A 288,358-nucleotide genomic window follows, 5' to 3' on the forward strand; every position below is an offset into this window, starting at 1 on the left:
AGGTTTTGTCCCGGCCTAACGGCGGCAGGACCCCCACCTCACAGGAAAATCACCCCGCCACACGAAAAAAAATGGATTTAATTTCTAAACCGCGCGGGCAGGGGCAGCGGTAGCGAAGTCAGCGGCCCTCAGGCGCGGCAAGAGCCGCACGCCCGCCCCTAGGCGGACACCGCCACCCCCGGCGGCGACTTCCCGCCCAGCGCCGCCCGCTTCCAAGATGGCCGCCGCGCCCCACCCCGAGCCTGTTCCGAAATGGCCTCCCCGGAAGTAGGCCGGCGGCCCTGCCCGCTCCCAAAATGGCCGAGGCGGCCGCAGCGCGTCATTACCGGCGGGGCGGAGCGAGGCGTGTCACCGCCTCACGGCGATTGGCCCCTCGCGCGGCCCGTCCGCCAGCTCCGCTCTCATGGCAACGGGCGGGGAGCGGGGGTGGCGGTCGGGCCGAGGCAGCGCGCCGCGGGATGGAGCCGGCCGGGGCCGCGCCGCAGGGCTGCGGCCCTGCCCGGGAGGCGGAGGAGCCCCCGGGGTCCCCGGCCCTCCCCCCTGAGGAGCTGCAGGGCGACCAGCCAGCCAGGCAGTCCCCGGGGGAAGAGGCGCTGCCCGCCGCGGCCGGCCGGGAGCGGGGCTGCCGAGGGGCCGGCCCGCAGGGCCCGCCGGGGCGGGCGGCGCGGGGCAGGGGGCGGCGGGCGCCGGGCCGGCGCGGCGGGGAGGAAGGGGTCCGGGCCGCCCGGCGGCCCCGCGTCACGGTGGACAGCTCCAAGGCCAAGACCTCGCTGGAGGCGCTGAAGATCAGCCTGCGGCAGCTGCGCTGGAGGGAGGTGAGCGTCCGCCCGGCCCGCGGGAGGCTGCCGGGGCCGCCCTCCCCTTCCCCGCCTGCCCCTGGCTGCGGCAGGGCCCCGGCCCTGCCCTCCGCTCCGCCCGCGGCGCTGCCGCCGGGGCAGCCCACCCCCCGGTGCCGTGGGCTCTGCCGCGGCCAGGCGCCTCTGCTCCTCCTCCGCCTCCCCGGCCGGGCAGGAGCAGGCTGCTGGGGCCCGGCTGGTGTCACCCCGGCCCGGGGCTTCTCTAATTCACTGTCACCTCTGGAGGCTGATGTGATTCATGATCAAGATTGCCATCGTCAGTTATGCAAGCCAAAATGGGGGTAGTCGGATGTTACGGTTTAAAGCTTGAACTGATCATTGGAAAGGGCTAGAAAGAAACCTGCCCCTCTGCATAAATGTTTGGCGTGTTGTGTCCCTTTCCGTTTCTTTCCTTTCACCCTTCCCGCACAATGCGCGTACAGAAATCAGGCTCGTGAGCGTGGAGGGAAAGGTATAACCTGCCAGATCAGCTGGCTAATCCATGGCAAAGCCTCCGCGTCGCGGATTATCCTGGAGACGTGTCAAAGAGCACTGCATATGAATGAAATATTAAACCTCCTAATAACGCATACATAACGGGCTTTAGCCTTCTAAATTATTGTATGTAGAGAAGACAGGCTTTTTTTCCCCCCCTACAGCTTGAGTCATGTGTTCTTTTTGTGATGTGTGGATTCAGCGTCTGCCTGTCAGTGGCGAGCTGGGGTGATGACAGTACAGGAGCTGGCACAAAACTGATGCTTTTGAACTCCTTATTTAAAACTCTGAAGAGATTTCTAATGTATATCTTACTATAGATGCTAAATCATACTCAAATTGTAAAGATTTTATTTCCATAATAACTTTATAAATGGCTTTATAGAAGTTGAGATGGCTTGTAGGAGCCTTTTGAGGAGCTACTGTAAGAAAAAGGGTACTTGTAATCCATTTAGAAGAGGGAAGCTGGAGGGGACATAAACTGGAAGGATAAAACCTGAGGATGAGTTGTTTCTTCATGTGCAGAACTAGGGTACAGCTGCGTCATCTGGGCACCTGCTCCACTTAACAAAGCTGCCTCTGGGATGCCTGCTCACAAGATACAAATATTTCTGTGTACCTGAGGCTTTTTTAATGAAATTTCTATGGTCTTGGGGTAGACAGTCTGTGTTGTGCCTAACCTCAGAGTTAAATGCCACAAATTTATTTTCTGGAGGGTTGAGTGGCAGTAAATATTACCGAAGTTTATTTGTAATGTCCTAAATACTAGTACCACAAAGACATAGATGCTTCTCGCCAGGTAGAGTAATGCTTTCTCATTCTCTGTTTTCGTAAAATTTTATTTCAAGATTTTTGTTACTTAAATCCAGTGGGAGAATATAAAAATCTCGTTGCACAAATGCTCCAGTTCTCAACTCCTGGTCTTAGAGCAAAGTAGTAAGGAGACAGCGGAGGCGTGACATTAAAACCTGTTACGCTTACCTCTTTTAGCCCTCAGAGTACCTGTGGAGTGTCTGTCAGCAGCCTTGCTCCATGTTCTGCTCTGTGGCATACAGAGCAAGGGGGACTTCACACATAATTTCTTCTTACTTATTGTCAAGTTTTACGTTCAGAGTGCCTGGTACCATTCCAGTGAGTGTTTCTGAATTACTGATTTAAGTTAGCCTCACAAGTTATGTTGGTAATGAGCCATACTTAGTGGTTAATTTTGTCTTTTCTGTTTCCTGAGGTTTTACTGTTTTGCATATCTGTCTTGCACTTTGGTATTCTGTCCTACAAATTGATTTGTTTCATGTGCTCTTGTTCCTCTTTTGAGTATCTGCACTGTATTAACCAGCATTCTCCTTCCTGCTCTGCGTCCCCCAACAGCAATTGCTTTTACTTCATCTTTTTTAGTTTACTGTCTCCCTCAATATCCCGTCTCCTCCATCCATTAGCTTGGTCAATATTTTTTCATTTAGTCTGTTGCTTCCTCTTCTGGCCACTTCATACTCTTAATAAAGAGACCTAATAAGGAATTTTGCAATGCTAGACTGTACCATCTAGGTGGCCAGCAATTCATTCCCTGTAAACAAGTCACTGTAATGTATTGCTGTATATTTTTCAGCTTATAAATAGGTTAATAAGTATGAACGTGATATTTCTCAAGGAAGTGTTTTGGTTTTTTCTTTATTTCCCTCCTACCTACCCACCCCGCCCCAAAGGTGGGAAGAGTAATGAAAGGGGAACTGATATTAGCTATGATTCTTAACCAGTAGTTTTTATATTGTGGAAAGTGTGAGGGTAAAAGTCTTCTAGGATGGGAGCAAGGCAGACTGTTGACTTCAGGCTAGCAGACTTTGAGTAGACACAGGGAATCAGTAGGCAAAATCTCATCTAGATTTGAAGAGGAAAATAACATTAAGAAGAGAAATCAAAGGAAAACTCTTTTATTCAAGTTACATATAATTTTGAAAGCTCTCCCTTTCAAATGTTTTATAGCACTGAAGTATTTGTTCAAACAGCTATCGTTGGTGCCGGAGAGCCTTGGAAATAGTTGCACTGTTCCAGCAGTACCAGCAGAGGGGACACATGATGTCTCTTGCAGGATCCATAAAAATAATTTGAAAAAAATCTTAAAGTGGTAATGAGATGCACATATTGTTAATACTGATGTTTCAGGGACTGGTATTGTACTTGTCATCCCTTGTATAATACTTTTCAAGGTGATTGTGTCTTGGGGTTTGATGTAGTATATTTGATCCTCCTTCTGCCTCACTGTTTTTTTCCCCATTGCTGCTTTTGCTTTGTTTCTGTTTTTCTCTGTGTTTGCTGCTGGTTGTGTTGGCTTGAACGTTTTGTGGGGCAGGAGACATTATGCTAGGCTTTTTAAAGCGAGCTCCTTTTTATTGATAACTTTTTCTGTCTAATGGATACCATCATTACAGTGTCATACAGGCTTTTGGTTGGTGGGGGTTTTTTTTTGGGTTTTTGTTTGTTTGTTTGTTTTAAGTTGTATGTTCTGGAATCTCCTTGCAGTAGTTACGCTGACTTGCTGGAAGAGCTTTGTTTGAGTAATAGTATGTTCCCTGATAATTTGTAGAAGTATGACATAACACACCATGTGAGTACAGAATTGTCCACATGGTAGTAGTTCATTTTAGTAAACTAACATATGGTAAATGCCATTACAAGACACAAAAAAAAAAAAACAAACCAAAAAAATCCCAATACTCTAAACATGGCTAATATTGATCAACAGTTTGTTCTATGGCACTGATACATGAGGAAGAGGTGAAAGTCTGAGAGAGCATGATTTGACTGTTGAGATTCTGTTATCAAAAGTAAAACACAGTAAAAAAAGTTGGTTTTTTTTCCAGCTGTAGGAATTTTGAGTAAATTAAATTACCAACCATGATAGTTTTGCCTGGGCAACGTGCAGGGGAGGACCTTTTAAAAAGCATTGCAGAATTTTAATGTGCATGCCAGTGAAGCAATTACTCCCATCACTAGATTGGACTATCTGATTTGGTGTGTCAGATTCTTTAAATGAACATGATATGCCAAATGAAATAATAGGCACAAATTGAGCTTGCATCCTGAGTTTATTCATCACTTAATAAATTATTTCTTCGGCTAGCTTTCAATTACTAGGAAAATGGAAGAAGCAGATGTCTTGGGCATCAAATATCCCAGCGTTAAGCGTTTCATTTGTCTCGCTGTTCAGTAGCTGCATGGAAGTGTAGAAATAGTTTGAAATTTTATGCTGGGAAAACCTGACTAGAAGACAAGTCATTTAACTTGTCATTAAACATGATGGAACAGACTGATGTGACCCATGAGACAATTTAAATTATTGGCTTCTAATCAAAAGGTAGAAATGACCTGTCAGACAAATCTGACTGTGATTAATTGTGTCAAAGTTGTGGAAACAATTCTGTTCTCATTGTGGCTCCTTGTTTATTTGTTCTGACAAGTGTCGCTCAAATCTAGATGAAAAAGATTTAAAATAAATTGTTTGAAGAGTTAGTGAATTGATTGCAACCTGCAAGTTGTTTGCAGTGACTGATCCGAGGACCAGGCTGAGTTTTTCTGTACAGGATGGGCCTGCTGTAGCAAGGATGGCCCCATGTTTATGGCCTCCATTCCCCGTGGCTGCGAGCATCTTGGCTTTGGCACAGGTTAGTGCAGATCTGGGGTTATTGCAGCTGACACAAGGTAGCTGAAGACAGAAGTTGTTACGAGAACAGCAGGCTGCTTCAATTGTCCAGCTTTCTCCTTTTAGTTAGTCCCCTGCAGCAGGAGCTGGGGAGGTGGCAGAAAGGCCTCTTTTATCACCATTAAGATTAATCTATATCTGCCTGGCGCTGCCAGAGGGAGCCAAAAAATCGAACTTGTTTGTTCCTTTCCAAACACTATTCTTATGTAAAAGTATATTGCAGATGGTAAAGAATCCTTCCCAGCTCATTCAGGAGGTGCATTTGATCCCTTTGTTGGATAAATCCAAATAATCTTGATTTGTCAGGAGCAGGGAAGTAGCTATGCTATCTTAGTCGGTGATGCAGGGGTGCAGTGCTTCCATTTTCCAGTCCAGAGCTGCTCACTTTTCATCTGTTGTGAAATGATTTCTGCACAGTGTTTGTAAAGTGCTTTGATATCCTCTGTAGATGAAAGGTGTTATATAAATGCAAATTTCATTCCTTTCATTTCAGTTTCATTTAATAAATAAATAAATTGTTCAGGTTTTAGTGGGGAGGGCACTCTGAGACCTAATGCTGCATCTGTATTCAGGATGTACCTGTGGAGAGAGGTTAAGGCCACTGATTGTCTTTCAGAGCCTAACAGAATTAATTTTCACTTGTACAGAAACAGATTTTGCAGGCTGAATAATAATGAAATAAGTGAAGAATCCACTGGCTCTGTTAAATTGGGTATCTCATCCCTATGAGTAAGGAAACAGAGGAAGGATGCATTGCTCAATTAGCATTTTAAATTAATTTTTCAAGGCTATTTACTGAGGAAACTGAAATTTTAATTAGAGTAGCAAATAAAGTAATTCACTCAAAAGCTTTATGAGACTTTTCTGTCATATTGAAAAAAATCCAATGCTTAAAGAAATGTTTTAAAGCAAGAAAATTTACATTTTGAGTAAAGAACAAGTGGTTTCTGCAAAATACTGTGGTTCTTTCAATAAGTGAATAGTATGGAAGTTGCTGTGTAATGAGGGTGGTAGATATTTAATACAAACGTGTCCTAAAAATGCTGTGGTCAGAAATACAGCATATTTATTTGAAAAAGATGTAGCCTAATAATAGAAGAGATTCCTGTGTATATATTCTGTGTGGTATTTAAATGGTATCTACATGGAGTTGCAGATATAATGGGGGTTTTGATTGCTAAATGGGACTGTGTCTAAGAGAACAAGTGTGAAAAAGAAGAGTATCCTTTTTTACACACACACACAAAAATATTTATTATAACATGGATTACAAATGTTTGGGTTTTAACTTAGTAATTTTTTTTTTTTTTAATCTTTGGATACTGCTAATTCATGGGGCTTTTGGTCTTATTGCTGGTAGCTTCTTGGTTTTTTAAACCCACTTTACCACTACTAGAACCTGCTGCTATCAGTAATTGGCAGTGCTGTTTCAGAGCTCTTCAGACTGCTTAAAAAAAGGTTGATCTTTTTGCTAATAGAAAAAAAAAACCTATACAGTTTTCCAATTATGGTGAAACCTTGTGTGAATGGGAGAAGAGGCTGGAATACTTAACACTGTTGAAATAATTGCATTCGTTATTAATAGCTTAAATATATATGCTCAACAAATGATTAATTGAATTGCGAGGTTTTCTGTTAATTGCAGGCTATTAGTACCAGAAAGGAATTAATACTGTATAAACTAATACATATAACTGAATACGCATAAATGAATAATACAGTTATTTCACTTAAATATCTTGCTTTGAATATCCATTTTAAATTTATTGCAGCTTAGACACCAATGTAAATCAGCTTGCTCAGAAAGTGCTTTGCAGTTACAACCTACTATTAATTTACAATGATGTTACTAACTATATGTATTTCCTGAAATGAGTTACTAGCAGAAATGTTTCGTGCTGATGGGAAACTGGGAGCACATGGAGATGCCACGTGGTTGGGGGTGAAGGGCCACCACGGGTATGGGTGCAATCTGGGAGAAGGCTGTGGGTTACCAAGCTGCAGAGAGGGAGTGTAAATATAGGGCATAGGACGTTGCATTAAATGGTGATCTTTTTAAGACTAGGAGTCGATTTAGTAACTGCCAGTAATGACAATTCCTCCATGACCTCTAGTGTTTTTTTTTTTTCCCGTGATGGTTGATTATCATCCCTGAAACGGGGGAGAAAAAAAACCCAACCCAATGCAAAACACTGTCACACTTTGTTTACTTCCCAGCTGTAACACTTGCTATTGCTGTGCCTTCATGTGCCGGAATTAAGTGCTGCTTAATGAAATTTTATTCCCTGTAATAGTATTTTAAATGACAAATGAGTCATGCCTTAATTGTGGTTGATAACAAGCTTAGAGTTTCTCAGTACAGATCATGTCTCTCAGTTATTTGTTTTTAGTTTTAGAAACCTTTCCTGGTTTGTTAACATCTTGAGCTTTAGAGTCTTGAACTGATCAAAATATTCTTAGTTTTGCAACCAAAATATAGAGCATATTTTCTTTTGACAGTCAGAAGACTGTTCCTGAATGGTTTATGCTTAACATGAGCATTTAGAAAAGTAAGGAATGAATGGGTATTGCCAGATTGCTTCAAAACTTGTCTCTTGTCTCTTTTCCAGTTTCCTTTTGGCAGACGCTTGCCGTGCGATATCTATTGGCATGGGGTATCATTTCATGATAATAATATATTCTCAGGTCAAGTCAACAAGTTTCCAGGTATGTTACTTCTGTTTAGAGTTTAAACAACTGCTTTAAAAACATGATGATTTTAACTGTTTCTGTGTTTTACTGTTTTTTAATGTGAATTATCTGCCTAATCAGCTGCTAGCATTTTTAGCATATTACTGTTTCTGGTAGGTGGCTTCTGCTTAGGGGGTAAGAATATCAGAATGGGTGTCTTGAACAGTATCTGAAATGAAATTTGTTTCGGAGAGAAAGTGGTTTTGGTGAAGAAAATGCTTCGTATGTATGACTTAAGGAAAAATAAAGAGTGTTAGGCTACAATTTAAGTGACGTATGCAATTCTTGTTGGTCATCTAGCACTGATAACAGCGCTGTATCTTTGGATTTGGTTTTGATTCAAAGTGGCAAGAGTCTGTTTTGTTTCGTACTCTGGCCTATCTCAGGGAGAAGCTCGAAGCAGAGTTCCTCAAATGGATTTTTTTAATATTGAAGAGTTCACGTCAGTCCTCATCTTATGATGGCTCTTCTACTTTTTTAAGCTCCCTTTTTTCTCATTTAATCCCTGTTGAGATCTCTCTAAATAAGACCTAAGAGCTTAGGTATTGACTTACCAAAGCCCTTTACTTCAGATTTATTGCTGCTGTTAGTATGCTGTGAGAAGAACCCTCAGATATTGAACTTTATGCTTTGTTTACCCTGACTTTCTCCTGTCTGGAGGAAATTCACGTTCAGGTGTTGGATGGTGTAGTTTTCTGGTGGTTTAAATCTGTGCCAGGTGAACATGGTAAGCAAGTGGCCCGCATGGTAGTCAAAAACAGAGTCCTTCAGAACTAGACCTGGCTTCCAGGAACATCGTGCTAACTTGATGCTGGGTTTTACTATATTTTTTCTTTTCCAAAAGAGATCTGGATGCTTTTCTTAGTCACTTGTGAGAGGATTCAAAGAATCTGAAAGGGTTGGTCTGCAAGAAGACTTAAAACTTTTCCATAAAAATAGCTTTTTAGTCTCATTCCCAATGGAAACAAGACTCAGCAATTGTGTGTGTGTTGCCCATTATGTCCTCCTTGTACCTTTGGAATCTTCTGGCCAAAATCAACCACACTCAATAAAGAAAGATCTGCAGTCTCAGACTGCTGTGTTCCCGTAGGTTTTGTGGAAACTTGCTGACCTTGTAGGGAAGAAGCCCACAGATGATGTTCTCACTGAGAAAGAAGCTGCAGCATGAACCTTGTAAACTGTAATATCTGAAAGCGTACAAACAACTCAACAGTAACTCTGACTGCCTCAGCCCTTGCGAAAAACTTCTGCCAGAGCTCACACAGATCTGCGTGTGGCTTGGTCCAGGCATGAGATTCAAAGCTGCAGGAAAGCAGCTAAGTTTGTCTGCTCACAAAATAACTTATTCTTTCTGATGTAGTTACTTAAATGAATGCAAAGTAAACATGAAGTGGTTGATTATATTTAAAGGAAATTTTTATCTGTCCTGGAATGATAGCAGGCTAGGGCAATAATTTTGGATTACGGTAAAGGCAGTAGTCACTATTTGATGAAAGCTTTCCCTCTATTATTCTGAGCTGTATTTTTCCTAATTATTTTTTTAATATGATACAGTAATACATACAATATGAAATAGGGCAGGAGAATGCTACAAATACTTTGTCAGATCTTAAAAATTTTGAAAGGTTTTCAGCTTTATTGAAAGCAAAGTGCCTTACTAGTAGGGTGAGCAATATTATCACAATTTACTTCTAGGATGAACTACAGTGCAGGTTTTTCATGACTTCTAGACACTCTCTATTCTTTTCCTAGGCATGACAGAGATGGTACGAAAAATTACACTGAGTCGGGCAGTGCGAACAATGCAAGATCTGTTTCCTCTTGAATATAATTTCTATCCTCGATCCTGGATTCTGCCAGAAGAATTTCCCCTCTTTGTGGCTGAGGTAGATTACTTTTACTCTCAGAACAGTATAACTTGTTGGATATTGTTGCCATTTGTTAGTTATTTGTTGTTATTTGTTGTTAGTTCTTAGTCTTTCATACCTACCAGATTATTTAAAATCACACTTGGGTGCTTTAGATTACATGTTTTTCAATTTGCCTGAGATCAGACATAGTCTGGATGAACTGCTTTTGTTTGTTATGTTCTAGAGTAAACTTAAAAGCAATAATGCTTCTCTGCAATGCCAGGAGAGATGTCTGAAAATTAAACATGGTAGAATCATAAGCCCTTTCCTTCCATATTCCACTGAGTTTAAAAGGGCTGAGGAGGTTCCAGTACAGTGTGTGCAGCGTGGTACTTCACCATGTTCACTCTCACTGAAGTCTTTTTAGTCCGTTTGGCCTGTTCTATCCAAATCCTTCAAAAGAGCATTTTGGACTGTGCATCATTAGGTATACTCGCATCTCCCTGAATAATTGTTTGTTTGAATCTCTTGTCAGACTGTTGCTTTGTTTAAATATTCAGAATGTAATAAAATGCCATTCTTTTTCAGCTTTATTTTTTTCCAAAAAAGTGATGCTGTGTGTTGGCGTTTGGTTCTGTTATTACAAATATATATTTTTTTAAATATTGTATGTATTTGTTTTAACCCTGTCTGACTCGCCCAGTGCCTTTTTGTATTCTCCAGTATCCTCTGCTTGGAAAAGTGAGAGAAAAAGGTATGGACTTTAATAGACTTCTATATTGTGTGTCACTTTTTAGATAATTGCCATATCCACAATCCAATTAAATTCATGAACATCTTCTAATATATACTCTTCAAGTGCCCTGGGTCACTGCCATGGCACTGCTAGTTAACAGCAAAAATGAATAAAATCCCAACAGTACTTTAGCCTTATTGCTTTAGATGTAAGACCAATTTGTAAAAGGAGTATAAGTTATCCGATCAATTTAGCAGTGACAGGTAGATAAGTGAAAATAACTTGGAAGTGAACTTTCAAAATGGTGCACTGGGGCCCCAGCAATGACTGTTTTGGGAATTGTGCCTGTCTTGGTTACAAGGCACTGAACTGAGAGCGCGTAGCCGTGTGGTCCGTACAGCAGGTTAAACGCACGGACCCGCACGCTGTCAGCAGGTGGCACTGCAAATAAATACTTTTCTCTGGTTGAGCAGTTACTGGAGTGAAAATGATTCGGTTTTTGTTCCAAGAATAACAGATGTCCGGTAGCATGCTCCTAGGAGTTTCCTTTGCATATGTTCTTCCATCTGTGTTTGAGAAAAGCATAGTTCTTGTTATCAAACATTATATTTTATGTTGTAAGAGTTTATGTTCTACTTAACACAAGTTTGTAATGTAACCCCTCCAAAACAAGAAAAAATACAAAACAAAAAATTCCAAATCCGCTGTGAACTATAAATGGTTCAGAACACTTTCATTTGCAGTTTCATGAGCTCTCAGTAGGGCCTCTCCAGTCTTTCCTGTTATTTGTTTATATATGGTTTTGTTTGCTTTAGAACCAAGGTATCCTAATGCTGCTAAAAATGCCAGTGCTCAGAGACTGAATTTTCAGGTTATTAATAAATGAGTACAATACAGCGTTGGCAGTGCCTGCATGTTAGACATACCTGTATAGGACCTGGCATATACTTGAATATGAGTGCCATCTGTACATTTACCTGAGCAAAAGATGACCATCGTTTTAACCATCTCTCTCTGGCACTTCTGGAATTAAAGCTGTATTGTCATGGGCTGCAGCTACTAAGCACGTAGCTCTAGATCTGTCATGCTGAAACTCATGTTGCTGCACCTCTACTGGTACTAGTATTCAAGTCCTTTAGGGCACAGTTAACTACCACAAGTCAGATTCTGTGTCTGTGTAGGTATAGGTTAGACATGAGAAGATGGTGCTGTTTGTAGTGTAAGATTTTGTCACACAGAGCTGGACTAAGAAGTGAACACCTAAGAGGTTTTATTTGTGATAGAAATGACTACTGAAAGAAGAAACTCCTTGAGAATTTAACTCTCATGGCTACCTGCTGAAGCACTGTAACGTTTCAAAACACTTTTCTCAAGTATCCTTATTTTGCCTCACTTCTGTAGACATGATCAAGAACTTTTGTCATACCTTTGTATCAATAACTACATCAAATGCTGTCAGCTTTTCCCAGTTTCCCCTATACCTAAATCCAGGTAGAAGACACTACAGCTAATCCAATGTTAATCTTCTGTCCTTTAAAAGCCAGCAATTGATGAGAAAGCTGCACTCTTGAATTTGTTGTGGATGAGCTTCATATTGGGAAATACCAACAAAATGGTGGTTCCCTTAGTGTCATTTGTATTGAAATGAAACAGTGATAGGTATTTCTAACAAAGGCTTAAAAGTTCATTTTACTAAGTAAATAATACTTAACTATTTTCAGTATTCACCTTTGGGGTTTTTTTTATCTCCTAAACCATTTTGTATTAACATGTCACTGTAACAGATGATAAATTGCGGACAAGCAAATTTCTCAGGTGCTACAGTAATCACCCCTTCACTAACAGAGAAGAATCTGTTGGAATCTATGTGCTAAGAATTTATTTCTAATAGAAAATTCCAATTTCTGAAAAGTAACTAGCTTGGGATTCAAACCAGGACCTTGATTGTTCTCATACTGCCTTCTTTGTGTCGTCTGTGAGGATGATGAATAGGCCTAGTATGATTAATTTTTAATAAGAATCTAATTTGGACAGTCTAATTTTCAGCGCAGCATTTTTTTTGTGGTTTAATCAGGTTTTTAGCTTTTGGATACCTCTTAGGCATAGACATGAATGTTCTAGTCTTTGTGCTGTCAAATCTTATAGCCCATAAAATGTAACACTCAATTCATTCAGCCTGTGCTCCCTCATGAAGGGCAAACCTGTAAATGGATCAGATTTTCCTACCGTTAGACGTCATACTCTCCTCTTGCTGTTGACTGTAAACAGTTAACATGTTTTTAAAGATAACTTCCTTCTGTCAAGCGAAGTACACAGAAATATCTCATTCTGTGTGAACTAATTTTCCTACATGACTGAATTGTCTGAGTCTGGACAAGCCTCCTCATAATGAGAATGTGAAAGAATATAGTTGAGGGGATTGTGGAGAATTTGAAGACTGCTGTCAGGAATTTCCTTGAAGATCAAGAAACCATCTGTTTTCTTCAAGACAGTCAATCTGCTGCAAAACAAACTGGCTCAGGATTACTATTCCCCCGTTCCCCACCCTCCTGTCTTCATCTGTCATGTGTAAGTTTTGATGGACTAGAAGGCCTGAATAATATCCAGGCCTTCTAGTCCATCAAAAAAAGGACTAGAAAATGATGGAGAATATAACTTCCTTTGCAGCTAAATGGAAGGAGTTAACTATGAGATCTATGAGACCAATGATTGTTAAAATGCAGTACTTCAAAAGCAGGTTGCTGTTGCTTCTTTAACAATAGTCCTTGGAAGGCGTTATCTTTTTTGAAAAAGTGCTGCTGTAGCAGAGCAGAAGGAGCCCGAGGCATGAACGACAGAAATGGGAATGGGAGGCAGGTGATGCCCTGGCTGGTGTCATAGAGGGTCTTTGTTACTTTCTGCACTAGTAGACCATGATGGGCACTTCGTATGCACAACTAGAGTCATAGTAGGATATGTTTGGTCATGGAGGTTTGATAACTAAGTGCCTTTCTGGGATGCTGACTTTAGCAATGGTGAACCAGAGAAGCTCCTTTAGTATGCAGAGTAATGTCATGTCAGGGGAAGATTATTCTTTAGCGATAAAAAGACTAGGGCATAAATCCTGATTTTCCTTCTTTGCATATGTAGGCCTGCTGATCTACTTGGACCTATTTATGCATGTGCTGTTTATGTAAGCCTGATCTCTGTTGTGGCATTTTATCCCTCAAGGTGACCTCTTTGTAAGAAGGATCTTTCATTGAGTTAGTATGACATTTGTCTGTGAGAGAAATCCTGGTCTCAATAATTACTCTTGAATTTCTGCTGTAGTTAGAAGGAAGGCTTTTAGCGGTGTGGTTCTCAATGAGCTACATAACTGGATGGGATGGAGCCAGAAGTCCTTCAGGCCTTGGGAACATCGCCGCTAGCAGAGCTGTGCCTTACATGCGGGTCAGCAGCCTGATGTAGGCACAGGGGTGCTCTCTAGAAGTCACGACGATCTGACCGGTGCTCAGCCTGCTCCAGTGTGCTCATTTTTTCTCTTTCATTCTGCAGTGCCAGGGGTGATGGTGGCAATTGATTGGTTTTTCTTTGTTAGCTTGTGTCCTGAGGCTTCTTAAAGTCAATCTCTGGTTGTTGCTGGTGAGCCGCAGGGCTGCGTAAAACCAGATCACAGACTTCGTTTAGCATGTGTCTGGCTGAATGGAGAGAATAGCAGCTGCAGGTCTGGCGCGGTACAACGTGTATGCAAGAAAAGTATGATCTGTACTGTGACATCCCTCCATTTTGACAAGAGATTTTAAGTGCTTTACTCTTCTGAATCCCCTCAGTAGCTGATAAAGGTGTTAGCCTACATCCTGTGTTTTCTTTAGCTGCATTCTCTGTTAGGAGTCCCTGTGCCAGTGCCGTTAGGAATTTCATGAGCTACAGTCATGGTTATATTCTTTCCTTTCTACATGTTGTAAAACATGCCATATTTTATGAATTTAAAAAAATTATTCTAAGATAACTCTAAATCCTTCCTGACTTTCTTTCTCAATTTCACTACTTATAATTGGGGCAGCCAAATCTCTGCAGTTCTTATTTTTGCTATATAAGTAGTAAATAAACTAAAATTTATTTAGGCAGGAGGAGATATGCATGTACATGAAAGATATTCAGCAGATGTGTCAGGCCCTTATGGTGACCTAGTTACTGTCTTCCTGGTTTTTTTGTGTCCTCAAATAAAATGCATTGAAGCTTGCAAACTTAAGGTTTGCTTCTTGGGAATGTGAGTTTTGTAGACAATTTAGATTGTGTAATTGCTCTTTTATCTGATGTAAAAAGATTCCTTAATATATTTGGTTTGGGTGGTGGGGGTTTTTTTTGAGAGAGTTTTGAGTGATTATATGCAGTTTACAAAAGTGCACATTTGAATCCAGTGATTAGTTCTTGGTGCCATGTTTAATTCTGACTCACTGTATCCAGTTGGGAATGACATTAGTCTCCAAACATTCCCTGCTAAATGAATGTGTCAGTTTAACATGTTCAAAGGCCAAAACAACCTTATTACGATAATCATGTTTTGGACTACCAACTATTAACAGGCTGTTACAGGTGTGTTTGTTTAATTTTCTCACAGATAAAATAACTGATTCTTTTGGAAAGAAAAATGGGCATTTCTTTTTTTTTTTTTTTTTTTATAATTCTTTATGTACCTCCTATTAGTTTGTTAAAACCAAAATCTCCAAAGATGTTTATCGTTGCTTCCAAGAAGCTAGTTTCTATAAAAGGCTGTTGTCTCTTACAGTGCCAAGCCCTGTTTATGCTCCAGAAATCAAGCTGCTGATGTTGGTGTGTAGAAACAATGGTGGGATTGAGCAAAAAGTTCAGATTCAATTGCCTTTTGAATTTGAGACATTTGGATCTAGATCAGAGTTTTAGAACTTTCTTCCTTTTTATTCTTCTCACTTTCTGAGTGAGGATGCAGACACCTCTCTCTAGTATTATAATTCCCTATAATTTACTTTTGTGTTTCATCTTACTAAGGCCACATCTAGGATTCTGTAGGACAGCTACATACTTCCCCATCACTGTTACAATTTCTGTTTGTGGTAAACCACTTCCCTTGCATGCCCCAAGAATTAAGGGCACGATGTGGAAAAAAACCTCAAGGTATGGCTATAATGGCTTATAATGTACTCGGGGATATCTACAAAGCAGTGAGAGAACTGGATACACAAGTATCGAGGCTCATGCTGCTGTAAACAATGCAGAAATAGGTCATACAGTCCTCCAGTGACAGTCTTACAAAGTATTAAATTTGCTGTAACAAACAGAGATCTTTCGTGGCAAGGCACTATAAACAATGGATAGAAACTGATACTGAAAGGTACTGGTTTGCTAATTGTTCCTCTTTCCCCTGCCCCTCTCTTGCTCTTTCTGTGTCTTGATGATCTTTATACATATCCTCACAGTGTATTAGGTGTGAAAATGTTTTACCTGCTAGTTCCTTTCTAGTGGGGGGCCATCTCCCACCATCCCGTACATAGTAAGTTCAATTGTCAGTATGTGTCTTTGGAAAAAACGTTTTCCAGAATTATTCTATTGATCTAATTTGTTAGCAGTAAAGAGTATTTGATACAACTTTTTAAGAAATCTGCAAACATTTCTCTGTAAAAGAGGTGAAATGTATCTTGTCTAGTGGCTTTTCTAAGCGTTTTGCATATTAAAATGCATTATGCTGTGTAGATGCTGGTGCTGGCTGTTCGTGAGCTCGTACGCTAGAGTGCACCGTATTTCATGCTGAACCAGCACAGCAGTGGTGAACATCTGAACACATGCACTGTCTTGAGGAAATGACAGGCCAGGTGTGGAGTGCTTTGTAGATTCATCCAAAAGTTTAGATTTGGTACTAGACACCTCATGTTCTCTGCCGATTTTCTTGCCTTTCTTGATTTTACACTAGGTACATCTAAAGAAAGTATTTGAATTGTCATGAACAGATCTTCCTTAAGCAAATCAAAGCCACTGAGAAGAGTTACTGAAATCGTGATCAAATTTTCTTTCTTGCATTGGATAGAGAAGTTGTAATTGCATGTCAGGCTTGAAGGGAATTCTGGTATAATTTAGAAAACCCTTCATTTTGGAAAACTGGTAGGTAACAACTTCAGCATAAACACTGTGCTTTGCTTAGTAAATTAGTGGTATTTGCTTAATATCTATACATGTTCTAAGTTTTTGTACATTTGGTTCAACATTCCCTAGTTTTACTAACACTGGGTATCTGATTGTGAAAAATACTCAGTGGTGGAAAAAGGTATTATCAGTGCCAGATTTTTACTTTATCTTTTCTTCTTCCCATACTGTTCTGTCTGCATTCATATCTCAATAAATAAGGTGCCTTTCCTTGGGTTAATGATTATCTTTGTCATTTTAGTCATTCAAAATGCAGCATGAAAGTTTAACTTTGCGGTTTCATATATATTGTTGACTAATGAAATGGAGCTCATGAGATATACAGCATTTCATTTTGTAAATTGGTACATAACATTGAAAAGAAGAACTTGAAATTGTTTATACAATGGTTTGTTAAATAAAATGACCTTTTGCCTGCACTAGTAATTCCCTACTCATGCTTTTTTGTTGTCTTTGTGCTTTTCGGCACTGTTTATCTTTTACCTTTTTTGCACAGTGTTTACTACTATAGTGATCATGTTATTTTTATGTATTTTTGTTAATGAATGCAGTTCGTTGATTTTCACAGTATCAGCTAGTCTTCTCCCCTCCATTTAGTGTCTTTCAATGTAGTTCTTTTCCTTCTAGGTCCGTATGATGAAAGACAGCGATCCATCCTGGAAGCCTACTTTTATTGTAAAACCTGATGGAGGGTGCCAGGGGGATGGTATCTACCTCATTAAAGACCCAAGTGACATCAGACTGACGGGAAGCATCCAGAGCCGGCCAGCTGTGGTCCAGGAATATATTTGCAAACCACTGCTTGTTGACAAACTGAAATTTGATATTCGACTTTATGTCTTACTGAAATCTTTAGAACCCTTAGAGATTTATATAGCCAAAGATGGACTTTCTAGATTTTGTACAGAGCCCTATCAAGAACCCAGTCTAAAAAATTTGCACCAGGTTTTCATGCACTTAACCAATTATTCACTAAATATCCATAGTGGTAATTTCATCCATTCTGATAATGTGAACACTGGCAGCAAGAGGACTTTTTCAAGCATTCTGTGCAGACTGTCTTCCAGAGGAGCTGATGTCAAAAAGCTGTGGTCAGATATAATATCACTGGTGATTAAAACCATTATTGCACTGACACCAGAACTGAAGGTTTACTATCAGTCTGACATACCAGCAGGAAAGCCTGGGCCAACTTGCTTCCAGGTAGGCTGGAATTTCTGCCAGAAATGCAGTTATTTCTATGCGTGGGTTAATTTTCTGAGTGTTCAATTAATTTTCTAAAAGCTTTCTCTAGTTATGTTGCTGAACACTGGTTGGGTATAGTGCACAGACTGAATAGCACTGTGTGAGATAAGAGCTTAGGTTCTCCTCACGCAAGTTTTGCCCTACAAATCTCAGTCTCCTGACCTAATAGCCATAAGCATATACGGGGAATTTTCAATGGGTATCAGTCATTAGTAGCAGTATTCGTTCCATCTTCTGGGTGTTGTAGCTATGAAGCTTTGCAGCTTCCTAATGCAGCTATGATGATGGCAGTTTTAAGAGCCACTTGTCATAGGTGCTAAGATTCCACGTTGACAGATGCAGCATTTAGAGATAGGGATGGTGTGAAATTAGCCATCAGTATTGAAAACAAACAGTTTCAGTAATTATTCAACAATATAGCGTGTTGCTCAGTTATTTCTCTTTTGTCCCTCAAATGTTTCTTCCTCCTGAATGTTGATGTATGGATGACCATTGCGTTCTCTAGGACACAGAGTAGAACTGCAGTAACACATTGCTTGTTTTGCACAGATTTTAGGGTTTGACATTCTCCTAATGAAAAACTTGAAGCCCATGTTACTAGAAGTAAATGCAAACCCCAGCATGAGAATAGAACATGAGCAGGAGGTAAGACCTCTCAACACGATAGTGATACTGGAATAAAATTGTTTAGGTTTCGTTTTCTGGTCCTTTTCCTTGTTTGAAAGATGAATGCTGTCTGATAATATGAAACCTCCATGGTTCTCTGTAATTTTCTGCTTTGAAATCGTTGCTAATCTTATAAAGTGGAAATATGATTTATTGGAATTGTGAAAGCTCTCCATCATCTTTGTCATAAATACATTTATTCATCATCCCCTGCAGTTGAGTTAATTGTGTTTGGGGGTTTGCTAATATTTTTTTTTCATGTTTGTATATATAATATAAAGATAACATTGGCAACAATTTTTTTTTTTTTTTAATATTTCAATTTACTAGAGAAACTTGCCAAAAATCGCTGTAATACCTCAACATTTTCAGTTTTGTATTTGTGTATCCTTTAGGAAGTATTTTGTAATCTATCATCGTGTATCTAAAACACGTATGACATGGATGAAGTTTGTGCAAATGTGGAATAAATAATCCTTAGTTCTATACTGAGTAATTGTATCCCTTTGTAATTTAAAGCTTTCTCCTGGAGTATTTGAAAATGTCCCAAGCCCTGTTGATGAAGAAGTGAAAGTGGCTGTTATCAGAGACACTCTTCGTCTAGTGGACCCTCAGAAAAAAAAGAGAAAAGATACCCAGTAAGTGTGTTCACTGTCTGTTTTTTGCATCAGTGCCTTGCAAAGTGTAAAGTATTTTTTTCCTGTTATGTTGGTTTATCCAGGACAATGAGTTCCCAACTGTCTGTGTAACTCCTTTTGCATCTACAAGTGTTAACTGTTTCAGAAAAGCTTTTAGGATATTTATTGGTGGCATGGCACAAAAAGAGTACCTGGATTTGTAAATCTGCCAGAGGAAGGTCAGGGAAAAAAAACCCATTTTATTGTACGTTCTGTTTAGTAGCAGCAAGTCCCCGAAGTGTGGTATTCTCACAGCTCGGCACTGAGAGTTTCACATGCTGCTTTCCTACAGGGTTGGTGGAAGTGTGGAGGGAGCCATGCAAGTGCTCTAGCTCAAGGAATTGAAGGAGTCCACAAACTGACAGTAAATTAGGCTTTTTCAGTTCCCCTGGAACATCCTACCTTTGATTCAGAACTGGTACAAACAATTTAGTAGCCCAGATTTATTTATTTGTACTTTTACTTGAGGACTTTTTTATTTTTAATTCAGAACAGTCATGAGATGTAATTTGTGTGTTAATCTGCTTGAAAGACACAAATTACTCTGCATGAATTGCCCCATTGGAGCTGAAAAGTATGAATACTGTATTTAGAAATTGCTTCCTTGATCTGTGATAATAAACATAGTTAAATCTATGAAATCTAGAAATGAGAGGAACTGCCTGAAGCAGCTTGCACAGAAATGCTTGTTGCAGGCAGGCTGAGAGAAATAGTATCTTCTTTTTTGATGAAAGACCTTGTTTTAAGCAGTTCCTTGGAGACATGAAAGGGAGATTTTTTTTATTTATTTATTTATTTTCCCTGTCCCTAGAAAGTCTTGCTCATAGGCTTGCCTCCGTACTAGAATACCTATCTTGTTTCTTCTCTTGGCACTTAGTGGCAATCTTAAATACGTTATTCATGTTCTATAATGATCTCAAGTACAGATCTGCTGTCCGTTTGTAGACAGTCCCATGAACAAGACATGACTGATAATATTTACAAGTTCCGTATTATTCAATATTATTATAAGATCAGACTTTTTTCAGAGGCAGTGGCACACATAAAGGTTGCTGTGGCCAGTATACAGAACATTTTTCAAAGCAATCTATACTGCGTGTTGCCTGTACTTAACCTTCACCCTTAAGATTACTTCAGTGCATGGAGCTGAAAAAAGATAATTTTTTAACCTGTAATTATGTAACTAGTCATGTCTTTTTTTTTTTTCTGTGTGCTGAAGTTATGTCAGGCATTCATTAACTACATATTAGATATGGAAAAAAGGCAAATGGTGATTACACATAAATTCTTGGAGAATGCCAGTGTGTGGAATGCTCATTCAACTGAGGATTCTTCTCTGGTACATTTTGAGTACTAAATAATTTATAACAGGATTAGTTGGTGGTGAGATAAACTATTGGCTCTTTACAGCAGGAATTCTTGCTGTGATGCAGCTTTTTTTCCAGGATAATCTGGTTAACAGAGCATCTTTCTGATGAGTATCTACATTTCTTCACCATAAGTCAATCCTGTTTCTTGCTGCAAAGAGCACTATTCTGATAACTTTTTGTGTGGATATACGGGAACTCTTGTGTGACAAGTGCCTGCCTGTTCAGCTGAGATTAACCCCTTCTACTTCCAAGTACTTTTTATTGAACTGGGGATGTTGCATGGAACTTCTTGAGGGAGACATGATATTACTGTCAGCTTCAAGTAAAGGACCTCATTGTGATCACCTATGGAGATTTACACCAAAGCAAAAGCATTTGAGGGAGGAACTGAGCACCAGTTGCTTTTGCCACCCCTTTCCCTAGCAAAGGTTTTGCAATGCTTTCGCCTTGTGTCCTGGCTCTCGCTCATTTCAGTGCGTTTCAACCAGTTCTAACATGTGCTCCTGTGTTCCTTCTCCAAACACTCCTACCAGTAACCACAGAGAAATGGCATCGTTCCTGTTTGCAGGACAAAGATTATCACTAAATAATTGACTGGAGATAGAAAACTGACAGTTTACCTATCCATTGTTACACTTTTGCTAGTCTAATTGTGCTTGGCGGCAGGGCAAGCAAAATTTGGCCTATTAATGTAAAAAAACCCGAAACAACTGGAAGAGTTCCTATTCTGACAGCTAACCAGCAGCAAACATTGTAGACTCTAGTTTTGATGTTAATGAAGTAATGGACACAAAGTTTTGATGATATATATAACGCTGAGTTTGAACACACAGGGGGAATGCTGAGAAGTCTGAGCAGCATCTCGGGTAAATATTCTGCTATGGAGATGGATTTGATTTCCCTCTATCTCCCAGATTAAAATAAATGAAGCATATAAACAAAAGTGAGTTTTAGAAGTCATCCTGAAGTACTTCATTATCAGGAAAGATAAATAGTTCAGAGATTTTTTTTTTTTAGTTCATTTTTTTCTCATCTTTATGGAGTTTTGATTTTTTTTCTCCTTCATGTGACATAATACTGAAATAAAAGTTGAATAAGATCAGTTTATTGTGCCATACATATCTCTTAATTTTTCCAAGACAATTCCAGTCCTTACATGCACCGATCACTAGTAATTATCTTGCCACTGCCAATAAGTAGTCATTGAAACTCTGCAGTGACACAAGTCCAAGTGAACGTACTTAAATATACTTAATGGCTGTTGTTCCACAGTATAATGATCTTTTCTTGGTTTTCAGAATTTGTCCTGGCCGTTTACATACTGAGGTGTGTAGTTAATAATTTGTGCACGTAACATGTTTAAACAGAAACTTCAAATTCATGCAAAGGTTTATTTTTTTTAATAGAGGAAATACCTTCTTTTGTAGAGATGAGGGAAGCCTGTGTTATTCTGTGGTGCAAAAAACATAGGGAATTAAAACAGAATAAAAAGTGACACAGCCACATATGAGGCTTTTGGGAAGGATGAGCAGGGTGGGTACTGCACAGCACCGGCTTTGCCCCGCTGGACAAATCCTGTATACCTCGGATGTACACAGAAGACCTATTCTGGATGTCAGGATCCTGATAGCGGTAGGTATCCCTATAAAGGTTAATGTCCTGCTTTGCTGCATTAATTTAATTGTTGCTTCCAAATCCTCTGCCTTAGTGCAATTGTAGCCAAAGTCAGATGACAGCAGTTTCCAAATACCTATTAATAGAGAGATTTAGAGCCCTGTACTGCTTTGCAGGCTGGAGATGTATGTCAATGGGTCAGAGCCTCCCAAGAGGAGAATCTGAAAGTGACTCTGCTGGTTACTTTGTTAGACTGTTTTCAAGCCATTCTGTAACCCAGAGGGTGAGTGGTGTCTGGCTTTGCCTGATCAAGTACAGTCTCGGTAGCCCTTTCTGAAATTAAAGGCGGCAGCTAATCAAGTAAATGTTGTGTGTTTTGGTTTACTTTTTTTTTTTTTAAATCAGCTAAAGTGCACTGTTATAAAAAGAGGGTTTCTGATTTATGTAGAACCTTTTTTGCCCTGGCTTTGGTTCCTAGACTAGTCCTATTTTCTGTAGGCATCCTTAATTTGGAACTCATTTTGCATATCATTGAGAAATTAAAACATTTAATGAAATAAAATGTAAGTTACTAACTCTTCTGTTTGTGTGGCAGTACTATTTCATGGATTTTAAGGCTTCAGTAGATCATTGCAATTATCCAGGCATGATGACATGCTGGAACAAACACAATTATTTGTGGCTGAATTGTTTTCCTGGAAAGATGGGATTTTAAACTCCTCTGTCAATCTGTTAAATATTATCAAAGTTTACTTTCTTCTAGCGTTACTACAGAGTGAATTCAGGGGGGTAGTGATGGCCAGTAATCTTAATCTCTGTTCTGAACATCTGTTACTGCTAATTCTGGAATTATTGTGGTGGTTTTTCCATCTAACATTCTTTCAGCCACGGTAGCTCTTTTGACTTGAATTTGTGATCTAGTGAAGACCTTCACTACCAGTTTAACCAGCTGGTCACTGTGTCATCAGGAGGTAGCGTTCCTCCTTGAGTGAGAAATATAATGTTAAAAAAGAAAAAGAGGGGGAATGGATGTAGTTTCTTTTTAAGATATTCAAAGCATTGTGTATAATAGGGGTGGTGCGTGTCCCTTCATAGGATGACAGTGTGCATTTTTATCCAAGCCTGTAATTGCCAAATTTTCTAACCATGTTGCCTACACCTGACTTGAAGAGCGATGTACTTGTCACGTAGTAGTAATATAGGATAAGGGGCTGAACTGTGCTTAATAACGTTTCTACAAAGAAACTTGTATAAAGCTTGTATAGTGTTAAATTTGCTCTGGATTTACTTCTTGCGGCAGAGGGTACTGTTCACAGCCTGCTGAAGGTGGGACAAGACTTCAGCTAAAGGAAATTTGTACTATTAAGTGAATGGTCTAATAACACCGAACAGCATTTAAAGTAAATCAACGTTACTTGTGTAAACAGCAGTGTTTAATTAAGATAATCACTGATGCAAATCATTGTTGATGTTATGCCTCCAACAGAAGATGTGTTTTACAAGGCTTCACAAACTTTTTTTTTTGCCTAGTTTTGAATCCTTATAGTAGGAAAAGGTTTTAGTTTCAGTGTTTGTTTAGTTATTAGCAATTTATTCTTCTTAAAATTGCATTAGATTTGAGGAGCAAAAGAGTCTCAGTCTTGTGTGCAAATACTATATTATTCACTGGATCTATAATCTATAACTAGATGTTAGATTTAAACTATTTGACTGGTGGTGTAATTGCAAGCTGTGAGTATCGTTTGGAGTGGGTCTGTTCTAAATGTCATGGGAAGATCATTTATATCATCTCATCAATGCTAATGGCCTGCTTTCCTGTCCTGTCAAAAATATGTGTTCTAGTTTACTAATGCTAATTAATCCAGCAATAATAAGCAACTTCTTTATATTTTTGTTGCTGTTTTTTATTCTTTATCCCAGTATGTCCTCTTGCATTTACATGCCTAGTTTCTTACATACTTCAAGACAGAAAATCAGCATTTTGTTCTTTTGACAAAGAAAGCATAGTAGTGTGACATGCTTGTCATTAGAAATATGAGTTGCTCATGGAATAAAATCTGCTTTTGACTTGCTGAAGATGGTGAAGGTGCAGCCTCCTAAGTAATGTAATTACTTTTATTCAGCACTGAAATAGCCATTGACAGAAGAAAGAATTGAAATGCTTTGGAAATGAAATGTAATTTAATCTGTGGCTGTTACAAAACCAATCAATTCATTGTGCCCACAAAAATGAGTGCTTTTGTTTTATTACCTCTTATGGTATTGCTGTTGCATTCCTAGTTTTCCTTTTCTTGGGTGATACTCTCTGTACATGCCACTTCTTTGTGTTAGAAATTGAAAAATAGTGTTTGTCTATTTGAGTTCAGTCTTGAAACTTAGTTGTGATGTTCTGAGTATTTTTTTGTTCTTTCTGACAGATCTCTGGATTCTCTAGCAAATGTCTCATTGCTCTAGCAAATGTCAAATATGATTAACTAATTTTCTGAGCAGGAAGAACCCCAATGTGGTCTCTCTCAAATTTTTGCAAGATCAGCATGCAAACACTGGCTAATGTCACTCTCTTCAGAGAGCACCCTGTAAATATTAATGTATGTCAGTTTGACTTTTTATCTCTAAGTGTTATGTAGTTAGCAAGAAATTCTGCACAGAACAAGATAGGTAACTTTTTCTACTGTGCGAATTACACATCTTTCTCACTTTAAGATTTCTTTCTCTGATGCAGGGTAAAATTAATAGTTTCTAAGTGGAGAATATGTGATCTGTATTAAATGAAAATGTGAATTAATTTCTGGATATTCTACTTATGTATTTTCTGCCTTAAATGTAACTTATGTTGAAGTGGCAACTTCTTCAGGAGATGTCTCCTGCTGTGCTAGCAACCCATGTGTCTAACTGTGCCTACTAACCTGCAAGAGGAATGTGGGTCTTTACTTAAACAGGCTTTTCAGTAATGCTTCTCTTTTGTACGTTTCAAAGACATTTTCCAAATTGTAATGCTATTTTGAATTTCTTGATATTGAGGAGCAATTTTGTACTTCCTTAAAGAAGGAAAACCAAGTCAGGGAATCAGCTGTGGAGCTGTATTCCATTTATTTTCCAGGTATTTCTTATTCATTTTGGTAACCTCCCCTGATGGTTGTCATGTTTAATGGACATATGAAAATATACTGTGCAAAGATGTCGAGAGTATGATTATCCTAGATTTTGATGATGATAAAGTCATACTTGCCATTGATTACTGTGTTTATCTCACTGTATTTATGCTAAGCTTATGATTGTGTGATGGAGTGGTTTAAGAGGGTCAGAAACTCAGTGTGCAAACATATGGAAATACTGAATGGGAGAATACTGGCATTGCAGCTATCCCTGATCAGGAAATAATGACTGTTCCTTGGTCTTGTTCTATCTTAGTTTCTGCTTCTGTGAGTAAGTGTGTTATGTTCCACAAGAATTAATAACTCAGGGTTGTCAGCGCCTTTTGTGTAATATATGGTGAGTTTAGCACTTATAAAAATAAGCACCTAATACACCTAGCTATGGTAGTATCACTATTCTGGTTTCCGTTTGCTAATTGACTTGATGAGCTGACTGCTAGAGCTTTAGGCTGATTCCTGTATCCCTTTGTGATCACTTGGAAGTCTGGTCAGGTTTTCAGCTATTCAAATGCTTCTCAGGCACCACCTCTTCATTCCAAGCCTTATTTCTGCCCGAGAGTGTATGAACTCATATGTGTGGCTTTCTTGAGATTGATCTTTCTACTGTGATTCACTTTGGAGGCTGACACAATTTTTTTCTCCATCAGTCAAAATGACCCAACATTCATATTGAGGATCATTCTGCCAAAGCCCTTTGAAAGTACATTGAATTAGACCCTTTCTCTTTCCTAGAGGGCTTTTTGGTTTATTCCTTCATCAGGCAATCTGCCAGCTTCAGTATCAATTCTTGTCTGTTACGTTAGCCCATGCGGCTTTTGATGAGTTAGACATGTGAGGGAGACTTTAAATGTGATGTTTGTCAATGTTACTTCAGTTTAGATTACTGAAACATTAACTTTGTTTTTCTGTAGTTGGAGAGTATTTATTTCTACTGCTATTTCTCACTCTGCTCAAGAAGAACTAGCCTCAACTACTCTGGGTTTTGTAAAGCAAATGTTACAGGTGCCTTGGTCTTTGCTCTCTGTTCTTGCTTTTCCAATTGTTTAGCTGCTTCATCCTTAAGAGCTTTTAACCTTTCTCCTGTCGATTATGGCAGATTGTGTTGGAAATTCTGCAGACTACAATGTGAGACGTCCCCCCACAAAGGGAAGGGAAGGAGCTCGTAATGTTTGATTCACAGAATAGTTCTCCATTGGTTTTAAGAGCCACTTAGAGGAAAGTGCCACAAGAGTGTTTACTACAACAGAAAATAGAATACTGAGTGCAGAACAGGGGCAAATAATTTGAATGTGCTGTGGCAGCAGTCCTCACATAGAAGAGAAAATAAAATCTGCTGATAGAAATAAGGTCAGATCTTTTAGTTTGTAAGTGGCTCTATTTCACACATAATCTGAAATGTTTTAATTGACTAAAAATGTGTAAATGCATGAGCAATAATAACTTTTCTTCAAAAATGGCTAAACCCGTATCCCTAGCATAGATACAGTAGGAATTCAGTAATTCACATAAATGTTTTTCTCTATCAAACCATTAGAGGAAAAGTTAAGTCTTGTGAAAATAACTCTGGCATAGGGCATAAAAGATGCAGTTTCCATTTCCAATTCAGCCAGTTTACTCAGTGACCTTTAGACAAACCATTTTCCTTTTGCTACCATTTTCATTGTGTGAAAAGAGGATGGTGCCTTGCTTCTCCCATGCATTGCCAGTCTTTCTGAATTAATAATGTTCAGGATATGACCTATTATTATGCTTTGTAGTATACGAGGCCAGTTTATGTATTGTTACGTAACAATATTACAGAAGAGCTTCGGTTTTCTTCTCTGGAAGACTCTAGGTCTGATGCTATACTTTTCAGTAAATACCCCTGGTGGTTACTAAGGTTTCCAAAGCATTCTTCACCTCTTGCCAGCCTGATTGTCATTAGTGATCTCTTCATCTTTTACTTTCTCCCATACAGACTGCATAGAGTGCATTTTCTATGCAGTATCATAACTTGGTGCATGGTGTGCTATTTGAATATTCAGGATATTAGGATTTTGAAAAGAGGTTTTCTCAATGTCATTCTTTCATGATGTTATTTTCATCTTTCTTCTCATTTTTACAGTCCTTTGTAATAAAATGGAGAATTTCTAGAATATCATTGGAATGCACACAAACCAGCACTAAACCCCATGCTTGACAACAGATTAATTTATGATTGTTCCCATTTTAACCTTCACCACTGAAGAAACTGCTGTTAGTCTAGGTTTGCAGGTTGGTCTGCCTTTGCTCATATATTGTAATCTAAGCACTAACGTCTTGAATGTAAAGACTGTATTTTAACTTCCACATAAAGAGTGAATTCGGTCTTAGTTTGAATGTCTTGAAATGACCCCATATTGAGGGACAGCTGGAAGTGCTTAGAATGTACTAAGCAAACAAGATGATGACAGGCCCAGTTCCTTTAAAAATTTTGAGGGACAAGAACTGATATGGGTTGCATAATTTTGAAAGGCTTCATTTTCAGCACTGTGAAATTAATTGGTCCAAAACCATAGCATGCTTTTGCAGTAATTGGTGTGCTGCAGTGCCCCTAGCTCCAGTGTGAAGTCTGGTTTTATGTTATCAAATGGCGAATGGAGACGGGTTTGTCCAATTAGACTTGAATCAGAGTGGTATGAGATGCAGCTAATCTAATTACATTTTTATTGACATCGCTTTTCTTTCTTTTTGCTCTCTAAAATTTCTAGTGAGCAGCAGAGGAAGGACTGGAAATCAGCTGAGGAATGTGACCTGTCAAGAGTGTTTCCATAAAATCTGAACTTTCCAAACATTCTAATATATCATAATGAGCTATAGCAATTACATCTTACTCACACAGTATTACATTTTAAGTTGATCATTAAGAAGCCTTTGCGCTTTTTTTTTCCTTATGATGATTCTTAAATGAAAAGAAAACACTGAGAAAAGGAAGCTTTTATCAGAATATGTCACTTTCCTCTAGTCTTTGTACTGCAGCCACAGAAGTTGCTGTGATCTTCAAGGTGTGCCCTAAAAGAAGGGAGGTCAGGCATAAAGTTAGGTGGCTGCTTTGTCTCCTTCCAAATGGCATAAAAATGAACGTGGAGCAGTGGGTCTAAATATGTTTTCGAATTTAGTTATTTGATTAGAGATTATAAGTGAGTCTGGTAATAGAGTCTGGCTTAAGGCACGCTCTGTTTTGCATCCCTCGTAACCTGCAGTTAATGGCTGGGGCAAGAGGAGTCCCTTGGACTTCACTGAGCCAGAACAAAAAGCCCAACAGCAAGGCGGCTGCTCAAGCCTTGTTCCGTAACTGACAGCATATGTGTTGGAGCTCCTTTGGTGTGAGCTCCTGCTTTGACTGAATTCTGATGAAGTAAGCTTCTCTTGTATTGTTTTGTTCTGTTGTGGTGGGATTTTCTTTGTTTGGTTGGGGTTTTTTTTTTTAAACATAAACTCGGCAATACTTCAAAGCATCCCTGGGAGCTTTGTTGCGCACAGATGTTTGCTGTATCCAGCCATTGCTGCTGGCAAACTTCTGCTCAAAGCAGTGAAAATTAAGATTAAGCATGGTCAGAAATTTGCTCAGGTTACATTGGATAAGATATAAAACAAACAGGAATTTTGATCTAACTCATCAAGTGCTTAAGTGTACACTTAAGTGTTTTGTAGAGTTAGCTCTCTGTACCTTTGAGAGAGTGAAATTACTGTACTTGTTGAGGTTGCTCACCTTTTTCTTTTACCTCAGAGATAAACTGGCTTGCAGAAATAACGTGGTAGAGAAGTCAGTGTTTTTAAGTGTTTTTTCCACTGTTCAGGGCTTCTCATGTGTAGCCTTCAGAGCTGACATCTCTTCAGCCTGAGGTTAGTGTTTTTCTGTTGAACAAGAGCTTAATTTCCAACTAATTTTCGGTACTTGGCTCAGGTTGTTTTGGGCTTCTCTGCCTCAGTGATCTAGGCATCCATCCAGCTCTGAAAGTGCAATACATTTTGTCAGAGAGTGTTAATCCATACTCACTCTTTAAGTTGAAAAACTGTCATGTAGTAAAAGCTAAACAAATATATTTGTGTATAGTGAATCCACTGATTAGAGTACCAGGGCAGAGGAGGACACGGTTTAGTGTGCTGTCTAACTGGAAAACAGGCTGTTCGGAAATGCTTTGCGTGAAGAAGTAACTTTCTGATTATAAAATTGATTTAATTGAAGTTAATTTGTTCTTCATGTAGGGAAAGAAAGTTTATTCTGTCTTCTCTTCTACAGTTGCAGTCTCCTTCCTTCCTGTGCTAGACTGCCTTAGTCGCAGCCTGTCTAGTGCAAAGAGGAGGAAAATGAGCAGTTGTTTCCTTTGTTAAGGAAACTACTTAATTTTTTTCAAGTATGTTTTTAAGAGAATACTACATCTTCTTTCTTTGGATTTGCTATAATTTCCTCTTTAGTTTTCAATACAGGAAAGCTGTTATGGTTTGAAGTTAAAACCGCTTTTTTTTTCTTCTTTGTGTTAAAAGTACGGTGCTGAGACAACATCTGTGTGCCTTCTCTGGCCAAGTGGGTTCACTGAATTTGCATGTTCATACAGGCAAGGTGATCAGTTGTTAGGCTTGAGTGCAGATTGTTTTTTTCCTGATGCTTCAATATGTTAATAATTTGAGCTGATTTTTTGCTATCAGCAAAATTTTCACCTCTGCTTACCCTGCAGCTTGCTAACATACTCTGGGGTTTGGGTGGTATCTTGACTTACTGCAGGAGCCCTGATCCAGCTGCACCCCTCGGTATAGAGCTTTTTCATGGCTTTTGTGTAAGGCACAGTTTCCATTACTAACCTGCAGTTAAACACTTCTTGAATAAAATTGGTTCTCAGAATATTAGCTTAATTGGCTTGTCTAAAATGAAGGATAAATGTTTATTTAATTTGACATTTTTTCCTTTTTACCTTTTGCAATGTATGTTTGTGCCGTACAGAAGCAACTCTGCTTTTAAATTATTTCTTCCGGTTGGTCTATAAGGTCAACTCCAGTAACTTCTAATTTTATGTATTCTTTCTGATAAATTGCTTCCCAACAGATAGTTTTCAAGAAATAAGCGCACAAGTGTTTACTGTAAATTATAGTGTAATATAGTGTGTATTTGGGTGTGTAAGTCTGTATATACAGCATGCCTACCCATAAGTGTATTTGTATATAGTATAAAAATGTCTTACTTCTTACCTGTCTCCTTGCCATCTTCACAATATATATGTTTGTGTAGCTAAAACTATGACCAACTGTGATAGTTTTGATTGCATGAAATCCATGGGGTGAGCCTTGAATACTTTTACTTGGTTTCCAGTTATATCTTTTAAGTTCTTCATGCAACTGCTGAGTTGCAATATGTACTTTATGTTCCCTCCAGAAGAGCACGGCCCATGAACAAACGGATTTAAAAAAACAAGATTTCATGCAACCTAGAAGATGTTATAACAAATCGATCAGCCAAGGGCATGCTAAGGTACATCACCTTACCAATAAAAGAAACAAGTAATTTCTGTGGAGTAGGGCTCCTGGGCCACGTAACAGTCAGTGTTTTATTAAGGTAACAGTAAAATGGAATAAATGAATGCATACACATGGATTATAACCCTGAACACCAGTGGAAAGTTCTTACGTGCAAATACCTCCTAAGAATTATTTATTTGCAATGTATGTGGATGTTGAGGTTAAGAATGGGAGGACTCATAGCAAATAGTTGTCAGTCTTGGTGCAGTAATGAATTATAGAGCGGATTTAATGATCTAATTACTGCATGTCATTATAAGAAATAACACAGTTCATTTATGTATTTTTCACTTGGTGCAAACTGTTAATTCTCTGTACAGTAACACGGAAGCCCAAGTTTGGTACTGTTAGTTTGAACAAAAACCACTCCATTTTTTTTTGACAGACTGAAGTAACTGATAGTACTTCTCATTGACTGCAAAGTGTGTCTCGGCTGGCAGGTTTCGCTAATTTGGATGCATGGTTTGGAGAGAGCGCTTGAAAAGGTCAGCTCAATTCTAACATAAATTGGAATTTTAATGGAAGTAAATTTTTTCTGTATGATTTTTAGGTATTTCTAAATATTAAAAATGCGACAGTATTTTTTGAATGAGGTTGTTACATTCTTTTCAGTTTGAAGAGTTTATTTTGAAAAAGCCCCCTTGCTTTTACAAGGTTTTGAGTAAACCTGTTAAGATGCTTGGAGGGAGATAGAAAGGATCCTGTTTTTTATTGCAAATTTAATTTTGCTGGTTTTCACATGCAGTCATTAGGTTTTTTTTTTTCAACTGAAGTTGCTGATACCTTAATTGCTTTAGAATAAAATAAAGAACTGCTAGGTTTTTCTTCACCCAAATAACCTCTGAAGTGGAATATCAAATGTGTTGTAGGGTCTTTTTCCTTCCCAAGAAAATACCAAAACCAGAGGGATTACAGACTCTGTACAAGTATGTTCTGTAAAAGGCAAGGTGCATGGTAATCCTTGGAGAATAACCAGATGGAGAAGCAAAATCAACCTCAGGGATCACAGAAGTAGAAGGCAGGGAGACCTGAATAAGATAGAGATTCCCTGAGCTAAAACCTGAGAGAATAGGAAAATGTGAGACTTCCCTGTTGAGTAGACATTTATGTGTGGATGCTCAGCTTGAAATTGTTCCTTATGTTGCGTGGCTAGAAAGTGCTGGAGTTCAAATGCAGGGTCCTAATTTGCGAAAGCAAACTTCACTGCGCTCTGTTGGGACGTGCTTAAGTACGTTCACTGTTCCATGCTTTGTATGTTGGTTGGTATGGTGCTACATTACACGTGTGTTCACTGTTCTACATCTGGAGCCTTGCTTTAAGTGAGCATCGTGTCTGTGCTGCCTTTTCCCCAGTCGCCAGGGCATCATCTGTGCCAGGATGGTCCCAGTCGGTGGCTGTGCAACCAGTATGTCAGAGACCAGAGCCATGAAATGGGTCCAGCTTGTACTGCTAATATGTTCAAAGTGTTAAACTTCTTTACTGGAGAGAAAATTTTATAATTTATACTAAAAATGAAATTGATATGTAAACAATAAGATTTTTGAGGGTATTTTTACTATAACAAGGGGGTTTTAGGCCTGGGGAGATGATAGCAATTCATATCAGGCATTCTTACACCTGATACAGTATTGGAGTTTAAATACTACTGCACTCCTTGAACATGTTTCCAGTGTTACTGGTTAACGTGTAGCTGCTGGTTGTTCCAGGGAGACTTTATTTGGGCAGGTGTGGGTGCTATCTTATCCCTGTTCAGAAAGTTTTACGTTAAACACTCAGACCCGCAGGGTGGTCCTCCCTCTGTTCTGTGGCGCTTTGAACTTCTTTAGACTTTTCCAGTGACAGTATTGATGACCTGCTCTGTAATACTGTCTGGCAGCTGCTTTCCTGTCTGGAAAAGCACCATGTTAAAATAACATGGATACACATAGCAGCTGGAAATAAAAATTTTCTTGTTTGTTTGCTTTTTTTCCTTCTGCAGGAATTCTGTGATTTGTTGAGACAAAGTTGAAAATGATCTTTTTCTGGCAAGATGTTTGCTTTTCAAGACTTCCCCCCCACCCCGTTATAACTATAGGGTAAATACAAGCATTTATTTTGCTAGCATTTGGTCTTGAATAGACATGAGTAAGAAGTGAAGGAAGGAGGTTATTTCTCTGATTTTTTTGCAGGAGCTTTATTCTCATTAGCTTCAGGCCATCAGAAAGTTACGTGTTCTCAGCCACTGCACATAATGAGTATGAATATTAGATCATAACTGTATATGAGAACTGTTTGCTTATTCCCCTGTTTATGCTCACATAATAATGGCAAAACAGGTTTTTAAGGGACAGCAAGATTAAGTGCTTGGGTTTTTGGCTTGACTTAAGTGCAGGCACTGAGCAGAAAAATAACATTTTCCCTCTTACAGATATCCTTCAGGTGTCAGTTCTGCAGGATCCTGGTTTTATTACATCAATCACAAGCAGCTTAAGGCTTCCAAAAACATAGTCACAGACAGATGTTGAGCCTGTCTGGGGATTAGAAATATCCTCTTCCATTAAGTATAAATTAACTTAATCACCAGGTATGAAAGATAAGCAGCATAAACATCATTCCCCGAAGCTTTCATTAAAATTCTATTTAAAACTAGGCTCGTACTTTCTATGACTTGATCCCCCTTCAAAGAGATTATATCTGCTGTAAATTTTTACAGTGACAGAGTGACAGAAATTAATGTATTGGGGGCAGTGATGTTCTCTATAATTTAACTTCTGCTGCTAGTCATCTTTTAGCAAGAGAGATGATTGGCTTATTTTTAAGTAATAATTGGTCTCCAGTCTCTGAAAAAATGAGAAAGCAATAAAACTGCCTAGCACCCAGTTGCCAGAAAATGAAAGCATAAAGCCATATTACTTAACAGCAGTGTAATCATCAGTGGTGTTATTTTGTGTATGTAGAATTCACCTGCTTTAATAGGAGGATTACTGCTGATAAAATGCAATTGCACTTCTGCTTTCTACTCTATTGGATGACAGGGTAAAGCTCCTTTTCTATCCTAACATAATCATGACTGCTTTCTAAGAATGATTTTCCACATGGGGAGAAATACCATGGGGTTTAGTTTTTTTTCTACTCTACTGTAAGACACTTGGTGGTCTAATTTAATGTTGGTTTCAATATATTACCAGGCTTTACAACAGGTTTGCCTTTGCAGTATCCTGTATTACTATTTTTAAGGCAGTTTTCTAATGGAACAAAGGAAGCTCTAGAGAAATAATGAGGCACGTAAGTACCTTTAAAAGCAAATAGTGAACACAAATAAATCTACTAGGAATAATAAAAGCTACCTCCACAAAAAATAAAGAATTTGGGACTATATTTAATGATCTTTGTTCTATAATAATTTTTTGCTACAGTGGAACAAACTCTTTCAATGCAGGTTTTGCATTGCTTATCCATTATTTCATTTTACTAATGCCGTATTTTCTGCAGCATTCAAATAGATAATATAGGTAATAGCATAAGCAGTCATGCTTCTGTTATGTTAAAAATAATAAATCTTTAGCTAATGCAGACTAATTTTACCATTATTCTTAAAAAGAGAAAGTTGGAAATAAAGAATCTCAATTAATAATTAGGAAATAGCTTTTTTCCTGGCACATTGCACCTGAGACCCCTCAAATGCATTTCTTCACTTTAATGGTTTAAACTATGTATTAGGGGGTGCTGTAGAAATAAAAACAGAGCTCAAGTGCAACCATTACATACAGCTGGATGTTCAGCTCAGGTGTGCAGGATCTGCGCTGTATCTCTAAAGGACGTCTCCTCTCCCTGGTGTACTGCTGTACTGATTCCAGTCATCACTGAATAAGGTGGAGTTTAACAAAACTAGATTTAATCACAGTATCACTGGTGAACACTTAGAGCATTGGATATCAGGTTTGAAACTGTTTATTGGATTGAGCTTTACTTTAAAATACAAGGGAATTAACACAGCCTTTCTGACTTTTGATTTATGTAATAGGCTTGTTGAAAACCTAAACACTTCATTTCATACATGTGTCTCCTTAAAACACCCTAAAATTAAGCACTTTCTGATCCGGAAGATACTAAGATCACAAATGCCTATATTGTCTAGAAGGATACATTTTTCAGAGGATAGTGGAACAAATCCTCGCTTATTAATGAGGGCGGGTAAGATCCGTTCCAGACTTCTGGGCTTCTCGGGTTTCTGTGAACCGGTGGTTTCTCTGTCTGGGTTCATCTTCTGAAATCCTTCCACAGCCCTGTTGTCAAGGGAGGGATGTAAATATCTTGTTCCCCATGCTCTGGTACTTTATGGATGGCCACAACTGTGTTAGCTGTTGCCCATATTGTGATTTTTTTCAATGGAATCTGAAAGCTTATTTACATTACAGGATATTTGAAGCTATTTCTGTAGCGTTCTCCACATAAGAGTGGACAACAGCTTCTTGAATGCTTTCATCTAGGAGTGAACAGACACGGCCGCATTTGTATAGGCTAAAAGTGGGAAGCTGGGCACGGTTTGCCTCTGCACCGTCTCCTGTTTCAGAAATTCCTCTGATCGATGCACGATTCAGACAGGAAAGACTCTGTACAACTCCTTTGAAAGGGAAGTATTAATCCTTGAATAATACTTGTCGATAACTGCAGTAAGCGTAGCGTTGCTTGCGTGGCTATTGGACATGTTTCCCGATACAAACTGCATTTCTTCCTAGACAAAATGTGTAGGACAGGACGTTAGCTTGTCTTGGGTTTCAAGTTTGAAGTGAAGGCTTAGTCTTTCCTGCATATGATATGAAAATGTCAGTAATATTCTCACTCATCGCTTTGTGCCCTTGACGTGGAGCAAGTCGGGACCACCACTAGGTTTCTACGTCTTGGAAAGACTCATTAACAATGTGTTCAGGTGGCAAACTTTCGCAATCTTCCATTTTCTTTCAAAAGCTACTCAATCTTTAATGAGATGTGCTTATTTTTATAATAAGTCCACCTAATCTCAAGAGGCAGCGAGCCATCCTTCTCAGGGGACGGATGTCTGTGGAGCTTGAGTATGGCACATGGTGAGCAAATAACACTCATGGGACAGAAAATGGGAAGTCTGCAGCGAGCAGATGCTGTGTGTGAGAGGTGCTGTGGTTGTTGATGATTGACTGCAGGGACTTCGATTTAACTTTTTCAAGAATCTGCTAAATTATTTTGGTTTCGTTAAGCAAATGGCAAAGCTATGGAGTATATTTTTTAATTTAACCTTGGGTTCACCTAAAATGTGTTGGCCAACTCTCAGAAAAAAAACTTGGTACGCTCCTTTTCTTCCCCCCTTCCAGAATGAATGCAATGTTGGGCCTTGAAGGTGCAGGCAAAGTTAGACATGGTCATGTTCTCAATAAGGTTAAAATCTAAGTGAGGTGATTTAACAGCTTTATTTCTCTGAGATAAGGATTCTTTTTTCTGAGAGAGATATGGAAATTCTGATTGTTTTCAGCACTTTCTGCTTCCAGGAGACAGGACAGCTGCTGCATTTTCAAATTGTTTTTTGTATGATGTGAAGTTAGTTGTCTGCCAACAACGTGGTGATTATCAATCCTTATTCTTAATGTGATTGATTCAGCTCTTTGAAATATGGACTCTTTATTGTGGTTGCTTTGACTGCCTCAAAGCATTCTTGGAAGTGTTGAATAAACTATACGTAAGAGCAATAATGTTTCTAGCAGAATTTCAAAAATCTCTTACTCTGTGGGGTTCAATATTCTTTTGTTTTTGTGCAACTTTATTATTATTTTGAAAGGAGGAAATGCTACTGCTATTGATGTTTTTTACTTTGCCAGGGGGTGAAGAGGAGATGAATATTCAGTTTCTTCAAATGAAACTCACAAGTGGCTGGTATAAAACAAAAGATGCTGATTATTCACACAACATGCAGTTCAACTATGAAACTTCTTGCTATCGTGTACTGCAAGTACTGGAAGTCTCTGTTAATAAAATTAACTGGATTACTTCATAAAAGAAAAGTAATGAATGGTTGATAATGCAGAGACACTGCTCTGGCTTTGGCTTAGTTTCCTAAACAATTTATTTCTGAGAATGAGCACAGAAACATACTTCATACCTACACAAGCCAGTAACAAACACCAATTTCTTGGGAGGTCCATATACTGTGGTGATAAATGGGTGGATAGATAGATTAGTCATGCAAAATACTCTCTGCTTTTAACTATGTTAACATAGTCCTTGCTTTGAGAATAGAGGCTCAGCTGAGGGAATAATTATAGCTTCAGAATTCAGAACCTAATATTTTCTTTTATTAGGTAAGCAGTTGTCAGCTGATACCAAAATTGCTTAATATATACTTCTAGCAATGCCCTAAATGTTAAATGTATCAAGTGAGCATTCTTAGAAATATTAATACTGCAGTTCTTACCCTATTTTACACTGAACTTGACAGCTAAATTTTATATACAAGTATACAAAATGCTGCAAATTTTGAAGCCTTTAATTAGTAGTTGCAAATTTGTTTGTCCCTTAGCAACTTGTATTTGCATAAAGATTAAGGCCGGTCAGAATGAAAGGGATAAAACATAGATGGAGGAAACATTAATAAATTAGTAATCATGTATAAAAGATAAGTAGTCTTAGATGTCATTTCCATAAGCTTTATTAAAATTGAAATTCTTTTTTTAAAGATGCAGTTAATATTTTCTGCACAGTTGATAATTTCTAAAGAGAGATCTGTCATGAGCTGCGGAATTAGAGAAATTAATGTATTGAGGTCAGACATTAGTATGTAAATTAAGCTTTGCTTTTATTCTGTATGGCAACAGAAGCATTACCTTATATTTGACCTTTCATTCATTTAGCCTGACTCAGCTGTGTCAGTCAACACAATTAATTCGAAGGAGCAGCTTTAAAGTGTGGGGCTCAGCTTGCTTCTCCTCCCCTCGCCTGTTGGAAATCCTGTGAGAAAGGAGCTAATGGAGGGAGCCTGCGCAAATTCGCTTTCTGGACATTTGTTTAGCATTTTGGAGTTTCTCGTCCCTTCCCCACAACTCCCCTGTGGCACTTGTCCATAGACATTTTTTCAAGGTTTTCAGGGAGACTAGGGCCAAGGGTGAGAACCCTGGGTGTTGTACCCAGCCTCCCAAGGTGAAGCCCTGAAAGAGACAGCGTATGTAAGAATTTCTTGGAAGGCACATTCTGGAGTAAGAAAGAACTGGATGATAAGTATGTGTAGGAGTTTTCAGCAACACTTTGAATCTGGCAGGTAACACTACAAAAATGTGTACTTCTGTATTTTCCAATTGACCGATGAGTTAATGGTAGGAATGGAGGTGAAAATCACTCTTACGTTTTCATTATTGCTGGGCTTTGGGCTGTGTGTAGCTGTACTGCCAGTGCTTATACCGATCTTTGATTGCACGACCCTTGGGGAGTTATGCATCCGCCTCACCCTTAGGGTGTGGTGATGGCAGATGGCAGCAAAACACAAAAGAAAATGTAATGGTGCATTGCAAGTGAGTAGCATTTATCTAGTGCTAGGGCAAAAAACTGGTTGTGCACTCTTTCCTTGTAAAGATGTGCAGATCACAGTAAAACTCTGTTTTTATAGATAGAGAGCCTGGCTGTAATACCCAGCTAGGCAGTTGTTCTTAATTGCTCGTGGTGAGCCCACACTGGGATTGGGTGCATACAAGTGTGTTGAATAGATCTACAGAAAATAAACTCGTGTTGAAGTAGTGTCTGTGGAGAATTACACTCTGAATAGAGTCAGCGTAAATACCTGCAGTTAAGGTGAGTGTGCAGAGTAGGCAAGTCTATGTATCAGTTCAGTTTTACAGATCTGCACAAGTTCTTGTGCAGGTTTGGTTTGGAGAGTCTGAGGTTTTAATAAAAGTGCAAAATATAACTTTCACTTTAATCCAAATTATATGATCAAATTAATTAAGCTGTAAGCATTAGGAAAGGAAACCTTGAGGGAGGGGGGGAAGATAAAGAACGAAAACAAATCATTACACTTCATAAAAGCAGTAACCTGTAAAAGCAAATATTCTCTTTTTTTACTTAATGGAAGTACAAGATTTGTCAATAAAGATTAGAATTAAGTTTACTTGTTCTGATTTAAATATTTTGTAGACTTTCCCAATGTGTAAGTGGAAAGGAATGAGAGATGCAGTAGGATACAAAAAAGCTGGGTTTATTTTTAAAATACTTTTCTAATAAGAAATACGGTTTTAAGACCTAGTTCAGTTAGTTTGAAATGAGATGCTGGTTTTGAGGTTTTTATCCATGACCTCAAAGGCAGCTGTAGGCTTTTCTCCCTAGAAAGGAGGGGAAGAAGGAAGTTCTAAGTGGTAGTGTAGAGCCTCTGCTTTATTACATTCAGATTTTTTTTTTTAACCATAATACAGGGTGGTGTCTATAAACACAATTTTCTATGACCCTAATACAACCCAAACATAGTTTAATAATTTGACATATGTCCATTCCCCCTTAAGCAGGCAGAGTGTCTTCTGTGACTCCCAGCAGTAACGTGTCCAGAGTATTTCTTTACAATTATGGGTTGGGTGTTCTCTTCATGACCATTTCACATTTCTTTTGAGGGTAGGGGTTGAAAAGCAGAAGGCTGGAAAAAACCTCTTTTAAACTACTGTACTTCCTCAGAAGTTCCAGGGACTTTTACTTCTGCAGGAAAGAGGATTTGTGAAGGAAGCCCAGGTCTGCAGCTGAAGGGTACGCTGAGAGATGCTGCTCCACAGGTCAGACCTGTCTCAGGAGTGTGGAGCAGATGGACAACACTCCAGCGTCCCTTCTGTGGCTGGGCAGCACAGGCACCAAAAGCACTGGCGCTGTAATGAATTTCTCTGAAGCCGATCCCTTTTAACAGTCTCTTCAATGTTTTCTGTGAAAAATGAAATCTAATGAAATCTCCTCAGCTCTGCTTGCATCTTTTAAAGTAAAGCTTTATACTTTTTTTAACTGAGAATGTTACTGATGAATGAGTAATGTGCAGTTGAAAAAACTCTTGAATTTAGAATGATAAAGGGTTCAGGGCTTCCAGGCGTCATTAACACAAGAGTTGTGTTTCAAACAACACAACCTTCTCTCCTACTGAGTACAAGTTTTCACATTTGGTCAAGGTCTAGTTCAACTGGCTGAAAATTTGAATTTCTAAATTCACGAGCAGACCTTTTAAGAACAAAAATAGAAGCCTGTGTGCTTATTGTTCTTTGGCTGTACTCACTCTTTTGGCAACCTGAGGGTACTTGGTGGCAGTGAAACCACCATCCAAACTAATAATTTATTACTTTAAGCTTTACTTAACTAATGGCAAAAATAACATTATTTTTCTACTTTGCTATTTACAGCAGAGGAACATTATCAAAGCACTACCTAAGATTTGTATTTATTTTTTAAAGACTTTTTAGAATATTTTATCTGAAAAATGATCACATTTATTTATAGATATTCAACATCAGTGAAGTTAAGTGTGGGTACAAAAGAAGTACTGTTATTTTCAAATTTTGTAACAATAGTCTTAAAAAAGCAGATGCTTTGTGAATCGCAGCGTGACAGTCCCATCCAAGCAGCCAGGGCTTGGCAGTTTGGAGGACTTAAACACCAAAGACACTGAACACAAATGCTTTGTACAAAGAACTGTTGCAACAGCTGTGAACGTTCAAAGTTCATCTCTGTAAACTTGGAGCTGGCATGTGGTGGTTACAGTTTGGGCAGGGGCTGCAGTGGGTGGTGAGCTGCTGCCGTTTGCAGGTAACATTGGGAGGTATGAATGAGTTCAGAGCCCAGATTCAAGCAGGGTTGAAAACTTGGCCCCAAAAATGTCTTTCAGAAATTAGATTTTGCAATTTGGTTCATAGTACTGAAAACTTTTTTGCTGTTCTTGCCTTCCCCCCGCCCCCCCCCCCCCCCCCCCCCCCCCCCGTAAGGGCTCTTTGTCTTCCTGTTGCCATACATTTATTTTCAACATAGCTCTTGCTAGGAGGTAAAGGTATAACTTCAAAGTATTCCACACTAAAAGGGGACACAGTGTGGCAATGGATTAATGTCTTTTAGGGAAATTTCGTAGAAAAGAGAGCCTACAAATCCCATGGGGATACTTTTTACGGATGATTGGCTGCAGGATGGCTGCAAGAGGGGTAAGGAAATCTGCCTTTTGCTAAGTCAGAAGGTACAGATTTACTGTGGATTTGACCTAACTTTTACAGTGCTGTGGGTGGATAATAACTATGTTGATTTTTGTCCTCTGCTGGAACAGAACTTTCAGAAGGATACTAAATCTGCTCAGGAACACGAAAGATCAACGTAGTAAAAACACTAATTTTTTTAGTACCTAGTGTGAATTATACTTACTCTTCATGATGGGTACTTAGGAAAATCACTGGAAAGAAAATGAAAACCTGCATGTGCTTAGTGTGTGCCAAATAATTACCGTCAGCTATTGGACTTTCTGAACTTATGAGAACAGCAATCCTTAATTTTATCTAGATCTGTCAAATGCAGAGAAAAAGTAAACATGTCATGCTGAATAAACATGTAACATTTATTTCAGAACACCATTATCTTGATCGGCTTTATTTAGGGAATTTGGCAACAATGAAGATGAAATAATGTATTTTGACAGTATGCACAGAGGATTTGAAGAAAAAATAATGGGATTGCTCAGAAGTTTGCCTTGTGAATAGTGCCAGTATGCATTTGTGTGAACCTTGTTGCTTCTGTATGTATTGTTAGAGTTCCTTCTTTGCTGATGTTCCTTACTGTATTTCTTGTACCTTACTTGTCAGGGAAGGTGAAGGCTTCTAATCATTATTGGAAAATAAGTTTAGTCTTAGATTATTACAGTCTCTCAGCATTTCCCATTAAGTATTCCATGAAATTCCATGCAAGTTATCTTTTTTCTACATACCTAATTTTGTTTGATGCTAATGGTAACTGCATGTTGGTACTATCTGATGGTTCCTTTGGTATGCGGAGGAAGTTAGCCTGTTATCTTTTGTGAGGTTGTAAAGATTTATTGAAAAGACTAGGATATTTTACAGCATCACAAGGAATCTACATTGAGGAGCACTGTTTCTGTGTTATGGGAGGGGAAAGTTGAGATGTATGGCTTTTAATGTTTAGCTGTTTGGATTAAAAAGAAATATCTGCCATTCTAGAAAAAAAATAACTCAGTAGGGCCTGATTCTTTGAGAACCTGTTGTTACCTGAGCTGTTTTAAGTGATCCAAGGAGCATTACGGGTTAGGACAAGGAAAAGTAAGAAGGGAAGTGGGGGGGGAAAAATATTGTTCCAGATCAGGGATGCAGAAAGGAGTAACACAATCTGATGTCCATCCCGGCTTTCTGTGATGAAAGAGAAACTAAAATGTCTTTATCAATGAGTGCACTATATTTTTTTTTTAAGCATTGTAAGGGTATCAGGGAGGTGTACCTTGTTGTCAGTGTTTCACTTTTGGAATGTTTTAGGTGAAATAAATTCAAAGGAATAGGACTTTCAGAAAATGCTGAGGAGTCATGTGGAAAATGTCTTAAACTGTCATAATTTTGAAGTCCTAAGATCACCTATCCAAAAAATATTCATTTATATAATTCGGTAGCTGGATTGATAGCCAGCTCCCTGAATTTCTGAACACTGGTAATGTTTTCCATCTGTTTCTATAGCTTGGGCAGTGCTATAGAATCTGTGGCAATTTAATACCTGTGTAGAAAACTGCTGACCCTTCCTAGGAGACAATAGCCAAAGGTCCATGTAAAAGGAGCCACGCAGGGCCAGGGTGACTGTGTGGTGGTGTGCTGAGCAGGCACCTGCTCTTACCTTGTTGAAGGAGTAACCGAAGATTTGGACAAAGGAGAAGTTTAGTATAAAAGACAAAATCTCAAAACTTACAGAAAAATAGTATGATGGTGCCCAGCTCCCAGTCCTTTCAAGGGGAGTGATGAGTTAACAGTAGTTCTCACAATTAACCTGGTAATGATGGGGCATCTCTGTCAATCATATTTATAGGTGTGACTTTTAGCATCAGAGAATGGTCTGCTTGTTATCCTTTTAACTCCTATAACGTGATTTCTGCCCTAGGGAACCTTAGTATTTGTTCTTGATTTTTTTTTTTTTATTATTGTAAAGATCACATAAAATAATGTTTTATAATTTAAAACAACCACAAAACCTCAGAATATTGACTCTTGTAAGAATAAAGTTAATGTGAGATACAATTGTTCTATGTGCCACAGGTGTCAGCCTTTGGAGCATGTCTCAGAAGCAAATGAAGAGCTGTTAGATGCTGGAGCAGCAGAGAGACCTGAATCCGATGCCCCCAGGAGTCCAGAGCCTGGCCTCCCCTCCCTTTGCCTCAAGCAAGTGTTCCCCAAGTACGCAAAGCAGTTTAACTATCTGCGGCTTGTGGACAGAGTGGCTGCGTTGTTTATCCGATTTCTTGGTGTAAAAGGGACGACAAAGTTGGGGCCGACAGGTTTCCGAACGTTTATAAGGTTAGTAAACTGAAGGTTTCTTTAGAAATTGCTTAAAGCATCATCAAAGTGTTAGAAGCTCCTGGTCCTTGGGCTAGCACTGCTGTCCCTGAGCTTATCTTAAGTTTTGTTGAATAAAAGCAGGTCCTAACAGTGGTACGCTTTTAGCTTGTAGGTTTAGTAGTGCCTTCCAAAAAAACTTTTCCCCATAAGTTCCATCAGACCATTTTTATAAAAAAAGGTGTATTTTTGTCATTCCAAGCTCCCAAAACACCTGACCTCTGTGAAACTGTGTCTGGTAGGATCCTAGGGTTCTTTATTCTGCAGCAGAACCGCGATGCTTTGGGAGATACTATTTGCAGTCAACATGTCATGCTCCTAGTAAATTGTAGGAATAGTACTGTGAGAAAGTGACAACTGAAATTGGGTCACTTCATCTGATTCTGTTGGCTGTGGGGACACAGCCATCTGCCCCAGGCCACAGGAAAGGATTTCCAAATGCCAGTTGCTGATGCACTGTGCACTAAGGATTTGCATTGTGAAATTGCAACTTGCAATGGCAAGGAACTCAATTTATTTTTTCACATACTTTTTATTTGTGAGGGGTTGTTTTTTTCATTGTTTTTTATGGATATATCTGTTCTAGTCATGGTACCAATATCTCATTTTCTGTCTTTCGTTGACAATGACAAAAGAAATAAGCAGCAGCAGATGTATTCTTAAAATACAGATCCTGTTTCTATGCAGATGCATTTTGCATTCAGGAATGAATATAAACAATTTGACTTATACAAATGACAATATATAGAAAATGACTGAAGACATCTGCTCTATCCACAGACCAGTACAGGATTGTTTCCAGTTCTGTATTTTCTATTGTTTAGTCCAGCCTGTATTTGGCACTTGACAGAGGAACACAGAATAAATGCCAGCGTTTTCTTTTAAGAATATTAAAATAAATTGCCATATCCCAATGAAATGGTGTTTGCAGTTTCTTAATGCATGTTAAATTAAACTTTTAAATACAGTCTTCCCCCCTTCCCCCTGCCCCCAGAGGATCTATACCAACTCTATGGCCCTTCTCTGAAATGCTGTCACTACTACTCATTTCAGAAATAAGGCCATGTTTTTAAGACATGAGCTGTATCACTTTTCAAGAATAAGATGGTACACAAGTGTGATTGTGTGTGTGCGTGCATGTGTGTGTCGGCAAGTGGTCGCAGAGACTATCCACTCAAATTTTGGCTACTCAAAATCTGTTCCCCTTTGATAATTTCTTCATTCTAAAACAAGAACTAAAAGGGAAATACCGAATGTGTCTCTAGTCCTTGCTTGGATGCTGCCAAAGATTTTTTTGGGATCTAGGCTAGACCTTAACTCTGTTTTAAGGGACCTCTGCTTAGACTACTGAAAATTAAGATTCTTTTCAACTATCCAGGTAGGGTATTTTTGTTGGGGTTTTATCTCCACCCCCCACCCCCCACCCCCTCTTTTTTTTGTTTTCTTTCTTTTCTGGCTACAAATTTTGGCCAGCTCTTTGGCATGTGCACTGGTTCTAGCCAGGCTGCCAGACATCTGGAAATTCTGGACAGATGGCTAATTCTCATACACAGATCAACACTACACTGCAGGCTCAGACCACACAAGTGTCAGATTTCCTACATGTGCTTATCACCAGATGCCTGAGATACATCCCGAGATGCTGCTCTTTTCCATGCAGTGTTCAGTAACGTACAGGGTAAATCTGTTAGGCCTTCAGGCATGAAGAAGTAATTCTGTGTCTGAAAGCTTTCCTCCAACCTTTTTCAAACAGGATCAGTCAGTCAAACAAAAAAGTAGTTCTCTGTGCAAACTCTGCCTCATGTAGATAGTCTGTGCAGATTTGTGTTGGCTTTCACAATGTACCGTTAGAGTACAGCCTAGGAGAAGCTGTGTGTAACAGTCAAGTCATTTTTAATTGAAATATTTAGGGTTTTTTTTCTTCTTTTTCTTTTTTTTTCTGTTTTGTCACAAAATCAAAATAAACCAGTTAATCTGTAATCTCATCTGCTGCCTTTTTGTGTCTGGAGATCAATGTGACTTTGCATGTGCAGTTTGTATTTGGGTGCATGCCTCTATGCCACCAGTGTGATCTGGACAGGCAGCAGTGCTAGGTACATACAAGTTCTGCATGTGATTTTTTCTTTTTTTTTTTTTTTTCCAGGCATGCAGGGCCTGTACCATTTCAGATACGTGCACTTTATGAACTCCGGTTTGTTTGCTCTCTGCTGTATATGCGTTATTAGCCTAAGCATGTTACAGTGGGTGTGTACATATGACATTGCTAAACTTTTCTCCCAGTGTTCTCTCAGTTGCCCTTGCAGAATTTTCCCTAACTTGGAAGTTCAGATGTAATCAGAATTTCTTCTTCATTTTGTCTGTTTTTAACAGAAACTGCAAACTGAGCAACAGCAATTTTTCAATGGCTTCTGTAGATATCTTATATATTGATATCACAAGAAGGTGGAACAGCATGGGAATCGACCACAAAGAATCAGGTAACACTGTTTTGTAGTTCAAGACTATGGAAGCCAGGGGAGGTGGGGTTGGCCATTTTGGTAGCTGAAGCACACCTCAAATGTTCAATTAAAAAAAATGGGAACAAGGCATGTACATCTGAAGCATGTACATGTACAACAAATTCTTCTGTTTAGTTCTGTGGCAGTTTCCCTTTATCTACAGAACTGATAACTCTTAGTTTTCAGTTTATTTATTGGAACAAGTCTTCCTCAAACCCATTTTTATGCTTACAATTTTGCATTTGGAAGACTTGTTGCTATTTGCAGAGAAGCATTTAAAACTATTCCCACTGGAACCTTCAACTTAATGCAGTGTTAAGAAATTACGCCCATATTAGAGTAGCTTATGTGGTTTAGCAAAACCCAACCATACCAAAAGCTGTGCAGGAGCTAGAAATAAATATGCTTAACTTCTCTTTGATTTGTGTTCCCCGGCAAGATTACTTTGGGGACAAACAAAACTATCTGTATTACTTTTCATTTCCCAGAGAGTTGTGTCATCCCCACCCCACCACCCAACAGTATGCTTCTTTTTTTCATGTTTGTTGTCTTTGTGATGGGTGAAGAAAGGACAATTGGGTTTTTTCACAAACTTCCACAGTGCTATTTAAATAGGTTCTTACTAAGGACGAGTTGCAACAAGCACCCCTTGCTGTAAATTGATTTTTCATACAGGAGCTAGGTTGAACAGCCAACCTAACCTTCAGTAGTGAATTACCTCCCCATCTGCTTGGTCACATTTTTAGATCTGAGACAGTAATCTATCAAATGGCAGAGTGCAGGGATTGTTTTCTTATTATATTGATGGCCTCAATACACCATTTAATATATAACTTAATTTCTAAAATTGCTGTTACATTTCTATATGAAATTGAGTCCATAAATTTGGCAACTTTTCCATAGCTTTTGCAAAACATTGGATAATTTCAATTGCACTAGTATTCCCATCTAAAAAAAAGAAATAGAATGTTCCTGATGACATTTTTTGGAGCCATTTATAGCAGGGAAACAGCAGCTGCAGTATTCTGAAAGGTTTTATGCCACTGTGCCTTGTGGCCATCAAGTATTGTTAAGGTTCCCTTTAAATCAGTGTGGGATGAAGAAATCCACCTCAGCGCTGCTGGTGTAAACTAGCATGCAGGTCACAGAGCTGCAGGCTGGCATTTGCCCAGAAATTGGTTCAAAATATGTTTTTATATAGAAGCTGAACATGGACATCAATGTATGTACTCCTGCATTTTTTTTTAAATGCTATAATAGCAGAAGAATCAAAAGTAGTCTCCAAGTTGAGACTGACTTTTCTATTGTTATCCCACCCCCCTAAAATATATCTGCAGTTCCCTCCTGCATAGATATCAACAATCAGTGATACACATAATTTGTGAGAGTATGATCAGGTATCATAGCAGTAGAATTGTTTTGAATATTTGATTGTGCTTCAGAAATGTTAATGAAGCTTGTATTTGTATGAAACAGGTAAGTAAGTATTATTTTGTCTTGCTTGAACTTAGGTATCCTATAATATCCTGTAGAGTCTGTGTGTACGAAGTGAGATAAGGTAAGGCAAAAGGAGAACAAGTAAAATAGACTTTTCACATGGCTGATAAAAAGAATAAATCCAGACCTAAGATTAAAAGGGAGAAAATGAATGTATAGTGTAGAAGAGATAGTATGGTTTATTATGCATGACCTCCTGTACTTTAGGGTCACCTTAGTTTCACAGGTATGTAAAATTTGAGTATTTGCATATACCCTTTCAGTGTGGGTGTCAAGTCATTTATGTGGTTAGCTGATAGAATTTGACTAGCAAAAATAATAGAAACGCAAGTGAATCTTCAGGCTTTCAGAAATCAAGCAACTTGTTGACAGTCTCAATGAATGAGGTGTTTCCTAGGTGTTGAAACACAAAATGTCCAATGATTTCTCTTGGCTTTGTGTTTTGCCCACTCCAGCCGTAACCAATACGGTAACTATTGCTGCTGTTGTAAACCAGCAGCTTCTAACTTTTTTGATTGTATGTTTCGCCACAGTGTCACTTATGGAGGAGAAAGTGTGTATGTTACCAAAGGTGCTTTCTTTGCCTGCAGCTCACCGTGACTGATAAAATAATTTACTGAGCTGGCAGCTGCTGCTTTCAGATAACTCAACGATTCCTTTGCAAGTTATTTTACAGCCAAGATTGTGAGCGACCCCAGCTGCAGCCTTCATTGAGAGAAATTATACTTCAGAATCTAATTGTAATATTTTGAAAAGATGTTTTTCCTGTAGCATCAATAAGCCCACATTAAGTTAAAAACCCCAAACCTTTCAGTATCTCCTCCTAAAAGAATTTTAAGTGTATGTTTAAACTGGGAGAGCCAGTTAAAAGCACAAAGCAGCTATAACGGTTCCTTGTTGCTGGCATTCTGCAAAACCAATTGTGATCTGGCTTCTTAATTAAGAATTAAAGTAGGTATTACTTCAAGTTTTAAATACAATAATTAGTGTTAATATGCAGCCCTTCTTTCCATTGGCTGTGGTAATGTGTCACTAGTGAGATGTGCTCAGACAACACCTGAAGAGCTTGTACTGCAGCATGTGGCTTCTGCAGGGGACTTTTGTTGGTGAGGGAGCAGAGCGGGGAGTTTTATGATAGCAGAGAAATTTTTTGGCACTGCACTGCTTTCCCTTCGTACACACTTCAGCTGTTTGTTTTTTCATTCAGTTGAAACAAAACTACTGTTGTAGAGTTACTGGGGATGGCTGGGAAAAAAGCCTCTTCACCTTCAAAAGGAAGGCTAAGGATTTGGACCTGGTATGGTCTTTGCAGGAGAGAAGATCAAATAAACTCACTTTTGTGATAAGGTGATACTTGGTAATGGGGTTATCTTTATAGTGCTACAGACTGAAATGACATACTATTTCAGTATTTCTACACTTGAACTTTTGTTTTAGGTCCATCTAAATAAACCAGTTCAGTTGCTGATTATAAACTTGTTTTTCTCTCCAAGGTAGATTGTTTTTCTTGAAGCTCAATATGTTACTGTGCACCTGATTTGGTTTCAGTTTAATATTTGAGGCAGCAGAAATCAAGGCTGATATTACATCAGTTTAATTGTACAATATCTTAAAATTGGTTGTTGCTGTACCGGTTTGCCTCTGGATGCCAGGCTGCTGGTCAGGCTGCTGTCTGCAAAGCCAGAAATAGCCTTGGTGATGGAGAGTATCGCCTGTCTGTAACCGGGCTGGGGCTTACCCTGTACTAAAACACTAAGTGACCTCATGTGTGTTACACACAAATAAAACCTCTTTTGGTCTTTGAAGAACAATTTCTTTTCTAAGTGAGCACTCTAGGTGGCTGCTGTTTAAGTTAAAAGATGTTAACTAAACATGATTTTATGTGTCCACACCCAGCACATACACATTTGGCCTTGCTGCCAAAAGAAACCAGATAGTGTTACGTCTAAAGAATGTAGTTTGCTAGAAAACGCTGTGCTATGGATCTCTTATAAAAGAGCCTTTTGCTTGCAGGAATGTGTTTGCAAGCCTTTGTCGAAGCTTTCTTCTGTCTGGCTCAGAAAAAATACAAGTCCCTCCCACTACACGAGCAAGTGGCGTCGCTGATCGATTTTTGTGAGTATCAGCTGGCTGCCCTGGATGAAAAGCGCCTGGTTTGTGGCTGGGGGATTGTGGAGCGCCGAAGTGCAGTAGTTCCTTGTCAGACAGATGGACTTCACCTTGCACCAGCTGCACATGCACCCCTCTTGAATCGCACGGCTGCGGCTAGTAAATTTGCAGATTGTAAAAATCATCGCTATTAATGGTGCTGATTCACCAGGACAGAATTGAGAATGAATCCCCGGGTACGTACGTATATTGCAGGAGGAAAGACAGACTCCTGAATTCCCTCAGCTGATAGTTGCAATTATTTATTTCAGCTTTTTTTAATTATTAACACTCTTCAAAAAGTCTACTGCAAGCTCCCATTCTCAAATAATGATCCTGGTGATGGCTATTTATTTACTCCTCTGTTGGACCTACAGCACACCTCAGGTGACAAATTCTGCTTTTATCCCGAGTGTATAGAGAATGACTGTGAAGATAAGGACCAAAATACAGTGGGATGATAACCAGCATCATGGGATTGGTTGTACTGGTGGAGAGTAATGCTCATATCAAAGGAATTACGCTGCTTTGTATGCACTAGATGTATCATGGAAATCTAGTAAGGAGCTGCAGCCTCCAATACCAGTTGTGGACTTCGGAAAACTAACCTGGAATTACGTTTGTGGTCAGACTTCAGGCTTTGACCCTCTTCTTTCAGTGGCTTGGACTGCACATGTTGGAATCAATACGGAGTTGGTCATTTTCTATGTACTTAAAATTTTTTTAAAGTCAGTCTTGAAACACAGTGAAATCATATTTTGGCTTCTACTTCTTTGTACACGTCTTTGCCATGACAAGAACTGTTAATTTTTTAAAGAAACTAAAGATGTTTATCCTTTTGCTTCCACAGAACCAATAAGCTCACACTTATTCACAGAAAAAAATTACTTCATTAAGTCAAATTTGGTGAACTAAGTGGTGGTTTTGTCTTCAGGTACTAAGCACTGCTTCTGTAAAAAGTTTTACGGTGTAAAGGCCTAAGACATTATTGAAATTCCAGTGAAACCAATCCTGCCACTGGCTTTAGGCTAAACTAATTGTATTCTAGGCTTGCTTGTTTTTTGCCTTTTGTGTGTCTGTTATCCTATTTGGACCTGCAGTAACATCTAGAGTAGATTTTATTGTATTTTTTGTCTTTGCACATATTCTTAATTTTTTTCCCTTAAATAACAGTATAACTTTGTACAAATGAGATCTGTATTATTTAACAGGGTATTTTGTCAAGAATGCTGGGCTGTACCACTGGAGTTGTACTGAGCAGTCTTATTTTTCAAGAAATGAACCATGACTTCCATAATCACATTCTTTGCGGGGGGGGGGGGGGGGGGGGGGGGCGCGCAGCTAATCAGGACATGAGACTGGCTGAAAGGACAGGAATAACTTGGAACTTCAGGGCTGTTCAGTCAAATTCTTTTTGGTCTCATATTATTATAATAATGTGTGTCTACATCAGAGTTTGATTTTCCTCCTCTGTTCTATTCTTTAATGTAAATGAATCTGCTTATGTTCTAGTGTTCTTCATACTGTCAAAAATTGCGAAGGAGTAAGATGGCACAGCATCTGGGTATTTAGTTTTGGATTGAAGAACATTGCTGGAGCTCGATGTCAAAATGTTCCAATGGCTGGTGTATCGGAAAGGTGACCTTACAGGAATGATGCTGTCAGTGCAGAGGGGGCCCACCCATTTAATGCCGTGGACTAAATGCACACGTGGTATTGAGGGAGTTTTTACTTCAGGAGAAGTTTAGGGTTTCTTTCCTGATTTTAGTTTTAAGCAGCATGCGTTTTTCCTAAGTGGCAATCAGCAGCATGGCAATACGATGCAGAAGTCAAGCTGAGCCCACAAGAAACTACTACCTAGCATGTGTTAATAGCAGATCTGGCTGTCCCTTCTCTTCGTCTTTTTCTGCAACATCCATAGGAGTGGGAGTAGATGATCTTTTTTAGTTCAATGCCTAGACTGTTTGAAATTTTACCTATTGTACATAGGACAACAATTGTAGACTAATGCCACTGCCCTCAGCCTTGTTTAAGTTTCATAAAGGTTATTGCAGTATGAAGATAAAATGCCAAACTCCAAGGTCTGGCATCTGTCAGAACAAATGAAGCCGAAAGTCTTTTTTTTTTTTTTTTTTCCCCCCCCCCTCACACTTTCATTGTAATATATTTGAAGACATTCACAAGTTGAAAAATGGTTACTTCTTGTTTTGTGACATCTGACATTTGTCTTGCGATTGGCAGTGTGTTACTAGAAAATAGCTTACAGTTTCTCTCATGTTGTGATTGATGTCCTGTAAAGACAGAGTTATAAGAGTCGGATTTGAAATGCTACAGCTGCAAATGCCTTTCCTTACAGCTTTCAAGTAGTACAATCTATGGCCCAAAATATCCAAGTTTTGCTGTTGTGTAAGTTACCCTGATATCAGTGGAATAAATTAACTATTGTATATAATGAACACTGGTAAGATCTCTCTATATTTTGGAGATCTTTATATTCTCTGGATCTATTACAGATTTTTATAGCCTGTGCATATGCAGTCTGATGCAGTATGCCCTATTTATTTCGCACTTCAAATATGAAGGGTCCCTTGTAGAATAGTGCAAATATTCAATTTTCTGCCTCTAGTAATCCAGTGTTCATGTATTTATGTAATTAGAAAATTGAATGCCATACTGTTCTCAGGGGGAGAGCGGGGATAAAACACGAGTGTACTTTAGAGATTTAATGGCGAACTCACATTTCTCTTCTCTCCCATCTAATGCAATTTCCTCTGAATGTTATTTAGCATCCAAGGCAATTTCACATAGCCCTTAAGTTACCAGTCTGTGCACACGCAAAAAAATGACCAGGCACTTTATTCAGAACAAAAATGCTAATGCACTGATAATCTGTTCATCCTGTGAGGTAGCTTTCTAGCAAAAGAAACAATACATGAAAGGTAGTAGTTGATAGTTGTTTTTTTAATAGTGCTTTTCTATATATTCTTTTTAGAGAATAACACAGCACTCCCTGTTCCATTTATGACATAGTATATGAAGATTGCATAGCGGTGAAATATTTCGCATTATCAGACGCACTGGGTCTGGTATTCCTCACCGGGTGTAAGTCATCCAAGGAAGATTTGAGGCAAGCGAGCCCGGAGTTTCAATCCAGACATCCCCATTCCCTGCAGGCTTGTATTTAGCCTGAACGTGCCCAAACTCACTTGGTGGCTCCTTGTTTGATTTTGAGTTCTTCCTCTGCATAAAGCTGTTGTAGGCTGTCACCTGAAGTTTGTCTTCTGCCTGTCTGGATTGGGCTCGTGGCACTCAATTGCCCTCTGCCCAAATGCCCAACTCACGTAATTACAGCCTTATATTTTGGGAACATTTAAGGTACACCATAGCAGACTGCTTCACTTGCCACCCACTTGTAGCTGCTTTCTTTTAAAACACAGCTGGAGGGGGGAGGTACTCAGCTAATTACACAGTTAATGTTCAGCTGAGAGACCCAAGTCCACCTGCTTCTGTATTGGTGGTCTCAGCTGGAGCTCCCACCCCCGTCCAGGTGACTCCTGTTTACTGGCTTTATCATCAGTCTCACATTCAGCTGGTCATCAGGAGGTCAGAGCATCCTTTCTGGAGATGGGTGACGGCAGTTTAGAAACCCTTGTGATGAGGAAGGATCTCCTCCTCCTCCTCCTCCTCCTGCCTGAGGCCCACGCAGTTCACTGAACAGGGTAGGTGTATGTCTGCGTGCTCTGGGTGCTCAAGCCGGAAGGGGCTGAAGCCTCTGTGGTGATTCTGGGGGTTGACAAGGATGTTGCAACTGCACCACTGGATGTGGGAGCCCTTGAGGGCTGCGCCATGGTTGTAGGAAGAGCTGGCACAGGAGGAGCAGCAGCCAGTTGCATGGTGCCTCAGCTCTGCACTTGCTTGCTATGGCATGAATGACTTTCACAGTCACCGTCACAGCTCCTTGTTTCTAGCCAGTACTGTGTCTGACCTTATTCTGATCTCCGTCTGATGAACGGTGATAATCTGCTTCTAAATATTACCCTGTTCCCTCTAATTTGTTTTCTTTTCCATCATGCTTTGCTGTGTTTCCGCCTAATTCCACACTTTTGCTCCTTAGCTTGCCTAATAAACTGACATGGTCGGCTTGGCCAAATCCATTAGTTCAGCTTTCTGTGTTGCTGTACGACCGCTTCTGGAAGCTGTGTGCCTCCACTTTAAAGGTGAATCTATCCTGCGTCGTCCCTTTGAGGTGTCACCGTGCGTCAGCCTTTGCTGAGTCGGTGCATCAATTCAATCGTTTCAGTGTTGGTGGTTGCAGGACGAGTCTCCGCAGCTTTATGGGGTGGGTGCTGGCCCCCGGGCCTGCTAGCCCCTCTCCTCACGGGCCTGCGGATGCTGTGACTCCCACCGCGGGCTGCCTTTCATTTCCACAGCAGAAATATGTGATAAATGGCTATATGGACAGGCCCAGCCCTAGCAGGGAAATCATGTACGTCCCTGCCCGGCTTGGCTGCGGGGGAGCAGGGCCCCTGTGCCCACCGTGCTTCCAGAACCTTCCCTGAGCAGGCTGGGTGATGCAGGGGGGAGCAATGGCCGTGAGGGATGAGGTGCCAGTGAGGCCTGGCCCTCAGCGCTGGGCTCCAGGATGGTCACGGTGGAGGCCTGGGCCAAGCGGATCGTTTCCATACCCGTTACCGCCGCTGACTGTCGGCACATGGGAAGCAGATGGCAGGGACTGCCCGGGCTCAACATCGTCAGCGGCTCTGAGTGTGCTGAGGTGCTGCACAGTTCATTAGTTTGAAATGGGGAGATGAGGTTGAAATAATTGGCACATCTGTTGTGGGTTGTGCTTTTCTCCAGCTTCGATCCCCGCCATCGGCAGAGGCTGAGCCGAGCGGGGCTGGGAGCAGTGGATCTGATCCAGGGCAAATTCTTAGGGCACTTGGAGTCAGGGCCTGGCCAATATCGCTCAATCGCTATTAAATGGACCCAAATTCAGTAGTGACGTATGAATATCATTAGGAAGTACATCAGTACGGAGTCCTGGAGATAACGCCGAGGCCTGATGTGGAGGTGAAAGTGCTGGGTGCCGGTTGCTCCCCTGGCAGCTGGCACGGGCAGGGGGCTGCGGGGGCCCTGGGGATCACGGTGAGCTGAAGGAGCCAGCGATCTTCAGTGGAACACAAACACACCTTTAGAAAAGTGATTTTTTTAAAAAAAATTTTTCTTCCTCCCCTCTGCTCACCTGTTGCCCTCTGGGTTTTAATCAAAGAACTACTTCGTTTCTTTTCCTTGAAACTGGTGTTCTTGGAGCTTTTAACTTCGGCGTTTTTACCTTTGTTTTCCCTTTTATCTTTGTGCTTTTTCCTCCCTTATTGTCCTGATGGAGGGGAGCACTGAACTCTCTCACCTCCCCTCTGCTGATCCTGGGGTTGTTTTTTGTATTATTAAGAAGTTGGATCGTTGAACTCTGTGGTTCTCCTTGATGTTGTCAGTTTTGGGGAGGGCTGCTTTGCAGGGAGGCTTTGTCTGAAGAACTGGGAGCTCCCAACTCCCCGGCCGGGGAATCTGGTAGTTCAGCTCATCCTGCACCCGTGTCTCCGCTGGCTGCGCCGTGTTCCCCCTCCTCGGTAGCACGCTGTGTGCCCAGGTACCTCATGCTGCGTGTGGCTGCGGAGCAGGGCTGGAAGCCAGCCCCGACTTCGCACTACTTGATGCTGTTACCTGCAGCTTTTTGGTATGTGAGTGAATCTGCCAGCGTCTGCCGCTGTCCAAAGTTGTTGTGGCTGTTCTGATTTCTGCAGCAAACACGGGCCTCGGTATGGGTACCTTTGTATTATCTGTGGTTACAAAATTACTGTAAAAATCTTTCAATAGCAAAGGCAGCAATTAAAACAATGGCATCAAGTGCTGCATTTTAATAGCTTATATTTTTTTAGGAATAGCTGCTTTCTCTGCACTTGTGGCCATGATTATTTGCAGCACACTGCCATCCCTCCAGCAGCTTCCTTGTGTCCTGTCTTGCCAGCTTGCTGTCAGAAACAAGCCTTGTGCCCATCCCTCTGCCTTGCTCACCTGCAGCCTCGTGCCAGCCTGTTCTCCCAGCACATGTGCCAGTTTGCTGCCAGGAACAAGCTGCAGGTGAGCTGGCCAGGCCAGGAGACTCCACAGGTACTCTCCTGTGAGCTCAGCTCACGGGCGTCGGCTTTATCTTCTCTTTGTATTGGTGTTTCTGTCTTGGATCTGGTGGGACTGAGATGGCCCTTTGTATGGACTGGGATCGTTAACTGTGCAGTGCTCTGGACACTATCTCCCAGCTGTGCTGCCAGGCAAGGACTCGACTCCTCCCTATCCCTGACAAAAAGAAAGTGTGTGCCTACCCATTGACAGGCACTGGTCCCAGCAGCTTAGCCTGATGCTCCATCATGCTTTGCTGTTGTGCTAGTCACTTACTGATTTAACTATTGTGCAATACGAGATAGCTTTGTGCACAGTGGTAAACTTGTCCCGGCTCTGTTCAGGGCCAAGCTGCAGCAGCTCCAGGTACCAGGCTGTTCCTCCCAAAGATGCTGCAGTGTGCTTCTTGCTGCCCACTTGAGCAAGAACAGACTGCTCCAAGCACAAGCTGAGCTCTTGCTTTTCTTGGGTAATGACTCTGTTTATATAGCTGTCGCCTCCTTTTGGGGATGCTGACTGGCATGACTGCTAATGCGCCTCTGCCTGCAAGTGCACACAGATTCTGTAGCAAGCACTCGAGTGTGTTCAGTGATTAGAAGCCTGTCCAAAAAAATGTGACTGCTGTCACCACCTGTCTTTGTGTCTGTGTCGAGCAGTTCTGCAGCTCAATTACTGGTTTTGTTACCTGTGTCTGCTTCCAAACTTGTTTTTGTGTGTGGGAGATACTTACTCCCTTTTTCTTTTGGTGCGTAGTTTCGGGAGGAGGAATGAAAGCACTATTCTGAGTCAGATGACTTAGCAGCAGAGGCTTCCAGCAGCAGCAGACCATGGGTGTGCAGAGATGTAGGATACCCCAGCATTAGCCAGGTAGATGAACACAGCCGAGACACTTAGCCATGATTTGCTGTGGCTTTGGCTAGAGCTCTGTTCTGCAGCCATCTTTTCTCCCTGAGGTGACTATAGTAATCTAGAAGTTAAGGTATTATCTACAGGTGCTGTCATGCTAAGAGGCTGCTTTTGCTGATACCCTTTCCTGCCAGCAGGCTGTTCAGATCTGTCTGGGTGACACTAAGAGCTGCCTGTAAGGAGATGATTCTAGCAAGAAAAGACGTGGTCCCCAGGTCTAGGCTACATGGTGTGTTCTAGATAGTGCTGGTCAAATGCCCGAGGAGCTGCTTAACCATTTCTGGTGGCAGCAAGGTTGGGAACCTGAGCTCCCAGCTCCTCTTCTTGGCTCTGGGAGGGAGTCTGGTTTCTGCTCTGTGGCACAGGTTTGTTGACCTTTCATTGCAAGGTACAAAGTACACTGGAGGCCAAACCAGTGTGCAAAGGAGCCGGCTCATTCCTGCCTCTGCTGTGCTACCTCGTGAAGCACGGCACTGGGGAAACGGGACTGCTGCTGGCAGGGGTGAGCTCTGGTTGTGCACGCCTGGCACTGAGATGGGTGTACCTGGACAGCAGTGGCACACTTTAGTCTTTGGATACCACCATCATTGGCCACTGCAGCTCGCTCCATGCATACTCCCTGCTTATGTTGTCTTGAAAGTGACAGTACGTGCTGGCGTGCGAGAGGCAAGGGGATGGCATCAGCTATTTCATTGCTTCAGGGTTCTCCAGGGGAAAAAAGCATCCTGAGGCTAACGTGTGTATGAGACGCTGCGAATTCGAACTGTTTGCAAAGAGGAAATGAGCTTGTTCAGAGCCTCAGACAGTTTCTGGCTTTCATGTTATTGGGGGGGGGGCGTGTGTGTGTTGATCCCACTCACAGAAACACGCAGTGTTAGGTTTGCCCAGCTCTAAGCAGAGGAGAGAGATGTTTACTGTTCACTCATCTGATCTAGCTGTATCTCCATCTTCAGCCCACTGCTGAGATTTCTTTGTGTCATAAGTATCTCTCCCATCGGGAGCCTCATTTTTCTGTCGGTCCTTGCTGGAGCAGTGACGTTAATTCTGTGCCACAGGCACGTGGAGTAGTTGTCCTCCCCTCTGCCCACCAGTTGCACTCCCAAGAATGCAGATGCTGCACAGGAGCTATCAGAGCCTCTTGGCCCCATAAATCCTGTGCTGGTGTTTGCCCAGCACCGTTACATTTCAAGGAATTTAATTAACTTTATTTATTGCCATCTATTTTTTCTCCGTAACAAATCTGTCCAATCTTGTGTCTGCTCTTGAATTATAAGGGAGAAGGAACTGTGATCAGCTTTGACAAAATTCTTTGATGAACATGCTATCATTTGGTTATCTACAATGTCAGCTATGTGCCATCTCTCTTAATAGAGAATTGCTTTTATTTTCAAGAATGAGCTTGTTGAACACTCAGCCCTGAATTAAGGTGTTTTGTTCAGGCTTTGGAAGCCTGTAAGGGGAAATGCTGGAAAGCAGGTTTGCTGTGAGTGCCAGAGCAGTATTCCCTCCCACAGCTCCAGAACGTGGGAGGCTTCCAACCCAGCACTTGTCTTCGTATCGTCCTCCTCGCTCTGCTGGGGCCCTGCAGCTTCCCAGGACCAGGAAATGTACTGTCTGTTAGATGCTGTCAACCGCTGTATTTAAGTCAGACTATCATTTCCCTTGTTCACAAAAATGTGAAAATTGGCATCAGCGTGCGGTGTTAAGGGGGGCACTATGGAGCACTGCCACTCTGCTTAAAAACAGCTTGTCCGTCCCGTCAGCAGCCTGCCTGCTCTTGGTTCAGCAGCTCGTGATGGAGACAGTCGTGTTCTTCACTGCCAGAGCTGTGCACTCTTCGGGGGACATGGTTAATCCCTGGATCATAGGAGGTTACAACAAAATGACCCTGCTCTTAGTCCAAATAAGTAACACTGACTGCAACCGAGACCTTACGAAATAACCTCTAGAGCTGGTTCCTGCTCTACACTGAGCTTCTGACTAACATCTGGGAGGGGGGACAAGCTTGAGGTTTTTATTTTAACAACAGAGGGCTATGAATAGCTGTACTGTAAGGAAAAAAAACCTCCTGTGGGAAATTTCTGGTTTATGATGACATTGTTTGTTTTTTTCAACCAAAGACCCACAAGTCCAAGCACTAATAATCTGTTTTTCAGCATCTCTAAGACAAAATCTTAGCAAATGGAGCCAAAAGTGTGTTTTGACTCAATATTCACATGGGAAGCTGAAATCTGGGTGGGTTTTGTTAGTGATTGGCATTTTGTTAGATAGTCTAAACTCCCTTTTTTTTCCTGAAGACATTTCGTTTAACCTCCTAACAGGTACCCTCTGAGAGCTGGAGGCAAGGGCTGCAGGCCACATGCAGCAGTGCTTGTGTGGACAGGGTGCCCTGGGCAGCAGAGGCTGGCAGGGGGCCTGGGCTGTCCGCAGGCGGCAGCTGTAGACCAGGCTGTCTGTCTTGCCGGCTGTTAGAGGATGGTTTCCCTGTGCGCCTGTGCGCTGGGATGCTGCTCCCCAGGCCATGTGGTTTGTGTAGGCAGTGCTGCTCCAGGACTTGCCCCACAGCTCCTGGAGGACCTGGCTGGCCATGGAGGGGACGCAGTTTCAGAGGGTCATGTTTTAGCAACTCTTGTGCAGTGTAGAAGGCAGCAGACAACACATCTCTGCCTTGGTGAGGGTTATGAAGCTTTCTCTGTGGAGAGAGCAATTATTGCTGTGCCTGGAACGGGACCGATTCAGTTCCTTTGTGTGCTGCAGAGGTCCTGAGTAGATGAGAGATGGCATTTGGGCTCCTAAATACTGCTGAAAGCTCAGAAGTTAGGTGTCTACATCTGCCCAGCTAAGCTCAACTGCCCTCTGGTTGTTCCCCCATAAGGTGAAATTGATAAAAGTATTTATTTTTGTCTGACTGCATCAATGCTGCCTGTGAGCATCCTCCTACTTGCTTGGTTTGTTCAGGCAGGATGAGGTCCCAAGCCTCCTGCTAACCCTGCCCGAACTGCATACAGCCAAGCTCGTGCTGTTCTCAGATTATTTCTGCCTTCTTTACCTTCACTTCACCTTAAGCACACCAAGAAAAAAAAAAAAAAAAAATCAGCACTACCCAGATAAATCCATCTGGTCTCTGTCTCAGCCTCATTTAACCTCCTGTTGAAGAGACTGTATCACATGGTATTCAGCTGAAACCCATTACCTTGCATGCCCAAGCATATCATATTGAATTACCTTCACCCATAGGCCCAGAATGTTTGCTAATAGCTAATGGCATTTTTTAAGTTTGAGGTGATTTATTTGAACGTGCTTCTATTTGGTAGTGCAGCAGGGGTCGTGCGTCGGTGTCTCAAGCAGAGCCCAGTGAGGGAATGCCGACGGGCTCTGCGGGAGGGTCAGAGAAGCTGAAGGCAGGCTGGCTTCGCACCTCCCATGCAAGGGAGTATCGAGTGCTGACTTTTCCCAGTATTCCCATTGCTCACCACTGGCCCAGACAAAGCAAGCATTAGTAACTGGGAGTGGGTGCTTCTGGCCAGGCATAGCGGAGATCTGGGAGGACACAGCGCTCTGTGCACCCATCAGCCTGTTGTCACCATCCTCTGGGTGCCGGGGAGTGCGTGGTATGCCCATGTGCTTGGAAATTTCCTGGGAAAGAAGCAATGCGCCAGACTGCCCCCACACACTGTTCCCTGCCCTCTGCCTTAACTGGCTCTGTGGGAGATAATTATTTTTTGCAGTTCTGATGGCAGAAGCAAGTTAACTTGTGTCATTGCTGATTTTTGACAATTTACTGCAGGTGTAGGGTAGAACTGGTATGAAATTGCTGTAAAGGGCAGAATGAAAAGCCTATAATGGTGATGTGGTGCAATTTTCACTCTTCTTCCTCTGCCTCATCAGTGGAAGTATAAAAGCCCTTTTGCAGGTCAGGGTCAGCTGTGCTAACAAGCCGGCAGCCAGCCCTGGATGTAATCAGAGTCCGGGGTGTGAGCAGCTGTGCTGGGGACACCAGCCACAAGGATCTGAACTACCGAGAAGCTATGACAGCAGTTCAGGAACGGTAGCTCAGGCTTTTGATAACTGGATGGTTTCTTTCATGCTGCAGAAGTCCCTTCCAGCGTGACACCCAGCCAGGTGAGTGCACTCGGGCTGCTGCAGGCCAGCGTGCAAATAGCCCAAGGACAAAGCACAGGGCCAGGTGCTGCCGGCGGAATGGGGGCTGTGGCTCTGTAAACCTCCAGGCTGACTTCATATCAGCTCAGAGAGGTTTCTGTTAAAAATCAATCCATCAGCCCCTCGCTGAACTGTTTGATCCTTGTGAGGTTGGTCTGGTAGTGGCTAAGCTGCCAGCAGCACTGTGTATGTGTGCAAATATGCTGCCCGTCACTCGCTGTGCAGCGGGATGAGGAATGGTCATCTTTGTGCCCCTCCAGCTCCCTGAGGCCAAGAGCAGTATGGCAGGGGATGCGCTGCAGGTGGGTGCTGTCTGCCTGCCCGCGGAGCTGACGGCTCCTAGGGACCCCAGTGGAGAGTGGGAATGCGAGTTACGGGCACAAACCCAGCTCCCTGACTTGTAGTTTGCAGAGTCTTGAACCTCATGTTTGTCTTCTCGTTAGCCCAGGTCCCCCCAGCACAGCGCTCTCCTTGCTTGGGGGTGAGGGAGGTCCATGGCTTCCAGGAGGAAAAATAGTGAGTGTAATAAATCAAAGTCAATCAGCTTGGGACCTCTGTTATTCAGGTTTTATTCCTTGAAGATGTGGCACAAAAATCAAATGGTCGAGGTTATTCAGTTATCACACGTACCACCAGTGGGGAAATCTGATAATGTAAAGGGCCTGCATCAGTATTATTTGTGTGAAGAGGAGCTGTGCCGCTGTCAGGTGGGAAGCGGCAGAAATCCTATAGGTGTTCAAGTCCTTCTCTCTCTTCTCCTCACCTCCTTTTTTAATAACTGAATAGCCTAATCTGATGTCTAAGATCAATAATAGCGCAGGGCACATAATGACAAACTGGAAAATGTTTTTGCCTGGGTGAAGGGAGTGCATTGCGAAACAGCCTGTGAGCAGCTTTCACCCTGGTACAGCCAGGCAGAGGTGGCACGGTAAGTGAAGCAGCGTGCAGCTGGCTCCTGCTGCACACACCTTCCTCCCCCAGTGCTGTTTATCTGCTCTTTCTCTGTTAACATTCTTAGCTGGTATTTCAGGGTAGTGTCTGGGAGCTGGCTGCGTGCTTCAGCAGCCTGCGTGCTCCTCCCATGCTGCAGAGCTGGGGTGCTGCCCTCCGTGCGAGGTGCAGGCAGGAGGAGCTGGCCTGGAGCCTGCAGCCTTCGCCTCCCAGCCCTGAGGCAGGGTTGTTCACGTTGAAGACACGTGTTGTCCCTTCCAGCGCTCAGGGTGCTCTGACCCCTTGACATGCAAGGAGAGGTGAACCGGGCTGTGAGAGCTCTGCAGGGTCGAGGTGGACCTGGGGAAGGAAGCGCTGCCTGCGCGCGGGGGCTTTGCTGCTGGCCGTCTGTTCAGGTTGTGAGTTCTGAAGTGTAGCCCCGACTTCCAGCACAGGGGTGGTCCCTGCGGCCAGCATGGCTCTTAGGCGCTCAGTGCTGGTTATCTGCATGTTATAGTGTGGGGTGGAGCCTCTCTGTGTGTCATCCATGCTGGGGGCAACGTTCATTAACATTTGTTGTCTTCGACTGCTCAGCACGCCATGCCATGCAGCACGTGTGCATGGTGCGGCTGCAGCGGCTGCACCTTTGGGCTGACGGTAGCTGCTCCCTGGCACTTGTGTTGGCACATCTGCCAGCGGCTGAGAAGTGGGCTCCTTGGGTGGAGATTTCAGCAGCGGCAGCAAAGGCAGAGGGGGCGCGCGCTTGAAGTAGCTGCAGGAAGCTGGCAGCACCAAACATGGACTCTGCAATATTTATCTGCCCAGTGCCAGGCTGCGGCCTGCCAGCGTAGGGGAGAGGAGGAGGATTAGGGAATGTTATGCATAACATTTCACACTTCTTTGCAAAGTAACGTTAATTACACCTACTACAAACTAATCTGCTGTCTGTTCTGTGCCCTGTCCCCTCCCTTCCCCAGGTACCCAAAGGGCCATGGAAGTCACTACAAGCATCCCTTGCCCCAGCAGCTGAGCGCAGCCACCTCTGAAAGGAGGAGAGCACCTGCTCCGCAGCAGGCAGCCGCGCTGGGGGAGTCCTGCTTGGCATGTCTGGGTTGAGCTGATCACGTACACTGAACCAAAGGAGAGAGATGCCCCATGCAGAAACCTTGTGCGAGTCCTCAGGCTGTGCAGGTGAGGCTGGAAGGTTAAAAGCAAGGCGAGTTTGTTGCTGGGAAGGACTGTAGCCTGTGTCCCCTGAGCGCTGCAATTGGCCACCCCGGGGGGGCTGGTTGTGTTCCTCCCTGGCAGGTCCGTGTCTGCGCGGTGCTGGGCTAGTGCTTGCTGCAGTGGGCTCAGGTCAGAGCATCTGACCATCTCCATCCCGGCTTAGGCTGCAGGCCAGCAGTACTGGTCCTTTCTGTGGGATGTGGAAGAGTGTGGGCAGTCGATAGACGTGGATAAAATAAAGTTGTGAACAGCAGCAGGAGCTGAAATAGCAACATCGATAGCAGTTTCCAGATAATGATCTAATTAGCACAAACAACAAGTTTCCACTAATGACTCTTGTTCTTCCAGCCCCTTCCTTTCTGCTCCCCTGTCATTATTGACTTCTCTGGCAGGGAGCGGCTGTGCTCCCCCTGTCTCTAGGGCCAAGGCTTCAGAGGTTTATTTACTGGCTGGCTTTGAATTACTTCTCCAGAGGATGTTTGCTCTGGAGCTTGGGCTGATGTGCGTGGGATGGCTGTGCGTGGAAGGGGGAGGGAGGAAAATCAGCTGTTTGGCTTTTTTAGCTTGCTAGAGGCCTTGGGAAAGTTGTGCTCCTATTGCATGTCCCCAACTGTAAAAATAAGGATGCTGACACTCACCCCCTGTGGTGGAGGGTGGGAGCTGACTGCTCATGAAGGGCTTGGAAAGCCGGGAGTGAGAGGTGCTTGACAGGGGCAAAGATTAGAGGTTCCTGTCGGGGAAGCAGAAACACGCCGTTTCAGTCCTTGCCCTCCCTAGCTATAAGCCTCATCTCTGCACCTCCCTGCCTCTCCCCCACTGAAATGGAAAGGTTCTTTGGTGCCATTAAGGGCCCAGCTTGACATGTGTTGACTTAATGCTGTCACTTCCTCCGTCACTGGTGGCCACTGTGCTGGCTTTTGCTTTGTCCTCAGTTGCGTGGTGGGCAGGACCCTCGCATCTGCCTGTTTCAAAGGTGCTGGAAGCCTGTGGCTTCCCTGGGTTTGAGGTTCTCCGCAGGTGGTGGCTGAGGGTATCTGTTCCTCATCTGATCTGAACAATGGCTGCTCATTCCCCGGGATGTGTGAGGTGCAGCCGGTCCCGGTCCCTCAGGAGTGCTGGCATCCTGAGAAGTGAGACTGGCGATGAAAAGCTGTGCTACAGTCTCAGGGCAAACACACTGGGTTGGGGATGAAGTGGAAACTCGTTTAGAGCTTGTTGCGGGTGGCTGGCTCTGGAGAAAGGCAGCGCTGGGGTGCTGCATGGCGGGGGCACTCCTGGGAATGCCCACACTCACCCGTGGCTTGCGGCAGCCTGGTGTGTCAGTATTAGCCCAACTTGCTGAAGTTGAAAATGGAATTAGCTTTTTCCATGGCTGTTTGTGTTTCAGTAACTTCTCAGCAGGGGTTCTGAACCTGCGCTGGTGAGATCTGAGATCAAGTTAGGATTTTTTTCTTTTGTCTTAATCCCAGGAACAGGGTGTCCCCCAGGCCCAGCCATCCATTCGCATGCAGGGAGCACCCGTCCCTGTCGCGGTGGTGGCACAACTGGGGCTGGTGAGTGAGCGGGTCTCTGGGGGAAAAAACCCACCACACTCACTCTCTCACACTCTTACAGTCCCACTCCTGAAGTATTTAACTTGTTTCTGTTCTCTGAAGGTCTTTCAAATCAGCTTTAGCCTGGCACCAAGTAACTTTGCAGTGATGCTCTGCTCTGTGTGACATCCCACTCCTACCTGCCCTGCAAATGAGGACTGGAGTCTACTCCGGTCCATAAAATCACCCATCCCAAGTGTTTGATAACCAGGAATCTATCTGTAAGGCTAGCTTAAAAATCATGACACTTAACAGTTATTTTGGATGGTTATTTTTAAGTTTGTCCTCTGCTTGTTAAGGTTTCAGGGTGTCGCTGCCAGACTTTGCCCTGCATCTGGCAAGGGCTGGGACTCCCAGCACAGGGTCAGGAGAGCTGCTGGATTCATCCCTTATTTCATGCACGCATTTTATAGAGTTCTACTCTTTCTTTGGCCAGTGAGTTTTTCCTAGGATGGCCTTGCTCAGGTGCTACAGTGTTTGCAAAGGCCAGCCAGCCTGCACACTGGTGGGGGGGCTCAGTGTCATGTGTCCAGTTGTGGCATCTCACAGCTGCCAGTTGCTGCTGCGGCAGTCAGCTTCGCAGGGGCGAGGGAGCGGGACCACAGCTGCACCATCTCAGCCTTGTCTGGGCAAAGGCTCTGCTGCTTACTGGGTTGTGATGGAGAAAATGCTGATTGGCACCATGCGCAGCCCACAGTCTAGTGACTCTTACTTACTAAGCTTGAAACAAGCCCTGTAAGGGTGCAGTTACTAGAATGTCATTACTGCTGATGAGTCTTGGGCTAAAAGGACTCTCCAGATTAAAAAAAAAACCTCAAGCAAACACATCCGTAGTCCCCAGCCTCCCAGCCCCATTTTCCTGTTGTTGTTCTGGCTGCTGCTCTGCAATTCCGAGTCTCACTTCTCCCAGCCTTGCCCTGCTGCGGAGCGGTGCCGCTGCCTGAGCCTGCTGGGAGCGGCTGCAGCCGGGCGCCGGAGCCTCAGATGCTGGAAGCTGTCAAGTGCACAGAGATGTTCTGGGTATTTTCAGCTGAGAGTTTAGCTCTGCTCTGATGAAGCCCTAACAGCCTGCTAAAGAGGTTTTATTCAAATCAAGGTGTTCTTGACTTATCCTTCCTAGCAGCAGCTTCTGATACGCCTTATGTTTCCTGGGCTGGTTCTTTCTGCCTCTCTCAACCTTCAAAATCAACAAGGTTAAACTTGCAGGCACAAGAGCTCCCCAGCCCAGTCTGGTAACACCAAGGAGCAGAGATGGGTGGTGGAGCACGCACGACCTTCCCCAGCAGGCAGTGGGCACAGCACGTGGTGTAGGCAGTGGTGTTGCCACCGTGCCCAGTGGCAGGAGCTGGCCGAGGCTCTGGTGATCTGCAGCCAGGGCCAGTGGTTCAAACCTCCCTCGAAACACGGGTTCGGTGCCCGGGTGTGTCATGAAGAGGGGTCAGGCACTAGCGCTCAGGTAGTGCCTGGAGGATGCTTGGGGCTCTTGCAGCCATGGTGGGAAGCGCAGCAGAACGGCTGCTACCTGGGCCCTGGGGAGCCGCTGGAAGAGCAGCAGCCTGGGGACCTTCACCTTGAGGCAGGGCAGGGTGGGGTGTGAGAGCAGAACGGGCTGTGTTTGTGTTCTTGTAATGGCAGCGCTGCCTTGTGGGGCTCCTGCCCAAAAGGACCGACGCAGGTAAATGCAGGTGGTTGTGTCAGGTGCTTCAGGGTGGCCAGGAAGGGTCTGAGGGGGCAGATTTTAGCCTGGGTGGGTTTTGCCTTCCCTTGGGCAGCTGCCGGCTCCTGGCAGGACAGCAGCAGAGGGTTCTCCTGTCTGGCTTCCTGCTGGAAGCCAGCAGAGCCCAGTGACCAGCCTGGGTCCGGAGCCGCCGCCAAGCTGCTGCCTAAGCATGGGAACAGCCACAGGCGCTCTCCATATCCTGAGTCATTTTGATGCAGCCAGCCTGTCTTCTCCCTCTCCCGGAGGAGCTAATTATGGTGATGTTAATGAGGCGGAGGTGCTGATGCTGCCCAGGGTTTTAATGACTTTCCTCCAAGCTTTCTGCTACTTTTTCTGCAGTCAGAGGATGGGTGGTTGGGGAGCAGTGGGGCACAGGCAGTGGCACGGCCTGGTGCAGCCCCAGCACTGCCATAGGCGGGTCGGTGTGCCCAGGCCTGCGCTGGAGAAGGCTTTCCGGGGGTGGCAGGAACAGTCTGGTGCCACAATTGCCAGCCTGCCCTCCCTGCCAGCAGTCACCAGGGTGGTGGTTTCCCTGGTGCTGAGCGAGCCCAGCCACAGTCCTCTGCCTGCCCTTGCTCCGGGGCTGCCTCAGTGCATGTGTCCCTGTTCTGCACCTTTGGTGCCAGGCAAAGCCGGGCTCTGTCGCTCGGCATGCTGGCTGGTGTCGGAGATGGAGTAGCTGTGAGCATCTCCTGCTGCCTCCTACAGCGCTGTCTCTGCTGTCACTGCTGCTGCTGCTGCAGATGCCCACATCAGGGATGGGCTCCTGGCCAAGCCTCGGGACCTGTGGGCTCCTGGAGCTGCTTGTCCCCTTAGTGCCCTGCCCCCCGCAGCTGTGCTTGATGGAAGGTGGTGGTCAGCCAGGCCCAGCTGAAATGCGACTGCAAGTAGCGTTTCAGGTGATCTGTCTGGGGAGACAGGTAAGACAAATATTTGTGCGTGCGTGTGGTCAGTGTGTGCCAGGCTGTTCTAAAAACTGGAAATGACTGAGTAGAGGTGCTGGAGCACTTACGTAAAATATCTAAATAAATCTTTAATATTTCTAATTGCAAATGTACATAAATTGCACGGCCACGTCATTTCTTTGAACACCAACAACTTTCTCTGTACATTATTACATAGTTTAAAAGGAGCTGAAGGAGATTCAGCAAACACTTCCACTTTGCTTTTTTGTTTTTAAACATACTTACAAAAAAAAGATTTTTCTTTATAAGAGGATATAAAACATAGCGACTGCTTATCAGGAACAAGTATCAGCCTAAGCAGATATACAGAGAGAGGTATATCTTAAGACACAGTGATGTATGATAAAGGAATATGTGAACATGGAGACTGCACTCTGGGGGACCGGTAGCTGATGCAGAACCACACGGCATTTACAGCAGTGTCACAGCTCAGGTGGTCTGGGAAAGTCAATGCTGAACGTGACACCCTTTTCCAAAAGGTGGTTGTTTCTGAATGTTGTGTGACACCCTCACAATTGGATTTAGTTTGTAAAGCCAATGAGCTGTGTGTTAGCCTGCTGCTGTTGTCCCCCCTCTCCCCCCGCGTGTAGTTTTCCCAAGGGAAAAGGAAAAGGCAAGAGTTACCTGCGCGGGGGTGGAGCAGGGCACATGCCACATGTCTAAGCCTTGTGGCTGAGAAGTCCTTGATGAGTCAGGGGCCCACCTGGAGATGGGCAGTGTCCCTTCCCATGGCCAGTTAAGGGATCTCCTGGTGGCCGCAGAGCCATACGCTGACCCCAGTACTGGCCAGGCTGGAGGCCTGGATTGCTTTGAATGCAAACCTTGGGGGGAAGGCTGACCCCGACAGCCACTGCGGGTGGGAAGGACGGAGTGCTGCATGGGAGCCCTCCCACCCACCCCAGGGACAGTGTCACAGCTGTTCCCTTCAGACTTTCTGCTCTCCAGGCAAAGGTACGTGCTACGGACGGGGCAGTGACCTTGGTGGAGCTACTGGACGCTGCTGGCCACAGGCGCTGCTGCCAGCAAGGGCTGCTCCCCTGCCCTGGGATCGCTGGGGGAAATGAGCCTCTTGCAGATCACATCTATGAGCCACAGCTTGTGGCTGTCCTGGCTGAATGTGTCAGTGAATTTTCCATCTCCCGTGACCAAAAGTTCTCTCCTTGTTCATCACAGAACAGGCCTCAGTTAAGTTTTCTATTGCATCTGGGTATGGACATTAGTAACAGGGAAAAGCCTATGAGCGCTCTAAACTTTGGAAATGATTGAGTACTTGCCGATTGCTTCCCTAGGAGAGCCCGTGATGCCTCGCTTAGGTCCAAGAAGTCCCTTCACCCTTTAGGAATATTTGTAGTAGCAGAACTTGCGTCCTGCACCCTGCAGCAACTTAAGGGGCTGGCTCCTAGGCCAGAGGATTCAGCGTGTTCTCACAGTGCAATCAGTGCTTTACAACTGCAAAAGCAGAAAACAAAACCAACCAGACTCAAATGACGATGCAGAGTGACGCAGGACTCTTTGGATGGTGGTAGGATTTGCTTAAACTGGTGCAAAAGGGGCTCGTGACTATACTGTAGTATTAGTTGGCATGGGGAAGGACTTAGGTCCCTCTGGTCTTTTGGCACTGAAGCCATAATCCCTGTCCAAAATGATGGTGTTTACAGTTCGCAGAGACCTTGGGATACTATTCAGTCTGTTTCATCCCCCTTTACACAAAGCTTTGCTCATTTTTCGGAAGCATTCACTACAGTTTAACAAAACCCCAAATCAAAACTCTTAAAACAGAATCCTTGAGGTGGGCCAACTCCAAATCTGGATCCCTGGTGTCTCTCCCTTTCCCTTCCCTCAGATCCCCACGGGAGGCAGTTGCAATCATAACCTCTGTCTGGATCCAGATTTGCTAGCTTGAGTCCACCTCTCCAAAACAGCAGTGAGATACAGCCAAATCCTGACCGAATAAGCAGCACCAGAAGTAAGTTACTATATACAACTGTTAGTGAGATAGATACGTTACAGTAAACACTGAAAACATTTACAAAAAAATATTAAGACTTGTATTAAGATAAAAATCTGAGTGTGGGTTTTTGTTTTGTTTTGTTACACTTTGACCAGTTTGCACAAGAACAGCCTCTTACTGTAGAAAGCACAAGAACGAAAAAGAAAATGGAGCTGCTCACAAAACATTACGGATAGTGGTTGCTTTGCTCTGGTGCTGCAAGCACCTCTGGGGATTGCCTCTGGTATTGCTACGCCAGGTACCAGGCCCGAGGCCACATCGGTAACCCGGCCGCGCGGGGCTCGGGCGCGCTCGCACGCTCTTGCTGGCTCCCTCGCGCTCACGCACGCACGCGCACAGGCGTGCACATGCACACACACACACGCACACACACATATACATGTACAGTTCATAAATAACAGAAACACAAACTGAAGCAACAGAACTGAACTGAGCCTGGAGCTTAAAACCTACCCTCGGACCTTCTTAGGGGAGGGTGACGTTTTGGTCCAGTTGTTGACAGTTGCAGGGGAAGGAAACGGGCCAAAAATGGGGCAGGGGGGTGGGGGTGGAATCTGTACTGTAACGAGACTTTGTCCTGATTTGAATTTCTTTTTATACTGGCTCAGGAAACTAAGCAACAACTCCAGAAGGCGTTGGCACTGGAACTTCTGAAGATTTTTTTTTTTTAAATAACTCGCTGTGGAAGGATTTAAGCGTTTCTGCAATTTCAGCAGAACAATGTGTGTTCAGTAATTTGCACGTCTGAGGTTAACCAGGAGTTTCTGACAGATCAGGGTGAGGGGGAGCAGTGCCTTGGCTTGTGGTTGAGAAGATTAAGATATGCTGTGCTTAGCTTCAGTACTAAACAATTGTTTTGTGGGTGTCTCTTTTTTCCCAGCGCTACGGAAGAGCACTGACTGCACCCAGAATTAATCCCGTGTACGAATGGAAACATGCTGCTGGTGGGACGCCTGCCCCCGCGCCCTGCTAGCGTTTCCATTCCTCTGTGTTAAGTCTCTCATGAAAAACTTCCCGTCTCTCGCAACACAAATATTTTGGAACTCAAAAACAATCAGCTCTAGACATACATCTCAGGGCAACAGCGGTTTAAAATAGTCTTTTTGCAGGGTTCTTAGAATGTGTTTGACTCTGAGACAATGGCAGATGTACGTGTACGTACCCAACGCTTCACAGTACCCTGTATATTCCTAACCTGTCTGGGTCTTTCTCCAGTTGTAAACCATGTCAGTTTTGTGAGGTTCTTCAAAGCCATCTGTGCTAGTCTCCAAAATTCAAAAGGTGACTGTACTTGTCATAAATATTTAGTTATTACTTTTCTCTGAGGAGCTCCGCTTGGGGTCTGCTGTGACTGCACCACTCTGCAGGTGTTGGCGGGGTGTGGAGACCTCAGTGCAACACGTTCGCTCCTCCAAGGACCGAGCCGCACCGGGCTTGGCCCAGGGCTTCCAGGGAACAGAAAAACGGTTAGGAAAAAAAGCATCTTTAATTTTGAGAACAATTGCGTGTGGAAGAATGCTGTTAATGAGCTTTATGGCTGTGGGGCAGCATGGCAATGCAGAGCTTACTGGCAGTGTCCTGCTCAGGCAGCCTGGGTAGTGTGAGGCTGGAGACGGTACCTAAGCTGTGCAGAGCTCAGGGAACATCCTAGTCCCTTTGACTGTACATTTACACATGGCAGGAGGAGCTAGGACAGGCGTTGAGCAGTGTATTAAACTTTAGTGGGAGGAATAGGCAGATGTCCTGTACACTGTACACTGTCATCCGTGTCTCAGAGAAATCTCTCTGGCTCTTGGTACGAGTGACCTGCTCTGAGAGTGGGAGTCATGAAGTACTAACTTAAAAAAAAACACAAACCAACAAACACACCGTGGCGGCAGGTCAGTGGCACAATCCCCCGTTAAGGAGGTGACCCCTCCGCTGAGCACAACGTGTCTGAATGTGCCGAATCTGCGTGTTTCAGCAGTTAGGAAAGTCTAATCCTGGCTTATGCCTGCACAGTGCTCCTGACAAGGGGGCTTTCGGTGGTGGCTGCTGTTCTTGTTGGTTACTCCCTTATGACCATGTTTTACATTCTTCAAGCCGGTTAATTTCCATGCAGTGCTCATTCCCAATTTAAAGAGGACAGTATTCCAGAAAATGGGATCTTTTTTTTTCTAATGCATACTGTGAAAGAAAAGAGATACAATTACCGATCTTCATGGTTCTTCAGGGCTTTTTCTTGTTTCTTTGTCTGTTTTTCTCCCCAGAAATAGTAAAAATCTCTGCACAGAGCATTCCATCCCCATAACGAACCCTCTGTCAAGCAAGAAGCTGGCCATTTCACGTAGCCCCTCGCTCCCCCTCTACCACAGCGGGCACCAGGAAATCCAGCCCCTGCACCTCATTCACAGCTCGGGAACCAAGCTCAGGCAACACTGACTTTATTTTGTGGCTGGAAGTGTGTGTGTGTGGGCCAGCGCCCCGGGGTTATTGCTTACAAAGACTCTTCCCCAATACTTGTGAGAGAGCAGAAGCTGTAGAGAGAAATCAAGTTGCCATTCACCAGGTGCCAGCTCCACCCTCCACCTGCGTGCCAGAGCCCTGGGCTTGCTGGGCTCCCCGGGCTGTCCCGGGCCCCGGAGCCCCAGCAGTGCCTGCCGTGCCGTGCCCTCCGCTGCCCCGCCACCGTGGCTCCCCACGCAGCACCCTTCTGGCACAGCACCCTTCTGGCACGGCACCCCTCTGGCTGCCACCACGCACAGTGTGCCCTGACCTTCCAGCTGCACTGCACTCCCTATATGGGCGGAGTTAATTAAACACTAATTAGCTGCGTAAATGCCCTGTGGACAGTCGCCCGCTGTAAAAGTCAGTGGCCTCACAAAAGCCACAGGAGGAAAGACGGCTGGGCTCAGCTCGGGCTTTGCTTTGGGAGAGGGCTGTGCTCCATGGGGAGTCACAGGAGGAGCGGGCCAAGCTCTGCTGCCATCCCTCGTACGGCTACATCCAGCAGCACACTTTAACTGGGCTTACTGGGCCACTGCCTGCTGCAGGCTCTGCCCAGCTCCCTTTATTTCGCTTACTGCAATGACAAGGACATTATTCCTTGCTGGGAGGGGTGAGGCGTATCCTTTGGGCAGTTTAGAAGGAAAAGGTTACTTTTGTTTAAACATTAAACACTGACTTAAATCCAACAGTGACAGCGATTCTCAAATATATGTTATTTCCTTATGCCACTCATCTCACACTCGATCTTTCCGTCCCCTCAATGTGCTGGCATTAGCATCTCCCACAGAGGCTCAGTCCAGCGCGCCGTCCGCAGTAAGGAGCTGGTTTCTCTGGGGGGAGAGAGCAGCCGTTCTTTGAAGCCGCGGCTCACACCTGCTGCTGCACGGTCTCTCTGGCCAGGCCTCCTCTCCTGCGGCAGCACCCTCCACGGGTTAACAATTACTGCTGTTTCTGAATTCTCCATTCTCTGTAATCTGCAATTTAGTTGGGTTTGTGGGGGAGATCCCATTACGTGTCTGCATGCTGTACCTCTCTTTCAGCTGAGTAAGGGCACTCATTAACCGTGCGTTGGCAGCATCCAAGGAAGCAATGCGTTTCTCCTGTGAAACAAACGGGCAGAGGGGGACAGTCAGTGCAAAGGCATGGAGACCTGTCTGCCTGTGACGCCAGGGCTTGTCCTGAGACAGTGACCCAGAGGCCTCCTGGACCAGGACCTTTCTCTCTGGCATGCTTAGGGGTGGGGTTTGTAAGTGCTACACAGCGTTTTTTGAAATCTGCTGCTATTAGCAGGCCACCAGCGTACTTTGCCTGTGCAATGTGAGGAAAATTCATTTTAGCATCCTGAAGAAAATGGAGATAACATAGTTCCTCTAATTAATTCTTCAGTTATACTGAAATTCATTGTACTGTTTGCTCTAACTGCAGCTAGAAAGATGGTAAGATTCCTTTTCTAAACCCATTTCTCCCAAGATAGTTATTCCTGTTAGCATTTAATTGATTTTGTTATTGTAAATTAATAGTTAAATGACATGTGGCCTCCCAAGATGGCTTTGATGGCAACTCTCACTGATTACAGAATCCTAAGGATGGAAGCAAGGGCTTCCATGCTGCAGCCTGATTCTGCCACTCCTGCTCTTTCTGACACTGAACAAGTCATCCTCCTGCCTGCCATGAGCAGAAGGGAACAGAACAAACTCAGAGTGACCCAGCAGCTTGTGTGTAACTTTGAAGGTCCACGTCTGAACACATCCAACACTATTGTACAGTCTGGGATGACAAAAAGAGAACAATGCAGACTGCGCAGGGCTCACGGTAAAAGCCTCACATGTAACGCAGGAGGCAGCAGGAGACAGGGCAGCCCGTTGAGAGCCGCTGGTGGGCTGCGCTCTGCACCCCTGTGCCTGCGAGGCTCTGCCATAGCGCAGAAGGGAACATGATTTACTAGCTTTGAACAAATTACAGAAAAACAGTGATTCTTTTTACAAAGTTACTACCGTCTCATCTCCTTTTTAATTAGCTATACAGTAAATTAGTCATGAGTAGTGACTCACAAGTGATTAATAGGGTTGTTAAGAGCAAGCCTATCACCTAGCCATGACCTGCAGGAAGGCCTAGCTGCTGAGCCAGTCTCCGCCCGGACAAATTAGAAGATTATGGGTCAGATTCTTTTCCAAGCATAGCGTTTTCCACCCATCATCTGATGCTCCTCTGCCATTGCAATCTACAGCAATAACTGAGCTTCCCACTGCTGCAAGCCACAACCTAAAGGCTGAAAAAACACGCTGGCTTTGCTCCGGCCAGGCTGTGTCTTCCTTGTATCCAGGTCCTGCAAGCATGACTGGAACATAAAGCACGAAGCAAAGCTCTGGGGACCTCAGACCGAGCCAATAAGGGTATGATCCTTCCACAAATGTGGGCACGATCCTTCCACAAACTGCCACTCCCCACATCCTCTGCGTCGCCTGCCAAGCTCCAAGGATGGAAACAGCTGTACAAACGCGGCTGCTGTGACAATAAATCACATCCTGCTGAAGACTGACTGGCTCTGTCACTGACTGCAGTTTGGTGCTGACTCACCCACGCGCACATCTCACCACCCTTGAGCTGGCACCGCTGCATGTCAGGGAGGCTGCGTGTTGTAGACTCACCCTGAAAGGGGCTGCAGCCCTTGGTGTCGGGGACTCACCTGTGCATCGATAATCTTCTGCTTGGAATCCACGGCAGCCTGCATTTCTGCATGGTCCTTCTTTAACTCCTCCTCAACTGACATCAGCCTAGGAGCCGAACAGACAAGAAAAAAAATTACGTTTGTTGGGCTCTGCTAAGCCCAGCTATTAGTCTCATATACGTCTAAATCAGCCACCCAGAGTGAATGATACAGATCATGTCCTCGTTTAGTCCTTGACACTAAGGAAGCAAAGGGGTGATGTACAGCTTTGAAGCACATAGGAAGACATGTGAAATACTGGAGAAGTGAGTTTACAGATGGACAGATGGAACTGGCCTCACCTAGCAGCCCCCATCACCCACACCAGCTCACACCATCTCCTCTGAAATTGCAGTGCTGAGGCACACACTGCGGTGCTCCCAGGACCCGCAGCTGTGTATGCCAGCACAAAGGAGACAGCCACTGGCACTACCTCTTATACACAAACCAATAATTTAGAACCAGTCTTTTTTCTGGCTCTTACTCTTCTCTAAAGATCTCCGTAGCAGGCTGTCCCAAAGCTTAAATGATACAGAACAGTGAAGGCTGACCCGTTTATGAGGGCTGACTAAAAAGCACTAAGTTGGCTTGGCGCAGACAAAGCTGAGACTAGCTGCACTGCAACAGTCTGCGTCCCCAACAAATGTAAACACTACATCCCACTGAGCAGGAGAAAGGGATTTATAGCTAGGAGTAATGGGATGGTGAGGAGAGCTTTAGCTAAACATCAGGAAAATAACATTTTGATTGTTCCATCTACTGCTCATCTGAACAGAGGAGCAAGCCTGCCAGATCCTCCAAGAACCGGGGCTGGCTGCCAGCTCTCCCCTCCTGAGGTTTTGCCTTTGTGAATCAGGAAAATGTCAGGATTTTCCTTGTCCCAGGTAACACTGACGGTGGGACCCAAAGAGTCAGGGCTTGAAATCCACCCCAGGGGCTGTAACCCAGAAGGGCAGGAAGTGGATAAATGCTGGAAAATCCACATGGGAAACCTGCCTGCACCTCCAAAGAAACCTGATTCTCCGGAGCAGGGGTCAGCTCTAACGCCAGCCAGGCTGCCTGCCTTCCTGTCATCTCCAGCATTCCCATCTCCTCTGTACCTGCTGATGATGCCCTTCATCTGGATCTCCTTATCCTCCTGCTGTCTCCGGAGCCGCTCCTCGCTCTCCTCCAGCCTGGCCTGGTACTCCAGCATCAACTTCTGCGTTGTCTCCTCCTGGCATTTGAAGCGAGTCTCATACTCCTCCAGCTTCTTGTTGGAGATGCGAAGCTTGTCCTGCAGCACCACTAGGTCCTGCTGGTACTACAGCACGCAAGGACAGACACAGGAGGAGAAAACACATGTGGCATGTTACCTAGTAGGGTTTTGCCCTTGCCAGGGTTTCCCCATAACCTGATTATACCCCTCTCCTTGCACCAGACTAGCTGCAAACCCGTATCAGATAACCCTGCTTGCCGACACCTCCTCTTCAGTCTTCTCCGCACTGCGCTAGGAGCGATGCTGCGTTCCACTGTCGGGCAGGTCACTGGCAGGTTCAGAGAATGGGTTGTTAGCAGAGTCTGGCAATTCACACGGGCAATGCAGGTTAGAGCGAGTGCATGGCAAATGCGCCTGGCATCTTCCTCACACTAAGCGCAGGGCTAAACACAGGCAGGAGAAGCTGCACTGGTGGGATTTTGGGTTTACACGTGAGCTCTTCAGTCTACAACATGGAACATGGGCGCTTTGGGCATGCTGGAAGCCAAGCATGGACTGTCAGTGCTGCCTGCCTCCTGCCAGGCTCTACAGCAGCCACAGATGTCAGGCACTGCCATCCCGCACAAAGTGGTCACCCTCCGTCAAGGCAAGGGCAACCGGCCGGCAGGAGTGGGGGCAGGCAGCACTACCGCCTTTGGGGGCCCAGCAATTTAGACAATGCAATCAGATGTCAAAAAAGGGTTCGGTCTGAGAAGAGCTGCTGTGAAGCCAAGACCCCACAGTTGGTTCATTCAGATCAAGCTAAAAAGCAGCAGTAGCAGCAGCATCACATAAAGCAATTCAAAAATTAAGAGCTTGCTTAAAACTGGGTTCAGCTATTGCAGAAGCACAGCATTCGGTACAACTTGCTTTGCTAAAGGAAAAATCCAGCGTGTACATGTACAAACACCACCACCCCCACCACTACCCTCCCCCGGTCCTTTAATTTCAAAAAAATATCTTTGGAAATAGCCTTTTAAAAGCAATCTCAACTGGAATAACTTCAGAATAATTAACATGCAGCCGATAATTTGACAAGCTGCTTCTAAAGAGTTAGATATGGGAAAAAAGACTCACGTGAGTCATGAAGTCTATTACAAAGCCACGAATGTTATTCATGAACTGACAGAAACATGCTTAACTGCCTTGGCTTGGCTAGCTGCAGATTCCCCTTCAGCCACCGCCACCTGTATACGCACTCGAACGAAGGACCTGGTTGTGTCCAGTGTTGCTCTGAGTCCTGCTGGGCAGCCTGACTGGCAGCTCAGTCTCGGTGAGCAGGGAAGGCAGCCAGGCTGCTGCCTGTGTACCCGTCACCTGGACCCCAGCCCACGTAAATCCACCTTGCTTCCCTAATATCACTCCAACTGACTGCTGACAGCAAAAGTAACTGTTAATTCCCAAGGACTGAAAATTTATGATGCTGATGGTCTTTCCTGAGTTGCCAAAGTATTTGAGCCACGGCTGGCAGACGGGCAGGACCTGCAAAATCCTTCTGCCTGGGCAGGGACAGGCACAACAGATCATGCTGTTTTTCCTTTAGCAAAGCCTTTACTGCGGCACTGAAACGACACAGTTTGCACATGTAACCTGGAGCAATGAGGGAACACAAACGCCCACACAGTTGCACAGGAGCACTGAAGTCAGACAGAAGGCAGCTGCTTGAACAGGAAAGATTAAATACCTACCCTAGCCTTAAAATAGGAGCAGCGTAAGTGAGCTCAAATGATAGCAGGAGAGGCCTCAGAGACCGAAGGAGTCGCTCCTGTCTCTAGAACACTTGTCTCATTCTCGGTTACCATTCACCTCTTACAGGAATGGGGAGAGAGATCATGCTAATGGTGATCTTTAATGTCAGTGACTGATGCGACAGCAAAGTAACGGAAGATGCTGCATGGGCATGAGACAGCAGGCTCCTGGAGGGGGGCTCCCTCTGAGCTTGGGACAGGGACTGCTTTGCTGCTGCCCAGGTTTGTAACCCCACCACGGTCTACCCCGAGCGGGGCCGGTGCTGGCGAGTCCCTCCCCACACAGGACGGGGGGCCTGGCACATCCCGGGAGCAGCGGCCTCGCAGGCTGCCGCAGGAATGGAGCAGCCCTGAGTGCCCACCTGGTAAAAGCTGAGCCCGTTTCACAGGAAAGGGTGCCAGGAAGGGGACTAGTGACAACACTTGGCACGCACCGTGTCCACACCGGCGGGCCATCTGCCTGCCTGCAGGAGCTGGCAGGTGTGAGCTGCAGAAGGCCAGCGCACGTTTCTCAGTGTGGTCCTTCGGCATTTCACCTCACCCCAGTTCCACTGCGAGAGCAGAGCTTGCCGCTGTCTCTCTGCTGCAGACCCCAGTGAGCACCGAACCCTTTCACAAGCCCCAGTGCGTGATGTGCCAGCCTGATGCCGCCTTCTCTTCCATTTGCTGCCTACTGCTGCCTCTGCTTAGGCGGTAGCCAAGATTTCTGTACCTCTGCAAAGCCTGCTAAACGTGTGCACTTTTCTGTGCAAGCTGCTATCTGATCAGTACACGTCTGTGTATTTACAGGAATACCCAAGGAGCTGAAAACCGGTAAGAAATGGGCTGAACGCTCACAAAACTCTGCCACGCTCTTCCTGGGGCAGCCGGGAGCTGTTGCCTTGTACCTCCCAGTCCCTACGATACCTGCCTTTGGCATGTCACTTGAATTTAACAGGTGACAGTCCCACAGTGGTACAGCACAAGCAAGGTGAGAACAGGAAGACTATTGTAACAAAACCAGAAACATGTCTGTGCTGGAAAAACAGAAAGGAGGTTGAGGGAAGCTGATGCCTGCAGTTCTGTGGGACCGGGTGGTAACGTGCGGCTAGTGTGACAGAAGAGAAGCACACTGAGGAAACATCCCAAATGTGCCCATTTGTGTGCAGCGGTCCTGGCAGAGCCAGGCTGCTGAGAAAGCACCTTGCAGCAGCAGTGATCAGCAAAGATGGGATCTTCTCAGCTCATGACTGCTGGATCCTTATTTCTAACCCTCCATCACCCCTGGCCAGGTCTACTCTGTTTCCTCCCTCTTCTCCCGCCCCGGGCTCACCCAGAAAGGAGGATGCCAGCAGCCCCCCCTCTGCTTCGCCAGCAGCACAGACCCTCTCCGGGGGCATGGGCTCAGACTGAGTGTTCTGGAACTGACCTACTGACAGAGCCCCAGGCTGGTCAGGCCCCAATCTGTGTGACAAGCCATAAGCCTGAGCAGTGTCACTACCCCAGCAAAGTCACTCCAGGCCCAGTGCTGTCTCCGAGACCTGAATCTGGACTTAATTTTTAGGTCTGTTTACATCCTTTTAACGTGGAAGCTCCTTCTTGCTACATGTCCCTGCTGTGAGGCACAAGGCTGCCTGTAAATAAGACGAGAGTAAGCTCTCATCTCTTTCACAAGTGTGCTTAATTCACTTTTTAAGCTTTCTTCCCGTGCAGCTGGGGGGAGTAGGAATGGGGGAAGTAACAGGCACTGGCTGGCTTCAGAGTCTGTTGCAGAGCAGCACCAGCACTTGGATTCCTGGCTGCTGTTTTTCTTACTTGCTTTCATCAGAGGGTAATTCCAGTCACTGAGTGTGTGAAAACCTCCCAAACCTTCCCCAGCAGTGCCCTGTGAGGCTGAGCAGCAACCTGATGCCCATCTTTCCTGGGCAGGGATGTGCCACACAGCCCACCTTGTCCCCAGGGGGCTCAGATGAACGACATTCAAGGAAATCCTCTCTCTATTTAGAAACTTGTTTCAATCCAATCAGGTTTTACCTTTTCTGCTTGGCTGAGCTCGTCCTTATTCCTGAGCTTATCCCTGTGCTTGGAATCTGGGTCAATGCTTTCATCTTCTAAAAACTGCATGTTCATATTCAAAAGCCAAGCAGCAGTGCGGTCCAGGGCATTGGGATTCACAGGAGAAGGGGCCTACAATGAAACATACAACCATAACAAAAGAAAAACCTGTAACAGAAATGGTCATGAAGCTGGAGAGAGAGAGAATTTCCTTCCAAGCAAGCCCTCTCCCATGCTGCTCAAACAGCAACAAACAAGTCAGACTACCAGAGCAGTTGGGGATGCAGAACAACTGTTCTGCACCTGCACATTATTTTAGGTCAAACAGCCTCTGAGAGGCCAAATTCTTCCCTGTGCCACCCCCAGAGAAGAGACGTACAATGGCGCACTGCAGCAGGGTCCGGCTGAAAGGAACAGGCCAGTGTTCTGGACAGGTCCTGTCACCTCAGGACACGAGCTGGGAAGGTGCCGAGCTGCAGGCAGGGTGGCTTGACATGGTATATTCCCTTTGCAAGCAGAGATTTCACTCAGCTCTCCAGCCTCTTTTCCTGAGCCGCCTTTCTGCTTGCTGTGGAGCTTTCGTACAGCTAAAATCAGATCTGCAAACTGAAATGCTACCTTCGGACATGCAGATGCCTTCTTGGAAAAGAAAGGTTTCTTCTTGGTTGAGACCAGAGTTATGATGCTAGAGAGGTCTAAATGCTCCACGTCTTAGCAGTTCATGCCCATGTTTGTTCACGTAGCTGTGGGAGCTCGAGGAGCACCGTTCCACGGTCAGTGAGCTAGAGCCACGGCTGCTGCTTTTCAGCCCTAGCCTGGGCAGGGACTGGAAATGGCACTGCCTGAATATTTTCCAACCACATTACAAGGTCAAGGAAGTGAATCTCCAGCTATTTCCCCTCCATCCTGGCTCGTTATAAACGGCAGTAAACAGTTCCCTGGATGAACCCAAGGCTTCTGGATGCCTTGGTCAAGGGAATTCAAGTTAACAAGTCAGAAATGTCAGCCTTTCTCCTTCATTCAAACCTCTGGACAGTTCAGGAACCCAGTGATCGGTAAGCAGCAAAACGGGAGTTCTGTACTCAGGAGTGGGGACTGGTTTAATCACCTCGCTGGGGTTGGGGAGCCTTCCCATGCCATCTTCCAGTCTGGTCTTCTACTTCCAGAATTTAAGTTTCAGACTTGGCTCACGAACATCACTTGCTATAAATTCTTACCCAGGTTGTGGCTTTCTGCTTTTTCTTGCAACTCCAGCTCGGGCACTGCACCTGTGGTGGCTGCTCCAAAGAGTTCCTTTCAGCGGCATAAAGGCCACTGGTAAAGGATGTCAATGAACAGAGATCAGCCTGCTGTGCACGGGTTCTTCTGCCTCTTCCCTCCTTCTCTGAAGAAGTAAAAAAGGACATCTGACTTGGCCTGGGACAGTTTGAAAGTCAGTTCAGCAGATGAACTTGATGAAGTAGAGCAAGCGCTTCTGGCTGGTAGGAATGAGGTTTGTGGATGTCTACTAGAACTGCTGCCAAATGGGATTTTGTTGTTCTCAAGCAGCATTTTAATACCACCAACTATGAGCAAGCAGTTTCATTATGGTTTAAAGACGCTGTTAATATCCAAATAAAATGCGCAGATTAAGGGTAGGAGAGGCATTCTGAGGACTTCAGGTCCTGAGAGAAACTTTGAGAGCACAACAGGGGTGGGTGGAGGAAATATCTGCACACACAGCTTGGCCAGGGCTTTCCGAAGGTCACCTGGAGTTCACTGTTGTCTTTCTGGAAGAAACTCTGCTACCAAACAGGCTGCTGCTGCTTGCAGAGCTCTGTGCCCTCTGTTCCTAATGAGTATCGATCCACATTATACAAATGCTGCTACATGGCATGCTTGCTAATGTCAGCGCTTAGGAATCAATACCCTGTGCCCAGAACAGCTCCAGATGGGGCTGATAAAACAGCCTTCTACGGGCAGCCCCGACAAAGGCCTCCACAGCTGCCTTGTAAAGGAAAGGCAGTTACACCAACTCTGCTGCTCTTTCAACACGGTACTGCTGAAAAGGTGCCTTAATGCTGTCTCTGAGCTGAGATGCAGCGAGCTCTTGCCAGTTGTCTGCTCTCTCTGGGTTTGCATTACTTTTAGAACTCTTCCTTTAGGGACTGAGAGGCCCTACTGTGTTAATTTTCTATAGGGTTAGTTCTGAAATGTAGGATGAATGAATGAGCACTAGAAAAAAAATTCATCCATGCCAAGAAAACCAGAAGGCCCTGGGTCTGTGACCTACTGCTTTCAATTTTAGCACCACGTAGTGCTAGTGCACAGAACAGTGACATTTATTTCTGTGCAGACCAGCATGGGGTCCGGGACCTGAATCAGCGCAGAGCTCTGCACGGCAGGAGCTTCCCTCGGCGGGGAGCATGCGCCTTCCTTCCCCACCTCCCCAGACGCGCTGACGGGAGGCTCCCACAGAGCAGAGACACAGAAGGTTCCCAGAGCGCTGTGGCTCTGCTGGGACAGGAGCAGCAGCAGCGGAACTCAGTTAGGAGAGAAGACCAGGGCCTGCTCCAAGTCTGGGAGATGGCGCGGGGTTGACTATGGTATGGGATGAGCCTGGGCATGGAGGCAAAGCAGTGACAAGATGGTAGTGCAGGACAGAGGCATGGCTGCCATGGCCCTCGTGTCTCTGCCACCTACCGCCTCGCGGCAGTCACATACCAATGTGCCACGCAACGGAGGGACACGGAGAACAGCCACTGATCTGTGTCCCTGTCCCTGGAGCACCTCCGTCTCAGGCCAAGCTGGGTGCAAGAGCCAAGGCTCTGTCCCCACACTCAGTGCCACCATGGTGGGGGCGCTGATGCAGTAACTCAGAGCCACAGTGACATACCCGCGCATTACAGCAATCCCCGCTGGCCCATTTCTTCTCCAAGGCCACAGGCTGACCCTGCCCGGCCCTTCAACACCCGGAGCTCGTACAGCGCCTGAACTCACCTGTTTGTGCATCGTGCGCTGCTTCATCTCGGGGCTGTCGCCCTTGGAGGAGGAGGACTGCTGCCGGAGGCGGGCGCCGCTGCCAGGCCAGTCGGGCGAGGAGGACATCATGCTGCCGCTGGAGGGTCGCTGGTACTGAACCGTGTTCAGCAGGGAGGGTGGCGTCCGGCCGCGGGTGACCGGCGGGGGCGGCGGGGGCGGCTGGTCTATCCGCCTCTGCGGTCCCGCGCTGTTCTGCCGCGGCATGGTGGGCTGGCCGCCCTTCTCCGTCAGCGAGAGCTGCCGGCGGGCCAGCTCCCCTGTCCGGCGGGTGAAGTCCTCGCTGGCGGCGGGGGGCGGCGAAGCCGTGCTTGTTGGCCGTCAGCTCCTCGCTGTTGCTGTGGGAGCTGAGCGAGCTGTGGCACTCGGAGCCGGAGTCGCCCAGGCCGCGGGGGGAGAGCGGCAGCCCGGCGGCCATCTGGTAGACGGGGTTCTGGAAGGAGAGGGGTGCCAGGAGCTGGGGCCGGCCAGGTGCGCTCTCGCCGCTCGGCGTGGTGGGGGTCTGGCCCACCCGGCGCACGGTGGCCATGCCCGTCACGCTGTTCTGCTGAGTCCGTGCGGTCCACACGCCCTGCAACTGCCCAAGGGACGACTGACTGTCATTGAGGGAGTCAGACGTGCCAGACGCGTTGGCCCCACTGTCCAAGAGCCGATTATCCTGCAAGTCCACCATGGACAAACTCTTGCTGCCATTAGACATCTGCACGTCGGGCTCATTGGCCTCTGAGTAACTGGAGCTTCGGGCAGGTGAGGGCTGGGCCCCAGCAGACCTTGTGACAAAAAACAAGTCCTTGTTTTCAGGGGTTGGAGATGGTAACCGTGTGAAATCTATCAGACTGCGGGGAAGTCAGTGCGTAAGGAAGAGGAAAGGAAAACAAAACAAAAAAGAAGAGTTGTGAATGCTGCACCGGAGCAGGAAAACGAAATCACTCAGCAGAAATCAGCATGGCGCAGCGGTGCGGGACGGGGACGGAACCCAGCTCCTGCGGGCGCAACAGCAGGGCTCCCCGGCCAGGCCTGCCCGTGGGGAGGGACGGTGTGAGGGGAGCAGGGCAGGCAGGGGCGCGGGGGAGCCCTGGGCCAGCCCCGCGGCAGCAGGCAGGTGTAGGCAGGTGAGTGAGGGGTGTGCGTGCGCGGGTGGGAGCGCTGCACTGCGCAGCAGGCGTCACAGACCAGCTCTCGGGGGCTCTGCTCCCAGCTGGATCTGTTCGTGTCACCCTTTCTGCTTCCAACTGGCTGCACCCACGCCGCTCTCCGTCCCCTGCTCTGCACCTGGGCAGTAAAGCTCCTGGGGGCACGCGGGCCAATACTGGTACAGCATGGAAGACCACGGGGGCCTGATCCACGCTCGGCCTCCAAGGGTCAGAGCGAGAGCTCTAACAGCAAGGCTAAAGCCCAGCAGCTGAAGGTTATCCACTCAGTCCTCCCGCTGTAACATACATTCATGCAATATTGATTTCTTGGGGACAGGAAGAAAGAGCTTTGCAGTAGCTTAATGTGAATACACTGCTGATCAAAGAAGGTGCATTGTAAGCAAGTATTTGGGTGAAAGCATATTGTCAGAGATCCTCCATAGCATTAGATTTAAATAACTGCACCTCATGCTGGGAAGCATTAGAGACGAAAGCTCTGATTAGAGCAAGTCCAGCACCACTGCTGCCTTTCATTCCTAATTAAACTTAAATATTATCTAGTTCCCACTTGCAAACTATTTTACTACCACAGTCCTTTAATTTGTGTGGGCTCCCTTTAATTTTCCACAAACAGAAGCATTACAGGTCTGCAGCAGAGTCATCTCCCCCATGAATGAAACTCCGTACATAATTAGACCAAAAAGTATGTTAGGTGGCTGTGAATCACTGCTCATCATCAGAAATATCCAGTATTATAAAAACTGGACAGAATAGACTGGAATTCGTTGTTAGGCCTCTACAGCTTGGCAACTGTTAAAGAAATGTCCAGATTTGGAACTCAGTGCATTCAGCACATACCTTAAGTCTTACAAGGATGAGTATGGCTGATCCTGTACGTTTTTCATATTCAAGAGACCTAATCAACATAATGGCGATGCCCATCACTTTGAGGTCAGCACAAACAAGCCCTCAGGTCCTCTAAGGATGAACATTTTGCTTCTGCAGCCACATCCCAACAGCTGAGACCAGAACTGCCAGGTTCTGGACTTCCCAGACCACATCCCCAGTTTTGGCTCTCAGGGGACCCAGGATGGAGCCATGTGCCTGCGCCACTGCCCACTGCTTTGTTTAGATTCAGAGGTGAACTACACCCGGTATTAGCTCTGTGATCAGAAAGCCTAGTTGCCGAGTCAGGCAACTCCACACCATGCCCTGTCCTGCCTGTCCCTGCAGATGCCCAGGTTTTGGCAGCAGATGAACATTCAGTATTCCCCTGGTCTGTGGCCAGGCCACCTTTCATGCTCTTACCCAGATAAGTCATTCTCTATCACCATTTTCTGCAGCCCCGCAGAGATGCTGTTGCCAGCATTAGGCGTGGATGCGGTGTGATCGGCTGTGACCGAGACCTGCACGCAGGCTGGGTTACTGAGTGCCGAGTTGACATCCCTCAGGATCCGAGGCAGAGGCCCAAGCTTTGTTGCAGTGCCCTGGGCAGAAAAGAGAGCAGAATTACTACCATCATCCTGTATTTCTTCTAGAGAATGGTGGGCTTTGCCAGTTGCCAGACATCTCTTCAGTGAATCACATTAACAACTTTAATTTTCTCCGTCATTTACCCCCACTGCTGAGGCTATGGGATGTCCCAGAACATGTGGCGTTAGGAACCATTTGTTGCTGTGAGGCAGAGGAAGCAAGCATGATTAACAAAGTTCAGATACAGAAGACAGCTAAAGCCAAGCCTGGTCCAGGTCTCTTGCCAAAAATCCTCTTAATTAAAAAGAGACCTTTTGATTCTGCTGGGACAGACAAAATCCTGGTGTTCAGCAGCTCTGCCTTCTCATCCCACCTGCCCCTCCATCCTCACACCCCAAAAGTAAACAGCAGAGGAGGGGAAGAACTATACTCACCTGCCTTGAGAGGATGTAAAGAATGAGCTACTTCTGCAGCATGTGCAAAGGCTGGGGAAGCGCTAAGTGTTAGTAACATCTGTGCTGTGCACAGACACAGCTAATGGCTCGCTACCTGCCGCCACGGGGAGGTGTGTGGTGTGGTACACATGGCCAGCACTGGCCTGCCCCTGCCCCCCCGGATACCTGCTCCAGCTGAGAGATGACTTCCCAGAGCAGCGAGTGCAAAGTGGACAGTTCCCGGCCCAAGTCAATGTAGCCTTCAAAGCCAGCCGTGTTTGAGATGGTTTCAGGATTGGAAATCTCCAGTAGAAATCTCTGCATGTTAGTCCATTCATGTTCCAGGAACTGATTCATAAAGGACATGTATTCTTCTTTGCTGCCAAACCTATCGAGACAGCAATACAGATTTCAGCTAAATCCTGTAAACAGAGGTGCAGTCAACAGAACGGGTAGGTACGCAGGCAGGTAAGAGTGCCAGAACACTGGCATCTGAACCCTTCAAAGCCTTTGGGATCCCCGGGTTGATAGCAGACACCTGGTACACCTCACTGATCATGGAACCGAAATTAACTCCACTATAATCCAGTTAAGTCCTCGTCAGCATGGGATCTCTGCAGTGGAAATGAAGGTGAAAGCTAGAGAAATTGCCGTTCTTGGTAACGGAGTGTATCTCACTGCTGGGTCAGGGCACAGCCTCCAGAAACAGGACCTGTCACTGGAGATACAGAAATCATAGCACCCAGTACCATGGGCTGACTGAAGCCCAGTGACTGATGGCGGCAGGACTGCTGCGCTCTCCGCGGGCACTGCGGCTAACCCAGCGCCGCCAGCCGCTGCTGCCCCGGCAAAACCGCTGCGGGGGTCACCCTGGGGAGCCGCTCCTGCAGCTGGGCCAGCCTGTTTGTCCCCTCGGGCTCCCTGCAGCCTCCTCCTGCCCTCTGAGCGCTCTACCCAGTGTTGCTCCCAGTTAGATATCTTATTTAGAGCACAGCAGGGAGGGCCTCACGGTTCGGCTGTACCAGCGGTGGCTGCAGGGCAGCTCAGCTTGATCGCTTTGGCTTGACCAAGGTCAGCTTAGTTAAAGAGTCTTTCCTGCGAAGCATCGAGAATCTGAAAACCCTTTAGCTAGGGATTGGCCAGGAATATGGAGAATTTCTGTCATCTAGTGTAACACACTTGTATGTCTCCCGTCTGTGTCTGCGTGCATGTACGCACATTCCTGGCGGCGGGCGTGTGTACTAAGCTAGTTTCCAAATCTAAGAAGCTTTAGACAGAAACTGTCCATTCATGTTTCGGAAAGCTCATCATTTTGTTATCAGAGCTCAGGATAAGTAGCTCAGAGCTGCAGCCAGTAGAAAGATTTTCAAAAATCTCTCGCTTTGTTTCCAGCAAACCAACGGGCTTAGTTAGAAATTGATAGTGTCCCCGTTCTCTTTTCATACCTTCCCAGCTCAGACTGCATTTTAATAGCAGGGAAGGTCCCAGAGCTCACAAGAGGGAAAAGACCAGCCCTGGAGCTACGCACCCCATGGCTGCTGTCTGAGTCCTGGTCCTGCTGGCACCCCTGAGGGGGGCAGGCAGTGCGCTGTGCCGGGGTGTCACAGGACAAAGCACCTGGCTGTGCCAGGGTGTCCCTGCTGCCACCCTGCCTGCCTGACCGTGTGGTCAGAACAGCCTGTTTTCCTGCTCATAAAACACGTCCTGTTTTGGAAACTTAAACGACTGCCCTGACCCAAGAGCGAGGGAATGGGTCCCCAAGAGACGCGGGGGAAAAAGCCAACAGGAAACAAACAGCCCCTTTCCATCGAGAAAAGGAGAGGCCAGTGTGGGACTCCTGATGCCGGAGCCATGGCTCTGCCCACGCACCCGCAGCTTCCTTCCCCCTCCCGGCCCTGCTCCCGGCTTACTTGGCAAAGTTGGCGAGGTTCTGGGTGACCTTGGCAATGAGGGTCAAAGTGCGTGCTGTGCGGTCATCCGGGTACTCCTGCAGGAGGCTGAAGAGGGATGGGGACATGATGGCCGGACAGAGGAACCGGAGGAACAGAGAGGCACTGATCAGTCGCTCACTGATGTCTGGGCGGCCTCGGCTGCTGCATTCTTGTCTCCAGGAGGCAAAAACTTCTTTGAGCTCCCTTGGGAAGACACTGAAACAACATGCGGGGGGGGGGGGTGGGGGGGGGGGGTGGGGGGGGCAAGTTCAAGGCCAGCGTGTTTACACTGCCACACGGCAGTAACTAAGCATGGTACGCATCAGCTGTGGGCTGCGACACCCAGACCTGGACAGCGGTACAGCCCTCTCACCCTGTGCATCCACGGCAGCACCGCTTTCTACACCTGCCACAGGCTTGTACTTTTTTTTCCTGCAGAAGATCCATTAGGAGACTGAAATGGCACAGGAAAAAGCAAAGCTGCTCCGTGAAGTTGTAAGAGAAGCAGCTTTCATCAGACTGATGATCCGTGTTGTGCTGGGTGCCAACACCCCAGACAACCAGGGGGACAGGGGTACCACACAAATTGTGCAAAGCAGCTCATCACAAGTCAGTCAGCTGCGTCACGGGGCACTTGGGAATGGGGGAAAGCTCAGCCACCAAGGAGAGTGTCTCCTGAAGAAACAGCATCGTGGGACCCCCTGGCAGAAACCCCAGCAGCAGCGGGATCACGGGCACAGCTGGTGCTTGGAGGAAGGGTTGTGCAAAGTGTAATACTCCTGTTCAAGCACCTGGAACAAATCCCACTGTGGCTAGTACAAGCGTGGAGCCCCACTGGAGTTACTCCAGCCCTGTAACTGCACAGCCCTCAGCCTGGCTTTCCTGGATACCAGAATTCCCACGGGTCCAGCAGACGCTCGCTGCAGCAGCCCTTATCGCTGGAGAACTTGCTGCCTGTTTCTGCTCCTCCCCAGCTCCCTGCTCCCACCTTATCCTGTTCCCAGCATGTGTTGTTTGTTCAGCTGGATCCTCCCACCCACGGGAGCAGGCTGGCAATGGGTCCCACCACTGGGTCCTCGGTCTCCCTCTCCCCACCCGCTCCGGAGGCTGCCCTGGCCAGCAACCACCCTCTGTTTTAAAACCAGAGCTGTTTACTGACAGAGCTGGATGGTACAAAAGCAGACTGAAGAGAGGTCAGACTCTGTTTCAGGCCATAAATTCCCTTAACAAACTAAAATTCTAAAAATTTCAGAGGACAGTTTCCCAGTTTTGCTGCAGGGACTATCTGGGAGAAGCCAAGCAGCATCAGCTGGCTTCTGGCTACCCCCCCTCTGGGACTGACTGCCCTGCAGGTTAACCTCCCGCAGCCCGTGGGGAAGAGAAAAACCATGGGAGCTGCACGGCCAGAGACACCGTCCACTTTCCAGCAGCAGCAAGAACCAGGTGTGAGGCTCCAAAACGGAGGAGCACCGAGAGCGAAGCAGCCACCCATGGATGCTGTCCCTGCGGCAACACTGTCCAGCTTCTGGGAAAACCCAAGGGCATCCCTCCTGCTGCTAGCCCCCCATCCTCTGCCTCCCAGGGCTACGGAGACTCGCTTTTATCAAGCCCAACTGACTGCTCCTCGCCACAGCTGCAGAGTTCAGGGCCTGTGGAGCTTGTGGTCCGTTAGTGTGGCATGTATCCTGCAGCCAAAGAGCTGTGGCCTCCAGCTCCATGGCCGCTCTGAGCCAGCAGGCAGAGCCCTCACCCTTCACTTCATTAACCTGCCAGCTGCAGACCATGCTGCCCGGCCGCATGCCCCTGCGTACAGAGCCCCAGGTCGCTGTGCTCCAGGTTTTCAGGTTCCTCTCTGACCTTCTGACATGGGCAGTGATGCTCCATGGAAGCGCTTGGCAAATGCTGCCATCACGTCCAGCTTCTGCTCCATGTTGGCTTCATGCTTGCACACACACGAGCTTTTACCCTGTGCTTCACAAATAACATTAGCCAACGCCTATGGTTGGATAAATTTGCCTCTGTCTTTGGCTTGATCCACACAATTGGACAAAGCCCTTTTACTTCATGGTATTTGCCCAGAAACAGGAGAATCCTTTAAGCAATTTAAGGCTTGAATGATCAGGACAGGTTGTACAGTTACTGGAAAGTAAACGCTTGAAAATGTATGCACCGGCTGCATGCAGCCCGCGAGTACTGCTCACTATCACAGGCTGGGAGACCATAAAAGTTTAATTGTGTAACAGCGGATGGAATCCAGTTAGCCAGCTTTATGTGACAAACGGGCCCGTAATTCATTACCCAACTTTCCAGTAACGAGATTCCACATGCTGAAATTCTGCTTACACTGAAACTTTCCAGATGTCCAAATTATGTCATAATTATAACAATTTTCAGTTATTGTAAACCTCTTTCCTCTCTCTGACTCTCTCCAGCAGATGAGCATGCACACTCTGGCACTCTATTTAAAGCAAGATTGTTAGCTGTCAGGGTACCTTGGCCAATCCCGAACACTCATCAGTGCAATTAATCCTCAAGAACCACTGAGCACAAAGGAATCGAGGGGAAACCGCTCAGAGCAGCGGCTCAGCTGCTCCAGCCTTCCTTGGGAAGGCAGGACTGAAGGAACAAACTTCCCGTGCATTCCTGACTTTCCTTAGGTCACTTTTCGAGCCTATTTTTAGACTGACCTTTTAGTGCTGCTTTGGGTATTTTTAGGAAGACATTAATTCAAACAATTATAATCCAGTGATGACTAAAAGCAGGGAATCCCTCCTGGGAGAGCAGGTAAATGCCATTCCTGAGTCAGAGTTATTAATTAGCCCAGGATAAGGTACAGGATACCTGTAAAGAAATCTGCCCTTTGCTTATTTGTGGTAAAGGAAGTCTTGAGTGAGCCTCTTGCTGCTTGCTCTCTCCCTGAGCAGTCAGGAAAAGCAATTCCCTTCCTGGGCTTGCAGGAAGGCACACTCAATATCCTGGGAAATACATATAATGAGTTGCAGACCTCAAAACAACAGCTGGGATAGGAGAGAAAATGAGAAATCCTTATTATCAAAGACTGACTTCCTCCAAGATTATCCTTAGCTGATGTTTTGCAACAAGACTGTTGCTACTAAATATATTAATAAAAACTAACCCCAGATTTTAAAGCAGGGAGACTGCAAATCCAGCAGCGAGACAAAAATGCTCATTCTCTCGTACAATCAGGAGAAGAGTCTCTGGGTAGATTAGCAAGAAGCAGAAAGAAGATATTTTTATTTCTCCAAAAAGAGAGTCACAAGCCCATTCTTTTTCCTCTTTCAGGTCATCTTTGCAGGCAGCATCTGTGACAGTCCCAGGGCCTCCTGGCTCCCAGTCCCAGGGCTGAGCAGCCCCTAATGCCGTGAGCACCGACACGCTTGACAGCCACCTCCACAACATAAGACTGCCTTACTCCATCGATAATTTTGCACATTCGGACCTGTCCCAACTAGCTGCAGGAACCTTTACCCTGAGAACAAACAACTCCAAAATGCCTCAAACTGCATACCAGGCCTTTGGCCAAGGAGGCAACGGGCTCCCCATCTCCGCCTCAGCAAGCACCCCAGGCTGGGGGAGAGTGGGGTTAACCCAGGGGAATGCAGGATGCTGAGCCAAACAGCAAGGCAGGAGTAACAGCAGCATCCTCCCCGGCTCCAGCACTCTTCAACAAGAGAACATCTGCCCAGACAAAAGCTCCCTGTGCCAGTGCAGCTTCCTTGCAGGCAGGAGGAGGGCCACAGAGCCTGCCTGCTGCTGGGAGGGTTCTGAAGCTTCCCCTGCTGCTCAGGGGTGGCAGGCAGAGTCTGTCCTCTGAGCCAGACTGAAGGGTTACAGCGGTAGGAGACCCAGGACACGCATTTCTGACCTTTATTTGACTTTCATGTACAGTTGGCAACAAGTCCCTGTCTGAACCGGTCATACTGGCAGAAGCATTTTGCGTTCTTGGTCTCTGCTCCCCTGTCCCCGTGTCTGTGTGCCAGTGACCCCCCAGCACCCACTGACAACAAGGGTGACGGAGGGTCAGTGAGGCTGCCGCACCCCCAGAGCAGATACTCCAAGCTCTGCCTGAACAGGAGCTGCCGTCTCAGCCCCTGGCCATCATCACCCTTGCTCCTGGGCCACCAAGACTCCCTCATGCACTGCAGGAGGTGGGCAGGGCCCTGCAGCTCTCCCTCCAAAGCCCTCACCAGCTGCCCACCAGCACAGCTAAGGGACGGTAGGGACAGCCTGCAGGACTGCTGCCACCCTCGTCCCCTGCAGCCACGCTGCCCCTGCGCTAGCTGGGGGCATGCGGAGGGGACGCCACTCGCGGGATACCAACCAGTAGGAGTTGATGATTTTGCAGAAGGCCAGCTCGCAGCACATTTTCAGGTTGCTCTGATGTTCAGGAAGGTCCGAAGACGAACATTTACTGGGATCCACCTCACAATTTTCATCTGATTCGTACAGTGCCTTGATAAATTCCCCTGTAAAACAGACAGTTGGTGATGGGGTTTGCTGACCCAAGATACGCAGCCTTCAGGCAGTTCTGTTCGTAACCCCCAGTGCCCGAGCAGTCACCCTGTGCCCCATCACACTGCTGAACAGAAGCTGGGTGCAAGAGCGGCGCCCCAGCCAGCTCACAGGATCTCCGAGTGGACCCAGGAGCAGCCAGCGCTGCCTTGGGAGCTCACAACACAACCCAGCACCCGCTGCAGAAAGGCACCCGCACTCCCAGCGAGCACATTCCACCCCTCTCCCCCAGCTGGCAGCTCTGCCTCTGTGGCCATGGGCTATTGCATCAGAACTCTGTTGCCAAAACACCCGCTTCCTCAGCCTGCCCCGACCCCCCCTTACACCAGTTCCAGAGACGCTCCCTCGGGCTAATCCAGTAGGAAGTATGCTGTAATTATCTGTAGGATGGCCTGCTACTGCAGACTGTGCCCTGGCACTGACAAGCCAGTGTGATTCACAGGAGAAATAGGTAATTAAAGGAAAGAAACAATTTACTTGGTTTATTTTGAGCTGAGCATCACACAAAATTAAATTAAAATATTTCTCTGAGTTTCCCTGCACTCCTGTTTGCTGCCTGGCTGCTCCTCACTCTCGTGCAGATGCACACGGTGGGCCTGCTTCGCTGGCTCCCTGCCCTCATGCCAGCTTCCACCCTGGGGTACCCAGCACGGACCCCTGCCGCCCAGCCTGAGGGCGCTTCCCACCGCTTCTGCAGGTCTCCAGCTGGGGATGGCAGCTGCCCATCCCAGTCCGCACCCAGCAGTGGCTGGGGAGCCCGGGCTCGGGGGAAAGGGGGTTAAGAGGCACTGTTTAGCTAGGCACCCGCAGGGCTGGGTGACACTCTGGCAGAAAGGTTTGCTTTGGTCTTCTGCTAATTCCAGCTGGTTTGCACACCTCCTAATTCCTGACCATCTTGGATTTTCCCATCCTCCTGTTTTTTTGCCCACTCTAGCCTGCATTCCTCCCCTATTGCCAAAACAGATTTTAATTACATACTGGAGAGCCTCTCCAATGTATTTTCAGCTCTGCCAGGGAGCTCTGGAGCCTCTCTGCTTGCCTGCAGGTGATGCCTGCTGTTATTATCTGGCCCTATTACTTGCTTATGCTTCATGGTTTAAAGGAAAGCGCTATGCTGTATTGTGTTACCTTGTGACACACAGATGAATCATTTCACCGATAAAAGGTCTACACAGAATCAGTGCCCCGAATAGCGAGCATGAACCGCAGGCTCCTCCTGTACTAGATGGAGCTGGTTTGGCAGCATTTACATTGAGCCCTGAAAGGGGCATATTTCAAAATTCTCTGCCTTCATTAATCTCCTGGCTTTTTAGAAATTTTATGAGGTAATCTACTTACAGACTTGCCTTCAACCAGAAAGCATTACAAGGCAGAAATAAATAATATTCCTTTTCCTATTCTTGTGGGCTATCTGTTGGTCTGACTGAATTTGCTCAATGATCTCTGCTTCCTCAGTGTTGTCATTATTATTACCTTAATAAAGTATTTACGCTTCTTTGCTCCTTGTGAAAATTACACAAATCCCGTAGTAGGAACCCAACATACTGAAAAATTAACACCTCAATAGAAAGTCTGCTCATCCTACTGCTAGGATGTGGATCCAATCTAGCTGCCTTCAGCTGAGGTTCAGACATAAACGCTTCAAAGGCAGCCTCTCCCCGTCCTTGTGCTGTGCTGGCTGCACACAGCAACACAGCAATTCCTTCCTGACCTGCCCAGAAGCAGAAGCTCTAATTATTTTCATTTGCATCAAGAGAAGTATTTTTGGAGCCATAAACATAGCCCGCACTTAAAAAAAAAAACACCAGGAGGGTTCCCAGCATGATCTGGGAGGCAACTCTCATCACTACAACTTGGGAGATTTCATGTGACTTGCTAGCGCTGCGAGGAGCCGGGGGAGCATCTCTGGCAGGGGTGTGCAATCAGGGGAAGGATTCAATCAGCCACCGTGACACCGCCAGTGCCGAGACAGAAGACTTGGTAGGCAGCACAATGCCTTCAAATATCAATTTGTTATCTCCTCTGAAAGCAGATTAAAGTGCTAACTCAGCGGTGACCTTCACCTTGGAGCAGGGAGCTGCCTGCAGCGCCCATGGCTGTGTCCTGGGCATGGGCCCTGCTGCCAGAGAAACCCTCCGGCAGGTCAACGCTGGTGCCTCTGACGGTCATCAGGGCTCAGCTGATGGTCTCCACCATGCAGAGCACCCTGCAGCTTAGAGGAGAACCGTTCTGGGCAAGAATTGCCAACGCTCTGTACGTACCTAAGGCATCTTGCAAGTATTTCTGCCCCACCAGCTTCAGGTACTCTTCGATTGCTTTGGTGGCCAGTGTATTCTCCCTGAAAATGAGATGCTCATTCTCACCACAGCGATCAACTTCAGACATCATCAGGTCAGTCAAGAAATCCTGGAAAGCAAAGCCCATGGTGGGTCACCACGCACTGACAGACGCTTCGTTCAGCAGCGCAGGCAGCCTCCCCTTCTCCAGGGAGGTCTCACCTTCGTAAGACACACGAGGAGCAGAGGTGCTGTGGGTGATCCTGCCTGTGTACACTGCGCTACTACCAGCCCGACCTGCCTCCTGGTTCTCCAACCTCACAGAGACAAGAGGCAAAATACATCTCTGGAGAGTCACAACTTCTGCACCCCAAAAAAAGGCTCATTCCAGACCTGCACGACACGTGTCTCTCCATCAGTGCCAGTTTTTGGCTGGGGCTTGTACCAGCCTCACATTTTATGGCTGAAACATTTTCTTTACTGTTAAATGTGGCTGCATTCAGCATCTAACTGCACCGGTTGCAGAACAGGGGCACAACTAGATGTCACAAGCTGTGCCCCACACTTAATGGCTGAGAATCGAGCCTGTAATATCCATCAAGATGCTCAAATGTCCTATTTCCTCAGTATTCATGGAAATAGAACAGTGCTGCTACAGCACACATTTTTGGGCACATTTTTGGTCTGATGTGCACACAAGCAAATACCACGCAATTTTATAATCTTCCATGCTGCAGAGCAACGGATGGGGTGAGCAGGAGCAGACCGCATGCTGACAGCTGCCCTGTGCATCAGTCGGGGCTACTGAATTGCAAATTCTAAAAGAAAACCAGCACTTCAGGCCAAGCTCCGTGCCTGCTTCTGCAAGAGCGTTAACTGATCTGAGAGGGTCACGTAGCTCCCCGCGCATTCTGCTGAAAATCCACTGCGTGGTGTAATATTCAGTGTGCTGTAGCTAGCGTTAATGCAGGAGAAATATCATGCAGTTTTTAATGCTAATACATATTCAGCTTCTGTTCTCTGCACCGCTAATGGGAAAAGCAGCCCTGGGCCCCTGCCCAGCTGCCCCCTGCGCTGGGTGCTGGAACCGCCGACCTCCCCCTCAGCCCCACTCACCTGGGTGGCAGAGGGGGGCCGCTGGCACCGCGTAAATCACGCCCATTAAACCTCTCACTGGTTTCCCCATGCAGAAGACAGAGGAATGTTGACACACAAATTCGCTTCTGCAACCAAGGGCACCTTTTCTTAAACTGCCTTCCTCTAAAACAAAATAATCTACTCAGTAATAACCTTTCACTAAGAAATTCTCCTTCATTTGTCATGACCGTACCAGATGTAACCCGTTCCCGGCAGGGGCAGCAGGAGCAACCCAGAGCTGCCGTGCAGAGCTCAGCTCCTGTCCTTGCCACCCCCGAGCCAGACGCAGCTCCCAGACCCCCCAGGCACTGTGCCCATCTCCCAGCCCGCTCCAACCCAGGCTCCAGAGCAGGGATGCTCAGCTCCCATTCCCTGCCAGCGGCTGGCCCGGAGACTTGCAAGAGAGGTGCTTAGCTCCATTCCATTTTTCATATGGATGTCTCTGCCTTGAGAATTTAATCAAGGTTCAACAAACAGCTCCATCTGAACCCAACGGACCCAAATCATTTAATCCGCAGGCCCTTCATTACTGTGCTGCCATCCCAGACAAAGGGAAATCCAGGCAGCAGGCAGGTGCATCTCCCATCTGAGTAGAGGGAGGAAGGGAGGAAGGCTGACATCTCTGCAGCACCCAATGGCCTGATCCCCCCCCACCTTCCCACAAGACTGTGACTGGGACCAACACACTGTTGTGACCATCCCAGAACATCCTCCAAAAAAGCCAGAGGAAGAGCTCTGGAAAAAAAGAAGTCACTTCCATTATTTCTTTAGCCAGAAGATCCCCTTTCCTCAGATCCTGCTACGTCTGCAACGCTTCGGCAGCTACAGAGGCAAAAATCCCTCCTGGAAGCAAAGCACACGCCTCCCCCCACTATTTTCTCTCATTTTGCTCCTTTTATCAGCCAAGCTGGAATGCAACTTTAAACCCCTGCTCAAATCCCGTTAGCCGCTATCTGGGTAACTCTATCACCTTTATCTTCCTGGGTCTCTCCCGGGGTACGTTTCAATTCCAAGCCACAGCTCAGGCTGACACAAGGTGCTGATTCTTAATTAGCAGCCACTGACCTTGGCTTTGCTTGATTCTCTTTCCTGTCACTTTCCCAACATACTAATTATCTTAGGAACACTGAGTTTTACAGCTTCTCTTAGCCAAGTGTTTGCTTTTCCCCCCTCTCGTCGGCCAAGCACTGGCTGCTGTGGGATGTGGGGCCAAGCTGCGACGCACAAGCCAACTGTGAGCCAGGGCTGCTGAGCGGTGGAAACCCAGGGGCCAAGTTTTAGCCAACGATAATGTGAATTTTGATTATTTTAGCTGCCCTACAGAATTCACTAAAATTTAAAATGAGGCAAAATTCCACTGTGGGACTCAACACAAAGCCATAAAAGATCCCCCTGAAACCTCTGCTCTGGTTGTTATCCCCTACGGAGCACCAGCAGTCTGACAGCTGAGAAAATGACCCCTTGCCTCCCAAGCGGAAAGGAAAGCTGCTGAAATCCCAAAGAGCTCCATTACAGCGCAAGACCCAAAGCTGGGGCGTAACGTGGCAGAATCCGCCCTTGTAACTGGCCAGGGGATACCCAGCAGCATCCCCCAGGCTGGGGCTCCTCGCTGTCCCCAGCTGGTCCCCAGTCTCCCTCGGCTGCAGGAGGCATCTTGCTGGGCTTGCACGTACCAGCCCCAGGATGCGTCAGGGATGAAAATACCCACAGCCAGTGTCCTTGAGCGAGCTGCTCTGCAGAGACCGCTCTCGGCAGCCCAGTGGGGCTCTGCCAGCCGCGGGAAAGGAGCTTCTTCCATGGGTCAGTTCCCATGACATCCTGCGATTTCTGTCCCAGGGCCATCTTCCAGATCTTGCCTTCCCTCCACACAAAAAAGCCACATCAGCTCTCAATCACACGTCTGGTATCTCTGCCTTAAGTACGCCAGCAGCCAGCACTCGGAAGACACAAATGGAATGCAAATACTTGTCGAATCCCTCCGGGGGCCTCACTCACCCACATACAAGGCTCTGAATAAAATGCAATAACTAAAGCCAATAATACTCCCTGTTTCTGAGCAGCAGAGATCAGCAGGGGGTTGTTTTCAGTTAAGGCCCCTGGCAATGGAAGAAAATAAGATGCTTTATTTCATTACATTGGAGTCGAAAGGGGACGGAAAAGGTCTACAGTAAAAATTAAGGGCTGTGCCAGCACTCTTCAGGCTTGCTCCCGTGTTTCTTTTAAGGGTATTTGCTTCAGCCTGGACACAGCTGAACCTGTGCAACTCCACAGTCACTGCACATATGCTGATAAAGAAGAGCAACTCATAAATAAATAAAATCGGAGCATGACAGCACAAGGCTGCACTGGTTTCCAGCACTTCTCAAATAAACCAAGCATGAGCCCCCAGCAGCATGTGCTGTTCCGAGGCAGCTCCCCCAGCCCTCTGGAAACACACGCAGCAGCTTTGCTGCCGGAGCAGCAGCCGGGTGCCGGCAGCAGGCAGGCGGGCACAGTCCTCAGCACCACCTCAGGGCTCAAACGCCACCACAAAGGGCTCCCAGCGCTCCAGCCTCCCCTCTGCCTGGAATGCCCACGCTTCGCTGCCGCTCATCCCCCTGCACCCCCAGCCACAGCATCCCCTGGCCGCTGTCCCGGGAGCCGGCAGCTCACCAGCTGTATCACCCCAGCACCCACCCTGCCAGCGCAGGGCAGCCAGCTGCGCTGGCCGGAGCCTGGGTTTGCTCCATGTGCCTCGCTCTGTCCCTCAAATGCCTCTGCCCTGATTTCCTTGTAGTGTACCCTAAAACACTTCCATTTCCCCTGGGTCTTCAGATGCTGAGCTTCACATGCTGCTTCCCCTGCCCCACCTGAGTGAATTCATCCTCCTGTCTCAAACCACAACCAAACAGCATCTTCTTGTGGGTGAGGAAATGCCTCCTAAACCCCATCTCACCCCTCACACGCTGCAGTTCAGGACGTCTGACTAAGTCATTTTGCAGCAGAGCTGCTCCACGCTGCCATGGAGAATCCCCCAAACCTTTTCCTGGGAAAGCTGGAAGAAGAATATGGAAAGAGGGGTGATGCTCTGGAGAGAAGCACGCTGCAGCCCCGTGCCGCTCTGTGTGAGGTCCCCGCAGGTGGCCCTCTGAAGCTGCTGCCCTGTGTCAGCCAGCATCCACATCAGCGCCGGCCCAGGGCCCAGCTGCCCTGGGGGTGGGCTGCATTGGGAAAGGCTCATTGAAAAGTGAAGTCCACCAAGGGGAAAACCAGCGCCTGCTCAAGAAAACTACCCTTCACCGCCCACGTCAATAGGGCCAAGGAAGCGGACTAATTGCCTTGCTCAAACACAAAAAATGGGGAAAAAAAGCTTCCCAGGGGGCAAAGCCAGAGCACAGAAGACAGCTAATTCAGTCACACGTCCGATCAAGAGCTGACAGCCCTGCCTGCCCAGCACCAGCACCCTTCAGCTCCGCACACCCTGCCGGGCTGGGGGCGCCGAGCACCCTGCAGTGCTTGCAAGCCAGTGCTTGCACTTGCCAGTGTCAGGAAAGCCCACCCCGCTCTGGTGAGGGGTCTGTCCACATCAAGTATCCCAGCCCCAAAAGGGCTCAAGGTGCCAGCCCCTGTGCCCTGGGGGTGCCGCGGGCAATGCCTGCCCACTCCAGCTCCTGAGCCCAGAAGGCAGAAAGATGGAGCCAGGCAGGTGCCTGGCATGGCTGCGGTGAGAGCAGGAGTGTGCCCGAAGCAAAGGAAGCCAACAAGCCACACGAGTCTTGCAGGATGCATCCTATCTGCACCCAGGAAGGATTCTGACCCTTGCCATCCTGGGGAGGGTCCCCCAGTCCCAGCCTCTCAGGGATGTGTCCGCAGCCAGAGCACGTGGGGTGTCACAGAGCTGAACAGACCTGCAGCCCCCCACACCCTGCCGTGGGTCACGCACCCCTCTGGGATGCAGCTGGTTGTTCCCAATATCGTAACTGACTGATGGGCAGATTGACTTTGAAATAATAAGGTTCTCCACATCACAAGCTTGATTAATAGGATTGACTTAACCTTAAGAGGATTGAATTGATAAAGGTAATAAGATTACTGCTTATTTCAAAGACTAGCCCAGAGTCCAGCTGGGCTTTTATGCGAGGGTGAAAAACACCAGGGGTTTGTAGGGCTGTAGGTTACAGGTGGACGAGCATCAGGACACGCCTACGTGTCAGTGATGTAGTGGTAGAGAAACGTGGTGCTCAGCGGTGCTGAGCTGTGCAAGGAGAGCGGTGGAGGGGCAGCGACTGGGTCCTGGGCAGATGGTGTGAAACCAAGGACCGCAGCCTCCAGTCCTCAGCTCTTCACCGCCACACAGATCCTCTGAGGATCTGTGCTGGAACTTCTCTGCTGGGAAATCTAGTGATGTTCCCTCCTTTCACTCACCCTGGATGCTTCTGGCATTTTTAAGGAGGTTAAGCAGCAATGTGAGGGTTAACGCACAGGAACCTGCATCCATCACCTTGATCACAGTAGTAGGAAAACCTGAAGGGTTTAACAGTAACACACTGAGCCACCACTACCTCCCGGCGAGGGGCCAGATCCCATACAGGAGGTTTAGAAAGCGCATGACCCCCGACAGCCAGAACACTGATCTCACAGCTGCTACTCACTGGCTTTCTCTGTCCTTTCAACCAACTTGACTGTTGTGTTCAGGGAGAGAGGGAAAAATGGTGGGGGTACTCATAAAACTGATTAAAAGCCTTATTAGCTCAACTATGGCTGCTATAAAATATGATCAGAGAGATAAACTCTTTGTGGGGGAAATTATATGGCTGCTGCCAGTCTTGTCTACGGCTGAACGTGTGCAGCATCCTTGCCTCCCTGTCCGTGCAGCCTTTCCAGAGCAGGTAAGGGAGCAGCACTCCCCCAGGGGACTGACCAAGCCCTGCTGCCACCAGCCTCCAAGCCCAGCCGTGCCACTCATCGCCCGGTGCCCTCCCAGAGCTGGGCAGCCACTTTCCGGCAGCCCTGCAGGATTATTTGCAGGACCTGCACTGAAACCGGCGCTGTCAGCAGGGTGCTGAGCGAGCACCCCGCACCGCTGAGGAAGGGAACGCGGGCAGCTTCCAGGAGGTTCGCACAGGGGGACAAACATCTGCTCAGCTGAAGCAAATCCTTGCAGCATAAACAAACAAGGACACATGTTTATTCTTCACTCCACTCACAACACGATAAACATTTATTTCAAGTGAGCAGCTGGTTAGTTAGAGCTTCGCCTAATGCTGGGTTTGATCTATCAACCATGTGGACAACAGAGTTTTTCTAATATATTTATGGTCATGAGCTGAGCTCCAAAATCTAGAAGACAGCCCTAAAACAAACCTAAGCATGGGAAATATTTTGGAAGCATCGCAAGTCACAGTTGTTCTCGCTTTGGGAAGGCTGCAGCCTGCCTGTCCGTAACCACATCACACAGGCCACATCAAACCGTGCTAATGGCAGGGCTGAGCACTCCCAGGAACACCAAGCATGGCAACAGAAATACTTCAAATTATGACTTTGTGTCTTTCGTCTGGGGGTTGCAAAACACACAAAACCAGGCATCTCTCCGCACCCTTACAGGTAACATTTTATCAGTGCTCTCACCAGGAAGATGGAAGCGTGTAGCAAGCCAAGGACAGATGCTGAGAGCCGTATCTCCACGCTTAGCGACAGACCTACGTCCCTCTTACAGCACCACGATGCCTCTTCCAGCCCCTACTTGCCATAAAAAGAGACAGGGAACAACCGCATGCAACTGATTTAGTGCTGGATCTTGGTCAGACTTTCCAGTAGGCTGGGGCAGCTTCCTCAGCCAGACCATCTGCACTCTCAACTTTATCAAAATGCTTTCCCCCTCCTCTCCACCTATTTGTCTTGGCAGCCGGTCAGGGGTTTCCAGGTGTGCCCTGGCGCACACCAAACCCTTGCCCAGAGCTGCAGGGGTGAAGCTTTTCCCTTTCCCAAACAGAGATCAAAGGAAGCATGGACTTCTGACTCCAGAGAGGACTCTCTGCTTTCATTCTCCACCTTTTAATCTACTGGGACGCAGCTATGAAGCCCTGGAAGCAGCAGGTATTAGGGGAGAAAATTCAGCTGCAGCCCTTGTGCCCGGCTTCTGCCGGCAGCCCCAGATGCTCTGCCTCGGCGGCACGAGGGACTCGGGCAGTGCCTCTGGGTTTTAGCACCTTCAGATCACGACACCTGGCTGGTGGGGGACAACTCAACATCGGCAAGGAGCAAAGTGGGGCGTCTGTGGGTAAGGATCGCCCCTCTGCCATCGGCAGGGCTGCGCGGGGACGCTGGTGGCCGGAGGCCGGGCTGTGGCTGGCACGTGGCATCATCCGCACAGCTCCTGCACAGCAGCTCCTGCAGCGTGGCTCTGGGTGGACACATGTACCCAATCGGCCATGCCTCATTAAGGGATTACACCATATTTACAGCAAATCGCTACAGGAAAACAGGGCCTGAAACAGTGCAAGAGCAATTAGCTGCTAACGAGTCTTCACAGATAATCTACTGGACACTTGTTTCTCAGTTCAACTGTAATTGCTGCTTTAGCATCAGCTACAGCAGCCAAGATCCACAAAACCCCCTTTATCAGCACAATAAATTAGTGGTTGCCGATTGCCACGTCTGCTCTCATCAGCGCAGGGAGAGCTCTGAAGAGGCCCTTGGAAAGGCTCTTGGCAGGGCACCAGGACGGGAACCCACCTCCAGCCTGGGCAAGCTTCAGGGGGTCACAGGAGGACAGAGGGCTGGAGCAGGGGGCCGCTGCCCTCCTCCCCCCACCGAAGCTGGGACCCTGCCCCGCCGTCACCACCGCAAGCCCCATCCCGTGGCACCCCGGCTGCCCCAGCACCCTGCCCGCTCATGGGGCTCCAGGCCCACCGGGCGCTGCTCTCCTCCTCCCAGGCTCTGAAGCCCCCGCAGACCCTGCCGTGCCCTACCTCGGGCCCTGGGTTTCACCTCTGAACGCGCAGGCGCTCAGTGGGGGCGAGCCTGGGCTGGGGGAACCGCGCGTGCCCCCCACGCAGAGCCAGACAAGCCTGCAGGCACACGCCTGCCCAGCGTACGCCAGCACGGGCAGGGCAGCCTTACCCACAACGGGACGATGGAACCCAGCGCTTCTCCTGCAGACTGGCTGGGAAGCAAGTCAGAGGCCCTTGTTTCTGTGTTGAAACGCCATGGAGCAGCTCAGGGCCCTGCCGAGGGGCGGGCCAGGCAACACCTGGAGAGGGAGAGCATGCTGCGGCATGGCAAGCGGACTTCTTCACGTGCTTGGACTCATCCTGTCTGGTCCTCCTCCCTGGAACAGGCTGAAAGGAACTGCCCGATGGAGGGCAGGGACCGCAACACCAGCACAGCCCCCCCCTGCAGACCAGGCACCAGCCTGCTGGGCTTCTGTGCCCCCTCGCTGCGTCATGGTGCTGAGCCACAAGGCAGCTTTCCTGAGCAGTGGCAGGGTGCACCCACATCACACAACTAGGTGGGAGGGGGTGTTTTCCTCTCCCACTCATTGGTTTTTTACCTTACTGCTGCTTTTCCCTTTCCTTGCTTGTCCAAGTCCTCTATAAAGGATGCACCACCTGGTTCCCATGCTCCAGTAACTCCTGTTGCTCTGACAGCTCCCTACGCCCTGTGCTAATGCTGATGGCAGATGACAGGCAGGGAGAGCAGAAGCTCCATTTTAGGGGGAAATTCATCAAGTCTGTTTACTGTTTGCCGTGTCCCCTGTGTAGAGCCTGTGGGATCTGAAGCGCTGATGCAGACACATGTCTAGAAACACACTTGCTCTCTTTGGAGCCTCTCCAGCATCAAACAGAAGAAGCAAAGGGCATGAGCAGCGGCAACAGCTCTCAGCCATGCCCACACATGATCTGCGGTGACTGAGACTGGGGTGACACTTGAAGCCTTTTGCACCAGCACCACGTAAGCCACAGACAGGGTCTCTCACAGCAATGTTATTCCAAGAGCCCTAGCACTAGCGCTGCCAGAGCCGCAGCAAAGGACAGCACAGCCCCCAGGGAGAAGCAGCAGGCAGGACTGTGCCCAGAAACCACGCACTGATGGCACCGCAGCCCCGGCACAAGGAGGGAGGAAGGGGACACCTACAATGCCCTCCTTGTGTAACCACAGAGTGTTATTTCACACGCCGTGAATCACAAGCTATTTCTGTCGCCTCTGAGGGCGCTGCAGCCAAGGGGACCTGGGCTGCGGTCCTTGCCCGCACTCCTGGGGTCTGACGCGGCTGCTGGGATCAGGAAGGCTTTAACTGCACTATTTTCTCTGCCTCTGCAATAGCAGCCCCATGGCCTCGCAATCCTCTCAGTGAGCTTTGCCTGCTTTGAACTAGATCAGGAGGCCAAGCCACTTCTCTGTCCAACAGATGGTAACTAAATCTAATCCACGAACCCTGCCATGGTCCCAGGCAGCAGTGGCAGCTGCAGAGGATGCAGAGCCTTGTGACTCCCCCTCAGGTGAGGAGCTCAGATCTCCTCAGCACTGCAAAAGCTTTGGAAATCTTGCTCTTCCCTAGCTCCCCCCCTGCAGAGTTCAGGGAAACGTTAACAGAGGAAAGAGCTGATGTCTGAACTCCTGCAGTCCTGACACGGCACTGCCTGCTGTGATGGTGCTGTGCCACCTGGGGATGAAATGTGCTGAAAGAGCGCAGATTTCAATTAGCTATTAGGAAGAAATTCTGTACTGTAAGGGTGACCAGGCGCTGGCACAGGTGCCCAGAGCAGCTGTGGATGCCCCATCCTTGGCAGTGCTCAAGGCCAGGCTGGACGGGGCTTTGAGCAACCGGGGCTGGTGGAAGGGGTCCCTGCCTAGCTGGAACTAGATCTTTGAGGTCCCTTCCAACCTAACCCATTCCATGAACCTATGATTCCATGCTTGGCAGCTGATGGGTCATGCGACTCCATGCCCCATGCACCTCAGTGCCTGCCTGTGCTCTCCAGTAAGGCTTTCAGTTCTGCTTTGTGAGGACAAATCATAACCAGGAGTAAATCCCACCCTCTGCCGCCTCCTGGCCTGCTTCTTCTCCAGACCTGGCATGGGATTCCCAACCATGAAGGATGTTCAGACAAAGCAGTCCACAAAGACTGAACTCCCACCATGTGCAAGCTGGTTGGCATGAACCCCACAAGTGCCACCCTGGGAGCACCCCAGGACCCCGGGGCTTCCCATGCTGCTGCCCCCCTCCCCCCCCCCCCCCCCCTTCCAAAAGCATCAGAACAGACCCTGAAGGCCAAGAGCTGATTCAGGGACATGCACGCCTGCAGGCAGACTTTGCTCTGAAATTCTCCAGAGGCAGGTCACTCCCGTTCAGCACCGCCGTGCCGGGTGCTCAGCGCAGCAGCACGGTGACAGGCAGGGGAACCTGCTGGGATCCTGCAGGAATACCCAGCGCATGCAGGCTGCTTTGCTTAAGCCCGCACTGCTTATATTTCAGCCTTGAAAACTGTCGCCTTGCTTACTTTCACATTTGTGCCTGTTTATAAAGTAAGAGCCTGGCCCCTGAGCCTCCAGAAGGAGAGAAAAAAACCCACCCGGTTAGTATCTTGTGGTCCCACCAACCTCTTCGCTAATTAAGCAATTCACAGCACACATGCTGCCAACTTGTTTGTAATTAAAAGCAAAATTAGAGTGTATTAATGATGGCTAGGCCTGCAGCCCAACTGATGTGGTGATTTCCAAAATCCAGCAGAGGAGTCTGCTCCCAATGGTCTCTGGTGGGACGGTACTGATGGCGAAGGGTCTTACCTTGGCCTTGCCTGTGCTCTGCAGGATGTGCACCAGCGCAGATGCCATCTCCTCTTTGTTCTTCACGCTCAGCGAGGGCTCCAGCACCGAGCACAGCACCATGTAGTTGTTAGTGATGTACTCGGCAAACTCTTTGTACATCTCCATGGGAAGAATGCTCATACTCTGGTAGCGTGACTTGATGCGGATCATGGGCCCCGGGGACTTGCCCTTACCGGGGTTGGGGCTGACCACTGGGTACCATTTCTCTACAAACTGCCGGCCCGTGACAGAGCTGACGGGGATGTTCACCTGTCCAATGAAATTGGTCTTGTCCTTCTTTTTCTTCTTGTCAGTCTCTTTGTATAAGTGCACCGTAATGTTTTTGAGCGATGGGAGGTTATTAAATTCAAAGTGCTCCCCCCAAAAGACATTATCAGTTTTCAATTTACAGGTAGTTCGTGCATAAAGAACGTCATCCAGGCATAATTCACACAAGTATTTTTTCTTAGCTGGCAGGTCCTTGGCTTCAATAATCCATAACTTTAACATATTCTCTACCCTTCTGCTGTTGTCCTGAAAAAAAGATGCAAAGAATAAAGGTCAATAAAAAACTCACAAAGCCAAGCACAACAAAACTGGAGATATGAGTTAATTATTTCAGATGTGCTAAATGAGCAGAGGCTTAATTACATTTTATTTTAAGGAAATACTGGCTCTCAGGAATTTGCATAATAACACTACCTATGCTAATTTTCCAAGTATCACCGTGCTCTCCATGTCTGTTGGTGCCAATTAATATAAGGAACAAGGAAGATAAAACCCCTCCAAATCATAAACGTACCATTTCCCATTCGCTGCCAAGAGGGGCTCAGAAGAAACCAAAGAACCTCACTGATCATTAATGACTTTTGCAAAACAGAAGCTACGTTACAGGCATCTCACAATCCCCTCCTTTTTCAGTACAGCTGCTTTACAGCAGCATTGAAGCACATTGTTTTTACTGTAATAAAGCAACTATAAAGGGTTCTGAAACACACCCAGGGATCACCTCATCCATGGCCGGAATGCAACCACCTCTGGCAGGGAAAGAGGGATTTACAAAACCTCACGGTATTTTAGGGCAGAAGTCCAGAGCACCCAACCAAAACATTGAGAGGAATTACAGGTGACAGAATGAGTCCCACAGGAGAATCATTACAATTCAGAAATAGAAATTTGGCCTGGATATCTTTTAAAACAACAATGGAGGAAAGGATACTGTGGATCTTTTAAGAGCTCCCCAGTGATGCTGACCTCATCCTGGAAGAACATCCAGGGGCATTTGTTGCAGGAGTGACTTGAAAGATAAAGCACTTGCAGCTGAACTGCTGCTAGAGATTCTGCAGTAACCTGGTTTGTTTGGAACCCCGTCACTGAAACAGCAACCACCGTTTATTCTGCTCTGCCTCGGAGTCTGGGCAGGAACATTTCTGCTGCAAGTCCACAATGGGGTACTGTAGGTGCAGGAAGTACACACAGGAACTATACAAGAACACTGAATTCCTGACAGAAATATCAAGTCAGATACTGAGAGTTTATTGTCTATGAGCTCAAACAAAGATGGAAAGTTAGCCATCAGTTAATGGCATGTTTTGAGATGAGGGCACACTTCCAAATAAATTTCCACTGAACACTGTATCTACAACCCACAGAGATGTGCCTGGCCCCAGCTTACATTCCTGGGACGTTCTCCCAGTAAGTCTGACCGTGCAAACCTCGCACAGCTCTTTCGGATCATCACTACCAGGCTGCTGCACTCAGATAGCACTGGAGTCACTGAACTCCACGTACAAGAACAGGCTGCTAGAGGCAGAAGTCCACCTCTCCCCTCTGCTGCTCCCATTCTGATACTGAAGGAAATCTTTTACGCTGACATTTGGCACGCGCTGGGGACAATGAATCCCAGCATAGAGGGCTCCTTCAGCAGCCCACCAGGCCTGGCCCGAACTCGTATACACAGTTATGTGGCTCTGACGCCAAGAATGAATTCACAGGATACCATCATTTGTGTCTTCTCTGATCAGCAGAAAAAGACTTGTTGATTGAGCTCATCAGTTGCAAAATCCTGCAGCTGATTAGTCCTGATCAATCTTTGTTACTAACTCCAGTGCAGAGAGGGAGAAGCAGCTGCAGATTTTATTTTAGGATGTACTTAGCCTTACGCTGGCCATAAAACTGCATACTGGGTGTCCCTGTGTTCTAGTGAGGAGAAGGATTTGTCTCTGTAGATCCCAGAGGGGGGGCTCTGCCACCTCAACTGACCGGAGACGCAAAAGCGATGTTCTACGCTATGTTCCACGCTTGCCTCGAAAGAACTGGCTGCAATGGGCATCTGAGTTTCTCCATCACCAAAGCTGACGCTGCAAGTACTACCAGTTGGAAAGGGTGATGTGTGAACTCTTTAGACTTGTAACTTTGCTGGCGGCTACCTGACATCTGTCCCAGAGCTTTTGGGAGGTGGCAAGTCCTACCTAAGTGGCAAGTATCATCAGCAGCAGAGCAAGGCTGAAGACTCTTCAGGTCTGATCAATTCTTAGCAACAGCTGAAGCAGCATGTGCTGACAAAAGAGGGGAAGAAATAATTGGCACTTGCCTGTAAATATAATTGCGGAAGAAAGCAATATGGAAAAAGGCTGACCCACAGTTACACTTACTCACTAAAATGACAATACGTCCCCTGCTGCTACTATGCACTGGGCTATAAAATGTAATAACGAGGAACTGAACTATAACAGAGGCAATTCCTCAAAGCCACTACCTTATTTGGGTGCACGGCACGCCGCAGGTTTTCCATCCATTTATCTCGCTCTGCTGCAGAACGACACGAGAAGCACTTACTTCCTGATGAAGTCGTCACCTACAGGGAAAGGAACAGGATTATGTCTTGACCAGCACAGTGCAGATTGTGATTTGGGGGGAAGAGGGGGAGTTAGGAAAGATGCTAGTGGATTTTTATTTTATTTTTAAGTAAACAGCTTTACCCAAGCATGAAGCAACAGCCCCTAAGGCTAGCAGAAAAACAGGACAACTCTGTATGTCACAGAAATAATCATGGAAGCAAATTCCAATTACTTCTCCTCTTCCACACCAGAAAACACCAGATAATGGCCCCCATGCCATGTGACACTTTAAACCACCAAGTTCCACAACTGAGAGAGTGCAAATCCTTAGATGAACTGAAGATAAATTGCAGCCACTTGGCACTCCTCCAGATTCAGCCCAAAGCCTGCGATAGCGACAACCCATTCCTTGTTTTCAGCCGAACACCAGGCCTGGAAAGGCTGCGTTCCCACCTTCCGGCTTTGTGTTCTGTTGGTTCTGAAGATGATGCTTGAAGAACATGGGGACAGGTACAGACCCCCGCCCCCAGCTCCCAGCAGCAGCACGAGCAGTAGCTCACAACGCAGCCAGAGGCACCCCCACGCTCACCGCACCTAGTGCCCCGCTGAGGAGAACCATGCCGGGGCTCCCGGCCTGGAGGCGGCCACTGAGGTGCTGCTGAGCCCTCCTCTCCTCTCACACTTCCAGGATTGCTCCAAGGGACCTTCCTGCACCATCTATGTCACCTCCTCTAGCCACTGGGATTTCACAGCCGGGTTTTGAACAAGCATGCTCGCAGCAATGACATTTCCAGTGGCGCAAATGCCCCTTGTTCCTTTATCACATCCCTGCTGCCCCATGGAATCTCAGCCCTGTGGGGAGCCCACCGAGGCAAGCCCTGCCCAGCAGCCCCAGGCTGGAGGCACCATGCACGCCTTGCCACCCCACTGCACCACGCATGCCTTGCCACCAGCTCCTGAGTCATGGTCTAAAAGGCCAACAGCTCTCTGCACCTTCTCACATGCAGGTGTTCCTCACGCCGCTGTCTCCCCCAGGGCTCCTGGCAAGCTGACAGCCCATGACTGTGGCACCAGAACGCTGCCCTGCCCGTGGAGCCCTCCACAGCTGCTCTGCCCTCCTTTGCATTTGCTGCTGTTGGTAATATTTGTTATGTACGTCTCTGCTTGAAGGCCAAATGAACCTGGCTAGAACTTTAAATAACTCCCCTCTGAGCCAGTCTCAAGCTGCAGAATTATTTCCGAGTACTTTATCATCGCACAGTGTATGTGTTTACACACTACACACTGGGTTATCTGCTTCTGGGAGACACAATCTCCTTTAATTTCATGTATCTCCCAGAAGCCTAACCTGTTTTTACAGCAGAGCTGGCACTTGCCAAGATTTGTCATTAGCTAACTTCAATGATGAGCTGAGCACATACCTCCCTTTGAACACAGACTTCTAGCCAGGACAAAATGAGAAGAGGCCTAACCTGTCTTTACAGAGCGAATGCAAGAAGTCTTCCACCCCTTGGCGTTGCAGAAGCTGTCTCCTTCAGCCAGACACTCTTCCCTGTCCTTACATGCTTTTATCCTCTGTCCTGTAAAACCATATATCCTTCTGAGCACAAGTTATCTTCTGTTTCCAAGAAAAGAACACTCCATATTAGCAGGCACACAAATATGATCCTTTCACACTTCAGTGTATTTCCAGCTTCTTCAAAGCTTCTCATTACAAATCTGGCCTGCTTCATCTCCTGCTTGCTGCTGCTGCAGAGGCTGATGTGAGCCACCGCTTCTGAACCTTCCCCAACGGCCGCCTGCTGACACAAGAGGTGTATCACTCGCAGGGCTCCGTCCACAGCACTCAGCCATATGCCCTGCCCTGCCCTGCCAGAGGGTTTGGCAGTTTTGCATCTTGATCCTTTTCTCAGTCAGAGCTCCTGCAACGGCATTCAAGCCGAGCACAGCCACGCACCTGACCGCTAACACCACCTGAAGAGAAGCCACGCATGGCTACATTACTGCTGACATGGTGCTGTACCATCTTAACAGTGAATTACAAACACAAAGATCCCAGAAGTACCTCTTAGCTGCAGTTTTTAAGAACAGAACTTCCAGTGAAGTAACACAGAAGATGCACAGCACATGAGCATCGCTCCAGACAGCTCCCTGGTTGCTCGATCGATGTGAATTTCTAAGGCTTCAAAACTGCTCTTCAGACAAGAACCTAACAATCCAGAGCCCAAGCCTTGTCTTATTTGGCTCATCTAATTCAGCTCCGAAAGATTCAAAATCAACCATGTTCAAGTCCAAAACATCAAAGTCCTGTCGCTCCTGGTACAGTTCCGCTGCCCTGCAGGTGTCACAGCTGGGTTTCTTCACCCCACAGCTGGAAAAACCCTCCCACTGACATTCTGACTAAGGTCAACAAAATTCAGTCCCCACCAAATGCTGAGAAATCAGTTAATATAGGTGGAATAGGTCAAACACATCTTTCAGTAACTATACCATGAGTCCATCGCCTCCAAGTCCATTTCTCACCTAGCTTTTTGTTTAGCTCTTTTGTTCCGATGGCAGTTTGGCGTACAAATGTATTCGAAACCAAATTTGGTAGGAAACTCGGAAGCTCTCCCATAAAAGAGAATTATGACAACTTTGATTGCTGTTTAAAGATGCTCTCTTAAAGGCAAGTTCTCCTTGGTGACGCACATGGATTCCACAGCTACCTAGAGGGTTTGTATTCAAATAAATAAGCATGCAATTTAGCTGTCCTTCTATTGAATCTGTTAATTAAATGTCAGGTTTTTACCAGCTATCTGTTAGGTTGACTATCTAATATATTTTCTTGCCACAATTCAGTCAACATACTATCATTGAGTTATCATGGTAAAATTTATGATTCAATTCCAAAACAATTACTGATTAACTAATCACTCAAAACCTAAAAACTGTCACACTTAAGTGAGAGAAGGGGGAAAGCCTCGTGATATGATCTGATGGGAGTTGGAGGTTGCACCTACCATGTGTGACCAAAAAAGTAATTTTCCCCAGATCTGCAGTAACATCCCAGCTTTGAGCTCTGTCCTAAACATCATATGGCATTAATGATCTTCATGAGATATTAATTATCTTTATAAGGAGAGTATTCTGGTCTCATCAAGATTTTGGATATGCTAGAATACTACTAATGTGCAGAGTAAACTCAATTAATAAAACTCATTAATTTCTAAAATGTTACTTATTCATATTCATTACCCACAGTCCTTGGATGGGTGATCTCTAAAGCCAGATAAAATCTTGTCATTTTAGGAATGTCTTAGGTACAGCACGGGTTCCTCAAGGTGCACATGAAGGAATCCCTCTGGAGCAACAACAGGAGACGGTAACTGAGTTACTGAGGCTGTTTCACTCAGAGTGTTCCCAAGATTTTTAGGAGGGAGGGTGATGCTCGAGCGGGTCCGTACAGCTCGAGCGCAGGAGGGCACGCGGGGCAGCCCTGCACACGCGGGGCTGCGCAGGGCCAGGCGAGGAACAGCAAGCATTTGCACAGCTGGACTAAATTTAGTGGAGTTAAATTTAGCTCCACTACATTCTCCCTCACTCAGGCAAGGCCAGGATGAGGCAACACTGTTCCAGTTGTACTGGAGCAACTACAGCTTTTCTTTCTCCCGCTCTGCATCCCCCAGCTACGTCCCACAACAGCCGGGACACGAGCTGTGCCGCAGGATGAGACTTTGGTCCGCCAAGGCAGTGACACAGCCCTGCGGCCCCAGCTCCCCAGCCCGGCCCAAGCCACCAGGAGCCCATAAATAGCAGAGCCAGGAATAGGCTCTGGGAGCCAGGACTCCGAGTCTCCTTCACTGGACTTGGATGCCCGCTGTATATTTAGCACACGCAGAGCACGCAGCAGCACTAGATGATTATGCTGACTGGGAAGTCTTATAAGGAGAAAGAAGATGATGTTGAGTAACTTTTTTAAAAAAAATCAATGAAGAAAACAAGTAAACACCCACTGCCAAGTACTTGGCAAGTCAGAAAAATGCAAGTTTCATAGAACTAAATGAGCAGAAAAAGCAAAACGCAGCATCTGAAGAAGCGCTGCATTAGCACTGGCTCGCCCTGCCCCGGCAGAGCCCCGCTGACGGAGCAGAGCAGAGCGCTGGGCTTCAGCACGTCTCAATGCAGGGCGGTCGGGCTACAGCAGAGCCACGCTTGCACTGCACCTTCGCACAGCCAGCTGCCTCCAAAGGAGCCACTTAGTTTTTTTCCACTGCAGATGGCTTTGGCACCTCTCGCTTTTGTCTCCGTTCGGGTGCGCTGCCAATTCCCTCTCTGAACCTGCCCTCTTCAGTGCAACCCCATCCACAGCCACGGCACATCTCGCCACCTCGCTCCCCGAGCCATGCGGCTGCTGCTGCAGCTCGGCGGACATGTGGCACGCCATGCCTCGTGCAAGCGAGACAGGCACCAGCCAGCGGGTGATGGCTGCAGCTGCCCAGGCACTGCCCACCGCCCCACCACCCACCACAGGGAGGTGGGTCAGAGCAGCGTGAGGCTGGCATTGCCCAGCTGCAGCAACCCTTCGCTTCTCAACGGGAGGCAGCGATGTGGCTGCTCCTGACAGAGCCCCCTGGACAGACCCACAGGAGCCTCGAAGTGCACGGACAAGGCACCATCACCGCCAGGCAGCACCTTCCCAGTCTGCTGTGCAGGACCCCCCCTCACCGCCGTGACTGGCAGGCCCTTGGCACCTGTCATTTCTTGGTCCCGGCTCCTTCTGCAGGACATCAGCTGAGCTTCTCCCCTTCAGTGTTCCCAGACGCAAGCAGCGTGACACCTCCTGGCCATCAAGCTCCAGTTTTCCCTCCAACCTCCTGCAGACTTCAAGCAGAGCTTTCCCAGTGCCAGATCACAGAAACCACCACCAGTTTTACGGCTCTTTGCTGGGTTTGCACTAAAGGGCGGCAGCAGGCTTTGCCGAGGCTCACCTGTACCTCCAGCCAAAGCAGCGCTGAGGGACCCAGGATCAGAGGCCATAGACAGGACCCTCAGGACACAACGACAACCCAAGGCAACACTCAAGCACTGAGGAGGAGAAGATGCTTGTGTGGTTCTGCCGCTCAGCTTTCCCTACTGCCTGACGTGGAGAAGCATGTGATGAAGATGTCTGTGCCAGCGCAGGTGGGGGTCTGGGGGGCCCGCAGCAGCCACCCAGCCCAGCCCAGCCCACGCTGCTCCCCTGCCCGGGAGTGAAGCACAGCCCAGGCTCATCCCTCCGGCCCTGTGCTGCCCAATGCAACGCTAATCCTTTGCTTCCGATCAGTTGTACCGAGATGCACGGTGGATTGTGGCCGCTGCCTGCTACCCACCAGGGATCCTGGGAGATCTGCAAACTCATTTCAGTGCTGACCTCACTCGGAATTTGAAAGCAGCTCTCTGGAGACGCAAGACCAACGCATTAACACAATATGCCATTTAGCTCTCACCTCAGTCCTTCCCGCTGGAGCTTGCTGATGAGTAACCATCAGTTACAAATCAATGTCCCTTTTGTTTTCTGGCATTCTGCCTTTCCTCTGCAGGATTTGCAGAACAGCAATTAACATGTTCTTTTTTTCTGTATGACTCTTCTTTATCCAACTCACTTAAAAAGAAAATTTTCTTCCTCCTTACAAGTGCATGACTTGTGTAATTTCCCTCTCAGTCAACTTTCTACAAGTACTGTTCACATCCCTTCCCTCTGCTCTTGTGCACTGAGCAGAATTGGTAAACAAGTCTTATATTATGGATGTCACATCTATTTTCCATCTAGCTTCATTTTATCTTTCTTGAGTGGAATGTAATAGAGGCCATATAATTTACAAAACTGTTCTCCTCCTGACCTGCCGCACTTGCTCAATTCTACAGAGAATGAACAGCACTGGAAAATTTATATCTCAGCCCACTTCAGAGTTTATGTTTGGAGCTATTTTTTGTAAGACCGTTTTTGTGTTACTTGCTTGTATTTTAAGAAATGGATCTTTTAACTGATTTCTTTCAAAGTGTGCTGATTTCAGTAAAGAAAAAAAATCTTCACCTCTCCAGCCTGACTCCTCTTGGACGCTGACAAAGCCATTTTCACCTGGTGCTGCCCATCCAAGGAAAGCCTGCAGTCCCACAATGCCCTACAGTACAATCCAAGCATGGGTATACCATTTACCTGCTCTTCTACGCCCAAGTACAAACAGGTTACCCTCTCTTCACAGAAACACAAGTATCGACCACACTGCTACTGTAAGAACACCGCTTCCCAGTTCTATATCCAGCCACTGCCATAAGCAGTAATACTTTGCCATCCATGTCGCAGGACAAATGATTCCCAAGACACGCTACATCGAATTATCTGACTACAGACTGGTTTGTATGTGTCCTACTACCTCCCGCTAGTACAGACCTAACCACACGCCATAACAGGTGTTAAAAAAACCCTGAAATAACTCACAGATTTTTTTATTTACCCAAACAAGCGAAGCTTCAGTTTCCTAGACAAAGTCCTCAGCGCTCCCACTGACCACAGGAGGCTAATGTCTTTGTGAGCAATGAGTAGGGATTAGCACTTTCTAGTATCTGGATGAACACAAACTACAAACCTACGCTCTGCTAACACACAGCCTTAAGTAGTTCAGCACCTGCGCCAGCAGTGAGCTCTGCTGCGACAACAGTTAGCAGGCAAAGAGCTCATTGCTCCGATTTTGTGGATATGATCCTCCTTGGAAAGATGGGAATAATTTTCTGCCTGTAAAATGGTCTCTGCGTAGCAATTCAGAGCAGAAACACTTTGTAACAGCAAGAGCCCACGAGAGAAGCCCACACCTGGTTCCCCACTCAGCCCCATCACGTGGCAGCAGCGGCCCCGGGGAGGGACGGAGGGGCTCCTTACCTCAAAGCAATAGTCTTGTCCCAGGATGCTGCTGTGGACGGGCTTGATGACCACTTCTTCCTCCATACTGAGATCCAGAGCTTCAACAGCACTACTGGGACTGAGCAAAGACTCGTGGGAGCGTGATTCTTTCAGCCTCGGCATTAGATGGGATCTAGAGGAAAAATATAGCAGTTATCAGTGGATGCTTTTCTGCGCAGATAAATTATTTAGTCCACCTGTTAGCAACAACTGCAGAATAGTCCTGGGTATTTTTTTGCCACGAGATAACCAAGGGCTCAGAATAGCAGGGACTGCTACATTGTCCCATTTATAATTTGGTGAGCAGGTTCTGTTACAGGCTGTATCTTCAGTAATAAATGTTTTTTCTACGTGATTAGCAGTTTGTAGGCTGTGGGTCCCTGCACAGCTGGGTGTGTCTGCAAACGGCCACGATACCTGCTGCCAGAGAGCTTCCAGCTGTGCTGCACCAGGAGGGGATCAGGGAGGCCGGCTGGCCCCAGCACGAACCTCATTAGTGCTCATTAGTACAGCACCCGGTGCTGAGCTCTGTAGGTGCTTAGCACCAATGGCAGCAGAGGACTGGGTTTGCATGCACACAGGAGATCCCAGCAGCATCCTACTTCATCTCACGCTGTTTTGCAGCACCCTCTCCTACCGACCCAGTCCCTGCTGAAGGATGTTACCTGCAAATGGGGAGGAATTAACGGCAGATCCTTCTAAAACCCCAGACCTGTGCTCGCTCACTGTGTACAGAGTGTTCCTGGGGAGCAGCTGGCACCACCAGGGCAGAACACATCCCTCCGCCCTCCTCTCCCCACCAAACTGCACACATCTGTACCACGGATGCAGCCAGAGTCTGGATCCTCTGTAACCAACAACCCCGGGGCTCGTGTGCTCTCTCCAATTGTTACACACGTCCCCAGGATGGGGACAGTGTGGAAAATAAGGCCATGATAGCCCTATCGATTGATCTAAATGCTCCGGAGTCCCACTGGCAGCATTTAGCAGCAGGGAGCCCACAGACAGCAAGCAGCACACCATTTTTGAGACAGCTGATACAATCAATGGTGCTGTAACTCTTAAAGCAAAACCAGAGAGCTCAAGGGGGGGGAAAAAAAAAAAAAAAAAAAAAAAAAAAAGAGAAACCTAGCTAGGTACTCCCAGGGAAAACACAGCAAAACCATGAAGTGGCCAGGGAAAAAAATACCTTGAGAGCAAAGGGAGCAGCTGCCTTCTCTATAGCCTGCACCATGTAAAATGTTCCAGCTCACAAAAGCTCTGATCCCGGTAACTCTTGACCTTTAAAACCTCTGGCAAGCGCTTTAGGGTCTTCAAAAAGACCACATGTCCCTCTCTCTACAAAGAATACAACGCCTTCTCCAAAGGCATGGAGAGACAGAAATAAGGGGAGTTTGAGATATTCTCATCGTGGTCTTTTATAAGCGAAACAATGACCCCAGTATACTCTCAGATTGCTGCTTCTGCCATGTGTTGAGTTTTGTCATTCTCTACAACAAACTGACCAAAACACAAGAGAAACTGCAGTAGTGCGTGCAGAATTCATAGCTCCCAGTGAATCACACACCAAGCCGCAGCCAGAAACCAGCCAAAGGAGATTCTAAGACAGCTGCAGCAGATAGACAGGTGCTTCCCCAGGTCTGCCATTAAGATTCCTGCCATGGATGAACCCCCAGGTGACAACAGACCAGCCCGCAGCTGGGTTCTCCAGCTGAGCATGCTAAATGGACTGCTCTGAAAGCTGCAGGCCACCCCTCCTGCCCGCAGCACCGCAGGGTAACCAGCCTGGGGACAGACTGCCCAGGGGGTTGGTGGCAGCGGTCCCCAGGCACCCCTGCACCTACTGAGGCTGGCAGCCAGGACCAGCCGTGGCGGCACCTGTGCAGGGGTCTGCAGAAAACCAGGCTGTGACACCACAGTCCTTTCTCAGGGGACAACCACCAGCCCCCAGATGTTAAAAGCCCTGGGTGAGGACAGCCCTGTGCCGGATCAGAAGCGGTGGCTTTGAAGCAAAAGGCTCTCCATCCCATTAGCGATTCTCTAAAACTGCCCACTCACCCCATATCTCTTATGGTGAATAAATTGATCTTTAGGAACTGAGCACAGTCATTTCCCAGTACTTTGTGGCAATTTTACACTATTTTCACAGAAAAGGGTCCATACCCTTTTGCTCTGAATGATACTGTAAATTAACTGTAATACAGGCAGACAGATCAAGTTCCCTTTGGATGCTGAGTGCAGAACTAATATCCAGCAGCTCAAGACCTGACAACACAGCCTGCTCACCGAGCCCCAGTAAGTCCAGAATCAAGGCATTTATGGTAGATCTTATTTCCATATTTTACAGATGAAAATAGAAAAGGTAAGTAACCAAGCTGAGACTCACACTCTCGTGTGGACAAATACAAATATTGATGATCTGAACCCCTAGCTCAGGAACTACATGCTGTAATGCACACATGTGCATCGCCGAGCTGGACTGCACCATGCTGGCCTAAGAATTTTTGTTAAAATTAAAACAAGTCTATTTTTCATTTAAAATTACTGCAGCTGCAAGGCCACGGGTGGGAGTACAGATGTGCAATACTAAGAATTACCAAGGGGGAGTTTCTCAGGACATATTATGTTCTCACCAGATTCAGCAAATGCTTATTTATATCCCTCCATACTCTGCCGTATGCCTCTGGGAATCCTAAAATTAACGGGACTTTTCTTAGGGAGGAGGCTATTTGTCAGGTTTGTCAGGTTCTTGCTGCGGCAGGACCTGCTCCCACGATGCTTTTTACTCCTGAACGGCCGCTCGGATCCAACCCAGGTCAGTAACAGCAATATTTTTCACCAGCTGCTGCACCGTACAGAGGGAGCGCTGCCTGTCTCCAACCAGCCCTAAAAGGCCCAGCATCTGTCTGTGTATCAATAGCTAAGTGCGGAGATGTCATTAATTAGAGACTCTCGTTTGGAATCTCACCAGAAGGGATGAGAGATCTGTCTGCCGGAGGAGCCCCGGCAGAGCAGGATGAGCACCATGCAGAGCCTACTCCTAGGGCAACTGGCCCCATCCTCTGCCCAGCACTCCCGAACTGGCCCTGACGGCACTGAACCCGCGGCAGTCTGGCACGGCCCAGGGGACGCCTGCAGAGCCCCAGAGGCAAGGAAGGGCTATACACAACCAGTCTTCGAAGGGCACATGGCCCTTGCGTTGTAACAGCCTGTTCCAGAGCAGAGATCATTTCTCATGTCCTCTGGTAAGTAACGTGACATTTGCAGCAGGAGCCTACTTACTGGAAGATGTTTGCAAGTCCCTGTCACAGCACCCACCGAATTCTCTTTGCATTAACAGTAAGAAAATGGTCCTTCCAAGGCCATAAGCTGCTTCCCTGGCTCACAGGGTGAGGGTGCTCTGCTTACTGGAAAGGCTGATCAGCGTTCCCGGTTTGGGCAGGGAGAACACAAGCGCCCCACCTGCATGTCACAGCGAAGCCCTCGGTGCCAGAGCATCTCCATCTGCACTGCCATATGGACAGGGAGGGCTTCGTCCAAAGACAATTTACTGGGTGAAGCCTGGCAAGTGCTAAAAAAACCCCCAACAAATCCACTTGCTGATAAAGAAGTGCAGAAATATTAAGATGGCTGGACCCAGCCTGCAATGCGGCATCGGGCACTGGTGCGGCTGTGCTGACGTGTGCCCCAGCTGCTGGGGGGCTCGTCTGGGTTCCTTCCAGCTCTGCCCGAGGTTCACCATCCGCAGCCAGGGTCTCTTCCCAGGGAGGCAGGCATGTTTCCACCAGGAGACAACCTGATGTCCCCAAAACAGTGTAACGAAGACGGATACTCTGCAGCTCTGCCTGCTTGCACCCAGCGTGGGCAGAGCGCAGCATCTGTGGCAAGAGAGACACCAGAGTCCTTGTAAACTATTGCTCTTCCTCAGCCATCCAACATCCTAACAGGCAAAGTCACCTGGAACATCGTTTGCTTACTGTGTACATACACTTCCAAGATGACAGGTACTTTGTTCAAATTCATCCCTCCACCATCGCTTTTCAAAATGCTGCCTGTGGGGCCATCCAACCTCTTGCTGTAATAACTCGCTGTGTATTCCAGGTCCCATCCCAGCTTACATAAGCTGATCAAATTCAGTTCCTACACCTTTGTCTTAGTATGATGGGAACGGCCAGCTGCCCAGAGACATCTCACAGCAGGAAACCCTCTTTCCAAACAGCACATTCAGTTCTTTTTGCCATGGGCCTTATTTTAATCCCTTTCTACTTGCCTGAAGTTCAGCTGAAATGAAGGGGGGGGTTGGTGGGAATCTCATAAAAGACCACATTAGTTCTAAAGAGAAATAACATTACTGCTACTGGCACTGACCTGGAGAGTCCTACAGAGAGACAGGCAGTCTCTGGTTATTAAAGGAAGAGGTTTACTGCCCAAGAGCAACAAGAGAGGACTGTTGTTCTAAATAATGAAAGTCATAAAACATTACCATGCGAAGGGATGCAATCCCCCCCTGCCTGCTTCCTCCACAGCCAGCCAGAATTAGGGATGCCGGGTACTACCAGCCTGTGACAGCACACCTCATCTAACCAGCACCTTGTGGACTGCAGCAAAGACTTTGTGGACACAGAGGAACAAGCGTGGGTAGCAATCCACTCTGTCCTCACCAAACTTCAGGGCTGGATGCTGAGCAATGCAGGCAGCAACCGTACCATGCACGCAGCAGCTCCACAGAATGACCGGAGGGACTGCCTGGGAGTCCAGGCTCGATGTTCTTTCAGGAACAAAGATACTCTGCCGAGGCTACAACGAGGGAAAAAATGTAGGGCCTGTCTACACAGAATTATTCTGGAATAGGTCTTGTGTGTTTAAACTCGCACGCTTTTATTCCAGAATTGCTTTTTTGTGAAGACAAGCCCTCAAAGGGGCAACCCCGTCGTTTCTCATTTCAGAACCTCACCTGTCTGAAACCACCCAGCTGCTGCTGCTTCTGTGGTTTTATGCTAAAAGTTTTCCTGATGTTTCTGAGAGACAGAAACAAACAGGGAACCTGGCTGGGTAGCTGCAGAGCGATGGAGCAGATGCAAAATGCAACACTGGGGAAACAATTAACAATGGGGAAAAAATTAAAGAGCCTTTCTTAAATCTCCTACTGTTCTACTCTGAAGGCACAAGCAGACTGGGGAATGTTGAAAGAAGTCCAGGCACTAAGCCGAAGCTGTCCCATTAATACCAGCTGCTGAGTCAGCCTTTGCAATGAACGCCTCCCCACTGTCAGAGGGATCTGATCTCCTAAATTACAGGTTTGACTCTGCGACAAGGCTCCTGGTCAGGAAACATTCCCTGCATACAGCTTTTCAAGGGTTGACAGTTCTTTTCTCTGACCAGCTGGGAAAAGGGTCTTTAGGGCAATCCCTACCCTCTCAGCAGCACATGTCCGCTGCAGGTGGTCCTGCACGCACAAACACAGCGGAACAGACCGTGAGATCTACATGCAGCATAGACAGAATTTAAATCTGTCTCCAGCCTGGGGATTAGGTTTTGTTATGACTGAGAACAAAGTGGACAACTCCACCAAATTGATTTGCAACATCAGATGGGAGAAGGATTTTAGCAGTCACAGATGGGAGTAAATCACACGCCATCCTCTGCCAGCTTCACCAGGGGCCGGGCAGCTCTGCTGCGCACAGCCAGTCCCACCGGAGGCTCGGAGCCGCGCTGCTGCTGGTTACAAACTGGGACTGCGCTCCCTGCAGGGCCCAAACTGGTGCGATGGCTGCATTTCTTCCCGCAGTAGATGCAAACCAGGCTCTCCTATGCAGCAGCTCTCCCTCAAGCCCTCTCCTTGCTCATCAGCAGTGCCTGCCTGGCCCCCCTGCCTGCTGCTGACTTCCCGCTAACCTCCTGACCACCGCTGGGAGTTCTCATCCATTCCTCCCCAATGCCTCATCCTGCTTCAACTTAACAAATAAATAAGAAAGCGATGTTATGGGAATAACCAAGAACAACAGCACAAAGGAACTTGCATGCTTCCAGAAAACGACAGAATGTTTTTCTTCCCGTAGGACAGGACACATGGGTGAGGTCTCAGCCTGCAGCATATCCTTCTCCCGTGTTCTGCTAGCCTGAACTTTCTCCTGCCATTTTCCGAACACCAGCCCCGGCAATGCTGGTGGGCAGAAGTGGAGGTGGATGCTCTTTGGGCAACAGGGCGCTGGGAAACACCAGCTAGCGCACTCACGCCGCCTCATGTTACCCTCACTAATGCAACACCTTTGCTGAGCAACACAAAGGACATATAATTAAACTTATTAATGTCCGCCCTTGTTTTTAGACTGTTCTCAGTTTTAACTGGCAGCAGAATTAATTACATTCAAAAGGACTCTGTCAGCTCATAGCAGATTCCAAACGTTGTTTTTGCCAGAGCAAACCTGAAGGATGGTTTTAACCCGTGACATGCACCTGAGCGCAGGTATTTGTTTAACAACGCGCCACTGCAAAGTTTGTCAGTGACAACCTGAAAGTCCAGAACAGTACAACCAGCAAGGACGCTGACTGCATCTGTAATGCGCAGGATGGGAGAAACTGCAAAAGCAAGCAACATGCATCAAGAGCAAGAAGCAAAAGATGATCAGAAATGTACTTGAGTCTCAATAACCAAAGATACTGTTAAGAAGCAAAGGGACTTCTCCCTCTTTCCCAGCAACAATACAGCACCACCATCTTGCTTTTAACAGAAATCAACGCTTACATAAAAAAAAAATTATCTTTTGGTATCACAATGGCCTAAACAAGCATAAACCGTGCCTCATCTGCGGGCACCTGATGCTCATGGCAACCGCACATCCACCGCTCCAACCTGGTGCCCAAACCGCTGCACAGCCCTGAGGACCAGCCCTTCCCACAGCACCAGCCTCCAGAGCCGGCAGGGACCACCGAACCCCCAAAACCAGCCGGGAAACCTCCAAGGAGGCAGGGGCAAAGCCAGGAGGTACAGCTGCTGGGAGCACTGCCCCAGAGACCCCCAGACGCCACCACCCCAGGCAGGGACTGCGGGTCACGGGGCGCTCCCAGATCTGAGACCAACAAGTTTCCATGGTAGGAAAAGGCTGCGGATAAAGGTTTTCATTTGTATCACTGAAATGTTGCTTAACCTAAGTCTGGAGGCACAATCTGGACAAGACGGGCAATGCCAGGCGAGATCTCTCCTCCTGGATTAACCACAAGGGAACCGAAGCCGCCAGCCCCATCTCCGGAGCCCGGCCAGGGCGGCTGCCTCAGGCAGCTACGGTTTTTTTTAGAAATAATGATTTATGAACGATTATTTAATAAATAATGATGAAAACAAATTCCTAACGCACAGAATCACGGACGGAGCGCTCCTAAAAGCAGCCGTGGCCGGGGGCAAGCGGCGGGCTGGGCTCACCCCGCGGCCGCCAGCAGCCGCAGCGGCTCCGCTCCCCGCCCCGCTCCGCTCCCGGCCCCGCTGCGGGGCTGCCCCGGCCCGCCGCCCGCCGCCGCTGTGACAACCAGCCCCGCCCGAGGCAGGGCCGCTTCCCCGCCGGGCAACGTGCGGGTCCGGCCCCGGATGGCGCCCGCAGCCCCCGCCGAGCTCCGGGACCCCGAGTTTGCTCTGGACGCGCAGGAACCACGGCCGTGCCCGGGGCTAGGCGGCGGAGAGCGCCGGCCCCCGCACGCGTGTACACGGGCACCCGGGCACGCAGGGAGGCATGTACACGGGCACGCACGTACCCGGGCACCCAAACACGCACGTACCCAGGCAGACACTCACCCGCAGGGCCCGGCTCCCGCCGCGCCGCCGCCGCGCCGCCCCGCTCCGGCTCGGCCATGCCGCGCTGCCGCCGCCCGCGGGCGGGACCCCCAGCGCCACCGCCCCCAGCCCCAACGCCCCGGGCCGGCCCCGCCGCCGCCCCGCCCCCCTCGGGCCGCCGCGCCGCGGCCGGGGCCGCCGGATTGGCTGCGCTGTAGCTGGGCAGAGCGCCCCGGGCCGCCGCCCCCGCCCGCCGCCCCGCAGCAGCCGCACGCAGCCGGGGCTCGGCTCGGGGCGGGGACGGTTCTGCCCTGCGCGCCGCCCGGACCCGCCTCGCCCCCGCGGCCGACCTGCCGCTGCCCCTGCGGCCGAGCCCGCCCGCCCGTTCGCCGCTTTCATTTTGCTGTGATAAAACCCGGGGGAAGAAAACCCCGTTCTGCAGGAGCCTTTATTTTGGCGAGCCCCGCACTAGGGCACCGCGCCCCCCGCCGGGGCTGGCGGAACCGGCGAGGGCAGGAGGCAAGGCGGTACCGCCGGCGGGCCGCCCGCTCGGCACGTCTCCCGCCCTGCTCCGGCGAGCCGAGCCACTGACCTCCGCCACCGCGCGGGCCGCCGCGGGGGGCAGCGCCGGCAGCAGCAGCCGGCGTGAGCCATGGTGCGCAGCCCGGCTCCGCACGGCGCTCCCGCAGCCCGGCTCCGCACGGCGCTCCCGCAGCCCGGCTCCGCACCGCGCTCCCGCAGCCCGGCTCCGCACCGCGCACCGCAGCCCAGCGGCGCAGGCAGCCGACGGGGCTCGGGCGGACGCCGCGCTCCGGGCCCGGCCACCCGCACTCCCGGCGCGGCCCGGGGCGCTGCAGGCTCCGCCGGAGCCGGGCAGCGGGGGCGGCGGGGAAGGGCCCGCAGCACGGTCCAGCCGCCCTGCCGGCACCGTCCTCACCCAGCCCCGCCAGGCCGCGGCTGTCACCCTGGCGTGTTCAAATGCCTCCATTACTCGTCAGAAACCCAGCAGGGCTGGCCAGTAAATGACAAACCACGCACGGCACCGTCCCCTGCCTGTTACTGACGGCTGCTGCCTTCCCACTTCCCAAGGGCCACCGTCCGTGTCCGCACCAAAGCACATCTCCGGTCCTGCAGGGCTGCTCAGGATCGGCGGAGAAAGCAGGCACGGGAGGGGAAAACGGGAAGGCAGCAAATATCCCTGACTGGAAAGGGTACTGGGGGCTTCCCCGCGCCAGAAGGGAAGGAAGCTGGGCTCAGAGCGGGACACTGCCCGAGGCAGGAGTCTCGCCTCCTCCAGAGACCTGCAAACCAGGTTCCCAGCTGAACCGTCCCTTCAGCCAGCACCACCGTGCGCAGTGCTGAGACGAGTCAAAATTCTTAAGTTCTCTGCCCAGTTTGACACTAACTCCTGCACATCCCACTTCTGTGCCTCCTCAGCCAGAGAGGTGGGCATGATCCTCTCTCACCTCCAAAGGATGCAGAAAATGTGAAAGACTGGCAGCATTATGGCTGGGTGCAAATAACAAGGAGCACTGTGTGTCACCATGGAGTCCTTTTTGTCCTTCCAGGGTAAACTGGTCCCCACCGCACCCTGGGGACAACAGCATCAGCTCACCAGCCACGCTGGCAGCAGGACACCCCAGTCTCCACATTTCCCACCTCACCTCCTTAGCGGAGCACATGCAGACCCTTTCCCCTTGCAGTCTGCAAGCAGGGCTCTGGGTTTAGCACGTTTTGCCTCATTTTTGCCTCCCCCTGTTTCCCCCGCCAGCGGTTTGAAGTTTTCTCACCCTTTGCTGGCAGATGCCATGCAGAGAGACAAGCTTGCTGTCCTTGATCTGCTTTTCAGGGCTTCTATAAAGTAGGGCACCAGCACCAACCCAGCATCAGGTTTTTGATACATTGCTGGAGTAGCCAAAAATAATAACAGGCAGCTTCAGTCAATCTTTTCGTTCTCAAATCTGCAGCAGCAGCACAGGGGTCCTTTGTGCGGCAGAGCAAAAATATGGTGCACGCCAGACTGAAATCCTGGTCAGCAATCCACTGCCACTGCTGCCCGAGAGCTGGGCCCACCAGCAGCTCCCAAGCAGCACACCCGGGTCCTCGACGGGGAACCCTGGCCTTGCAGGGTCCCCTTTCCCACAGCCATCAGTGCTTTGCTCTCTGTATTTCCTTTAGCACCTTATCTCCCTTGCTGCGGTGCAATGCTAAGGTCAAGTTATAGTTTTACCAGCCCTTTTATCTTTCTGGCAAGACAGGAAAATGCAGAACTTGAACTTTGGAACAAGCCCTCACACTCGCAGTGGGTGGAGAGCGGAGCAGACTGAAGGCAGCAGTAGAGGAGAGAATCCACGTTCTCTCTGCAGCCCAGCGCTGGAATATTTTCTGTTGCACGTTCAGACACATTATTAGGACAATCTGGAAGGAAGTACGGAACCCAACAAGCATGTGCTTTTGGCCTGCGCTCCAGCAGGAAGCCAGATATGCTGGAGCTCTGGCAGCTCCAGCTGACGTAAGGACCCAGCACAGCTCCACTGCGGCTACCAGGCGACAAGGAAGAAGACCAGTAACACCCAGCAAAAGAGCTCTCTTTGCTGGGAACTGCCCAGCTGAATTTTCCCTGTCCCAGACCTGAAATTCCAGACGGTCGGTCTGTGCAGGACTGGCACGCAAGCCAGGCATCAGGAGATGAAGTAACATATGAACCTGGAGCCCCAGGTGCTCTGTGGTACCATCCTGCTGCACATTCATTCTGCACGCTATGGCCTCCACAAACGACAAATGTGCTTCCTGAGGGTCTCATGCTGCCATGCCCCTGCCCCGGTGGGCTGCCCTGGCGATCATGCTGGACTCGGGGTGGTGTCTAAAACACGCAGACTTCTTGGGGCTGCAGGTCTGTAATGCAGAGGTCACTCACTCCCTCGCCCTCCCCACAGCCTCCTGGCTGAATACCCCTGTGTGCTCAGGAGGTGCAGAAGCTACTGCAGACCAGGGCCTGGGGGGCTGCTCCTTCCCCCTCCCCAGGGAGGTCCGGGCAGTGAAGAAACCACACTCTGTGACTCTGTTTAAATACTGCTGCAGTGAGCATTACTACCACCAAAAAGAAGCCTGTACATCAGCCTCAGCTCATTTTATTCCAAGCCAGGGTTTATCCCAGCTTCCTCAAAGCAAGCTTGCACCTCACTCCTCATCTGCACAAGGTGGTGTTTCCCTGAAGACTCTTGTTCTCCCCGCAGGCGGATCTGTTCGGAGGGTGATACGCAGGTGTACAACATGGTTAGAGCTATTACTGTCATTGCCAACGCCGGCATCCTCCCCGGGGCACGGTATGTGACCCTACCCCTTCTTCACGTCTGCACCTCCTCTTAGGGCACCCAGCACCCACCCCCCCGCTGACTGCTTAAGAAATGGCACTTGCGAAAGGAGAGCCACCGCGCTTCATCAGAGGTCAGGTCGAACGGTACCTTCAGTGGGTTATTAGAGTAAGTTTTCCATTCACAGTTAGGCTCAGTGATTATTATTTGTGTTATTTGTAGTCCTCTCTTCCTGGGTCACTGTCTCTCCTTTGGCCCCAGCCAGGCCAGGCTTACTCTGCTTCCTCGGCGGGACAGGGAGGATGGTCAGACACGGCTTCGCCTCCAGCCCTCTGGGCAGTGACTTTCCAAACTCCTGCTGCGTTTGCCTTTCCGAGCTGGTACGCCCAGGTATCTCTCACTCTGTATTGACTGTGAAGCCAGCACCTTATGACCACACTATCACTGGGAAAAAGGTAATTCCCTGATAATCTTGAAGAGTTAGCAGTGGAAGGGACTGCGATTATCCAGGTTTATTCCAAATTTACAGTTAAAATCAAATACCTGTTGACGTTGTAAAACCCACTTATTTTAGAAAGTTCAAACAACCCCGTATTTCAGCGTAATTAACATTAAAAGACCTGTAATTGCACAACTGGCTGGCTGTTACCGGGTTGCTGCTTGAGCACTGGGGTGGGCATGGTCACTGTTGTGGGGCTCTTTGGAAAAAATTCTTCAGTGCATGTACCACAACCTATGGCACCGTCAAACAACGTACAGATTTCACCGCAGACACCCTTAACTTGACTGTCAGAACCCCCAGTGTTCCTTCCTCAGACTGCATATTCACACAGCAGCCTCTGAGTGCTCGAGAACTACGGAACTCAACAGCCTGTAACCTTGGCTGTGTTTATTTTGTCCTTCAGTCCCATTTCAGCCAAAAGGTAATCTGAAGCTGAAGGGCACAAAATTTACCCAGGTCTTGTGGACTACAGGAACAATGGCCAGATTAAATGAAAAGATTATTTAAAGAGTGCTTCACCCACTTCATTAAAACGTGCCCAACGTTCACAAAAGCTGAGCTGCAGCAATGTAGCAGAATTGACATCTAGCACTTCTGAAAAATCAGGCACCGTATCAAATAGTATTTACACTGAAAGAATATTTAACCTCTGACTAATGCTGCCTTTTACGCCATATTTCATAGTGGCTAGACAGTGGATCTGGACCAGCCAATTTCTCTTTCTGCCTGTAATTAGCTTCACTTTTCTGCTCTTCTGAACAAGCCTTAGACTTTCCTCTAGGAATGTAATCCCAATCAACAGGAATCCTGTTTTTACTGAGATGCCACTCATCTTTTCTGGAGGTTTTATTCAAAATGTAACACTGTTATTAGCAGCAGATTTTTATAAACCTTTTTGTGAGGTCCCATTCCTGCAAACATTCAATATCATTTTGTGCTATTAGTCTCACTTCAGAGACACTACTTAACATTCAACAACAATTGGAGCCAAGAAGCATTTGCAGGAGTCAAGTTTTGAATTTCAAATCTAAACTACACAGGGTTACTGATGGCGTATGACTTTGAGCCTGACAAACACAAATACATGTTTTAGCACCTAAACTACTTTTTTTTTTTCATTTGTCCTTCTGTCTAATAGTATTGGCATATATAAGAGCTTCAGTTTAATAGGTAATAGCTGACTTCAGAGACTGAATAATATTCTTAAACAAAATGATGTTCTTAAAAAATATCCAATCAATGAAGTTTATAATCAGAATAAAGTTAGGAAAATGTTATTTTGCTGCTGCTGAACTCTTCCTTAACAAAAAAGAAGAAGAAGAAGAAGAAGAAGAAGAAGAAGAAGAAGAAGAAGAAGAAGAGGAAGAGAAGCTCAAAGCATTTTAAAGTTTGTACTGATTGTGTGTATTTTATCCAGCGATGGCACCAGGATATAAAGCTAATTTCTTCCAATTGCTATCTGCCTTCTAGCCAGATAGATTTTAGTGTCTTTTAGGGATATAAAGTACATCCTTCTCATGGGAACCTTCTTTTCAGATGGAATGAGAGATTCACACTGATGAAGTTGGTGATTTTTCCATGGCTTTCAGAGCTGTAACTGTAGGCAACCCATCCCTGGGAGCACACACACCAGCCCTTGCTCTCCTCTGCCTCTGGCATGTTACAGGAGACGGAAGCCCTTGGAAGACAGAGTATTTTTGCACTCTTGTACGCAGCATCTGAGCGTATGCTGGCAAGGGAGAGGAAAATCAGAAAGCACTAAGGAATGCTGAAGGCAGACCCATGCCTGGGGGGTGCACACTGCCAGCCCATTAGTGCTGTCCCTGGGCTTGTCTTGCAGGCACAGATGCTGGAGGTACCTTACAAGCCCCCCTCTCCTGACAGCCTGGGGCTTTCCCTTCTGGGGTGCTCTCCACAGGCAGCTACCAACAGAAATCAGTAATACTGACACAGGAACCACAGCACCTCCACAAACAGCCTCATCCATACTAAAAGCATGCCCAAATCCCCAAGTAGTAAGACATGTCTGTCTGCAGAATCCGTGCAGCCATGCCTGACAGAATGGGACCTCAGGAACAGCCATCGGCACTGGAAAGCTCGCAAATACTGACTGCAGTCCCCCATAGAATAGAATCACAGGATCATGGAATCATTTAGGTTGGAAAAGACCTCTAAGATCATCAAGCTCAGCCGTCAACCCCACACTGCCAAGCCCACCGCCCTAAGCGCCGCATCTGCACGTTTTTTAAACACCTCCAGGGCTGGTGACTCCACCACCTCCCTGGGCAGCCTGTTCCAGTGCTTGACAGCTCTTTCAGTGAAGAAATTGTTCCTAATATCCAACCTAAACCTCCCCTGGCACAACTTGAGGCCATTTCCTCTTGTCCTGTCGCTTGTTACTTGGGAGCAGAGACCGACCCCCCTCGCCTGCAGCCCCTCTCAGGCAGCTGGAGGGAGCGAGAAGGTCCCCCCTGAGCCTCCTGGTCTCCAGGCTGAACCCCCAGTGCCCTCAGCCACTCCCCATCAGATTTGTTCTCCAGCCCCTTCCCCAGCTCTGTTGCCCCTCTCTGGACACGCTCCAGCACCTCCATGCCTGTCTTGTAGTGGGGGGCCCAAAACTGGACAGGTAGGAAAAGCAAAGATATTTCTAAAGATCACCTCACTGGTTTTCACTGGTCTGTCCATCTCTCCTTTCTGACTCACGCTGACAGCCCATTTCCAGGAATGACCTGTTTCTCCCCGAGCCGCATGCAGTGCAGCTCTGCACTGAGCCCGGGTCAGCCCCAGTGACCCTGCTGGGACCCCCGACCCTCTCTCACCAGGCTGGCTCTACCATTCCAGCCTCCCTGACCAGGAATTCAACTGCACTACTGGGGTGCACCACATCCGTACTCCAGCTCTTTTTCTAAAGTGCAGGTATCATTACTGCATACTCCATGCAATGCCAGGGGGCAGCTACTTCCACAGCTGATGTAAAAATTGTTATTAATACTTACAAACTGTGAAAAACTCTTAAAAAGTCCAAATCCTGGCACTGCCCTAAATTAAATTACAGCCACAGCCTGCTAGGGGTACGTGGATAAGCACGGAGCCAAGCTTGCATGCAGTCCTTATCCACAACCCACACCTGCTGCTCCCTTCTGAACGTTCAACTAATGAACACAGCGTACAGCCCAGAGGATTTAAGATATGGAAAAGGTCAGAGTGAAAACTCAGGAGTGAAGAACAGATTGAAGGGGGTTCATAAATGACAGCCCCATTTTAAACCTAAAATTAATTTTTTCAATAAATTAGGGCAAGTGAGCTTTCCTCCAACTCAGACAATGCAGCTCTCCCTGGATAGAGACTGGTGGTGGGAGGAGAGGGCACGTGCACTCAGGAATCAATGCTAATACCCTAAGAAATTAATCTCTGAAAATTACTTCAATGGAATATAAATGATTTCATATAAATCTCTGAATAGCAAGAGCTGATAAAATCTCACAGTGATACCAAGAGTAAGTACAGACTGGAAAAAAAAAAGCTTCTGTCTTTTTTACACAGGGTTGGTGTGGTCACTGCCTTTTTGTGCCTCGGTTTCCCAGCTGTGGGCACAGGCTGTTGCATTGGTACATCTGTGAAAGCTGCTGAGAGCTAGTTACGGTTACACAGGGCTGAGGATAGGATGTGGCTTCCCGAAGATGAAAACACAGGCTATTCTACTTTAAATAAGCATCACAGTTTGTGATTTCAAAATGTAGTCAGGATAGCACTCTCCAGGGAAGGGAGGGACAGGCTCTTATCAAAGCCAGGGGCAGTGTATTGTGCTCTGAACCCGTTCATGAATGCCAATGTGTTTGTACAGGGTGTTCCTTTTGGTACCTGCAGGACAAAGCTGGCCATGGTGGCAACAAAGCTTTGCAAATCTACATCAGACCTCAAAAGTACAAAGCCTCTCACCCTGGCTGAATAATGTATTAATTAAAAGAAGACAACAAGTAGCACTTCAGCTTTGCTGCTGACCATTCACTCAGGGAGCTGCGGACCTACAGCCCCCCCTTCGCTCTGCCTGAGCCGTGCCAGTGGGTGCCCCCCATGGCAACATGCCAGGAGATCCTGGGGAGGGGGACAGGGCAGGCTGCCAGCCTGGGGGACACGGGGCTGGAGCTGGGGCTGTAAGTGCAGTACAGTCCCAGGCTGCGTTCCGTGACACACTGGCTCCAACTGACTCGCCAGCCTAGAGAGCAACCAGGGCTGCAAGGACCTCACACCCACCGGCCCTGCCAGGGGTGAAAGCTCAACTCCTCTAAATTTGGCCTCAGACCCATTTAGAGTTGTCTGTGATAGCGGAAGATAACAACCCCCTAATGCTGTTACCAACATACGAGCTTCAAACAGAGGTCAACCGGTATTTGTTTTCCTAACAATTGATTACTCATTTCTCTCAGAGAGATGAAATCAGACCCAGTAAATCATTCTGACCAGGAACACTTTATACCATCTTCTGGACAGGACACAGAGATTCCTGAACAAGCTCTGTGAGCTGCCTGGTCTGGTGCACGAGTATCTCCATCCTCACCTTCGACACAAGGGAACCGGAGGGGAACTTGACCAAAACCTTCCTGTTGCAGGAAGGGAATGAAGGCAGGAACAGGGGCAGGGCTGAGCCCTGATGCAGAAACACTTTCCTTTTGTAACCAAGTTATTTTTAATCAATCTAGTTAGAGAGATGCAAAGCACTGACACAGATGCACTGGAACTGGTTTGATCCTTGCCTAAACGGGATTAACTTGCCTCAGTTTTTAGCCAAATTAAACCCCAGCTCATCTTCATTGCAAAAATGTCTGTATTTTACACTGATAGTTGTGTTGTGCAGAATTTTTATAGAGAGAGAATCTGGAAGGGTTTTCCTTTGCAGTAGGTCTTTGGGGTAACCACACAGCTCCCCACAACCTGGCTTGGCCTCATTTACCTCCTCTGAGGTAGAAGCGTGCCTCTCTCATCTGCAATTTTACTTGCTTCTTAAAGTGTAAACCTACATTGTAGGCCATTAGCCTGTACCGATCACAAGATGAGTTAACACTATTTAGACACACTACACCAAGAGCCTGAGTTGATGTAAATAGATTACAGTTGCATGGACACATATTTTTCTGCAGATCAAGCCTGGGTTCCGCTCCTAACACACGGTCCTGACTCTTGCCTTTTCCACTCACTGTCACTGGCTTTGCTTTGTGGTTCCCCAACTCTGAAGGGTCAAATCTGCATAGCAGAAAACAAAAATTCTTATTTCACTTTCTTCTGAGAAAATTCAAAACGTTTGGATCTGGAAAGGCAGGATTCAGATTTACCTTGTCATTTAATATCTCAAAAACTGATTTCCAAAAATATTTTTTCTTTCTCTGCTGGAATACAAAACTGTCCCTCACGAGGGAAGAGCAGCACCCCCCTCTGTCCCGCTGCCCATCCTCTGAACTCCCACTATCCCAGTGCCACTAAACCACTTTTTCTTATCCTGACAGATGCTAAGCTTAGGTCAAATCCCTGGGAATACAGTGTACGTTCTCATTAACAAAATTGCAATCTGCCCCTGAGCTGATGAGGCTGCCCTGGATTTACACCATCACAGCTAAAACTGGACTCTGTTTTGGAGGGGCACATGGCTGATGGCTGGCAAAGGGTACTGTGCCTTCTCTGATGGGAAATAAGATGAGGCAAAGCAAAGGGGCAGAGTATGACGGGCACAGGGTCCCCACCCCAGCCAGGGTGACATCTCTGGCATGCTGGGGAAGTTTAACCAGCTCAGGGTGGCGACGCTGCTGGACTCCCATCAGCTGGCTGTTAGTGGAGTGATTTACTCTAGTAACACAAGCTGTAAATCGGTAAATCAGAACCTGCTCCACCTGGGGAGACAGCTGACAGATTTGTAGGTTTAACTGACTATAAAGATCAGCCTACATCACTGAACACGGCCGTGCTGGCCCGGGAGCTCAGCTGCTCATGGCAGAGGCTGCCACCAAAGCTGCAGCATCGGCCCCAGCATGGAGCGGCCGGCAGCTCCCCTCGCCTGGCACTGACCATGCCCCACCGTCAGACACAGCACCCACCCAATAGATCCCAGAAAGCTTCTCCAAAGCTGACGATAAGGACTGAACGGTGCTAGGGCAGGGTTAAGCCAGAGCAGCCCAAAGGCTGAACTCTGGGGTCCAGCTCTGCAAATTCCTTCCCAACACCCACTGCCTTCACTCTGCCCTGTTCCCAGGTCTCTGCCACCTCCTGCCCTCATTCCCCACACCTCCCCTCCTGCCCAAGACTCGGTCAGATGGAAGCACAGGTAGAGGGCTTAAAAGAAAAGCTGCTAGAAACCCAGCACTGCTCACAAGAAGGTGGGACCTGGAGCATCCCCAGCGTGGGGAAGGGCAGAGGCAGGCAGGCTCCCACCGGGTACTGGAGCCTGTCCTTAGCTCCCAGATGCCGCAGCCAGCACCAGAGCAAGGGAGCCATGGAGAACAGCGGGTGGTGCGCCCGGGTGGGCACCGAGCGGGCAGTGCCTGGGCACCCCCCAGGCCAGCACCAGCGGGCAAGCGTGACTCACCTCCCTCCAGCGGCAGGAGCCAGCTGGCTGGCTGTGCTGCCTCTGCTCCCTGCCAGCCTCGCCAGCCAGAGGCTGGATGTCTTTATATGCCATTTCAGTGGATCAAAACTGAAAGCAGCAAGTTAGTTCCCAAATGAGCAACAGCCCTGTAAACACCGTGAAGCAAAGTCCAGCCCAGCCCAACCAGACCCAACCGCTTTCCACTCGCCATCACAAACAGGAGCTGCAAGGCACTGCAGATACCAGTCCTGCACAAGCGGCATTAAAACCTAAAATGGCTTCATAAAACAACTGCAGCTGTTTAAAAAGTACTGGCTGTGTGGCCCTAGACTGCCCCGTTTCTCCTTTGCAGGGCAGGACCGAGCTGTAGCCACCTCCAACAGCCCTGTCACAGGGCTGGCGGCACCACAGGATTCATCCAGGGGGCACGCAGGCACAGCCAAATGCTGGTGATTCAGCTGAAGCTCCCAAACCAGTTCAGGTGAAACAGGAGCTCTTTTCAGCCAGAGCTATGCCACCTGCCCACCCAGGAGCTCAGTCACTGCCCCCCAGGTGGGCACCCCCTCCCCAGGCTGCTGGCCAGGGTGGCAGGGGCCACATGGGGCTGCAAGGGGGAACGGCCTTGGGGGCCCTCCTACAGCATCACTTCTCCAGTGCTCCCCAAACGCAGCAGCTGGGCATCTCAGTCCAGTGCTCCCCAAACGCAGCAGCTGGGCATCTCAGTCCATACTGGCTCCAAACTGTGAAGCAAAAAACTCCATTTCCCATGACCAGCCCCCTCCCGAGTATTACTGCTCACTGCCTGGCTTGTATTTGTGGCTCCCTGACTTCATCTTCCAGACCAGTTCAATTGCTGCCAGCCTCTGAAACCCAGACACACACACAGACACACACAGACACACAGACAGACACACAGACAGACAGACAGACACACACACACACACACAGACACACACAGACATACACCGACACTCACACACTCGCTCTCTCGCTCGCTGGAGGGGATCACGTGGAGCGTGATTCACTCCAGGCCCTGGCTGGAAGGCTGTGCGCATGCCTGCAGTGCCAGGGCTGTCTTTCCATTAGGAAATCATCAGCTTGTCAACAGGAATTACACAAACGGACCCTGGCTGTTGATGAGTAACTGAGCTCATTCTGTGACTAAGTCACTCCATAACCTCCAGTCATACCTCATTTACAGATGCACGGACAACAATTCACATTGCTGCGCTCATTCGGCATCAAGGGGGTGGGACAGGGCCAGTACTGATACAACACAGACTTCTGAGAAATCAAAACAATTGCCAAGTGAGAAAAATGTTCCACGACTTCACTTCTTCTTTGGACACTTGAGAAAAGCACAACTGATGAGGATGTGGTTGGCTGATTACGGGGGGCAATGCAAAGGGAGCACAAGGCAATCTTCCCCTGGCGCAGAGGGAAGGGTTGAATGCTCTGCGCTCTCCAACCCACACGCTTCTGCAAAACCAGCTGCACCTGCAGCTGTGTGCAGCATCTAGACAACTTCGGAAAAGCTGCCAAGCACCTTCTCTCTGAGGTGCCCCAAATGCACACATCCGTGTTTACAAATGATGGGATAACTGACACTTTTTGTTTAAGGTTTGTTGGAATTTTTTTTGTTTGGTTTTGGTTTTTTATAAAGAGATTATTGTTGGTGGAAAGTGTTACCCCAGTCCCTGGGCAATAGATGGTTTCAGGCTGGGCTGGCAGCAGCAGCACATGCTTCCCACGGGGGTTCGCTGGCAGCAGGCTTCAGTCCTGCTCAGACAGGTTCACTTCCGCAAGACAGAGCCGAGGCCTGACCCGGCGCTTGTGTCTGCCCACCCCAACCTGGCTGATCCCAAGGGATGCCGCTGCCAGGGCAAACACCGATTTTTGGGTCCCACAGCAGAGGGTTACATTCAAGCCCTCCCAGGTGAAGAAGGATGCAGCCTTTTGAGCTGGCAGTCCCTTGGACAAAGCACATTTTCCCAAGCAGATACGCTCCTGCCGATGTTGAATTAATGACAGTCTTTAGCAAAGCTGCTTGGAAAGATGAATCATCTCACTCCCCTTCTGTTTTTATTTTAATAACAACCAATGTAATTGTCTTGAAAAAAGGAAAACAGAACTGGAAGGAAGCTTGGGGACGAAACCCAAATGCTTGCTCCAATGGCTGCCCGTGACATAATGTCAGACAGTGCCTAACCCCGAGCGCCTGCCTGCTCAGACAGAGAGCTCCAAGGATGCAGCAAAGGGCACCTAAGTCTGAATGCTGTTGTTTGGAAGAAGGCAAAAAACCCCACCTGCATTAGGCTGATGTGCAATTACTGAGTACGGTCTTGGTCTACCTTTGACACATGGCTTCTCTTATATTATCCCTTATACACTTTATTACTGCATATGCTTTAAGAAACAAAAAAGCTTTTAAATGCCTTTGCCTGTAGACATGTGAAAGCAACTTCTTCATAAATCCAATGAGATCCCAAGTGGAGCCAGAAAGCCACTTGAGTTGTGCACCATAAAGACTTCCATGATGTAAATTAGTAAGTCCCTCTGAGGGTTGGGAAGTGTGCCACGTGCAGCATTTCTGAGTCCGTAACTCTTTTATCTAAGTTGTTTTTTCCCTTTATCCTTGTCTTACTCCATGACAGTTTTGAGATCTTTGGCATCGTAACTGCAGCCTGGCTTGTCAAGCTAAACCAGCAGAGACTTCATGTGTACGTGAGAAATGAGAGTAGGGACAAAAATAGTTATTAACTCTGCTTTTAGAATACTAAACAAGCAAAATGGCTGCGTTCCAGTAAAGGAACCATTTCTGATCCACATCTGTTTAACACTGTCCAGTGTGGCTGGCTGCAGTAGAGTTACTCCTCAGGGCTGGATGGAAGGGCTTTTCTCCTCCGCAGAAGTTCTCATACCCCAACAATGCTGTATTTGGGCCATGACCACAACAGCAGGTAGCATGGGGCAACAGGAGCCAACGTTAAATAGGAAAAGTTGGCGCTGAGGACTGTCCCCTGTCCGCGCCCCAGCAAGGGGAGGTGGCTGGACCAGTGCCACGCTGCTCCTGGAGCACATCAGTGGGTTCAGCTCCTGCTGAAAGCACTCCAGGCGCCGAGACTGCTCCCTGGTGCAGACTCAAGCACAGTTAAGTGGGGACAGCTGGGAGAGTTGCCTTCCAAGCACATGCCTAATCCACCCCGAGACACTGATGTGGACCCTCTCAGCGACCTCCGCCTTCCAAGCACAAGTGGGAGCAACATCCATCCCTTGGCATCCCCGTGCGGAGACTCTCATGCTTCCAAACACTGATGCTGCCTTGCTCTAAATCAGATCCAGACAAACTGTTTCTTGGAGACCATCGCAGCTTGCTGTGAACACTGAAACAAGTTTGGAAACACTGGGAACACTGGACTCCATTAAAAAGAGGCGATCCATGCCAAGGCTGGGAAAACAAGAATGTGACCTAGCGGGACCGTCTTGGCTTGCAAATGGCTCATGGACAAAGCTTGCTCTTTCTCCCTCGCTTTTCACTATTGCCAAGCACTGCCTCGTTCCCTTTACTCTGGCAAGTGTCTTAGGTAAAATGTACAAGAATTTATCCCCATGCCAGTGAATTTTCGAGGAGAAAATGGAAAACGGTGCTGGAAGACAGGCCAAAGTTCAGCAAGGCGCCCAAGCAAAACCCTGCACACACGCACAGCAGAGGATGGACCAAACCAGCACCAAACTGCTACTGGGCAGCAGAACACCTGGGCCCAGTGCTGCAGGATGCTGTAATACTTGTGCCACACTTTGAAGAAATTTTAATTATAAATAGGAATAATAGGCATGGCCCAGATACTCACCCACTGCACAGTATTTTCTTCACACTTTGAAATAAACCTACTAAAACCAGAGACGTTCAACGACCATTGTAAGAACACTGAAAACTCCAGCTAATTTGGCAATTACTACAAAATACTTTCAGGCAGTTTTTAAAGGCATTAGTAAGATAAAATGAAGAAAATAAATACTGCTTTTAAAAGGTATGTTAAACATTCACCTTATCATCCAGTCACTTTATTTTAATGAGGTTTGTTTTACTTCTGGTATTTGCTTTGTCACACAGTGTAAGTCTCTGAGTATTTCTGTGTAAGATAAATGGTTTTGCTTGAGCAGGTGGGGGTGAGGGGGCTGCGGGGGGACACTGGTGGACACCAGCCAGGGGCACACTGGTAAATGCAGTTGCCACTTACGCCCTGTATCACTGTGGGCAAGCAAAGCCTCTGCTTTCATCACACAAAGGCTCTGAGTGCTGTAGATCAGACACGTTAGAGCGAGCCACATGCCGATCCCACAAGTAGGAACACAGCTACAAGATTTTTATTTATAGTGATATTAAATATGCAACAATCATTCCCCAATATCACTGTAATAAACATCACTGCTCCATCTGATGTGAAATCAGCAAGCATGCTTCTCACATTCACAGAGAGAGACAAAATGCTAAATTATTTATGCTTTGAATATGAACAAATATAGAGAAATACGTTAATTCGGTACAATGCGTCAGAGCAAATTCAGGGCAGATTATTGTACATCCTTCAATCAAAACATACTCTCTCATTACTCTAAACAATTGTTTCTCCTCCAAAAAGTGGGTTAAAGAATTCTAATTAAGGGATCAGCAGAATCATTTCTGACAAGTTTTTTTAGATCTGACTACACATGTAAAACCTCCACCCCTCTAAATCCTTGAGTGTTTATTGGGATACAGCACCAGTGCTGCGCAGAGCACACCAACCGCAGCAATCAAATTAGGAAAGTAGTGGTTGAATGACTTTCCAGGACACGAGCAGATTCAATTGGTTGGTAAGAGCAAAAATATTCCCAACTATGTTCTACAAAACTCCTTCTAAAAACAATTCTATCGTGGTCACCAAATACCAAAGCAGCAGAGGAAAAGAAGAAATTGAGCCATTCTGGCTCATATTTGCACTTCTCCTTATCACCAGTCGTACCGTAACAGACTTTTCAAAGCCAGTGGCTGTCCATCTCAGCAGAGTGCTCTGTACTACTGCCATGGGCATCGCCCTACACGTGTCAGTCACAAGTCACCGAGCTGTCACACAGCCATAAAACACCGTGTCCGCACCACACCTGTCTCCTGTGCACAGGCACGAGCTGCGGGACAGGAAGAGGCTGTTGGCGCAGGCAGTGTCACCACGCTGTCAGGGGAGGACCGGCATTTCCGAGCACTGTCACTCAGCCGGTGACCCGGGCGGTGGCACACAAGGGGAGCACCGGCCCTGGCTTCTGGCACAGGTCTCCAGCCCCAGGGGGTTTCGGCGGTGCCAGGGAGCCCTGCCAGCGCAGGGTGCCACGCTCTCCCACCAGACATTCCTGTTTCGAACCACACTGCCTCCTGGTCTAAGCACACCATTGCAAGGACAACCAAAAATTTTAAATCCAGCATTTCCATTGTACCTGCACAGGTTTCTTTATGCTTTATTCAACACTTCCCTGCCCATATAGAAGGTGGTAAATACCAGAATGTTAATGAACTTGTATTACAAGAATTATAGCTATTAACCAAGGAGGGATGTGAAGTTGCAGGGCTGTTGTGCAAGCCTGCACACTGGAGAGCCACGGAACCAGCCACGGTCTCATCCTCACTCCCAGCCCCTGCTGTCCAAAGCAGAGGAAAAGTTCACTGAACTTGGGGTCCTGTACGGCAGTGCTGTGCCTCAGCCCTGCCACTGAAGGATTTAAAACATCCCAGAAAGCTCAGCCATTAAATGAATGAATGAAAGATACCCCAGAGCTCCACAGAAACCTTCCTCATTTCCATATAAATACAGAATCACTATTACACCTTCCACACTGCCCCCAGACCTGGGCCAGCATTAGCCAAGTGTTTGCCATGCTCCGCTGCCATTTCAAGCTTGGCAGGAACGAAAATCCACAGGGAAAGAGGTGCAATTGCAAGAGGTATGACAAGAATTCAGGGACAGGAATGCCTTCAGAGACTGATTTTTCAGCAGCCAGATCAAGCCTTCTACTATCCATGTGTGTGTGCATGTGATAGGGAAGGGGATGAGAGGAGAAAGAAGGGATGAGAGCTGTCCTTCAATTTCTCAACAGTTTCTTAACTTAAATCCTTCATTCTGAGCATAAGCATTAAATCAGGCTCAAGGAAGGAAAAACTTAATTAATCAGAGGTAACTAAGTTCAAAGTGCGCCTGGGGTCAGTTTTATTACTGTCCTTCACTTTGAGGTACAGGGTTTATGGATAATCCCTGTCTGCTGCAGAATGACAACTATGTGGTGCCCAGTATTTTCCGGCAGTAACTAAATCTGGAGGTCTCCTTTCTTTGCACTCATCTTTTTAAAGCTTAATATTGTCACTGAAATATAACTGAGGGTCATATATAGCACAAGGGTTTAAAAAACCATGCACAGACCGGTGAGCCCAGGTACAAGCTCCACGCCGTACCCCGCAGACTCCTCTAACTAAGGCTTTTGCACGTGTGGTTTATGCCGATCCAGTGAAATGCAGAATCACTGGTGATAAGCAAGGGCTGCACGGTACCCCACTGACGCGACATGCCAAGGAAGCCCACTGTCATCCGCTTATTGAAGATCTCCACATCCATAAATCTACTGTTCAATCCAGGGAACCGAATCACTGTAACAAAAGCTTTATTATCTATGCGGGCAGAATCACTCAAAAATTTAACCAATACCAACAGCCATCAATTATCTGATTAAATACCAGCAATAATACCATTGAAAGCAGAAACAGGTTTTTGCAGACTACCTGGCTTGGCAGACACACCCTGCAAAGCTGACCAGATGCTCTGCACCAGCCTGCAGACCCCCACACTCCGATACCTTCCACCTGAGCTGACAGTGATACTGAGCACCAGGCACTTCTCTGCCACACAGACGAAGCAGCCACAGCTTCTGAGTTTGGAGAGAGATGCACAGGGGCTTTCTGTGCCTAGCAGCATGTTCCCTGCTCAAGGATGGACTCGGGGAAGGAGGACTCTCCCACCACACACACCACAGAGGAACTTGCTTCTGCTCCACAAACCCAGGTGCCACACTGGTGTTTGCCCTTGTTCCCAGCCAGTCACCAGTGGGACAGGGTAGTTACTTCTTCAGCCCTGGAGGTGTTTGGCTATGGATCACCCATGCAGATTTGCAGGGTGCTTTGACTGGGCTGAATGCTGGGGGCAGCTGCCAAGCTGGGACAGTGCCCACCTCTGCCCCATGGGGTTGACCTGAGTCTCAATTCAGAGGGGGTGGAGGGATATGCCACCTCCCGGGCCATATTCGGCTTGATGCTGGAGCACTGTGACACCCAGCTTGTTCAGTCTACCAGAAAAAGACTAAGGGCCATGAGGACTACACGTACTTCAATGTAAGTACATGAGAAAGAGAAGAGCTATTGAAGCACAGGGCAGCACTGGTGAGACAAGTGGATAAAAACTGGCTGTGAATAGATCCAGACTTGAAAATCAGAAGAGGGCTTTTAGCCACGAGAGAAGTGAAATTTGACATTAGCCTTCCAGAAGGAGGGAGAGTGGGGGAGAAAACCTCAGTGATGTTAAGACAGAGAAGATACGTTTATGAACAATGTTCTAAAACATGGTCGTCAGTAACAGAACGGGTCTGGATCTGCCGAATGAAGAAGTCCCTTCTGGTCATATGCAAAATGGCCCGGCTGGTCTAATGATTTCCTAGGAGAAGTCTCCTTGGCATGCACAGAGATGTATAGACAGTTCTTGGATACCCTTCCTGAAGGCCTGGTGAAGAAGGACAAGTTGAGACAGAGGCATCCCACAAAATCGCTGCTCCCAGCTGTTGCAGCAGCCCTTGCATGAGGCGTCCAAATTAGCACGCTCTGGGAGGCTGCAGCCATGTAGCCGGAGGCTCGATCCGCTCCCACCAGTCCCACAGAGTTGGAGAGGAGCATCGATACTGGACAGAAAGAGCCCCACTCCCGGCAGCCCCACAGCTGTCCGCTGACCCCGCTCAGCACCCAACGGCACAGTGCAGGACGGCGGCATGGCAGGAGCCGGCTGGTCCCCGGCTGGGAACAGGCAAGTGCCGGGGGCTCCCCACAGCACCCTGCACTGGGACCCCTGCCACAGCCCCGCCAGCAGCATCCTTCCGGGAAACATTTGTTGGACCTGGGACGGTGAGTTCTACCCCATGCCTAAATAGTAAAGCCAGCATTTAGTTCCTTCATCTCCACACAAAGTATCTCATTTCAATTTAATTTCACAGTTGTAATGGATTTTTCAAAAATATTCAAGAACATATTTACTTTCCAACATCTTATTTCCTTTCACATTTGAAAAAACTTTCTATCTAATCCCCCAAGTCATCCTACAGTCTGAATAATTTCAGGTTTTTAATCAATAGCTGTCAGACTTGTCAAATTACTTTAGGGACCACAAAGCAATTTTTAAACATTCATAAACCCTCGTAGAACAGTTAAGTGCACTGAATTTTAAAAGAAAGAGGAACTGAATAACACTGATCAAATAGGATTATATTCTGGCAAATTATAAATTAGTTTTTTATGAATCATCTCACAGCTACTTACCTAGTGTCAGGCTTCCACTGCTGTAGGAAGAAGTGACTGTTCACCTCCAGAGAAATAAGCCTTTTCTCTTTTGCTCCTGAGCCCCCTAAGCAGGAGCAGGGTGTAACACTTTTTTTTTTTTAAAAAAAAAATCCTTTTTAAAAGCAACGTTATCTAGCTAGCTACCTCAGGGTTCTCTCCATCATCCTGCTGCCTATGGCCAAGCTGCTGCTCCAAAGCTGTACAAATGCATCTTGACTCCTGGCATCATTCCCAACCCCGTCTTTGCTTCCCAGTGTGCTTCTGGCATGTGAATCTGTCTGACACATCAGTCTAGAAATGAGGGTCGCCAAAAGTTCTCAATTCATTGGACATCTGTACCCAAACCACAGCTTGAACCCTTTATGGGGATGATTTTCCACGTTGCACTAAGTCAAACTATTAGATGAATGTGGGAGCCTGTGCTGCTGGTGCCTGTTCTGTGCTTGTTCTAGGAATAAAAAGAAATCGAGAACATCTGAAGTCAAACGTGTTTATCCAGAAATGACTTTATACACAGCAGTCCCACTTCATCATCACAGTGTCTTTCTTCAATTTGAGGGATGTGGCCTGCTCGAGGGGGAGGGGGTTAAAGGGAGCTTCATAGCTACACCAGGAATGTTGGAAGTCTTCCAGGAAAAAGTACAGCTCAGATCAAAGACGGGCTGAAGGATGATCAGAAGAAAGGAACTGGCCACATGCAGACTAACCAGTCTGAACCCTCTGCCCTCTTCCTTCCCGCTGAACTTACTCTTCCACTGTCTCAGCACCACCCTCAGCATACCTGTGCTTCTCCTGTTCCCCTGTGAGGTTGCCTCCCCCTGCGGCAGCCCCCTCCCGCACTGTTAGCAGAGCTGGGTGGGCACCAGCACGGAGCCTCAGGGGCCATGATGCCACACTGCAGAAGGAGCTGAACCCCGTCTGTGGCACTGGATGCACCATGACACTGGAGAAATCCCTGTTCCTTGGCTATCGAAGGCAGGACGGGGCAGGACAGTGTGTTTTCCCAAGGAAGAGCAGCTGACAGGAGGAATTACTGCTCAGGTAGGGGCACAGGAGCCAGGCAGGGCTGGCAAAGCTATGCGAGGCGCATCCTGCCTCTGCCCGGCAGGGTGCTGGGCGATGCAGGAGTGCTGGGGACACACACTGCTGCAGCTTCACATCCAGTACAGACACAGCCATGAGCCAGGGCACAGGCCTCCAAAGTCCTTCTTTGGAATGATATATCTTATCCTCTGCCTTGTTTAGTACTGTTTGTCTCCATGCCCTTTGCCGGAGCTGCGGCACGCACAGATTTGCGCATGCAGTCAGCACGGTCAGTTCTGCAAGTTACCCTGCCTACCCTGCAGACCGCTACTGAGTGAGGTATTAAATACATTCCCTGGCTATCTGCGGCTGCTGCAGACGTCCTTTGCCCGCGATGTGCAATTTTATCTGTAAAGCCTCTAAATACCAAACGACGACTAATTTTAACCTTTACACTGGTTTCTGGTTTCCCAAAGGACTCTGGCTGTTGCCATCTTAATCAGCGCAGCACTGACAGCCAGAGGAGAGCCCCACCTTACACAGTCCTGTGGCTGTGTGCTGACAACCCACAGCTGCTGTACGCTTGCCCAGGCTCAAATGCCCCTGAGCAGGATATCCAGCAAATGGATTTTGATATCCAGCTGACCTAGTTTTGACAATGGTTCGATGTCTAAACCATCACTCTGGAAGCTGAACCTGTCCCGGCTTTGGGAAGCCTTGTTCCTAGAGCCCAGGTGGCCAACATCTGCCCCAAGTGCTGCCTCAGCCTTCAGCTGGGGTCTGGAAGTAATTAACACAAAGAGCTCAGAGCAGGAGATGGGAAAGCAGAGTGTATGAACTGCTAGCTAGTCCAATTCACAAGGAAATGTGGGATTGTCCGATGAATTCACAGAGTTGCTTTTTTTGAAGAAAAAATAGAAGATGCAAAAATCTTTCTCAGTGAGAAGATTTCAGCAAGTTTAAATGTTTTTAAGGCTTACTTTCTTTTTCTTAGTGAGGTACTTAGTAGTTTTTTCCAGCTAGACATCACAGACATCAAAAGTCTATTATTCTCATTCTGCTTTCACCATATTTAGCTTATTGTTGTTTGCCCAGTGAACTAGAAAACCAAACATACTTACGGACACTGTGCTAACATACAGAAGCAATTATACGTATTGTACATTCTAGGCCAGAACAATATAGTCTCAAGCTCTAAATAAACAGTCAAGGACATAACAGGGCACTGAGCAGATCAGTTCAGCAAAAATGATGGAGATAACTCTTCCTTTCAACTTGAATAATTAACCCCCTGAATTACACTTGATAAGGATTCAAACATTTCATTACTTTGCATTAGTAATAATAATAAAATCAGAGTGGTTTTTGTCATGAGATACCCTGCCCAGGGATTTGTTAAAGAACATTTAATTACAGGGCTATTTCATTAAATGTAAAAATTAAACTAAAGACAAGAGGCTGTGATTGTAGAAAAAAAAAGAAATAGTGAAAAAGAGGCACTTACAGGCCAGCAAAGGAGGTAAATACCCTCAAAGAAGCACTGAAGAGCAATTTCTCCTCATATTCAGAGGACAAAACCCGACTGGGACGCCAGCGGCATGGTGCCAGCAGACGTGGCGCAGGCAGCACTGCCGCACCAGCCCGGGACCTGCGTGGGCTGGGAAGGGCTGGCCAGCACCCTGGGCACCCGCGGGCCATCGTGGCCACAGCCCCTGCTCTCCCAGCTCACCCTTGGCACGGCCATCCCAAGGCCACGCTGGTGCCCACGAGCTGTGCTGTGCCATGCCGTGCTGTGCTGTGCCGTGCCATGCCGTTCCAGCAGTCAGGAGCTCAGCCCTCTCCGCCCTGCAGCTACAACCAACGTGACGTTTAAAAGCTCAGACTTCAAGGGGCTGGGGGTATCTCAGGAAAGCTGGGCGCAGCTCAGTGGGTCTGAATAAACCAGTGTACTTGAAATGAGCAAAAGTTCCTCATCGTTTTGCGTTTTTCTTTCACCTTTCACCTCTGGAGAGTTTCTCACACCAACAGCTGTCTTTTAGGTATGGATCTGCTCAGCGCGTAGCAGCGACGGGCTGGGACTGCTGTGCATGCTTGGCTGTAATTCAAATAACTAATTAATAAATAACATTAGTTACCATGGGGGCACTGCTAATACAAAAACTACTCAACTTAAAAATCATGAGACAGAGCAGCCTGGGTTCAGGCAGCTGCCGGCATCAGGTTGTGCTTTTCCTCCAGTAAGAGACGCATGGACTGGTCGTGCTGACAAAACCAGAGAGAAGCTGACTGAACAAAACACTATCAAGCAGGCAAGGGGGAAAAAGCTCATCAAATGGAGCTGAAACAACTACTTTGAACATGAATTTTATGTTGTCTATAGCGTCCTCGCTCAGCTGGGTGCATCTCCTTCCCTAGCAGGATAAGCCAGGGGCAGCTGGGGCAGGAGCACCCCAGGACCCGGGGGTCCCAGCTCCCCCCAGTCTGCCTGCCAGCACACTGCCCGCAGGCACAGGAAGGGTTGGGAGAGAGTTCAACTGTTTGTTTTTCTGTATTCGTAGAAGCATTTCAGAAACTCCATCCGTGCCCGAGGGAGCTGTTTCATGGTCTGAACGGACTGGGAGCAGGGAATAACTCAGGAATCAGCCAGGGTGGTTCCGCTCCCACACGCAGAGGAGAGGGAGCAGATCAGATCCTACCTCACTTCAGTCCCAAGGTGGGTGGAAAAGAAAAAATATCAAACCAGAAAGTTTAGATCTGTATGGATGCATTGGGTTTCTCTTAACCCAGGCTGTACCTTTTCTTTCCAGAACGTCTCCCTCACACCCGCCAATGCATTTTTTTTTCCTGTTTAAAATAGTTGGTGCCGCTTCCAATTGTGTTTGCATTACTTCCAAAAGTGATAGTTTGTCTAATATGAAAAATAAAATCCATTCCGAATGAATGTTAACATTAATAATGGCCCCAAAATCATTTACTGTCACACTGGCATAGTGTTATTGCTAAATATACCCAACAGCCATTTAATCTCTACCTGCCAGCTCAAGCTGCCTCTCGGAGCCCAGCTGTGGGACTGGGACTAAATGGACTCCCCACCCAGCTGGGCTTCTGCGAACACTGGTGTTAATGGACAGAAACACCCTCTGCTTTCAAATCTGTAAGTGCTTTTCACAGCTGAGTAACTCCAGTCACCATCAGCCAGGCTTACAGCTGTATCAGTAAATAAGACAGAAAAAACAGCCGTTTGCCTCCTAAAAGTTATCTGCTTGTCATCATCTTTAAAAGGATGCTCTGAATAGAGATCAACACATAAAGAGCACGAATACATAAAAATTGAGACACACTTTTTTAAACTCTGCTGAAATGCTCAATGCTGCAGGAAGCTTTCTAGGCAGAAAAGTGGAGAAAATGCCATATAAAGTGTAAAAATATGTGGACAGTCCTGCTGCAGAGCATGTTCTGGCACAGCACTTCCCAGAAACGTGAACATGGGGACGGGTCTTGGACATCAAAGACCACACAAGTTATCCTGTATTGCAGTTCATTCCTCTCATTAAAATAATAAATCTGGTTCAGGAATACAGTTCCATATAAATACCACGAGATGTGGCCTTAATACACTCAGCTTTATAATTAACACCGACTTTAGTGTCTATGAAGGCTAAGAGGTCTCTGGGGCTCTTGATAAGGGAATAAGTCTATTTAAGGCCCAGATTTATGGTGTATTACAGCTGTGTATCTAGCAGGGTCTCAGGGCTCCAGCAGTTTGGTTGGAAAGTGTGTGAAGGGATCCCGTCAGAGGGCAGAGGGCACGCACGATGCTCGTGTGATCGGTGAGGCTGCCAGGGCAGGGCAGAGACCGCAGCATCATTTCCACCCAGCTACTGACTAAGCAGGAGGAAGAAGCAGAGATGGAAAATACCCTGAGGTTATAAGATGGTATTTAAAAAAAGAAGTTCCATTGAGAAACTACTGCTGGGATTTGATCTGCTGCCATTCCCATTGGCATTGCTGGGAAATCTCTTTATAAATAAAATATATTTTAAAGTAAAATGTCTTGCTCCTAGGTTTTCTGGTGCAACCTAGTGAAGAACACTGCATAGTATCTTTGTATAAAATAAAGCTCGATTATCTAATAGGCCTTGGATCTGTGTTGCACTCATAGCAACAGACACTGGTGCCCCAAGCAACAGGATCTGCACAAATATGTGAAATGAACAAAGCCACAGAGACCCACCGCCTCAAACTCAACCGCCACAGCCATCCCGTCACTCAGCTTTCGCCATCTGTGAAACAAGAGTAGAGTCTATAGCTGCCACCTTGAAGAGCTGTTAGGAGGACTTACACGAGAATAATTAGAAAATATTATATATGCGTTAGATGTTACTTTTCCAAGAGCATTTTCCTGTAAGCTGCTGGGAGGCCTGACTCACTTCAGGGCCTTTGGCAGGATGCTTCACTGTCCTTTTGTTTACGTTTCTAGCCCAGTATCCCACAACAAGCTTCTCATCTATCCCACGCGGTGCCCTGCCTCCAGCAGCAGCTAACAGCTAATGTTTCAAAGACAGGCAATCTTGTTAACAGAGGGAAAATATAGTTCCTGACCCTTGAAGGCAGGCAGGCAGAGCCCTGAAACTTTTGATTTATTCTTCCTGCTGATGTTGGTTGCTTAGCTACAAATATTCTCAATGCTCATAAAAGGCTCTCCCTTACTCCTCCTTACTGCTATGTTTTAAGTCCAGCCACAGTTTATTTTTCTTGAAACCTAGGTGATGAAATTTCATGTTGATGTTACATCTAAGACGTAGAATGCCCCGCTCCCTCTCCAGCACTTGGTTAATTGCCATTAGCATTAACAGGAGCAGAGGGGGCTCCATTCCATGCAGAGGAGTCACCCTTCCAACACCGAAGATGGGCAACAGCGCCCAGCTATGAGGTAAGAGCACTCATAAAAAAGACAGCAGAAAGGAAAAAATAAAGAAGAACCAAGCCTGATGAACCAAACTGAACCTGGAGCTAAACCAGCCCTGCTGGCAGCTTGTTCCATGGACCCATCGGTGCCTCAAAGTCGGACGGGTGTGTGATGCAGTGCTCAGCACCTACTGACAGGTGATGCGCGTAGCCGGAGGGTGAGGGTAGAATGGGCCGGCTGGGATCAGCTGGTGCAAGTCTGCCAGGCCAAGGGCAAACACCAAACACATGACAGTGTCCCCTACAGATCTCCCTCTCCCCAGCCTCTCTGCATGTGTCGCATGTGGCTGCAGCCTTACAGCTCTGCCGCTCCCTCCTCTGCAGGGTTTCTTGTGGGGTTGCTGTCATGGGTAAGCGTCCGTTAAACCTGAACTCCGGCCACCCTCTCCATCTCCCACCCCTGCACTGCATTTATGCAAGGGACAGGAAGAGGCCACCAACAGGTGACATGAGTCAATAGGAAAGAATGGTCTGGTCTCAGTCAGGGATAAATAGAATTACTGCAAAAACAATAACCTCGCAGAGCTACCTGTAGGAAAACAAAGCAGGCGGGTCTGGGTAGGAACACTGGGACAATCGCTAGCACCAGCTGTGGGACAGGGCAGGCAACAGAATTCAGAGGTGGGTTTTTTCCTGTCTGCTAAATTAAGAGAACAATGAGCAAAACCTCTTTGGTAGGAACGGGAAGCAGCTTCACAGGAACATGCAGCCCCAGCGCCCTGCCGTGCTCAGGAGCAGTGTGACGGGGCTGGGGGGCTGCAGGCAGGAATGGCGGGCTCTCCCATGCCACAAGTCAATCACAGAAAACACACATCCCCTGCTCCGGCTTCTCCACATTGACTGGGAAGATGTATGCTGCTGTGGGTTCACATTTGAAAAATGCTTCGAGATCCCTCACTAAACGCTTCTAACAGAGATGTCAGAATTATATCAAGTGTTAATAAAGTTGTTATGCTTCTGCTACATAATGACTCTGTATTTTAGAAGTCATGCATATACATACAGCTGCCTTTGTGTACAGACAAATGAACACAATTTCCTACAGAAGGCCAGGGAATGCTATCTGGAGCTCAGGGAAGAGAATGTCAGCTGACTCAGAAACACCACCAGTTTTTATCGGCCACGTGCAGGAGCCAAGACCCATTCTCAGCTTTGCTGTGGCTCAGCCCCTTTAAAGCACCTGGGAGTGCTTTAAAACCATTGCTGAGACATGCTGTGGCTGCTGTATAAACGTGGAAAGGAAGAAACAGAGCTTGAGGCAAAGTCCTTTTGATCCCCACGAGGCTCTTGCTGAAGCCCAAAGAGAAGCTCCTCTGCAGTTTGTTCTTTAAGCCTCCAGCAGACCAGCAGTACCCAGCTCCTCCCAGCCCAAACTGGAAGGCAGACCACTGTCATCCCAAACTTGCTGGATAGGAAGGCATGGGCAAGTGCAGGGAACTGTCAGTGCTGTCACATTCTGATGACTGAAAGCTGGAGCAACTTGAACCGTAAAAAGCAGCTTTTGGGCTAACAGTGCTTCATGTCTGGTGAGCAGGTAACAGAGACAGAAGGGCTGGGTGTCAAGGGTCTCCTTATCAAACTCGCTTTTTAACTAACAACCTTGCAGCGATGCCAAGAGAGAACCAGAAAGCTCCCAGTCAGCACTGCACCGCAATCAGTGATTAATTTGTTGCACAATGCTTTGCTTGCTGTACATGACAGAGCTCATAAATTCTCATTTTTATTGATGTAGTCCTGGCCAAGGGGGCATGCTGGAAAAGGCTGGCTTGTGCCACAGGTGGCCTGGGCAACTACCTGGGATGGTCAGGGATGCACAAGCAGCCTGAACCATTGACGCCATCTGACTGGAGATAACTCCAATTTGCCAAGGACACAGGCTCAGTATCCAACTACGTCCACGCGCACCGAGGCACAGCATGCGTACGGACTCACAGACAGACAGAGGTGTCCGTGTTCCCTCGGCGCAGCAGTTCTCTCCCAGCAGCTGACTGCAAGCTGCGGCACTGCAAAAGGGCTGCCAGGGCATTAGTGGGAGCACTCTTCATTCAGCCTTGTCACCTCACTCCTGAAAGAAACTAGAATTTCAGCAACAACACCCTCAGGACCTCTGCACCGCCAAGTCTGGGGCACTCTACATAAAGAAACAGGGACCCTTGTTAGTACAGTTAAATACCTGCTCTGTACTTTGGCTGGGAGAGCCCTGGTCCCACACAGGAGGCATCTCTGACGGCTCTCTTGGCATGGTCTGTGCCATTGAACGCCCTCAGTGCTACTCATGCCCAGGACCACAAGCCCCACCAAGGACCACAGGCTCATCAGGCACTGACTACCCTCCTCACCATTTTATATGTTCTCTTCAGATCACTTTTCCCTAGATGCTGAGCACCTTTCCCAGACCCCAGGGAGAGATTTTGCTAAACTGGACAGCTGCCCATTCTCTGAGTTGCAGGGAGGGAAAGAGTGATCTAAGAGCAAATGGCGCTAACAAGGGGACTGGAAGGTGTGAAATGCACTGTTGGGACAATAAGCATTGGGAAATGTCCTACACTGTGACGGTCAATCCTGCAGGGCAGTGATCATCCCCTGTACTTGACCCTGGTGAGGCCACACCTCGAACACTGTCCAGTTTTGGCCCCCTCACTACAAGACAGACATGGAGGTGCTGGAGCGTGTCCAGAGAGGGGCAACAGAGCTGGGGAAGGGGCTGGAGAACAAATCTGATGGGGAGTGGCTGAGGGCACTGAGGGTTCAGCCTGGAGACCAGGAGGCTCAGGGGGGACCTTCTCGCTCCCTCCAGCTGCCTGAGAGGGGCTGCAGGCGAGGGGGGTCGGTCTCTGCTCCCAAGTAACAAGCGACAGGACAAGAGGAAACGGCCTCAAGTTGTGCCAGGGGAGGTTTAGGTTGGATATTAGGAACAATTTCTTCACTGAAAGAGCTGTCAAGCACTGGAACAGGCTGCCCAGGGAGGTGGTGGAGTCACCAGCCCTGGAGGTATTTAAAAAACGTGCAGATGTGGCGCTTAGGGACGTGGTTTAGCGGTGGGCTTGGCAGTGCAGGGTTGACGGTTGGACTCAAATGATCTTAAAGGTCCTTTCCAACCTAAATGGTCCCGTGGTTTTATTCCATGAGTGTCTGTGCTGGAGCCTTCTGCTCTCTCCTGTGGGACAGCACCAGCACGCACACCATGTTGTGCAACCCTTTCGAGAATGTTCCTGTCCAGTACATCAGTCAATCACCTTTCAGGATATGACAAACTGCTTAAGGGCTTTGTTAAAGCCTTTTAATCATTTTATCAGTCTAATTCTTGTTTTTATTGTCTTTGCTGAAAATCTACTGGCTGCAGCCCGGTCTGCATCCTGCTCTTTACTGGGAAATGGAGCGTGTGGGACTCTCCCATCACAGCAGGGCAGGGGCTGCCACCTCTCACTGCAACAGTCACAGAAAAACACAAAGCATCTCCAGTGCCACCAGCAAGGTCCTACCCAGCCTGCTGACACCCACTGCCCCACTCACAGAACAGCCCCCAGCGGGGGCCTGTTACCCCTTCCCATTGATGGCTGCTGGTACTACCGCAGCAGAAGGGAGAATATGAGGAAAAAGAAATAGCGTCTGTTTAAAGAAAACCAGAAAATTCTTACATGGTGAAGTGGTGGAAGAAGGAACCAGTGCTGGGGGAAGGAAGACCCTCTTGGAACAAATGGATAAGCCTGTATATGCGAACATAGTCACTGACTGGAGTAACTGGCAGCTTAGGCCCAGCATTTAACACAACTCTAGCAGGCATCAGTGTTCAACAAGTCATAAAAACTGGGTCTTGAGCACCTAAAATTGGGACTGAACAAATCAGTGCCTTTATGTTTTGCTATCCCAGGTGATACAACTCCAAATTCTTTGAAAAGCTCTTCTCAACGCAAATGACAATTCTATCTTCTATTATTAAATCTGTCATCAAATTGCCAGTCTCTGAAACGGTGAAAGCCAAAGAGAAGCAAAAAGGGAGGTGTTTCTGTACAATACCCAGTGGAGCTGAGGGAGCTTTTTAAATAAGAAAAGGTGTTATTCCTGTCACCTTCAGCAGAAGGAAACTTAGAATTACTGAGTGGTTTCTCATCCCACTCACTATCTTCCCAGCTTCCCAAATATGCACCCTAGGGCCACTAAAGACTGGCAAGTTGCTGTGATAAACCACCAGCCAGGCACAGGGCTGCAGCTCAGACTGGGAACGAATGGAGCACCATGCAATGGGGTTCACTGGGGAAAACAGTGGCGTCTCCTGTTGAACTGAGGCTCCCCTCTGTCTACAGCGCTGCTTTTCCACCCGCTCTGTTCACATCTCCTTCTTCTAATATTGTCACTAACGAGGCCACAGGAGGCGGCTTTGCCTCACAAGAGTCTCTTACTTTTACAAACCCCATGGCAGCCCTCTTCTCCAGGGCACTGCAGTCATGCCCACGGACACCTCCCACTAATTGCTGTGTAGTGGGAAGAAGGATGGTGCCAGGAACCCAGGCACCACGTTGCAGAGTCACGCAGCGCAAACATGCTGCAAGGCCATGTGTTCTGCCAGCTGGGAGTCTCCAAAGATCATCCAGACCCAACCCTGCTTCATCTGTGCTGCTTAAAGGAAAATGATCAAAATGATGCTTAGGAATCTAAAGGAAGCAAGAAGTCACATCAGTTTACCTCTGAACATTAACATGATTATTAATTACCAATTGCTACATCAAGCTATGATTTAATGAAAACAAATATAGATGCAGCCTTGACCTTTTCTCCATTACTGCACACTGCTTTCCTTACGCCCTTCCTACACACCATGATCCCTGACACTGCCTGGGGCAGGTGCTCTGTGCCACTGCTGGGGCACCTCATCGGCTGTCTCCAGCTCACAAGTATGAATGAGGCTCGTCTTAATACAAGAATTCATGGCTTTCATTATATTCAGGTGTTCCTAGTTGTACATATCATTATAAATATGCTTCGTTTTCAAACTGTGATTATTATTTGCTGCATTTATTGAATGGTGAATGTCTAAGGGATTCTGCCGCTGTTTAAGACACTGCAAGCAATACCGGTCACCCTCCTGCTTCTGGGGAAAAGAGACGGGAGGGAGGAAGTGTGTCTGAAGCCTAACAAGGACGCAAGAGTTTGCCAGACTTTAATTTGAAATACTTTCTTTCTTTTCAACAATATCCTTTTCCGCTGGGCTCTGAAAAGAGCAGAGCTGGACAATTGTACGGGAAGCTGGGAGAGACTAACAATAGAGGAGGAGTGGAGAGGGGAGTGAAACCAGCCTATCTCCTTTTACTCAAAATGAAACGTGAAAAGAAACAAATTGCATAAAGGATGACTAACATGACTAACAAAGACAGCTTTAAAAATCGTTTCAGGGTTAGTCTTTTCAGGTTCACAGCAGGGACATCAAGAAAGGACATTCAGTTTCCTACATTACATAAGTTTTAGTACATCTCCCTTTAAAGTTAGCTCTGCTGTACTCTTACCACGTACACAGCCGCCTACACACACCCGGGACCGCTTGCAAACACACCCTACCCCAGCCCGTGGCCAATTCTTTTTTTTACAATCATACAGATCTTTTACAATTGCTTTGAAAAATCTATTAATTCTGTATGTAGCGCCGTGGCCACTCCACACACACCGCTGCCCGAGGATGCAAGGGAGTTGCCTGCCCATACACCATGCTCCCAAATTACCAGATTCCTTTTGCAAAGAGTATCAGGGCCCAGAGTAACCACCTTTCAAGCAAACCCTTTTACCGTTTGATTCCCGCATCTGCCTTTCTCTCCCCACGAACGTCTAGAAAAAGCACTGAATGCTCCTTTTCTTGGTGGATGATTGAATACAGAGGTTGGCAAGAGGCGCAGCTGCCTCGACCCCCACAGGCTGATTTCACAGGAAACAGCACAAACATCTGCACCATTGAACCGACTGACAGACCTCGGGAGATCTCTGTTCAGAGCAATCCAGCATTTGAAAATCCAACACATTGCAAGATGCTGCAGCCCCAGCAGTCCCTACCAGCTGAAACAACGTGCTGGAAAGTCTCTTTTCTCCATATCTGCTCCCTGGCCCTTTTTACAATGCAGTATATGAAATCAAAAGATTTTAAACGTCCAGGTTTTCAAACCTGGATCATCCACGTCCAGAGCAAGCTCACAAAGGTGCAGGAAACACGTTGGCATTGCAGCTCCATTGTAATTTGGCAAATCCTAGCGAAGCACTGAGAAGAAAGGTAAGTGGAAAACTACCAGGCACTTACCCAAGCCTCCACGGGACAGAAAAATAAGATCAGGATAGAAAAACAATTTTGAGGTCCCCAGGAAAGTCAGCTCCTCCGAGGGCAGTGCGAGCCCATCTCCTGCGCTGCCCTCCCTTGGCCGGCTGGTCGCCTCTGCTTGGCTTGGGTGATGGAGCTGGCGCTTACACTGCTCGCAGGCTCCCGGACCGCCAGACTTCCTCCGCAGCTGATAGTGGGGTTATTAAAGTAAACCGACTATTGCCCTTTGTGAAGGGAGGTGGGGGGCAGGGAAGCTCAGCCCCTTCCCTTCCTTTGTAATTCAAACCCTTCCTGGAGGCTCGCTGCTGTGGAGGAGAGGCATCTGCTCCCAGCCCCTTCCCTGCTGCCTGGGAGCTCACACAGGTGCTGGCTGCCATCCAGCTACAGAAACTGCACTGCACTCCAAGTTTACATGACAAAGCAGCTCGTTCCTAATTAAACTTCATCTAGCATTTTTCTTTCTCATCCATAATTAGCGCACTACAGCAAACATACAGGTAAGAAGCGAGTTGCCCATACACACAGGCTCCTCTCTCTGCGCCGCCGATTAATTTTAAGATTTCTACTTCATTTATTCAGTAACAGGCTCCCATTGCTTCCAGAACGTCACGGATTCACCATCCCTATCGGGGACACTGAGCCAGCTGACAATGCCGAAGACTGGACACTGCTGGGCAAATGCTGGTCCCACTAGAGGAGTGCATGTTCCCAAACCCTCCCCGGGACACGCGGCTCTTGAAGCCCGTCACGGCAATGTCAGCAGGCGTTCATAGGCAGCTGCATCAGGACCGGGCAGCTCTGATCTTTATTGCTTCCTGAAAGCAGTTAATTTTTAAAGCTGAAACTACAAATGCTGTCAGTTTAGCTTGCAGCCTCCTTCTATTGGTATTTACAATTCACATTTTAAATTGTAGAAAAACGTCCGGGTGTACAGGAATATGTCCACAATCCAGGCGTATAGGAATTAATATACATTCTCCTCAAATCCTCTTGAAACCCAAACTTTCATTATTAGCCCTACCCAATGTGATAATAAACTCTAGCCCCTGACAGCCACATATGTATCTCATCTCCACTGTATTTCAGTATTACAATACTCCACCAGTGACCTAGTAAGCAGCCTCAGTCCAACAGATTTTATTTCACCCTGTCAATGAGAAAATTCTGGCACGTTACAGAAATAAAAGAAAAAAAACCCCACCCTGAATAATTTGTTCCAAGTTCCCACAACTCTCTGTGCCTTCCCCCTTTCCCAAAACACATCCTCCTTGAGGCAGTGGTTTTTGCTCATCTTTGACAGCAAATGTTTAGATTTGCTGCTCTGGTGATGACCACAAACAGTGAGGATGGTCAGAATATCTATTTCAGCTGTTTGTACCATTCCCTGAGTTAATGTGAAAGGGAACAGAACACATCTGCCAGGAACCAGGGCTCACTGTGCTTCAGGAAAGCACTGAGCAAGGGACCTGCTACTTTTTCTGGGCGTGTTTGTATCGAGAGAAGTAAACAGAAGTGCGAACTGCATGGATGTTTTCTATTACATCTCTGTTCGGTGTCCCAACCTTATGCTAACAGCTTGCCTGCGACTTGTGAATAATCATAACATGTATTTCACTATCACTCCAATGCAAACAAGCATCTTTCTAATCTCCCAAGAGCAATTTGCACAGCTGGCTCTCAGGATGCGCAGGGATGCACTCCTTTCAGTCTGGATCACTTTTCACCTGAACTTGGTTGTTCTTGCACCAGAAATCATGCTACCCAAAACTGAGGGATAAGAATGAAACAGTTTTTGCAGTACCCATGATGAAGCATGTGTTTGGTGTCTGCAGGCCAAATCCCACTTTCACTGAAGTCCAGTAGCTATGTTCTTACTGATTCAGTAAGAGCAGGGTTCGAGTATGAAGCAGCCCTCGCAGGCTCACTGCAAGCCTCCCATTCCCTGGGATCCCTTCCTTGCTCACACCAATTCTGGTTTGGCTGTGCTATCAAACCATCAGACAGGCACGTCAGTACTCAACTTATGGCCTTAGGGTACTACTAGTAGGTAAATATTAAATGACACAATTAAAACATGGACAATCTAAGATAAGGCTGGTAAAAAAGAACAGCTAAGCAAGCAAACAAAAGCCCACCCAAATATGTGTGTCTGTATTGTTATAAGACACAAGGAGATTGCTTTTCTTTTATATTAACACTGTTTCGAACTAATTCCACTCATTTATTCTCTATATACATGGGGATATTAAAATAAGAACTGACCCAGCACCAAATATTCCCTATTTTAGGAATTATTCCCAGCTGCCAGTAACACAGAAGGTCCATGAGAGCCTGGGAGAATGTATCCATATGCACGCTTATCTCTTCATTTCAGACCATTCATCATTCCTTGCCTGGAAGCAACAGTTAATTTACAATAACTCAATGTCAAGATGGCAGTTTAAAAACCTCTTGAGGATTGCCCTAGGAGAAGATTTTGTCCCAGCTCTCTGTAGCCACTGTAGATTCAGCTGAGCCTCTTTTGAAGTCACTTAGTTTCAGAGCATGATAGAAATAAAGAAAGAGAGAAGACCTGCTAGGCTGTAGCACATCCAAAACCAAGGAAGGATCATCTCTCCAGCACGTTCTTTTGGGATTTCAGTAGTCACAGAAATCAGAGACGAAGGAAGAAGAACCTGCATGCAATGCAGATTATTTGCTACGGTTTATTGTTTTGTCCAGACACAGACTGAAGCAACGATGACTCTTGCATGGCATGGGAAACACTTCCAGCTTAGAGTGGAGGAGAAAGCACCCCTGGGCTAACATCAACAGGCTGGACCTTTCTGAAAAGGCCATGTCACAACCAGACCTGCCCCCAGACCTTCCAAAGAGCAATCCAGATAAAATCCACAGGAAGGTCCCTCTGAGCAGAGCTCGCTATGGACTGAGTCTCAATATCCCGTTCTCCCCTTATCTCTCTCTTGTATTTGTTTGGACTCAGCTTTACCTTTTCATTTGAAGGACTTTGCTTACCACATTTTACTAGCATTGATGGCCCTTGCCTTTTATCAAGGACAATCTGCATCTAATATTTTGGAAAGCAATTATTTAAAAGTCTTCAGGTAGTGCCGCATACAATGGATGACATGCCATCTATGTAAATTGGAAGGTGTCTAAAGAGGGTGTTTACAAGCAGAACACTGCCTGCTCGAAGTCTGCCTCGGCTGCAGATAACAAGGCTGAGACAATGACAGATTTCCTTCCCCTCGCAGCCAAGAGCAGTTCCCTCTGATTGGCTTCACCGTGTTTATCCAGGATGCTGGTAGAGAGCAGGCACCAAATATGCAATTAATTGGCAGTTTGCAAGAGCATATTGCCTAAAGATAAACAGAGTGGGTGATCGTGTCGTATGTAAAATGGCTGAGTGCTGCAGTTGTAGTGTTGACCCAGTTTAAAAACAAAAAAAAAAGTGGTTTTTTTTGTTCTCTTGGAAAATAATTGTATTCAAAAGAATACTTTTTTGCAACCTCCCTCTGGCCTTTGAATATTTTGTGCACGTAAGCCATTCCACGTTCTTCCTTAATCTGGAAGTACTTAGTAAATTAAGAATTTGCTGAAAACTTTTACTGCTGACATCAGTGGAGCATTTCACCAATTTCACTGTGCAGGAGCAGACAAGTACATTGCGACACGGTGTTAGTGGCCTTTCCTCTTCACAGCGGGTGTTTTGCAAGCCAGAAGAGACAAGACCACTGGACATGAGTCTAACTGGCCATCAGGTGACATGAAAAGGAACAAAACTCGCCAGGACAGACACAGGCGAGTGAAGGAGATCAGGTCTAGAAGACCCAGAGAGGAGAAATGGTTATCCAGGGACAACTTGGAGCAGGGGCAGGGGAATGACCAAAGCCTGGGAAATGGAGAGTGCTGTCAGCGGAAGGGACAGGCCACAGTCTCTAAATATAGGCACTGTCAGACAAAAAGGCCCAAAGATGACATAAAACCCAGAGTCAGGTAAGGAAATAAAGGAAATTATAAGGGAGAAGATTGAATGCTACCTAGGAGCTCAGGATACACACTGTGGAAAATTTGTTGAGGCTGGAAAGGGCAGGGGAAAGGCAGCTTGGATGTGATGCTAGACAAGTTGGGTGGCTTGAGAGGCTTCAGAAGGGGTACCTATGACATGATCAGAGCAGCAGCACAAACTTGTGGATCAAATGCAAGACACAAATGCTAAACAGAAAAGGTCTCTCTTTTAGGAGAGAGCATACATTAGAAGACGAGTCCCTGCTGCAGACTTTCAGACTCAGTGTTCTGCAGGGCAAGAGAAGCCCACGCAGCTACCACGCAGAGCAGTCACAGGCAATGAAGATCAATGACCTCACAGGACAAAGGGTACACGTCTCTCTCCTTTTTTTACATTTAGTGCTATAAAACTGAAGACTCAAGCATGTGACAAACCTCTTGCTTCATTTTACTGAGACCACGCTGACATTACCAGCACTGTTCAGACTGAGCAAGAAAACAAGTCATGACCTGGCAACTTTTTTGCAAGGGACAATGCACAGAGATTGTATCTGGCCTGACCAACGTGACGATTTCAAAAATGCCTTTACAGGAATTACTGATCCCATGGAGAGATTTTTACGGCATGCTTTGACTTGCTGTTTTGCTTGATACTTTCACTTTGCCCTCAGCCTAGGCTGTGAACTGAGAGCAAACAGCTTCATGTGCACTTCGCACTCCACAAACTATGTTCTTCCTTCTAAGGTGATTCCAGACGAATTCTTCATGCAGGGCTCAGTCCAACTTCCCTCTGAATTCTCCTGAAGGCCAGGCCTTCACCATGTACCATGGAGCTCAGTGTTCCAGAAGCATGGCAAAAATCCAGCAGCGTTTAAAAAGATCTTTTCCTTTTAGATCAAAGTTTCTGGGTTTGGGTATCTAAAATTAGCTAGCAGAATAAGTGACATTTTATTCAGAGATGCAGAACATCCACTGATTTTAATGGATTCAGCATTCCAGAAAAGTAGGCCATTATTTATGTACCTACATAAGCATTTGCAAGCCTAACTTGAAGGAGCCAAGTTTGTAAACGATGACCTTATGTTTCAAAAATCATGAGACAACTCTGCACGCATCAGTCTGTTATTCCCTTTATTTCTGTCAGCAAGTCCCATTTGAGAGGCAGATTTAAGCTGTAAAATGTGCCTTTAAAGTTTCTCGCAATAAGGTCTCCTCTATTTAGCAGAACACTTAGGCACAGGCTTAATGCCTTCCCGAAGAGAAGCACTTCAGCGAATCAAGGCTAATGGCTTGCCCGTACCCCTTCGCTTGTGACGGGGAATGAAACCATGCCCCCCCCCCCCCCCCCCGAAAATTCCTGCTCCTGATGGGAATGGCTCAGCAGCCTTGAAGACTTTTTCTGCCTCATCACTTTACCCTAGGAACATACTTTAACCCTGTACAGAACCGTACAGGGTTCTCCGCAGCACAGCAAGCCAGACGACATGGGAAAACTGCCTCCCGTCCTGCAGCCCGTGGGGGGCAGCCCCCCGGGGTGGAGGCAGGGAAGGAAGGGCAGCCAGGAGCAGCAAGGCACTGAGCCAGAGGTGTCCTGGTGAGGGCAGCTGTCAAGCGACGAGGCAGGATCCTCTTGCTAATGCACACCAGAGGAACTCCTCAACCTGCTATTTATCTTGCAACTTATCTATTTTAATCTCGTGCAACTGAATGACTATCAACGGACTGCCATTTGGCTGCTTAAGGAAATAGCTGTATAATTTAGCTCTGATTGTTTAAAGCACTTGGCAGGAAACAATAGATAAAAACTGACAGGACTTTCACAGTTAACAATACAAACTAATGAAGTGAAATACTGCTCAGAAAAATATTGTGATGGGTATCCACAGATTCAAATGAAGGAAAAGAAGCGGCGGGGTAGATTCTGCACTGCAGTCCCTCAGTCTTGACTTTTCTTCAAAGTCATCAGGTCTTCCTTCTCTCTCTGCTCTTCTGGCACACTGGTTTGGTTACACAGCACCGTATGCAAGTTTGTAAAATCACACTAGTTTAAGAAGTTCCCAGAGAGGAACCACAAATGAGCTTAGCTCAGATCTCCCACACTTTCACATTCCCTCAGCTCTTACCAGCACCAGTTCCCCTGTGGAGTGACACAGACCACTGAGGGGAAGCAATGGGGGAAACCCTGAGCTCGGACAAATGCACCAGCAGCACCGAGCCTCCAGCGTGAGCATTTGCATGCAGGTGTGTCACAGCGACGTGCCACACAAACCCGGCATGAAGCCAGCAGAGGCGTGGGGGACTCTGACTGTCCAGCTCACTCCTAAAGGCAATTGCTGGATATTGAACTTTTGTAGAAAGAGTTACTGCCGCTGCAGCCGGCTACAGGCACTTTTTATTTTCCTTTATCTTACAAACTGCAGCTCAGAGTCTGAATTATTCAAAGCAGACTCCACTGACAGCTTCTGGAAGCAGAGGGGCATACAGACACACAGATGGTGGCTGTAGTGTTTTCCCCTGCGCAGGGCGTATCCCAATTCCCAAGTGTGTTTAACTGGACAATTAGTGCAATTTGTTAAGCGGGCAGAAGGCAGTGAGGTGGAGCGCACCGTGCTGTGCACACAGAGGGTGTTGGTACAGAGCTCCACTCATCTTTGTGTTGTCAGAACAGAGGATGCTGCAGACAGGCAGCAGCCAGCCAGCCCTGGCCAGTACAGTTTACATGATATACTGGTTTGATTATCTGTGGTCTCACCCACTGGCTCAGTTAAAATGACATTGGCGGCCCCGAAGAAACTAATGATCAAAAGCACTACTGGGGAGGATTTCCCTGTTGTGTATCTTAGTAGGCATGGTATGATTGTCTGGGTGTGCTGCAAGAAGGTTCTGTGCACAGAAGCAGGATCAATAACTTGCTGATATATACAGCTGACTGCGATACAGTCCTTGGTAATCCCTAACAGACAGCAATATTCCTGGCTGTCTGGCCACCCTCCATGCTATCAGCCTCCTTTCTGCCTTGACCACAACGAGGAGAGATGTAAGGGTGCAGCTTTCCCCAAAAAATCATGTGCAAACAGAGCATCTGGACTTTGAGGGAAGTCAAACACTATTAAACACTAATTAAACACTAATTCTGTTTCCATGGTGAAGGACTGCAAAGTTTCACTTACCCTAGGAAGAATGGGAAGTTTTCATTTTCTGGCCCCAGGTAAAAGTGTAAGGAAAATTACATCTGGTTGGGATTGGAGATAATTTACTTGTAGAAAACCAAAAAAAAAAAAAAAAAAAAAGTAGGCAAGAAAGTGGTGCAGATATAGCAGAGTACTGCTTGAGTAAACCCCGTGTAATGCACCCTGGCCAAATTTTGTTATTACCTGTCCAACTTTTTCATGTAACTCAATAAAGAACACCCTGACCTACGGTGGGGAATGCGCTCCAGCAGCTCTGAGGAAACAAACAGGCAAATCCCTTGAAAGGCATGAGAATGAGAATTGTGCCTGTGCGGAGAGCTAGCATAAGCCCCGTGCAGGGCTCAAAGCCCACTTAAACCCACTGCTGACTCCTTCATCCCATCCCCTACTCCCACCGGGCAGACTCACCAGATCTGTGACTACACACGAGCCCTCTGCACTGGAGGGAATTTATCTGCTCTAAAAAACCTAGAGAGGGAACATTTTTAAAAGCATCTGTATCTGCTCCTAGCAGTCCTTTCCAGCATCAAGGCACTGCATTCCTCAATACGGCAAGCTGAAGCTGTTCAAGTGAATGTGAGACTCCATGCCAGACTCCGTATTTCTAATGGGAGCTGACACTGCCAGCACTGAAAATCAGATGGGATGAAGTCCTCAGACAAGGAGACTAATTAAAAAACATAACTGGCACTGGCAAATAGCTTAAAAGATTTTAAAACCCAAAACCTAAACCCATCCTCATCCAAAAAATAGAACACACAAAAAAAATATTTATTTCTATACGAGTCAGTTAATTTAAAAAGAAGGAAATACCCTAAAGCTCACATGGATCTTTCACATGCATCCGCATACCTGAAAGTCAAGGCACTATTTTCAAATTCTACTTGAAAATTTGAAGTTTACAGATGTTTCTGAAGTCATTAAACTAGAACTTCACAGGAAAAGGCAAATGGAGGCAAGTGGATCGGATCAAACACCATTTTCTAAATGGTAACAGGCAAGAGCCCTGCTGCCTGGAGCACTGGCAGCCATGGGAAGGATACCATGAACTCCTTCTTTGAAGCAGCTGCCCCTCTCCCCTGCCCAGGCTGCTGCACCCCAGGCACAACAGGCTCCGGAGCTGTGTCCTCACTCCCTAGCTCCAGCCTCCAAAGAAGTGTCTCACCTCTGCCGCAGGGGCAGGTGCGGCTGGCGGCTGCACAGCCTGGCCCCACAGGAGGACCCCAATACTTCAGCACTGGCTGCATTGTATGAATGTTCTCACCAGGGGACGTCACCAGTATTGTCTTTCAGCGTATCGTTCTATCCGGGTTAAATATAACTTATGTAACATTCACAGAAGAAAACTATTCTTTATGTGAGAAAATGCATCGCAGCCTTTTAGTTTGACACTTGTTACCATACCACTGCAAAGACGAAAGAGACAATAATAATAGTAACCAAAAGTTTAAAAATATCTCTATGCATATTTCACTATGCCATAGAGATTAGGATGCTTACCTCTAAGACTGGGTGAAAAAAGGTCCTAAAACCCTGGTTTTGCTACTTTAATTGATAATATAGGAGGCTTTTTCTGTCTATACCTATCCAATGAACTCATTTAAAGACATTTTCCAACTTTTTCCTTACACAAAAAGGGGAAAAATAGAAGGAAGGAGAGAAATAGAACCATGGCTTTTGACTAGTGAAAACTCAAAGCATGTCAAAGCTACAAAATACAATTTTATGAAGATGAGGGATGTTGGTAGCATTGACGTGAATCAGGGTATGTTCTGGAAAGCTGAGGAGCTGCTACAGCAAGTACATCACACACAGCCTCTCCAGCCCACCTCCTACCTGCCTGTATGAACTCCAGCATCCACATGCAATCCCTTCCAGTCTCAGTCGGCGCTGCCCCGTCACCCGTTCAGAGCACTGGCACGCTGCGGCTGTGTGAGCGATACTGTCCTGTTGCTCCAGCCAAGACTAATATTGCAGGAGAGCAAGTCTCTGAAACAAAGTGTTTGAAGACTGCAAACAACCTGGATGTTCAGTCTGGCACATCACAGCTTGTGGCAGTCCACAAAGACCTCCATGTCTATTGTGACTATGATTAATCTCTCGGATACATCCCCAAAAGCAAAGTTTCAAAGGCCCCTGGCTGCATTCAAGCCATGACAGTCCTCCTGGGTCACTGGGGTATTAATGCTTCAAACCTGACACTCCTGAAGTCAATGACAAAGCTGCCATTGACTTGAAGGGTAGAGGAACAGACTGCGAGAGGCACGGACGTAGCTTCAGTTTTCTGGCTGAATTGCGCTGTCAGCTGCTTTGCTGTCATGAAGGGGGACCGTCCATCACCCTGGGAATACCACAGGCTGTTTACTGGGAAGGAGCTCAGCAGCTGGGAGGGATCAGGGGCACTTGAGTTTCTACACTGATGCGCAGAAGCAGTAGTAACAGGCTGTGAGTGGGTACAAAAGGAAGGTGTCAGTAGATGTCTGCTCTGAGCAGACCTGTGCTGCCTTTTGTGTCAGCCCATCGCCTTCACCAGTCTGCTAAACACTCAGGATGCACAAAGAGAGGGTTGAGAGCAGCCCTGTGGCATGAAGGTGACTGCAATGAGGCGAAGGCACTTTGCCATGTCAGGCAGTGGAGTCAGACTCTGTGGTGGATGCTAGAGAGTGGCTGGTAAGAGTTAAGCTGGAGGCCCCAGCTAGGAGGACAGGCAGCCACAGTCAGTGTTAACCTTCTCTCAGTGTTGCAGGCTAAGAGGAAGGCCAAGGGATGTATGAGACCAAGCTCTACTGTCATCTCCACAGGGAGATCAGAAATGCCTGCTTTTTTGTTGTTGTTGTTCCTAATTTAATCCCTGTCAAGTCGCCTTCTTTTCTCTTTTTTTTCTTTAAAGTTCATAAAAAAATATTCCCGTATGACAAGGAAGACCAAAACTACACAGAGTTAACGCCAGAGCCTGTCCAATGAATGTATTATCTTCCCAGTAACTTAGTATAAGCACAGTTTTACTGCAGTCATTGTAACAGTATCTGTCACTACTGTGTCCTCTGGATGTCATTAATAAATAATAAATGAAACCACTCAGAAAGAGGCAGAAAAAACATATCTGGGATTTTCTGGAGCACACTGAGAGGCCAGTAGCAGTGACAGGCATGAAAGGGAAAGTCTAATGGGACGAGCTCTGGGGAACACCAGCTTTGCAGTGTCACGGAGACAGGTGGAAAACCAGACGAACACGCCAGCACAGGCAAGGTCTGCTGGCTCCCCCCGGGTGGGCAAAACAGGCAGCAAAGCACGGGCAGTGGCACCGGGCACCCCGACAGAATGGAAATAAAAGCACTGCATTCCAACGACAGCACCAACATTTGCCAGAGGAGGCCAATATATTTTTGCTGTCAGCTCTTGGGAGGTTTCTTTTAACACGGTTTAATTGGGTTTTAGCACTGGTGAAAGCCCCGGAGAGAGATAACTTGTGCTTAGTCACAGAAGAGTTATGAGCACTGACAATGGTAACGTCGCTCTTCGCAGTCACACAAACCGATTCCCTCCTCCCCCGCTGCAGCCTGGCCAGATCCAGCAGTCAGTCCCCCCTTTGCTTTTTCTCTTTTGTTAGCACACAGTGTCGCCCACCCCCAAAGCTCCACTTCTCTCACACTGTTAATAACGGGTGAGACGGGCGGGTGGTGGCACCAGCCGGCAGCACGGAAAAGCTGTTGGTCCTGAAGGAACTGCCTGGAGCTGCCCGTCCTCCTTCCTCCCTCACGGGCATTCGCCACCTGGCCTGACCAGGCAAGTCTCATTCTCTCCCCTCCACATCTCTAAGGGCCACGGCATGTCCTGTAGCTCTCCACCACGCTAATTCAAACCAACTTGCCATAAGTGTGGGGCTCGGAGGGCAGGTTTTGCCCACCACCCTACCTGCACTGCTCTTGAGTCAGCTTATGCCACCCTGAGCTATAGGGAAGCCCTGCATCCCTGGTAACTTCGCCAACATCTTAAGGTGTAAAAAAATAACAGGCACTCAGGCGTTTTGCTCCTAATCCCTGCTCTTTCTCAGCTGCTTTATACTCACCCTGACTCTCAATCAGGAAGAAGGAAAGAATGAAAATAAACCATGATAAACTATTCTCAAAACAGACGCGTTAATATTAACTAGTAAACAAAAAAAATCCAACCCCAAAATACAGGCGAGTCAAACACACCCTGTTGATTGGAGAAAAATGATTCATCATCCTTTACCAAGTCAGTACTTTTCCCTTGTGTGCCAAGCCAGCTGGAGCACAGTGAGGGAAAGTGAATTGCTTGTCCTTTCCTGAACGCTTCTAAAACTATGGAAGATCCAAACCCATCATCCCAAACATGGCTTCAGCCATTTCTCCGCCTCTGCCACCCTGCCTCTCTCACAGAACCTCAGTCTGTCAGAGCTTGCTGTGCCCATTGTCCGTCTTCTAGAAAGTGTTAGCCTTGAGAAATGTGCAGCCCCACATGCAGCAACAAAAGGGTTATTTTTGTCCCCACACATATATTGTCAATGAATTTCTGTAGTTTACTGTAGCCTGAGATGGGATTTCAAAGTGTGTCAGATCTTTCCAAGATCCTGTTCCTGTTCCCGCTCCCCACCCTTTGCTCTTCAGAGTGATCCTTTTGGGGAGGCTGAAACTTAAATCTATTTCCTTGCCAAAGAGTTTTCCTTTTCACCACCTACACTTCCACTTGTGCTCCTGCGCGGCCCCTGGAGCGCACTGCTGCTGGCGCTCATTCCTGCTGAGCAAAAGTACCTTGTTTGGTTGGGACTGAGAGCAGAAGAAATCTGCTTCACATCAGGTTTTTTTCTGAGTTTGGTTTGCGGGAAGGGTATTACTTCTTAGAGGATGAGTCTGTTTATTGGCTGGGGATATTTCTAGTGCATTTATTTTTTGTTGTCATGAATTTGGATTAGAGGCATCTCCTTCCTCTTGACAGTTGCTGGCAGCATGCTGTAAAAATATGATTAATTAAAGTGTGACTATGAATCCACTCAGAGGCTTAGACTTTTCCTGCTATAACAATAAATAGAGAAAGGGCCATTTAACAAAGTTCAGACCTTGAAGCAGATTTCAAAGTACACTGCAGTTTAGCTCAGCATGACTAGCAGGTTCAACCTTCAACATTAAAAAGCTATGAGCCCTTGGAGAGAAGAGACTTCTGCTTCTGGTCCAATCCCAAATATAGAAATAAATAAATAAGAGATAAATAAGCAAACCATGCTCAAAAAGGACTTCAGCAGCACCGCAGAAAGACACTGGTCACCTGAGGGGCTCCTTCTTACCTACGTGACATTTTTACCTTTGTAGACAGTTCAACCACTGAATACATGCAGCCCTGTTGCACTGAGATTTAGATTAAAACAACATATTCTGGCTCTTGCTTTGCGAGAAGCCACTGGAAATCCTGGAAGACCTTCAAAAATGAGCAGTATAGTACTTGAAAAAGAGACACAACTTTACTAAATTGAGAAATTTGAATTTCCTAACATGGACTTAAAAGGTACTACTGAATCTTTAATGACTGCAATATAGAGATGGCTCAATCTGAGAAGGGCTGAAGGTCTCCTTTTGAAGAAGTCGAACTTAAAAAAAAAATAAATAAATGTCTGCTACATTCCAAGGTCACAAAGGGTTTCATGAAACTCTGTATCCCTCCCGACTCTGACTTCCTCAATGATAGTCACTTGTTAATCCAGAGCACCTACTTGAAACTGAACATAATTAGCTGGGGAAAGGGAAAACATGCCAGACTAAAAAAGTACCTCTATAACAAAAGGTTGCAAGGAGCAATGCGCTGCAGATACAGATGGAAAATGGGCTATTTATTTATTTCAAGAGCACAGAATTCTTATTCATTAAATGTTACTTTTAAGCTTGACATTTTTTAAAGCTGTTTGGTATTCTACAGCCTTCTGACTGACGGATAGCTTGGAGGAAAGGATCAAGAATGGGAAGCACAGGCTTTGTTATGTAGCGGTATCTGTGGTGTCAGTTACTAGCCCACTTTTCCAGGCTGGTTCTCATACTATTTATTTCCCATGTCCAGTATAATCTTCAGTCCCCGCAGTCAGTTCCTCTCTCTGCACCACATTTCGGATCACCACCGAGGTACTCCACTAGCGAACAATTTTCTCTGGAGAGCCTTAATGAATAGAGTAAACCTCTAGAATGTTGAATATCGTAGGAAGCAACCCGCTAGACGAAATGCCCCATTTTAACATGTTCAGGCCATGACAAGTCCCTGGCATGCACAATGCTCACAGGTTTTAAAAATAGCAACTGAGTTGTATGACAGAGCCCAGTGCTGGTGGCAAAGCTGCTGCCCCAGCCCTAGAGGCCGGCAACCCACCGCGATGCACACACACTGCCTCAACCTGTGTTCTTGTTGAGCCAACAAGCAAATGTAGTATGAAAGAAATAGCCATTTGCTTCTTAAAAAAAAAAAAAATAAATCAGTAATTCTCTTGTTGTTAGGCAAGAACACAGGCTATAGTAAAGCACCCAGACAGCTAAACTGTTAAGGAAGGCCACATTTAGATGATGCAAGACTAGGAATGTAAATGTAAAATTAAACATTTTTAGTTTGGGTGAGGGTAACAAAAAATATAAACTTTGAGAAGGCAGTAATTATTAGGAATTATAAATCTGCTTCTGATTTATGTGATTTCTATTGACGTTTTCTTTCTAATTCAGTTTTTATTAATTTTATTGCATGCAGATGAAATCTAGATAAGAGCATTGTGATGTGCTGAAGGCTTAATCCAACAGAGCCCCCCTAATATGCAATTTAAGGATCTCAGGTTCATTAATAATCCTAGGAGCATCTTGTTTAATCTAGTTTATTTGCATGGGACTGAGTACATCTGAGCGAGATCAGGCGTGGCAGACATTGCTTCCCTTTAGATACCCTCTGGTGTGTCTGCTGGGCACCCCGTGGGGGTGGAACTCCTTTCAAATGCGTTCTCCATCCTCTGTCCATTGACTGGGCAGAGGAAGACTGGGCAATCCTAGAAAGGTCTGTTTGCCAGAGATTCCAGCATGATTTGTCCTCTCTGCAGGCATTTTTATAAGAAAATAAAATTAATACCCAAACACTAGCCTTCTCATGAATCCATCGATTCACCTACTGGCAGTTTCAATAATAAATTAGGTCAATATGAATTACTGTGTGTGCAAACAGATATCAAATCACAATATGCTATGATCAGATGGGTTTTTCCTAGAAAAACAGTATTTATCCATATTTAGTAGAGAAGGTGCATCTGCTCATCCAGAACCCAAAAGAGGTAAGTCTCCCAACAAGGCTTGGACACTGTAACTGTTTCATGAACTAAATCCTGAAAAGAATAAAGAATTGTTTTTACTCTGGAAAACAAATAATTTAGGGTTCTGTTCCACCCCAGTTCTGTTCTCTATCCAACTGCTTCCTCCTCAATAGATCCAACTGTAAGAAAGCCTAAAACTTCCACAAACTTTGTAGCTTTCAATGTATAGGCATGAGTCGTTATTTTGTGGCCATGACCCACCTTTCATTTTGTCCATGAAAGACAACATCTGAGGCTTATACAAGAAAACCCGAAGGAAAAACCGAAGACCACCACACCTAGGAACATTTGCTAGAAAACGAAACACTGCACCCAAGCTAGGACGTTCCAACAATATGCACCAATACACCCTCCCGCTCTTCCCCCCAGACCTCCCTTTCCCCATAAATCTCCCTGTTTTCAGCCCCTGAATAGGATCCTCAGGTGCTAATGGAAAGCAGAAGAGACCTGTTGGGTGGTTGACTCCTCCAGCACATCCTCCAGGACCATGTCAGTAACTGGAGAGCTTTCACTACTTCTTCAGGCAGCCCGCTCCAGAATGACATGTTGGCATATGCAGGTAATTTCCTGATGCCTGGATGCCTGCATCTGCCCACCTCGTCCCATGTTTATCTGTCAATTATCCACCCTAAATTCTTTCACCTCCCCACTGTTGACACCCTTTAAATACATGGTTATGAAATTCATCCTCTGTTGTCTCTCAACTGACCTAGGTAACAGAACTGGCTGTGCTCCACGCTCCGTTCAGCTTCTCAAGAACTTATTCAGACAGGGATGTCTCCCAAACTCAGTGTGATCCTGTTGAGGGGCTATGTTTGGATCACACATCAGGGCCTCGTCAGACGCCAGCATAATGAGCATGCATCACGGTTCTATTCTACTTTGCTGCCTTCGATATAGCTTGTTAACCATTCCCAAAAATGAGTATATTTTAATTACTGTTTTCTGAGAATTGGGATTATTTTCCTTCTAAATGTTTTCGTCTGATTATCTCCAGGATGAAATTCATTTGGTTAATTACCATCCTTTTAATTTGTTTAAGACTACGTCTCTGCTTCCTGTGCTGTAACACCTCCCTTCTAGCTCTGCCTGCATTTATTCAGTGTCTGACAGACTCCCATTTCGGGGAACAAACAGAAGATTTCCATAAAAACACACACCGAATAGAGCCTCGCAGGCAAAGCCTGCGATCTCACCTAAAATCCAACATAAGAGAGAAACATCATTCAAATGTACGCATTTATTGCTGATGTTTAGTAGCAAAAGTCCCGATCCTGTGCGCATTTGGGTTTCAGCTGCGCAGCCCCCCGGGCTGTTGCGTGGCAGCACCGGAGGGTGGCAAGCCCCCAGCCATGGGCAGGGATGGGGGGGCTTTCCTGACATCCACAGACTCGCCAGGACTCACAGCTTGTGCCTGAATATTCAAAACCCTCCCTGGCAGTGAGACAGGGTTCACTGCAGAACCAGTCCCCAGTGCCACCACACCTGAGAGGCACGCACAGGATTCACACGAGGCTGCCCCAACGGGAACCTCCGCTGGTCTGGTCTCCCATGCTCTCGCCCTCCCCTCTCTGGGCATCCAACACCACTGGGGCCTCCCACGCTCTTGCCCCCCACCCTTCTGAGCCACCCCTCGCCCTCCCACCCCCTGAGCCTCCCATATCCCCTCAGCCTCCAATTCCACTTCCAACCTCTACACGTAGTCCAAGCTATCCTCCTGTCAGACACAATCTTTTATAACATCTCATTCATTTGCCAAAACCCAGCAGTTTTGTACCTAATGCCTGGCTTATTCTATCATCATCTTATTACTACCCCAAAACAGAGGTAGGCGAATTCCAATTTCATTATCAAGATTTCAGTTCCAGTCAATGACGCACATACTGGAAGAAGCCCAACGTAATTTTATTAGTTTTCTAAACTCTCCTAACAAAAAAAATATCTTCCATGGATAATGCAAATGAGACCAATGGAGGCACTATGAGAAATTTCAAATGTTCTTAAGCCAATGGAAAAGCCTCACCAAAAGGAAAGGTCACACCATCTAATTAAATTACATACATACACTTGAACTGCAGTAACACCAGAGAGCACCCAATAATTGGGTGAAAAACAGAGAGCTGTACACGTTTACTGCTACATGTGTAACAGGGACTGTCCTACCTGTGGGTGGACACGTACCTTGCTCTCACTGTTACCTTAGCCAGGACAATTCCCGTTTTAGTTTACAGGAAATTTGTACAGCGGCTCAGGACGCTCTCCCAGGGCTGCCCCTCGAGCCCGTACCTGTTCCCCAGCGCAGCCCCTGCGGCACCCCAGCCTCAGCTGCACCCACATTTCTTTTCTGTGCCAACATATTTCTGTCTTATTCAGAAAGCTGTTTGTCCCTTAATAGGACACATTTTCCAACTAGCTTTGTTGTTCTGCAGATTACGGGCTATAAAGAATTAATGGCTGAATATAAATCAATTTAGTTCACTGAGAGAGTATGTGTTTTATGTAGTAGAGGTTTTCAAAGAAAAGTAATTAGTTGATTTGGCATTTTAATCTTCAGAAAAATAAAGAAGCTATTTTTCTGCTAAGAGGATGTGTTTGAACACATAAACATATACCGTATTTTCTGAAACTATATTAAGAAATATCATGTATTGGCTAGATGTGGCATAGCTGATACTTATTTCTATTGTCTTAAGACGATTATTTGTGGTAAATATTTCACCACAGAGGCTGCGTTTTACTTTCCAAAGCGCCTGACTCCAGGCTTTAGGAAAACCAGTCAGGTGCATTTCTCTCCCGGGCAGGGTGTTTCACTGCTGTAGGAGATGACACAAAGGAGATCAAGGTCACCCGTTCAGACCTGACCTCGGCTGCAAGCAGGGTGGCGGGTGCATCCAGCAGCTGCTGCACAGCCTGAGGGAACCCAGGTGTAGGGTCTGGGGTCTGCTTTTAGCTATGGGGTGCTCACCCACAGCAGCGCCGCGGCCATCTCGGCTCAGCAGCAGGGCTGAGGGCTGCGGGTGAGGCTGGGCACCAGGGGTGCACCCTGGCAGCACCCCTGGCCAGCCGCCTCCACGGCTGAACGAGGGACTGGCCATCTAACCACGTTCATACAGCAGCCCGTATGGACCAGGGAAACAAAAATATTTCTCTGCTGTCTGTGGCTGAGGAACAGACACTGTCGTTATACACTCGAGAGCCTGAACGAGCTCAGACAGACCATGCGGGATGATTCGGAGTGACTGACCCACCTCCTGGGGACTACTGCGTAAGATGCCACTGCTTTGCATTTGTTTTCCTCCCTAGCTGCAGCGTGAATATCTGAAGCTGAAAGGCTGTTTTGTGCTTTGTGAGAAAGTCTGTCCCATTGGTGAGTCTCATTTGCCCTCTCTATGTCCATGTCATGCAAAAAAAAGAAATTCCACCTTACTCTATTTGTTGAATTTCACACATTAACACCCTGGGTGTGTTTAGCACAGGCAAACCAAAGCTAGCTTGCAACACACTTGAGTTTGCTTTCCTACTGCTCCCTACTAACGACTCATTAAACAGCAGCACAGCAATTAGAAAATCGATATTCCATTCAGACACGAATGTTTCGTCTAAAGCATTACTTAAGGAACGTCTCTTGCAGCCTCATCTTTGCTTGGACAAAGGATAAGTCAGAGAGGACGCTCTGCCGTTAGGTTATCTGATTGATTTAAGATGATTTCTCTTAAGGCCCACACGGTATTTGCAGAATGTTTCAGGCTGGGTATAGCCAGTGAGGATATGACATTCTACTAATAAGCACCTCTGTGCCAGGGAGTGTGCATATAAATACAGTTGCAGAGAAATGCAAGCTTGCTTTATTGTTTAATATCATACCACCCACCTGAATAAAACAGAGTCTGACACATGTCATAAGGAATTACTCTAAGAATGCAAGGCCCTTAGGCATTGAAGCCCCATTTGTATTCCAGTTGTATTAACGAAAAATAAAATAAATAAGTAACAATCACGTCTTCTTTGCTATGAAAGGATTTTCCAGCCATTCAAGCACTTACTACATTGCTGTTACAAGCTCCCTTACTGGAAGTGCAAGGGCAGCAAAGGCAAAGAAAAGCAGAGACAAAGCAAACAGCAGAAATCACAATGGAGAAATTATTCTGATTTGCTGCATTTGAGTTTGTGCTGGAAGACTACAGCACTCGCCCAGTGCAGCCTCGCACGCTCCCGCCCCAGTCCCCGGTCGGAGGCAGTGCAGCAGCCACGCCGTCTTCCCCGAATTCTATAATTAGTATCAGTGATTATTCAAGCAGGATTCAAAACACTGCCCATCTGCAGAGTCCGGAGTGGGCGCAGTCTGGTTTATTTTCATGTTATTTAAAATAAGAGCTGTAATTGCCAATTGTTGTGGAAAACCACTCCCATGAATGCAGACAAGCAAGGATGGTAAAAGACTGTGGACTCAGGGAAAGTCACCACCTTTCAGAATCGTTAAGAGTGGCAACAGCAAAAAATCCCTAAGCTCAGGGGAAAACCAGCCACGTTCCTTCCCACCTTCTCCAGAAAACTGAAAATCAGATGTATGTGTTACTAAATTAAGTAGCAGGAATTCCTTTCGCAGGGAATGCTAGCGATGAAAGCTGTACAACGCAGAGTTCCCTAATCCATCCTACAGACTAATTCCCCGGTTTGTTTGCAAGCGTATGTACGTGTTGTGTAAGCCATAATTATGCAATCTCACAATTTACCATTGAGCAGATTCTCAGCTTGCTAGAGCTCAGCAACAGACAGCAGCTTATGACCACAACAAAAAGGCTAGATTTCTCTGCAAACTTATTGACATGGAATAATGTGACCTCTGGTACCACGGAAAAAGGCAGGGCAAAGAGGTCCAGGAAAAGGGGCTACCACCGACAACAATTCCTCGCAATGTACTTGGTTCTCTTTTTAGTTAATGTAAAATAAAGCTGACCATGGGAGGGACATGCAGAACCTTTAAAACAGGTCTGTAACAAGGTCACTATGAATCGGATGCCACGACACAGAAAAATTGGAGCTCTGTGACCTCAGAAGCAGCACAACAAGCAGAGCTAGATGCTTGACTGAGGTAAAACATTTTCCAGTGTACTTCTTCATACAAATGCTAGATAAAATCATTGGACAAAACAGCCCACCCTGCATAATCTTAACAAACTGCTGAATTTCACTTTGGGTTTTGGTTTGGTTTTTTTGCCAGGTGATTAGCCACTCAAAAATTCTGCAACAAAAAAATTTGAAGAATTCTAAGTAGAATTTTCAGGTGAGACAAAATGAGCATAATTTTTAACGCTTACAAATAGTTGTAAACAATGGTCAGATTACAGGAATAGCTGCAATGCTAATTCCCAATATTTATTGAAGTTTGAGTTTACTAATCACTGTTTCAAAGAGTTGGCCTGCCCTGATCTCCACAGAGGTATACAATGGGTTTTGAAGATCTATTTATGTTTAACTAGATTATAAGGAAGAACACAGCTGGGAGGAGTCAATTTCTCCAATATATTGTACTGCCACCAAACTGTTATTCTTTATGTACAAAATACCAATAGCACAAATCATATTTAATCCTGCATTCTTTATGCACTGACATTTATAGAAAGAAAGAAAAAAAAAAAAAAAAAAAGAGGAAGCATCCAGAAAAACTACTCGGAGCTGAATAATGCTTTTTCAGCTTATTGGTGACAAAGGTCTGTGGTTTTAATGCATCACGTAGGAGAAAATAAAAATGCCAGAGATACAGGTGATACAGCACTCATTCTGTTCTGAAAATACTGACATGTCACTCTAGCCCATAACTTACTGCAGTCAGGAGAAAGAATGCCACATGCTGATTTGGAACAAAGTAGGATAATGGGCTGGGTGAAATCAGGGACTGTGGAATTATCTTAAATGTTGAAGGGAATCCGATACTTCTAAAACCTTCAGGCTTATGATTAGGTTGGTGGAATTATTTAGGTGAAGTCCTGTTTTACATTTTAATTTCAAATACATTTAAAAAAAAATCTAAACTTGAGTTTCAGAACACCAAGGCCAGGACAGTTAGCCCAGGAAATTATTGATGAATCTTCATACCATGGGTATTGGTGTAGGACTAAAGCAATTAGGAGTTACCATTTGATTGCCTGAAACCAGCCTGGTGACCCAAGTCCGGTTCTCAGCAGCAGGTGTCTAATCCCCAAAGAGCCACCAACACAAGGCAGAGCAGTTCTTAGCCTCCCTGGGGCACGCGTAGACTGAAGGAGCAGTGGGGGACAAAGCAGCCTGAGTGCCGTTTGCAGAGGTCTCTGTGGCAGGGGTTCAAGGCATGTTGTCAGGGAGGCGTAGGAAAAGCTGCCATCACCACATATGCTATACCTGTTGTGAGGGTAGAGAGAGGAGATCCCCAAGCTGTCAGTCAGAGCTAAATTCATACAGAGGATTTTTCTTCATTTCTAAAAGTTGTTATTGGAAAATGTCACTATTCATTGCCAAGAGTTCCCGTGATGCAGTAACTCTCATTACACCTAAGCCCTCTCAGCACAAAATAGCCACACACTGATAACCTGAATATATTTGCTGCAGCTGCTGTTCCATAGACTGCACTCTTGTACAGTCAGGTTATTTTACATGCTTATTAGCCCCATTATTTTATAACTCATTCCTCTGTGTAATGCTGACTCTAGATCACTTCATTTTAACAAAAGGATACGTTCCTCTGAGACAGAAAGGGAACGTGGAGTAAAGGCAGCAGGTTGTGTTGTACCTGGGCTGAGGAAGCGCCTGGTGGCACAGGAGCCCTGGAGTCTCTGTTCCCATGGGAGCCCTGGAGCCTCTGTGCTTGCTGCTGCTGCTCTTCCTGCTCTGGAGGGTCCCCTCAGAGAGCTCTGCCCTTTGTGGGTGCTCCCAGGGGAGCAGAGGTAAGAACAAAGTGGGAGGGAGACAGCCTGCACCCTCGTGGGCGCTGACCAGAGCACTGTGCCCAGCGCATCGCCCGCCTGCTGGAGATGTGGGGTTTGCTTGGGCCATGCCAGTCAGCATGTCTGGAACGCCAGAGCCATGGCACCCTCCACAGACTCACAGCCACGGCACTAAGGTCCCTGACGCTCTCGCTTTCAGCCATCTGCACCATTGACACTAACGGCCTGACCCCCCTGGAGAGAGAAAAGGTGCCAGCACTTCAAGTCTTTGTGCTGCGGCACCGGTTGCTTGCACCAGGCGTCCTATCACTGCGCTTTCAGTATCGCTACCTGCTGAATAGTCTTCCAGCAGCTGGCCAGCCCCTGTTTTCCCCCCTCCTCCTCCTCCTCCAGCCTGGAATTTCTCTTAAGGCCTCAAAAGTGCAGGATCTGGATTCCACCAAACCAACATCTCCATGCCTCTCATGTTTCAGTCTTTCTCAGCTGCAGTTCCCAGCTCCCCTAAGACACCTGTCTTACAGATGCACAGAACATATAAGCCAGTGCTTTCAAGAAAAGCAGGTGTAGAAAAGGCATTTCTTCCAGCGGCGTACTAATGTACCTGTGCAACACATTCATTAAGGAAAGCCTCAAGAAGTGAAATAAACCATGGACAGTCTAAGAGGAGTCTCTTTAGCTGGAAAAGCCACGAGGAGACGACATGACAAATGTCCCCTTAGCAAACAAATTATCAGGAAATAATGCACGATAAAATAAGAAATAAACCGTCTGTTTCTATTTACTGTCTCTTACTAAAATGGCCAAGGAACAGATAATAAAGATGAAAGATAACTAAAAATAGCTTAAAAAACGTCAGTGATATAAATTATGTATTATACATCACACTGTGTCTGTGGAACTCATTGATACAAGATGTAATTGAGAACAAAAACTTCATATGACTAAACAGGACTGTTATTTTTTTAAGGCAATGAAACTTTTTATAACATTCAGAAGAGATAACCAAGCTCCCCAGTCAGGGAATAAGCCAACCGCAAGCAGGCACCAGGCACTGGGCTCCTTAGGCCATCACTCTGACGTGCTCTTGTCATTCTGTTTTCTCACTCCCCTGCTATCAAAACGTTTGCTCTAACTGAGGGGTACGTGGAGCTCTGCCTCTTGTGTGAGAGGCTGGAACTAAGGCTAATGAAGTGAGTGACAGCCTCAACAGGAGTGACTTTATCTAAGGAGGACAAGATACCCCGCCTTGGTTTATAAAAAGAGAGAGCTTTAGATATAAAGGCATCAAGTAAGAAAACTTCTTTCAAGTGCATGTCAGAACAGGTATAAGAGGGCCACGATAATGAAAAAAAAGACAAATAATTCTTTGCTTTTTTCTTGCAGGTTTCACTCAAGGACCTGGAATTGCTTTTTGAATGCATATCACGGAAGCTGCCAACAGTCTTGGGAAGCAGCAGCGTTACACAAAGATCATAAGCCACATTTAAGAGATGCGAGTTAAAAAGAAAAAATGCAATGCAGAAGTCAGATGATGATTTTTCCTAAGTTACATGTATTGTTAGAACATGTTAAAACAGAATCAAAATTATTACCCATCTGTAGGGCACAAATGTCTGTGTAAATGAAGCAAGGAGTAACCAGTTAAAGGGAGAAGGACTGAGGAGATTAATAGTAGCTAGATTTACTTCCCTAGATGGCTCATAGAGCTTACAATAGAATAGGGATGCAAGAAAGCAATTAAAGAACTAACTTAAATAAATCTCTGAGCTGAAGGTTTGCCAGCATATACCTCTGGATTCTTCTGCAGTGCAACTGGGCCCCTTCCTCTAGGGACTTTCTAACAACCTTGCAGACATCAGGATAATTATTGCAAAGTGTGACCCAGACTGCGGTTACTGGTATAATCAAGAAAATCCCTTGAGGTTTCAACGTTAGACAATCTCACCAGTGAAGCAAACTTCCAACTGTTGGCTACCATTTTTGTAATGACTAAACTGAAAATTACATTCTCTGTGACTGGGCGATGCACCAGTGGGTTGAGGTTTAACTGTCTGCTGCAGGACTGCTTACCCGCCAGGCTTCGGTATCCGTTATGGATCTGCCACAACGGTAATCCCCAGGGAAGACTCCTGGCAAGGAGCACACTCAGGGTGTTAGAAAGGGGAGAAGATAGGTAATGGACAGAGAGAGAGACAACATCTAAGTGCTCATATCATAAGGGTAGGATATGGTTGGTGAAGTGCTCCTGCTTTGGCAGACTGGGCACTGCGGTTCCCTTGCAACATTTTCTAAGCAAAACTTATTCCCCTAACGTTTCAACTCCTCAGGTTGACTGAGTGTTTCATCTCTTTGGGAAGGTTAAAGACTTAAGTGGATTTGCTAGTTTCTGGTGCACTGGGAACTTCCACTGCTGGGATAGAAGTCCTTGCTTGGTTCTAGCATGCAATCTTCAATTTAAGCAAACAGGGAGTAAGGAAAGAAATTAAATACTAATTGCAATCCAAATTGCTCCATCTTCTATCCACCCCCTGCCAACCCTTCTCCCTGCTCCCTAATCCATAAGGTCTGAGTGATGATCAGTGAATAATTAATTCTGGGTGAGCTGGAGAGGTTTCATGCAGAGAGCCTCTGCAGCTGCAATATCCAGTTCAGGGAACGCATGGCCAGCATTTGGTGTTCCCCATTGGAACCCAGCACCCACCAAAGCACTCCCACGCATGCAACCTGGTGTCCCTCCACTAATTACACTTTGTTGGTCAAACCCTTGATGCTCACCGGCACAGATGCACAAACAACACATACTTCCACGTTACTTAGAGCGTTAGTAAAAGGTATAGTGAAAATGCCACAATATAGGGTAATCAGGAAAAATGCCATGTCAGTGATTAAAACTATTAACCTGTAGCATTAAAGCTACAGCTAAAACATTTCTGCATCTATCAAAAAAATGCTGCAATGTGTTCTTTAAACCATGCAAACCTGATCTTCTGAAAGCACAGAAGTTAAAATAAAAGAGAGATCGTAAATAGCCTTGGTCTCCTCCACTGATCCAGAATGTGAACGTGTAGGAGGAGTGATACACTGCAAATGTCTCTTCCCTTTACAATAATCCTAAACTGACCCTCTTGATCCAAATACCACCAAATTCAAGCATCCGGTAACTTGAATTCAAATTATCTTCTTACTGTTTTTTAGCAAATGCCAGGACTAAAATTGTTCATATGTCACAAGGTAGCAAAAAATGTCTCCAATGCATCTCCATTTCACCCTGCGCTGGTTGCAGAATTGGTCTTTCTGTGCCTGGAGGGAAATCCAGCCCGCAGCGCGATGGCTGATCAGGTAGCGCAGTACGGGAGGCATGTCACCCCACGTCAGGGAAGTGTCACATCCCAGCTCAAGAGCCTGCCCTGCAGCCTGGAGTCACATTCCAACAGGACAAGGCTCGGCCATTGTTAGTGCCCAGGAGGATTATGCCCAGGCAAAGGATAAACAACAGATTCCAAGCTGAACTAATAGCAGCCCTCAGCTTTTAATTTCAATTCTCAGAAGCAATGCATTTTTTTAAAAAATGTTGTTCTCACACACACACAAAAATAATATAAAAATCCTTCTCTCTTTCTCTCTCTGCATATATACATATCATTTAAAGTGTTACTATATAGCTACACACACATCCATAATAGAACAAATCTCCACACACAGCAAGGACAGCAAAATATTAATTATTCAAGGTACATACAACAGAGTTATGTAAATCATTTGGTAACTACCGTAGGACTGCTTTGCAGAGGGACTCCTATGGGGAAGAAGCACTGAATGGTTCAAGCAGGGGATGTGTGCAATCTCTCATGTACCAGCAACAGAGCATGGGGGCTATTGTACAGGGCCAACATAATCCCAGAGACATTTGTAAATGTGAGTAAAGGGGACAGTCTGTTGTAATACCTATGGCTTTATAATTACTAATACATTTACATCGTTTTGTCAATGAATGTCACCCTCCTGCACACTATCAATCACGTACAATGCATGCCACATCCCTTTCTCATATAATTACTTATGTAACACACATGGATTAAACCTAAATTCTTATTTCTGGCCTTAATTCAAATCAGTTAAGTATTTTTAAACAAATTATATTTTAATTCCAGCTAAAAATACACTGGTTTAATTCAATTAAAATCAGCTCTTGCTTCTTTTCATCGCACCTGACCTGAATTTTGCTGAGGAGAATCTGAGACATTCTGTAGTTGCACTGAAAATTTAAATTATAAACATTGCCAACCAGATAAACAAGATCATAGTATCAGTATCATAAGAAGATATCCATATGCGAACAATCTACTCTAAATCTCCCTAATAATCACTTAGGAAGAAACTCCATATAATAAGGTATTATTAAAGAGTATGGTAAGGAGGAAGGACAGAGGAGCATATATTCCCTCAGTCTGTTTTTTTCTTCCCTCCCAGCTGATGGATCAACTTGACATAGTTATTTTATATTCACAAGTCTTGAACATCATTATATCCAGTGCTCTGTACAACTGACTGCCAGCAATGAGCTCAGTGCACACGCTGCCTCCAGCTACAATCAACGGATTTCTGCGCACGACCACTGCAATAGGAAAGTGGATAACAAGATATACACGTCAAACGTTGGCATCTTCCAGCTCTCCAAACAAAGGCTTGAAAACCTTGCCCACCTCAGTTGTTACACATTCACTTACAACTCTTTGTCCCTCACGCAGATTTTTCAATCAAGGTTTTGCAGAGTTTCAATAAAGAACAGAGCAAAACTTGGTTTTCAACGTTTCCTTTTTTCCAGGAGAGAAAGACACTTATTGGTAACACTAATTGCCAGCAGGAATGACAGAGTAGAGGACAGAACAATTTGATCCATCATGCAAGGTACCTCTCCTATGAGATGGGAAATTCCATTCTGAAAGATGGGAAACTGAGGCAGATGCCAGGTGGGTATCCCTCCCCCATGCCTACACAGTACTAGGGCAGAAACTGAGAGTGCAGTTTGACATCATACCTCATTAAACACAACTGCACGCTGCCAATGAAGGGAAAAGTCCTTTTTCTGCCATCTTCCCATCGCTCTGCAGTTACATGAGTTGGTTCGGTGCCCTAACCAAACAGAAGGACACCCCCCTAAATAATATTTTTCCATTTAGTCAGCTTGCTGACCTTCCTAAGATGGTGTGATGACTGGATCTGCTGCAAGGGGAGCACATGGCCAGGAGGCAGAGGGCGGGGGAAAGCAAGACTGTTCCTCTGAGCTGAAAAGTAATATTTTCATCATGAGCAGTTTTCATTGTGTGCCAGAATGTTTAAGCCTGGGCTAGAAGTATCTTAGTTTTTATTGTAAACAAATAATAATTAAAAAAGCAAACAGAAGAGCGTAGAACTAACAGAAAACATCTTCTCGTACAAAAGCTGTAGTGATGTCATTTTCTTTCTCTTTTTTTTTTTTTTTTGAGTTTATTGACATGAAGAGTAATGCTAATGTAATTGCACTCAAATTCATGCACATGAAAATCTCACCAGGGCAAAGTCAGAATAAATGGTCTGTTTGGAAACTAAATGTTAATGCAATGGAGTAGCAGTATCTGTCTTCAATCTGAAGAATATCCAAACACCATCAGCCACAATGCAACTTAACTGTCCCCCTCGCTCAAGAGTCTTTGCTTAAAGGGTACAGAACAGAACCCTCTGCTTGTAACCCTGAGGTGTATACTGACGCACCACAACATCACGTCTGCCAGGCAATAGCCAAACGAGTCAATAATATGTATTCAGACTGTGAGAACAGTAAAATGAAAGCAAGCATCCTCCTATCCATTAATCAACCTGATCTTCCGCTGCAGGAACAATGCCTTCCGATTGTCGGCATTTACCAAACATTCTTCAAATGCTAACCATCTGCAGCTGTAATACAATGCTTTGATTACAAACGTCAAAAAGATAGAGCATAAAATTAACTTCTCCTTATTTAGTAGGTTTAGAGAAATGTGGCTTCACGCTACACTAATTCAGTGCCCTCAGTATGAAAACTCCCCATTATGATGTCTCGTCAAATTAGAGCCAACGATAGAACGATGTCATCTCTATCCTCACACAACACTATATTTTGTAATTAAGCAGGACAGTGAAACAATGGCCTTGCTTATAGAGAAAAGGTCAGGAATGCAAAACATATTTTTGCAAGCTAATTGTAAGATGCATGAAGCCAATTATACTAGTAGCGCTGCATATGCCTAAGCAGGAAGGATTTTATAATTTTGCTACGACTCCAAGTTGAGCCAGAGCACAAGCTGTACCCCGTGGGGCACTGTGCTGTTTGTTTGGGCTGTTAGGAACCCAGGAAGCAGAGAAACGTGAAGGCGGCTATTAAAATAATTCTAGTCTCTTAGCCCTTCCCTTGACATTTTACTATGGCTTGAAAAATTTTTAGGCATTAATATAGTCTTTTATGGAACGATATCAGACACAACCTCCCTGTTCAATTTGGAAGTTAGTTTGAATATGTAGGATAAGGGGAAACATTTATGTGTTTCTTTGAGAATGTCAAATACGTTTACCTCAGGTAGCCTCAGATACAAATCACAGATCCACATGCATATGCAAAAGCCAATTTAACAGGAGGAATAGTTGAGACCTTGCTGTTGCCTTGGGAGAAGCTGAAAGCCACCACATTGTTTTCGGTCCATCTCTGCTCCTCTTGGGCTTATTAAATGGATTTAGCCACAAGGAGCAGCATACTTCACTGAACGGGGCTTTATAACAAATATTTCTGTGCTCACGGACTGGTGCAATTGATCTGCAACCTTCCAGATTTACCTGTTCTACCTCCCTGAATCACTAAAATGCAGTGCAAGAACACTGACCACGGAAGGGCTTGAGCTTTGCCAAGCCTCCGCCGTCACTGCCGGGGCTGCCGTGCTCAGGAGGACTGAAACCACCAATTCCACACCTCGTTTTAAACACACTCACAGTCTAACTGCCCCATCACCAGCCACAAACTGCAGCACCAGACTGACTCTAAAGGGGAATAAACGCCACTCTTCACACAATGGAAACCCGAACCACCTGTGTAAGGGAACTGTACATTACGTTTACAAATCGGAATATTAGCCTTTCTTCCATAGAAAGGATTATTTTGTTTGTTTCAATGCCTCCCCCAAAAACCCTCCAAAATCCCTTCTTTCCATTAAAAGCATTATTCTTTTAAAAATATCCGAATCCCAGTTTCTAAACTTCCTAATACCAAGAGAAGATGAGGAATGTGACAGTTTCTGGGGAGAACTGGCAATTTCCTCCTGCATCTCCCTTTCAAAGCAGTTATCTCTGATTTTGCTCTAGCCTCCTAACACAGCCATTAATTAGAGATCAGTAATTAACTTTCTGGTTCAAGAAATATTTTGCAGAGGAACCCCATTAAAAGGTTGATTTGCATATTCCAGGACAAAGTAGCCTTGATATAAATGCAGGTACTATAAAAGGCCAGTCTTGATCCTGAGACTGTCCTTTAACCTTTAAGCTACCTGTGACTGCCCCCGGACCCGGGAGGGGGGCAGTGGGAACAGACGTTCCCCACTACACAAGAAAGCAGACATTGTTACCTGCTGGATGCTCCCCGTCCTGACTTGGCAAGATGTTTTATTTTGCATTTCAGCTATTGTTGACAGTGCCAAATGGTTTCCCCATACAAACTCAGCAGTGTTTCCTCAAAATATTGTCATTATCATGAAAACCAGAGGCCCCTGCACTGTACTTAACATGCTGTTAGTGTCACCCTTTGCTCTGCACCTACTATTATGAGTCTTCCTACTTAGAGGGCTTCACTGGCTAGTGCCATTTCAGTAAGGAGCCAGAAGAGAAAGCAAGCTCTCCAGCACTTGTTCACACAGATTTGAAAGCCCTTCATGCGTCCTGGGGTCTGCCAGTGTCCTAATTCTGCAGGATGAGTCATTAATCTTTCCAAAGGTAACAGTGACTTCTTCATCCTTTGTAATGCAGCACTCACCATATTCTCATCAAACTTAACCGATTCCATCATGCCTAAAAATATTTGTCATATCAAGTTTGTTTGGAATAAACAAATGATAATTAGATCTAAAAAGAATTCACAAACTAGGCTTACTGTAAGAGTACAGACATTTGTAAGTTATTGATGCTCTCCTATTGCACCAAAATAAGCTTTGTGAATATTTGAAAACCCATACAGTAGACTGCACCAGGAATTCAATGCACTGCAGTATATGATTTGTATACTTCCTCTCCCCTCCGTGGGTTATAAGCAACATTTTTTGATGGGATAAAATAAAAAAAAAAGGAGATTAAAGAGGAAGTAGCAGTAGTGCAAGTTGTTGCTGTTATTAATGCACGGCTGTACCCCTTCCAAGGCTGAGGCTCATTTAACAATCAACCATATGCTCAGACTTTTGTAGTGCCAAGAAAAAAGCTTAAATAGAATGTTATCTTCTGGAATTATGAAAAAAACCCTTGCAAAATAATCACAAGTGCTAGTAATTGAGAGTCCCTTAGCATTAAATAAATTCTAGATGCATTGAGAAAAAAAAAGCCCCTAGGAATGGTCAACTCAGGGATTAGATACAGGTACAGCGTTACACAGAGTACCCATTTTCCACCAAATCAAGACAGTTGGAAGGTATTTGTCCCACAAAGTGATAGCGTGTCTCAGTGCTAGTGTAAAATCATGGCAGCCTTTGCCAGTTTCAGAGGAGATGAGACCAATTTCATGTATTTAGATCTTTTTAAAAAACAACTAATGCTCATATAAGCCTACTTTCTAAATTCCTGACAAACTCTCAGATTTTATTTTTAAAAGATTACTGTAACAAAGCAACAGCAGTGACTGAAAAGGTCACTACAACAAGAAAACAATCAGAAATGCACTGACAACAGCAATTAACAACTGCAGCAGAACAACCTTCTCTCAGTTCTCTGGCTCTACTCCCTGTACCCAAAGCCCAACTCAGAAACTTTCTCCATCATCAATTTTGCAGGAGAAATGTGGGTCCAATTAAGAAAAGTCCATCTGCCAAATGCTTGATTTGTGGCTGATTTCAGGGAGACCGCTACAAAGACAAACATTCAGTACTCTGTGATAAAAAACTTTGTTAGCTGCGGTAATAAATCAGGATGCAGGAGACATTGTTAGCAAAAAGCCACTTTAACGGAAACCCTGTTTAGCTCTAACAAGCAATGTGACCAGCCAACAAATTGAAAGGAGCACTCGTTCCACAATCCTCCATTAAACCTCACATTTATATAAACTGATTGTTCCAGATTAATGCACCTCCTATACAGAATACTAGTTACACTTGGTTTGATTTTGCTTCTCTTACTCACAATCAATAATTGTATTACTGTTACTAACAGGACTCCTAGAAAAAAATCTGTGAGCAAAAGACTGGCAAAATGTGGACAACTACATCAATGTGAACCCCACAGTAATGCACTGAAGTTAGTGCAAACCCCTTCTCTCACCTTTTTTCAAACAAAAGGTCTCTCCTCAGTCACCGTAAAATCCAATACCATGAGAAACAACCATGTTTTTCCTACAAACATAAGCTCTGCTTGACTATAATCAGTGTATTTTTCTAACACACCACTTTGAGCAAGTCCTCAGATGTTCTCTATAGAGAAAAAATGGTTGCCCAAGGTTTTGCTAAACCAGAATTCTCCAAGTTTTCATAGCTGCTCCGAACGCAGATGCACAGGCCATGGCAGTGCTGCAAACAGCTGCCTGGCAATGGACGTGGGACCTCGGTGGATGGCACGTCAACACGACAAAGAACCCCCCCATGTTTCAGGGCTGTCAGCTCCTCCCCAGGACGCAATAACCACGCTTTATAAGAGCAGCTCTGCAAGACTCCACTGGCAACCTGGCTGTTCTCTTTGTGCCAGTGCAAGGTATGGAAACCAGGCTCCACCGACAGAAAATTAACAGGGCGATTCTGAACTGATGCCACTGAGACGTTCTGTGACTTTTCCAGTGTTTAATATTATTTCATTGTTTTCCTTTGCTACAAAACTCACACTGTACAAATGTCTCGCTATTGTAGGAGGTCAAAATTTTCCATTTTAAAGGTACATGATAAATTTAAATGCATGCATTAATCAAACACAGGATAAAATGCATAGATATATTTGTTTATATCCTCTTCTCTGCTCTACACACACACCACATCCACCTAGTTAGCTGTCTGTACATGTATGTGCACATTTCATAGATTCTTACACATCTGCCGTACACAGCAGGATAAATGCTAGCAAGAAAAGGAAAAATAAAGAAAATAAGAGGCATGACACACTACCAATTTAGATACACGGAAGCCAAGTAACAGAGTCATTTCTGATCTACTATAGCTCAATATTTCAACCTAAAGTGCTTTGACTGCATTTATTCCACTATTCATTTTTACTACGGCATCTCCCACAGAAATTCTACAAAGCTCCAGAACAGAACGCTGTTATAATGGTTACTTCAATGAGCAAAGGAGCGGTTCGCGAACAATCAGCTTGGATACAAGATGGAGTCAAGAATCAAATATTTAAAAGGCAAATATTCCAATACCAGATGCTTCTTTGAAACAATCCTTGGATTTCAGGAAAGGCAAGGAAGCACACCAGAAAATGCACAAGAGTGAGCTAAAAGACTCAAGTCCTTTCGTGCACAGAAGTGAGTGCATTGTGCATTCTAGAAGACGTGGATGGGCATGTTCAGGAAGCTAAAATTCTCTTCCGTAACCAAAACCTTGATGCATGACTGAGAAGCCAGCTGCTGCTTTTCTTTCACCTCTCTGAGAGCAACAGTACCTAGGGCCAAGATCTTCTGCAGAAGGACACTTGCTTACATCGTAGATCTGACACTACTATGAAAGCTAGGGGACTAAAAGCTTGCTGTCAAAAGCTACCTAGAGCCACACAGTTTCCTCCAGACCAGGGCACGTCTATGTATCATATATGAACTGTATTTACACCTGCCTAATGGAAGCCTTTTGTTTTCAGTTTCTAGTCATATATATAAGCAAATCCTTGGGTTTTATTCAAGGCTGTCGATTGCGACTTCCCCTTTAAGCTCTACACTGAAAATGCACTACACCCATTCACTGAATCTCTTTAAAGAAAAGTTGCAGTAAATCTGGCTGTATCTGAAAGGACACTGCCCAGCAAGCTTCATAGCTCTTGTGCTGGGAGGGCAGGGAAATTACAAGGCTTAATTTAGGAAAATGACTTTGGCTGTAGGGCTGGCTGAAACAGTTAATTCCCACATCCTGTACTGCCAATTCACAGAAAGAATCAAAACTCATCTAGGTAGAAAGAAAACATTGTCTAATTTGCCTGTTCTTTGAGTGAAACAGCAGCAGTGTAGGCAGATTCCCGGCTGCCGGCTACACTCACTTGTCTTCCATATGGAATACAGTGCCCTACTTCGAGCATTTGTGAAAACTGCAGCACAGGAATCAAATCAACTCTGTCTTTCCAGATAGTAACCCCTGAAATATTACTCTGCACTGACCAGCACAATCCTTTCACTTGCAGAATCCAGAAGGTAAAAGCTTAGGAGGCTGTAATAGGTCAGGTAAGGAACAATCCAGATTGACAATTGTCATTTGCACGTTTCAAAAATTCACGGCTGCTCCAACGAGTAAGTATAGCTAAAACAAAGTAAAAGTTGTCATTGCTTTTAAAAGTGAAGCATTTACTCAATGGATTCTAAAGTACCAACCTGATTTTTTAAAATGCCGCTGCTACAAAATGGTTACATCAGTGTACGTCCAATTTGGCATAATCTTCAGACACACTTTTCTTGGCACTTCACCACTTCTGTGTCATTCCCCAAAATGATTCACATAAGGCTGAAAGATCTGCTTTTTGGAAGCAACCCACTAGTTTGTTTCTGGGGTTGGTAATGGAGTCTGTCTTACCCAACCATGACCTTGATATGCATGTGAATTTACACATAAATTTACCTAGAATGTGTGCCTGTCTCATGCACGCACTGACTTAAACCTACATATGCATAAATTCATACAAATTCACTAAAGAGCTACTATACTTTCTAACTGAGCTGAAGAATAAAACCAAGGCTTCATTTCTCCTTATTTTGCTTGCAATTTGCTCCAGCACCAGCCATCCCATGCCAAATGCTCCACCTGATCCATCTGCACATTCCCTGCACCGCATCCCTCTTGGACTGAAAGATCTTGTCATGGCTCAGACAGAAAAAGCAGCTTCGGCCACATGCCGAGAATCCATCTCAGTATAATGACGGCAGCCAAAGGCTATGCTGAAGATGTGTGTGGGGAAGGGGGAGAGAGGGATTTGGGGAGATTATGCTTGTTATTGTTCCATGTTATTGTTCATACAGTATGTAACCCAGTAATGTTCAATGTAGTCCAGTGCATGAGCATCCCTTCCCTCCCTCCCTCACCTGCATCAGTCGGCTTCGGCTGCTGCATCTCTGTGCTATTTATATGCTGGTGCATCAACTTCGGATTTTTGGGGGAAAAGAAAGCAGAGCAGTCTGGCTTCTCTGTACACGTTATTTACCCTAAAAAGGGAGGGCTTGCACTGTACGCTTGCCAACAAATCAAAATTACCCCTCTCGCAATTAAGCAAGTCTACTTCTATCACAGATGTGGCCCTTGCTTTGAATAAGATAAGCTTAAGATACTAGCTAGACCCGGAAAAACCGATCTCCTCCTTCTCTCTCACACAGCCTCCTACCCACCCTCCGAGAAATGTCCCCTTACCTTTCATTGTCCACACTCCTGAAGCCAGGTAAAATGTGGCGGAAGCTGCTGTTCCTGTCGAGCTTGGGTTGGCTCTTTGTCCTTTTGATGGAGCCTTTAAGCCGGCGGCTGAGGAACCCCTGTGGGGTGAGACAAGAATACTAAATTACAAGGAAAAAGGGAGGAAGAGAGCGAGCCCTGAGCCTACTCTATGGCACCGGGTGCAGCCGGGCGGATTGTTCTCCCGGCTGCCCTGGTGCTCCTCGCGCCAGCCCCGCTCCCAGCCCGCAGCCAACATCTGCTCCCAGCGCTCGCCGAGGCCGGGGCGCTGCGTCGGCGCGAGACTCCCCGAAGCCTCCGTTACCCTGGAAACCATCAGCTCACATAAAAATACTGTCTGAAAGACAAGACTAGCACATCGCAACTCCTGACGGGAGGAGAGGCTGCGATGCGGGGCTCTGGCTGGCCGGACTGGCAGCCCCCTCTCGCAGGCGGGGGCACAGGATGCCCCCCACCACAGCGACCAGCCGACAGGCGAGAACTCAATTACCTGATCGAACCCCCCCCAATTTCCAGCCATGGCTGGCAGGACTGGACTCAGGTGGTTTAGCTACATGCAAAAATACCCTATGAAGCATGCACACAGGCAGCATATGGACTCGGCAGTATATGCACTACCTTTACAGAAGAAAGAGACCCTCGCGCAGAACATACAGTGCCTTCTCCCTGTGCCTCCTCCCTCATGGAACATAAGTCATGGCTCCTGTAGTGCTCCACAGCAAAGCCAGCACTAAACGTTTTAATAGCAAAGCTTCTAATGTGTTATTTGCTTATTGTTAGGAGTTAATGTTCTACATAATCTGAACATTACATTTAATCTCTTCGCTAAATAAGGCAATAAAAGTATAATACTACCGTGGTGTCCAGCATTTGCAGCGTATGAGAATAGTCTTAGTGGGTCAAGCCCGTTAGCCGGAGAAAGCGGGGTAGCGTCTTAAAAAGAAACCCAGATTTTGGGGTGAAGCCTAAAGAAGTGTACCTTTTATGCACCGTCATACCAAAGAAATAGATTAGCTAGATATAAACAAGTTGGCAAATCCCTGCACAAACTGACGTTCTGCACATGCTGCTTCCCTTGCCCATTCCCAGGAAAGGGAGTAAGGCATCCACTGGATCAAGCACACATTTTGACACACGTAAGGAAAGCAATGTGAGAAGAGTGGGTGCCTTTACACTGGTTACCGTGCCAGCAACCCAGACATCGCACAGCGCACTCCTCCACTCCAGGCAGGAGGCTCAGCAGTGTCTCCAGTCAACCTTAAGGAATGGATATAGGTCACGTAGCCTTTAGCAGGTGCCTTTTATAAATTAATACCCTTTTTATGTCTTGCAGGAAGATAATCACAGTCTAACTTGTATCTAGCCTGTCATTTGTTCATGCTATTTAAACACTCCTTCCCCACCTAGGATATTCATGGGTCACCTTATGTCTTTCTCAGGTTGCAAAATTTCCTCAGGCGGTCTGTGCGGCTCTTGTTATGGAAGTGAGTTTCCTGTTTATAAGTGCATCAAGAATTCAAAACATCTAGATAACCAAAGGTGTTTCACATTTATTAAGTGCCACTATGTACAAACGAGGTATGTAATATGCATTCGTGTGAATTGAGTATTTCTCCAGGAGCTATTAGCATGACTGAAATAGCATGATGTATATAACACAAGCCCATCACGTTATACACTTTTCCATCTTGCACAAAGCCAACGCATAAGATAACAAAGGCCTTTTCAAAAGCATTTTGTCTGTGAGAAATACCTTCAGAGAATTTTTATAGTATGGAGAAACATGACTGTGAAACAGCAGATTTGAGGATTTGCATTGACTAGAACATTGCCAAGGTATTTCCCTTGGTACTCAGACCTTAGTCAGCCTCATACTCATGATACCAACATAGTATCAGCCTCATAGTTGTGATATCAACATGACATCAGCCTCATACTTGTGATATCAACACGCTATCAGCCTCACACTCACGATATCAACTTCATGCTCTAGCTCTTCTGGCTAGATCAGGCTCCTGGTTGCCCGCTATGCAGACTAGCCAATATTTGCTGAGAAGGAAAAGATCAAAAATATGCAACTGGCCAGTCATGCAATATTTCCCTAAATGCCACTGGTGAGCAGGTTTTGCCCAGAAGCATGAAACTGGACTTCCTTCATCACTGCCAGCCTAGCCACAAGTATGTCATCATATTATCAAGCCACTTCTTTAAATCCAGTAATAGCTTTGAACTCCAGACAGGGAACTGATAAGGAAAAAACCCAAATACTTTCTGTGGCAAACAACCACAGCTTGCTTTCACTACTTTCCATTTCACACGTCAACAACGGTTAGATGATTCGTGCGGAATTTGGAAATCAGAATTTAGCGTTGCAGTAAGACATTACTTCCCTTCTGCTTCCCATTGTTTTTACATTCATTGCGACCAGAAGGAGATCACACTGTGCCATTTTCAGTTTTCATTGCTAGCTTCCTTGGGAGAGTGATATGTCAGAGATTTTAATGCTGATAAATTATGCTGCTATAGCAATACTTCGCACCTCCATGGTGCATGCCAGAGATCAGAAAGTCTAATGTGTGAATTACTACTACCTTCTGTAATTTTTAGATGGGGTAAGAAATAAAGAGAGAGGACTTGGTCTCCACAAATACAAGAGAGAGAGAATCCGACCTGGGGTGTGACCGCCATGCTTTCCTGGTGAGATCATAAGAACATCACCTATTTCTTCTTCATTTATGACTTTAAACAACACTGATTCTGATCTCCAGACAAATGAGGTTAATCCTACCCTATGAACATTGCCTACTCCTCTAGCCTAGCTGCATTCTTGTGAGTTCCACTAATTAAAGCATTGCACTTTATACTACATGTTCTTTATATGCTTTTAAGTTTATATTGAGAGCTGTCTAGGGCAGAATTGTGTCTTCCTATGTGTGGGCAGCATTTACCACCAGTAAAAATATCTTAGAAAAGATTAAACTACTAACTTAGGAAGGTTTCATTCAGAAGAAGTTAATAGACTGTACAAAACAACAATAAATAGAAATCTGCAGAGCCCAAGAATCCCTTCAGAATTTGCCACAGCAGAAAACCATGAGATGCCACAACCTGCGGCGCTGAGGGTCCTTGCTTGAGCCTGAACTCAGTACAGCACAGAGCAGCCAGTCCGCACAGGGCAGGGGTGCTCCTGGTGCGGTTAGCCGGGATGGAGCATGGCTACATTCCGTGCACAACATAATGTTCTTTTACTGTGCCGCATTGCGAGGTGTAGACATGTGAGCTCCTTCAGAACGAGTGCAAAATTTGCACAAAAGAGAATAACACTTCTGTTTCATTTAGTACAGAACTTTTCAAGTTCTCCTGGAATACAATGAAGCAAAACTTAGGCTAAAATTAACTTCCTTTTAGGCAGCAGACAAACCAAATCATAAAATACCCTTTAAAATATAAGCAGAGGTACTAATATGTAAGTTAATCCCTTGCACAGCCTAACTTCTGAGCAAGAGGAGATATTTTAGGGTCTTTAGAGTAGAGACAACCATTCTGACGAAGAATACAGTACCACGCAAACCTGCACAGCTGTATGGAAATCTGCCATCCATCAAAGCCCACAGAGGAGTGCTGCACAGAACTCAACTAGCCTAGCAAGAGAAAGACATACAGAGCTCACACTGTGCAGTGATTTAGCTTTTTTAAGTGCAAAGGCCTCGCTTCCCTTGTTTTGTTTCTGCAGTTTTGACTCTGACATCCTCAAGTCTGGAATACAATTGCTCTAATCGGAAGAGCTGACTGAAGTTATAATAAGACACAAAGAACGACGACAGAAAAAAACAAAACAAATCCTTTTGAGAAATGGCTTAATCACAACCACCTCTACTTAAGCTAAAACAGGACAGGCACAATTCAAAACAGGACAATTAAGTCTGCTCTGGTTTGGACTCTGTCCTCTTACATATTTGGACAAACCCAAAATCTGATGCCATCATCTTGCTGCAGATGGAGGATGGTGGGACTCTCATCTTAATTTCTCCTGCTTATCAACGTTGATATTTCAAATTACTCTAGAACCTGGGAATAATCTCATATTAAATTATAATATTGGAATATTTTAAATTTTATTACTTGTAAAGTAATGTGCAAACGCATCCAAACCATATATGCCTTTGAGATGCAGGAACTGCGTACTTCCACACACCCTGGGCCAACAATAAGAAAATTGGAAAGAAGAGAGAAAAAGGGAGGGGTGCAAAACTAAGTAGAGTGTTAAAGACAGCAAAATCTTGAGCTCGTGCTTTATTAACCATAAAGTAATGATGCACGTCTCATATCTGGAACTGACTCCCACACCATTAATGTTCATTCGCAGTGAAACCACATGATAAAGTTTTAAAGGTAAAAAGTCAGCACCATGGAAACACAATATATGTAAAATTTAAAAATCATATATCAATAAATCAGGCTGGATACATCACGAGCAGCTTTCTTTGAAAGACTCCTGGCAGCTCTCCGTATTTTCTAAGCACAATGAGCAAGGAAAACAGGGAGAAGGCTGGCCAAACACACGTGGGGCAAAGTGTGAGGGGCTGAACCACGGCCCTGGGATGGGGCTGGTCTCACGGGAACGCTGAGAAAGCAGACAGAAGCCCTGGTTTATGCTCTTATCCAAAGACCACACAGAATAAATGCTATAAAGGCATATCACAGGAACTTGTGAACAGATTGGGGTTATTTTTATAGTTCTTCCATGTCTTTTTGTTTCAGTTCAAGCAAATCTCAATGACAACGAGGACTTGAAAGGACATCAGAAATTTTTTCACTATTCATGATGAAACTGCCATAAATATTTGCCACGAACACAAAGGCATAATGCTGTATTTCATACTGGGTGTCCATTTTTTCTAGTGTATCAGGGATAAGCTTATAGGTATAAAACTGGGAGTAAACCCTTTCTGCCAGATCTGTCCTTATTCTGGGCTTTAGAATCTTCATTTATTTTTTTATATTAAACTTCTTTAATTCTGGAATCAGTGTTCTTTTTTGCTTTTGCACAGCATCTATGGTGCTCTTCCACAGCACATGGAAATACCCTTTCACTGAGGCTCCACTGAATAGCTAATTAATATTTGTATTTGTGAACCCAGTAGAGCCTTGCTAATGCTAAGCACCTTATTATAGCCGTAAATGTATGAGTTTACCCAGTTCTACAATTACCGATGTTAGCCTTAGCTTTCAAGTAAAATACAAACCTTTTTTGGACAGCATTTGATACTGTTTGTTACAGGTAAAGACACCTGAGTGTGCATCGCTAATATTCTCTCCATAGAACATGACTGTATTAAGCTACAATAAGAAGTACACAGACAAAAAAACCCACTGAGGGTGAGTTTAGGCATCAGATGTGTCTCTTGGGAGCCAAAGAACAGAAGTAATCCACCAAGTGGTCTCCTGGCATCGATACAAGATAGAAAGGGAATTTCACACATAGCACTGACCTTTATGGATCAAATATTTTTTATTTGTTCAGTGTATAGAGGCATGGGCCTGTAAGTATATGTATCCTTTCAAACACTTCATATATAATTTATTACTGTCAGCTCTTTTGATTTGAACTTGCCTGTTGTAAGTTGTTTTCCTATCATCCTGGTCTCCTCCTGTCAGATGTGATAAAGGGCTCTGTTCACGAGGTGACCGAAGAGACAGCCCCTGTGGAGTGCCCTTCCCAAACAGTGTGTTTCTAGCACACGCAGTGCTTCCATAGGATCAAGTTTTGAACTTGGGCATATGATAGGCAAGAGAATGGCAGCCAGAGCATCATTTGAAGTTGAAGACATGCCCAAATTTATGAGAATCCTTGCCGAGTTAACCTTAGGAAATTACATTCTTGCAAGTTTATCAACCAACAAACAAAAATTCTGTACACATGACAAAAACTAGCTTACTCCAGTTGGTAAGACTTGCCTAATATGCAAGCTCAGGGAAAGGGCAAAGGAGAGCAATAGCCTACACAATTCCACAGAGCCCAAGAGATGTGAACTTACAAGGAAAATCAAACCAGTTTATCTCTGGACCTAGAAATGCACACACAGACTAAGATAGTATTACTCCTCCTGTTTAGAGGAGGCTGAACACGTGACTTTTTTCAAGTGGGTGAAAAGTCCCTCGGTTTCTCAATTTTATTTCATCAATCTCAGGACCCTTCCCAGTCATCCTGTGAGCACCTAAAGAAACATGCAGATGAGATGAAGTAAGAAACTCTTATTACATCTTGGAATAAGAGCAAGTAACATACATCCATGAACCACCAACTTGATCTGAATGATGTTGCCTTAAAACATTCTATACGGGTAAGGAAAGCCCCTCTGCAACACAAGTATCTTGGAATTCGGATAAACCCCAAAATAATGAAAATATATCTGCAGAAACATTGCGTGTCCAGTGATAGATGGCAATAAAAGCTCAAATCCTACCGCTCCACACGCTGTGGTCTGACTTTTGCTCCAGCATCCAGAGACGGAGAATAAACACAGTGATACAGTGCTTAAGTGTACGAGAGGGTACGTCTGTGAGCCAGGCCATAAAGCAGTCCCGGAATGTGAGAAACAGCTCATGTTGGTAAGTGCTGCTTAGCAACACTGCCCTTCTATGGCAAAAGATTAATCAAATTTGCAGTGTCATTGGAAACACTCAGTTCAGTCCATTTGAAAAATCAGATGAAGACGCACTGAAGTCCCACTGGTCACTAAAGGGACAGTGGAGGTCTGTCTAGGTCATGAAAACTGGAATTATGTCAAATGAGAGGCACTGAGGGTTAATTACGAATATGGCAAATCTAATGCATGTACGTATCAGCAAATCACAGATAGAAGCAGCAATAGCTGCAGCACATAACAGCTCATCCTTTTTCCACTTCTGGCCAATAAAGGATTGCTGCTTACGCTCTATTTTTATAAAGATTTCACCTATCTTGTTGAAAATGTCTTGGTCACAGGGTCTTCTCCCGCTGTCCTGGAGAAAGAACTGCATAGACTGGCAGCTCTCAGTGCCGTGTAGCTCTCGAGACATTTCTCCTGATACTCCGCTAAATGTTTCTTTGCAAAATTTCACTCTGTTCCTTTTCTGCCCTTTTCTACCAGGGAAAGACTCCTCTCCCAGCCTCTGAAATACTCACCCACAGCCAGCATACACCCTTAATCCCTGACCAAGACAACACTCAAAAACTTCAGGCAAGCCAAGTCTAATGGCAAGGTAGCAGGAAACTCGGGAAGTCTCGGTCTGCCCTCTCCAATTAGCACTGACAACTTGTAACATGCACATAGAACAGGTGGGATGTTAATAAACTCCAAATGAAGGAATGCAACTGTCAGGAAGAACCTAGAAAACAACTGCAATTCAACAGGCATTGTCATTCAGGGATCACCTGATTCTTCAATTTGGATTCTTTTATTCTCCTGTTAAAACAAAACCACACTACTCTGGATTATTTGTTCACAGTTCTGTAATTATCATACTGTCAACATTTCATACCTGAATAAGACAGATAAATATTCCTTAGGAAGGTAGGAGAAGGGTAATTGAGCAATCAAGGATGAATGATGCAGAAACAGAGATACAGGTAGAATGCAAGTAACCTTGAAGAACAAAGACAGTTACCAACCCAAAGAGAGCAGTGACTAGCAAAAATCTGTCTAGGTGAAGCCAAGCAAGGATGCCACCCGGGAAAGAATTTCAGTGGGGTGAAACAGTTTGCTTATTTAGCTGGCACAATGGAGTCAGCCATCCCAGGGGATAAACTGTTCATATACAAAACTTTGTCTTTAGTGAGAACAATCCTGAGAGAAGCAGAGCTCCTCCCCGGCAGTGCTGGGCGGTGCCAGCTTCACAAAGGTGAACAGAAGTTAGACCAGGTAACATCTTGCAGGAGCTGTTCTTCAGCTCCTGGAACCAAGCTTTCCATGGCCATCCCAGGACCCTGCTTCTCCTTGAAATGCAGGAAAAGAGACTCTCAGCTTTGCTTTCCTTTGCTCTCCCTCTCTCCTTAGAGAACTGTGCTCAAATTAGGTTCTTGAGCATCTTTAGTCCCCTAGAACAAAGCTGTCACTGCTGAACAGAAGTCAAATCCAAGTGCTGGCAACTGCCATGGCAGGTTGTAATTGCAGCAGAGGAAAAACTATGTCCTGACCTCAGGACTAAGCAAAGTGCCTTCTGATAGCCCCTGAAGGTCCCAGCAGTGTCTAAATGAAAAAAAGGATTCACCCTGTACATGAAGCCTGCTTTCTAATGCAATTATGGCAGTCATTTGGAAAGCAAACACAATGCATCACATTATTCATATTCTGGGACTTGTTATTACAAAGAGTAAAATCGAGTAACGTAAAAAGACAGAAAGCCAAGTAAGGTTTTAAGAAGCAAACTAATCCAGCCAAAGTAAGGCTCATTAAGGAAGGTTTGAGGGAACATCCCAATATCTATGACTTCTAGGAGAGAGTCATTCTTACTACTGTTTACGAAAAGAGAAAAGGCAGTTAACCCTAATGGTTTGGGTTTGGGAGCTTTGGAGATTGAGTTTCATACAGCCAGGAAGGAGAGGGGAATACCAAAACCATTTAACAATATGCCAGGGGTTGTTCAGACTCCTAATATGGGGAAGCCCAGGATCCTTTTGGTGGAGATGAACTGTCCCTCCCCAAAGTATCACTATCAGCGCATGCTAACTTCCCCAGTTTAGGCATAAAGAGTGATTATTTTTTTTCCCCTAAAACCTCAAAAGGTTGGATGATTATTATGATTTGTTTTACTGCAGGTAATTGCCTGCATATTAAACCAACTGAATCTTGACTCTGGAAAGCCAGTCAGGATGGCTGTCACATATATAACACACTCTATTCAAGTAATTTCCAAGACAGTATTTCAATGGCTTCTTTCTAATGTACACTCTTGTTCATGCAGTTCAGATCACGGACCTCTGAAAGCAAGCCTGCAGGCAGCATGCATCTGTAAAACCTTACATGTGAGCCTACATGTGCTGTGCTAATACCTTGTTTGCATTTAAAAAATGCCCATTCTTACTTGTGGAATGACAGGTATGCCTGCAATTATTCCAGGGACAGCTTCTCACAAAGCACAGCTACTACAGACCTGGCATGCATCGTGTTGCTAGGGAAAACACCCAGGTTTTCAGCAAACACCCAAGGCAAGATAGAAGGCCATAGGTAGAAAAGCAACACCTAGACTCCTAAGAAATCCCACAATAATTTTCAATGCATTTTTTAAAAAAAACTATCCACAATGGATTAGGCTCATGAGAGTTTAAGTGACTTCAAACAAAAACTCCAAATCCAGGAGATACACAGCTAAACCATTATCCAACACTTTGAAAACATATCCTATGAGTTCAGAGGCTTCAATTGTTTATGATACAGTTTTAAGTATTTCACTTTCAATAAATGTTAGAAGTTTCACATTTACAGTCTCCCACGCACTGTACACACAGGAGATTTATTTTACAATGGAGAGCAACAGATTCCAATCAGGCAAATATTTTTGAAACCTCAGATATGGAGAGAATGAGTGCCTTTTAGATTAAAAGGGATAATCCCCAGATGACAGAAAATTATTCACACTCCTATAAATTTAAACTTTCATAATACTTTTTTTAGCATAATAATGACTTAAACACTCAATATCAGCTGTGAATCATTACATTCATCCTGCTTTTAAAATGTAGTTGTGATTTAACTGAAGATAAAACAAAGAATTTATAGGACATGGTAGCAATGTGTATTTGGATGCTTGGCGATCCCATTTAGGCATGAAAAACAACCGAACTCTGCAAAGATTGATGGTTTCTATCACTCAGAGTTTTTGTAGAAGGATCCAAGGGAAAACACCTGCAGGTTCTTAAGACTTCAAGCTGGCGCACAAAGTAACGCCATGTAACCATGTCAAGGATCCTGCTTGCTGGGGTAAGTAACTTAGTGCAAGGCACGTGGCCATAGACATCCTTGTCCTTTGGTGCTTTTGCCATGGTCTAAGAAGCCCAGGAGCTTTCAAGAGCTGCACTTTGGAACTGTTATTGTGGGGTGGATCTTCAGTCCAGCGGGTGAATGACCATTGGGCTCAGTACATTTATACCAGCTACATAACCTGTGTATGAATAGCCCGGATAAACCAATCTGCCCTTCCATTTCAGGAAAAAAAAAAGCATCTTTTCATACAAAGCAGGTTAACTTAATTCTTTTGCAATATCAGAAATGAGAATATGACTTTTAAAAGACAGTCCACAGGAAGATCCATGCTTCATCAAGCGTGCTGTCTGAGGAGGGGAGAAACGAGGGAGTGCAGGTAGGGGTGGGATACTAGGTAGGAAATACTGTCAAAATAGATTCTTTTGGCAGGTCACAGAGGAAACGAGTTTGAAGGTAGAGATGTCTAAGTGATTTGCTACACTGACTACACAGCAGACAAGCCGCAAAGCCAGGATTACCTCTGAAGAATGCTTCATTCCAATGCCAGCACTCTAGCCATTCAAATACATCGCCTCCTGTTAAAACAGGTATCAAAGCTCACCAGGATGAGCAATAAACACAGAGGGGAGATGCGAAAACCATCTCCATAAATCTGTTTACATTAATGTTCTCTTTTAAAGTCCGCGTTTGCTATACGATACAGAGTAAACTGTTTCATGAGTGTGTTTTATATGTGCTTTCCCTACTTTGATTTATGGCCTTGGAGCAGCGTGCGGATGTCACATTGTACCTAGTCATCAGGCATCTTCCTACTCACTTCCATCTGAAATCTTCAGAGCAGAGCAAATACTGGAAGAGATAACCCCATTTTCCACAATATTGATGACCATCTCTTAAGTCTACAGAAAGGTATCAACATCAAGTTGCTGCATTTTCATTGACAAATCTCATGCGCTTTTAGTAACACATTTTCTACAAAACCAGCTGCTAGGCCAATAAATTTAAAAAGCAGTTGGTAGATGATATGTTTAGAATAAAAAATTATTATTATCCTTTGAATATAGGGATTCATTGCGTAATTTTGCAGTAAAAGTTACTCATTCAAATATGAAACTCATGTTTCAGGCAGATGCTCTTGTCTCCAAAGACTTCCACCACATTTCTGAAGCTTAAATTGGAACATCTGTATTCAGCAATAATTACAGCTGCAATCAAACAAAAATGTTAACTTTTGTAAAGGTACGGTGAATACCTACTATAATTCAGATAATACATCAGTCTTTCATTTTTCCCTATCTACCTTTCTAGACAACTTAATTTCCAGACATTGTGAAAATACTTAAGATGAAGCTCATTTGTCCTAACCTCAAAATTTATGAAAATGAGTATTTCAGATTCACCTTCTGCTTACAGCTTTGAAAAAAAGGGAGAAAAATTACAATGAAGTGATAAATATAACACACATATGATGCTTACAGGAGTATACCAGCCTTGCTTTCAGGGAGTTTTTCTGTCCTTCATGACACACACATCAGGGCATTTTTTGATTAAGAAAGCTTAGTAACAGGCTGTAACAGGCAATAATCCTTCAGTTGAGGTAGAAAGAATCTTTCTACTTGAAATTGTGCCACACAAAAATCAAGAATTTTAGGTGGTTTTATAAATCTGTGAAATAGCTTTCAAACTCTCAAAGTCCCCTCCTAATTAAATAGAAACTGGAGGCTAGAAATACGCACACTTCCATCCAGATACTGGAAGTGAGGTCTCTACCTGCCCCCTGATGCAAAATAAAAATGAAAAGCACCCAACAGTTTTTTCTTCTCAGATGAAATCACAAATATTCAATCATCGATTTAAACTGCAATGAAAACCAATGCAAGACTACTCCCCGCTATTTCCCCCAACCTTTACTCCTTTCCTTTTCCCCCTAAGCTTGTACCTTGTGTCTGATCTTTGGGTTAAGGTGGCAAAGAATGTAATGTGAAGTGGCAATAAACTACACAGCTGATAGTTATGTTTCCTAGGACACTGAAACTGAACCTTTGCCAAAGATAAAAACCAAAAAGAATATCTTTCAAGAACTGAAGGCAAAAATTAAGTTCATTGCTGTTTTATCCCTCAAAATAATAAGACAGACATTGCAAGTGGCAGATCCTATTTTTGGGTCTTAGCAGTGATTATTTCTTGCCTAATTATTAGCAGTGGATTTACTATCTTTAAAGCAGAATTTTGTCACCCAGCAGGAAATTTCAATTCTATCAGGCAGATTTAAGTCTCATTCATTTATTCCTTAACTGTTTTTGACTCACTTGCTAATTGCCAAGGAAGGCTTCATTCAAAGTAGGTCTGAAGCCAGGAGGCAGGCACGGCCTGGTTGCTGCCCCTCGGTTACAGTTGGCTGCCACATCAGTGGTGCCACTTCCCGAGCGCCTTGTTTCCAGTGAAGGCACCTTCCTCTACCTCCCAATATTAGCAAAACCGAATTACTACTTTTAAATCTTAAAAATATCTAGATTTGTCAGGGAGGTAAAAAACACCCAACAAGGTACATGGATGCCCTTTTGACCCTGTTCTTCTGAAAAGTGATCACAGTGCTCAGAAGCTAAGGGGTGTAGGGATATGGGGGAGCGTTACTTGGACATGATGAGTTCCCATCTTGTTCCATACCACATCCCTATTTCCCAAGTATTTCTAAAGACATGGTCATCTCTACTGTCGGTATTAAAGTAGATCATCAACTGCTACGAAAACTAATCCTAGATTCCACTCACTCCTGCAACATCTGCATAAAACAGATGAGCACAGATGTGGGTTCCACCTTTCCTTACACTAGCTGCACAGCTTGGAGCAGCGGGCTGCAGAGGTCACACTGGCTGGGGCAAGGAGGCAGCTATGGTGCAGCCCCTCAGGACTGCCAGCTGCTCTCCGAACATGACATGAGTCAACACAGCTCTGCACGTCATAGCCTAGAACGCGCTCAGGCAAATCTCCCCCCAGTTGCAAAGAAGGCATGGGAACTTGATCATTTACTATAATCAGGCCAGACTGTCGCACCATGGGAAATATGTGGATATGATCTTGCAAGTGGCAGGAACGAAGGGAAGAGACAAGGGCAGGCAGAGGCAGGTTGTACTGATCACTGCGAATCCTGTTCTGCAGAACAGCATACATAACTACATGGAAAGGTTTAGGAAATAAAGACATGATTAGTTCTGGAGCTAATTTCCTTGGTGCTTTGAAGAATGTTGCAGGTGAGATATGATCCACTGTAATTATGGAGGAAGATAAAGACAGGAAAGTTGCTGGCAGAGTGCCAGGCCCACGAATAGCTGAATACTTCAGGAAAGGCATTATAGCTTGTAGCACCTCTCTCTCAAATTACCCTTCATGTCTGAGCTGTGACTATCGCTGTTCACTAGGGGGGGGGAAAAAAAAAAAAAAAAAGGGAGTGTGGGGAGGGCAAATACAGTCTATTGCTTATCAGAGTGCAGTGCTGAAGTGACAGTATGGAGGAGAAAGTTAACCTTGCTTCCATGGTAACTGAAGTTTGAAAAAAGTCTATAGAAATCAATGCCATCTTAACATGTACATTAACATACAGACCCACAGTAATAAAAAAGTTATTCAACTGCAAGTATCATGAGACCCTGTAATCATCATGAGACCATCCTAATCAGACCTGCTGTTTCAAGGAGCTGCACTTGGTTTGGAACAACAGTGTCACCACCTGGAGAAACGCTCTCACATTAGGCAGCACTGGTTTGGGATTTGGAAGGCAAGAAGAAACCTCCAAAACAACTTCCAAATGATCTAACTTAGCATCCCCATTCAACAGAAAGTGCCATAAGCTCTTCAGTGCCTGATACAGCTCAGTCAGATGCTTCCACAGGGGTGAACACCACAGACAAGATCACTTCCAACAGGGATGGAGCATCTGTTACATGATTTCCTGCCACAGCACCCTAAGTTCTTACCAGATTGTGCAGGTGACAGGTGAACCACCTATCACAATGAAAGTCCAAGAAATTACAGCTCAAAATACGGAAAGTTATGGCTATTAAAGAGAAGTGTTTAAGTGAGAAAAAAGTCTGACCCAGAAACTAAGTGAAAACTGGGAATAAATTTATTGATAACAATTCAGTGTTAACTGTGGCAATGACACACATTTTTATTAATTCCACTGCAATCAATTTAAAATCTAAGTTAATACCGAATATCTGAGCTAAAGCAATACAAATTCCCAAATGGAAGAAGTTCAGAGATGAAGGTCTGATTAAATGGACACTCATGTTCTACTGGAGCTCTCTCAGAGATTCAAATAATACCTTACACTATTTGTTTTCTGAAAGCACAACATCAGTGCTATTGAACGTGGGAGAATGGAATGTGTTTATTATCCTGCCCTTTATATCTGCAGTACAATTCTTTATCTATGACCCAGAAACAAATCAAGGGGACACCGTCAAGTTGTGTATTTTAAAGGTCATCTTTTCTCTCTGCTATCAACATTCTGAGATTTTTTCAGTGCACAGAGGTTTAAACAAATTAAAGCTTTTGTTTGTTTACTTTCTGCCTTTCATTCATTTCACAGAAATGAAACTAGTCAGATTCATTTGTCTCCCTACAGCCCATTAATTAGTACAGGGTGTTTGCATTTGGACTTCTTGGGAAGAGTTTGAAATACTACCAAATTTTTTCTTGTAGTAGTTTTGAAATGAGCAAGAAGTAGCCATTTCTGTTCAAGTCATCCTTTGGAAATGCAAGACTAAAGAAATTATATGAATCCAGGCATTTGCTGAAAAATCCAGCAAGACTTTGAGATTGTCTGCCGGGGGCGGGGGGGGGGGGGGGGGAAGGGAGGGGATTCAAACAATTGCAACAGATAAAAATACAACAGGGCACCTCTGCCTATAGTAAATTGTGAAATTGCCACAAAAAATGCCAAACAAACATGTTTTAGAGATTAAAAGCCAGTCATATGGACAGTTTTAATGATTTTCACCATTTTAAATGATGCCTTGAGTTTATTTTGTTCCTTATAAGATGACCAGCAGCACTGCTATGCAGTCCCAACACTTTTACACATATTATGAAAGATGGGGAAAGTCATATAATCTTTCCACGCCTTAGTTTCCCCATTTATTTTAAGGCATTATGATAAATTGCAAGCCCACAGTGACTTCAAGCTTGAGCTCTTTCAGATTGGCAGAACAGTTTAACAGCCTCAGATGAAAGGTGCTACAGAAGTGCCAAGTACTATCACTATAATTATCATTCAATATACACTGATCAAAAGAATGAAATGTGAATTAGCATTTCCTATTAGCCCTACTTACAGCCTAAATACTAAATATTTCTCCCATGGGCTCTCTCCATGAAAACATATAGGAACTGTTGGTATTTCTCATATGGTGACAACACTGCTTCTACAGGAGTGGAGGAATGAAGTGATCTAAAGAGAAGAATCAGAAAATCATGAGAACAAGACAGGTTTCTCCCACAAAAGCTTGCTCAGGCTTTCCAGGAAAGGGAGCTTGGAGCTGCTTTCTCACTCTTACTCCTTCTGTCTCCAGTCTCTTCCCTGGCACGAGGATGTGATCTTCTGTCACAAGTTTTGCTGCTGCTGGCCTCATTTGGACCCTGAACAGCTCTTCTCTGAAAGCCACAGAGTTTCACATACCACAGAGGAGTGGGTCCAGGTGTCCTCAAAGAATGAGAAACTGCAAACATTTGGCACAGCTAAATAAAACCAATGGAATTGTGCTAGTTTACACCCAGTGCTGGGCCAGACAACCTGCTGAAATGTTTTGTTTTCCCCTTTCTCACCTGGGAACTACACCGTATTTGACCTTATTTTCCCTAGCTCCCCTGTTAATCCACTGCCCAGGTCTAACATAGGAAGCAAAAATGTGAGTTTCTTCCCTGGTGCTGAATATGTTTCAGTGGTGGTTGGGGCACAGCAATTTAGTGATGCATGGTCATTTCCCTCTTGGTGGAAGCTGCCATCACTGCAGATTAAATAAGAGGGTCTGACTGTGGGTTGCGTGGATCCTCACCCTTTAGGAGCTGACCAAGCTCTATTAATTCAAATAGCCTCTAACTGATGCTAATGACACCAGGTCATCTTCCATCCCCTCCTGACTGCCACATAGCAGAGCCAGCCTTGCTGCTGTCTGCACAGACCCTGCGGAACAGAGCTTTGCTGTCCAACCATGACAGTTTGATAGCAAGCAAAAGCACTTCAAAACCACGCTCCACCCCACAAAAATAGGATTAATAATATTTTTAAAGAAAAGTGGCCTCTGTGTGTGAATTACGCTGTTGATGAGCCCTTATGCCTCTTCCTTTCTGTGAAACTATCCTTTAGACTGCTGAAGGCTCTGAAAAAAAGAGACCTCCCTGAAACATACTCAGTTCAAAACCGAAAAAAAAATCCATACCCTGCCTTGCTGAGTCCTTTTCAGTGAAGCAGGTCATAGCACCATGTCTTTTATCCTGTCACTCCTGTCTCCCGCTTGATGCACATAATAAATCCACAGTGGTTTGAACTGCAGCTCTGTGCTCAAATCTGACAATCCCACGTATCTTTAACCACGCTGTCTTCCAGTACTCCCCTAACTGGAAACTCTAAGTTTACTTAGAAGATTTTCAAGACTTTATTTAGTCTTTTTTTAAGACTTTTTAAAGGTCAGACTCAAATAGTTAAACATATTATATTTACAATCAGTTTCTTTTTCCAACTCCTGTTCTAGGCAGCACTGAGTCTGTGTAAAGATTCCCTTTTTTTTAAAAAAAAATATCTGTGTTTCATGCCTTAACTAGAATTTATCCCATGTCTCATAAAGTACCTCCAAAAATCAAAGAGCAAAAATACCCAGAGAGTTATGTTAACAAGATTACTTGGAAAAATAAGACAGAGAGCTCTAATTTTAATAACAAGCGATTGGAAATTTGAAAACTTTCTCTGGCAAAGAAAGCAAGAAAGCCAGGCATGCCTGACCCAGGAACAATGACTTGGGAGTCCAGAAAATCACTCACTCATCTTTACGTGACAGCATGAAGTTTGAGAAGAATACATAACTCTCTTGAAACTGAAGGAGGATTTCAGAGAAGTAATTAGGAGTAGCTTAGCTCGTGGTTAACACTAGGACTGGGAATTAAAAATTAAGAATTTCAGCTCAGGACATATTTCCTGGCTTTGCTGCATGATCAAATTTAAGTTAGTTAACTTTTCCCTATCTCAGTTTTCCCAGTTATGAAACGAGGGTGTTGATACTAGCCACCTTTGTGGAAAGTCTGGAAATCTATCAACAAAAGATGCTCTAAGAGTACAGAGTCTGCATGCCGTTGTTGTACCTGACAAAAAAGAATCTGACATTCAGGTTAGCAGTCCTAATTTTTGCAAAACAGTACCAGCGAGACTAGAAATAACTGCAAATGCTCAAAACAACCTCATTTTTCTTCCAATCCCTAAAATGCTCCGAAACGGCAAAGCTTCCCAGCATGTCCTGTTCCAAAAACAGTGACTGAATTGACAGATACGTTCTCAAAGTAATTTACATATTTCTTGCTGCCACTAGCACTGGTTATCCAAATTCAGTTGCAGTTGACAGTTTAATGATAATAGCTTTATGTTTATATATCATCTGTGATAATGTTCCTATTCTCCTTAAATTCAGTCCCCATAAAAGGGGTACTTTAATGTATGCAGCCACAGACCAAAATGATAGTAATTTTCTCTTCTAGTTGGAATGGTTTAGTAAACAATTACATTTCAATTAAAGACGGGGTGATCATGCCGAGGGAAGCACCATTCAGCTCTTCACATAATATAGGAAGATAAACTCAAATAAAGTCAAACTATTTAAAATATAATTTACATGACTGCTTTTGAAAACAAAAATAAAATTTAGGAGGGAAAATGGACAATAGTGCATATTATGCACACGCAAAAAATTGGGGGGAAATCCTTCAATATCTTGTCCACAGCAGCTTGAACCAGGATCCCATTATTTAGGATTATGTTCAGTGAAGAGGAATGGTAGAAGAGTTACTCACTTTCATCTCTCTAGGAGTTTCCATTTACTGATATGCCATTTGTTTTTAATAATTCATTTATCATGGATTAAAAATAGGATAGATGGAGGAATGCCATAGGAGTAGCTTATAAGGCATCACTGTAAATTCAGCTGGGTCCAACACAAACAGGCAGAAAAACTGCTAGAAAACAAGTTAACATTACGAGCAGAAGAACAACTAAAACCTAAAAAGATTTTGTATTTCTTTGTGACTATAAATTCTTCATTATTAAAGGGCCTGAAAGGCAGAGCAATGACAAACGAACCACAAAGGACAGCTCCTCCTCCCAGACATCACACTCGAATACAAAACAATAGACAACAAGCAGACTATAAAGGAACATGAGAAAACGAGATGATACTCATCTTCATGACTGACAAGGAGCTGGTGAAGAGTGTGTTTATACCACTGGATTTCGACTTAGAAGCTTCTCTGAGAATTGTTTCTCTTCCAATACAATTTACACAATTCCACAGATGGACAGCTGGATCACGTAACTTATAGCTGCAATGTGTTTTGGTTTTGGTTTGTTGGGGGTTTTTTGTGGCCAATACGGCTTCAACTAGAAGCAGCACAGAAGCATTTTCTGAGATCCTAGAAAGCAAATGATTGCTACTAGAATTGAGGATCAATAGTCTGGAGAAGAAAATACTAAACTGTATCTAGCATTTGAGGATAAGAGAGCATACAGAGGCTTCCTCAGACACAACTCAGTAAGGAAGGCAGAGAGACATTTTCAAACCATTTAGAAATATTCGGACTACACATGTCTCATTAATTCACTCTGTTTGGAAGGAAGCTCCTTGAACCGTCAGAGAGGTAGACTAACAGCAAGAAATCATTCTGCTTTCTTGATCCAATCATTTAGTCCAACTCTTTTGCACAAGTTCCTTGGCAATTTGGACTTCTGCTTGGCCTGGGAGATTTGCAGAGAGAAATCAATCAACCGGGCTCTAATAAAAGCAGTCGATAGATGGCAGTACTCTAATGGGCTGGGAGAGAAGGCATCACACAGCAGCCCCAGCCATCCCACCCTTGCTCATGACACCTGCAAGGTGGGCATTGCAAGAGGATTTCTCTAGTACCCAGCAGCGTTTCTCATCTTCTGGTCCCTGTGTTTGATAAAACACAGGACAAATTTCAAGGTTAACCCATCTCACACCTTCAGCTATTTGGATTCAATGCAGAGAGGCTAAATGCTTCTCTGTATTCTCCTAAAAGGTAAATGTCAATCAACAGCAAGGCTTTACTCATCTCCCCTTGAGCACGGAGGAGAGTCCAGCATTTGCCCTTGGTTACCTTCATGTCTACAGCCGGAGCGTTATCAGCTGCTGCCAATTCCCCATCCTCAGTGGAGACAGCACTGGGTCACTGCCTAAGAAGGCAACATTTTAACTGACGTCTCATGCCAAGTCAAGCCTTCTTTCTGTCTTTTTCCATCCTTAGACATTGACATTCCTTGAAGCACTTGTTAATTAGGTCTCTTAATTCAAGGCGCAGAATCCTGACAAATAGGAATCCTTCCAACAAGGCCATTTAACTCTAAAGATGTCTCCTGCAAACATGTATGAGAGGACATTCGATCTTTTCCATGACTGTTATCAGATATAATAAATTCATTAGGAGCAGAATTTTCCTGCTGTAAACCTTTTATATTATCCTGTATAAAACATGCACCAAACCTACTGTTTCTGGGCACCGATGCAGCAGCCAGAAAGGTTTCTTCTAGTCCACAGAAAGCACTACAGCTGGTGATGTGAAATACATTCCTAGTTTTCCAATCAGACTCAGACTAAAAACTGAATACTGAACTTGGTGCTTAGAGCAGGTTCAGAATCAGGGACCTCAGATGAGCAGTTACTTGGATTAGAGACTTGAATTAATTAGACAGCATCAGATCATACAAAGCTCTGATAGCACAGAAGTTAACTGAGTTTACATGGAAAATAATCATTTTACAACATGAGGTAACTAGGACTAGGGAAGATTTTTTTCATGTTTAAGAAGCTCTATTAAAAATTTCTTTTTGTGGCAGGAGTAAGAACAGTCAGTTTGCATATTAAGATGTATAAATCTTAAGACCTGATTTCCAAGGTTATATTTTATAACTCAAAAACTAGCATAAGATACTGTTTTCTGAAGCTACTACGTAATACCCAATTAACTGCAACTTGCCTGGCAAATTTCTGTATAGGAAAGGAGCACTTCCACCCTAGTTCGCTTTGGTTTTCAAATGAAAGAAAGAAACTGGGAGCACAACACTGTCAAAAGAGCTGAATTCAATGGCTCCTGAGCTTACTAGTCCCTTGGAGACTCAACAGCAGAAGGATGGAGATGTCAGGGAAGAACAATCAGCTGTAAAGTATGAAAAGCTTACAACATCAAAACCTACAGCAGCAGGCTCAAAAGTAATAATCCCATTACCACTAAACTAAAGCACTAATTACTATTCCCAGTGGCTGGAGTGGACTGACTGCTAATGTTCATCTGGTTAATGAAGGAAGGTGAGGGAGAATATATTTCTTAAGTCAGACATCTGCTGAAATCTGGGCAGCCATAGAAACTGTATGTAATGAAGCCATTCATATTAATGGCAATAACATTCGGCAGGCTGAGCAGGAACAGAAGTGAGATGATAGTGGATTGTAACTCAGAGAAGACAAATCCTGTGTATTACCCATGTGATGACCACCCTTATTTAATCCATACCGAATAACAGAGCCAAACAAAGCAAGCAACCACATCATGTGTAGGCTTTTTCACTACCAAGAGCTAACCTGCTTAAAGACAGGAATAACTTCTCTAAAAACACAAAGCAAGAGATAGGCCACTGGAAAAGGAATAAACAGCATTTTATTTTCACTGACTACAAGTGCACTAAGAAAAACACTCCCAAATCCTCTGTCTTGCAAAGAATCCAGATTTTCCCATCATTCTTTGCCTTTTTTCATCAAGTAGTACATTAAAGTTCAAAGATACTCATTTACTGAGATCGATCGATAGATTCTGATAAATGAAATGCACAAAGCAAAAGCATGCCTATTCAGTTACCTTTACTATGTTTCTGTCTGCCGTGCTCAGAGTTTTAAAGCATTTGTAACTGATAATCAATTCAGATAGAGGGTATATGGCTTGTGGAACAAGGGAGTTAAATAAAATTAGTTTCCCTCTTGGCATTGAAACAAGACGCACCTTGCTTAGCAAAAAGGTGACACCACAAGAAGAATCAGACCAAAAGACAATAATCCCTCTGTGTTTTGACATGGAGCTCTTAGGAGAGTAACTTTCATCATCTCCAGAAAAAGAAATCCAAACATGCCCTCACAGCAAATGCTTAAAGACATCTCATACTCTACCATTTTTCTGTTTCATTGTCTTCAGTATTTGCCACATGCTGTACACATTCCTTCAAACCAGAACTAATCTCCTGCCATCCACTCACTCTTTTCATCACTTCTTCCCATCTAGCAAACAAGACGGTACCAAAAAACATGCTCTCATATATTCAGCATGTGTTTGTGTATAATGGCTACAGAACATAGCCCCACAGAGAATGTTATGCATTCACAAACTTAGAATTTATAGAACTAAACTACTTGGACAAACTGCTATTAATGACTCATTCGTCAGGGCAAATGTTCTCAGGTGAACTGGGTGTGCTCAGATGTTTTTTAGATTGCACCATTGTCTTTCCTTTGAAATTCTGGTTCTGCCTACTTAGGTTTGTTATGAAGCCGCTGAGCCTGTAAAGTAGGTGTGGCCTGCTGAGAAAACCTGTACTGAGCAAAGCAGCTCAAAGACCTTTTGCTTCTTCTCTGAATAATGTGAATATCTGAGAGATACCTGTGTGCAAACCTATTATCCACATATAGCAGACATCATCTTGAAAATACAACCTTCTGATTGCCTTGGCTATCACTCATACTGGATATATATATCTCCAGCTGTGTATACTTCATGCTTGTACTTATTTTTTTAAATCTCTAACTAGATTTCTCTCTATTACTGGAGGTTACCTTAAATGTCACTTGAAAGATCTTGGTAACTTCAGCTGATTACAAAGTCCCAGCCTCCCAAGACTCTCTTGCATTAACCATAGACATGTCCAGGCCGATGATACATTAGGGAAAAAAAAACCCAACCAACCAGCTACTCTCAGCTGCATGTTTATTGCCCACTTTCAAAAAAATATTTATTTTGATCCCACCATTGTGCTTCTATGTGTCAGCTGAGTGTACTCCTAAATTAAATAATTACTTGGATTTGATATTGTTGTTAGATAAAACAGTCCTTCTGATTGAAACTACTGTGACCCACTGTAGAAGTCTAACTAATATCTGCAGGATGTTATAGAAGTGACTTTATCAGTGGGAAGACAGTGGTAAATACCACTGTGCACATTGTAACTCAAGACACTTAACTCACTCTAGAACTGACCTCCCAGGCATGGCAGGGACTATCTTCTAAAGCTATGAGCCAGCCCAAACACCTGATCTTGTAGGAATGCAGAGAGGGTAGGGAGAGGGGAGTCCTGTGGTTGGGCTCATTATGCTTCCTCATGCTGCAGTGAAACTGTTGGCAGCTCCTCCATCATCTGCAGCATCACAGAGCTAGGGCTCAGCATGGACAGATCCCACTGGCTCTGACTTCTTTGGGTCTTTGGCTCCCTTCTGTAAAATGGACACAGTGGTGCCCTTCCGCATGCAGCAAGACCCCCTTTGTCCTGTTTCGTTTTGGTATCACTGTTATTCATGTTAGTGGTGCTGCTCTGTTCCACTCCCAAATGACTTCCTATTCTTTATGTACTGTGATCACAACAAAATAGTGATACTAGCAGAGCGTCTCAAAGCAAAAGGATCGAAGAAATGGAAAACAGTGTGTGGCTCGCTCTAGGCTCCTGCTGGCAGAGGATACCAGGCTCTGGGGAATCACCAGCTTGGCAGGTTACCTGTTAGTTAATGACAGGTTCTTCTACAGGTTTTCTTTCTGTAGGAGGATGAGGAGGTACTGTACAATTGCAGACTAGTAAATACATCTATGAATATACTGCGCTGCCCTAGGATTCACAAAGGAAACATCACCAGGAAAGTCTCCCAAGTGAAAGAACTTATGCAAACCCACTCCAGATTCATACTCAACTCTTCTTGCTTCATCAAGAAATATTTTAGAATTGCTTGTTGCTAACAGTATCTAGCAACACTACATCTACTTAAAAATAAGTAATCAACTAGTTTCACCTAGGCCAGCTCTCCTCTCAGGATGAGAAAGTTCTATTTCCATCTGGCAACCCCCTACAACAATCACTCAGATGGGGAGAGACACTTACCGTGACCCGGAAAGGCGTTGTGGCAGCAGGCTCCATGGTGGGGTTCTTCTCAGTGACCCCGCTGGGCATGCTGCGCCTCTGCCCACACCTCTCCGGGGGGGACTCTGTGGATGGTACAGAAAATAAAGGACAGTTACAAACAGAGAAGCACAGGAACAGTCCAGGAACATCAGCAGACCATGCAAAATATGGCTTCTTCCTTTGAGATGCCCTTATAAATGAGCCAAAACAACAACCCCACTGTATCTGCTCGCATTTCCCACAGCCGCCTAGAACAACGTTCAATCAGCAAGACTTTCACCTTCAACAATTAGCATTTTTTATACAACTGTAAGCTTCAGATAATGCCTGACAGGTTGGCATTATCGTTATTTCCAGTCTGCAGATAAGTAAACAGAAAATGTATCGAGCTGAGTGAGAATTATATGCAAAGTGCAGAAGCGTGCACTTGTGTACTTGATATTCCTAAGGGAAACTGCTAATAGGGTTACAGGCATTCGACGCTTAAGTTACCTCTCTAATTCCTCTAGCAACTTGCTTTGAAACTAGGAAAAAATTATTAAATGCTGCATTTGCTGAAGTCTAAAATGTGGATAGGAATACTTACCACCTTCCCTGCTGGTGAGGAAGGGAGGGGGCTGAAAAGGCTAAATTAACAAATACGCCTAACACTGAGAAGATTTAGAAAGATATTTGGTAAAGTCAGCAACAGCATTATGAGGTGGTGTTTCCTCGGTTCACAAACCCTCTTTCAAAGCATCATGAAACTCATAAAAATAGACCTATTTCCAAGCTGCTGTTCAATGACGCTCAGACCTTGCAAGAAGCTTCCCTTCTCAAACCATTCGAGAGTCTATGCTAGCCAAGCATGTCCATCACCCAAAAGGCGGAGCTGCATCATCTCCATTCTTTTGATCAGGGAGTCTTGAAACTGGGCAGGGCTTGTAGTCATGATCAAGTAGGCATTTGGTGATAACTTCAAGAAAAAAAAAATCACGTGTCTGGACTACACCGCTCTCAGGAGTGGGCATATGACCCGAGGGCTGAAGAATGCTCCTCCTGGAGCAGTGGTGTGGCCCTGCAGGAGGCAAGGAGGCTGCCTGCCTGAGGGGGACTGCACAACCTTCTGTATGAACCTACATGGGTCAGAGATCTGCGCGTAGCTTTGCAAGTTGAGAAAATACCTGTATATAGATCTCTTTATACAGACGCATGTTTATGAGCAGAGTTTAAGCCCATATAAAGTATGAGGAATGCAAAACAAAGGCCTGAGCAAACCTCTGAGTAATGCAGCTTCATTTTCAAACACCGGTTCCTTCGAAACTAAGCACACGGGATTCTTTTGAGCCAAGTGCTTCTTTTCAGCTTGTCCCTGCCCTGCAGGAGCACTGACCACATCCAGCACTGGAAACCTACAATTTTCATTCACAGACAGAAGATTTTTGAGGACTGAAGGATCTTTACATTCAAAATGAGCACAAAACTGTTCAAAAATTCTAAAAATGGGTACAAAAATCAAACAAAAATCAGGTGGTATATAAATAACTTTGTAAGGTACAAGCCAGGGAAAGGCTTTTGCCATTTTATTTTGGTTTGGTTTTGGTTTTTTGCCACACACTAATACATATCAAAATACTGTCTGCTGCCATCAAATCACGGACTCCTGAACACAGAACTGTGCAAGGTCTGGAGAAGATGAATGAAGCTCATACTTATTCTCCCACGCACCAGAATCTTCTCTACCTTTTTATTTATCAACATCCATTGGGTTGGAGTATTGTTTACTGCATTTCTCCCTTTCTGTAGGCTTCTTTTCCACAAATAGTTTCTGTCCTCCATGTGACCTTATCAACAAACCCTTCTGATCTACAGAAAACCCTATAACTTTTGAAAGACAGCGTTTGGATATGTAACACTGAGTTATTTACTAAACAATATGGAATCCAAGCAAAGAAAAAGCGAATGAACAACAACTTCAAAGCGACACTGAAAAGCAGATTTTTCCACACAATTTTCTCCTTTCAAAAGTTATGAGCATAAAGATAAATGAAGAAGCAGAAGCTGAAACAGACATTGGAGGAACTCCTACTACATGATTCCATAGGCAACAGGCATGCCAACAAGTGTTACATCATTGCTAGGATCCTTGGTTGGGAAAGAGAGGTATTCTGAAGAATACCTGCCACAAAAGGAAATTCAATGGTAGACTCTGCTAGAGGGAGGCTTCAACAAATTACTATGCAAATAAATCTAAAGATGGAACAACCTATACTTCAGAATGCCTCAGACAATGATGTTTTCATAACCAGTGAAACTTAGACATGGCTTGTTTGCCAGTTCCCGGCCTCTGCAATCTGCCATTTGCTGCCATCAAGCCTTGGCAAGGAGGGTTGTCCCCTTAGCAAGGTTCTCCCCTTGCCAAAGACTGCCATCACCCGGGATCTGTAAGAAACAACTAATACCTGCAATTCCACTCAACATTTCCTGAGATGTTTCTTAAACTACTCCAAAAGGAGAGGTTGTGAGATTCCACCCATGGACTGGGTGAAGTGCCCGTTCAGCAACATCTTCCTTGCAGATCCCGCTCATAATTCCTCACCAGCGGGCACGTAACCTGTATGAAAGCCAGACAGCCAAAATAAGCCAGTCCATTGCTTTCACAACTTCCAGCCAAGCCTTCTAGTGTCTTGGGCACTTTCTCCACAGAATGCTGCACTTTGAATCCCAAAGAGGCAATCAAGCCCTTTGCTGTTAACTCCTTCCACACTAAGACTCCCACCCCATTCCTTTGAACAGTGGCCTTTTTTTTTTTTTTGGACTGTCGTAAACAAACTACTTGATTACAGCATTTTGAAAGTGAGTTCAAGATGACAAGACAGCTGAAGAAGCTGCTTTGCATTTTCTTAATGACCAGAAAAATAAACATTGTTTAAAGCACTTCTCATATATATGTCTGGAAATCAGGAACTATGGGATTATGTGAAAGGCAGCTGCAAGAAATTACTTTCCCCAGAGGCCCTCAGCACAGACACAGAGCTGTGCTCCCCAGCCCAACGCACCTCTTGCCTTCAGTACTTGCTGTTCCATAGAGGTATTACTGCACTTTTCATTTGCACCACAGTGGTCTGTCAGACCAAAGGGCACAATTGTCTCACTTTCAGTAATCTGTCGATCTGCTTCCTCCTTCAGCCACATGGGTCAGACCTCTCCAGAGAAAGGGAGAGTGTGTTATGACCCGGGGCTGATTAGTATCTGGGACTGGTTGCACTGAAGTCACAAACTTCACTCTTAAATTCTTACTTCATTATTAAAACATATCCAAAGCACAGCCTCAAACACACCAGTTTGACCCAGACCAAAATACCAAGATGGGGCAGGACCTAAAGCCTCCTATTATTCTTAAGCTTATGGTTCATAAAGTGTTTGGAGTCATATCTCCATTTGAACTTAAGCACGGTGGGTTTCACTGCAGAGGGGAGGCTTTGCAGGTGAGACATATTACAAAAGTCTTTATAAGAAACCAGAAATAACTAGGAGGGGGGTTGGGTGTGGGGGAAGCTGTTTGTTTTAAAGGAAAGTGAAAATAGCTTACAGGTAAATTAGTAACTCCTAACTAGCAGAAATGTACGGCAGAACAGTTTCACACAGTGAACAGTACAAACACATAAAGGTTTGACCTGCCCTTTTTGCTTCTTCAGGGTCAGAGGAAAATTCTTAGCCCAGGTTACCCTGCCTCGAGACTGGCATTAGCGATGTCTGCTGCAGCAAGCCCACAGCAACACCACAGCAGCCAGCCACCATATCAAAGGTTGCTGAAGGCAATAAAAACTCTCTGTAGCCACTAGAGGCTGGAAAAGAAATGTCTTAATTTACAGCAGAAGATATTTACGTTAGCCAGTGGAAAAAGTCTTCTCTTGACACGAACAGTTACACATCGGAATTGATCATCTGAAGAGATAAATGTACATTCAAGCCCATCTTAAACCTTTCTACAGCAGAGCTCTCCCTGTTCAGGCAAGGTTCAGGTATGACGAGCTTCCTTCTCTCCCCTCTCCTGGGGCAGATGGCTACCAGATGATGTCCTGAAATCCCTTCCAGCTCTATTTTCTGTGATTTCTGACAAATTTGGCCATTTGTGCATAAGACAAGCAAGCTACAAGAGATCAGATTCAGTATGTGAATTCAGCCCTTTCCACTCCATTTCTGGCTGGATAGACTCCATGGCAGTTCTGTTACAGCTCTCAAGAGTCCGCGGTCCTAGGCTGACCTCTGTTAAGACTCACAGTGTGACCCTTGGATGTTTTAATGCTTTTCATCAGATTCAGAATTGATAAAAACCTTGAAAATCCCATGGGAACACTGCAGAGTTTCATTAATGAATGTCTGCCATCCAGTTTGTATCCCAAGATAAAGGATTCCAGAATGAGAAACAGTATTACTGCAGGCAGCTAACCACGGAATGACATTTCCAGAAACACTTAGTATTATCAGATAACATCCTCACTAGACAGTGAATTTCTCTGTTAGCTTAACACTATACCCCAGCTCATAGAAATTCCAGGATTATAACTTCATTTGTCCATTTATTTGCTCACATCAGATTTGATATGAGGACTTAGACACACAGCATCTCAGGACGCTATTTGCTCTCCCAAAGTCCTCAACCTGTTATGAACTTAAAACCTCCAAATCTTTCTTTTATGACACAGAAGCCTGAAAATCACTTAAGTAACAGTCTATTAAATGAGGATTATAGTGCAGGCATACTGGATCTGAGAACAGATTCCTTGGGTGTAGTGAGGAAAGCCACATTACCCAGTAGCAGAGATGCCAGAGATGCACAGGTGCCCACAGAAAGAGATGGCTTTCTGATTCTCTGCCATTTCCACCAGCCCACAACGCAATACCCACATAAAGATGGGATATATACAGATGAGCAATAAGAAGTTGTCTGATTACTGTTGGACAGTTGAATCAGGCAGGGCCACCTAATTACATTACTGGTCTTTTAGAAGCTCTAAAAAAATCTCAAAATTGGACTGGAAAAGGTTTATAAATCACTCTAAGGAGGACTGCGGCCATTCTGACAAACTCCTCATCTAGTTTTCTCCTCATTTATGGCATTTTTCCTGTAGTTTTCTAAGTTTGCCAAAGGATAACCAGGCATTTCTACTCTTGCTCTTTTCCTTTCCCCCTGCATGCTGTAGAACCGTGCTCCTGTGGGCCCTCCCAACCTTTTTTCATGAACACGCACTAAATCTCCCCTGAAACAGCACTGTTCAGTGTCTGCCACAGACCAGCACTGTGCTGGGGCTCGTCCATGTTATACAATCACAGAAGCAAGAAGAAACAAACAAAAGTGCTTCCTGCTTTTCCAAATATTTACAGAAGGTTGTAACGTTTTGGGTTTTCCCCAGCACAGGATAAGATCTTCAAAGAGAAATCTCCTTGAAATTATCAACCCCCTGAAACCTCTCCCAGGTTATGACACATAGCTGGGTCCAAAATGCTGCTTGCTGTGTGTTGCACCAGGATGTTTTTTTAAGCTGCCAGGGTTGAAAGCATCCCGCTGAGTTCACTGCCAACAGGACACACAGCACTGTAAACATTGCACATTAATTTAGGACCTAGAGCTTATGAATATTTCTGAAACTGTTTCTGTACACTAATAAACACATCTGAATTGTTTAACTAATTCAAGGCTCCTGAGTTGACAGAATAATAAATCCTTACTACACTCTTCCATGCCTGTTCTTCATGCTGCGGAACAGCTACAGAGCAGCGTAGCAAACCCCACCAGGGCTTCCAGGACATCAGCAGCAGAACAGACTGCGAGGAGCTCCTGGCACCCGAGCTCTTGTTTAACCCACTCAACAACACTGCTTTCTTTGCTGCAACTTCTCAGACACTGCTACAGAGTAGGTCATCGTGTGTGACAAACACACAAACAAATATTAATACTGTTTACTTTTCACTTAGCAAGTGACATGTTTTTACATTTGAATTACCTGCTCTTGTGAATCACAGCTAGTCCAAGAGAACATCAGGATTATGCTCTCACTAGTGGGAACGAAATACATTAACTCCTTCTGTTTGTTCATCTCACTTCACGCCTTCCCCCTCTCCTGCTCTCCTCTCACACACAATTCCAGGGATCAGCTAGTGGAAGAGACAGTATGAACAAAAGCAACAAGAACCAGCTGGAAGGAAGAACTAACAAGGAGGCACTTCCCAGCAAGTTGATTTTCTGATATGAAACTGTTCCAACTCCAAACAAGAAAGGGAGGTACAAATCTGAATGACGGTCAGAGAAGGTAGCAATGAGAAAAGGTCTCCCTCAACTCACCAAAAGGAAGCCGTGCTTGTCAGCAACACACATGCCATGGCACTCCGAACAAGCCAGGAATAAGAGAAGTAGAGATGATGACTTCATCAGAGGCAGCAAGAAAGAGAAGTATGACTGGAATGCCAGACAAGCCAGCAGCTCTGGGGAGACGCGACAGGAGGTCAGGTCCCTGCACCGTACCGCAGTGACGTGCTTTAAGGAAAGGAGACTTTAGAGGACAATAAACTTCACCAGATCATCTGGATGTCATGCAGAAACCCAAGAATTCATCAGAACCAAAAGCTGGTGGAAAAGATCCTGCCGGCAGCCCTCAGAGAGGTCAGGCTGGCTGCCGACCTTGGGCACTGATCCGCCAGCGAAGGTGTGCTCCTCCCGGTCCTGCCCCTTGGCTTCAGAACTTGACAGCGCCAGAGTGCCCCAGAGAGCTTACCGGGTGGAGTTTCTGTGAAACCAGAGGGAACAGGAATTACCGGTCTCTGGCTCGTACAATTACACTCTCTGAATTAATTTTATTGCTTAATGAATTTAGGTGTTATTCCTCTAATTTCTGCATTATCTAATAACTCCTTACTACAAACCCAACAGAGCAGAGAAGGAGACACATAGTGACAGAAGTGATTTAACATAGCTAACTAGCATTTATGAATTAAAAACAGTCCTTGGAGAGTAGATACTTGTCGTGTCGCTGTGATTCCCAATACTCAAGAGAGGCTGCAGAAAAATCTACATTTCAGACAGCTTTAGGTGGCCACATGAGTCCGGAAGGAAAGATGGATCTTGAATCTGAATCCAAAGGGGTATTTAGAAACTGCTGTTAGAATAGTGGCACACTTAAAAAGTGGAATATTACCCTGGGAATAAACAACGACAGAAAATAATAAACACTAATTTGTGCCAACTTTTCTCTTCACGAGGCATGAATAACTCCGAATGGGAAGCAGAGACACAAAAATGTCTGATTTCCAGTGGACAAAGGTCAGTTAAGCAGCACTGGCAGGTTATGAATGCCCTTGCCAACACTCTCCTCCTGCTCTCGTCAGCTGAACAAGAAATACAGCTGCAAGGCCAGTTTTGTTGTTCAATTACCTGGAGAACTATTTATTGGAACATATCACCCTATGCCCTGCTGATCCCTCAGTGAATTCCAGTTGATCCCTTACAGCAATATTAAAACCATTATGCCACACAAAATTAATTAAAAGTCAAACCTTTATTAGGCAATAAAATTGACTTTTAAATAAAAATGGTCATGAAGCAAAAGTTTAGGGCAGGTAATGCTGCCCTCTGAAAAATCAGACTCATCTAAAAGCAAAGCTAATGAACACTCAGAGCGGGTATTCTCTAGACTAATGAAACCTTGCATCACCGCTATGTTTTAGGTTAGAATAAAATAATTTCTTTTTGCATCGTAGAATCTCTAACTTAAATATACTTACATAGAGCATAGCAATCCCGCTGGCTGTACCCACAACTCTTCTACAGCAGAATCGGTGATCACCCCCCACTCATCTAATGATATGAGCAAAAATAGTTTCACATTTTCTCATGCTCTCACTACCTTTTCAGACCACTAAGGACACTGTTTACAGAACTACAGCTTGTAAAAAAATCTCACTTAAGTAATCATTTACATACAAAACAAAATAAACAAACTGGGATCCTTACTTGCCTTTTGTGCTACACCCTGGCACAAAACATTAGAATTAAACAATTAAGAGGCTGGTTGTATGCCTATAGTGAATGGTATCCACGGTGACTACAGCAAACAGATCCAGCTTCTTACCATCACCTTTGTTTCTCTCACAGATGACAAAAACACTATTTTCATTTTACCAGGGGGAATGCTCCCTCTGACTCAAGTGTGTCCTGCCTGAAAGCACAAAAAGGCACCTGAAGCACCACTCAGAGCCATACAGTCCTCAGCAGCTACAAGAATGGTGGCCGGGACAGTTGTGTGGACTGAAGAGCCTTATTAGAAATGACTCAAACAGAAAACAATTCAACTCACAGAAAACATCAGACCTCTCATTTTCCCATCAGCTAAAAATTATGAGCATCTTCTTTCAGAGTGGGACTAAGATCTTCTGGAAGAAGAGCTTTTCCTTTGTTAAATAATGATTTGAAGTGACACTGACCTTTGCCACAGCATGCCGTGCACTTTAATGGATCTCATATCATCTCTGTGTCAGGTTCCCAGATATCCTGTACTGTGCAGTATTTAATATTCCTCATACTGCTCCTGAGCAAGTACTATTAATGGCTCTTGCATCTAGTACTGAAAAAAGCCGTGCTATTTTTCTGTGTACTGGGGGTGTATCTTTTCCTATAGTTTCTCTAATATTAATGAATAAGAGAATTCTTTCCCCAGCAGCACGCCGAGGCGCTTTTTGATGCATGCAAGCAGGAAAGGGACTTGCTGCCATTTCCTCTTGTCTTGCCGTGGGCTTTGGCTGCCCAGCGTTGCAGCTTCTTCCCTCCCGGAAAGCTCTGTTAGGCCTTCCAACCTTCAAAGCTGGAACAAGCCGTGTTTCTACTCCCCCCCAGCCGTGGGGTAAGGGCAGCGCTGCTCTGTGCCGCGGAGATGCGGCTGCGGGATGCACTAGAGGGCGCTGCAGCCCCTCGCTGCCCAGCCCAGCCCAGCCCAGCCCGGGTGCCTGCCAGAGACCTGCTCCTGCCACAGGCGGGGGGTTCTCTCCGGTGGGGTTTATCTGCTGGTTTACTTCTGTTCAGTATCGCTGAGAGTCAAGAGGCCTTCCCCTGATCTTCTGAACGTTCCTTCGCACCTTTCAGCGCTGCAGAGGGCCAGTCCTGCCCAGCCGGCCAGCTGACTGCTTCGGGCACCACAGGTGCTGGCCCTGGCCACGTACCCTTCGGTCCCACAGCTTGGCCGTAGACACCTCGGGCAAATTCTGCCTGCAGCAGAACGGATGGAGAATGTATTCTTTACCTGAGGAAGCTGATGAGGCATATTTGTCAAGAAAAAACCCCAACCTCTCGGAGGGCAAAAAGGAAAAGAGAGAAGAAAATAGCACACATGGGAAAAGAAAGCTTAAATAATTCTCAACATGAAAAGTCTGAAAATACACACACTAACTTCCCTGTACTACAAAACCAAAGAAACAGATCAAATCCACAAACGACAGATATAGCCACAGGTCCCCACACCTGGTGACAAGAGAATATAAAGCATCCAGAAAATTACTGCCCCCCCACCCCCCTTCTAAAAATAAATAGCAAATTATGCTGATTGAGCAGCCTGTATTACAAACTCCATTTTACTGCCTGGCATTTTTAAATTAGATATGTATTTATATATTTGGTATTTATTCTTTATTTATCAGTCTCTGAAATAAAATATGTATGATACTTATCTTTCTTTGGTATGATGTCTAGAGAACAAATTCATCTTTTGCTAACGGCGTATCATTAGGAGCTTTTTCTCCAGGGTAAAATTGAAATCAAGCACAGACTTAAAAAATACATCAGAAAAATCTGAAATTCTAGACTGGTTGGGGACTAGATCATGGAGACTACTAATACCCTGGCTAAACTGGCAAGGATGATAAAGTGAAGTGGAACATCAGCTTCCTCCTATGTGATGATAAAGACAAGCAACATGGAGTCTGGAGAACAAGAAGTCAGCTCTGGGGAGATTTAAATTAGGTTCATCCATCATGCTTAACATTTCTGCAAAGATTCAACGCTGTTCCCGTGCTGCTTTGTTGCAGCACTTTATCAGCATGGCTGCCGACTCACAGTGGCAATCCAAGGAGAAGAGAAACTTCTATATTCTCTGTAGCCTCTGTCACTATGGATGTAAACTATGCCACCTATATACACCAGCCGAGACAGAGCATGGAGCATATAACCCTCTTCCACTTGAGACTGCCGTGAGCCCCGGTGGGCTGAGGCACAGTCAGTGGCCAGCTGCCTCTGCGGACTGCTGGCCCAGCACAAGGCGGCCATCAGCACGTGGTGGTGGAGCACCACAGACACCTGCCAGATGGTCTCACATGGCCTTTGGCTAACGTCACAGGGTCCCAGCAGCACAGCGGCTGGAGAATGGACTGTCCCTTGTGCAGCTAAGCCTCTCTTCGTGATTTCAGTACAGCTGACACAGGTCCTGCCAGGCCTCCCATTTCATTAAAACTCCTGGGATTGCAAGAGGGAGCTGCAAACCTCACAAGAACAGATTGCATCGCAGCACGTTGGCCCTCTTTGCTTCCAATTTCAGAGAGAACTAAAAAATATAGAGGCACATAGTGCCACAGTGGCAACTCCACTGGGATGGGAGCTACACATCCAGACCGCAGCCACATTTTTGTCTCCTTTTGGTGAAGTTTGTTTCATTGCTAAGGTGTTCTTATGTTTGGTTGGGGGCTTTCTTTATAGCTTGGACAGGTGAACTACAAACCGGTTCAGAACAGTTTACTATATGTGTGAAGCAGCAGCACGGTATAAATGAAAACTTTGTGCAGTTTAATTGCTAGGCCATTTTTTCAGTTGTGCGTTGTGGCTGTTGTAACAGGTCTGTACTGGCAAAATGCAAATTAAATAAATAAATACTTATTTTACAAGCATGATTCATCAGAGGTTTCATCTTCTACAGCAACGAAACAGATGTTCTATTGATGGCACTTCATTAGAGAGATAAATGGGGTCACATACATATCTCTATTCACATCCATCTGCATAATAGACCAAACATTAAGATTTGAAATTCACATAGTACATGCAGCTCTTATATCAGCCTGAAAAAGTCTTAATGCCCAGAGCCAATTAATCCAAGTTAGATTGCCTTAACATTGAAGGAACATTAATATTGTTCAAGAAAGCAGAAGGTTGGGATTTAACACTGGCTATTTAGGATAGTTTCATTGGAAACACTTCAAGAATAATACTGGATTTTAACTAACAGGCTAGCAGTAATTTTTGGTAGCTACTGGACAAAATACAGTATCCCTCCTGATAAAGCAACTCAAAATACAGCATTAAAAAGCAGCAGTGACAGAAAGGTCTGAAAACACTGCATGCACTAGATGGAAGATAATGCTTATAAAAAGTGTCACTTTCTCTGCTAACCTAATTATTTTTTAAAGGTGCTTACACAAATGTTCCGCATTTGCTTGTGTGTGGATGTGGGAGTGTGTGCACACGCATGTATGTCGGGATACAGTGCGCCTGCAACACACTGGCAACCAACCTATGTGCCTACAAAGCCAGAATATTGCTGAAGACGCATCCTGTCCTTACCACTGTTGCTCACACATCTTTCTTCTAGCTGTTCAGACTCTCTTAGCAACTGCTTTACATTCCACAATTAGAAATTGTAAATCCTAATTTATTGTGACTGATACTTTTTTTCCCCTTTCAGGGTGGGTGGGTATTCCTGCTTCTCTTACACATACATGCTCTGAAAACACACTTGCAGGTGTCAGCCTTGCAGGCTTACTTTTTAGTTTTCAAGCAAACATTGCCAGTGCCAATGAAAGAGACAGGAAAGAAAACATTCAAGAGCAGTCATGTTTTCTCCTTTCATATAAAAAATAGCGTGCCACAGATGGACATACAGAAACCACCATTCAAACTATTACATTCCTTTATGCAAATAACCTATAGCAATTGTGCTAGCTTTGTGATTGTGTTGCCATGCTTTTTAAACTATCCAATGTTTACCTACAAACAAAAACGTAGATGACAAAAAGGGAATCTATCAGGGCAATATTCACTGGTACATTTCCCATACTATTTTTTAAGCAGGAGGGAGTAGAAGGATGTCCTTACCTACACTAACACCGACACTTGCATTTTCTGTCCTAAAAAATATGCAGGGTGTATGTAGGGATTCCTTCCTCTGCTACTGAATGGCAGTCGCTCTGAGGAGCAATTCAGTAGCTGTACAGCAACACACTGCAACACTGCAGAACAATTTAGCACACGTGAACAACATTCATTCTTCCTGGGGAGATTAATGCACTCCACTCTCAGAAATTTTATTTTGGTATTCACCTGAAGTTCCACTGGTCATAGAAGTAAAGTTATGTAAATGAAGACCAAGTGTTCTCACTTTAAATATGCCAGCCAGATCAAAATCTGTTCCCATCTAAGGGTATAAAGGTAATAACTGTTAACCTTTGACTGCTAAAAATGTAAAGGGAAAATTTCACTTATAACTTGCTCGTTTGGTTACCATGGACACTGCTTAATCATGAAGGATGACTATTACTTGTTACTATAGGAACCAAGAAGCTTAAGAAGCATCCTGTAATTTAACTCCAGATGCCAAATTTTACAACAGTCCACCTATTACTACATTTGGATACTTCAGAACAAGCCCAGGCTTGATCTCTGACTCTACAAGAAATTCACTGATGCAGAGGCAATGTAAGAAATAAAAAATGTGAGCACATAATGTACAAAAGAAACTTGCACTTCAAATAAATGGGTTTCTTCAAAAAGAAACATTAAGTGCTCAGCATCTGAGGATTCTTCTTTCAGTGTAAATGTTAATGAAGCAAAACTTTGGCTGTCTTTATTCTTGTCAGTGTTTCTCAAAGTCTATGCAGTTGTAGAGCATGTTTTTCCCAAAAATGAATGCTCCAATGCTCAACTTAAAATAAATTTCTGAAGCAATGCTGAGTAGCCAGTATTCATAAATGAACCTCCCAGAGCAGATCAGGACTCCCAAGCTGGCTTGCAAGAACAAACCTGCAATAAAAGCATGTGTCCCTCATGTAAGCAAGAAGCAACGGACAGGACAAACCTTCCAAATTCAGGCAACTGATGTGTTGCTCTAGCCTTTTAGAATATTTCTGTCACAGCACTCTCCAACCTCTCAAGCTACAACAAGGTCTTTTACCATCTCATACCAGCATGCTCTTCATACCAGTTCCTCTGCTGCTTTCTCCTCATCTTGCCTCACCCCAGGCTCTCTTCTCTCTGCTTCTTCCTCTCTCACCTTCTCTTCCTTAGCTGCTCTCTCTTCATTGGCTCCCAACCACTTAACTTAACCATCCACACCTGCACCTTATCTACATCGGCCAACCCACCGCCCCTGAAGCCAGCCCACAGCTGTATATTACCAATGCTAATTAACCAGCTTCATTCCTCTACATATTTCCACTTTCTTAAAAAAAAAAAAAACAACAAAAAACCCCCCAAAAAACTTGCCTAGTGTTACTCATCACCATAAAGCTTTACCTTCAGCACCATCAAATACATTTTGGTCAGAAGCTTTGTCTCCTGTAGGCCTAGGGAGATGAGGGTTCCAGAAGTTACCTATGGCTGACACTGTTTCTTGACCATCACCAGCTGTATATTGGGTATGAATTCACAGTTTTCAAAAAGCCATCCATTTTTAAATTGGCTGATTTCCAAAGCAGCCTGAGGAAACTTAGTTTAAAAGCCTGACCCCAAGGCTGTATAAAACAGCGAAATGAGTAAGGAAGCTCTGGGTTTTATGTACCTTTTTTAATATGCGTATACACAAACACACAAGCAATTAATATCTAAATTTAAAATACTCTCTGGAGTGTTTGAAAGGAAAGAAAACAACCCTCAGCTAGTGTCTGAGTCAAAAAAAGCAAAACTGATAATGCCCATGTACGGAAAGTGACCCAGCTCATTCCCCGTCTCTGTTGAGAGCAGAGTAAATTAAAGGATTATAGAGTGCCTTCAGTGCAATAACTTAAGGGATTAGTGGCACACTAGAAGACCTTCAAGGGAAATATAGGTTTAAAAGCTTTAAAAGGCAGCTCTGTGTCTAAATTGTTTGGACTGCCACAGCTGTAAGGAGACAAACTTACTCTAATACATAAGTGGTCATGAAAAGTCTGCTGAAACCCCTCTAAGCATGCTTTTGGAAGAGATTCTCTTTTGGGCTCAGACCAGGGGTTTCAACCCCTTTCTCATTTGTTACCTATGGCTTTTAGATAAAACCTCACTCTGCATTACTTGGGAGCAACTCTGCTACTTATTTCCTTTCAGAGTAATCAGCCCCTCTTGGCAACACTGTTAGGGGAAAGTAAGGTTACTATCAGAAGGAAAGGACTTAAAACAGAGATAAAGCAAAAGATGAGCAAAGAGAGACAATAGTCACTCTTCAAATTGCCTGAAAGTTGTTGGTACAGTTTCCAAATTTCTGTCACAGCATTAAATGAGCTGTTCCTTGGATAGTAATTTCCTGAGTTACTCTTAAGCAGTATTGACATTTCTCACAACTGTATCATGACGGCTGCTATATTTAGTTACCTCTTAAAGATGCATCTGCTGGAACCATGGGACGTTCAGGCATGGGACGGTGGTCATGATTTTAGAGAAAGAACATGAGAGTCAAAACTCCTGAGTTCTCTCCTTACCTTGGGGCAAATAAAAAAAATACAGAGCTACTGGAGTTTGTACCATGACTTTGTCACTGACCATCCATAGGATTTCCTGTAAGTTATCCTTGGACACCTCACTGGTTAAACAAGAATGCATCTACCTGAGACTTCTTTCAAGTCCACCAAGTATTTGCAGTTCTTAGAAACACACTAAAGAAAAGCAAACAACTATTATAAGGCAGTGTTGTGTTTATACATGAAGACACTCAGAAGATATTTACTGTTTTAGGTAGTGCCATAAAACACCATAATGGACATACAGCCCACCCTAATGGTATCAGCAGACATACACACCTTTCCACTTGCCCAATTTCATCAAGATTCTGGGTTCTTTAGTCAAACCTTCTTTCCAATCTGCTTATTTGACTTGCAAAACCCACTGTCCCTGCCTCAGCCCACATACACAGCTACAGCTGCTGACACTGAATCAAGGTGGCTGTATTGTCCTGCGTGAGCCTTCCCCTATGTTCCAAGTTACTCCCTACAGTTCTCCTGTCTTTCTTTTCCTTCTCTTCCTTCCCCTACCCCTTTTGTGTCTATCAAAACTCCATATCCAGCAAGCCTTAAATCACCTCCTGCAACGGTCCTCTTAAAGTCTGACAGAAGTTACAACACGTGAAAATCAAACAAGGAGTGAAATACAAAGCTCTCAAACCCGCAGGATATTGTCATTGGAAGGACAGGTGAAAAGTAAATAAACAGTAAGGTGTTACCTCAGCTTGTCACAAGCAAATGAAATGACTGGTTCCCCAAATCCTAAACATACTGTAGAAGCCACCCCATAGTTCATTAACATCACTTGTTGGGCACAATATTATGGTTTAACTGCACTGTAGCTCTGGATGCTAAATGGCAACAACGATCAGTGGTTACACACAGCGTGGCCGCTCAGTAAGACTGTGTCTTTGGAAATAGAGGCTGTTCCTTCCACTAGTGATGGCAGCAAGATGGGGTGGGATATTTGTAAGTCTTGCTTGCTGCATGTGGGTTTCTAGCTTACTAGCAAACACCAGAAGGGCCAGTGCTCCTTGGACATTCACTCTGGTGTTCCCCATGGCTCCTAATAGGAAGTTTTAAAACTTGATTCATTTTTAATCTAGTAGGAATTGACACATTTGTCACAGAAAATACTAAGTTTTGATGTTTCTGCATTTATGACACACTTCTAAAGGAGGCGGTGTAGGTCAGTGTGGTATCACCAGCACTGTAAGAGCAAACGAAGGAGCTCAAGGCACTAATGCCACCATGCTCTTACTGAAGAGTAAATCTAACCTTTGCCCCCATAGACAATAAATTCACTCCAAATTTTTGTCTGTTAAAGGGATGCTTAGATTTCTCCATCCATTGTTTTAATACCAAAACAGTAATTCCTCCATCATGCACTACTTCCCAAGTTATTAAGTTTAGTATAGATTTTTATTAGACAATTAAGCATTGAATACAGCAAAGTCTCAGCTGGAGCACTACTGCTAAAAATAGCACAGCTGCCAGTGAATATTTCCTACAAACAGTACAGCTTAAACAATTTTGCAGATCTTTTCTATGGGCATCTGTCAGCCATGCTGTTAAAATTCCAATGAAAAACTGCAAGAGTTCTGCGGCAAAGTAGAAAATACCACAAAAGAGGCTTGAAAAACAAAGCAATAGTCATTAAAAGCTGCAAAGCAGGAAGGCCTCCTTTTCCTGACATTTAAAAGACACCACCCTTGGAAAAAAAAACCCTATCGCTAATGTTTATTACTGGACTCTTCACTTGTCTGCTTTCAGCCCTTAAATGAAAAAAATTGTTTATGCAATATTTTTAAAGAAAAATTACAGGTATTCCAAGGCAAGTTATTTGGGTTCTTCCACAAATCTTACATACAGGAGACAGGTGAAGTGTACACATGCACCCCTTTGGCTATCCAGAATATAAGGCAAAATATAATATAATATAATATAATATAGTACTATTGATTGGCTACTAAAGTGAATCACTTTAAACTTACAACTTAAAATCAAGTAAATTATAAATGAAGAACGGGAAGAGTGATTCCCAGTTTGAATTGCCCCTAGTGCTGCCCGCTGATGCTTGTGACTGGGAGGTGGCCAGGCAGGGCAGCCCGCAGGGACTCCCCAGGTACAGGGGCTGGGACTGGCCTCAGAGCCCAGATCAGGCCAGGCAGGTTGGCCAGTCATATGTGATTATCTTTCTTCCCAGACTTGACTTCCTACTGACCACACCATCATCAACCCCTGGTACAGGAAGATGTGCTGAAAAGGCAAAATCACTCATCAAATTTTGTAGGATATGAGTCAGAGAACAACAGTAAAACTGGAACCTTTTACTCAGACTTCTGCCTGCCAATATAAATACATGCAACACATAGGCATACTTTTATTTGCAAGGGTAACACTGTATTTCTGACTTCTACGCACTGCTGTAAAATCAGTTTCTTTTAATAAAAAAACATATTCTTTTTTCATACACACCACTAAAAGCTGCTGGATGTTTGCCAGATAGAAATGGTCTCTCTCAACAGATTTATTACATAGCCATCTAGATGCAATCCAAAAGATCAGAACAGCAATCCAGTAACAGAAGTGAGAGTGAAAGAGCTGGTTTTGGTAACGCGTGCCCTTTATAGGCAGGTGCACAAATGGTTCTGCTGGTGGTGTTGTATTCATAATGACTATTCAATTTGTTAAAAACAGAGACCACAGAAAGAAAAATCCAGGCTCAGGGGCACATACTGGTCTGGCATGTCAGGAAAAATCCCAGAAGGCATCATTAAATGTAGGGAGTTCTGTTTGGACAGCACACGACAGATTACTTCTTTGCTTATTTATTCATTAATTGATTATGGCACTGTAATTCTGAGATAGATGAGTCTGGTCAATACTGATCTATCAGGAAAGGTTGGTTCTGCTATGATGCAGGTATTCCAGTACCCAGGCCTTTACCATAGCTAGAACTTTCTAAGCTAAACTTCCTTTACAGTAAGTGCAGTCAAGAGACACATCGAAACACATGTGCTTTCAACAATCTGAAAGGCATGCAGCTAAGTGTAATTCAAAGAAAAGTTAATTGTGGGTCATAAAAAGAACAAAGTATTGTTTAAATATTTAATGTGAATTATTTACTTACAGAACCCTGAATCTTACTTAACAATAGAGTGGGAATTTTCAGTAAGAGCAAAATTTCTAATCAGAATGAGAGAGAGGTGCCTTCTTCCCACAACATCTGATACAGCTGTGTCCAGAGCACTGTCCCATGCTACAGGACAAAGTCCAGCAGAGGTGGAAAGGAAGATGTTCCACATGGCATTGCTTGTCTAACATCACTTTTTGTTAACATGCTGCACAATAGATTTTCAGCTAGGAAAGATTAGAGAGAAGTGTGTGAGAAATTTCTGTTAGCTTTAGATATAATAAAACCTCCTTTTTTGTTATGTCATTCTGTTACATGCTGGGACAATTTTCAAGTCTCTGCTTCCCTTCTCCCAAGTGAATGCCTTAACCTCTAAGGTATTGGCTATTTGGGTATAAGTTGATCTCTCTTTTATCACTTAAAAGCTTTTGATTCCATCAAACACAGAGAGAAAGACGACATTCCAGTCGTTTTCAAGAGATGTGTATCTGAATAGCCTGCTCTATTTCTGACCTTAGCCTCCAAGCTCTCAGTGTTTGGTGTACTAAAATACTGGGCTTTGCTGAAGATCAGTCAGTTTTCTGTTCACAGCAGCCATCAAAGGAAAAGAAGAAGAAAGCTCGTTTAATAAAAATCCTTTTTGTAGAACACCTTGAAAAGCATTTGTGATAAACGGAACTTAGAGCAAGACATTTATGTCCAAGGAGCTGACAGAGGCAGAAGTATCAGGAACACTAAGCCTTCAAGATCAGGAACTCAAAATGTTCTCAAACTTAGAGCTTTGATAACAATCGATTGCCTATGGAGTTTTAGAGAAGAAAGACCTGAAGCCAAAGCCACATTTGGCTCAGATATGAAACTGTGAATGGAGCACCTGTGAATAGTTTCTGTGAGCAAACTGAACACCTGCCACTGACCCCTGTTCCTTCATTATACCCATAATTAAGTAGAAGCAGAGATACCATGAAGAAAGGCACAGACCAAAGTACTGCAGGCAGAAGCAGGTGTTGCTTTTACTAAGAATTTTCCTTCTACCCTCTCCGCCTCCCAAGCACCTTCCACTACATTAGATGGATCACCTGGTAGTAATTGTAATTACTGCCATGATTCCTCGTACAGTCACACACATCTCTGAGCTGAACAGATGGTCCAAAGAAGAGATGGGCTTTCTGCAGTTAGTTTTTTTAACTAACGTATACCTGCAGCATGTCCCAAATCTCTGTGGAAAGCTGAGCCAAGAGACTTCAGACATTATCATCATTCTAACAAAGATTAACAGCTGGGTGAAACCACTATCAAATAGCAATAATTTAAACACACTGGAGGCATGAGCACGTGAACCTCCTGACATCATGCCTTCCTCTTCCGGTCTGCTTTGCCCTCCCCATCAGCCCCATCAGTTTCACTGTTCTTCAGCTATTCCAGCCCTGGACCTCTCAGAGGGACAGACAGGCAAACATACTGAAACACGTGATGACTGTGTCAAAAGCACCAGGGTGAACAGAGAACTCTAGAACAGAGGATACCATCACATGAACCATCAAATAAGCTGGCTGTCATTGCAAACAGCTGAAAGTCCTATACATTTTTCTGCATGCTACAGCAGATTGTCTCCATCTGGAGTCCCAATAGAAAGCAGTCCCCTACTTTCCTTAGAGACTTGCATAGAAAATGCAAATTGCGTTCACTTTGTATCGAAAATGCACCACAGCAGAGCTTTCCTGAGGGAGTGGCTATCTCTTTCTTTGTACCTCAGGAAGCAAAACCAATTTTCCAAACTAGGTCTCAGCTGCAACAGCCCCTGCCTGTGACTGCGATGCAGCTGTGCAAACTGTAACCCCAGCCCGACTTGCACTGCAGGGCCGCGGGCGGCTGCGCTGCGCACTTACAGAAGGCCGGCAGGCAGCGTTCCTGCAGCAATGCTCATCAGAGGGGTGTGCATGGGTAGGTGGCATTGCCCCCTCACGGGGGTGAGAGTGGGAAGTGGCAGTATATAAATATATGCTTTTAAACACAACCTCTTCTTTATTCAAAGAGATTGACTGTTATAAACTGGAGTGGGCTGAAGGAGGTTCTTTGACTCACAGAAAACGCTGACAGCTTTTGGCAGGGGAAGCATACTGGCAGCAGATGGCAGCACCTGCAGCTCACGGGTGCTCCGGCATCAGCTCCACATCAGGGATTTATCGTCCAGGACTGATGCAGTACCAACAGTGAATGATTCCAGATGGGGAGAGGGGGTTGCGTGCCAGCAGAGATCTCCTCCTCCCTGGTAAGTGTCTAACAACTGCCTGATCCTCAGCAAGTTCCCAGTCCAAAAGCATGCTGATAATCTGCTGAAGAGACACACCTTGGAAAAGCTCAGCTTCCAGGTATCACTGCTCCTCCAGCTAGGGCCACAGGCTCTGTGAGGATCTTGGCAAAGGGTCTGGAGGCTGTAGAGAGCAAGAAGTTGCCAAGAGGATGTCCGGGAAACACACATGTATCAAAAGAAACCATTGCCAGTTCCTGTGAAATAACTCCAATACTCATGAATTTATGGTAACCTCCAGCTAAGGATATCTGATCTATTAGTATCTTAGCTAGAGAGAGCACAAAGCACTGCAGATGAGTATTTGAGAACCCTCAGCTCTTTCCTTCATGCAGACTTGCAGATTTTGGAACCTAACACTACATCAAATGTAAAAAAATCTAGAACTTTATCCTGATTTCTGCATTCCTCAAAGTTCCCTCACCCCTACAGTCTCCTGTTCCTTAATCTTCCAGTGGGATCAAAACTGTCAAGGAAAATATTTCTTTTGCTGTGTTCTAGCACTTCCTTCGCTCTGTCCAGACTGGCAGCCAGGGCGCTGGAGCAGCAGGCAGCAGCTCCAGACTCTGGACCAAGCCTTACCACCAACCTACTGCACGACCGGCTGCACAACTGGCTTTCTGCATCTCTTACAAAAACATGTTGAAAAGAAAAGAGAAAATTCTGATCCAGATTTAGAAATCCTTTTAAGATCTACCGATAAGAAGAGCTCAACTAGGGCTTAGTATTATGATCCTCCTAGCAGGCAGAGCTCCTAGAGACAAAATGTGACAAACACAAAATACTCAGGGAGAGATCAACAGCAAGAAGATTTCAGTTGTTTCAAATCCAATTTCTTACAAACATGACAGCTGATTTCCATTTTCATCAAATCTGCCTGTATATTCCTTGTGTTCATGACAAATTATGCCATTAAGTTCATACTGGGTTACCTAAATGAATCTAACACACTTCTTTTGTCACAGTAACTAAAATGACAGTAAAATATTTCTGTTTTGAACAGTACACAAATAAAGGGGGAAAGGGAAGTGTTACACTCTTGTGAGTTTACAAACACTCCTCCCTGACAGGCAAAACAAAAAAAAATATCATGGAAACAAAACCACTGTCTGCTTAAGGAACTGATTTAACTTCCCATTGTTTTCTCAGTGATGATTCAAAATCCTTTAAAAAATACTGAATACCAAGAAAAGAAGAAAGAGGACATTGCACTAAGCTAAATCTTGTAGTGTGAGTCTAAAATCTGCTTTGTAAATCAGAATTAACTCCATTCTCACTGGATACAAGCCTGGATTTGCACAAACACCTGATGCAGTGTTGCAGTTGTGCATTTTATTATGGCTTTTTATTCACAAAATAACAACAAAAAAAATCTTTTCAGTTAATGGCTTTGATTAAGCTCAAGACATTATAAATATGACTGGTTTGTCACACTAGAGGTCAAACAAAACCCTCTTCCTTCCTTTCTGAAAAGACGTTCAACAGCAAAATGACTCAAAGACTCTCGCTTCTTTGACTGCTTTAAAGATAGGCATAAGCATCAATAAACATTTATTTCACACTAGAAGAGAAAGCCAGAATAGCTTACTTTAAAAATGCAACTGGGTCAGTAGCTGCCTCAAGTAGAATAAATGGGCTGCATGAGTGAGTATGCCCTAAAGAAGCATTACTCTGTGGACCTAACTCCTGATGATGAGGACAAATAGGCCCTTTTAGAGCAATATTTTTAGAAGTGCAAAGTGATTTGGGAATACAACTCCCATAGGTTTCTGCAGTGCCTTGGGAGCGCAATCTTTAGCCTCTTTTGAAAATCCTACCCCTAAACTGTACTCAGCTTTGTAATTTCAAAACCCCTGGTGATACTTGGCTCGTGAAGAACAAGAAGTTCTAGCAATACATCTTTGCATATAGATATCATCCCTTAATCAAGCATTTTCAAACTGCTACAATCACCAATTAGCCCTCCAAACATCTCAAAAAAGTAGTTACCTTAATTATACAAATTGAAAAAAACTGAACCATGGATAACTGAAAAAACTGGGTTAGTTACAGTTACACAAGGTGTTAAAGCCACTGTAAGGAAAGCCCCCAAGCCTGACTCCCCCAGCCAAGCTCTTAGAATTAACCAGCTCTCCCTCCCCATGCATGACTGCAGCACTACACAAGCAACTGACCTTCTGCAAAGCTCCATACATGCTTCACAGGGAGCAGGTACACTTACAAATATTCAACTGGTCATTCTTATCCGCCATAACGAAGCTACCTGTAAGCAACAGCACCTGTCTTTGCACTGTCAATTAAAGAGAACTGTTGTTGCAATTACCCCTACTAAGCGGCCTGTTCCGGCTCCGGGATCTGCTTCGCTGTCTCTGAAGTCGTGACCTCCGGAGCAGTCGATAGTAGTAAGACGGTCTCCCAGAACTTTTCCTGCTGTTCATTGACATTTTTGTATCTATTTTACACATACACACATGCAGGCACAGGTTCACTCTCCCCTCTGGCACAGTAGCAGGAGTTCCAGCGTTTAATTAACTGGAGGTTGGTTCTTTGGAGTGGAAAGGGAGAGGGGGGAAGAGGAACTCTTCACTTTATACATTTAAAAAGAAAAACAACAAGAAGAAAACATAAGAAAGAGAGAGAGAGGAAAAAAAAGAACGCAGCACCAGAGTACATCTCAGCTGAGGGAGGACTTGCAGCAAGCAAGATAAACTGTACTAACAATTCCTGCCCCAAAAAAGATAAGCCTGCTGGAGTTGGAATAGGAAGCCAGAGTTGGCCTGGGCTCTTGAAACGTGAAGAATAGGCTGGAAGAAATCCTGGACTGGATCCTCTATGCCAGACAGCAACATCTGATCAAACTGTACTGGAAAAAAATCAACATCTTGCTGCCTGAAAGCGGCTGGGTAGCCTTAGGGTGCCAGCTAGTTTCTACCTGCCCCGGCCATCAGATCATTTCGGAGATGAAGTTTCAGGCGGCTCAGTCTGCAGCAGGAGGTATCCACGAAACACTGGGTTGGGGAAGGGTATAATGATTTCCTGGCCACGGGACACATGTTAATAATCATCATGGAGCAAAAGCCCCGGAAAATAAAGTGAAACTTGAGAGGGGGAAAACTTTAATTAGAAGTTGAATGAACAGAGCCCCAGACTCCCCTGGAGGCCCATTTCCTTTCAACATTCAAACTGAGTTATAGCGCATCCCACAAATTAGAGAAAGAGCCTATTTACCATTTGGGTTCTGATGGCAGTGAAGATTCCGCCTCCGGCTCATATTGCTCAATAAAATTACATTTCAATGGACAGAATTAACACTTTAAGCCACGGAGGAAAAGGAAAAGAAGGGAAAAGAATAAATAGACTAACCAGATGAAAAATTTCACTCCACATTTACGGTTTAAAAAGGTCAGAAGTGAACTGTCCAGAATCTCTCATCTAAGCTCCTTCCCTTCCTGGCACAGAAAATGCTCTGAAGGAAGAGCGATAGACAACATTACAGAAAACCAGAATGGTGGCCAAGAACTTAACGCGCTGCCACTTCTTCTCACAAGCTGGCAGATAGATAACAGAAGAACCTCATCAGAGTGGGATGAACTGCAAAATGCCTTTTGCACAATACTTCTCTGTATTGTGTTCTAGTTTTGTCATTTTTCCCAGACATTTGTGCAAATTTATCTTTGTGGTGCCTAGTGAAGCTGCAGAACTAGGCAGGCTTGGCTGAGGACAAGCTACGTTCCCCAGTTAGGAGAAGCTTCTTCAGAAGTTTGAAGGGTTCCCCAGATTATACTCTTGCACTTTCAGTAACAAGAGGAAGGGGAGTATCAGACTTCAGTACCCTCACCACGACAGAAGTCCCTACCACCAACCATCCACTTTTATTTTAGGATTTTATAAACTCGTGCAGTCAGTGAAAACAGCAGAATTCTACAAAACCTGTATTTTCTTCTTTACATATTGAGCGGTAAACCCGTGATGTTGATCAGCTGAGAAAGGCCCTTCCAGGAGGAAAAAAACAAGTCTCGATCTTCAGGGAAGTCCATGCCTGGTTTTGAGGCCAGACATAAGGAATTCAGCGCCAGCTTTTAGGCAGTGCAGGAATGAGCCAATCAAGGGGGCAACGGCAAGTTCAGGTCAAGGAGGCAGATCCCAGCTGGACAGCAGAGGCTCCTGGCTCTGGGAGGGGGATGCTGCACAGGGACATTCCTCTGCCGCTCCCACTCCAGCCACCAACTCTCACACCGCATCCCGGCAAAAAGCAAAAAGCTTCCGTTACTAAACATCTCCCCTATTCTTGTTATCCAAAATAATTTTTTTTTCATATTTCGGTCAATTATAAAAACAAGCAAAAAAAAAAACAACACCCAAACAAAACAGGAACAACTGTAACCAGTTTCCAGATGCCCACAGACTCAGCCTGTGTGGTTAATTCGAGTCACAAATGTAGCTGAGAACATCTAGAAGACAGTGATGGGCAGGTCTGAAAATACTAAAAGTTAAAAAAGATTTGCTATCAACAAGAAGCCAAATATTCAGGTGGCTCTCTGCAATTTTGTGTCTTCATAACTGAGCTGGTATCTCTGAAGAGAATCTTTTATGATTATGCTTTTATACTAGAAATGTCTTTAAAGCAGCCCATCCAATTTATTTTCCGTTTTGACATTCCCAACAACAAAAAATGGCACTGATGGAAATGAAAGTTTAAACAAAACCATTTTAAAAGCTCACACAAATTCAGACAGTCCAAAAGGGGAAGGTTCACCTGTGTTGGTTTTGCTTAATTGGAGCCAGGTGACTCATCCTCAAACCACCTGGGATGCAGCAAAAGGCAGGCGCTGCTGATCTCCCAAACCTCTTCGAGCAGGTGGAAATGATCAGGAGACACAGGAAGACGGGCCTGCAGTCACCATGCATTCACCTGTGTTTATTTAAGCATCTGTTCCATGTTTAGGGATTTTTATTTTTAATCAAGCTAGTACCTTCAGAAACGTTCATATAGGTGACCATAAAACAGAGGAAGTCAATGAGGGACTATAAACTATCATGACAAGAGAAAGCAGCCGTACTGTAAGAGCATAAATGGCCACGAGTTTGTTCAAGTTTTGCCAGCTTGCCTCTGTCTCTCGCTTCAACGATGTTTTTGAAGGCTTTAAGTTCAGATGCTACATAGCAGCAGGCAATAAAATGAACGACCCATCTGGGAGGGAATGTGACTGGTCTGGACCTCTCCAATTAATCCAGCACTGCTTCCCACCCCACCCCCAGCCCCCCTTTTTTTTTTCTTTTTCTTTTTTCTTTTTGAAAGCCACATCCTGATACAAACGCTCTTTTGTGTACAGCAGAACCTATCACTTGCAAACGTTAGATATATTAACTGCTCTGGAGGAAAGCTGACAACATTAAAATCTCTATCTCTAAAATTACACATCACAGTCTGGCTGTTCCCTCCAAAAAGCAGAAGGATGAGTTCAGTCATGGGGCTCTGTTGAATCTCTCAGTAAGAGGAGCAAATGGAGCCAAACATAGCAGTGATTTTTGGGGTGTTAACTCCTCCTCCCCAACACTGAACACAAACCTAACCCATTAAATCAAGTATCTACCAAACTGTAACATCTCAGTCAAATATCCAGTTTGATACACTGTAGAGCTTTAGAGGAAAATTAGAGCATCCACCGCTGACCTGGCATCCCCTGTCATCTGCTTCCATTACCTTGCCATTAAACCTTCTTAAAAATGGATTTATTTCACTTCTTTACCAAAACTAACAGCATGTAAATAAATTTTAAATTAGCATTAAAATAAGTTCTGGGATGGAGAGCTACACAAACATTGGCTTGTTTGCTTTGACATCAAAAGGAGTAGGCTGTTGCCTGAGGCTTTGCTCAGCTGTAGCAGGGCTGCTGGGTCTGGGGAGGGACAGAAGCCATGCCTCCCCAATGGCTAACACTTGCCTTTTTTATCATTTGTTTATTGCTTTGTGCTGGGAGAATAATGACTGTACTTCAGAATGCACATTCCCAAGACAGCCCCTACCATTAAACCTCTTGCTTTCCCAAAGGGCTTTAGAGGGAAACAATCATTCCTCTTAACTCCTGATTTTACAGCAAGGAACTTGAATTCCTTATTCTGAAAGTGAAAGTTTCCGTGCTTTATCAGGGGGGCCCAGCCCAGCCCAGCCCCAAAAACTTTATTTATACAGGTATGAGGACTGATTTGTCCACACACATAATTAACAGCCTCTGGATTTAGGCTGCCTTTTGGAAGACAGCAGCTTTAGTAATTTCATTTCAGTTTCCCTTTTTTTTTCCCCACAAAGAACTGAATTGAGGCTTTCAAAAGTCAAAACATACAAATAAGAAAAGGTTTTGCCTTGGCCAGTAGAGAGAGGAGTGGTGGGTATCAGCTTAATTTCTAATTTGCATTAGGTCAATGAACTGCAGACAGATCATTGAGAAGTTGAAAAAAATCAGACTGCAACTCAGATTTTACTGTCACATGTGACTACACTACCTCTGAAGAATGATTATATTCCTTTCACAATCTGAGGCAGAAGGAATCAGGGAATAATCTCTACAAAATATTCGTTTTTTAAAACATTAGAGAAATATAACAGCGTTCTTGTCAGTGATCCTAGACACTCTCAAGATGTGCCTGCTTGAATTTGCTTAGAAGTCCATTGTGGTCTTTGGTTCAGCATATTATGAAGCTGGAAGATTTCCAGGCTTATTGCCTCAAGGCTACCAGGGATACCTCAGCTCCTATGCAGAGCCAGAGAGGAAGGTCATTTCCTTTGTGTAAGGATAACTTAACTTTCAATTCAGCTGTACCCATACCAAAATCTCCAGTGACATATTTGTTTGAAGACCTAAAAAGTTTCATGCACACAATTAAAAGTAAACTGCTTCTTTTTAAGAGTTTAATGTAAAACAATCATTATTTCAAGCCTACACATTGGCAAATTAATTTCCTTACCACCTTAGGTGGAATGTAACAGCTTTTTGACAGCCTTGCAACAAAATGGTATGCAGATTCCGGATCAAAATGAGAAATAAACATTCGCATTAAATTAAGCAGAGAATTCATTGCTTTCCATTTATTGAACGGTGTCATGGCTACCAAGACACTATGGAATACTCTTGCTGTCTGTGTGGTGATGAAATCCAAATGTAAATGGAAAGTAGTCATTACACATATTCTAGACATTTAATCATATTAATGAGTAGAAAAAACAGTGCCATGTAAAAAAGGCAAGAGGAAAAATGTGTGTCTGAATAACTTAATATTAAATAAGCATTCAGGAGGTCTTACGGAAGTTAAATCAGTGCATGAATTATTTTAGCATTAGTGTTCCAAACACACAGGACTATTACTATTGTTTACTGTCATTATGTTTATTATAGATTTACTGTGGTGGTGCCCAGAGATGCAGAAAAGATCAATGTTACATTGTTTTGGGATGTGCATACACCACCAACTAAGAGATGACTCTGTGTCCACAGTACTTATGATCTAACTAAACGCACACAGTATTGTACACATCACAGGCATAATAATCACCATGCCCATTTCATGAATGGAGCAGTAAAGCCCCGAGTGATTTACACAAGGTCACGTGGGAAGGCTGGGGCAGAGCTAGGCATTTACCCCAGATCCCTTAGTCCTTGCCCAAAGAATTAATAGAGCTTCCTTGCTCTCTCAAGACAATCCCCTTGTGATGAATAAGTATTAAGCATAATAGTATCTTTTTCCCGCTACAGTGTCTTTCATCCAACTCAGCACAGATGCCTTTGCAAATACTTGTTCAGCTTTTTAATGTACTTAAAACATACAAACTTCCTCTTTTCACTCGGGTAAAAAAGAAAAATCAAAGGAATGTGTCCAATGGTAAGCAGGAAAGTCAGTTATTTGCTTCTAATAAAATATGTTCTGATTTTAAGAACTAGTCATAACATATTATTAAAAAAGTGAATAAATGAGTGTGTCAACACACACAAAAGTGGAAGCTAGAGAAATAAACATAACGCCTAGGAATTCTACCTCTAATTCCCAACTAGTCCATCAACAAGCTGAGGTTTAGACCACATTTGATTTCTGCATACAGCAGGCAACTTCTTGACAGTGGGAACGCAATACGACATACCAGCTCCAAATCAGTGTGGAACAGGCAAACAGGAGGTTGACAAACATGTTATTCATTGTGCTGGAAGGACGCGTAGTGCTTTGTGAAAAACACACGAAGTGATTCACATAGGAAGGGCTGCTCAGTCCTGGGCAGGTTACAGTAACACCACCGAGAGTCAGCATGTCTGAGAACCCAATTGGAGACGTTTCCTGTGCCACGCAATGAACTCTGTCCTGCAAGGGAACAGGGAAGAAAGACACAGACTGACCTCAAAGTAGAACATGTTTCCTGACTACTTCCCAGTAGAACAATAGAGCTAAGGAACATAAACTTTTTCTAATCAGCTTTCAACTAGCTGGGGGAGACCAAAATAAAATCAGTTAACTTACTCTAAATTTATTGACATGTATTCCTAATGATAAAGAAAACTCAGATAACTTGGTTTATAACCTGGCTGGTAATGACACTAATAAAATTTAGAAAGTCAACATCTACCTTAAGATTTGTGCTATGATTTCCATAGGCCTAATGAAGTAATTAAGCGCATGGAGTCCAACACAGATTGAAGAAGAACCTTTTATCGGAATCAAACATACTGAGCCTCAAAACAGCCTACTGCTTTCAACAACCCAGGAGGAAAAAACCCTGAGAGTAAAGTCTCAATTGTATAGCAAAAATTCCCACACCAAAAAGAATAAATCTTGTACAAAACCCCACATCAAACAAAGCTCCTCATACATAAATGGGAACTGCACAACACTTCCTAGCACCATGCATCTTCCATGAGTAGCTGCTAGAAGGAAATATTTGTTTAAGCCTGATTATTCTTTACAAAAAGCCTTATTGCTGAAATAAAATGTTAACAATGATTCATTGAGTGATTAGCAGAGTAACTTCAGCTCTGGGTTTTCTCCCATTTCCTTCTCCAAGACAAAATTAAAGCAGTTCTCTACTATGACCTCTGTAAGCTGACCCATGGGGCTTTCTGTGAACTCAAAACCAACTTGAATGTATTCATTGAAACCCTTTTACTCGTTGTCTGAGTACAGTTGAGCTAACACTGCTATTTACAAGGGTCACCTCGCCAGCCAGACTAAAACAAACACATTTCCTTTTTGCAGAAGGATCCTGCCATAAAGAATTCCCTCTGACTGACGACACTGCTGCTAGTTCTCACTCGTGTGACAGGAGCTATGCAACAGACACCAAACGGACCCTGTGCACTACTGCTCCAGGCTCAAGAGATTTTTGTCAACAGGAGAATGAAGAAAGTTGTCTGGATTGTGCAGAGATGATTCACTTCAGTCTTGTAATACAACTGTTTGGAATTTTATTTACAGTAATACACAATGGTGGGAATTTTTCCCCAGATTTGTGCTAATACTAACCATAACATTTACCACACACTGGTGCAATTTCTCTCCTTGTGCATTTTTTTATTATAAGTTATTTTTAAAATAGCCTTTTTGTTCAAATGAAATATTCAGAAAAAAACCCTGTTTTTTCAGGTTTTTTATCGTTTCATTAGTTCCTACTACTACTCTTCTCATGTAGCAAAAATGGGAAAATTGGCTTATTTACTGTTAAAAAAAATGAACTGAAAGATATTCAAGATCCTGCAAATCTCAAATTGAAAAATTTGAGGAGAAAAAATGAAGCATATTACAGAAACATCACAGCATAGGAAAGCTGTTGATTATTTTATTTAAAAAATAAAATGTCCTTATCTTGGTTTTTTTAACCACCTGTTTACAGCTCATCTGTCTTGCTTTTCAGAAGCATGTTTGCTCTGTGAGCTGCCTTCTCTCAAATTTTTCACTGTTGTGCAGGTGTGTAAGACTTTCTGTGAGTGATGAGGACTCAGTATGTGTTCAATGGGTAAGATTAAAAAGGTGGTTGGAGGATAACTACCCAAAAATTCAATGTTTTCTAGGACAGCTTTGAAGTAAAACTTGTGGAAGACAGCAAGGCTCCCAGACAGTGTAAAGGTACTCCACACTTGCCAGAGATCAAACCAACCACAGCATCCCAGAGTCTGCACCTTCCAGATTTCCACTCTTTCTGAGGACACTTACCCATCCTACCCAGCTGCAGTATCTGTTATTATTTATGGTAAATAGCAGGGACATGCAACTTGTTTGTCACAGGAATCTTAGAACAGAACTGCAAAATAGCTCAGGTGGGAAGGGACCAAAAGATCACCTGGTCCAACCTTCTGTGGGAAAGGGAACCTAGATGATGAATTTTTATGATCAAAGAAGACTTAAACATTGCAATAGGTAATGCAGAAGACAAGCCATCAAAGAGAAGTATTGCCAGACAAGTCTTCCAGAAAGTAGGAGTTACCAGACTACTCTCTGCCATTGAGGAAGAAAGTACTGAAATTCAGAAATAGAGGGAAATCTAACATATAATGAACAGCTTGCACGTCGCACTCTGATATTCAGTTATTATTACTAGTTACCAATATTAATACAAATCACACGTTCACATGCTGCTCCCTACCTATGCAGACATGTATTAGATGCTCATCTTTACTTTCTTATCTGCAAATTTAAATTTAAACCTCATCATCTTTACATCATTAATTTAATTATTAGATGTAATAATATATTATTGCAATAAACTATGTATTCTGCATTAACCTTGATCACATATAACAAAGTAAATTAAATTCTAAAAATATTTTTACTTTGTATTTCAGTAGCAAACTTGCTGTTGTGTTGCTGCAGGGAACAAGTTGATAAAGGTCTGGCACCACGGGCTTCCTATGCCAAATTTATTAGTTACTATTAGAAGTCTCAGCTATTTATTGTGTGTTCTAATATAATGGCTTTCCAATGTGGTGTACTAAAAGGTCAGAAAAAAAGATCAGCCTTTCTAAAAGCTGCTGCAGGGCATCACTATCCTTGCTTGCATGGAAGTCTAGTCTGTTTTAACTCAAGGTGAGGAGAAGAAAAGGGTTTTACAGGCATTAAGAGCAGCCCAGTAACTCACATTGTGCACAAACAACATGTACCTAATCTGAGGAATCCAGTTTGCTCCAAGGGAAACAGACACTTTTATGCTCACCCCCTGATATGCAGCTGGTTCCAAAGTGCAATATAAGGACACATGAGATTTACACAGCAATATGAATCAACACTTGGGGTGTTTAATCTCATGGTAACATTGCATTGAAAACAGCATCTATGTTGACAAATGAAATGAAAGATGAACTTGATTACACATGCTATGTAAAACTTACTTCCTGATTAATTAATAGATTAGACAGTTCCAATTCATGTTTAAATGCCTGATAATGATCTTACACTCATATAACAAATCACTGATTTATATGCACACAATCCAAACTTCATTTTTCATGTGACAGATTATTTTCTTTCTTTCCTTGCCACATAATTTGCAAACTACGCTACAAATATAGTTGCATGTTTTACTTGCTTTTTGGCATCAAATTACTCTTCCAAGGAATATTTTGGCAAGTATGTTCTTCAGCCATCTTCCTTATCAGGCTCACGTGACAGTGCATCACAGAAAATATCACCTATTTTAAAAGAATACTCTGTTAACAAGTTTAAAAATGAAAATGCAGCTATTGTTTTTAAAGACCAGTATACACCAACTGGAAATCCTGCAATCAATTTTTAAATACCATTGTGAGGGTGGTTTATTTTAATTTATGTTCTTCCTTCTGGCACAACACCACAGTACTTGTCTCAGGGAAGTTATTGCCCAAGTTTAGCTCATTGCAAAAAGTGAAGACCCTTCTTAAAGTAACAGAAATATGAAAAAAAAAAATCTAAAAGCAATACCAGGGACAGGATGTTTTTAAGTGTGAGTGAAAACAACTAACATCTCCAGTCCCCAAGCTCGACCAAGTCACAATCTACCCTTGCAAATTATCACACCATAAGGTCTTTACCTCAATGACCTCACAAGCCCAGTGCAGAGAACTGGCTGGTATGATAAATGACACTCCAAATAAATATATTAGAAAACATCTAGCAAGGCACACAGTTATTCCTGCCAAATGATGACATAATACTCTTCTATTGCAGTATCAGTTCAAACAGAATTTTTTCTGCTTATCGTCCTAGTTATTCATACAGATCTTCCACTCTCAAGAGTAACTCTCTAGTCTATATATACCCATTCCACTAAGACACCCATTATATTTTTAGATGGAAAAAGCTACAGCAAAAACTCTTCCTACTGGATTTATATCCTTTATTCTTCTAATATACTCTCTTTTACTGCGTTAACAAGTCTAACCTTTTCCTTCGAGTACCTGCAAAGGGCTATGCAATGACAGCTTGTCTTCATGGTCGTAGTACATCCATGTGGCAGCAGTCTTAGATGATCTGGTTTGCAGGGTTTGTACAATTCATCAGACAAAATAAAAAGGCAGCAAAGCTTTCTGATGCCTGTTTGGTGTTTTATTTAAAATATCTGGGTGGTCTCAAAACAGTCTTCATAGAAGACACAAATAATAGCTCCTAATTGACAGAGCACATGTTTGCTCATGAACGGCAATGCAGGAATCACCATTCCATTTCCTTATTGTCTACCCTAAAGAACAGCTTTGTTCTTGACCTCTGTGCTGAACCTCACAACAGGTACTACTGAAGGAAACATGTAACTCTTTAAAAGGAGAGCTAACACCCAAAACAGAGCAAAGAGCTGATCAATACTTGCGATTGTTCATTAAAGCACTCCACGTACATTCATTAGTTTTTCACTACAGAGAAGAAAATGCACACCAGCTACAACATTTCAAAACAAATTCTACACAGAATGAGAAGTTCAGTGTGACTTTGATAAGTAACATAGCTGAGTCTGTAATACCTTAACAATGATGGAAAATATATATATATATACACCACAGCTGAAAGAGACCAGTCAGACTGTCCACTGCAACACAGCCTCCCACCTAGCCCCTGCAGGATGCTGCTCCATAGCTGAAACTACACTACGTAGTCAGTCTTTGCTAATCTCAGTCTAACTCAAAACTCTACTTATCTTTTTTCTTTCTAAATCATCGCCAGGACAAGACTAGAATCTCTTTTGAAATGTAAAGGCTCTGTAATAAAATTTAGAAACAACATATGGTACAAATATCAAGCGTGAACATCTCTTCCCATCTTGTACGTTTTAAAGACTGTGCAAACAGCACTTTTCCCTCGTTTTGATCCTGCAGCCAAAATGAGTCATCTGTGAACAATTATGGCTCTGGCAGGGGTCTGACTGTTTGAGAATGAAAGGAAACACTTTATTATTGAAATGAACAGTATGCCAAGCCAAGAGGCGACTGCAGAGAAATGTTAAGAGTCCTTTGTCCTCCTTTAGCCAGCAAAATTGAAAGCAGTGGATGCAGCACTCTCCTCTCAGACTCCTGATAACACCTTATTTCAGTACAGGCAATCTAAAAGCATAAGGAAACGTGAGCTGTGGAGATGAGCAAGTATGTATATGGCAGGAAAGGAAACACAGAGTGCCTTAAAGCAGGAGGCCTGGCTTGAGAAAGTGTTGGTTATTCCTGGCTTAGTTCTCTGAGAGGACTTGTGAACATATTAAAGGAACATAGAATCAGAGGCCACGGAGCTGAAATCTGAAACTATTAAAGGACATTTGTTGGGACCTTGGTACTGGCTGAGTTTAGCAGGCTCTTCTGAGAGGGGATGAAAGGAATTCCCCTTGAGAAAAAAAAAAGCAACATAACAATTTAGTAGAGACACTGATCTTCCAAAGTGCAGCCCATTTTCAGCATTAATACTACTGTATCTGGTTTTGACACCTACTGTCAGGAGGGTATAGATAAGACCTCTCTGAATTTGTAAGGGCAACTTCCATGATGTAGGTGCTCACTAAGAGGTGGACAGGACAGGTAACTGGGTAGGTTATTGGTTTGAGGCACTTGGCAAATGATACAAGCAGGAGATGATTTTAAAATTGGACTACAAACTACATATGAGCAAGTAATTTCCAATGCATTCTTGTCTTTTCTTCCTTGAGCAGCTTGCAGAGGGAGGAGGAACAATATGTTAATCATCACCCAGAGCCTATAGACTATTTAAAGACTGTTAAGGTTGATAGAATGACAAGGGGGAGCAGTGCACATAGAATTGCTAATGGAAGGTGTAGGGCAGGAGATCAGGGAAGAATCTGGGAACCACACATTTTGTATTCTGAAATTCATTTCCATCCCCCAATGAAAGAGCTGTTTGAGGAAGATATTCATATTCTGATAGCAGGACCTCTCAGGTCAGGACACTAGCTGAAAAATACCCCTTACTGTTCCTGAAACTCTGAGCTTTTGAAACCTCTAGAACAGATTATACCACCAATTACCACAGCTCAGGCAGCACTGATCCCCAAAACTAAGTAGTCTGGCAGCGCTGGTGCCTAGGCTAAGATAGCATGCTTTATGCCATGTTGAGAAAGCTGTTGAGCCTTTCTGTAATACTGTAAAACCAGTATTAGGGAATTCTTGCTAACCAAGGCTAAAATACAAACCCCCTATGATCCTAAGCAGAGTAGAGAACATTTACAGGCATTGTATTTGTCTTGACGGTTGAGACAGTAATCAGCCTTAGAAAAGGCCAGATTCTCCTTTCTTCAGGGGGTCTCACATAGATCAGGAGCCCCACACTTACTGTATTAGGCTAAATGCAGCAGGCTCTAAAACTCCTTAAACTCAGGGATTTCGAAGGGTCCTGTTTAGCTCATTATATGCACTTTTGCTCCTAACGGAATCCACTAGGGTCAGATGTACAGATTTCCTCCTGGTCTACATCTAAACAAGACAGTCTGGCAAACACTGACAAATCTGAAGTGGTAAAATACTTAGCAGCAATGCTGAAAACAGACATCAGGAATAGGAATTTCCCAAAATGCTCGTTCTTTGCAATGCCGTGAAGTAGCCTATGGTTACCTTTACACAGTATGTGGTAATACTACACGGAAGGCATCTTGTTACAGTCAGAGTCATCTGGAATCTAATCTTGGCAGCCAGTGGAGTGCTCTTTTGTTCAGGTCATGTCACTCATAAACTTCATACCCTAACACACACAGCTGTGTACAAATCAACATAATTTGCCAACGTTGCCTATGCTTTACTTTGCATACAATAAGGCTACACCTCTTCAATTTGTCTCAAGTTTGCTGAACATTCCTAAGTAACAAATAAGCCCTCAGAGTCCATCAATACTTTGACTATTCCAACAGAAACTAGATAGTTTCACATTAAGTCATGTAAGACAAAAACAACTTCAACGGTCTCAGGCTGTGCTGAGCACACAGGACAAACATTTGTTTGCACACCAAGCACAGAGGAACACGGAAGAAGTGAGGAAGCCTCTTCAGCTGAGAATGCCAGGAACACTGAGTGCCATGTCAGCACTTTTAACTCTAATGGAATACTGTTATGTTCTGAAGACAGACCTGCATTCAAGCACGTCTTAGTGGGAAGTTTTCTCTGTCACATCATGTTCTTTCATAACAAGGTAACATCCCTGAGAAGTGTCTAACGTACAATCTTTAACCTGGTAAAAGCTGCCATTTCAGGTAAATTCCTTCATTACCACCGTGCCTCTATCCCGGCAAATGAACATTCTTATTTTCCTGGAAGAAGCTTTCCGCGGTGTTGCCGCAAATCTGAAGCCCCTGGTGCAGGCAGGGGAAAGCAGCGGCGCGGCTGCCCAAGGGCCGAGGCGGGGCAGAGGCCCGGCAGGGGCAGCGGCCGGGACTGTGGCAGGGGCAGGGGCCGGGGCCGGGGCAATGGCGGGGCAGAGGCCGGGCCGGGGCCGGGGCAATGGCGGGGCCGGGCCGGGGCCGGGGCCGGGGCAATGGCGGGGCAGAGGCCGGGCAGGGGCAGGGCCCAGGGGCCGGGGCCGGGGCCGGGGCGGTGCGCACGGCTCTGCTGCCCCCCGCAGGCCGACCGGGGCCGCTCGGCTGCCCGGGCCGCGCTCTCCGCCGCGGGACACGGGGCTGCACCCGGAAACAAACCGCCCGCGCCGGGGACACAGGTCCCCGCAGCCCACGGTGACCAAACACGCGTGTGGTTACGTTTCCTCCAATGCCTGTTTTCCTTTCAACAAATCCTTTTTGCGCAGCTCAGAGAACTTTTTTCCTTGTTTTTTTCCACCCCAGACACTGAAACGCCGTGGCCAGTCCTCTCATACTTGTTATTTTAGCTGAATAAACTTTGCCTTTGGCATTAAAAGTAGACTAGGAAAATAAATACAAGGTCATACTCTGCAATTGCTTTGTACAGTCATTTTCAGGCACAGATACTAAAGGACATTAAAAAAAATTGCATCCATTTTATTTGGTTGGAAACCCCAGTGAAGTACCCGAGTGTGTTAAGTCACCCAAGGTCTCAACACTTCCAACTAACTTAAAAAAAACCCCAAACCAAACAAGAAAAACCTTTGCTGTTTTGGAATAATATTTAAATGAGACATACGCAAGGCAAAGAAATAACTCAGGTGAGACACAGTATAGTTCAGCACTGAAGTCAGTGGCAAAACACCAGATTTAAATACGCGTAGGCCTTACTGTGACTCTTGCTAGTGATAAACCAGAGAGACAGGCAGGTTCATAACTCGTGGTGCTGTATCTGAGGTAAGATTGTCCAGACTTCACATAAAAAAGAAGTAAAACTGGGGTTTTTTTTTGGCTTGCACTGCATTTCCTATCTTGTTCATGAAAACAAGAGTCACTTACATAAGATGCTGAACAGTCTGAGGTCAAATTAGCAAAACTCTTACGTGCTTAATTTCAATATGATTAAATGAAATTGAAACACTAGTGTTTTCATTAGTACCATCTGTAACAGCATGCAGTCCTAGACACGCTCAAAATCTTTCCCCCAAATCAGCTCCTGGCCATAACAAAGGTTTTACAGCACTGCCTGGTAACTTTCCCAACCTCCTTTTTTCCATGCCATGCTAAAAAGTGTAAGTGGACTTAGTAATTGCTAATCCAGTTAATGTATTACTTCACTGCATACAACTGACTTAAACATGCCAGCAACAATCAATTCCAGAGTCCTAGATAGAACCCAATGTCTGAAACACCCCTCTGCTTTAGAAATACATTGGATGCAATTAATAACCCAGTATGAAACACCTCCTGTGCCCAGGGCAGGCCTGTGGCAAGGGGCAGCATGTGTGTGACTCTTGGCTGAGAGCAGAGGACCAGAGATCTGAGGTATGGTGCCCCAGCCTTTCCTGAGTCACAGCAGCACCTGGAGCAGACTTCAGGGTATCTCTTTTCCCTACTACAAAGGGACTGGAGAAGTATTAAAGCTCACCAAGTGTTAAGCGGCTTATTGCTGCAGTGTACTCTGAAAGCCCTGGTTTGAACAAGAATCAAGAAGGACTTGCTCAGTGTTTTGCAACCATGAGACGAAGCAGTTTCCATTCTCTAAGCTATCTCCCAAACCCACTCTGACCTTACGCCCATTCCCAGATAATTTTGCCCTTCTTCAGTGGAAGTGCCACTGAAGCTGAATCATACAGAGTGTGGTTTTTTGGCATAGCCTGCCTTATCTCAAGCAATGTTGTCATTCACTCACCCTTGTGAAGTACACTGCCCCACAGGCCCAGCTTTACTCTCTGAATGCGCAAAGCACTTCCAAAATGAGGCAAAGATGACTAAGAAAATCTCACCAAGTTAACAGGAGAAAAGGAGGTGGTGGAAGCTGCTGGCTATCTGCCAAGTTTCTCCACTCCGTTTTTTCATTTTTAGTTTCTGCTCTTTGCTGGAAAGTTTCTACTTATGCTCTGGTTTCCATGGAAACTGCATTTCTTGCCCTTCTTCTCTAGCATTAAATTTTTTATTTGATTTCCCTTCTTCCCAAGACATGACTTTCTTTTCCTTTTGAAAAAAAAAAAAAGAAAGAAAGAAAGAAATAATTAAGCGTTGTTTTCTCTTTGGTTGGAGATATTTTTAAAGGTGGTGTGAGAGACTTTCTTCTTAGTCTGATGGAGAATCTGTATATAATAGTGTCAGAGAGGTAATCTTCCAAGTAAGAATATCAGGGGATTCCCTTGCAGAAAACCCATTTACCATAACTATCTTACATGTAACAAGGTTACAGCATGTAAGCATTCCAGATACTGTTGAGCCCAACATTTCTTAAAAATTGGCTGGTTGTTTTTATGAGACCAGACCTGGCCATTTTCTCTAGGACTAAACATTCCATTATTTTAAAAGCATTACTTGTGATTCCTGAGCAGTCTCAGGAGAATACATAATAGTTTAATAATTGTAACTGCACTAGGAATGTGGTCTTCAGTTCCAAATTGTAAATATTTTCACTGACAATCTTCTCATTTGGCTGGGAGTGCTATTAGGGCAGGTGACAAGCTAAGGGACCCTTCCCCTATTAGTGGCTAATCATCTGAAGGCAGTGCCCTGCATATCCTCATGCAAAGTACACAGAGACAAAACCCTCAGAACTCACGGAGCTTAAGCTAATTAATTTGTCTTGCCCTTGCCATGTTGGGACTGAATTATCTGACAACCTGAATTAATGTAAGAAAAAATTCATCAGAACAGCAAATCTGGATTAAATCTAGCCATTTGTTTTTTTCCAAGCTTTAGGTTCATCATAAATAGAAATAGTGTACAAGCTGCAAAGCACTAAAATAATGCAGGTTTTCATCCTATTTCACTATGAAAGATTCTCTCCACATCTAAATTCTCCATCACATTCGGCCATAAACTGACCCTCCTGTACAGTTGTAGATTACAAGGTTTTTAGTCTTATCTCTGCCTGGTGGGATTTCACAGTAAATTCTTTCAGGACTGAATAATTAAAAGAAGCAAAAACATAGCATTTGGCTCACATGGCAACACAAACAAATCTGTCCATGGGTGCTATCTTGTTTGCAGCACATGTGCACAGATTTACATGTAGGATTGAGGCTTAGTGCTCTGTTTGTTTAGATTTTTCATTATTCAGTACCCCAAGCATAAAGTAAATTATATAAAGACAGAAATGGGAACAACTTTAAGAGTGAGCTGACCTTATGATCATCCTAAATCATTTTATTAGCCCCATTTTGCATGTTTTAGATTTTTACTACTCAGAAGAAATAAGGGAAATGGTAAGAAGTGAGGAGTCCAGTCTTCCATGCTTGGTTCATGCTTCCCTCCTCTTCTTGAACTCCCTCCTCCAATGAATATCTAGGTCAGGAATTCACAAGATCTTATAAAAATCTGGCAATGTTCAGTGTGTTTGGCAGCCAAGCTATTTTAATTGTCAGATATTAAATATATCTGCCAAGATCTGTGTTGTAAGATCCCTTACAACATACACTCTGCATAAACTCCCCATTGACTGCCTTAACTGTGGGCCAGATCCCCCAGTTCAAGTAGAAGTCAGGAGAAAAGTTTTACATATCCAAGTATGGCCTCCCCATTTTCTTCCCTTTGAGCTGGCAGAATTAGGGATTCAAAAAACTGCCTTAGGCATAGCCCCCTCAGTTGCAGCCATAACATGTCTTTTATGTGGCTATGGATGGGCTTCATGTCTCCACTGTTTCAATTCCCAGAATAGGGATTGATTTAGACAGACAGCAGCTTACTCAGCTGCTGTGCTGAGGCGAGAACATCCAGGCAGCCCCTTGCTCATCTTCGCTTGATTTAATGATTTGCTGGCCAGACTACAGAGAGCGTCTCAGTAATTCATTCACCAGTGTGGCATGATTTGTTGGTTGCTGTTCCTCATCTGTAATTGCAATGAGAAATGCTCATCAATCATTACAGCTTTCTAATATAATGTTTTGAGATACAGCAATGAAGAGGCTTCAACCTGGCATATCTTTTTGAAAACATTCTAATCTTGCAAATAAAGATCTGAAAGCTATCCAAATGACGAGCCTTAGAAAGGCTGAGAACCATGCACTGCATGCGCTTTCTGACCCTAAGGTGCATAACCACTCCCACAACAAAGAATGAATATTCCTCCACTTAGTGCAGGGGCAATTAGAGGCTACAAGTAAAATTTGCTGATCTTCATTGCTGTAGTCAGTAACACCAAACTCTCAAGTCACGGAATCAAAATATTTTTGTTGATGCTGCTGGTCTGATTAATTGGTTGGCATCACAGGATGCTCCATTCATCCCACTGCACTTCCCCATTAAATACCATCTTTCTCCTTTATTACTTTTCTCCCTATATTAAAATACACATCATATCCAGCAAAGAAGCTTTCTAAGGATGGAAGTGCTAACTTCAGTGGCTCTAATTCCTGTTTTCATCTTACATGATCCAAAACTCTAATTTGACTAGAAAATGTCCTTTCACAATTTCTATATCTGAGCTATTTGATCACCATTATAAATGTTTCCTCACCTCTGTGAAGTGCAACCTGAAAATCATCATCAGTTTAGTCCCCAGTAGGACAACAGAATCCCTGTAGGTAAAAAGCAAGACTGAAAGGGGATTCCTGGGTAGCTGCACTCTGTATCTCTACGATACTTAGCACCCTCATTATTGCCTCAGCCAAATTTTAAAACTTTTTTCTAACTGTACTGTTAGCATCACACCTTCCCAATAATGTCCATATTTGAATTGTTCTCATTAATTTCCTGGAGTCTAATAGAACACAATCTTAACACGATTTATTGAGATGATTAAAATTCAGAAAACAAGCTTCTCCGTGCTCCATAAAGCACAGCAAATTTATTTGCTGCAGTCAGTAAAACTCTGCTGCCTAAAGCTGTGCAGTAACTCAGCAGAGCTTGAGCAGTAACTGCAGGACCCTTAAAGGTGCACATTTCAGATAATCAATTAGAGCTGTGTTTGCACCCTTGGGGGCCAGCTTCAGACACACCGCATGTTAAAGTGGCTTCTACACCTGTAGATGCAGAAAAAAAGATTCAGAAAATAAAAGCTTAGCAGTGGATTGTGAAGTTTATAGTTAGTCTATTGTGTTCAGATGGCAAGACACCACCTAGTTCTACAGAAGACTGGTTACCAGGAAGGGCTTGTTGAAGTCAACATTGTAGCCTTCGATGTTCTTGTAGGGAAATCAAGGAAAACTGTAGCTTCTAAGGTTCACAAAGGAACAACCAACCAACAGGGCGCCAACATATTTAACAAACACAAAATACACAGTAGGGAAGCTTTGAGTTTTCAGATAAGACAATGTGACAAAGGGACAGGAGCACTATTCTACCCCTCCCAGTGGTCTGCGATGCGATGAAAGTGATTAAGGTGTCTCTAAGAGCTCCTGGGAAGCAACACTGGCAAGCTCGGCACAGCTCTTAGATCCACTCTACCTGGACTTCACTGTTCTGGGATTCCAGGATGGAAAATACACAAATGCAGTGCATGTTAACTGTTTCTGCTTGAGCAGTGGGCCAGCAGTGTCTTCTGCTACAATTTCTTGAATGCACCTTCAGGAAGCTACATTAAGGAGTATACAGGTTACACACCTGTCATTTCTACCAATTCTACCAATTATTCTACCAATAATTGTGACCAATTTTAAAGATGTACATTTATATACTCTAGTATCTTAAGTCTCATTAACCAAAACCAAGATAGAACAGATCTTTCATCCACCAAATAATAATTAAAAAAAACCCAAAATGACAAACCAGCTGGAATCACGACAAATCTGTAAAAAGGCTGCAAGCATTTGGATACAGCAGACTCAAGCCCTAATGCATGTATTTATTCAATGAAACCACTTGATTCAAGACAGCTCACAAAAAAAAGCTTGCATTTAGACTGCCTCAAAGAAGAGATGTCACACTGCAGATTTTTCCAGTTAACTATGAGACAATCAGTTGTTTAAAGTTACCTGTCTTTGAAAGCTAATTATTAAGGAAATTTAGAATACAATTGGCCTGAATAACAATAAACTTGTATTACACATTCAGTAAGCACTACAGGCAGGTGATAAATTGCAAAAAAAAATGCTACATCAGGGTTTAACTTTCTTTGAGTCACCCTTTACTGCCCCAGCATTGTACAAAATAGCCCCTGCTTTCATTACTAATAAAACACAGAATTAATTACTCAAAATAAAAGAGGCCTTGAAAATGTGCCCAGACAGTGCACCATGCTGGCTTTTGGCTTTTTTCACCTATAAGGGAACCTCAAACCCATTTCTAGCTTTTTCCTTAAAGTCAGCTGCACCACATGCAGGTTTCTTCCAGGTCCCGTCTATTCAAAAGTGGGTGTTCATGACCTACAGACCACAGCAAACACTATAGTCATGATACTCCTACCAAAATACTTCAACTTATGGCCAACAGCACTATAGATTTAATTTCCCTGATTGCATTATGATGAAAAATAGAGGGTTTAAAGAGATTCAGTCAACCAATGGAAATATTTTAGAATGGGATCCAAATCTTTCAAATATGTAGTACTGGACTGAAATTCTCTAGGGACTTCTCAGCAGTTCTGCTCCAGCTTGAACAAGAAGAATCCTAGGCTTGTTATTATCAACAGATGGAAATTTTTGTCTCCCTGCTCTACAGTAAGAAGGATTCCGGCTTTTCCCTGAATCGCATCTTCATGGAACATGCAAGTTTTTGTACAGAGGATAGCTGTGCATGTTTTCATCTTGGCAGTTCTCCAGAAATTTGCTTCAAGACATAAAGAAATTGCACCAAATTTCTGGGAAATTTTAGATCATGTCACCCAACAAGCTGAGGCAGGGCTCTGACAGCAGGCTGCCTGCATTCTCGTCCCCTTTCAAAATAACCTTGTCATAAGCAGGACTAGGAACAAACCACAAAACTTCAGAGAAGTACAAACACATCTGACAAGGTTTACACCAATTCATGACCAGAGTAGTTAAAACCTCCTGGGCAAATATCCAGCCCTTTTGGCAGCACTGCATTAATGTGGAAAGAAAATATGGGAGAAAGCGGCAAATGCAACAAGCACAAGAACCATTCAGCAGCCAAACAGCTGCATGTCGAGACCAGGACTTTCTCAGCAGAATTAATTTTCTAACCTGGCCGCTGGCAGCACTAGCACTGCACAGCCCCAGACTTCACGACAGGCCTGAGCACAAGACTGGGAGCCTGGAGACCTGGCCGGTATCTTGACAAATAAGCTGTATGGCCATGGGCAACTCCATTAATCTTGCTGACCTTTAGTTACTGCTTTGTCTGCTAAGGGAATGACTCTTTTTTGCTTTCTAGAGTGCCTTGACGGCTGTTGATGAAAACAACTATGCAAAGAGGAGAGTTTAGATGTTTTTTTTCTAACTGTCAGACAGTCTGAAAGGTGCTTTATCTACCTACCAGTATTTTCCTGCAATACCTCACTACGTAAGAACCCATTGGGTCTGCTGAGCTACTGTAAAGTCAGTTTCCCAGTTCTCTGAGGCAAAGTATGACAGATAATGAAGGTAGGATTTAGTGTGTGGGTTGAACCATTTTGCGAGATTTCAATTGCAGAGGTAAAGTACTGGCTAAATTTTATGATCATGGAGTTAATTTTTTTGCTAAGAAAAGCAAAGCCAAGATGAGGATTGGCTCCAAAGGTTACATGGTGTGTGGTCTTTGCATTCGAAGAGCTCTGCACGGCACTCACTCATGTTACATGCTTTAATAAACTTAAGATTCAGAGTAATATTTATAAAGCTAAGATCTGCAGACTTTTTTGCAATCACCTGGGTACAATCACCTCATTCACAAGAACTAGCTATAAATTATGCTAATCAGTGAAACATTCAGAAGATGAAGAGGGGTTTTTGTGTAATTTTAAATGGACTCCCTATGAAGAAAAAAAAAAGGGGAGATATAAAATTACACAGTTTCAGTGAGCATTTCTTTTAAAATCTGTTGTTGTGTGTCAGTAATGTAAATGTTAAAGCACTGTGATCAGGAAATTTAGAACATGTTTTTATTGTGGGACCCCTTTCATCTCTCCACAATGATTAAATATAATGCTGAAAGGTTTTGCTGTACACAGATATTGTTTTAAGCACCAATCCTGCCACTCAAATGAAGCCTAAATGAAATGTCCATCATCTTGCTCTCCAGGTGACAGCCCTATGTCTGAATCAGTCCTTCTGTCTGATTTAACATTTTACCATTACTCTATCTTAAACATAAACCTTTTTTTGTTTTGTGGGTTTTATGAAATAAAAAGTTAAATAACACAATGAGATATAGGTTTTACGTTATGTTCTTTGGGGGATAATTAAAAAAAATATTTAGCTTTAGCCTACCTCTAATGTGTATTTCAATCAGTGGCAAATTCCTGTGCATTATTCATGAATGACATTCATGCTGAGCATTTGGTACTCCTAGGAAGCAACAGGTAGTAAGTAGAATTATAAAATATCACTATTCATTAAGTTTGTGGTTCTTCCTATAACACCTGGTATGTAAAAGCAGAACATCCGACTAACTCTCATGAATGAAGATCTTGCACATCAGGTATGTTACCCTGGTTTATAGAGAGCCGACAGATGTTTAACTTTAGAAGCTGTATTTCCATCTGTTCAACAACACGGGATCTTCTCTGACCACTGCTTTCACTACCCAGAGGGCGCTCCTAAGTAGCCAAAAAAGGTGAGGAGAGCACAGCACGGCAGGTAGGTGGCTGTGAAGTGATTTCCCGTATTTCAACTTGGGTTCTGTACTAAAGTATAAGCGAAGCAGAAAAAAGGTAATACCCCACATGTTTTTAAACAAGTCACAGGATTGGAAGGTGAAGTGTGACATTTGGCGACTTTTATTTATGGATGGATGAGAAGAAGTAAGGAGGAGTAAACAACTCTAAAGCCACAGAACAAAACACGGTATAGACAGGATTAGGCCGTAGGACACAGGCCACCCTGTTATCTATGTGATTGCTTTTCTCCATCTGTCTATGCACAGTCTTGCCTTTCCTAGAATCAAAGCATAAGTATCACAGGGTTATATGAATATTGGCCAACTGTTTTACAGAGTAGTGCTTCTCTACCTTTTTTGCCCAGGTTTCTCTTTAATCAAGTAAGATTTTTCACCCTCCCCTGAAGTTCAGAGGGTACTCGGCACTTTCATTACTGTTCATAGCACTTCACCAGTGTATACAGCAGGTGTATAATCAAGAACTATTTGTAGGCTCTTCACTTGCCTTCTTTGTTCAGGTGATGTCAAGTTCAGATTCCATGAAATAAAAATCTTCCAAACGGAGGGTATAACACTGTGTCCAGACTTGTATAATGCACACATCTTGCAGCCCTCCTCTGATACCTGTAACACAGGCCTAAGGGCTTTAAATCATTAAGGAATCTATTTGTGTGTCAATTCTTTCTGGTTTCCATGAGATTATTTGCACAGACATTACACAGTGATGATACTTGGGACACAAAACTCCATTAACAGGAGTGATGTGCTGTCTAAAATTAACTATGTATTTTTTTCTCTGCAGTTTCTATAGAACATGAGGAGGGATGCAGATGGTTGACAGCAGTGAGATTATAGTGATAGCTGTAAAATTTGATGACTGTTATCAAAAGCATCGTATGGCTTACGCTAGCAAGGAGCAATTAAAAGAAAAAAAAAAAAGAAAAGAAAAGAAAGAAGATTTCCAAGCTTACCCTGGACAGGACAGCTCGCAGAATAATTTTGTCATCACACTTCATAGATTACTATTAGCAAAAGTAAGTTCCAAGCCAAACCTGATTTTAACATGAAGCACTGATGCCCATTTACCATAAGAAATAAGTACCTTAAAGGAATATATCTTAGGGCAATCCCTGTGCACTAGGGAGTAGTAATAGAAAGGGATTTTAAATCCAGTTTCATAATAAAAGATTTATTAAAATAAGATGCTACTTCAAACCTTAACAGATACTGGTTATCCGAAGCAATTACAGGAATAAATCTGTGAATGAAGTGATAACTGCACTTGAGATAAAGGCTAAGCAGCTTCTTCCAGTACCTCTGGACTGACTTACTCCAGCTAGAGCACTGTTGCTCCATGGCTAGAAAAATATTATACTGCATAGTGTTATATTGAGGGAGATGATTGACAAAGTAAGCTGAATCCACTAACTTCTACCCCTTTCAACCATGAGACTTCGTTTCACCTCTATAGGTGAAACATTAATCCAACCTGTGAGAGAATGATATTCACAACCTTCCCCTATCACAGATGTCACTGTTCAAACTATTCTCTCTCTTCTCTTCTTTTGAGAACTACCTTTGCTATTTACCAAGCTGGCAAAGCTCTCCTATTCTTATTTCCCGTCCTCTCTTCTGAACTGCTATGACTGGAACTCCAGACTTCCCAAACTTAAAATGATTTATTGAAACCAGTTCTATTTAGTAAGAACTCTGACAAGCAGAAGCTATACCAAATGCACCAAGCAATTCACAGAACAAGATAAAATCTCCCAAAATTTTCAAGCAGTTAAAGAAGAGACTAGTGAAGGGTTGGCAGTTTTCCATGCTCCCTGAAACATGGGAAGATCAGAAACAGAAAGATTTGTATCTTTTATTTTAAGATGCACATCTACCCATTCACTAACTGAAAGTTAGGCAGTATTTCATTAGATATCAAGACAGATGAAAGCACTGTTCCTTGCTAGGTCTCCAGATAACATATCCAAAGCATCTGCAGGAGATGGACCCTTAACACTTAAACATTATAGAGTCTTCAAAATATCCATGTTACATCTACTGGGATACAAGATTTTTTACATTAGGAGGAAGTTAATTATAATCCAATGGGGAAAATGTTTCTCTGTTGTTTTTTTGATTCATATTTAATTTCTATCCTACACCAAAATATGTACATATATAATTACTTTAAAATATTTAAGAAGATTTCTTGATGCGGGATCCATTTGCAAGGAACATGATACTGAGCGCCAAGACTGAACTGAAATGTTTTACTGACAAAGCATCAATATTTTCAAAAATATGTACGCTGTAGAGAGTATGGAATTCAATAATTTACAGATTTCTGTAACACTGGTAAGTTTACAACACATAAGGTCTTCACCCTGAAGTATGTCAAGTAAAATCATGTACTGTTCCTCCTCTAACATGACCAGACTCTATATGTAAACTCTTCCCCTTTGAAGACATCAGAGTACATTATTAGCTGAGATAATTTCTTAATCTAGTTAAACAGCACCGTAATGTAAAAAAGACTAGAGAAAATGCAAGCATAAATTGCTGGCTCATCAAGGAACTTAATTTCTATTAATATGTACTTCATAGAGGACAGAACAATTCTGCCTCCTCATCGTGGTTAAGGATAGTAACTTAAAGAGATTCAGTTTCCTTTCTTTTAAGTCAACATTAAATGGTGACAGCTTTCCAGAGAGCTGATGGAACACTGCTTCCCTTCATCAGAGAAAGAATGCTCTAGATTTTAAGAAAATAAAACTTAAGATTTTCTTAAAATTGTAAGAAAATACAAGTACTGCATATAAAAACCCAGGCTAACAATGGATTTCGTAGACGTTGGCATCAGTTTGATCAGTTTGTTTTTTCTAGACAGTGTTGTGTTTAGCAGTTTAATCAGTGTCAAGGGTCAGTCAACACAGCAATTAATTCCCATCAAGATCATGACTCCTGTTATCAGAGGAGGCAAATGAAATGCTTGCAAACCAAGGATTTCAGAACCTGTCATTACAAATGATTCAGTACCTACAATGTACGCACACAAGAAGAGAGAAGGGTTTAGGACCAAGAGGTAAGATTAAAGCCAAATGAAAAACAAAAGTAAATCCATTGAACTTAACTGGCTTATTTCCCAAACATGCAGTATATACGTATCAGAATTCAATCACTTAAATCCTGCAATTTTACAACTGCTTCTAAGCCCGGTCACTTTACAGGGCTCTTCCTGAACAACATACACATAAGTGCCTCTTTAAAGTACTATCCAGGTCAACGGTTTATAGGACAGTTATGCTCAAGACTGAATACTGAATAAAGCTCAGCGCTCCTTTATCCTCCTCCACTCTTTGCCTTTTGTACTTTGAGCACAGGGAGGGAAAAGAATAAGCCCCAAAAATCTAGCATGAAACAGCTGTACAATGGTTCTTCACAGAGGTGTAACTGCTGAGACAGGCATCAGCATTTATACGTATGTGCGAGAACAATTCCCATCTGACTGTTCCTCAGTGGCAGCAAACCTAGCAATAGCAGCGAAGGAGCTGAGGCTGCACACCTTCTATAATGAGCTTTGGGTCACCCTGATGTCCGTGCAATGAGTGGTATTCATAGTGACAGTTTTGACCATTAGTGTTCTATGAGTTTATCCTTTTTGTTATATCAGAGGTTAGTATCTTGGAGCAGTTACCAGGCAGATGGGACTGAAATAATTAAAGAACACTGAGGCCTTGATTCTCCTCCTGCTTGCACTACCACAAATCACTTCTCCTACACTGTACATAAAAGCAGGGTGTGAATGACAGCAAATGCAATGAGAGCTGGACAGAAATCTGATCAGCTGTCCACAAAATGCTGGGAGGGGGGCTTAAAAAAATTCTCCATTTCACTTTTAAATGCACCAAATGCCTGAGATCAAGAAGTCAGGCTGCAATCTCAAAATGCCCATAAGAAACCAAAATAAGCTTATTCACAACTTTAGGACATATTTATATATGGAAAATTTTGAGGCAGCATAAACGAAATCACTGCCTTCTTTATCCATGTCAATTTACCAATAGTTATAAAAAAACTACCACAGCAAAATGATGTCTTCAAAAGGGGATGCCTTGTATTTACAGTTTGTGTCCATACTTCTGCAGGAATGTCTTGCCTTCTTGCTTATCATACCTATTTAGGATGCAAAGCTGCTAAGGCACCTGTTCACAGATATTTTGAAGCCACAGGTGTTTGCCTGTGAAAATCCTGTATATAAACAAGGAATTCGAGACAAATATAAACTTAACATAATGGAATTAAATTTGACTTGAATTAAAAGCTACCATTGAAAGCCAGAACAATAGTGACTAGGACAGTGGCATCAGAACAGCTCTACAGACAGGACTAAATGGGAGGGGGGGGGGGAGGAAAAAAAAAAAAGGCTCAATAGCTTTCAGTCATTTGTGGTATGGTGGCTAAGGATCAGCAAGTGTTAACAATGACAAAGCAGACCAGGATGAGGTACCAGAAAAGCCTGGAAAGAAGAAGATGGCCAAAAGAAAGGTGGCAGGCACCTAGATATCAAAGCTGCTAGGTCTTGGTGTCTGACAAAAGCATTTTTGACCAAAAAAAGCATCTTGACCAAAACCAATAAAATATGTTACTGGAGAACAGAACTTCCCTCTACTGTCAGCTCTCTTCCCATCCCTAACACACATAAATGGAAACCACAAAATGAGACAATCTGTCCAATTCTTTCTTGGACTGTTATAGTGTTGACAGAACACTGGATGAGGCACAAAATAAATTTAATTTAGACTTGAAATATGAGAGGAGAAGGTCGTTCCTGTTAATTCCTATGTCTTTAAAAACAAGAATGACCTATTTGAACTGGTGACTTCTTGCAAAGTAAGGGAAAACCTATCATCACAAAGCCTGACACTTTAACAGATTTGTGTTAGGTATTCCCTTAAAGGAACTGCTTCAGTCCTGAACACTGGCAGCTCTTTCAAAGCCAAGTAGTTGGTTAGCTTGGTGCTTGAAAACTTGAAGGGATTTGCTCTTAACACTGCAGGAGATCCTCACCTTTTTAGCATGACAGTGTGACAAACAGGCCAACAAGTTGTTAACCTGTTCTTTCTTCTTGAATCTTTTCCTTCCACCCATTAAAAAGTCTTTTTCACTGCCTTGAAAATCTGGCTCTTGGAACGTTCTCTTATTTTACATTTTGCACATCTACTGTTTATTCAGCACTCTCAGGAGGAAAGTTAGTGTCTTCTTCTGATACCAGCAGTTCTTCTTCTGAGCCAGGGGTGGGGGGCTGGGGGGGGTGGCTTTGCTTTTAGATAAAGCCACGTGGATAAAATTATAAGAAAGCTGAGGAAACCATACATACAAAGATATTTTTTCTGTGATAATTTGTTTTTTAAGAATAGACTTGTTCTCTCTTATTCCCCTCCCGAATTCACCCACACAATCTGTATTAAAAGCACAAGCTTGCTTATATTATCAGTATTCACCATTTCTTTTTAATCCTATTAATAATTATCACCATTTCTCCAATTAATACTATCAGGAAATTCTTCTGTGAAAATCTATAAACTACAGACATACCCAGCAGCCATTTCATATACCGCAGTTTGAAAAACATACTGTGCTAATCTAAACCACATCCTCTTTTTTCAGTGAAAGGTATTATGCACATTTAAAACATTATTCTCTTCAACCACTTCTCTTCTCAAGACACCTATTTTCAAACCTTGACTTTATTCCAGAGATTCAGTTCTTCTGTCCATAAATCATTTAATCTAAGTTCTATTAGACACGTGACTGCAGAATGAACTTAAGTACATGACTCACTTCAACTAACAATATTCTTTGCCTTCAATTCTATGCTACTTAATTAAAAGTTACAATCTCAAAACAAAGGAGATTCTTGTCTTGCCCTGAAGCTGCTGAGGTCAGGATCAGAAGCTAAGGATGTTGGATGGGAGTTCAGGAAGAAAGACTGGAAATACATATATTGGAATATTATGATAGGCTGCCCCTTTTAGATTTTTTTATTATTTGGTATATAGGTATGTATGTCTAATATATTGTATATTATACATATAATATATACAAATATAAATTATTTGAAACATTAAGAAACCTCATCCTTAAACAAGATTTTTAAAATCTAACAGCTTTATATTCTACTGTGCACTTTAGGTTTAACCTATGGCCTTTACTGAGGTACCCACAGCTCTTCCAACTTCACCCTCAGCCTGCTGAAGGCATATGATGCAAAGTTATCACAGCAGTTTGCCAAGTTAACAGTCCCCAGTAACAACAACTCCAGCAAGAAGGGCCCTGAAGCCTAAACAAATCCTCATAAAGGAGGTGTAAATCTTCAGTTCGTGGCTGAGAGGATCACTAATACAGTTTTGTGGTTATTCTTCTATAGTTACTCTTGGCAGAACACCCACACAGGGTTTAGAGTTTAGGTAGCAGCCTTCCACTTCTCACATACCCACCACAGAAACAGCAGCCAGGCAAGTACAGAAGGCCAGCAGGTAGCACAGTATAGGTTTTGGAATTAATTTTCATCCGAGAGTACAATGCAATGTATACTTTTGCAAATTATCAAGAAAAGCATACAAAAACACTCAAGTTTTGACCAAGTTTGATTTAAATGTAGCAGTTACCTATTCTAAAGCATTGACTCTTAAGGGATTAAATGCTAAACTAATGAATTCAAAGAAATACCACCATTGTCTGTTATTCTTTTAGCAGTACAAAACATGTTTTACTTTTTTGTTCCTGGTAGTAGGAATAGCATTGCTTCAGATGCTATAGAAGTCAAAGAGTGAGACATTGTAACTTGGGAAAGAAATACTCTCTAAAAAAGACAAGTTTGGAGCAAAAAAAACCCAGAAAGATGAAATCAGCTGAATTTTCTTTGGGAAATAACTTATTCTGTAGAAAATCTGATTTTGATCATTCAAAAGCCCTTCATATAATTGCCATACAGCTCTTTCTACTTTTTTTCAAGACTAAATTCCCAAGACTGAAGGGAAGAGAAGCTGTTCATTTTCAGTTCCTGTTCCAGTCACTACATATTCTTCACAGCAGACTTACTGTTCCTGGGTCAGAGGAACTAAAGACAATCCACCCCAGAGCAAGGTCATTAGCACTGTCTCCTGTGAGCAAAGAGCAGATGTGGGCTTAAATACCTTGAGAGAAAGAAGGACTTCCAAAATTTCCATGAGGAAATTCAAAATTAAACCTACTTTTTCTGATTGTCACTTTCACAGCTGCTCTGCAAAATGGTTTCACGTAGCCTGAAACAGAAACCAGGAATTCTCTGGTCTACTGTGCTTGCCACCACTGTCCCAGTTTCTCTGAAGTCCTTCTCTCTCCATTAATGCTTCTCTTTTGTTGAAAACACTGATTTCTATGCTTCATCTGACCTAAATTGAGGCGAGATACCCATTTTTTATCTTGATTTTGTTGTCTTATCTTGATTTTATCTTGATTTTAAAAATTTTAATAGTCTACTGGCAAGCACCAGAATCGATGACATCATAGCAGGAGGCGGCATCTATTCAGAGGAGCTCAGAGCCAGCAAAAATACTCCCCAGAACACAAAAATAGTTCCTATTACATTTTACTCCTTGGCAAAGGAATGCTAGATTACATAAAGGCAATAGAAATAGCTAGCACAGATACATGCAAAGTAGTTTAATGTTAATGGTAATGCCTCATCACTCTGGCTCATGTCTGCAAACTGGAAACCTATATTCTAGGTAGGTCAGGCTTGTCTTAAGTTCACTAAAAATGTACTGATTTAGACTCCAGGCAGCAAGCATGGTAGAGGAAGCCACATTCTTTGTGAATTAAGTGAGAATGAACTGCCAGAGAAGGCCTGGCAACTAAGTCAGGCAAAAGAGTTGTGGTGGAGCAAAAAAGAACTTTATATGGATTCCTGAAATCAAGCTGTAAATGCACAGTAGTAGTGTTGCATTGTCAGAGCTGCCACTTTAGCAAGAAAGTACTCTTTCCTATAGTGAAAATGACAATTCTTCATCTTCAAGGAAACAAATACCCTGGTGCGCTGAAAAAAAAAAGCACTGAAATTTTCCAAATTCATGTAGACATGTCAGGTGGATAATGCTCTCCACAGCAAAATGACAAATGTCCTCCAGCAATACATTTTGGGGGGAGGGGGGCAGGGAAGGAAGAAGAGAAGAGTGAAGAAAAGGAAATTGGCAAGCAGGAAAACCGTGGAGCAAGAAGAATGGCTAAGGAGCTAAGTAGGAACACAGAAGATCCAATGTGATTACAATACAACGATAAAAGCTTGCTGTGCATGACCCTGGGCAAACCACTTTCAGTTCAGATCCCCTTTATAAGATAATAGCAACACATTTAAGTTTTCATGAAGATATCTGGATTACAGAGTGAAAAACATTTAAGCATTGCAGTATTGATGACCATACCACCATATCAGGAACAGGCAGGCAAACCAAAAGTGTTTTGCAGCTACATAGGATCCCATTAAAAGGAAATATTAACCACCACTAAGTTGCGGTGAGCTTTGTTAAGGGATCTAGCAGTAACCCTCTAAAGAAAGGTTGCATGTTAAGTCCCTAAACAATAAAGTCTACCCATGCAAAAACACATATTACAGTTAGACCACTGAACCAAGTAACTATTGTGTTTGATGAAGGGGAAGTATAAAAGCTTGTTCACTCTAAGCAAAAAATAAACACACTTTTACAATCAGCCGGTGTTTGATTTAAGTATGCATATGTACATCCCACTGAATTAAAAAGCTCTGATTCGACTGTCTCATATACTATCAATTATTGCTGATACTCAGCCACTACTGCCAATGGCTAAAACCCCTTCTGCTATGTCTGGAATGGAAGTGATCTTCACCTCTGGAGTTCGAAGGTCAGAATTTTATTCCTCATGCTACTTCATTATAACCATGATGTCTGGCCCAATGACAGATTAAAACGGCATCTGGGAAATCTATAATTGACAACATAATTCCACCAAAAAAGGCCTAAGTGAGCATTTATCATTATTATCAGCAGCAATGAATAAGAAATCATTTTTCTACCCCTAGAAATGTGATGATTACTGGAAAATCTCATTTGTACTGGTATATGCATGACCTTTCAAGATTTTTTGACATACAGAAAATTAGAGACACACACACTTGGCTTGCACCAGGCACAGTGAGACCTTAATCTGTCTATCTTATATTTCAAGCAAGTACAGTGACCACCAGCCAATGGACTGTACTGGTGTTGCACCTCTGTGTGTGATTCAGGCATTCCTTCCTTGGCTTGCAACAATTTTCCCGATACAGGCTTCAGCAAAGTAAGTTATTTTCTCATTATAAGAGTCACTTTTGATGATCTGGCATTTTGCCACAAAAATGACTAAGTGAAAAGATGTCTATAGTTAACCTTTTTTTTTTAGTGAAACTGCAGGCAGCAACCTCTCTTTGCTGTATTACAAGAACATTAGCTCAGAGGGCCTATGTGTAAGAAAGCATACTAGATGTAAGATCTTCTTATTTATTTAAAATTGATTCAATATGAAAAGTTTAGGTTAGATCAAGTGATCAAGTATCAGTTACATAAATCCACTCTTCCCTTATTTACAGGTACTAAACATTTCTCTTAGAATACATATAAGTACATGCAATTTAAATACTTACTATACACTTACAACCAACATACCGACACAAAAGAGAAAGCTAAAAACCAGGTATTTGTCAAAAATAAATCACAGTGACAGTGAAGCCTTCAGCAAACAAAGTCTTAGAAATATGCTTTGCAGATTTTTCCTTGGAACAGCAACAGTAAATTGAATAATCTGACTCACTGGAAGGCTAAGATTTTGTAAAACATCAATATTTCATTCCCTCTCTTAGCTAACTTTGCCTTTGTGTAGATAGAAATGTCTGACTGAAATGTAACCTTCAGGAAAAAAAATTATGTTTTAAAACAGGAACATCAAAAAGTTAAGTATGTGCTAACAGTAATGGGAGAGAGTGGTGGCCATCAATTGTGTTGGTGTCAGGCCTGTTGTTTTGAGGTTAAAGGAATGGCTACAGTTTTTTCTCTAGTGACGGAGTCTACACCAGCAGGTCATTAGTGAGTAGGATTTAATGGGCTCACAAAATATATCTTGTCTTCTTGAAGTGGAATGCACTGTTTGACTGCAAATCCGGACTGCTGAAAAATAGCTGTGTTTCGTCTGAGATAACAGTCTGAAAAAGAGATTCCATAATCAGGAAAACAAGAGTTGAGAGAGTTCTCTTGATAAAGATGCAAACTAAAAAATATGTGCTGTCTTGAATTACCATTACACTTACATTGCAGAAAGTTTATATTAAGACCTATTGTAAAACAATTTCTATACAAAAGAGCAAAAGACAATCATTGTTCCAACTCTGCTCATTTCTTCGGGCTCATTAAAGAAATTCTAAGACAAAACACAGTCTTTGATCTCAGGCATTGCTATAATGCAACTGTACATTTCAAATGAGACATATTTAATTCCTAACAAAACAAAACCTCTGTGCAAGTAAAAAGTCAGTCCCTGAAATTCAGAAGTCTTAAACTGCTTACCTTTTTACGAGCAAGTCAAATTTTTGGAAGCAGTTTCTCAAAGCAACTCAGACATTCCACGTTAACTGTTGTGCTGCAATAAACAGCTGCAAAACTTGCTGATTTATTTCCCCATTTGGTGTGCATGCTGAACCCCAGAAGAAATCCCATGCAGGAAAAAAAAATAAGGAAAAAAAAACCCCAAAACCCACAGGAGAAGCACCTCAGCCCTTGAGCAAAGCACAAAAAAGTTCAACAGGGAAACAGAAAGGAAATCCAGCGACAACTAAAAGTTTGGACAAGAAACAGGAAAAGCAAGCTTGCTCCCCTTGCCTGTAGTCCTGGCTAAAGGTGCCTCTCCAAGCAAAATTCACTGAGACTCCCAGCTCCTCGGAGCAGATGGTATTCACACATTATTCCCGAACAGCAGCATTCCCTAGTCCAATCAGGAGGCAGCACTCAAAAGCCAAGCGCTTCCCAGACTCTGTTACAGTTTTCAATAGCTATAGCACAAGATGAATGACTCAGAAAATGAATAAGCAGGGGAAATAAAACACGCCTCTCTCCTAGTCGGAGGCACAGGCAGTCAGTTCAGCAACCCTGAGTGTACTAAGCATTGGTTTCAAGTTGAATGCACCTGCTTTTTCCCCCCTAAATCCTAAATGCTGATTATATTTTTCATATCTGATTTGTGTTATCAACTTCAACATGAGCTAGAAGTCACAGGAAGAATTAAATCTTTGCTTTTTTTCTTTAGTCTTAAAAACAACAAACATTTGCAAGAGTCAAAAAAAGGACAACCTGTATGTGTGCTCTTCTAGAAAAAAATTTCCAGATAACTCAGTGAAATTCCTCATGCCATCTCCTGCTGAATACATGCATAAATGTTGCTAAGATTTAGGCCTAACTTCACAGATCCTGTTGCAAATTATATGAAAATAAGAAAGGTTAATTTCTAAACTGTCTCTCCTAAACAGATTAATATGTCCTCTTGTTCTGTCTATAAGTTTACCAGGAAACTTTAAATTACAATAAAACAAATATATCTAAGAAGCAAATTAATTAAAAATGACTACCAAGTTTCAGGTGAAGTACAAGCGTTACCCAAAAGCCAAACAGAACCAGTGAACTACTTGCAGCTGCTTTGATTAGCTTATAGACCACTGCAACCATCTCGGAGAGCACTTTTAAATACAACTCCGCAACTCGATGCCGGGCTTTTCCTGACAGCTGCAACTGGGTAGTAAAGGATGATCTGCTAAACAAAGCAAGTTACTCATGGAGACAGAGTTGCACAGCACCAGCAGGTTTGTCCCTGGAATACAGTAGTGCACTTGTGACCTTTCCAAAACATACTGAAATTCTCTTCATTTTTAAAACAGAAAAGACTGCAAAGAGGTAACACCATGTTTAATGTTCCTATACCAGCTCTCACTGCAGCCTACATACGATGTTTTTATTGCTGTCACTCAGAAATTAACTCTGGGTTAGCTGAAAACACACTGCAGTCAGACAAGTGGAATCAGTTAAATCAGTAAAACTATTTGGGGTGAGAAGCATTCTCCCAGATCCCCCCGGACATTTTCAGATCTTTGTCTGTGGCTGTAAATTGATCCTTTGCATTCCTGTCTGACACATGAACTGTGAAAAACTCTTCAGGGATATTCTCTCTGCCATGAGTAATGCTCTAATAGCATTTCTGCAAAACAGAAGAACAGTTGCAGAGACAATAAAATATCGTGAACTCTGGTCTAATTTAATATTGGTTTAAATCTTTTTTTTTTTCTTTATTCTGAAACAAATAAGAGAACTCTATTAGCATCTTGCTTTCCTACTTTCAAAACATGAAGCGTCAGGATTTCTCCTGCTCGGATTAACAGCAGAACCTACATTCGGAGGCATCGATTTGCTACATAAGCCATGCCATGCCCACCCAATGGTTAAGCAAACAAACCCACACATACAGTTACAGGACAAAGAACAATGGCTTGTGTTATTACATCTGCCACAGCTGCCTTCCAACTTCCCAACTACATCTAGAGAAGTATTTAAAGGTGTAAAACAAAGCTAGAAGCATATCTAGACCCAGTAAGAAAACAAACATTTCTTGAAACTTCATTTTGGCAGACATTTTCCGAACACTGCATTAAGCTGTCTAGCAGCCAAAACCATCGACTACTGACTCACTTAGCAAGGCATCTGGTAGGCCTCTGGGCCTGTATCAGCAGCAGCAATGCTTTGCAATTAAGTCTTTTACACATGCTAGTTCCTTGGACATGTTCAGTGGGGAAGCACAGCTAAACGTAAACAACATCACCATAACGCTCTGACATGATAACCACATGCATGCAGTGAGAAACCTCCAAGGCAAACATCCTGATCAGACATAATAAATAATATTACAGAGCAGTGACTAAAGGTAAGCAGCTATTTATTCTTTAAATCCCTCGTGTACAATACATTTGTTAGACACAGATGTAAAGTGTCAGTGGTTGTCAATCCTTCTGGTGATGCCCAGAAAAACGAGGCTGCTGTCCAACATCTTAGTAGTTACATACATGTATGTGATCACAATAACCCTTGATTAAAGGTCTCAGAAAAACCCACTTGACTGACTCCTTGCCAAAATGTGGGTCTCAGCTCTCAATAAGGACTGACAATTTCTTCTGTTGCTTCTCCAGTTTCTGTTACCTGCTACCAGCACCTGATGAATTTAAAAGCTTCTGACCTCTGAATACCTTGATATATCAGGTATACGCTTTTAATACCTCATCATCTCTGCTCCCATGAAATCCCTTGTCCCCTATTTTCCAAATCAGACACATGAACAAAATATCAAAAGTCTCTCATTTTCACTATCCCTGCAACATCATTCTGAGGCATTTTCCTATGTAGCATCCTCACACAGCTGATGTACCTCACTAATATTAACAAATACTTTGTTAATACCTAATCCTGACTAGACAGATTTCAGTAATCACAAAATTTTAACAGAGTACAGTCTTCCATTCCATTTAATTATACTGAATTCACTTCTCCAGTAGTAGGCTCTTGCTGTAGAAAGTTCTGAAAGAGACTTGTAGTGGTGTTGCATTTTAGAGATGGAACTGTGAGGGTTCCCCCAATGCTGTGCTTTGAATTTGCTTTTAGAAACAAAGAAAAAAGGCCTTAAAACATTCTTGACTATGAAAGGACCCTTTTCTTTCTTACAAAAGAATGAAGACACTACTTTGACTGTTTCTAGTACCTCCACGTATGGATGGTTACATTCTATTCATCTTATGTTCCTTCACGATTTCACATAGATGGTTCTCCCTTATTGTGTGCTCATAATCTGGTGGGGTGCTTGTTTACTGGTTGGCTTTACCCTCTTCTACAGATTTTAGTAGGGAGAGAAAGGAAAAGACTGCATGCAATGCTTGTTCATATTCAGTTGTGAACTTGGAAATCATAAAATGCATTCTACAAATCATGATGTAGTAATCTTCTTAATCCTTGGACTCCTATTCCCCTGGAGCTTTTCTGCCTTTTTGATACTGTTGACTGCTTTACTAAAGCTATACTGGATCTTTCTGTTTCGTCACTTAGTGTAATTTATGATGAAGTTACCAGATAGTGCTTGTATCTATTTTAAAACTTTTCTATTTATTGCTGAAATATTTTGGTGACAATAGAGAAACCCACCTACTTTAAACTGTGACATTTGCTCTACTTGCCACGTGGTCACTGACAGCTCAAGCAGATCATTTATGATCCTTTCTGAACAACAATCACTTACACATACTTGGCTTATTTCTTTGAAATAAGTCCAATACTGATCATATAACTTATAGGAACCTCAGAAAATTATGTGGAACAGTGACCTAATGTTACTTGTGGGGTGAACCTGTTGCTGTTTCAGATGTTCACCCATAAATAATGCCCTCAGGTAGGATATCTTATTTGATTTTGTCACTAGTATTTCTTATATGCAGATATTCTACGTTGGTTTTGCCCACCAAAATTTAGAACCTTTTTTCCAGAAAGATGTGTTAGCTGCTTCAGACTTACTTTTCGGTACAACACATCTTTCTTATGAATTATAGTTAGTACCTGAATATAGTGTAGGTAAAATGAAGAAAACTACTGTACAATATAAAGAAAAGGGTTGCCACCCAATTATGCCTACCACTTTGACACACAATTCATCAGGAATTCAGTCTGCATTTATCTTCTCTTGGTATTACACTGCCATTTGTCTTTTTCTTTTTGATTTTTCCTACCATTAAGCACATGTTTCTCTACCTCTCTTTTGTCAGAAGCCATAAGATAGACATGGTGTAAGAACTGTAACGAAAAAAAGAATGAAGCATAACTGTCTCAACAGTCTATAGCCCTCTGCTAGTTCAGCCTTGAAAACTGAAATTCACTAAGAAAAAGCATGATTTTTAAAAACTGCTCAAAAGAGAGATCTCGCTATTCTCATGGAATATTATGAAATAACACACTTTGATAAATAATCTGGTTTCTCATATATGTCTTGGATAAATATTTCTAGTAATAATATACACTTTGTTTCTCTAATGTATTTAACTCAAGGAGTTTTCTGCAAACCACACAAATGTTGCCTGAGGTAAGCAGACAAAGAACAAATAATATTTTAAGGATCTACACCACAGGCCACAGTACAGCACTATTTAATCACCTAATGATAATTTAATATGTTTAATTACCAACCTACTCATTACCATTTTTCTTCAGTCCTGTAGACAATAACGGGTAATTAACTTTTAAAACTACTACCACCAAAACTCATTACTTTCCAATATTCACTCAATACTGAAACCAAATTTCAGGCTTAATAGGGCAGGACAGCACCATGGATAAGAAAAGCCAAAGTTCACCTATGTTTTTGTATAGTTTTTGCAAAACAGCTGCTCCCAGACAAAACTCCTTTTCTCTCACATAAGGAAAAGGATCAGTGCTCTGCCTTTCAAAGATCTGAGCAACCTGTTTGCAACTTGTGCAAGCAAAAAACCCCCAAAACCACTACACAGTGACCCATGCCATTAGAAAAACAAACCCAAACTGTTTAATGTTTTAACGTTGCAGAAAAATGTACATTGTGCCATATTAATATTGTATTATAATTATTTTCTACTGGTTTTATATCATGCCAGCTCTTCTTCAGAAAGCCTATGTTTATGACTGACAACTGATCAACCTCCTCCGATTATTTAAAAGATAGTAAAACCTAAAAAAAATATTATGAATTTATTCTGTATAAATTTCAAGCAAGCTAGTCTTTTTTTTATACCCTCTTCCTCTTTCCATGTCACATATACTTCTTCAGTACAACGTATCTAAATCAAACCTTGCTTACCAGTCTAATCACAAAGCATCTTTATTTTCTCTCTTTATTTTCTCAGATGCAAATGTTCACTAATATTACTGAACAATTTGCTTCTTCAGATAGCATGTCAGAATGGCAACACCTATAAGAAATACTTAACATTTAATTTCCAAGCAATGTACAATATTAAACCACAAAACATACCTCTATTAAAATAGATTCCTGACCAAATTTCCACACATTTGGGGAATTCAGATCAGGGGAGATTTGTTCCAGAACAAGTTAACTTAATTACAATGGTAAAATGTAAATAACTTACTCTTATAAATACTCAGTTGTTAGCAGATGAGAGGGAGTTTACTTTTCAGAACCTAGCTGCACGGCATCTTCAGCACTGCTTCTATTTAGAAGGCAGGTGCTTCAGAGTACTGCACTGAAAATTAGTGTTGTCACCCTATCTTCCTTCTTTTTCTCCTTACTAGATGCCTAAAATGCAGTTCTGAAGAAGAAATGCCAAATCAACTCCCCTATTATCTGTCTCTGCCTCACTGTTCAGCAACAGAATTTCCCCTTGCATGGGGAATTCCTGGTTCACAGCCTTTTCTGTGGAACTTTCAGAAAGATACTTCAAAAGATTTTGCTGTTTTTCATCTTATTTTAAGTCTAACTAATCTTTGTTGTCTCTGAGATCATCATATTATATTTAAAAGAAGGTAATACAAGGTTAAGAACACATACATACTATCCACAGAGTGGAAGTAAATGCCAAGTCCAGGAAACTAAAGAGCCTAGAGTGCTGACGAACCTTTGGCTTGCTGGCTGAGATAGTGGGTGAGGTGCCCCAAACTACATCATCTGCCAAATCCAGCTCAGTAACGAAGTTTACAGCCTTTTCCTGTTCTAAAGCAGATCTACCCTATCTCTCTTAATTAATACCTCAGTCTTCACCTACAGCTGCCATAATTTGTTGGATCTTGGGTTCCTGCGTAACTCTGCTAACAAACAATATCTCATCTATAAAAAATTCTGTTTTCCTAGTCCTTACTTCTGTTTTCCTCTCTACCAAGTGCAATTTTTAATACACATCAAGGTGTCACTGAGGCTAGGATTTCATTACTGCCCTAGAACACTGCTTGAAGAATCTAAACTACCAACAGCAAGAAAAGTTCAAGACTGGCTGTCATCCATGTAATTCACCTGGTTGAACATGTGTGTCAGAAACTGAAAAAAATATGCTACAATTATTGTATTATTAAAGCACAATGGTTTCATTTCATGTCTTTGTGGTACAAAATCTGCATCTGTGATTCACACTTACTGTACGGAGAACATGATTCCTCTAAAACCGGTAGTTGGGAGTTGGTCTACAATGTTGTTCAAGAGGTGCTTGAATACTGTGCCCTTAAAAGAGTAACAACTAATTCACAAAGCAATATTGTCAGGACACACAAAACAATCAACTCAGAGGTGGTACTAGTGTTCACTATAGCTTTGTAAACTGTGATCTAAGCAATTAGAAGACACAATGAATGCACAACTCATAGATATTTTGTACTCAAGAGTTTGTACAAAAATACAACATCTTATAAATCTTCACTGGCTTGCAAAAAGCTGCTGAGTTGTCTTTTATTCTTGTAGCTGCAAGTGGCTATAGTACAAAAGAGAAATCTGTAGCTCTGATGTGTCATCCCTCTGAAATGGGTAATTTAGGGTTATGGTTTCAGAATCAGCGCATTCTTCAGCACTTTTCCTCCAAGAAATATTTTTTTCTGAAAAGAATCGAGTAAAACCATGCCAGTACATTAAAAAGAACACATCAAAAAGTCAGAACTGTGAGCTGTCATAAAATGACAATAATCTTTCTTTACATTCCTGCATTTCAGAGAATGTAAAGAAAATATCAGGGGGAGGGGGAGGAGAAGGGAAGTGTTTTAATGATCCTTACAAGAACCTGTAGCTTTATGTGAGCCTGTATCATAGGTACACATGGAGAAAAGTTACAGAACTTCTGTCTCTGTTCACAATGTCAAAATGGATAGCAACCTAGCAAGCTTGTGTTGAAAGCAGTGCAAGCACTACAGCTCAAGAAGAATCACAAAGAAAAATCCAATAACCATTTCACCCACAGGTTATGATTTTAGTCCAGGGTCTACTACATCAAGGCAATTAGAACAGCTTAAATCTCATTTCAGGCCCCCAAATAAATGAGTGGACCTTTTCTGTTCCAGTTACAAGCAATAATAAATCTATGAGGTATCTCCATGAAAAGTTGGCAACCTGATTTCATTAGGAAAAATATCTGTGCTGAGAAGTGAGACACAGCTTCTCAGTCTTAAATATTCCACTAATGTCCTTCTAGCTGATTTCATACACCTCTGTAAGCAAATGAACAGGCTGCAGGAGGCAAAAAGAGTAAAGTATATTATTGCCACATATTCTTCCAAACAGATTTTACTGTCATTAAAGATCTATTGATTGGGCTGGCAACAAGCAACTAAGAATGAACGGCCACTGAATTTTAAGGTACGTGGTTAACCAATATGGACTCTCAGGTAGATCAAAAATTCAATAGCGGTTTCCATTCTAGCAGAAAAAGGAATTTGATTTGACATTCTTGAAGATAAAAAGGCACTTCTACAGTAAGCACAGAAGTTTCAAGTTATGGTCACTTCCCAAGGCATTAATATTTGTCACAGGAGACATACAGTAAGATAAACACAGTAGTTATCAGTGTGTTCACAACAGTTCACTAGCTGTTTGATAATAAAAGGGGCAAAGGGGCTGCTTCAAGAATGACAGCTACAAGAAAACATTCTCAAAGGGGAAAATCTTTCTTAAGAGCACTCTGATGGCATATTCTTGAGACCTTTCTATTTACTGAATTCATGCAAAATAATGCATAGTAGTATCACAATAATAGGTTAATCCCCGAGTCCTGCATTTTGCTCCAGCAAGGCAGTGTAACACTTAAGCAATTGACTTTCTGATCAAGATATGGTTCAACCTATTTGTTTTACAATGGGATAGTTTAAATCAAAGTAATTAAACTCTAAAAGGAAGATGGGGATTTACATAGTTGGGAAGGGGAACCAGTGAAGTTTCTTCTAGGATACTTGGTACCATAAGCGCTTATTTATCTCTCATTTCACAGTTTATGAACATTTCCAGTGTCTGCCTACTTTATCAAGTATTTTGCAGGAAAACAAGGTTCTACACAATGTGACAGAATATAGTTTACATGTCTGTAAGGAGAAGAATAAGAAACCTGTGTATCTGAAAATATGCATTCTAAATTTAGTGAGCCACTTTAACACATTTGAGAAACCAAGTTAAACTTTGATTTCCCACAGAAGCAAGAGATTCTCTTTGTGACTCCTGAAGTCCAGATTCTAATGTTAGGATAGGCAAGAACACTTGCTTATATATTTGTTAACATCAGCTCAAACTATGCATGCACTTCTCTGATAATCCTAAAACTTCCTGCTGTAAAGAAGAAAAAACTTAATTCTGTGTTCTAGTGGTCTAAGAGGAGGTACAAGACATGAGAGGCAGATACTGTTCTTCCAGAGAGAAATTAATGTAACTACATATGAAATAGAATAGAAAAATGAAGTAAAAAGTGTGATCCTCCCCTCTTAATCTTTTAATATAAATACTATCATTTGAAACAACATCAAAATCTGTCCTTGATTATTTTATACAATTCAACTTCAGCATGGCACAGAGCCCAAGGTAAAGCAGTGCTGCCCACTTATATCTGCCCAGTCAACTGTTCACATAGTTTAAATGTTACTTCATTCCCTTAACCACATTCCTTCCATACAGTTTTAGGTCTACCGTGATATTAACACTGCAGTTATGTCGTACTTGAAGCTCTAGGTTATCAGCAGAGAATATGCTGTGGGAAATACATAATTAGTTCTTGAACAATGTATGTGCAGGACGTGGAATACTTTGCTGATTTCAAACTGTATCCATAATAGTACCAAATACATATTAAAGAGCTGAGAATCAATTTATTCTAAAAATCACCATTTTAGATTGTTTTCATAAATGTAAACAATTTCTTGTCCTCAGTATAGCCAATTCACTCTACTAACAGAGAAATAAGACTTGCAATTGTAAACAACTTTTTACCTGAATTTATGCTTTTTTATATGCCTTCCAATAGACTAGATACCAGAACATCAGCATGTGGAATGCTATAAATCCAGGGAATAGCTGCAGTTTTAACCATGGACTTTAATTCCAGGGTGAATTTATGTGGTCCCTAGCTAAATATATCCTTCTAAGTAAATTACTCATGCAACTGCCTGTAGGAAAGCTTTCTGCAGATAAAGAAACTGTTTCCAAATGCTTCGTTTGACAGCACATACAGCATAAAGTTACATTCTTTTCTCACCAGCAAAAAAGACCCCCAAACTGAATAATGTAGAATGCATAGGTTCCTCTTCTCTCTGTAAAGATTGTCCAGAAGATAGGTTAATTCTGCCCAATTATAGCTCCTTGCACTACACTCTATGCATCAGTTTACTACATGTTTGTATCTCCAAACCCTGTAAACAGAGTGATTTCTAAGATAATGTGAAGCACATTACCACATTCATTTCTACTTATCCATGCAAAGACAGTAAAAACACATGCCTAACCCTGCACCTTTAGTAGGATGTTTAACTCAGACACTCTTTCACTATCCTTTTTTCCCTCTCTTTTCTATGTTTTCTACTTCTTACCATTGGAGTTCTCCTGGTCCAAAGGATTATCTGGTTCCATTACTTCAAATAAAAGCATCCAACATGCAGTTCTCCATGCAGCAGAGGCATAAAAACACAGCAGTTGCCTAAGCTGATTCACCTGATTTATGAATTAGTGCTGCATCCATAAGAGGCTGTGTTTCTTCTTTTGTATTACATCTGGCTCCTTTTCCAACTAGATGGCTGGGTATTACAGCATGCAGGCCTTTTTCCAGCATCCTCTTAATGCATTATATTTAAAGTAGCAGCAACCTTTTTCTCCCATCCCCCAGACTAAGTTACAGCAGTAACTAGGCTGAGCTGGCAGAGAGCGGAGCTCATTCAGAACAGGACCTGCAAGCGTTCTCCGATTCGTGTTGCTGCATAAAGAGAATGATTGATACAATAAAAAGTAAGTGGGGTTTGACACAGTATGGTATGCACTGCAGAAAATCGCACCAAAACCAGCAAAGGTCCTGAAGGCTTGGGGAATGCCTTGTTGAAGCCACCAGTACGCACCCCCTCACACACAAACGTAAATTATGTCCTGTTCCCTCCTCCTTCTCCCCCCCTGCTACAATCTTTTATAACCCTGGATCTCCTCCAGCAATAGTCTATTCCTTTACTCAGTTTATAATAAACTCTGCCATTCCCTTGTGTCCCTAGGGCTGTCTTGGAAAAGAAAGAGGCTGTTTGCAGAATGAATAGACCAGCCAGCGCCTAACAGGGAGGCAACTCAATGACTCCTCACTGGGCAGTTGTAACTTGCTGCAGCAACAGCCTTCTGCTGGAGACCTTGTCCTACATTTACCTCCTTCACAAGCCAGGAGCTGCTGCTAAGCTGGCATTTTAAAAAGCCTTCTGCAAATGAGCTGGAGAGGCAAGCACCAGCTTTGCTAGACTCATATGGTAAATTACACCAGTCTGCAACTGCAGACTCTCTCAACAGAGACAACATAGCTGACAGAGCATAGTATTAGAAGTCAGGTCCCCTTCATTCTGCTACTGGGTCTACCACTAACTCCCTGAGACGTCACACAATACATAACTCTTCTTTCTGCTTCAATTTTCTATGATTTTGACATTTAAATATGTCCTATTTCACAGGAACTTCCCAACCTTACATGGTTTGAATTTCTTAGATAGATGATACGGTACAAGGCCTGGGGAAGAAGACCATATCACCTAGCTGATGCATAAAAATTTTATTTTCTCTGAAGACATGTCCACAAAATAACAGCAAAAGATATCAATGTGCAACTATAAAGCAAGATGTGTCTCTGAAAGGTAAATTCATATTGCTGTTATAATAATCCTGAAACAATTCTCCAAATCCAGACTTTCAGGATCAATTTTACTTCGAACCTATGGTTCAAACTCTTTCTTTAATACTCCATCTAAGGCATTAAAACATATCTTGTTTAAAAAGAATGCTTTTGTCTAGATCTGAGGCAAGGATACTCTAAACATCCACAACAGATTTAGCACATTTCGGGTTTGTCATGGCTGATGACACAGGATTCTGAGGCAGGCAGGAGTTTCTATTTTGGTGCTCCCGGGTAATGCTTCTGCCTAGCTCACTCTTTACAGAGTCATGTAACTAGTGCTTTAGAGCTGACTATTCACGCCTGGTGCTACAAGCTGTAGGCGGACAAATGAATGGCTGGCTGAAGGGAGAAAAACATGCAGTTCTGTGTGGAGAAATTAACCTAGCAGGTTGATATGACTCTGCTGTAATTGTACTTTGCAAAAACACTTTAGCACTGTTCCTGGGGATTATGCCATATTAATAGAAGAAAAACTCATTTCCATCTATTTGTTTTAAGTGTTTCACAGTATATAGCCTCTATTAATGTTCTGAGATCTCTGTCTCAGTCTAAATTACAGTGCTGCAAACCCTATATTCTTTCCCCTCGCACCCTACGCTCCCTATGTTCTTTACAACTTCACTACTTCTCCCACTCACTGACAAAACAAAAAACCTCCCTCTTTCCACCTTCCCCACAAAACCACCTACTCTGTGACTACAGGAACATGGCACTCTGCCTGTTAACAGTCCCCCACCTGTTTTGGGTCATGTATACAGTCTAGGAGTTAGTATATGACAGAAAAAAGTGTGTTAACTCTTGACTGACACATATTACATCCCTCCAGTCTGAATTAACAAAAGCTGACAATAATTGGTATAGAAGGGATTTAGAGAATTTTTGGAGGTGAGGAGTCCTGACAGATATCATCTGTCTACTCTGTACCCCAGGATGTGGAGATACACAAACATACACAAACATACACATACATACACACACAGAGTGAGTCATTAACACAGAGGACTAGAAATGCCTGGAGAATCATGACTGTCAATGTAGATGAATACATAGTTCTGTAATGAACATCTGAATCGAGACAAATTATATAAAGAGAAACAATTTGTATTCTTCCATGAAACAGATGCTACATATACATAATATACTTTCCACAGACAATTTAGTGCCAGAAAAAAATAAACACCTGTGAAAACCTTCCTTGTGGAGAGTCAGAAATAATTCAGGAATGTTACAGAACAGCTAAGATCAAGAAATCAAGATAGGAAAGTGAAAAATCATAGTTATTTAGACCTCAGTGACTTTATATGACAACTTATTTGATTTAAATGTCATCCAAATTATTTGCTCATCTGTAGTTACAGCCCTAGTAAAAACTAATCCTTAATGTGCAAGTCAGAATGATGTCAATATTTTGGCGAAGACAGTATTCACAATTTCTAACAATTGAGCAATTGTCGTATGTTCTTTGTTTGAGCACAGCTCATGCAGTTAGGCAAAGTACCTCATGCAATGATTTTGAAAAGAAAGGGACAGTTGGAAGACCAGGGCTTTGATCACTAGGGATTTTAATTACTCAGGCACTGAATGGAAAATTGCAGAAGTGAAGAGGGAAATGATTTTCAGACAAACGGCCTGAATGGTCAGAGGCTATGCTAGACCAAATCCTAGGAAATGAGCCAAGCACACTGAACTAATGAGTGTGGAAACAGAAGTCTAGCTAGCATATTCTCTGGAATACCTATGAGGTTAAGTAGAACACAAAATTTAGAGTTTTGGAAAGCTGACTCTTCAAGGAAGAAATTTTGAAATAGTTGGAAGGAAGTGGAAATTAAACGTACTGTTTCTGCCTAATCAGAGTATCTCCACATTCTCCTAGATGGCTAGTTTTGAGACAGAAAAGGAAATTTTATCTAATTGCCTAATGTCTGCATGATGTTCATTTCCACATCTTCTGTTTACCAGACTCTAGTTGTGCTCAATAGCTAAGACTTTACTTTGGCAGAATTGGTAGCTACTACTTCTAATCTCTTACTTCATTTCATAGCTGATGGGAATCAGAGCTCACACTGGCCTTTCATGAAATTGTAAACAAGAAAGATTGCAAATGCTTTTAGTTTGCTGTAAAACTTTGGGCAAATCTCCCCATCTCTCTTTTATCAGCTACACGGATCTGCATTGAACGTGTTTGTTATTCTTCATCATAAAGTAATTTAGTACTTCCAGATTAAGCAATATAGTCTTAAGTCTGAAGTGGTATAAATGTGGTGATATAAGTGGTCTTGGATTTATTGCCAGGGAAAGGATTCGCTTCCTAGATCTGTTTAGACCAGGTTTTGCTACTTTATGTATAGTGGCAATGGATGATGGCCAATGGAGACTATGAAAAGTCTACTTTTCACTAAAACACACTAGCAGGTGTGTTAAAGATCAATAGGAAACAGTAAGTAGAAATACTTCTATGTATAAATAAGCACAGTCAACAGGCATTTTGAAAACAATATTCCATTCTTCAAAATAATATTCCATTCATCCATAACAAAGTGTTGGTATAATTTTTATGTTGTTCCTGGTAATGCATCATTTTACTATCACAAGGCCTATCTCTAACAGCCTAAGAATGACACCAAAGTACATCACAGCACTAATTAGGCCTTGCTCACACCAAGTAAACATTACCCTTTCCATATTGTAACACAAGTCACCGAAGCATAAAGCTGCAGGACACCTTCTTTGCAATCATGAATGTCATTTAGTTTGAAAGTTATAAAAACTGGCTGAGCTTTAACTATTTAAAGTTCTAATAGCCCTAAAATGAGTCTTTTCCAGTATAAGCAGGTAAAAACATTAACAATTACATTTGAATTGCTAAAATCTTTGCAAAAATGATTCCTGGGGATTCATTCTCAGCATGCCATCTCAGTAGCATCACCCTATGTGAGAAGACCAAGTTGGAGACAGAAAGATCTCCATTATTTAAAATAAGGAGAAAACATTTCAGGCTGCATATCTACAGAAATGAGTGAGAAGAGGTTCCGTTGCTTTTCCCCTAGAGAAACGGAAGAGTGGTACATTATTTTGCCTGCTGTTTGATGCAGTCGTTGTTAGCCAGTGTAAAAGATCAGCATGATGCCACAGCTGCCCGCCACCACACAGTCCTTCTTTGAAACATAAATTCATATGTAGGAGGGAGCAATGAATGCCTGCAAGTTGAAAAGCCAGTGAAGCACAGACCTGCTTAACAAAAACAGTTTGCCAAGGTTACTGGGGGTGTTGTCAAAGCCTCCTCTTTTGTGAGGGCTGAATAACAATTCATACCAAGTAACCAGCTTCACAGTTTCTTTGGCTTTACCTGGCAAGTTTTCAAAGTCACTGCTCATGGCTGGGTCCGTTCCCATTGAGATGCAGCTTATCTTGCCCTGGACAGCAAGCACAGGGATCATCCTACTCCAAAAGTTCATGCCAAAGCTCTATTGTGCTGTTTTTCTGCTTGAATTGAACTACGTCTATCATAAATGTGCTTGAATATGACACAAGCACAAATTGAAAAATGACCCATCCTTGGTTACTTCATATTGGTAGGAAGAATCCCCCTGCCTTGGCAGTAACTGATAGCAATTTAACCATTTAATATAATAAATTCAAAAATAACTGGGATCTTTAGGAAGTAAAGCAGAGCAGCCCCAGTTACAAAGATTCTATCTGTGCAAATGCTCCTGCTAGCAAGCCTACTTAAGAGAAGACTATAGCCTATTTTAAATTTATTACTAAAGAACCTTCAAAAGGGTGATCTGTTCGCTGAGTTGTCCAGTGCCATATGGAAGCCTCTATTCTCAGCTGCGTCCCCTTTCGGAATATGTATCATATAACCTGCAACAATAGGACAGACATCCTCTAAGGATTCTTTATCTCGGGAGGTGGAAATTTATACTATTAAATCAGCAGATTTTTATCTTACTTTTCTGAAGAAGATGATGGTCTAATCATACATGTGAGGTGGCAGCTTTTCATCCAGAACTCAGCAAAGCTCCACCATAGAGAAAAAAGCATATGCAAAAAAAAAAAAAAAAAAGATATGTAACAATCAAACGGAGCATGAAAAGCTGGAAGACCTATGTTGGATAAAGAGTCTATGTGAAAGACACTCTCCAGGATATCAGTGCAAGAATTGGCATCTGCCACATCTTCCCCTTCAGTGCTCTCTAGTTTTGAGAACCATTAGGAGTCTGGGTTTATAAGAATGTTCTCTGGTGTAAAAGCAGTTCAATATCTGATATATGCCCAAAGCATGTAACTTACTGAACAATCTTTGACTTCAGAAAATTTAAAATGGACCAGTTCCTCAGTTTCTGAAAAGCCCAAGCCTTAGATCTCTATTCAAATCTCTGCCACAAACTACTAAATCTTGCAGTCATTAACAAACACAACTCTAAAGAGGAAACCAAACAAAATGCTTCAGTTAGAGGTTCTATAGTAATCGTGATTAGAAAATACAACTATGACTATGAAAGTAGTACGCTTTAAGTATTCTACCATGAAAAATGCCAACCATCGATATTGTAAAGACCCAGAAAATGAATAATACTATCAGGACATTCTCTCAGGGTAACTAGAATATAACATTACCTCTTGCTATTGTACACTTCAAACTGAGGAAACTGTCTTTGAACTTCTTTAGTAAAATCCTACGGGCAGTTTAACAGAGGAAAATAGAACTAAACTGACTCCTGGACAAAAATAACAAAAAGGTCTGCAACACACAGAGTTCTGTGCACAGTTTACTGAGCTGTCTGATGAGATTCCACCCTAGCTGACTTTACAGATTCCTAGCTATGTTTCTGCAGTTGTCTCCTAGAAACAGGAACAAGAAGCATTTGCTGTTTTCTCAGCTCTTTTGAAAAACTGTGCAACAGCTTTCCTCATATTCAAGATCAGTACAAGTAATTGATGTATATTTCCTTAATCAATAGGCAACCTTAAAGAATGGGTTGTTCTTTGATACCATGTTATGTAAATGTAAAACAACAGCAACTGGTGTAATGTTCTATCATTAATAAAAACTTGGACAAAAAGTACTAATGGAAAGTACAATCCAGAGAAATATACAAACATTTGGATACTTAACCAGAGTCCTGAGGGTAGCAACAGTAGACTAGATGTTGAAAAGTTACACTTCCTTCCTGCATCAAGCTGAATTCATAATGAATATAGCTTCTGAAGGATGTCTTACTGAACAGCAAAATGGGGAAAATTAAGTGCAATTTCTTGAAACATGGACAGAAGTTTCACCTGATGTTCTGTGAAGGTTCAGGATAAAGTAATATACTATCCAAATAAACTAATATATCCTTAACATCTGCTGGGAAAATAGCCCTGGTAGAGCATTTATAAATCTCCTTCTGTATATTGAAACTCATCTTTTCTTCCCTCTTCCAGATATGGGCTATTCTGCTACTATTTCTGCACATGGCTGACTGGACATGATGGGACCAATACTAACTGTTACTTGTTTCTCCGGCCTGGATCAAGGCACCTAGGGCTTCTAGTAAATTCTTCTAGACATATAACATTCTACAAAAATAAGAAAGGTTACAAAAAACAAATACAAGGTTCAGATGTATCAGGGATTATTTAATTTATGATTCCAAAACAGGTAGAAGCAAGGTATGTGACATAAGGTCTTGCGTTTTGTATGGAAATGGACCCATCCAGTTTAAAGCTAGTGCCATACTTGGTATCAGTGGGAGAGAAACCTGACATCCAGATCTCTTCCTCTGAAATCTTGGCTTCCACAAATCAGTAGATTATTCCCATACATTCATAGGTACAGCATAGAAATACTGTATCGAAATACGTATTTCTTTCCATTTGCAAGTTCTCTACAGAAATACATGCAACTTAGAAGAAAAAAATTCCAGACAATATTTAGGCACATGAACAAAACTATTGTATTGAGAAAGAGACATAGTCTGAATCCTCAAAGGCTGTCAGTCTGCTTGCTCTGAGCCTCCTCGTTCTTTTCTTTCCCTCATTTATTGTTTCCTGTCTTTTCCTCCCTCTCTCCTTTTTTGTTTAGAGATTCAGCAATTGTTGTCCTTCCAGATCAAGCAGTCTCTTCATTTTAATAGCTTTTTTAGGCTAAATTACTCCATATGGTCTCTTGCTTTATGTGAAAGTCACACAGCAAAATGCAAAGATTTTGAACTAACTTTTGTTTGTTTCTGTCACTCGAAAACTGAAACACAAGATAAATGATGTCTTATTCTTTCCTCATGGTCCTACTCTGTTTCCGATAAAAAAGGCTTATAATGTCTCTTTTTGGAATGTTACTGTCATTCTTCCTTTTTGTTGCCCAGTAACTTCTGATTTCACATTCACTTTTTCAAAACTCTGTCTTGCTCTAGGCAGAATAAAAGTATGAGAATACAGTCTCTGTTCTTACTCAATTAGTTTTGCCTGAGCTAAGACTTCAGGAAAGAGATCTAACTGACACAGATAAACCACTTTTTAACACAAGGTTTCCATAGAATTGTTGAGATATTGGTGTGGTATGAAGTACATACAGCAAATCCAATTTGAGACTTGGCTAGAAAATGAGAAACTGCACTGAAATCAACAGGACAAGGAAGGGTAAGGTGAAAAGACAGAAAATAAATACTCATCTTGGCATGTGACAAGAGACTGCAAGGTTCAAACCTGCTATTCATTACCCTGATGAATAGAAAATCCTGAATAATCAATAATCCAGCACGTACATCCTTTCCTGACCCCTATGATATATCTCCAGTTAGTCCATGCTGCTACTGTGAGGACTATCCTTTGGTTTTTCTACAGAATATGTTGAGAATCTAGAACAGTTATTTAGGAATCACACCATCTTGGCTTATAGATAAACCACAGATTTGTCCTCAGGTTAGGGATGCTTCTTCCATTTACCCTGAAATATTTCTTAACTCAGCACCAATCAAGGTAAAATAGAATTAACATTTACTTACAACATTTTAGGCAACACAGCTTCAAAGACAAAAAATGAAAGAAAAACATTTTAATCTACTTAAACCAAAATTAAATATAAAAGTACTCTCTGTGTATGTAGATGATTGATATAGTTGTTTTTCTCACATACAGGCATTCTTTCCACATACCTTACAAGTTCCACTCATTATAGACACCTTTCCTGGTGGACTACGCTGGGCTTTATAACTAATCTTCCTTTATAGCTTAACTCCTCTAGAAGGTCCAGTAAGGTCTACTTCTACTACTGCTTCTTCATTTTTTCACAGACTTATTAATTTTCTTTTTCCTTTTTCCCTAATCTTTTTCCCTTTCCTCCCTCTTGACAATATATTTGTGTGTGGGTTATTTAAAGCATAATCTTGATTCTCCTCTAAGTAAGCTAAGTATTATCTCTTTTTTTTTTTTTTTTTTTTGAGATGTAATTACCATTTTGCTAGACCAAGTGTCACTGCCTATGCTCAACTGGCAAATTAATAACTCTATGCCTAAGCCAGGAATAAAGCTTCCATCTCCTCTTTAGGGAATCAGTGCATAATTTTCATTGTGAAACTTTTATTTTAGATTTGCCCAACAATTAATACATACACTCGATACAAATATTGAAATGGAATAAATACATTCAGTTCTTCACTAGCTCTTGACAACTCAGACATGAAGCTCTTCTGGAGTAACACTTTATCATCTAATATAGGGACACCATGAAATGAAGTTCCCCTAATAACCAAACCTAACCAAAAAAAAGCACACTGAATGGTTAATAATGAATAGTGCTTCTGCCATTCATCATCCAGGTACTGTGAAGCACCTAGAAGTTAGCTGTGCATTATGCTCTTTCATTTTTCCTTTTTCCAAGGTTTCCTAAACCTGTCCACAGCCAAATCAAATCAGCCAGTCTCCCCTCTGCACTTCAGTGTTTATCCCTCCATTTATCTTTCCACTGTCATTTCCCATGAGCTGAACAACTGCCACTTCCCAAAACTTAAACTCTCTTCTCCCTAAATTTGTTCTTGAAAAGAACAAAGAACTGTTCTTTGTTCTTGTAACCACTCTTCCTGGATGCTCTGGTTTTGTTCACTTCCAATGCATCTAAATTTCTAGTATTCTCTTCCGTATTAGACCACATCCCTTTATATTTCAAGGATTTCGCTCTTAATCAAGCCTAATTCCTCATCTAACTCTCTTCCCCACTCCCCAGCAGCCTCAATTTTAAAAAAAACCTCACACCATGGGCAGGTGCACAGGGTATGCAGGAGCTACCAATGCTCATCTAGAGAGTTGAGACCTGCCACTTCCTTCAATGGCATAAAAAAAGAGTAATGAGAAAGAACATCTCCTTTTGCATTGTTCTACAAATTTCCTGCCCCAATTCCTCATTTTTAACTTTCTCTTACCTTGGGATGTTTTCCTCTGCAAAGATAAACAGTTTGTTTTGCTCAAGATTATCAGGTCTCTGCATCTAAAGATTCTTTCTTGCAAGCCATAATCTTTTCCAGCCGTTTATATTCTTTCTGTCTCTCTCTGCTACCTCCTGTCCCCCAAACTTCTAGCTATTTTGCTCTGTAAAACTGCTAACACATCACTGAAAAGGAGTGCCTTTAAACTGATCATTTAAATTGATTATAATACAATGTAGTAAAATCGGAATTTTCTTAATAAAGCTGTGTGGATTTTCACCCTTCCAACCTAACTTACAGAGATGCAATATTCCTGCAATTCTTGAAGAATGGGAACAAACCTTTCAAATGTAACACTCGTCTGGTAACTCTTGCTTTGCTTGTTGCTCACTTCAAATTTATTTTTTCTCATTAGCTTTAAGTTGTATTCACCTTTATTTAACAATTTGCTTATCTGTGGTTTCCCTTTGTTTTTTTCCCATATGGTTCCCGGTGAAATGCAGAAGCTTCTCTTGTTGTTTTGACAATTTAATTTCGTTTCAGTGATAACAGAGTGTATCGTCCCCATCTGGGTGTTTATTTTCAAAACTGCCTCATTTTGTTGTTTTTTTTAAATAATCTTTTCATTCAATTGATTCCAGTTATCTATTTCCATTCATTTATGTCAAATCTCCCTCTATAAAGGACCTCCTGTGAACAAACATGTCAACAGGTAACTTAGACCTATGCAAAGGCCATTGCACAGGTTATAAGGCCACACACAGCTATAAAGCAGATGGGGAGGCGAGCCCTACACAACTCTGCAACTGGCACATCCTCTTAGCACCCAGCGTGCCCAAGATGCATGGGGTGGAGCTGAAATAGAGCTACAGTTTTTCTACTCTGCACCCTAGTATATCTGTGCCTGCATTTCTGCTCTGCCAGAAGAAAGTTTAACCTACCCAACAGGGAGAGCTGGCCACATATAATGGCCATATACATACATATATTTACACACACATACATACCTATCTTATAAGTCACCAGAGAAATTGAAAACACAGATTGCTAACATTTCAGCCAAAAGAATAACTTCAATGTTTAGTTACACAAGCAATCCCCAGGTCACAGTTTCAGAATCTGTTTGAAAGTTAAGGAACACATACCCTTTTTCAAAAAAACTATGGACTATATGATGTAGTCTAACCAACATGGTTTTCATTTACAAACAAAAAAGACTTTATCTAAACTTTCAATGTTTATTTATTGCTTGATTTTCCCTCACATTTGTTAGTTTTCAAACTTCCATGCAGGAGAAGATGCAAGTCATTTTCTCTGTAACTTTGGCTGTTGTCCACACCATCTTCTGCTAGTTTACAGACCATGAACAGACCACAGACCACACAGGTTAGGAAACATTGCTCCAGGTGGCTCAGCTTTAAGAAAATACCTATTATATCTGTGCACGTTTACAAGCATATTCAAAAATAAACTCCTTCCAGTCAGCTTTTGTTTTACTCCCATGAACACATGGCCCCATGAATAC

The 288,358-nt window shown here is 44.3% G+C and overlaps 2 protein-coding genes across 3 annotated transcripts; one reads left to right on the forward strand and one right to left on the reverse strand.

Annotated features, from left to right (window-relative positions):
* Window positions 1-354: 354 nt before the first annotated feature.
* TTLL11 (tubulin tyrosine ligase like 11) lies at window positions 355-50,691 on the forward strand. Of its 2 annotated transcripts, XM_055719687.1 has the most exons (9): window positions 355-815; window positions 7,638-7,734; window positions 9,511-9,644; window positions 17,128-17,703; window positions 18,295-18,390; window positions 18,931-19,049; window positions 43,005-43,262; window positions 45,672-45,778; window positions 49,310-50,691. In XM_055719687.1, the coding sequence occupies exons 1-9, from the start codon at window positions 459-461 to the stop codon at window positions 49,597-49,599; spliced, it is 2,034 nt and encodes a 677-aa protein (XP_055575662.1). In that variant the 5' UTR covers window positions 355-458; the 3' UTR covers window positions 49,600-50,691. The 2 variants fall into 2 exon arrangements, with proteins under 2 accessions (XP_055575662.1, XP_055575663.1); XM_055719688.1 differs by lacking the exons at window positions 355-815; window positions 7,638-7,734; window positions 9,511-9,644; ... (1 more) ...; window positions 18,295-18,390; window positions 18,931-19,049 and adding exons at window positions 30,035-30,712; window positions 31,145-31,244.
* Window positions 50,692-67,167: 16,476 nt separating this feature from the next.
* DAB2IP (DAB2 interacting protein) lies at window positions 67,168-234,425 on the reverse strand. Its single transcript, XM_055719686.1, is given in 17 exon segments — window positions 67,168-72,717; window positions 74,304-74,391; window positions 75,425-75,627; window positions 79,323-79,475; window positions 82,323-82,676; window positions 82,678-83,197; window positions 84,803-84,981; window positions 85,588-85,789; window positions 87,312-87,548; window positions 91,675-91,819; window positions 94,127-94,271; window positions 105,047-105,601; window positions 107,826-107,924; window positions 114,806-114,959; window positions 188,152-188,270; window positions 211,561-211,664; window positions 234,052-234,425. Coding segments are annotated over 17 exon segments (3,567 nt in total). The 5' UTR covers window positions 234,194-234,425; the 3' UTR covers window positions 67,168-72,549.
* Between the last annotated feature and the right edge of the window lie 53,933 nt (window positions 234,426-288,358).

This window comes from Falco cherrug, chromosome 9 (assembly GCF_023634085.1).
Source record: "Falco cherrug isolate bFalChe1 chromosome 9, bFalChe1.pri, whole genome shotgun sequence".
Classification (NCBI taxonomy): domain Eukaryota; kingdom Metazoa; phylum Chordata; class Aves; order Falconiformes; family Falconidae; genus Falco; species Falco cherrug.

Excerpts from the sequence above, each read along its gene's own strand:
- TTLL11 (XM_055719687.1), top strand. The coding sequence starts at position 459 with ATGGAGCCGGCCGGGGCCGCGCCGCAGGGCTGCGGCCCTGCCCGGGAG. Across the intron at positions 7,735-9,510 it reads TCAAGTCAACAAGTTTCCAG|GCATGACAGAGATGGTACGA; the intron begins GTATGTTACTTC and ends TTCTTTTCCTAG. Across the intron at positions 9,645-17,127 it reads TTCCCCTCTTTGTGGCTGAG|GTCCGTATGATGAAAGACAG; the intron begins GTAGATTACTTT and ends TTTTCCTTCTAG.